Source organism: Chlamydotis macqueenii, chromosome 5, assembly GCF_036417535.1.
Source record: "Chlamydotis macqueenii isolate bChlMac1 chromosome 5, bChlMac1.mat, whole genome shotgun sequence".
In the NCBI taxonomy this organism is placed as follows: Eukaryota; Metazoa; Chordata; class Aves; order Otidiformes; family Otididae; genus Chlamydotis; species Chlamydotis macqueenii.
In genome coordinates this window covers 37,893,677-38,151,314 of record NC_141560.1, presented here as the reverse complement: position 1 = coordinate 38,151,314, position 257,638 = coordinate 37,893,677, and the positions used below count along the sequence as shown (strand labels likewise).

Here is a 257,638-nt window from a genome sequence, read left to right as displayed (position 1 = left end):
GCCATCTCTGCCACATGCCACCACCCAGCAGTCACACGCTGGCTCAAGGGCCAGGTGTCTGGGTGAGCGCGGCAGCCATGAGGCCTTTTAAGCCCCTCGAAGCATGGCAGTGGAGGGGCAACAGTGACATAATTCCACGTTACAGGGCATTGCCGAAGCTGTAGCGGTAAAAAAATCAACAAATCCAGCCCTGTGGGCAGCTTAGGCAACAGACCATCCAGCTCTTCAAACCAAGATACATTCAGGCACAGTACAGCCGCTGTGCAACTAGGGCTTGAGGGTTGGAGAGAGCAGGAGGAGGCACTGAGAAAACTCTACTAGTGAAGATACGCGCTTGGAGAATGTGGGTGCCTCCAAGGCACCTGATGAGGGGATTAGAGGATTTGAATTACAGTACGGAAAATGGCAGCAGGGCTTCTGAATTACTTTTTGCCTACCTTCATCCTGGCCAAATCCCTCTAAATGTAATTACAACCTGCCCTGCTAAATTGCCCTTTCAGGTTTACCTGCGCACCGCTTGTTTCCTGAAGCACAGCACGAAATTCATCCATCAAACTTGTGCTGCGTCAGCACTCGGGGCAGAAAGCTAATGCTAGGACCACCACCTCCCAGGGCCACAGCATGGCTCCACACCAGCCTCCCCACAAAGCACATTGTGCTTCTGATGCAGAAAGGTGTTAAAAACCATCTTGCATCCTCCTAGGTACCCTTCCCAATAACCCATCAACCACTTGCAGCTTCCCAAGGTGGCTGATCATAGCCAGCGGCAAGGGGACGTTTGAGACGTTCAAGGCAAAACCAAAGTCCTCCAAGTGATCGACAAAAACATAACTAGTCCAAGCTGCCCAGTCCATGTCTGTCCCGAGGATAAAGTAACCCGTGGAAGCCGGGGTCCCACTGTTTTTGGTCTTTCTCCTTCACAGTCCTACAAAAAAAGGGTGGCTGCTCTCCTATGTGGGTTTGGATCCAGCAGCTGTGTAAGTTGCAGAAGGACATGAAGAGAGGCTGAGGAGCTGTATCCAGGACTCAGAAAAAGGAAATACATGGGTGAAAGACATGTTCATGTCCCTGTGACAGCAGAGCCAGCCCCATACACTGTCTCCCCTTTCACCACTGTGCAGATCATGCCAGACTTTGCTTGATTCCTTCACAGTCTTTTCTCACCATCCTGTGAGATTCATTACAGAAAAGCAAATCTCTCGGACAGTGATGGAGAAATGTGCGTGAAACAGCAGGAAACTCTCTGTCCCAACACTTGAACTAAACAGACCGCCTTCTCCTGCTTTTCCAAGGCCACTGCTTCCACTTTCCACCACAGCCGTGCGTTTTCTTCCTCTGTTTCCCTGCCTGCTAGTGCATCCTGCCACGCTGTCACCATTGCCTCCTTGAGCCACATTTTACCACTTTCAGTCATCCTGATGGTGATCCCCACCCTACAAGCATCTCTGCCTCAGCCTCGTCCAAGCCTCTAACAGTTGAGCAGTCCCCTGCCAGGTCAGCCCATCATATCTTCTTTTCTGCTCAGAAGAAACACAGCTCCCTCCTCTTCAGATTGTGATTCTCCAGGGACATCATTTTGAGCACTCTTCCCTTTCTAGAGCAGATATCACCTTCCAGGCAAAGACGCCTCGCACTTTATTCCCTAAGCAGGATGAGAGCCAGAGGAGCCCTATATTTTCACATCATTGCCGCTTCACTTTTGCAAATGCAGTCTAACATTTGCCATCTGCTAATAAATCCCAGCCCCTTGTCCACACTGCAGGACAGGCTCACACTCCTAGGGCTGGCCCCAAGCCTCCCCCTGCCTGGAGCAGCCATCCACCCCTATGCTAAGCAGGTGCAAAGCACTGCCAGGTGAGCAAGGGCACCGAGTACTCTGGTCCCACTGTGTTTTGGAGCAGCAGTCACTGCCCAGGGAAACGTGTCAGCAGAGAGCTCGGGCTGTGTTGGCACTTAACCTCCGTGCGGGTGTGCAGGGACCATGCGGGGCAGGGTGGCACTGCCCAAGGCGGGGTTCAGCGGGCAGCTGCCTGCACCCAGCTGGCCCTCATTGCTGCAAGCACCTTACGCACAAGCCTTAAAGCTGACTGGGTGCCGATGGGTGCTCTCTGTCATCAATGAGCTCATACTTCTGGAGAGGAGGCTCTCCAGCTCTCAGCGGCGCTGTCTCACGCCTGCAAAAGACGCTGCCAAGCCCTCTTTGCTATTCTGCCGCCATCACATCCTGTTATTCCCAGAGCCTTGCCAGCAGTTCAGAAAATAGCTCAGAAAAACCAGAAACTCAGAGTTTACTTGTACTACCTGGGTAATGTGGCTGGCTGAAAACTACATGAGTGACAGGGATCCTCCTGTGCAGAATCACCACTTTCCTTCCTTAAGTCAATTAATGCATTACAAGAAAAACACAACCCAGATAATTTAACCCTTTCATTTGAAGACCTTAAGTCCCTTTCAAGGAATGGCCGGCAGGTAAGTGTCAGAACCAAGCAGAGATCTCTGTAGGCCAGCTTCCGCAGAGCCCCGAACAGAAGTCAGCTCTGATGTAGGAAGGACAAGCTGAAGTTCAAGGGGTCTTTCTCCTGTATGAAAGTTGTTTTTCCTCCCTTCTCCTTCCAGGAGCCAGCACCAGAACACAGGGGTTGCTCCTGGAGAACCACAGCCAGACCACGAGGTAGCGAAGCTCTGTTCTAGCCCAAAACCCCAAAACCCCAACAAAGGGCACAGCACTGAGTTACCCACCCTCAGAGCTGCTGGCAGAGCAGCTCTCACTTGCTTGAAGGTCCTTGATGTTTCACCTCCAGGGCCCAAACACCCCACTGCAGGATGACTAGCTCCCAGGTCCAAGCTATGGGTACAGAAGGTTCTATGTTCTGCAGCCAGAATTGGCAATGGTTTCATGTCTGACCGAAGAGCTTTGCTCCAGAATCTCATCTTTCTTTTAAAAGACAATACACTTCTAACCTTATGTTTCTACGGGGCTCTCTGACAATATGAATTGTTCAAGTAGAGCTGTACTGTAAGCTGCAATGTTGCATGCAGACATTAGAGCCAGCCCCATCAGAGATAACAAGAGCACCAGAAGCAGTCTGCCAGAGATCTCTACTCAACACAACCTGCAATGGAGACATACAGTGAATAATAACAGTGATAATACTTCACTGCTGATCTTTGCAAATGCCCTACGAGAAGTGACCTGAGAAACGTAACACAATAAACTAAACAAATCAAGATTATACAAACCTCACAGCAGAATCATGGAGTCTTACCACCGCACTTGCTCTTTTTCAGTTTCCTGCAAAGCTCTTCATGTTAGAGATGTTGTGTCTTTTCTTATTTTGTGACAAACTTTGTACAGTGGAATAATATAAGGGGCCTCTTGACAATCCAGGTGGCTGATTCTTTAAAAATGAGCATAGACCAAGTTTTTGGTGATACAGAAGAGGGAGGGAGGAATATGCCCAGCTACATGGAGGAAATTTATGTAGGATTTGAGAATCTTGTTTTATTTAAAATCATGAAGGCCCTAATCAGCATCATCTTCAATAGAAAGAGATCTCCTAGGGCCATTAATATTAAAAAGTGTTCTCGAGAAGCCATTTTTGTGTCTTTGGCTGACAGCCTTGGTAACAACATCTAGAAGAACTGATCTGGCATCCCAAATTGCTCAGATGAAATTGCAAAGATCTTTGTTGCAGGGGAAAAGACAAGCATCGTCCAGATTTTTCTTCAGGAAAAATGAGGTGTGGCTGCTTTATAGCTATGGTGAGATTCAGTGCATGTTTTCGCATTCATCTGATGTAAAATGTAGCTGAGCTTTCAACTATGAAACATCTGGAGAACGCCAAAAGGTTTTTCTTAGCACTACCCTGATCTGAGAAATCAGGTCCGCTGTATTTATAGCCTCCAGGCATGGAAGTGCCATCTGAAACATGAACATAAAGTCTGTCTAGACTCTGGAAACAGTTTGAATAAAGTCATCCAGAGTTTAGCTAAGAACACTTAAAGAAAATCAGCATGAGAGTTCAGGGGCTGAAGCAGGTCACTCTCCAGAGAGAAAAGAGAGTGGCGTGTTGTCCTGCTGGGAGGAGAGGACTTGCTCAGGGAGAGGCAGCCCTGCTTGCCGCCAGCCAGCCGGGGCCTGAGCTCCACCTCGCGCGAAGGTGCTGTGCACCCAGCTGGGCTGCTGCCTGCTCACTGCAAGTGCTATGGACTGAAGATCCAGAAAGTCATGTACATTGAAGCCAAAAGGGACAAGGACACGAACACGGCTTAGCACCCTATAGCCCTCCAGCTGCAGGAGTTCCTTCGTTTAATTCTCACTCCAAAGCCTACCCATACAGACAGCTGAGACAGCTCTGATGCTTTTCTTAGCTAAGCCTCTCCCATAACTCCTAGCTGAGTGGTGCAAGGGAAGAGCAGCCTCAGTTCAGGGATTTTTCACAAGAGACCGATCCTCAGAGAGCTCCTTCTGCACGGTCAGATCAGAGTGCCTGGGAGAAGATGAGACATCTCAGGATGGTTTTCTCTGAACTTGCTGCCACCAAGTGGCTCCTTTCTCCTCCTCTGGCTCATCCTTGGGGTGGACACTCTCTCTCCCTGGTGAAGCCCCTGGTCTTTTCCCAAGCAGGGTCAATGGTCTGCTCCCAGGTCGTGAATAGGTGGGTAGGAGTGGGTGAAAAGCAATTTATCTGTTGAAGGGAGAGGACTCAGAGCTCATCCCTGATTTCAGTTCAGGAAAACTCCAGGAAAAGGAGGAAGAAGGGGAAATGTTTGTCCCAATGGGCAGAAAGAGCTGAAGTCCTTTCCCCATAATGGATGAAAGGCCCTTCTGATGGTCTGACTATAGCATCTCATCATGCTCTTCATCCAGATCCAAATCATACCTCTGCAAACCTCTGAGACACGTTTACCCATACGTAAATGCCAAGATGGCAAAGCGTGTGCCATCGTCCTCTGCCCCATCATCCACCTCAGCCTCATTGTTGAAAAGAAAAATAAAAATGTGATCTGCTTTACTCATCTACATTGGCCAAATTCCTAAACTGCCTGAAATACTCTCCTTGTCTGGAGAAGCTTTCTCATGCTGGTCAGAGGGCATGGGTATGTGTGTGGGTTTCTGAAAACCCATGTTGCTATGCCTCAGGTCATACATTGCCTTCCACATCCTTGGCCTCAGTCACTACTGGGAAACAACAAGGTGCTCCAGAAATCCAACAGCTCATCTTGATCATGCCCTGCATAGACGTAGATACTGTCCAGGCAGTCTCCAGCTCTTCACCGCTGATGCCACAGCCATCAATACCATAAAAAGGCCAGAGAGGCAAATCCTTGGGAGTGGCTCCATCCTGAATTTATCCTGATACCTGATCGGAATAGGTAGAGAGGAGGGATGCCAATTAGTTCTGCATTTAACAGAAGATAAGCTGCCCAGGTTGGCATATATGCTGACCAGGACAGAAATACCTTCTGGGTCATTATTCCTGGCCAGCGTGCAAGCAGTAAGGTGGTGGAGGGGAGTGACTCAGGGCCATGTTAAAGTTTACAGTTACCTGGGAACCAGGATTTCAGTTGCTTTAAATTGTACGCTTAAACATTGTCTTAAGTGCTATTTGAGGTCACTGTAACCTTAACGTTATTTTCATGAGTATGTTTCTTAATGAAAATGAGAGCATAAAGCGGACTTCCCCATAAACTGTAATTAACAGCTCCACGTTGTGCTTGTGCTCTTCAAGTACAAAGAGAAAAACATCTTCTGAAAAGCTAACAGTGGCAAGATGAGTCTCCTTTGATGGTGCAGAGGAGCCAGGAAAATCTTCAGAGATGGTTAGCTGGGGTTCAGGACAGCTGCCTCTCCCCTAGGGAGATGGTGCCATTAACCCTTTCTGAGCCAGGCAAACCACCTCTCTGCCACCGCCAGACCAGATGCAGCCTTAGTGAGGAATGGAGTTACTGCAGAATCAGGCAAGAGCTATCAACAGCACCAAAAAATGCTCTAAATTCATGCATCCATCATGCAATCTTTTAAAAGTGTAGAAACAGAATAAATATTTAAATAGTAATAATTACATATTAATGTAACTTATTAACTAGAAGATCCACTTATAATCAACTTGATTCGCTTTATGAGCCTGATCAATTTTCACTCTACCTCCTACCACTTTTCTTATCTCCTTTTCTCACCCCAAATCATTTGCTTCTCTTCCTTGCTGCGTTGTTTCTAGGACATGGATTTATTTCTCACCTTTATGGTAAAGCATGTAGCACTTCTTCTGGTGCTTAGAATTAATTAACAATAAAATCTTGTTATTACTATCTGACGACAATTTGCTCTCCTTTATTGGCAGCCCATCACAGCGCCAGCTGTGACCTGAACTGCAATTTCATCCTCATAGAAATTCAAAGCCGTTGCAGCTCAGTGTAGCTGCCGGGTTAGCGCTCGTAACAGCCCTCTTGGCTGCAAAGCAGAAGCAGCTTGAAACGCTCATCTGGCAAAATGATGAAACTCCTGTCTTCCACTACAGAGGAATTCCATGCGAAAACATGACAATCTAGGAAAAAATCTGTAAAAAATATCCTACCCAGTTTCTCACACATCCCATAAAAGGAGCTTGCACCCTGCACAGCAGACTGGGTTTGAATTGAGTGCAAGGAAAAATGCTTAACTTTCCTAAAAGTCACAGCGACGTATTTATTTTTGAAGCTCTACCACTCAAAATAGCCTAGGCAATTAATGGCAAACTTTCTAAAACATTCCAGCCCTGGCACTAAGCGTGAGAAAGTCCAGGCTGAGGAGAGGCCAGACATGGGAGCCGTGGATCAGTCAGCTGCGGGGAGGCACTGCAGAGCCCCGTAACCTCTGCCTGCCGGGCCTGAGATCCATCTCCCGGTGACAACTGGAGAGTACAAAAAAGAGGGGGTTGGAGTCCAGAGGACACCAGGCATCCCCATAATGTCAGGAGCAAGGCCCAGGCAGATCAACATGGTATTAAAGGTTTATCAGTTTCTGCCTTTTCTATCTGTGCAGTATTGGAACACCTTTACTCCCAGGGAGGTGGGCGAAGGAGGCGTCAAGTTTGGCAAGGATATTTATTGAAATGATAGCCCCCGTGGAACTGCAAGCAACAAGAACTGCTGACCCGCAGCGGGCTGGCGAGTGGTTACGTCCATCTGGAAGACAGCGGGGCGCTCTGCGGGGCAACGCGCAGACAACTCCGTCAATACGACGCCAGTTCTGATTTAAGAATAAGGTACACGGTCTGAGCCTGGCAGTGTCCCTTTCCATTGTGATCACTTTAAGCAACGATCCAGGTATCGCTGAGCTCCCACAAATGTGCTGCTAACTTATTTTGAAGCCAGCCCAGTCGTTTTGGATGAGGAACCCTCAGCAGTGACTGCTCTGCCTGGCAAGCCTTGGTGATTAAGCCCCTATACAACTCCAGTGGTGGGAGCCCCTCTGTGACATACCCACCCCTCCTTGCCCAGCCCTTCTCGTGCCTCATGTCGAGGTTTTGGTGTTAGCATTCAGCCTTTCTCTCCCGCGTTGGAGTTAAGCACCGAGGCAGTGTGGGAGGATAAGAAAGCCAGGGTGACCTGCACCTTATTGCAACCCAGAGTTAATGAAGCACAAAAAGCACAATGACAGCTGGGGTGGTGAGAGAAGCGCGGGCAGGAACCACCTCCATGAAGGCAGCTGAGATCCCAGCGCAGATGCTCGTGACCTCCCTGGCCGCAGGCCCCATGTAGGCTGATGCTGCGAGGTGCCGGGAGCACTGAGCTGTGGCTGAAGGTGAGGAGGGTTTGAGGGCATTTGCTTTAGGGAACTGAGTTCACATCATTCCTGTTTGGTATTTTCACACTTGCAGGCCCTCAGCCCTGTAGCAAGCACATAGGGCTCCCCAATTTGCAGATCAGGTCCTGCAGAATGAAAGGAGATTTAGAGGGGCAAACCTGAGGACAAGGTTTTCCTCCACAACTCCTCAGCGAACAGACCTGACACGAAGGGCTATCTGTTACAAAACATCCCAAAGGACTGATAGAAAATGTAGCATTTGGGACATAGTTAGCAGGAACATAAATTACACTTCACTGAGTGAAGCCAACGGTTCGTTTTGCCCTGACGCCCTGTCTCCAGCAGTTGTTGCAAGAGAACTCCTAAACCTGGCCCCTTCCTGCAGTCTGTGCCTCTCATATTCCCTGGGATACCTGCCCCGCTTGTACAGGATGCAGTCCTGCTGGTCGTTATAGGACCTGTTTATGGCAACAGAACCTATACATTTACATAATCACCTTCCTAACCTCTTAACAGCATCTGCTTCCACCACCTTCTGTGGCAGCAAGGTCCAACACTTCACATTGCACAACAACACTTTATCTTTTGTGTGTTGTGAAAGAACATCCTTCACGTGTCCCCAAGTGCCCCCTTGGTCCCCAGGCAGTGGGATTTGGTGCATGGCTCTTCTCCACCTACCCTATCCGCTGCCTCCATGATTTTTGCCCTCTCAGCCAGCCTTCCCTGCCCCAACCAAGACTTTTCGTCTCTCCTGGAAAGGCAAGGTGCTTCACCATTAGGAAGCTATTTTTATATCGGGCACTGTATAATAAAGAAATGTAATAGAGGTGACATTGGTAATAGTAATGGGGAGGTCAGATTTATATTCTTCAAATATTCATGTTTTAGGACAAACATTTTTTCCCCTCTAAAGGTGAATGCTTTAGAAGTGCTGAACAAAGTGATCTCCACCACTTTCACACAGTGAGGGGGGATGGGAATTATGAAGTAAGAAATTTCACCGTTTAAAAAATGACCCCTCATTTTCGCTCGTAATTGTCTCCAGTACCCAAATGCACGGCTTGGCAGTGAAGAGCTGTCACGGTGGGAGCGCAGCAGCCAGAAAAAGGAGTGAGAAATGGGAGAAACTGCTTAAGCCACTGCGAGTAGAAGCAGTAGTCTTTCATTTGAACACTTGCATGTCTGCAGGGATGCTCAGCGCACCGCTGCGGCATTTTCAGGTGGGGAGATACATCGTTGCCTGCATATACATGTGCACACACGTGTTTCACACCCTTAGATTAGTTTCAGGTCTGACTCAAGTTTGCAGCAGACACTGCTTTCCCTGATGCTGGCTGAAGACAAGGAGAGTATCTCCCACAGGAGCTAAGGGCCATTGCAAACCCGACCATTTCTGTGTGAAGGTCACAGCAAGATCAAAGAAATGTGCCATCTCTAGCAAATATGGAATTACGTGCGCGTTTAATTCCTCTGCAAATGTGTCCGCTGCAACATACCTTTCCCCACAGAGAGAGGATCAAAAAGGCTCTGTGCAACAATTATACTCCTATTACTGAACGGCATACTGAGGAACACTTACTGGTTATTTTAGTGTGATAAAATCTATACAGACAAAAACGATAGGCCCAAGTTTTAGAGCCCCACGTACAGCTGTGTGCAGTCTCAGCCTGCAGACAGCTATGCTACTGTGTATCAGCGTGATTCCGGCCTTTCCTGCTCCATAGCCTGGCTCTTTCCAGCTCCAAGCAGCCGGCTCAGCCAGGCAGGCTCTGTCACAGCTCCAGCACGGGTCAAGCTCAGGGCCCACCATCGCAGCACCTCAGACACACAGCAGGCTCTCACATGCTGTGTCCCTGGCCTGGCTGGGCGGCAGCAGACCCTGTACCTGTGTCTCCAGGGTTGGGAGGCAGCTCCCGGGGGCAGCAAGCACAGAGGGAAGGGGGCATCGGGTGCAGGGAGGAGCTCGACAGGAGGACACCTCTGTCTCGTAGAGCCATTTGGTCCCTGCCAAGCTCTGAAGGACAGGTTGGCTTTGACAGGTTTCCAGCCCTCAGGGAATTCTGCAATCTCCCCAAGACAATCCAGGATGAAACAGATTTTAAATAGATTTTATCTTGTTTATTTTTTCATTTTATTTTATCTGTTTGCCAAACATCACACCCTCATTTGTCTCTGAAGACTGTCGTACAAGCAGCCTCATTGGGTTTGGGATTTGCTCTGTCCAAAGATGGGCAGCTGCTCAGACCTCGGTGGTGCCAGCTGCACCCTCCAAGCTCTGGCCCACCCAAGGCCACTCTTGCCACCCTCATGAAAGTCAACTTTGAAGCCAAACTTTAGAATTCAGTTCCCATATCCAGGTTTTACAGCACCTCCCAAGGGATTTCTTTCTCTTCCAGCATTTGCAGTGAGACCAAGATCCAGATTTAAGACGGCTTCTTGTGCCAGAACAAAGATCCTGAAATTAGGCTGCTCCAAGCAGGGGTGCCAAGGAGAAGAGCCACGTTTCGTATGTCTCAGCTGGGGCAGAGCATGCTGCAGCTAATTGTTTTTAAGGAATGCCCTGAGATTAAGCCCTTTTGGTATTTGCAAGGAAAAAACCTGCTTCTAATTCTTACAGCATATAAATAACAGTGTTTATCAAAAAAAGGAAAAATGGGAAGAGTTGAAGAAAAAATGAAACATAGACATTTCCAGTGGGTAGGAAAGGAGACTTGTTTTGTTTCTCAGAAACTGCCCTTGTAAATTGTCATTTTTGAGGTGCTTTACAAAAAAATTCATCTGTAAATCAGAAAGCCAGCTGCTGTGCCCTCCTTTGCCAGCTGTTCTTTTTCTTGCAGAGGAGCTGATACACTGATGCAGAGCTGGGCCTGCTAGGTATGAACTTATTAGGGCATTGCAGAAGGTTGGATTTGGGACAGAAGAGGGTATGGTTTCACTCAGTGCAGAAGCAGGGGTCAGATGTGAAAGTAGATCTGAGATTTCAAAGAGACAAAGCTTTCTGCCATGTGAGGGATGTGGAGAGACAGTCAAGCTTAAGGTGTCGGCACCTGTGAGTCCCTCTGGTTTGAGAGCGTACCTGTGCCTTTCCCGTGGACTTTAACTCATTGGAAAGGAGAAGCTGTACCCAGGGAGGGGTTGTGTATTTCATCCATAGGCAGAACTGGGTACAGTCTCTGTACAGTGATGACTCCAACGCCATCACCAGGTGCTCTCCCCTCCAGCGGGGGAAGCCCACGTCCCCAGGGTGGAGCAGGGTGAGCCCATGGCACAGAGCAGAGGATCGCTTTGAAGGACAGGGGCAGCAGTTCTCAGCCTGGCCTGGGCCAGGGTCCTTCCTCAGCAGCTCCCAGCCAGATCCTCTGCCAGGAGCATCCCAAAATGTTTTTCTGTCTGTCCCAGTGGCGCTTCAGGAGATGGACCCTGCATGGTGCACCAAGAATTGCCCTGGCTTTAGCTTCCTGTCTCTGAGGACGCATCATGGCAAATGGCTCACTAAGAGGAAAACAGGGGCTGGAGGGACAGCTCAGGCAGGCTGGTGATGGCTGCTGGACACCCCTTAGGCACAGCCAGCAAGCTGCTCCAGCGCAGCCATGTCAGCTTCTGTCCATCTGACTTTGTTACTCCAGACCTGGGGCAAATGCCATTTTTCTCAGCTTAAAGGATAATTTAAGTGATTTCAAGCCCCTTGCTTTGAGCTGTGTCTCAAATTGATTTGAAAGCATCAACTGAAAACAGCTTAAAGGCTGCCCCATGACTGAAACGAGCACAGATTTGTGTGGCCATGATTTCACCACAGCCCTTGCAGCCTTAGTCTTCCCCTGAACCTAGGAGGTGGCCTTTGCCGACCTGTGACCAGCTCACACAGTGATGAAGTGCAAAACGATATGATGGCCACGGGACAAATCCATCTTGTACATCCCCCTGCAGCCCAGCGGTGGGACTCTGTCAGAAACACACACATTCTTTTCAGCAGGTTGCGTGTGCACCAGACGTAGGAGAGCAGCGAGGAGGGAGTGAAACACAGCAAGGGGAAACAAACCGAGTTAAAAAGAAACAGATGGAGAAGGATGGAGATTTGCAGAACAAGACAGAGGACAATCACGGCACTCAGGAAAGAAAAAACCCCAATCCTTAATGGGCAAAGAGAAGCTCCTCTTCTTCCCATCTCACTCCTCCTGCCTTCTCCTCCTTCAGGTTCTTTGTAGCCCCTGGATCAAAAAAAAAAAGAGCTAAGAATAAGCAATGTGAAAATGTAATCAACAGCGAAGGAAGAGAAGCATTTTCTGCTCGCTAGCAGAAAACTAACCCTGTCGTTAAATAACAGGTTGACAGCCTTCTGTGATGTGAGGAAGTGGGAAATGAAAGGTCTGAGCTGGTAAAGTTGACAATGAAAAATGGGAATCACAATGAAAAATATCTGATGAATCTGGAAATTCCAACCTCCCGGAGTCTCAGAGGGAGCCACAATGAGACACTGCTCACCAGAGGAGCGACATTGGGGAAAGTCAAGAATTCCTTTGCCAGGTGTCCCATGCATCACAAGGGAAAGGCGGGAGGCTGTTCCTCTCATGGGCACACTCAGCACTGCCCTGGCTGCTTCGGGACAAGCCTGCTGGAAAGACTCCAATTACCAGAGCCAGGGAACGTTAGGTGAATGGTAAGGAAGAGGAGGGAGAACAGAAGGTGGGTTGCTCTTACTGCAGATGAGGCAGGACAGAACTGAGGGTTGGTGAATCTGGGGTACCATGGGAGAAGAATAAGGATGAGAGAAGATCTGGCTATTATCTAGAGTGCAACTAGCACCATATCCATCTAAATCTGAAGTTGTTTTAAATCATCTGCAACAGAAATGATTTGTGATGGCATCAGACCGTTAGGTCATCACCCATTCATCATGAACTGGGTCTCACCCAAATTTCCATGCATAGTTAGGCCACCAGCCACTACAGTATAAATAACAAAACTTGCAGTTCATTTTTGGCTCAGATGCATTTCTTTCACTAATAAAACATTGGAACCAGCGACTTGGCACTGTCTTCCCTGGACAGAACTGAAGCAGACTGTGCATATTCATCCAGATGCCCTTTTTTTTTCCCCCCAGACCAAGGAGTTGTCAATTAAATGAGCTACAGCCAGCACACAGAGATTTAGAGGATTTTGCAGATACTTCTGATTTTGTGCCTCTGCCGATTTTGTAATTTCTTGACCTCAGTCCACATGTCATGCTTTGCTGTGGATTTATTGAAGTCAGGAGTTCACAGCTTTGAGCGAGATTCAGAATATAGCGTATGGGTGCCAGGGAGGTCAGAAATTAAGAAGTGGGACAGACAGCCATGCCTTAAGAAAAGCATTTTCCTTTCCTCTCTGAAGACTGATCAGCTGCGGCTCTGAAAATCCTGTTCAGCTGCTTGGTCTCCTTAAAATGCCCTAATCTAACTCTATTTCTGTTCCACTCCCCCTCAAAAAACCTATTTTGCTGCATTTGGGAACCATTTTTTTTTCCAGCACCGTGACACCGTTTCAGGCTATGCTGTGCTTGAGGTGCAATGCCCTACCACCACCCCATCTCCTGAAGCACAAGCTCAGCTACTGAGGCACCGGCGGCCCTTTCTAGGGACTTGAGGTTTTGGAAATGACAAGAACAAACTTCCCTGTGAGAGCTGTCTGAAGGAGCAGTGACGCATTTCCTACATTCGCCATGTGTGTTTTGGATCTCCTTGATGTGAAATTAACAGTGACCAGGCGCAAAAGGTGAGATTGTGAGGTCCACAATGACTGAAGGGAGAAGCGGAGGAGCTCCCTTCCCCAGGACTGCCTCTTACTCCTTTGCTCCTGAGGCAGGCTGGCCCCCGGGGCTGTGACAATCTCTCACCTGGGTTCAGTGACGCTCCAGTGCCCAGTTCCTCAGCAGGCTCCTTTGTACAAGTCTGCTGGGTCGCAGCAGGGGTCTGGGCTGCCAGCAGTGCATAAATGCACCTAGCCAGGAGCCTGAGGCAGGAACACACAGATTTAATGCCTTTTATTCTCTGTTGTCAGAAAAACACGTAATTTACTCACTGCATGTTTTCACTGTTAAAAGAAAGAGGAGCCTGTTGATAGACAAATAATAGTGCTGTAATACACTGACAGCATGAAACCAGTGCAGCTCCCTCAGGACAGACACAGCTGCCAGATTAGAGGTGTTTATAGCACTGCATTGCCAGGGGAATGAGCTATAACCACGTAACAGACCTTTGCCACCCCCCTTGACAGCATCAGATCAAATTCCGGTTAGATGAACAAAAACAGCATCCAAATATCCACCCCCAATCAAAATAACAATTAACACCATGTGAGTGAGGTCTAAATTTCTGACTATCATGGCAGAGACAGATGCATCCAGAGGGTCCTCTTCACACAGTCTGTAGTAGCTTAGAAAATAGGTCACTTGATGCATCTCAGTGGGCATTAAAAGGCATAGGGAGTGAGGAGCATTGACACTTAGATACTTCACAACTGAAGACACGGCCATGGTGTTGCTCAAGCCTGAACAGATTGTATCTGCTAATCTGCCTCTGTGCCACTAGTGTCCATCTCCCCACCTGGCCCATCATCAAGTTAACCTTACAAGGCTTTTGTCTGCACAGTGCAGCTGTTGATGGGCAGGCATAGTTTCATCAGAGGCAACAAGGACCACAAAAGCAACTTGAATTCCTTCTTTGTCTCCTCCATGTCAAACATGCAGAGCAGCAAGGCTAGAACAAGTGTAGAGGGAGTTTCTGCTCCTCTGCCACACATTGTAATGGGGGAAGTCAGGTTACAAGTCTCTGACGCTGTTCCCCAACATCTTTTTATGTCATTATCACAATCCACTGACAAATATAGGAAGGAGGGTGGAGAAACCCTTTTTGCCTTATCAAACCAGCAAACCTGGAGCATATGCAAAATAGCTTGGGTAGCTTACCACCAAATCCACATGAACACCAAGGCTTCATTCCACAGATGCCCTTACTATGTTTACTGTTACTCCCTGCGTCTCCCATCCTTAAATGAAACGAAGAGCCAGCTAGAGAATAGAGTACTGTCACCAAAATCGGGAATGAAACTCCTTAACACCAATGTAGCATTAAGAAGCAGGCATTCTTTATTTGCAGCGCCGGATGCACGGGGGATCCTTCCACCTAGCGTGCATGCCAGTCTGGAAATCCAGACGGAATATATTCCATAACTTCATACATAATCATCAACAGTTGCCAGAATAGCGATACATAGTCATTAGTTTTCCTAGAAGTCATTATCATATTCCCCACCCACTTGTGCATGCTCAGTCTCTTGAGTCGAGGGTCGTCTGGTGGTCCTGGGGGTCATCAGAGTGCCCCCTCCCTGAATCCGCTGGTTGAGCTTCCCCTAAAAATCTCCATATGTGGTTTTGAAAACAGGTCACGGTGTTCCTTCATCTTCTTTATTTCCAAAGTACTGGCTCAGGGCCTGTTTTACACTCCGTCCTCCAGGCCTACCTTTGTTCTACCATCCCTCCTAACTACCCCAGATATGCTAGGCTAACTTTTAACAAACACAATAATAAATTTTCCTGACAATCCTAAAACTACCAGTTCCCTCTAAGGATTAATAGATTACATGTGAAGTCTAGGTTATGTGACTGCAGTTACATAGATAGCAAACCCACCTAATATTTCTATCATTTTCAAAAATCATATTGTTCTAAAATTATATTGCTTAATCATTTCATGTCATATAACATTTCCCCCCTTTGAGACTTATTTATGCTCATTTTTTTTAATAAGTTTCATCTGCTTAAAACTAATCAAGTTTCTCATAACTATTTTCAAACATCCAAACATTCTACAAACAACAATAATTACAATTATAAGTATAATCAAATTTTGTAACAAACTTTGCAACCATCCAGTCAAGAAGAATCCTAAATTGTGTAAAATTTTATTCAACCATCCGGTTTCTATTGCTTCCCTCAAATTACGGCTTGGTTTAGGCACTTATTGGATAATGTCAAGTTGCCTCTCTAAATTTGCAGTTATGTTTGGAATATGCACACAACGTTTATCATCATTCAATTTTAAATAGTCACACACACCTTGTTCATGCAGTAGTAATAAATCTAGGGTTAAACGGTTTTGGAGGGTCATTCTTGAAGTTGCCTGTAATTGTATGTTTAAATTATGCAGGCCAATCTTGGTAGCATTTGCTAATGCTTCAATTTGTCCTGTTAGATTATGCAGTCAAACATGATTTCTAAAAGATTTAATTTGTGGGCTAAATATAGATTTTAATATCCATCCTACAGTTGTTTCTGTTGAAGGATATTGCCAAGGTTCTCCATTAAAGCATTTGACATTTTCCCATAATTCATGAGCTAGAGGTTGTTTTCTCTCTAACGGAGATAAAGCTAACATTCCCAACGTAATCTGTCTTCTAGGTCCCTTTAGGGATAATTGAGTTGACCATCACTGAATGCCCATATTGTGTGTCCCATTGGAGGAACAATTTCCCAACCTCAATTAATAATTTTATCTTTCATTACGGTTCCTGTCCATGTGTCTTTAATCTGAGTAGAATAATTTTGACACAGACAACCTAATTGTAAAGCCCTTGCTAGCAGTCCTTTTCTTTGGAGTTCAGATACATCTGATAGACAACTATAAACTCTGGTACAATTCCAGTTATCAGTCTTAAGGACTTTCCTTCTACTTTCAGTCAAATTTGAAGAAAAACCAAATTTCTTATTTTTTCTTCTGATTGTATTCCTTTCCAATCAATACACAAAGGGGTTGGCCACATATAATGCCATTCTCCTTCTTTAGCTGTTTTCCAAATGGATGGAAACTGCATTCCTGCAAGGGAATTGATCACAGGGTTCTCCTTCTTTAACCATTCCTGGCTGTTGGGTCTCGTTAACATGCTAACATGAATTCTTGGATTCATCTCCTAAGATTTTCCATTTTCCTAATCCAAACACTTTCTTTAAGCTGAATTGTAATATTCCTGTTCCATTAGTCAACGTGGTATCAAAGGCTCCGTTTAAATCAAGAGTTAAAATTCTCCAATTCAAAGGGGAAGTAGCAGATTTCAGTAACGGTAAACACGTTGTAATCTGGCTAACATTGTGGATTCTTCTGAAGGGCTGGACAAGTTGCAAAACTAGATTACTATGACAAATGTACATGCATTGGTAAATCAGTAAGACTAATTTCAGTTTCAACCTTATCATGTTTGGACTTATTAGTTTTCTAAATATAAATTTTAATCAGTAGAACAAAAAGTATTATTAACACTACTACTAAAATTCCTTTCATAGATTTTGTGTTCTGATATGATTTTGTACAATTAATTAAAGACAAGAGAGTGTTAACTTTAAAGGTCTTGTTTCATTAGAAATCCATTGTTTCTGTTCTGGAGATGGTACTTCCTTGACTCTTGTATAATGAATCCAAGAATCAATACCTTCACGTTTAAGGGCTGTATATGTTGTTAGTAGCACCTGATATGGTTCGTTCCACTTTTGTTGAAGAGGTTCTGATCTCCAGGTTTTCAGGTACACATCATCTCCTGGTTGAAAACGGTGAACTGGGGAATCAGCTTGGCACTTTCCTTTAGAAAAATCTTTGTTGGTTCTGCTGCTTTTAAAGGTCCAGGAATTTCATCAGCCCACACCAAAGGAGTTACTGCATTCTCCACTTCCTGAGGGATTTCATATGCCTCTGGAGTTGTCTGTAAGATAAAAATCCTTGCCTCTATGGCTTTAGATTCAGGAATATTTAACTGAAAATCACAGTTTTAAAAACTAATTTGTGTTTCCAATTTGCTCAATAAGTCTCTCCCAAATAAGGGAACAGGACAGTCTGGTAAATATATAAAAATCGGTCAATTCTCCATTGTTTACCCACCTTAAATGTTAAAGGTTGGAAAAAAAATATATTTTCAGCTTTTCCTGTGGCACCAATTATGTCTACACACTTTTTACTCAATTTTCCTCTACAAGTATTTAAAACTGAACAGGTAGCTCCAGTATCAACTAGAAAATCCATGGTTTGGGTCCCCAGCTGCATTGTAACCAGGGGTTCTGCTAGGGAATTCTCCTCTAGTTCTCTTCATACTTCTGATAAAGGCATCTGCTGTGCTACCAGTCATTTCTTCTTCAGAATAAGGACATTCATTTTTCCAGTGCCCTTCTTCTTTACATTTTGCACACTGATTTTTCCTCAATCTCCCTCCTATTACATTTATTTTATTCATTCCTCTACCACACCCCCAACCTTGTCCCCAGTTTGTTCCCCTAAAATTTCCTTGTGTTCCTCTTAGGGCAGCCATCAGCCTAGCTTCCTTCTGATTTTCTCTTCTAATTTGCTTAATTTCCTTTGCAGTCTCCCGATTATTATATACTTTCCATGCAACCTCTAACATTTTCCCTAAATCTCTCGAATCTGCTTCCTCCAATTTCTGAAGTTTCTTTCTAATGTCTGGGGCTGACTGTCGCAAAAAGAGAGAAGCTAGTTGAGCAGCCTGTTCTGGTTTTTCAGGATCCAAGTTAGTATATTTTCTAGCTGTCTCTTTTAATCTTTCCACGTAATCAGATGGGGTCTCATTAGGTCCTTGCTTTACATCATATAATTTGGACCAATTTATAGCTTGTGGCATCGCATGTCTTATTCCGTATAAAATCCATCTTTGATACTGAATTAAAGCTTTTTTCTGCGCTGGATGATTAGGATCCCACTGTGGATCAGAATCGGGGAAATTCTGTACCAGAGTCCCCAGCAAATTCCCATCTGCATATGCAGCCTCTGCCTGTTGTCTTGCTGTTTTTAAAACCATGACTTCCTCTGTACTATCCAATAACATTCCCAACAACACCTGTATACCAGTCCAGTCTGGATCCTGTGTCTTAATAATAGTTTCAAACACCTGTGCCACTCTTTCTGGATCTTCCTGATATGAACCTGCCAATTTTTTGTAAGCTCTTAAATCAGTAAGAGAAAACGGCTCCTTCACCACTGCCAGTGCATTGTTCCCTACCGCTTGTCGAAGCGGGGCTTGAACAACTTCTTGTTCTGCCTGATCTTGTCGGCTTCTCCCTGCAATAGGACTGAATCCCTCATTATCGAAGTGCTCCATTTTACAGCTCCCACCACGAGTTTGGTGTTCTGCCCCCCTTTCTATTGCTCCATTTGCTAAACTTGCATCAACACTTAAAGATCTTTGCAAAGGAAGAACCATAAATTCTATGTCCTTCTCTTCCGTTCCACATTTTAAACACTGCTTTCCTATGCTACAAGCAGAACAACATGTTTTCAATCTTCTTCCTTTTTTTTCTTTCTCTAATGCCAAAACCATCAGATCCTTGGGGACATATTCACAATCTTTCTGCCACTCGGGATGATTTCTCAAAGTAAAGAACAAATCAACATAGGGGATCTCATCCCACTTTCCTTCCCTTCTACAAAATAACTTCAACTGTAACACAGTGTTATATTCCACAGTGCCATTCTCCGGCCACTTTTCATTATTTTCTAGAGTATACAAGGGCCACCAATGATTACAATATTCTATCAATTTTCTCCTAGTCAGTGACTCTCCCCCTATATCCTTCCAGTGTTTAAGAACACATCCCAGTGGAGACTTCTTTAATATTCCCCCTTCCATCGAGGTAGACATAGAAGATACCTTGTTTCCCATATTTTACAAAAGAGTTTCCGATACCAAAAAAAGAAACAATAATACTGATCTACAGACAAGGTCAATCCCGCCACCAAGAAAAGTTTGAAGCCCCAAATGCAATGCTGTGTGATATTCAAGTCCCGTTTACCCCAAAACATGCATTCAGACTTCAGTATTAAACAGTGTTGTAGCAGCAATTGCCAACTTGTAAATCACCCTTAAAAGACCCTGGGGCCCCCTTTCCAGGCTGCGTACAATATAAGCCTTACCAATACCAGCCCGGGTTAACCCAAACCCATGAAGCTTTCGCCACACTTTGCAGGTAGGCAACTTTTTGCCTTCAAGTTCCCTTTACCAAGGCAGCTTTTTAGCCCAAACCTGTGAAGCTTTTGCTACGTCTTACAGGCAGGTGCCCCTTTTAGTTGAAATAAGAATGCCTTTACCTTGTCCCAGGGATCTTGCTTCGAGCTCTTCAGTCCGGGGATCGGAGGTTCTCCCCGAGAATCCCTCGGTGCCGGCTGGAGGTCCTGCGATCCCTCGGATCTGTCGAGGTTCAGAAGCAGAGTCCCATCTGGGACGCCAGAAACTGTCACCGAAATCGGGAATGAAACTCCTTAACACCAATGTAGCATTAAGAAGCAGGCATTCTTTATTTGCAGCGCCGGATGCACGGGGGATCCTTCCACCTAGCGTGCATGCCAGTCTGAAATCCAGACGGAATATATTCCATAACTTCATACATAATCATCAACAGTTGCCAGAATATCGATACATAGTCATTAGTTTTCCTAGAAGTCATTATCATATTCCCCACCCACTTGTGCATGCTCAGTCTCTTGAGTCGAGGGTCGTCTGGTGGTCCTGGGGGTCATCAGAGTGCCCCCTCCCTGAATCCGCTGGTTGAGCTTCCCCTAAAAATCTCCATATGTGGTTTTGAAAACAGGTCACGGTGTTCCTTCATCTTCTTTATTTCCAAAGTACTGGCTCAGGGCCTGTTTTACACTCCGTCCTCCAGGCCTACCTTTGTTCTACCATCCCTCTTAACTACCCCAGATATGCTAGGCTAACTTTTAACAAACACAATAATAAATTTTCCTGACAATCCTAAAACTACCAGTTCCCTCTAAGGATTAATAGATTACATATGAAGTCTAGGTTATGTGACTGCAGTTACGTAGATAGCAAAACCCACGTAATATTTCTATCATTTTCAAAAATCATGTTGTTCTAAAATTATATTGCTTAATCATTTTATGTCATATCACGGCACCTCAAAGATCAATCCATGTTAAGACTTTGAAGTTCTTCCTTGTGAAACACTCTGTTAACGAGCCGATGGTCCCTCTGCGCAGGAGCCTTTCTGAAGCAAACCGAAGTAGCATTGTACCAATCAGGATCTTTCTCCTTGCTCTTCAAACCCTAAACACAGTTTGGGAATTTGTGTTGGTAGAAAGACATGCGGCCACTTTAGCTGACATTTTTCAGACAGCTGACTCACTGAGAGTCTACTCACTGCTGGGTATTTAGAGACGGGAAGGTGAAATGAAGTCCTGCTGACCGTACAGCTCATCCCAGCAAGGCAGGCACCACCACATGTCCTGGTGATGGGGGACTTGCTAGAAAAAATCTGCCTAGCTCGCCTCAAACTGCCACAAGGAGTATAACATGAAAAGTGAAAAACAATAATCTCAGGAGAGCCAAGCTGTCACTACTGACAACTAAGGTCGGAGAAATTGACTTCAGCTAATTAGACTTTGGTGTCAGTCCAGCACAACAACTTCTACAGCCCCATCCTTGCCCCCATGGATCATCTCGGGTATTTTTTTTGCGGTATGCCTAACACACAGCACCCCATGGCTTTTGGAATCGCCTTCAAGTCAATTGTGCATTTCAGGCTTCCCCCTTCATCTTTGTTCGGGGTGTAAGTAGAGTCCTGTAAGGACAGAAGTGAGAAAGTCATGCTGGTTTTACTGGCATGTATTTCCCATCTTGATTCCAGCACAATTTGTTTCTTTGTACAGCAGTTTCACTTAACTTCCCAGAAAAAAAAAAAAGAAACATCGAAAAATTCCCCCAACAAACTCACAGGGATTTATAGGAAGATAAGGCTGGTGAGGTTACTGACTCCATTGTCTCCCCTAAGAAAAGTTCTGAGATTTTAAAAAATGAGTGCTTATTTAGCAAGAGAAAGTTTGTTTAGGTCTGAAGATCTGGTTTTGTATTTCTTCTCAAGGGAGCAGGGATTTTTGGAAAGCTACTAGTTGCATTTTTAAACAAAAATCCTCATTTGGCCCATGTGCCCTTTTCTGAAGCATCTGACTGGGAGAGCAAAGCGATGTGCTAACACACAGTGCGAGGAGCAAAGGGGAGGGAACACGTGCCAAGGTCACCTCAGCGGTAGCAATGGCGAACTTCACAGCAGTGATATAAACCCTCCCTCTGATATCAGATACCACTCACGGCTACTTTTTAAGAGCTATAAAAATTCAGAGCAGGCACACATTAATTAAAGCAGTTCAGAGAGAAGCGCTGCGTGTCAGTCTTGGCAGCGGGGGACTGAAGGGCACGTAGCACGTATGGGAGCAGAATGCACGTGGACAGAGTTAGCTAAAATATTTTAGTTTTGATCACCTCCAGGTTTGTCAGTGGGCAGCACAGATCGTCTGCAGCTGGGGAGCCAGTCAGTGTGCTGGCAAGGAAGCAATGTGACCTGTGTCATGAAGCAGTGCGTACCATAAGGAAGCTTTTCTCCATGGCTAGCTCAAATCTGGTTTGTTGACATTTAAGCCCATGACCTCCTGTTCTGCCTAGGCTAGAAAGCAGACCACAAAAGTCCTCCTTCTATTCACCAAAATATTTTTTCTTATTGTCTATCTATCTGTTCTTTGTTTCCCCTGAGCTAGACAAACTCACTTCTTCTGGGCTTTGCTCATAAGCCACATTTCCACACTGGTGTCCCCTGCGAAGCACAGGACTTGCCTTCCAGAGTGGCAGGTCCTGAGGAAAAGAGGCAGTGAGGGGGACAAGGACCTCTCCGGGCTTCCCTCAGCTCCCTTCCCTGCAAGGTTAGGGCAAGGCAGGCTGAGAGACAGGCTGAGAGCTGCTAGCTACAGCAATTTCTCTTCCTTGTCCCCTTTCGCAGCCCATCATGAGAAATAAGCTTTTGCTAGGAACCCACTAGCCACAGCTGGTCACGAAACACATCCAACTAAAGGATGATGGCTAGCAGGAAGTCCCTCTGGGTTTAACTGGTAATTGTTCCAACTGAGTGAAATAAAGAAATCCCACCTTTTTTAGCTATTACATCTATCTATTATCTACCCCACATCCTGGCTTCTTTGTCCAAAGTTGCAGCACAGCTTCCACACTGCTGGTAGCTAGAGCACTTCCCAAGATTTCACTACGCACTGGAAACCTTGAAAGCAGTGGAGCAGAACCGGGGCCAGGGAGCTAATGTGGCCAGAGCCCAGTGGCATTATGAGCCCTAATGCCCATTTACAAGGCAGAGGAAAAAAGAAAGATACTTGGGTATTCTTGAGGGTCTAATACTCAGCACCACCTATGGCTATCGTGCACAGAACATGCACTTGAAGTAGTTTTCTCTCTCGAAACCAATTTGCAAGAGATGGGCAGTCCTAGTCTGGTATTTTCCAGGGCTCTGTAAGGATTTCTTATGTTCCAATTTTACTGCTTGGACTGACTCTTCTCCTAGTGTGGGGAAAATATCTGTAAAATGGGGCTGGTCTTTAAGATATCAGCACAGTGCTCTGAGATGTGCAGCTGAACATCTAGTATCGCTACCCATCTATCACAGGAGAACCAGAGGGGGAAAGAAGAGGGTGCAACGCTTTTAAAACATATGGAAAACATTATCTGAATGCAAAAATCTGACATAAAACTATACACACATATTTATGGCTCAGATTTGTGCTCTCCATAGCCCTTGTTAGGCAAGTAGGGATAATGAATTTTTTTATTCATAGTGCATTGAAAGGGGGTCCTGCTCTCATTTTCACATGCCACCAGCAGTCAGCCTCTCTGCTTTTACTTATGGCTAAAAGTCCTGGACAGTGTCAGGGCACAGAGGAAAAAGGGAAGAGCGGCAGGTACATCTCAGCTGATACAAAGTACTGTCTGGTATTTTTCAAAGGAAAGGACTGTTAATCAATGTGAAACAGATACATGTCAGATCCCCACAGAGCACACTACAATGTGAAACAGCTTCTTAGAGCAGCAGGTTTTTGTGGAGGGAGTTTGAACAGGCAGTTTTTCTCAAAGCCTGCATTTCTGACAGTACCTTTTTCCCAGACTTGGAACATGTGTGCTGAGATAAATAAATGTCTTCTCTTTTTTGCTCCTTAACCACTGTACAATCTTTCCATTTTTTAAGCAAAGAAAGATAGAAGCTGTATTTTATATCATCTATAGCTGAAGCTGGAGCTTTTTCCTGTACAAGGAAACATTTTCTTGTTATCTGAAGGTGACATCTCTATTTTACAGTAAAAGCCTCCATCCTCTTTTTTTCAGTTCTCTTCACTCCCCTCATCTCAGAAAATGAACTTATTCAATAGCTCGCAAAGAAAAATAACAAAAGATGGTTTTGCTCTGTTTCCCAGCGACCAACAGCACTGAGACCCCAGCTAGTATCAAGTTGGCTGATTCAAGACAGAAACAAGCACTGTGATAGTTAAGTGGGAAGCGAGGATGCAGCACTAACCTTGGTGCAGAAAATCCTTGCCACAGCTGCGTGCTCTTCATGGTGGAATTCAGAGTGACAGAGGAATCTGTTTTGACGATAGGAAATTATGTTCCTCGCATGTTTATTTGGCTTTTTGGATTTTTTTTCCCTTACTAAGCTTAACCGTGTTGGCTCCCTTGCATTGCCCTCTCTATCTGTAAAAGCTTTTAACAAAACTCCCTTGGTGGGGGGCTAATACAAGAGGGCACACTGTGGCTTCCTTAACTCACAGAGAAAGCTGGATACATCGTCTTTGCACTTACCTCAAACTGCCTCTCCTTTTCTCCAGAACAGTGTACCCCTGAGGGTGTGGAAAAGCCCTTATGCCAATAACACAGCACTATGTAGAAAGGAGAGAACGGGCTTTGAAATGGCCCTTATTCCCAAAGAACATCAAGGGGATGACAATTTGTATCAGACTGCAGGAATGAAGAAGGCAGTATAGGTCTGGACTACTGTGGAGGCCTGAAGGAAGGAGGAGATCAAGGAGCAGCGATGGGAACTGACCTACTGGTTCAGACTGGACGTGCCTCTAAATCAATACAGAACAATGCACTCTGGCAAGGGCTCCTGGTGACTCCTTATTACAGAAGCTCCCTCTCCAAGTGCAAAAGGCTCAGTTTCTCAGAGGCATTTAGGCACAGGGCCAGGGCAATGAGGTACTTCTCAAGGCTAACCACACTGCCTTCACTGAAAAAAAAAAACCACCAAAATCATGTTCTGGATAGCACGGAGTTCAGCTGCTCCCTACGGAGTCAGAGCAATAGAAATGCAACAGGAAGATAGCTTCCCATCCCTACCATTAGTGAATACCAAACAGAAAAAAATGCAAGAAGCCCACAGGGATATGTCATCTTCAGTCCTGTCAGTCATGGATGTGACAGCTGGGACCTTTAAAGACTGTCAAAGGAGGGAAACCAAGGCACTCCAAATGTCAGCAGCCTAATTAACATGTCATGTAAGGTCTGCTCAGAAATGCAGCACTTACTGCACCTCCAACTACCAGACTATCAAAAATTCTGCTTGGTGGGTAATTCCCGCACCTTGCAAAAATGTCTAAGTTACTGCAAAGCCAAGAAAAAGGCAAACACTAGTGTTTGGGAAGACAGAAATCCTAGGACAGGGGCTGTTGGTAGTCGCGATCCAGACGAGTGTCTCTGGAAACATATACTCAGCTGTATTCTTAGAAAAACAAATCTGTTTCACATGGGCAAAACACCTGAAACAAAATGGATAGAGGCAAGTGCTGCAGGGAATTCATAAACCAAGACAGATTTGGGGACTTCAGTAGCTGAAGCGTGCTCCCCACTAACCTGCAAGAACCAGTTTGAGGCACGTGGTATCAAGCACCATGTAAAAGAGAAAATTTCCCTCCTCCATCTCTGCCAGCGTACCTTGGGCAAACTTACAAACATAAAGAGACAAGCAACAGAAAGAAAAATCCCATGTTGTGAAAGCCAGCCCACACAGAGAGGCATGGCAATCCTCTCCCTGCGCAGACAAAATGGATGTGTCTGGTTTAGTGCGAGAGGGTCCTAGTGTAGGTAAAATAGTTGAGGCAACCTAGACAAATGCTCAGGTTGAGCAAAATCTACATTTCTGTTCAAAAAAGGTAGATCTGTAGCCATTGTGACTGACCAACAGTACCAGGACACGGACAGCACCTCAGAACAACCATTCAAGTGTACCTGAGCAAACTTGCTATCGCATTGCTTAGGAGTACAGCATTGCTGCCAGCACAGGCTCTTCCATGGCTGAGCTCTGACACACAGATGAGGGAAGGCACTGGAAAGGGAAACTCAGAGAGTGAGGTCCAGGTGTTACCATAAGGAATGATGGACTCCTAAGGACAGGGTGAGACATAGGGGAAAAAAAAGAGAAAAAGCAAGCACACAGAAAAGGAAAAAAGAGCTTCAATAGTGGTAAGTCTGGTAAAAGAGCAAATTTTTACTGAATTTAACAATTAGCGATGAAGACATACAAGAAAGTTTTATCTACAGACTGACAGAAAATGTAAAATCATAATCATATAAAAATATTCTATTTCTGCACAATAAATATATCACTTCCCTCCTCCTTCAAGATGGCTTAAAATGATGCAAGTTAAGGATATCCTACAAAGAATCTTAGTTAAGAAAATAGTTATGAAGGAAGTTTTCCTTGCAAATTTCTATTTCTGAGAAAGTGATTTGGAAACACCCCCCCCGAAAGTCTTTAATGATGCCACTGATTCCTTAAATTTAGAGAACCTGTAGTCCAATTCTTGTCTCAACATCATTTTCTTGTCTCAACAAACAGAAAAGACAGCAGCCCTGTGCCAGCCCATGGGTTCCATTAAACAAGGACAGCTTTATCAGGAGTTCCTGCATCAGAACAAAGGGATAAAAAACAAAGCAGAACAAAGAAGTGAGGTGGATGGACACCTTGTACTCCTGCTCATTAAAGAGGAGTTTCTGAGCCATGCAAAGAGCTCTCCACACCACGATCAGATGGCACTAAAGACAGGAGACAGCCCTATCTGAACACGTGCTCAAAATGCTCTGGAGAGAAATAGTTGTATCCAAGCTGCTGCTGTAGACAGGAGGTTCTTGCTGAGATTATAATCAGCTGTGTGAACGAGCACAGAGAACACATTTGGCTAGATCAGTTTTTGTTAAGACCTGTCAGTGGTACAGGAAAGGAATAAAATTGCCCTTATAATGAAAATGGTCTCATTTGCAGCTCTGTGATAAGTAGTATTTATCAAGAATCTTTGATTCCTTGTGCTTGGGCTGCTACTGCAGCTCCTCTGAGATGGCATTAATGTACCACTTCTCCTTGGCTTCTACTTATCTCAAACAGTCTCTGCTACAAACCATTTTTTCACCCCTGTGCTGTGAAAATTCTTGAATTATCTGATAAGACAGAGTTTCAGCCCCAATCACAGCAAGTCCAGGATTCTGCCCAGATGTTATAATGAAATACGGTCAACTGTGCTACATGCAGCAGGGTGAAGTATCACAAGGGTTTTGCTGGAAGTTCTTTACAAAGACCTATAAAAGCTGAGCATAGCATCATCATTCAGGAGAAGCACACTCACTTCATGCAACCAAAATTCTCAAAAGTGATTTCACAGAAAGGAGTACGTATTTTTAAAAAGTTATATTTAACTAAGGTCTAGCACCAGGCAAAAAAACCATGAATATTTAACAAAGTCAGACAAGCAGCACATTTTAAAAAACAATAGTAATAATTAGCACACACAAGCTTATATTTTCAAAGCATTTTACAAAAACATTAATTAATTAAGCCTCACAACACCCTTGTGAGATAGTTAAGTATTATTAGTCCCATTTTAGAGACAGGGAAACAGGCATGGAGAGAGTACGACCTGCTCACCACCACACATGTCAAATCCAGGAAGAGAACACCAGATTTTCCATTTTCTGCCACACATGGTCTGACCTCTTAAAAGATGCTGGTCTTTAAATGAAATTTGTTTCCTCTCATCCCTTTTAAGACACTTGACCTCATTTCAGTCTGATATGAAAAGGTACCCACCAAGAGCTATTCATGATAAACAAGTGGAATTAGGGAAGAACATTTTTTTTCACAGACTGTGTGTTGCTGAAAGCTGTTTAAGAAAATACTTGACAGGAGTGTTTCTATACTGACAGAGTCAGAGTGTCGCTTCTCATCAGGCAGCTGCCACCATGAAACGCACTGAGGCCTATCTGGAATGCTGATACAGGTCAGAATCTGAAAAAAAGGGTAAGGTTTCTTTGCCATTTCCAAACGAGAAATCTCTCTCTAGCAGGGAGCCTTCTCTGAGAAGAACTTGTAAGAGTACAATTGCACAGAAAGCAAAGAAAGACTTTTATCAGGAGACTCTCAAGGTGCAGCCAAGAGTGCAGATATGTCTGTCAGAAAACCCAGAAATGTTCATATATTGTGCTCAGATTAAGAGAGATGGTCTGGAGGCATCAAAAATCCTGGGGAGTAGAAAATAACTCTTCGTAGTCCCTTTGAGAAGACAAGTTCCCTTAGCGTATCACTTTTGCACTGAACTAGTCAGTGAAAGACTAGGATTAAAAATTCCAAACCACCTGAAAATTCAAGTCAATGAATAAAACACCAAATCTGGCAGATCTACTGCTGCCTGTTTGCAAACCCAGGCCCAGATGTTAGTGGAGACATAGAAATAAAAACAGTCCTTCCACCTTCCACCAGAGTCCAGGAAGTTTCATGACAGCTGGATCTGAAGATCTTCCCCATACTTTCGGATCAGCTTCATGTGGTTATGGTCCACTGACCATTGCTCTGGGAGGTGCTTGGGCTGCATGCTGTCCAAGAAATGCTGCCGCCAACGTCTCTCCAACTGCATAAGGGAGCGAAGGCCTCCTTTAGCAAAACACTGCACCACCTTCAGTCCGTGTGGCATGTAGCTCTCATTGCAGATCCTGCCAGGACACAAGCAGAGTTTATTTTCACACAAGCCCAGTGTCAGACTCTAGACCTGTCTCCAATGAACAGCAAGACACTGACGATACTTTTAGCTGCAGAGTTTAATTACAGACACATAGTAAGCTAACCAAGAGCGAGAGTTTTATGCTTTGTTTCAATGCCAGACTCCTTTCTGAAACACAGTTACACTGGGAAGCTGGTTTCTTTGAACTGAGAAAGTGTTCTTTTACAGTAATACTAAACAAAGCTCTCAAGATCCATTACAAGCTCCTCAGGAGACAGACTGCAAATTTTTCAAGGCAAAAACCATATGACACTCCAGAGCCCTGCTCCTGCCACTGAATACCCTGCCTGGATAAGTTCTGACTTATAACACTGACGCATTACAAACACCAGTGAGCCTAACAACGAGAAAGTATTGACTTCATGCAGCCAGAGACCAGATGCTAGTTAAGAAAATATATTTGGGGAGGCTTTGAGGAAGAGGAGAGGAGACTTCTGATATGATTGTCTTTCAGTCTCCCTCCCCGATCTGTCCTTCAAAAAAAGTATAAAATAGTGGTGGGGAACATGGAGAGCAAGAAGGGAAGGAACTGCTGGAAGGAAAAGGGAAAGAGGGGAAGAAACAAGAGCTACAGTTCAAAAAACACTGCTGGCTTGGAGGGAGAAGAGGATAAACAAAAACACAGTAAGAAATGCAGAGTCTGCTTAGAGCCTTAGGCTACAGCACAAACAATTATCATCTTCCTGTCCTTGCTTTCTAGTTAAATATATCAACGTACTGTAAATCCAGATTCTGCAGGCTTATACAAATGATAAGTTATGCTCTTAGAGGCTCAGTTTTCCTGCACAGATCAAGTCCTAGTAGTCTCAAATTCAGACACTCCTTAAATTGACACCAGTATTTTCGGGAAGGTACATCAATACCCCAAGGAGACCAGGAATGGGTTTTATCTCATTTTCATTAAAATGCTTTGGGGGTGTGGGGGGGGGAAGTCAGCATGTGTGATCCTCAGCTCTGCAAACTCTGCTGGATTTTCTTTCACTTTGCTGCAGTAATATTTACTCAAGGCTCTGTGCGTAACCAACGTTTTGTCAAACTTACGTGCCAACAGGAATTACTAAAATGTTACATCAACTGATGGGCTTGTTATACCTGGTTTCCAGACCAGCTGCTTCCTGGAGTATCTCTGGGGTAACTGCCTCTGCCTTAAAGAAGTCCTTGATGCTTTGCAGAAGTTCTGCCCTTCGGGGGTCAGGCAGGCTGTCTGCATTCAGCAGCGCTCGGGCCCCTGAGCGCACTTGCCTGCGCAGAGGGTCCTCCAGCAGACGCACACCTTCCTCAGAGCCGATGGGGGCACCAAATTCCTCAGCCAGCTGCTGCTTGAGATTGTTGTCATAGTAATTGGAGATGGCATGGCAGGATGTGCAGAGAAGGAGCACATCATGGGAGTTGTGGTCCTTCATCTGGATGGGGAAGTGTCTTCGGTACTCGTGAGGAACAACGTTCTTCCTAGGGAAGACAAACCAGCCAGCTCATTACATTCGCCTGGAGCTGCTGCTCCCCAGTTCCTCTTCTTCCTGGCCCACAAAGGGTCACTAATAGTAGAAGTGCAGAAAAACAAAGATCACCAGGGTCAGGACCCTCAGTACAGCAATAGGTTCTGCAACTTCTTTTTAGTTGTACTTCTCTCCACAGGTTTTCTGCATTTCTCTTTTTTTCCCTTCCAAAAATTCATTGCTTTCAATTAAAAAAAAAAAAAAACAGTAATTCATACTGTAAAAAAAAAACGCCACAAAATAAAGTAATGCACTACAAGAAGCATACTTCTCAGCTAAACAGTAGCAGCTGCAAAGACAAAAATCCCACCCTTTGTGACCCCATGGGCTTCAGGCTCACTTAAACCTTTCAAAAATACAAGGATTAAGAAGTGGAAGGAATAGTACAGCCATTTTCAGAAGGGGATGCCATCAGAAGAGTGTGTGTTGGCATACTGCTGCCCCCTGTCATTCAAACTGCAGCACATACAAGTTCTATACGCTTTGTTCTCTCCAAGGACCAATACCGCCTGCCTCTGGAAGGAGAGGGAAAGTTGGCCTGTTCAGTGTCAAACTTACCCAGACACATATGACTACTATAGCCCATCCAGGATGTGAGCAAGCATGACGTTTCAGGCCACTAACCAAGCTTCTGGATACCAAACTAGGTGCAGATCCCAGTTCTGTTTTAAAAGATCCATTTTTCTCCTATCTCACTAAACAACTCACCGGATATAGGATTCTCGCTTGCCACATACAACACAAAGGTTCTCTTTGACCGTCAGATAATAATCAACTTGAGATTCGGGACGTCCTGAAGGCTCAAACTGCAGCTTCACAACAAATGGGTCTGTACTCACTAGCTCTGAAAGTGTAAAGGCAAATAAAGAATATTAAATACAAATTTGTATTTGAAAGCTAAAATAACAAAGCTAAAACATAGGAGTCATCTTAATGAGTCCCCAGCAGTATTTCCAATAAGAAAGGATACAAAAATTCATGCCCAGTTATCTAAGAAACAAGGAGGGGGGAAGAAAAAAAAAAAAAAAAAGCAGCTGTATTTCAAATACCAACAGGAAAATTGGTATGCTTACCTCCAATCCCCTTGTCCAGATACCACTGAGCTTTCTTGCGATCACAAGTGCACAGGGGTTGTCCATCTGGTGCATGCAGGAAGCAGTTGTCATACAGGGGAGACTTTCTATGAAACAAAGGCAGCATTACAGCAACTATAATAGCATGCCAAAAAAAAAAAATAGAGCTCTCTACAGCCATGCATTCCACACTGCAATTCATGCAACCACCTCCAAACCACAGTTAAGGCTGCTGAGCACTGCACAGGCTGCTGCCAAGGGAAGCAGAACATCTAAAAACTTAACTGGGGTTTACCAATTGACTGCAAGGTATCTTTGCTCTTCTGCTGCCAGTGGAATTTTAGCTCTGAACCCCAGTTTTCAAGAGATGCTATCAATGATGACAGCATTTAAAAAAAAATACATTAGAAAGCAAAAGAGAATTGAAGTTAAGAAGGATGATGAGCTAAGAGTAAGCTAAAAGACAGTGTCAACTTACAGGCAAGCCAGTTTCAAGAATCAGCTGCCTAAGCCCGTGTTTTAATGTTTTATTAAGATTACTTTTCTAAAACTTAGTGTGAACAGCAATTACTTCATTCATCCAACAGCAGTGCTCCAAAAAGGCTCTTGCAGCACTGGGAACCCAAACACATGAGTCCATGGGAAAAACAAAGCTGAGCTAAGGCCTTCTGAAACACTGGCACCTAACCTTAGCCAGTGGTGAAAAGTCCTGCCTGAGGGGTCTCTGGTGTTTTCTGGCAGCATGTGGAAGGGCGCTGTTTTGCAGAAAACATTTCCTTACTCTGCCAACCTCCTTAAAACAAAACTGAAGAGCGGCACAGGCTGGGCCCAGGGAGCACCTGGGAGGAACTGGACAGGGATACAGACACATCACAGGACACTGTGAAATAGTTTCCTTTCTTCAGCAGGTGGAGGGAGGTGATTCTGCCCCTCTACTCTGCTCTGGTGGAAATAAGGAAGAAATTTTTTACAATGAGGGTGGTGAAGCACTGGAACAGATTGCCCAGAAAGGTGGTAGATGCCCCATCCCTGGTGACTGGGTCAGGCTGGACGAGGCTCTGAGCAACCTGATCTGGTTGGAGATGTCCCTGCTTACTGCAGGGGGGTTGGACTAGATGACCTCTACAGTTCCTTCCAACCCAATCCATTCTATGATTCTCTCCAGAGACATCATAAAAATAAGTACTCAGCAGAGCTCTACCCTCTAAAAATGTTGATTCACAGGCTATGTAACCTGACAATTCTGAGGTGCACAGAGGGGAAGAATCCCAACAAAACAGTAATTATTTTTGTGGACTAATTGACAATCCAATCATGATGCAGGAGATCTCCTTCCACTGAGCATCAGCAGTTCTGCGCAATCACCATGATAATTTGAGTACTTCCCAAATCTAAATGAATAAACATTAAAACTAAACAGTCACATCCAGTCTTATTACAGACCAGAGCCACACTGCTGGAGATACTGTAAAAAACAGTGAGTGTACAGATCTCTCATGAAGTCAAGCGCAGTTAAAAACAATAAATAAACAAAAAAACATAGGAAGATCTCAATTTAGTTTGGAATGCAATTTTGTTTAAATTTTAATTCTCCCATGAGGTGCAGTCCTTCTGTTTTGTATGACACAGGCTCCAACTAAAAAGAAAAAATAAATCTGGAAGGACTTGCTCTGTACAACACAATACCATTAATGACTGCTAATGAAATCAATATTATTGACTACATTAAAATGTCTCCATTGACAATCCAATAAACTCGAAAAGGAGAAAACAAATACTAAAATGACTGGTTTTCTTTCCAAATGGTAATTACAGACAATCTTAGTTCCTACATCCAAATGATAAATTTTATTAGATTATATCCAAACAAAACCAAACATATAGCTCTCCACATCTTCCACTGCATTGAGCTTAAAGAGACTCCTCCAACTTGTTTTAATTTAAAAACAACCAAATTCTTATTAGCAAAAGGCCACAATAATTTAAGATTTGTTCCACAAAATCGCCTGCAGGATGGGGATCCCGAATCCAACAATCTGCAAGGCCAAAGTAGTACCCTTCCCTCCTTCTCTCCCTGGCCAACACAGAAGTGCATCTGGCACCTCACATAACGTGTCTCACTCCTCCTAACCTCAGCCTTCAGCTCTGCTCACTACCCTGACACCTCTGTGGCCACAGTGACCTGGGGCAGCACAATACAAACAGCAGCCCACAAGGCAGATTCTGCTGAAAGGACAAGCTCCATGCAGTTGCCACCTTTCCCCTGGAGGAGACGAGGCACAGCTGTCTGTGCAGTAAATCCCAGCCAGCCAGCCAACCACCTCCTGCTGGGACTCTGCTCTCCAGCGAATGCCTCCACAGGAGAAGGAAGGGCAAAAGCTGAAGACAACCCCTCAACCTGCTCATGACCTAGTACGGATCCAAGTGCTGCCCCCATTTTCAATACCACCTAGAGGGAAACAAGGAAAACAGAAACAGGAATCTGGCTCCCATGACTGTTGGGTCCTGTGTTTCCTTTCCTAGCTCCTGTTACCCACTTGTTTCATGAATAGAGCAGGAGGCATCATTCAAAGTTTTCCACCTGCAGTATAAAGAGTAAAATGTGCTCACAGACTTACCGCGCAGAATATCCCACACCTAGAGGTTTTCGCTTCTGCCTCCGTGGATCTCTCACTTGCTGACTGCCAGAGGGCTGGCCATTCACTAAAGATTTCCGATTTTTTGTTTTCTGAGGGGAGCGTCCCTCTCCACTCTTCTCCTCTCCAGTGCTGCCACTCCTTCTTCCTCTAAATGGGATATCCACCAAGCCCCGGCATTTACCCAGTGCTTTTTCCCAAGCAGGGACAGAGTTTTCACCTTCTGATGTAGCAGGGAGGCTGGCAAATCCCAGCAAATGGAGGAACAGAGCCACTGAGACCTGGGCATCCCTAGCAGCATAGAGGACCTGCAGAAAAGCATAGACATTGTGACACTGACAAACAGCAAACACTCCCAAACATTATCAGTCTTTAACACTTGGTACAGTAAAGGCAGAAGCTGGATTTGTTTCCTTTTGAAGTTCACACAAAATTCTGGCAGTTGACTGACACTTTCATAACATCACCACACCCCACATTTTTAGGGTCAGTCAGACTTGAAATACTCATGGGTGCCCCCAGCAACTGCGAAGGACTAAAAAAAATTCAGGTCAGCCAGGCCTTAAACACTTTCCTGACCCACTAAGCCCTCCCTAACTAATAAAAAGCTCCCTTTTGACATACTGCCTACCAATATTCAGTGTGGTTATTTATCCCGTCACTCCCTCTACCGGTCACTGATTTTGTAGACATCTGCAGCGTGACTGTAAAAAAAGTGAGCAATCAGGGAAACCATAACGGTCTAAAGATGGTGAACAAGGTTTCCAGGGTCTGTCTCTAATATTGCACGGACTGCTACAGATGGGAGGAAAGAAAATAATTAAAAGGTGAGGTTTTGGGTGCACAAACACTTCTTCAAGGGAAGTTGTCTTATAGATCTTTCAGGACTAAAGGAAAACAAGAGTCAAGAATCCAGGGAAAACAGCAGAAAATTATCTTCATGGAAAAGGAGGGAAATGCAGGCACAGAGTCTGGAATTAACTTCAGACCACAGTCACACACAAGGTTTTGAGGCAGAACTTGAAAAAGGCTCACATCTCCCTGTTGTAATGCCTCTTCTCTACTAAGAGGATTGCTTTTCCTCCCAAAACACTAAGTTGAAGTGGAAGACACACCTGATCTTGTGTCAGTTCTTCTGCCTCCCAGTTGCTGCAACGCACATGAGGAGACTTGTCAAGCGGGCAGTTCAGGACTTTTTCAGCTAAAGACTTAAGGCTAAGGCAGTTGTGAAGTAGATCCTTCCTTCAGTTTAACAAAGAAAGTGAAACAAACATATTAAAAATGAAACTATACACCCATGCAAATTCAGATGGCCTCATATACCCTGAACCTGCCAGAACACAATGCACATGATGCACGACTCTCACTCAAACAGCACACAGCTGCCTGACAGCTTTACAGGTCCTCTCCCTCCCCTCCGCTAAAAGGTCCTCTCTAGATTTACTAATTATCTAGTGCCTGCAATATGCAAAACAGGCAAAGGCTGGGACTTGGTAACATTTAAGTCTGAAATGTTTGGCTCTGAACTACTAACTTCTGAACTAAAGAGGTCTATCACAGAGTAATGGACTGCCTGCCCCAGGGATTCATGAGGAGCTTGAGCACCAGGTATGACTCAGAAGAATCCTGGCCACTAGAGACAAGAAGTCCATCCTCAGTGCTAAAATGGCACCATCAGGTCAGCAAACTCACATCCCAGATCACTAACACCACACACAGGCATGCATACATGAAAAATATTCCCAAGAAGAACATTTTATTTTAGGAAGACTGAAGGATGAGAAAATGGCATCATAACTGTAACCTTTCAATGGAAGCATTGTTATTAAAAGAGAAAATTAGAGCTGGTTTATTTAGTCATTTTTAAAGAAATCCTGTAATTCAACAGTTCCACTTACGCGCCCCTGGCACATTTACCGCATAATTCCAGGCAGTGTATTCAAACATCTGTTAACATTACATCACTGCACCTGGACTTCTTAAAAGGTGAGGCATGATATGCAGAAAAGTCCATAAGGGTATTGCATGAGAAGACTTAACACAATTAGCATATGAAATCTTCATAAAGATTTCATTTCCGTTAAGACCACAGAACAGATGCATGACATGTTCTTGGGCTGCAGCTGCCAATGTCCATGCTCTAAAACCACCCTGAGACCTCCAGGCCTACCTGTGTGGTATCACTCAGCATAGGCAGATTACTTTAAAAATATTTCCAGCTCAAACGATGCCTCAAACAGAGCTGCCTCTGTCTTCAGACACTCACCGCTGTCGCATGGCTAAATGCCGGAGATCCACATTCCCTTTGACTGGAAGACTATAATCATTAAGTAACTTGCAAGCATCTTCCCAGCATCCTACCCCAACTTTCAAGACTGCAGTATCTGCCATGATGTCCAACAAGGTCTGTGGGATAGTCTGTCCGCTGGCAACAAGCCTGGGCAACCGAACAAGAATGCAGAGGCCACTATAAGAAGCCATCTGTAGGAGAGATACAGGATTTGCTTTTCCCTCCACAGATACCTGAAAGAAAAATCAGAGTCTGGGTTACAGTATTATTAGCAATACTGGAGCTGGAACAAATTGCAAAAGAGGCCACTGAAGACAGGAACTACCTATCAGTGTATATACTCAAGTATTGTTACACGCCTCTAAAATTTTACTGCAGATTATGCGATCTGTTTCACAGTATTCCCCCAGCTACTTCTTGCCACACTCCTACAGGAGAAACTTTCCCCCTTTCACCCTTCGCCCTCATAGCTGAGCTGGTGGAAGAAATCAGACACATTTCTTAATCCACATCAGCACAAAGCCACCCACCGCATAAATGTTTATGGCAAACACATCGTTTAACCGTGGCTTATACTAATGACTGTGGGGTGAATAAATTTCCAGCCAAAATAATGGCAAAGCCAGGCTTTATGAATGAGTTAAAGTCTGTTTTGAGAATTCACACAGGCAAATGTACGGGAGGAAAAGGAACTTTGCTTTCTGGTAGTTCCAGTGAGTTGTATCTACATATCAGTATTATTCTCCTTTTTGGATTTATTATTCTTAAGAAATTGTTTCTTAAGTATGCACTTGGATTTAAAATAGTATAAAGCCAAGCTCCTTCTAGTGAATCACCTTTAAAGAGATGTTATACAAAACACATAATGCTATATTTATTTATCACTATGTTTAGTATAGTCGATTTATCAGAGGAGTTCAGTAAATGAATACAACTAGTGAATTAAAAATCTAGTCAGCACAGTTAAACATGAGAACAATCAAAATTAGCAGCTACTTCACTGCTGCTATGACAGATAATCACACAGGCAGTTGCAACAGTCAGTCCTATTGTATCCACTTAAGCAAAGGAATCACTCCACCCTTAATTATTTCCCTTTGCAATGTGGAATCTGAAGGAGAGCTGCTTCTTGATCACTCACCCATTCACAATCAATTCCAAGCACTGGCCATTTCTCCAGCTCCTTCTTCAGCAAAGGCTCAACACAATCCCACTCCTCCTGTTCTGAAACTATCACTATGTCTGCACCAAGGGTCCTCTCTACCCAGGAAAAGGTGGGAGATCTGAAGAAGGAAAGCACCTCCTTATCCTCTACCTTAATCAGTTTCTCATCTCCCGAGTTTATAACTGGTTCCTCTCCCTGACTACTACAGCATGCTTTTCCTTTCCGACGCTGAGTTGCTTTCCATAAAACCAGGCCCCCCACTGCAACACCCAGCAGGGTCGCCAACGTAATCGTCACTGCTGTTTGCTTGGGCATTTTTTTAATCCTCCTTTTTCCCCCTTCACTTCACCCACTCAAAACGGCATTGTCGGATTTTATCATGGCCTGCAAAGAAAAAGGAGAGAGGTGGAAATTAAAGACAACTTAATGAAAGATGTTTAGAGGCATTAAATAGGCCCACTGGTATAATAACAAGGTTCTAGCCACAACTCGTGATCCTGACTGGAGAAGGACCGGGTCCCACTTTGATAGACTGGGGGTCAGGGGACAGACTGCCGCAGTGGTGGATTGGGCACTAACAGGAGACTGAATGCTGCTGTTGATCACACCAGCAGAAAACTTAAAGGGAATCCTTTGATTTATACTGGTGCAACTAAATGCTTCTGCAAACTCTGATACTCCAAAAATAAGCTACTCAGGGCTGTTATCAACATCTTTTAGCTCAGTTTGGAACCAGATCAACCTGAACAAGGACAAGACGAAACTACTGCAGAATACGCATGTCCATGCGTGCATCAGTAAATAACAGGCATTGTCCACGACATTCACACCCGTATTAAAGTCAAATGGCTCTTCAGCCTTGGGCCTGAAGAAGCAGCATCTGTTTGTAACACAGCTTTCCCTCTACCACACAAAACCCCAGATCCCCTTCAGTAAACCGAAATCCATCCTGCCCCTGCATCCCGAACGCCCCAGCCCCACGCACTGGTGCGACCCGAGCGGGGGGCGAGGCGCGGGGCAGGCCGGGGACCCGGGGTGGGGGCCAGGCCGCCGCAGGCCCCGCGGAGAGAGCAGGGAGCGCGCCTCCGGCCGCTCCGCAGGCCCGGCGGGAGCGGGGCAGGCAGGGGCGGGCGGCAGCACCCCTTAGCACCAGGGCGAACGCGGAAGGCTCTGCCCGTTTTAGGCTTGGTCGGGGCTTTACTGGGAAGAGGCTCAGGTGCTGCGGCAGCGAGCAGGCGGGAGGCGCTGACGGCCCGGCTGGGGAGGCCGCGGGCCTACCGGCCTGCGCAGCCGGGGCACCTGCCGGCGCGGCCCGCCGCCGGGAGGCGCGCGGCAACCTCTCCCCGCCGCTCCCGGCCCCTGCCGCGCCGCCACCCGAGCTACGGGCGCCCCGGCGGAGCCTCCACCCGCCAGCCCGCTACCTGCGTCTCTGCGGAGCAGTCGTCTCCGGCAGCGGGAACCCCCGGCAGCAGGAACCCCCGGCAGCGTAGTCGCCGCGCACCCCGGGAGGCTTAGAGTGACGGACGCTTCCTCTTTCCCAGCGGTGCGAGCGGGCCGTGGACGCCGCCATGTTGTACGGCAGCTACTGGCCGGGAGGCTGAGGTGGCTGTCGGTACCGGCTCGGCCTGCAGCACCAGGGCGGCTCCGCAGTGCCGTGCCCGGGGTTGCCGCCTTGGTCACTTTGGGCCCCGGGTCGTACCCGGGGACCGTCTGCGTGGTGGGGGGTACCACCCCCAAAATAACACCGTGGTATCAAATATTAATAAAAATACTGAAAAGCGAGCCCTTTTTATTAGATTTTTGAAGTGAAATGAGAAGCTTATTTGCATTAGGAAGGCCTGATGAGGAGGCTGCGGCCGGGTTGCGGAAGCCGCCCACACCCACAGGCCAAAATGGAGGCGTGGGGGGCAGCCGTGCTGCCCACCCCCTCGGGCCGCAGCGGGACCCCGGGCGGCAGCTCGGGGAGGTGAAGCGGTGGCTGGGGAACAGAGGCAGCAGAAGGAAGGGAAGGGAAGGGACAAAGGGAGACCAGAAAGTAAAAAGCTAATCATAGCCACTTCCAAAGTGGCAAACTGGAAGAAAACAAAAAGGGAAAAATCAAGTGGAAAGGACTAAGAGTTTACCAGAGGAATAACTGTGGCAAAAGTTGTGTGTGGGGAACACACATGAAGATGAGAACCATGACACCACAACACACGGACAACAACTATACAGCCAGCTGCCATGTTCAGGGTTATCACCATCAAGTCTCGAGGCCAAGATTGTAAAAAACCAAACAAGTTTCCAGCCCAAATTCCATTGCAAATGAAAAGGATCTGAGCACACAATTTTTTTGCAGTTCCTTTGCAATTCCCACTATTTCCCAATTTTGGGGCTGTTAGAATCACAGCTAGTTGCATCTGTTTGAAGGAGACACTGAAACCACAGGAAATATTGCTTTAAATTGCTTTGACAATTTGACAGTCAGCATCAAATTTCATTTAGTTTTGCCACTTGTAGTGTAATCATCAGGGTAGGAGGATCTCCCTAGCAGAAACTTGGCATTTAAGAGACAGGTTGTCCAAGGGGTGCAACACATCAGCTAAGGGCTGTCATCAGGGAAAATCTCCATAGAAGCAGTATTTTTTCTATCTGTAAGTGAATGCTTGCTCCCCCTCCCCTTCTTTTTTTATAACTCAGGAATGAGGTAGGGACCAATGGATAGCAAACAAGGAACGCAGTTGGTTTCCAGAAGAATGCTTCCCTGAGCAAGTGAGGCCCCCTCCCTACCAGAAATAAGACGACCAGGCCATTAAAGCTTAAACAGCTGCTTGTTCTAAGGACCTGATCTAAGCCCAGGATGGTGCAATCATGCCAGGTCTCACATGTGGTGGGGTCACATCAGGAAAGTTTGTTTTCCATTGACTTGTGTTTGTATTTTGAATGTACAAAGAGTTACAGTTTCTGTACAGTAAGTCTTTCTGTAAAAAGCCTCAGTCTTGCTCTACAGTGAAGAATTTTTTTTATCCATTTTTTTATTTTTCCACTGGGAGTTAGAAAGCAGTGAAATCTCACACGGTGCAGTAACTCAGACATCTTGTCTCAGGTTCATTCTCCTCTACAGGGAAGGTCCACATCTCCTTTACAGGGACAACCCAACCCAGCCACAGCTTCTCCATCCACCCTCTACGATCCGATGCAGCAGACACAGCTGACTAGTTGCAATGGAGGTCACCAAGCAGGAGCCAGTGCTACTCCAAAGCTCATTGCATCACTCGTGCTGAGGAGTAAAGTGCATCGTGTGCATCCTCAGGAGGAGAAGCTGGAGGGGTCCGGCTATAACTGAGTTCCCACAGTCGGATGGGCATGTTCTCTTTCCCTCTTCCCTTCACCACCCCCCTAATGTACAATGCTTTGTTCTATAAGGTCATTGTAATTCAGCATAAACCTGGAGTGCCACTTGGAAGGGTAGTCCCACATTTCCTGCTCAACCTGATTGCTCGCTCCCTGCTCCCTTGCTCCAGCACCAGCATTTCTGTGATGACATGGTCAGAGAATCATGATCCAGCTGATCCAGCTATAAACTAGTTCATGGAAAAACCTGACATCTGGGGACACAACAGACTTATTTCAAGGCCCAAGTGACAGGAAGGACATTCAAGAAGCCGGTGTAGCTGGGCTCCCAGATCCAGCTGCTCTGTTTTGGGGTAGGCAAGGCATTCTTAAGAGAACTCTATCAGAGCTCAAGATTAGCTCAGAATAGTGACCAAATCTGCAAAGTTTGTTCGTAGCTGGACCCACTTGTTATAAACTGGCATCCACCCAGAAATAGACCAGTTTTGCCTTTTACAAAGAGTTCCTATTACCTTAGAAACGAAAATAAAGTTACAAAATAGAGGAAAATGGTAAAATACCCCAGCATTTATTACACAGCTAAAGTCTCACATAGAAAATGCTATATAATGAAACCCCCAAGCCTAGCTTTTCTACAGTAACAGGACTGTATCCTTGGCTGCATTTAAAGCCTTTATTTTTCATGGCATCACTGACATAAACAGAGTCCTGTTAACCACAAGTCTCTTTAACAGCTTGTCTTACTACCTACATAGCCATTTATTCAAGTATAAAGGTTAAATTAAAAATAAATGAAAGCAACTGATGCATGAGTGCACGCTGGCAAAAAAAAAACACACACAAAAAAAAAACAAAACCAAAAAACAACAACAAAAAAAAGAACAAGTTCCCAGAGCCTGATGGGGACAGTGCTGAAGATGAGAATGTAACCAAGTGAGTAAATACCAACTAGCCTTACTTATGAGAAATCTGTTGCAGCAGGTAACTGGAAGCCTTTACATGGTAAACAGCAAGATTTACTTTTCTTTCTGTCTCTGTAGCCTGATCCAAGATGTCTGCAGAGGTCTCTGTCAAAAGACTAATTTTTAGCCTGATTTCCTAAGAAAAGAAGGCTTATGCAATTACACTGTCTGTTGGTATTTCTGCCTGTAGGTCCCCTTTCTTCTCCCCTTTCCTTGCTAAAAAAGCATGTTTAAGCCATTGCCCAATTCCATCTAAATTTGTACAAAGGTAACTTCTGTGAAATGCAAAGCCAAATCAATGAAACAGATCCTAGTAAAGCTGTCACTGATAAAATGGCAAGCATGTGCAGGCACTGCTTAACATACATATGAGAATCCACACAGCAGTGTCACATCAGGACAAGGAAACCAGGCTTCATTTGTTCTGCTGATCACAGGAAAAAATATTTTTGTAATCACATTAGCTCATCCTTTAACAGGGAGAAGACTAGGGTAAATGACTGTGTTCAAAGGAAAATCAATGATCATGGAATATCAAAGGAAAAAGCCTCCAGTCAAGACTTAAATTGCTGTTACCAGACAATGAGCAGAGAGCTGCATGTAGTCCCCGCTAGCTCATTAATAACTCTCTATTTGAGGCCCCATCCCAAGCTACAGAAGAAAGCCAAAGTGGCATTTCAGCTCCTAACGTGATCTCTCTTCCTTCTCCCGATGCTGGTAACCCCATGACTACATCTTCAAGCAAGTCATTTTGAACAGGGTTTGTTTTAACAAGGCTGATACCAGGGACCAGTAGGACTGCTTCCTTCATCAAAAAGTCAGAATGAGATCAGTTTCAATCAACTGTGAAGCCACATCCTAAAATTGGAGTTTCACACTGCAACAAGGTGGATAGAAGTTTTAGCTCCTGTTAAAAAGGCAGTTCTGCTTCTTCCTTCTACCTGTAGGCATTCTTCTGCTGCCTCACTTCTGCAAACACTGGTGCCAGTTTGATTTATGGAATTAAATGAGCAGAAAGCTAGCACAGCAAAAAAAATAGTTTTCTTCTGGTTTAACACCTTGATCTAGCTTACTGTAGAGCCACATCTCAGTGAAACTACATCCTAAGCCAAAAGATGAATCAGTGGTAACTCACTGCAGGGATCTGCCAGAGTTTGCAGATTTTGCAAAGAATCTGGAAAAAAAACTGCTCTCAGAGGTGTGAGCTGCCAGATTGATCCCATGAGGATGAGTTGTATTAACATTCATCATCATCATATTTCTTCCTTTAATTGCCAACTCTGTCATTGCTTATGTAGGAATAGAGAGGAATTTCACAATTCAATTTATTGAAGAGCTGCTTAACTTGTCCTAATAGTTCAGTTTCAGAAGGCAAACTAAGCTGGCCTCACAGTTCATGGCTGCTAAGAAGGTGACATCCCCCATCTCCCAAAACTCTGCTTCCAGCTGGGCACTCCTGACTAGCCTGTGCTGATTTTGGCACTCACTGGGACACTTCCATGAGCCAGATGAACTCAGTAAAATGACTGACAAGCGAGTCTAATAAGTAGCAGCATGAGCACAAGGAAAGGGACAGAACACAGCCATGAAAATGAAAGCCACCTTTCCGTGGCTACAAGTCATTAGATTGGCTCAGCTGCATGTTAAAGCTACATCTTTAGCTGAAGAGCCCCAAGGGGAAATATTTGAGAGAACAATGCTTGTTCTTCCCACCTTTCTGGTCCACGAAGTAAGTAAGCAAAAGGAGAAAAGCCCAGAAACCATCTAATTTCCACTACAGGGAATAAACTCAACAGGAAAGTTATTTAGGGAAAAAAAAAAAAAAGGCTATTGCTAAAATATGACATCATCTTTTTCGTTCACCCTCCTTTTGCTTCTATTTCCCCTCAAAAATAGAAAGAATTAGAAATAAATAAAAGTTTTGACCCATCCCCACCTTCCTCTCTGAAAACTGGCTTCTCTGTTTCACTCACTCCATAGATATCTAACTATCAGTGTCCAACCTTCTTCTCCGTTTCCACTCTGGATTAACCAAAGCCAGTCAAAGGTTCAGCAGAGCTCAAAAACCCTCATCCTCTCTGACCTGACACAATCAACTATGCTTCACTTAAAATCTTTCTTTTTTACCCATTTAAGCCTTCCTTCCAAGTGTTCTTTGGCAGACTCTGAGAGCTGTATCCTTGGTCTTCTCCTTTTATCCTCCTACATCATCTCTGAGTTCTCATCTGAAATGCAACTAACATATCTCAGCAGATGATTTACAGATCTGCTCCTTTCCCCAGAGCTATCTCCCTCTATATAAACTCAGATGACTAGCAGGAAGTTAAAGCTCAGCAGAGCTAGAACATGGTTTCATTCTCTTCCCTGAAAGCCCTCTTATTGTCTTTGTGTGTATCTGTGGATAACATCACCAGTCCACCTGCCACTTAAGCTTGCATGTCAGCTGTCAGCTCTGACTGAAACCTTTTTGTAGATCCTAGCACCCAGGGTACATCTAAATTTTAGACTTCTATACGGCATCTCTAAGACAAAGAAGTCCTTTGATCCATCCGTGCAACTAAGACCCTTGTTTAGGTCTCTTGCTTCCATACCTCTCCCTCCAGCATTAACACAACAGCCATCAACTGCTGTAAACACCATGATCTGACAATAGAGTAAAGCCAACTGCAGGCCTCCTATTAGTGATCAAATACACCACAGCCATCAAATGGAAACCACTAATGCAATGTAATCCATTCTGCCAATTTAAATTTGTTCAGAAAAAATGTTGAAGGGATAATTTTGTACCAGCAGACTTTAAAACCAGATCAGGTATTATCAGTCCTTCCAGAAGCAGAACAACAACTCTGTAGTATGGGCAGAAGCTAATGCAAGAGCAATGTGACACCACAGCCATACCTGATCCTGATCAATTTAGTACTGCTGGGAGACTGGGCTGTGCGCAGCCCTGGAATTAGCAACTCTGAAACCGCAACCCAAGATTGCTTACATAGATTATTACTCTGACCACATCACTTCTCTGTTTGAAGCATTCTGCTAGTTTCCTCTTCTATATTGCACCAACCATTGTTTACTCATCTTCTTTTCCAAGAGCACGTACAGAAAGTCACCACCCTGTTCGTTATCTCCATCTCCTTTCCAGTTGATCCCTCCCCTTTATTGTCTACTTGTTGAAATTCCAGTCAAAACGGTTTTTATGCTTTATTTCATGCTGCTTTTGAGGTATGGAGGAGACTAGAACCAAGCTGCTTAAGCAGTGTGTACAAACAGACACTGACTTACTCTGCCTACAGAGTCTGGCCATGCTCAATCCAGTTTGATCTGTGAGATTCAAACAGTCTCAGTACATCACCCCGCATGCCAACATGTCCGACAGAACAGTAACTTGATGACGTCCAGTCTGTTCGACTAAGTACTGTCCATACCTCAATTCTATTCCAAGCTGTGGAAGGTTCCTATTAAAGCAGAAAAAAGATGCTTCACTGATGCTACTTCAGCATGACTCAGGCCAATAGTGTATGTGCTTTGAAGATATCACAGCACTCTGGCATTATTAACACAGCAACACATTCTTTTGAAAGGAAAACGTTACCAGTATAGGTCATGATAATTTCCTCAGGTGTTATATTCAAAATTAATTCAAACAAAGGAATCAGAGAGCAAAAAGAACGCTTACCAACACTTTTTTTAACCTACATGGTCACATGAGAGAATATTGCATTTAGCAGAACAGATTGGCAGTCTCCTATTATATTTTTTTTTCCAAATTCTGACCACAAGGTATGTTCTGACTGCTTAGAAATGTGGGGTTTGGTTTTTTTTTTTTAAAAATCCCCTCAGTTAAATCTTTCCTGAAAATCCTAGCACTTAGGGTTTGGGAAATTTTATTTCTATTTGTCCATGTAAGTATACAGCTTCCCTAGAGACTGGATCCAGAACATGGAGAAAAAGTACCTGAGATTTTTTTTTTTGTGTTGCATTTCAAATGGAAGGCTCCTACACCTATTTATTTCAATACAGAAACCAAAGATATCCAACCTCAACAATATTTTAGTAAAGAGAAAATAAAGAACCACATGTGACAAAAGTGACAGCCACAGTGTTCAAGTCCAGGCTCAATGAGGCTTTGAGCGACCTGATCTAGTGGAAGGTGTCCCTACCCACAGCAGGGGGCTGGAACTAGATGATCTTCAAGGTTCCTTCCAACCCAAACCGTTCTACGATTCTATGAGTCCATAATATATTTCTGGAAGGTCCTTACATCATATGCTGATGTGAGCTCTATTTATAGAGGAGAGAATGGAATACAAATTGATGGAATAATTTTGGAGTCTATAGGTAGAAAAGTGTAATGTAATTTGTCTATGTTTGGAATTCAGAAGTGAGCAACCATTTCTGATATAATTGTAATGGTGCAGAATTTCACAGCATACAAACAAGAGAGCTATAAAATATGATTTATACCAGTGCAATTTATCGGTGTATAAAGCTAAGGTAATAAACACAAATCATGATGGACACAGTCTTTGCCTCTCTATGCTGAGGCTTGCTAGACATGTTACATAGCAGTAGTTGGCCACTGACAACTATTAACTAGAAAAAAAGTCTTCATATAGCTCAGATGCAGAGGAGATTAAGTGTTCTCAGCTTTCACTTCAATATTAACATCGTTAATTATCACACTAACAGAAAACAGTTAACAGACTGCGTCTGGATATTCCTCTTATTATTATTATATCTTTAAGTAAGTTTTGATATCTATACCTATTGATAACAGATATGGAAAAAAGATGTATACAAAGTTGAAATTTAAGAAATGTTTTTACTTTTTTAACATTTTTTTACATTCTTTTTATTCTGATTAGAAAAGTTTGCTATTTTCTTTTATGTTAAAAGTAAGGCTATAGTGTTGTCAACTAAAAAACATGGTTTACAGAATTTCATACTCTTTCTATAGTCTTAGCCAAAAAGAATCCCAAAGCACTTAACTGACTTTTTATAATAATGTAATTTCTGTTTCTACTAAAGAGCTGTCATCGCAACATGGCAGCAGTCTAACAGCACTCAGTAATGCTGCCACACCACAATTTCTACCAGGAAGAGTTTTTTTTCTTTCTTTTAGAGTTTAGAGGCTCCTAATAATAACTGCAAGTGCAGTTCCACACAAAGAAGGCCAAGACTGTCAGGCTAATTCCTCATCTTCCAAAAACTGTATCTTCCCTAGGTACTGGTGCCAGTTCACTTGCACCTGTGGGGAAATACAGACCTCAAAGTTTCAAACCACAGGTCTGGGACCACTCACCTTGCGGGCAGTGAGTACGTGGTCAGGCACTGCAAGGTGGGACTGGGGGCTACACACTGCATCTCTTCAAACGATGCTTCTGTGTCTTACACAGCATCAGGCATTACACGAGGGACAGCATCCTGTGAAAGACAGAAAATATTTTTTCCCCACAAACACACAGGTTAGGGTGTTACAAAACCGTGAAGGACCACACAGATCAGTTCCACCTGTTTAGCCAGCTGCCTTTTGTGAGTTTGTTGATATTGACAGGTAAGAGGAGAAGAAAATTCTTCTGTATGTCTGACAGTCTTCTGGGGCTAAGTCCAGAGAAGCCTGCTTACTCACCGAAGAAGGGGCAGCCCTCCTATTTTCAGCCTTGCTCGAGCAGGAGAGAGCAAGCAATAAAACCTCAGAGTACCCCCACAGAAGCTATCTTAAAGAAAAAAAAATAAAAAATCAAGACATGGCATACAGAAACCCCAGAGATTGCTCACTTCTTACAGATGGCAAACCCCACTGCTAACTTCCTCACCCTCCCTCCGGTGAGTTGTCCGCAGGCCCCCACGGGGCACCCCTCGCACCCCGCGGCGGCCTGGCCGTGGCTCCGGAGAGATCCCTCCGTCTCCATCGGGAGGCACCTGCCTGCCCGCCCGCCTCCTCCGGGCCGTTAGCGGCGGGAAGACCTCAAGCGGGCCAAGCCGCCCCCGCAGGCAGCGCACGACGAGCAGCAGCGGCGGGAAGCGTCCTCCCGCGGGTCCTCGGAGCGGCCGAATTTATCCGTGTGCCCCCCCGCGCCGCGACAGGAGCGAGTTAAAAAGCGGCGGCGCGACGTTAGAGCCGTGCCGGGAGGCGCGGGCTGCAGCTGAGGATCAGCTGCTGAGGGGAGCGGGGAGGAGCCAGCGGGATCAGGAAGCGGCGGAGTGTCTAACACCTCTCTGCCATGGCTGGCTAAAGAAAAATCATCATAACCATAACAAGGGGGGAAGCGGGGGAGGGGAGGCGGCGGCTGCGGGGGAAGGAGCGGCGGGGAGCGGCGCAGGCGGCAGGATGAAGAGGAGAGGCGGCCGGGGGGGCAGCATGCGGTCGGTGGTGGGGTTCCTGTCCCAGCGGGGCTTGGAGGGGGACCCCCTGCTCACCCAGGACTTCCAGCGGAGACGCCTGCGGGGCTGCAGAAACCTCTACAAGAAGGACCTCCTGGGCCACTTCGGCTGTGTCAATGCCATTGAATTCTCCAACAATGGAGGCCAGTGGCTGGTCTCAGGTAAAGCCAACGCTCCCCGTCCCTCGCCCCCTGCCCGCCACCCCCTCCCCAGAAAGCATCTTCCTCCTCCTCGGCCGCCTCCCCTGCCGCCCGGGGGGAGGGGAGCGGCGGCGGCGGCACTCGGAGTCGTTTCTCAAACCCACCGGTGCCCGGGAATAGTGTTTCCCAAGTGGGGATCTAAAATGGTTGACAGGTTTTAAATTCTACTGTTATTGGGGGGGCGAGGGACAGCCCCGGACAAAGTTTTTACAAGAGTATTTCCAGGGCGCGGGGGGGTGGAAGCCGAGGGTGCCCCTTTATTTGCTGGCTCGCCTGTTTTGCCCCTTAAAAGGGGATTTTATTATTTTGGGGACGACGACGACGACGGAAGGGAGACAACCCCGCGGCGCGCATGGTGGGCGCCGGGTGACATTTGTCAGCGCCGTGCCCCGGGCCTGCTCCCTGGGGGGCGGGCGGGGGTCAGCGGCCGCTGCCCGGGGACGGGCGGGGGGTCGGAGTTTGGCCGGGGTTGAGGGGCTGCAGTCCCGCTGGGTGTCGGGCCGGGAACCAGATCAGTTTAATTTAGGGACTGGTCACTTTGGGACCACCCCCTTCCACCCCATCTTCTTTTGGGGGAGGGGAGTAAGGTTTTGTTTTGTTCCTCCTTCCTCGGCTTGCAGGGCGCGTTGGGGGAGAGGGGAGGATTATTTTCGTGGTGATGTTTTTTGGGTTCAAGTGCCCCCCCACCACCCACGTTGCCTGCCCGGGGCTGAGGGAGCCGTGGGGGTGGGGGGGATGCTGTCAGGTAGGAGGGAGGCGAGGGCTTGACATCAGCTACGACACCGAGGAGGGGAAAAGGCTCTGCACCCCCTTCCCCCCGTCGGGGAGGGGTTGCGGGGCTGGGCGGCCGGCTTCCCGCCAGCCCCCCACCCCAGCAGCGCTTGGCGCAGGTGCCTCTTCCTCCTTCCCCGCCTCCGGGTTCGGAGGGGCGGCAGGGGAAGGAGGCAACTTCAGGCCGGGGCCTGGCCGGGCGCTGCAGGCCGCGCTCTCCTTGGGGCGGCTCTTAGCGACAGGCCGGGGAATCGAGGGCCTATCCCGCCCGCGGCGGGGCTCGGCGCGGGTCCCCCGGGGCTCAGGCCTGGAGGGTCCGTGGCGCTTCTCTCCCGCCGAGCTGCGGAACCCCGCGCCTCGCTGCGAGGGGACAGAGCCCTTCGGGGCGACGGGGAGGGGGCTGCCAGCCCGGGAGGGGCTGCCCCGGGGGTGGCCTGGCCGCTGAGCGCAGTGTCCGTTGCAGGCCGCGGGCGAGGGGCGTTGTGTCGCGGCCGCCTGGCTCCCTCGGGGGAAGCGGGCTGGAGGGAGCGGCCCCCCTTCCCCTGCCCTCCCGCGGGCAGGGGCTGTCGGCAGCTCCCTGCCCCGGGGCCGGGCTGCAGCGGGAAGGGCCCCTTCACTGTCGTGTGGGGCAACGACCCTCGGGGAAATTGCAGAGCTCCTCGGCATAAGGCCGTAGCAGCTTTGTTGAGAGTAGTCCCTCCGCTTGCAAGGGGCTAATGGCCTGGTTAGCAGCCAAGGCATGGAGGAGGGGCGAGAGGGTCTCGGCTCTGCCTGCTCACCCTCCGGCGGGCTGTAAATAGCGACAGGGGCTACTGGGGAAAGTGGTGGGGACATGGCTGAGCAGGCTGCTTATTGCCTTGCGGTGGTGTCTTGGCAGAGGTGGGCTCTATCGCGCAAAGGTATCAGTAATAACTCCAAAAATAACACCGGGATTCGATAAAAAGTTGTTATGGCTGTTTGGTTACCTTTAAGCAAGGGCGGAATAAGAACACCTTAAAAACATAGAGTGAATGCTGATACACTGAGACCTTAATGATTTTAACTTTCTTAACCTGCAGAAACTTAAAAGCATAAGTCCAGTGATTTCTGGAGTAAGTGTCCATGAAGGATCTTAGTGTTACTTTCAGAGATTCTTATATCTGTATGCACATGCAACTTTTGAGATATGCATCCGTTTATCTTGTGAATACACATATATGTATTTATACATGCATATATATATGTATATGCATACATGTGTTGGTAGGGAACACTGATTCATCTATTCTAAAGTTCCCAGATGTGCTAAGAGTTGGCATACTGGTTTGTACTGGTCCTTCTGTAGTAGTAACTAGAGCTGTCTATTTCTGCTTATGAAGTGCTACAGGGAGCTCAAGTGCATCTGTTGGTGCTTTTTTTTTATTTTCCATAATAAGTGATGGAAACACCATCAGTATTTTCTGTTCTTGCTCAAGAAAGCTTCAGGAGGGGCTCCAGGTCTTGTCATACCATTGATGCACTTACCTATGTTGACATCCATTCTTTAGGTAGAAGCATAAAAAGTTGAGGGCTGGAAGGGACTTTTAAGAATTAATTTTGTCCAAACTGCCTGAGTCAGAGTAGGTGCAGTGAGAGAATGGAGGCAGATTACCCATGAAGTGCACATGTAAAGAAGCATAGGTAAAAGGAACGCTTTCAAACCATGTGGTTTTTAATTTCCTAACTTCTCATAAAGCTACAGAATGTTTAAAGGGGGGTAGGCTTTTCCTCATGTAAGAGATAAGTGGTACTAGAGGTCTACCCTCCTAAATTTCATGAAATGACTAGGAAGCAAGTAAAAAAAAAAAAAAAGACAGGGATGGGAAGAGGCTGCTTAAGTTAAATGTGTTAGCAGTGAACCAATTCGGGTTAATGAAGAACAGACTACCTTAAGTCTGACCTTGTATTGATGCCCTGAGAAAGTGAAGAGCTCTAATTATGGTAACTGTTGTTAACAAAGTTTTATGTTATCTGTGACCATAAGATCTAGAAGGCTTTATGTGACAGCAACAGCAGGCAGATGCTTTATTCTTCAGTCAAGAATAAGAAATTAAAAGGTGAAAGATTTATGGGTACTCTGTTAACTTCCATGCCATTGTAAGCCTAGCAATCATTAAAATTACACTCAAAACACTATTTTTTTTTTTTTAAGATCATACTTAATCCTGAAACTCTGCAAAAGCAGGAAAAACAGTGAAAAGGAGAGCTCAAATGAAAGATAAAGGAAGGGTACAAGCTGCCTCTAATCTGAAGTTTTCTAGAGGAGTTGCTTCAGGAGACTTCCAAATGCAGATAGAGCCTTAGAATAGATGGCATGTGGGTCTCTCCTCCCTCAAAATAGTCAGTGTGCTGAGGTAAGGATGAGATGTTAGATGCTTCCATCTGCGCTTATAGCAGCTAAGAGAATTAACAGAGATATTGGAGTCTGTGAAAAGGGAGAGTGCAAGCAGTCTTTTCAATTATTCAGTCTTAAGTAATATGTATATTCTTAACTTAGGGATGTCTGCTTCAGCTAATTGACTTGTTAACAACTTATATCGTGTTGGAGCCGTTTTAAGTATGGCTGATACAGTGCATTTGTAGTGGCTATACTCATGCCATTTAAATGTGAACTGCATCCAAATTAGTGCTGTTCTCATCAGTATTGGCTGGAATGCTTTTTTTGGGTATGTGTCCCACTTTTTTTTTTTTTTGTCTGTGTGTCTCCCAGAAGCAAGTCTGTAAGGCTAATGATTACTGTTTCAGTAAACATTTCAAACTGCTTAAACAGGGTTTATATTACAGTTCCAGATAGTTTTCCTGTTAGGATTTTGGACAGAACTTCAGTGTAGACAAGCCTCAGCAAGCCTTTTGAAAGCATGTTTGAAACTTTTTGGTATTTCAACTTCTTTGAGTCTTGTATTGGAGATTGCATGTATAATAGTAATTAATTTTGTTCCTAACCATGTTTTCAAGTGAAAAATTGAGGTCAACAAGTTGGGTCAACAAGCAAGTCTATAGGCTTTTGCTGTACCTGTGTGGAATTCAACAGTGTCACTTTAGAGAGGGAGAGAAAGAGAGAGAGACACTAATGTTTTGGGGCAGGAGTGCTAGAAGAAGGGACAGGCATTAAGGACAAGAATTAAAGAAAAGGGAGAGAAATGAAAGGAGGAGGTGGATACTCAGGAGGAGATGCAATGTGACAAGTAGAAAAGATGTATCTGTATGTCCTGGTTTCGGCTAAGATAGATTTAATTTTCTTCCTAGTAGCTGGTACAGTGCTGTGTTTAGATTCAGTATGAGTATAATGTTGATAACACACTGATGTTTTAGTTGTTGCTGAGTAGTGCTTACACTAAAGTCAAGGACTTTTCAGCTTCTTATGTCCTGCCAGCGAGAAGGCCGTAGGTACACAAGGAGCTGGGAGGAGGCACAGCCAGGACAGCTGACCCAAACTGGCTAAAGGGATATTCCATACCATATGACATAATGCTTAGCATATAAACTGTGGGGAGTTGACCAGGGGGCACTGATTAATTGGCTGGGCATCAGTCGGCGGGTGGTGAGCAGTTGCATCACCTTTTTTTCTTGGGTTTTGTTTCTTTCTTCTTGTTGTTTTCCATTTCACTTCAATTTTAAAATAATAACAATAATTATTATAACATTTCAATCATTAAACTGTTCTTATCTCAACCTGCAAGTTTTCTTCTACCCTTCTGATTCTCTCCTCCATCCCACGGTGGGGGGAGGGGAGGAGGGTGTGGAGCAAGCAAGCGGTGGCCTGGTACTTGGGTGCCAACTGGGGGTAAACCACAACACTGTAGAATGGCAGAAGAGAAGAGGAAAGCTTAACATATAAGAAATGTGTAAGTGGTCTCAAATTAGTTAAGTCTAGCTGTTGGATGAAGTTGAAAGATTTCACTGGACAAAATGTGTTTTTGCAACACTTTATGTACTACATGGTGGTATTTTTCTGTTAACAGTTTGAGAAGCACATGACTGTCCATGCATGGAAATTAAATTCACCATGCAATGATATGCAAGTGGTTTCTTCCCTCAGATATGCCTTGCACCTCCTTCTGCAATTTAACTTATTAAAAATAGTATTTACTTAGTTTGTGTAATAGGCTTTCTTTCTGCCATCCTCAATTTTGGTGGATATGTTTTCCTATTTGTTTATCTGACTGTCATTTTTCATTCCTGTTATCTCTTACAAACATGAGGATCTTTATCAGAACCTCCCACTTTTTTTTCCCCCTACTTTAAACTGCACTTTTGAGATAACTTCTGGGAAGTACTGTAATCTGAGGCTTACTTAATCCATGCATATGTTCTTTTTCTCTCGGCTTCTTTTTCCCTCACCAGATAACACAAAAATTAATAGCTCTTCTGTGATCGTAAATATGTAGGGATGCAAGAAAGTACTGGAAATCTGTCTGTCATTGGTTGCCCTGTAAATCTGAAGGAGCATGAACCTAAAACAGGGGAATTAGGTGACTTCAGCAAAGGTAGTGGAATATTACTTCTGAAGTAAGGGGATTGTGTATCAAGTATGTTTTAGAGAGGCAGTCTTGATCTTAGTCTCTTTGTATCAAGTAGAACTCTGTGAGGAGGGATGTTAGATCCAGTTACTGTGTGATGTTTTCATTAATGTCTGAGAAATTATAAAATTTAAAGGTGGTACTAGGAAAGGCAGCAATAATTTAAGAGTTGAATTTAAAGTTAATTAAGATACATTACCTGGAAAAAAAAATGTCCTGTGGTTTCATACTAAGTGCAAACTACAGCATGCAAATAAAAATGGTCCATTTTACAAATACACTATGGAGATTAGATCATAGTCATATAGAAGAGGATCCAAATGTGATAGTAGATCTCAACCTAAATACCATCAGATATGGTAAAGCATGTGAAGTAATACTGCTTTATTTGGTGCTGTTAAGGCCTCAAATGGAGTGCTGTGCTCAATTTTGGGTATTGTACTTTGAGAAAGATGTGGCTGAACTAGAGAATGTTCAGAAGAGGGTATGAAAAATGATCAGAGGTCTAGAAAAATGAAAGACTGAAAGAAAGAGGTCCATTTAGTCTACAGAAAGAAAAGCTGCGTAGAGATGCAAGTCTTAAGCTGCATGAAAGTGTTTTTAATTATTATTACATAAAGTTGTAAACTCTTCTTTGTCCACTGGGAGTGGGACAAAGAGATGGTCTTAAATTATAGGAAAAAAAATTTTAGGATGCTATTTGATCTTACACTTCCCCTTCATCCTGTAGTTCACTCCCTTATTTCTCCTCTCTGTTGTTTGTTATGTGGCACTTTTATAGCTTAAAGTCATAAACTGGCATGATGGAAGCATCTGAACAGAGGGGGAAGGAACAGGGAGGGAGAGATCATTTATCTGACAGTTGTTTTTCTTTTAAGTCAACTTCTTTAACCTACTTGTCCTCTGGCTGCATCACCACTGAATTCAATGAGAGGGAAAATAGCAGGAAGCACATGGCAAGGGGGAGTGGGATTATATGCAACGTCAAACTGCACCCTTGGGCTACATATTAGGATAATCTGCCTAATGGCAAGGATAATGAAGCACTGAAATAGGCTGCCTAAGGAGGGTGTGAAATCTACCTCAGTGGTGGTTTTTTAAGAATAAACTAGACACACATCTACTGGGAATAATTCTGACACAGTCTGGCCTTTTGCCCACGGCCAGGGTCAGCTAAGTGATCAACTTCTTGAAGTACTGTCTGATCCCACTTTCTGAGATTCGTACAGCTTCTTGAGTAGGTACAATCAATATGATTAATCTTTCATGTTACGATTTGGAAGTGTTGCCCACTTGCCACATAGGTCCTTCAGTGACTGGTATATGGGAGACGGAGTGGTGGTCTGGAGCTTTGTCCACAATCAGCAAGGTAGATGCACTTTAAAACTGCACTTCTTAAGTCTTGACTGGTATGATTTTGAAGTGCTTCTGTTAGCACACAAGAGCTCGAGTTTGTTTCATGAGCTATGCAGACACTGTTTAGACTAGATTTGCTTTTGGCAAGGGTGTGTTTTGACCTCCTTTGAACCGTTTTGGGACTAATAAAAACAGTCCTGGACTACAGGTAGACCATTGTTACTGTGAGGTAGGCTCTTCTTCCAAATTTAATTGTGTATAAATTTAGTGATTACTTATTCAGAAGGCAACCAGATCAGGAAACCTTTTTTGAGATTAAGTAGTCCAAAAGCAGGGCAAAACTAGAGTACTTTAGTTTAGGAACTGTGGAGGCAGTGTTTGTGCTGAAATATATGCCATACTGAGTCATTTGGGGCCTGTTCAGTTATCTAGACTAGGCATATTCTACCTATAATGTTTGTCTGTGCTACTAAAAAAACCAACCAAATAAAACTAAGCCAAAACAAAACAAAAGAATGAACTTTTGGGGGGAGCCCCCCCCCCTCACCCCACCCCCAATCTTTGGATGTGTAGCATGCACAAACCATTCTGAAGCGGGACACTATGAAGAAGACAAGGTACTTTTAATTATTCTGCGAGGCCCACTTTGGGTCAACAGGAACTAGAAGATTGTCAAGTGTGAACACAGACCTTTTGTCTACCTAAGAATCTTTCAGGATAACTATTCCAAGATTTGAAATGCAAGCTTTCTTTTTTAGGTATGTTCTGTTATGTATCTTTTGGGTGGAATTCCTAAATCCTGCTTATGTCTCTCATCAACATTAGTCAGAAGGCCTAAAGCAGTGACAAAGTACTCCAGTGACTTGGGGCAGGAGAAGCAGCATGTGTGTTTATGTATTTTTAATTCATGTGTGCTTGTGCAAAAAACAAACAAACAGAAAACTAGAAGGCTGCTCTTCTCTACATAGAGTAATATGGGAAGGTGATAATATTTCCAGCCTCTCTGACCACAAATACTTATTTGGTCTGACTTCTCTTCCTGTCTGACTTTGAATTTGAATGTAGAGGCAGGTTTGGCCCATAATGAACACTGAAGTACTTGACTAATCACATCTTGTAAAATGTGGTTGCTTTCTGAAAAGTAACTGTAGAATGGCATTGTATGATTCTTAGCTGGGTCACACAAACTTTTACTTTTCAAATTGTTGGTCATGCAGTCATAAACAGAGTCAGCAAAATAAGATGGAAGTGAAGCTATTTCTACTTTGTAGATGTCAAACTTATGACTTCTGACACTATGAACTGAAAATTACAAATTCAAGACTTTGTGTGGTTCAGTTTCTAGAAAATCCACATGTCGAGCCTGGGTGGCTAAGTTATTTTCATATGAGGCCACATGTGTTTCCCAGCTGTGTAGTAAATACATTGCTGTTGGTATATGCTCTATATCATGTCAAGAGCGCATCCTTTCCGTACAGTTATTCTCTTTTGGCAAGCGTTGTGGAGTTATCACAAGTTTATGCAGTTGGTCCATTGCTTTTTGAAAAATGTTGAGTGGTTTCTGCTTTGCATGTTGTAGTATTGGTGTATGTGGACAATAAATCCACTATAAATTGAAAGTAGCTTAATTAATCTACATTTCACTGATCAACTGTACAGAAGGAAGGCTGTGGGCCTGGAGTTTCCTATAATTCTCAGACTTGTGTTGAATAATGTGCGTGCACTTTGTGTCTGACTAATCATGGTTCCTTTCTACAAAGCGTAAAAGCTCTATATATTCACATTTTCTGTGCTGTCTCCCTGTATACCTGTCCAAACATGTGTGCCTCCCTCCTTTCTTCCCTCTTATTCTAACTTCTAAAGAGTCAGGCTTTGGTAGTGGAGAATGCATTTACTGGTTTGCACCTCTCCTGGTTTCAGTCACGTAAGACTTGCCTTTTCTTGCGTGTATTTGCCTGTGACTTTACACTTCTTGTTCTGTTGCGGGAGAATGTAGAGACTGGTAAAATGTCTTTCTGCTGCAGATTCTCCTATGTGACCTGGACACATTGGTAAGACTTTTTCTTTCTGGTGGAACTGGCTTTAAATCAGAAGTATTTCTGGAATAGCTGAATTGGAGTTAGAAGGGAACACGCTTCCAACCCAGTTAACATGTAATTTTATTAAACTTTTCTGTCTCAGTGGAGTGTGAGAGGAATAAAACTGAGGCATAAAACAGAGGTGTAGAAGTTCTCAGGGAAAGTATGTGCAAGACAGTACATAGATGGAGAAAGGACAGAATTGCATGAGCTTGGGGAACGTTTAAAAGCTTCTACACTGTGGAACATAAGCCACCACAAAGGCAAACACAGTTCTCAGACTGCTGTAGTATTGAATACTGAATAGTGGTGCCCCTTGTACCAAAGTCTCATGGAGACCTAAGTGTCTGGAAAGAGAGACATTTGGATTTGGGATTTGGAAGAGTTTTTTTTCTAAGCTGGAGGCAGAGGAAACAGGCACTAAGGTATAGAAACTTACAAAAGATAAGGTAATGGCGACTTTTAACACTGTCAAAGATTTTTTCTGCAAACATTGCAATTTATCCCTTACTATACTGTATGTGTACTGGAAACCACAGTAATGTTTGTTGTCTTTGGATATCTTCATTGTTTTTGTTTGTATCTGGACTAGGTGGGTTGTGGAAATGAATAGGAGCTTGCTGTTTAAGTGAGACACCTAGGTGGCTGTGCTGTCAGGTAGGAGGATGTGTAGACTTACTGCAGTGGTTTTGCTAATTGTTTTGACTTGGTAACAGTTAACAATAGTATTTTACTATCTTTTACCCTGAAATGTCCTTTATTGAAGTCTTGAAAGACAGTAAGTGTAGCCTGATAGAAGCAGTGTTGATGTTCACCAGCCTTAAATTTGCTTAAATTGTTTGCCAGGTAGTGATAACATTAAGACCTGGCTGTTGATAGCTTTGGAAAGTAACCACTTCAAGTGTGGCAATCACGTCTTGATTTTAGCATGACTAATGTGGTCATAAGTTTCAGCAATCCTGTGTTTCTATGTCTGCCTATTACTAGCTCATCTACAATCACTAGGGTGCAAATACAACTTTGTCTCTTATTTCTAGACAGAAAGGAATCTAAGCCTCCATCAGTTTACTTGACCATAAGTTACTGTGAGTTTTTCTGGACTCATCACATTTTACTCTTATTCCCAGTAGTTATCAAATGCATCACAAATCTTTTTGTCACATATTACTTGTTTGCTCTGTAAAAGTACAGATTCAGGAGGAGGAATACACAATAAATTTCATGGAGCATGGGTGAGCATAACATGCAGCTGTACTGTCTGTCAAAGTGATTGTTGTAAAATCTGTCAGGAGACTTAAAGACTGAGAGACTGTTAACTTAAAGGATATTTGATGTAACTCAGTTCCATGGGAAAACTTCTTAATAGCATCATATGATGCGAAAAGTTTTAAGAAATCTGATTAACGGTAGTCATGAATTCTGTTTATGCATTTACCTCTTCCTGTAGTAAACTGCAGACTAATTAATTTAACTTTCCTTTTGTCTCTATTTCATGCCTTTTTCCTTCTGGATAGCAGCTCAGAAGGCACTGAGTTTATGCTTTTGATTGTGCAAAGAAGCTGTAAGATGTTTTAACGGAAATCAATGTGTTTCTGGTGGCACTTTTGACTTGTGATGCCATTCTCTTTCATTTGTTATTAAAGACAGATACCAAAAATATTTTGAGTCTGACTTGAAGAAATTTTATTCAGATTTTTACAAGCATTCAAAATTGATGTTGAGAGTGCTGTCCAATACAATAGTACAATGAATTTTTTGTCTTCGTAAAAAACAATAGTTCAATGCAATTAAAGCATGAACAGTGTCTAATACTTTATATGTGACTGTTTACCAGACAGAGAAGGAGACAGTTAAATATATTTGTCCACAGAGCTCTGAACTGAGAACTGCACCTAGGCAAGCAATTAGAAGTAGTACAGCAAGTGGTAAAGCAAAGGAGAGATGAACTTCTTTTCCCCAGTTATTCTCTTTGTCAGGAGTTCACCTCAGAAATGTCTGTCTTAACCTTTACGGATCTTGAAGTGTAACATAACTGTGTATGCTGAAGACTTCTGAGTGCTTCAGTAAAATCTTTTTATGGCCACATACCAGTCCTGTAGCCAACCTGTGCTATGAAGGATTTGCAAAGACTGCTAGAGGAGGTACAGTTGTCAGTGAAAGGGGTAAAAAAGTTCCCGTTTCATGAGTAACATAAGCGATGCTGGCAACAACTGTACCAACTTAAGCTGGTGTAGAAAAATTTTGCCAACACGTATTTGACATATAATTCATCTGCAGCTTGCTACAGAATTTTACATACCAGTAAAATTCTGAGTCTCCAGGTTGCTATAGGTTGTCACTGTGTTGGCAGAACGGCAGCTGTTTAATCCAAACTTTTCCTGCTGATTCCTCTATTTTCATTAATATTAATTGAATACCTGACTGCATGGGATCTTAATGTGAATGCATGTCTATATATCCAAACCCTTTCTAGGTATAAATTTTTTTTTTTTTTTTTTGCTAATTAGGGTTTCAGCAAAGGAAAGTAACTGCAGAGTTAAATAACTTGTCTGTCATCAATTTACACATGGCTCAGGCAGTAACACGTATTTCCTTTCTTTCTTCTAGGAGGGGATGACCGCCGTGTCTTACTTTGGCATATGGAAGAAGCCATCCACTCAAGAGTCAAACCAGTTCAGCTGAAAGGGGAGCATCACTCTAATATCTTCTGCCTAGCTTTCAACAGTGGCAATACAAAAGTATTCTCTGGAGGTAAGGAAGGAAGAGCACATGCATTTCACAGGAGTTTGCGTTGTGAATGCCTTAGAGTAGAAGTCATGAGTGAGATCCTGCCCCACATGAAAGGTCTTTTCCATAGTCTCCTAAGGATGTGGAAGGTGTCCTTAATCAGTACCTGAAGGTTCTTTGGGAACAGGAAAATCTTTAGCTAGCACAACATTTTTGTCATGCTTCTCCTTTTCTCAAACCCTAGTGTAAGAACATTGTGTCATGAGAATCCTGGGTCCAGTCTGCCCCTACTTGTGCTGCAGACTGTGGAACGTGGTCTTTGTTATTCTCTCTTAGCTGTGCTGAGAGCAGACCCTGTATCCTCTCTGGCACTCAAGCCTGATGCTTGAAAATCTTTGCTGCTACTAGCTGATTTTAATGCACCCTTAGATGGCTGATGAAGGGCTGTTGCCACCTCTTGGTGGATCACTTTTTCTCAGACTTTGTTGCAGTCCTCAGTAGATAAGTGCCTGCCTTTTAGAACTGTTGGCACACTGGGCTCTAATTTGCCTTGATATTCTTCATATTTTTAAATATAAATCCACTTTTTAACAGGAAGTTTAATTCAATCTTAAAACTAATATAAGGAAAGGCAACATGTACTTGTTCTGGGGTAATAATCCCTAGAATTTAGGTTCATTTCACCACTTCATTTTTGAAGTGTTAAGGTAGGGAGGAAAACTGAATTGAGAAGAAAAAGGCACAAGACTGTCAAAATGCAGTCACTGTCATTTGCTGCTGTACTTCATTTCCACTATCTGACACGATAATAGAATGGACAGGAATTTGTATCTTTCATCAGTATGTCCGTTACCGTACAGCTAGACTTGTTTTAGGATACTATGGGACTACTTGGTCAGAGCCCTTCATTACCTTTTTGAACCAAGATTTGTGAACTGCAGATCAATGCTATAAATTGATTCTAAGTGCATGTGGATGGTGGAAGCTTTCTGTCCTTCAACAGTGTGTTAAAACTGTAATATCTGTTAGAAAAAAAAGGCATGACAAAGCTTAAGATGGCATCAAATTTTAAGGATGAAATGATTCAGATATACTTCTCAGGTGGAGAAAACCCCAAAAATGTCAAATAGTGATGCTTGTCTTCTGGTTATGGGGACTGCTGTTTGTTTTATGAGAAAGACAGCAGTTCACACTGTCTTCAAACGAACGTATCTGCAGGAATGATTCCAATGAAATTTTGGTTTGGATTCTGTTTTACTTTAGCTTGAATTCAGACAAATGGAACTTTACATGAATATTCAAGGAATGAACTATGCCAGACCTTGCTGGAGCAGCTGTAATGTTATTTTCTCATTTCCAACTCAACCCTATGTGCATTGGGCCCTGCTGTCAGAGGCTACTGTTTTCACAGGAAGGGCAGCAGAGTGGTTTGACTGTACTTTACCACTGCAGTTAAAGGTTTACATCACTAATTATCGTGGATTTTTGCTAAGATGCCAGGTTAGATGAGCTGTGACAGATGATGCACAGACAAACTGTCTGTTCTCATCTCTTTTTCCTCCTCTAGTTTGCATAAATACACTGTGCCTCTGCCATAAGTTATTTCCATTGGAGAAGTCAGGAACTCTTTCAGCTGCTCCACCAAGATTCAGAGAGCTCATCCGCAAGGGTTGTGAGTCTGACTCTTGGATCCCTTGTAAAGAGTCATTTTGCTGCATGGCCATCAGTTTTATCTCTGTTGGTAAAACAGGGCTAACTGTATTTATTCACACAACAATGTTCTGGGAGATCCTTTAGAAATTTGAAAGAGTTGTGAGTCCTAAGGTCTATTGGTTGTCATCCCACTCCAGTGCTGAAGTTGAAGTTGTAATAAAATCATGGAAGTCAGAATACTTAAAAAAAATCCCTAAAAATTAGAATATGGAAACCAGCACAAGGCACACAGGACTCAATTCATTCTGTAAATAAAGCTGCCAGTGACTAATGACTTAGGATCTGATGATCTTTCCCTAAAGCAGCTCTTGATAGCAGAGGAGAAAGGATTTTCCACTTCAGTACAAATTGAACTGCATCCAAGGAATTTCAAAGCTCTTGGCATGCATCACATGTAGCCATTACAAAAATGGAAGACAGGAGTTGAGTAGACAGTGTTTTGCATGTAATCTGTGGAGAAAAAACTGTCTCAAAATACCAAAGAAGTTCCCATCCCTGAAGAATACTGTTGCCCTTCTCTGTCCACACACACTGAGAGTAGAGCAGCATTTGAAATGAAAGATCCCCTCTTGGTAAACTGCATGGACTTTTTTTTTGTGTGTTTAATGTTAGGTATATGAAAAGCTGAAATAAACCTATAGGGAATTGAATTTGTTTTTATATAGGCCTGATGTGACAGACACAGGGTTTAGCCCACCTTAACTGTACTCCTCTGTATGTGCTCTGCAGTATTTCATCCTCACAGGTATCACTGAAGGCAATGCAGATACTTCTTGTCTTTCCGATTGTCGTAAGTGTAGTTATCAAAACAAGAGAGATTATAAATGGGAGAGTTGTGTATACAATTACAACTCAGTTATTCTCAATGAAGATGAACTCTCCTATCTTAAACACTGTAAGTGGGAACCCTACTGGCCTAACAGCAGTGACATTTTCTGCAGGGATGAAACCTTACCAGAAGCAACCAAGTAGTTTGTTGTTAGATTTTTGTCACCACCTCCTCCTCCCACACGCAAAATAGAGAGAAGCAGTGGTTATTCCACACACCCCCTCCTTTCATTCTTTCTTTCCCATTTTGGACCTTGTGTTGGAAGGAAAGGTTGATCCCATGATGACTAGAGGCCTGAAGCCAGGCATTTAAAATGATTCTCATGGAGAGTGATGAACACGAGTGCCTGCTGCAGGAAATTTTGTCACTGGAGAAACTAGGTTACATTTTTCACTGGTGAAATACGTAGGTACTAGCGTAGTTTTAGTAGGTATAAACTTGCTTGTAGTGCATAAGGACAGTTTCCATTGCAATTGATGATCAAAGGACACTTACACATAAGTGGCTTGTTTATTGTACCATGGAAAAGATGAGCTACTGCAATAATCTAAGGCTGACAGAATTTAACCAGGAGCCTGTGCAAAGAGCAAGTCAACATAGAAAAATCACACACCTCATTAGTCAAAGAGAAACTTTCTCGTATTTCTTCTGTTGGGACAGAATACAAATTGAAATGTGTATGGGATAAATGAAAACTGAATCAACTGAACGCTTAATCATAACACGAAATCTTCGTAACATGGTTACTTCTGAACCGCTGGCTTTGGTGTACATTAGGAAAGCTTCACAACTTGATATTCCAGCTACAGAGACATAATGAGCATAAAAATATGACTTTGTGGGCTTTCTTTTTTTTTTTTTCTTCTGAATTAAATTACAAATGTGTATTTCCTTAAATAATCGTAAAGAGAAGGTGCCCAATTAGATAAATTAATATTTCATTCAGAGACTAAAAAAATATTATGTTGCTGTAGCTTGAAAAACACTGCATGAGCCAGTGGAATTAGTTTGTAGCTGTGACCCTCTTAGTCTGCGTGCATGTGGTTACTTTCCATTGTATTCAATGGATGTGATCAAAGAAAAGTGACATGATTGGTTACTTGGTTTGGTTTTTGCTAATACAAAAAAAATTACACTGACTGTCAAGTTCGTGCCTTCTCAATGGTTGCAGAACCCTGAATGCTGACAGTGTGAACTGATGGCATTTGAGCTGGGAGCCCAATGCATTTTGCTTATGGCATCTCTTTTCACCTTCCATTATCTTTTTATGGAGCATCCTCTGAGCTGGAAGAAAGGTGTATTCACGTGAGAGTTAAAGGTGTTCTGCTACTTCATATACTGTTCTTCTCTTTACTGCAAGTGTTCAAAAACTCAAACTCAAACTGAATAAAGACTGGCCAGTAACACAGTTAAGTAGAATTATTTGTTCAGCAGTAGCAGATGGAATGGATGGGTGCATTTGATCATGACTGGAAATGTCACATGGAGCCTTTCACATAACTGTGCAGAGGGCTGACCACTTGGCAACCAAATTGATCTTCTCTCTGCTTCAGTTTTGTTTTTGAAATAGAAAACTAAAAAAAAGAACCAAAAAGACAAAACCAAAAAACAACCCAACATTTATTATTTTCTATTTTTTCACTATAATGCTTTTAACCACTGGAACATGATGTTAAGTGTTTATATTTCTCTTTATAGGCAATGATGAGCAAGTTATACTCCATGATGTTGAAAGGTAAATACACAGTTTGTGTTTCCACTGCTTCAAGAGCTCCCTTAATGTCAACTCACCAGAGGCACTTCTTGTTTTAAATTAATGGTCTAGGAGAAGAGCACAGTGTTTTAATCCTGAAACGTGTTTGTTTATTTATCTAAATCTGTATCTGGAATGAAGTATTCCCTATCACTCCATTTTTTTTTTTTCAGGACTTGGGTTCTGCATTGTTTTGACCTTGGGAAAGAGAATGGTTATTAAATACATACGCTCTCCTGCAGGCAGCATAGTGGGTTCTGAGCAGATTCAGAGCCAGATTACTTTCGCACATATACAAGTATTGTGGCACATATGGGTATTTTGTTTTGTTTTTCAAAACATTCACCTGACTTATATTTAAGATAGCTAGTGCTTGGCCTACCTTTCAAAACCCTTTAAGCAGCTGCCTGAATCTCCACACTAATGTGAAGCATATTTATTTTGATACTTACTTTTTGCAAAAACTGCAAAGCAGTTGGGAATTAGGCTTTGTTGTGCTACATCAAGATTAGACTGTTAGTCGTAATATCATTAATACAGTAGTGGTAATGTATTAGATTGGAGTTCTCTAGATATGATGTCTTTTGAGTTTACTACTTTTGAACTAGAAAAATTAGAAAGTTAACGTTTCGGTCTGTACTGGTAACTTCAACAGATTTAAGCAATGACCGTTTAAATAACATGAACTCAAGAAGATCAAGTATAAAGAAAAAGCAGGAAGAGATGTACGTAAGAACAGAGAAATATAAAACCTTAAATCTTTTTGAGTTGCCTGAATCCTGGTTAACACAATTTGGACAAATTTCTTGCTAGGTTTGTCCAAAGCCTTTTACATTGAACTGATCAGTGTACATCTGCCTTCCATCATACCTTATATTTACTTCTTGTGTAAATCTTACATGAGAGGTGGGCAAAAGTAACTTCTTCTTACTCTTCTAATGCGTTTTCAATAATATTATGTTGTTTTGTGGTGTTTTTTTTTTTTTTGTTTGGTTTGACTTCTTGTGGTTTTGGGGTTTTTTAGGAGTGTGTGTTTTTTTGTGTATTTTTTGGTTGGTTTGGGGGGTGTTTGTTTTTGGGAGGGTTTTTTGTTTGGTGTTTTGTTTTTGGTGTTGTTTTTTTTTTTAATTAAATGTGGAAATGTCAAAATTTCAGATGCTGGTGTTTATTATGTTCTGACTTTTCAAGCTTCTACAAGGTCTCTTTCCTTGACAGTTTTCTGACGTATTTTTTCCTGCTGTGTCTTGCGTAAATGTTTTAATGAGTCTTTTTGATTTGTATGTATTTTTAATGTGCTTCTGTTATCAGGGATTTTTTTTAGGTATGCTAAGTCCACCTTTAATGCATACAGAATTCATTCCTGTAAGGCTATTTGTGTGATCTTCTGAAAGAAACCTTACTAGTCTGGCACACTGAAATCTGATTGACTCCTGTAAAAAGCTACTCTGTCTTCTTGAATGATAACCCTTGGTCTATCAACTGCTTTTTCATACTTGAAAATGGCTTTTTCTGTTACTGCTTTTTTGGCCTTTCTGTTAATGGTCCATGAGACAGAATTAGTAGATCTGTCACTAAGAACATCAATTGTCATATGAGCTAAATGCTGATTTTATGTGGGATCTCTTTGGTGGAGATTCTAGGAGGTATAGGGATCATATACAAAGTGTATTCTCTAAAGAAATAAAGAGGTTTTGCCAAAGAAATAAAACAACCCAAGAATCTTCTTTCTCAGTGTTTTGGCATTTGGCCTCTCCATGCCACTGCTTCATCCTTTTTAGATGATCGAAAAAGCTGGGAAAAGAAAGAAGAATGGGCTTTTTCTTTTTATAGCTGCAGAATGGCTGAAATTAGGTACTTTTAGGGGACTGACTTTTATTTTGTTCTTTTTTGATACTTTTTGTACATGGAGGGGGGAAAAAAGTAGGTCCCTTCTATCCTGGAAAAACCAAGAAAACTTATTAAAGAAGCCAGCTGGAAAGTTGCTCAAGAAAACTTATTAAAGAAGCCAGCTGGAAAGTTGCTCTTTTGTGAGCTTCAACTGAACTTTTAGATGATACGAAAGCCTATATTAAAGAATGAACATTTGTCTTGTTTTCCTTTGTGCATTAAGAAGTAAAAATTTAGTTCACAGGTTACAAGACTTTTTTCCCTTTCCCATTACCTCCTCCCAAGCTTTATCTAATACAACGTGATTTCCATAGCATCTTGCAGTTTCTGAAGCTTTTAACGTGTGGGTTTTGATCTGATGGGGGTTTTTTCCTCATAGCATGACATCTTGGTCACTCTACATGGGCTTCTTGTTTGTTGTTTACTGTTAATTAAACACAAGGTTCATCTTACAAAGTTACATAAACCTTGTCACTAAGTATTGCTAGGTAGATGAAGCTGTAAATGCTTTTTAAAACAACAGCAAGAGAGAGAAGAATGATAATACTGTGTTTCTTTTTTTTGCAGCACTGAGACCTTGGATGTATTTGCCCATGAAGATGCAGTGTACGGCCTTTCAGTGAGCCCAGTAAATGACAACATCTTTGCAAGTTCATCAGATGATGGTCGAGTTCTTATTTGGGACATCCGAGAGTCTTCCCATGGAGGTGAGATCTCTAGATGGAAAAGGTCATCAATCTATGAAGAATTTGGGCAAGGCAGAGAAGGGAGAAGTTATGTTTCTCTGGGACAGTCGAGGCTTGGGAGTGTTGGAGAAGGGTGAAAGTGAGGCATAACTCTTGTGGCCGGTGATGGGCAAGCCATGGTCTTTACAGTTCAGTGTTACTGCCCTAAATGACTTCATAAAGTACAAGCATATAATGCAGGCTAGCATAGAACTTGGTATGAATAGGTTTTAACTTGAGTAAAGAAGCAGTGGAGTACATGTTTTGTCAACAAAAATGTTTTGCTAAACTTGAAATCAATTAGGAATGTGAATGTTTTTGTTTCTTTTGTCTATTGCCTGAGGGGAAAAAAAAATGCACATTTAGAAAGCTGTTATTTTGGTTTGAATAATTTTCCAAAGTTGTTGATATACTTCCCTGTCACACTGAGAACTATTTTTATGCATAATGTTTTCTGGTTGTATGGAAACTTAGAGCCCTTATATGATAACAGGTAAGTTGAACTATTACTTCAATCTTTGTTTTCTGAAACAGAACTGAATACTGTTGATTTATGTGACAAACCTGCAGCTTCTCAAAACACGGCAATCTGTGTTTTTACAGCTGCAGTTTTAAAGCTGAAGAATCTCAGTTTAGAACTGTAGTTATATAAATTTAATGAGGAATACTTCAGTAATTACATTTCATTATATAAATATTTAAATATTACTTCAGTAAATTAAGTTACGAGTTTACCCCATCCTAAAGAACTCAAAGCTGAGAATTATAAAACAGAGCAATCTACAGGAGTATAGAATCTGATTCCCTTCCTTCATAGCTAAAATAAACTTTCATCTTCGTTTGTAACCTGATTAAATGCGTTTGGCTCAACTTATAGTTTCTACTGGTCTTACAGCAAAGTTGTTTATGGTACTGACATCGGCGTATATATTGTGTGGCAATTTGTACACATTTGTTGTTGGGTCCAAGTTGCTGTTTAGCTGAATTAGCTTTTTCCATACCTAGTGAATTTGAGAACTTGTCTAGACTGTGATTCTGTCCCTTTTTGACTAGGAAATGAAAGCTGAAATAAGACGTACTTTATATAGTCTAATTTGAGTCTTTTAGAGCCGCTAGTATCAGGAGGGCTTTATTGAATGTGAGTAACCAGAATTAAATCTTTCTTGGTAAGCCCCACCAGAATACTCTGGTTGTCGTACATTAAGAGTAGATTGCTTATTGATGCCCTCCCTACCCCAGGCATATTGCCTTTGTATAAATAAAAATTAAGTACAGTAGCACTGCATTCAGCTTGAAGTAGTCTGATTCTTACTGTGAATTCTGATTCTCTTGTGCAGTTGTGAAATCCCTTATCTCTTTCCCATCTGGTAATTTTATTAAAACATTCTGAAAAACAATGCACAGACTCAGTATATGTATATCACAGACTTAATAAAAGTATCTGTAATGTCTGTTCTCTGGATTAGCCTTTGAGGAACTCATTAATAATCTCACTCAGGCTCAGAAGTCCCTTACTAGCACAGTGAACTGTTGTGTTCCCTTCACCAGTTGGTTTTTTTTTTTTGTTTTTTTTTTTTTGTTTTTTTTTTTTTTTTTTTTTTTTTTTACACCATGCAACTCCCTTTGCTAATCCCAACTGCCTGTAGCTAAACTTGATACTATACTATATGTGAACTCGGTCCTCATTAGAACTACCGCTTTTCCTCTGTATAAAAGGTCAATTAATTTATAAAAGAAAGAGATCAAATTAGTCTGATGTGACTAATTTACCTTTGGTAAATCCAAGTGTCACTGCATCCCTGTTTTTCTGTTTTCGTAATATCCAAGTGATGAGACCAGACACTGAATGTGGCTTCCAAATTAGAATTGGTGAAATGCCCCTTTGTTGCCTTCTCCTGAACTCTGCGCCACAAAGATCTGTCTCTGTTAGGAGAACTACCTGTTGCTGGCAGTGGATGTTAATAGTTGGTGGACTGGATGCTTAAATGCATCTGTATGAAGCTGCTCAGTATCATAAGCTAATGTCTAATCCAATCTGATCTGAGTTTCTTAAATTGTACGAAGTGCGGTTTGTCCTTCTTGTTGCTGCTTTTACTGTTGCTGCTTTTACTGTTGCAGAGACTTTGAATGAGAAGGCTGCACCAGTGCAAATGGAGTGAAGAAGTGTTGGCTGTGAGGCTTTTTTGGAGTAGTGTCTTAGGTTCTCTAAATTTTTAATAAATGGCTTTTGCATGCTAATATAGGAGTCCTGAGTCAGCATTAATATATGAGCCCTGCCAATGTTTACTACAATATACTGCTTGTCACTGGGGTAATCCCCTTGTCTACAATGGTATTGTCATGGCAATAGGTGCTATGCCTGCCAGCATTAAGTATAGTTAGTTACCCTGAGTGGCCAGCTTATTAAAAACTTTACAAATAACTTCCTGGTTTAAAATAGTGCGTTGAAAGAAGCTGGAAAAGGAGTTTCATTCCCTTTCTGTTTCTCCCTGTCTTTCACCGCTGAGTGATTTATACAGCAGGTTTATAAACCTACTTTTTAATTTTATGTTAGAGATGGTGTTGAGCCTCTCCCTTGAGAAACATTTCTGTATTCCAGTGTGTAAGAGCCACAATTGTGAATGAGCATAAAGAACAATAAAAAAGTAGTCCCTCTACTTTTCATTAAAGTGACTTAGTGCCTCATTAGTTTAGCTCATGTAATCTCTCTTTAATTTAACAGGCTGACAGGCATGTTTTGATACGTTAGAAGAAAACTATGGTGCCAGGCCGGGCTATTTATGATAAAGGGGTGAAGGAAAACACCAGGATTAGTGACAATGATTTGACTAAACAAACATACACGACTTTAAAGTTTATTTTAAAAAACAACTCCTTTATTTGGCAATCTGGTGGTGTTTGTCTCTCCACTCAGCTAATGCAGGCCATTGCTTCTCAGTGGGGGCTGCCATTTTAGTAACAGCTTTTTGTGTCCCAGCAGGGATCTGATTTGATGATGCAAATGTGGAAGGTCAGTTTTGTGTTAAACTTTATTTGGAACTGCCGGCAGACCAGCAGCAATCTCTAAACCCTTTGGGCTGGCTGGCAGAACAAAAGTTTGCTCCTGTTCTTCCCTTTACCTCTGCATCCTATGACAATTAATAGTGCCAGGGGTCTTCTACTATGGCCAGCAGCTGTAGTAAGAGACCTTTCTTTTGATCACTGCTGCATCCATGCACAAAAGGAAAGTCTCTTTGTCAATAGCTTGTAAGAGAGCATTACAGGAAGATACTGATGGGGCAGGACAAGTAAATGTTAATGCTATCTCAGTTGGTTGATGGGCAGTAGTTTCAGAAGGTATTTGGAATTTGGGAGGGTTATTATTTTAGCCATGTTTTATATGTGTGTTAATGAGGGAAGAAAATTAAGTACCTTTGGAGGTGCTTGTGGGGCTAAAGGTGCCTACACACAGTGTTTCAAAAAATAAGGGGAATAAGAGAGTCTCACAGTCATGTGAACAACACAGTGGTTGCATCAAAGGAAACAATGAATGGAAAAGTCTGGCATAACCCCTGGCTCAAAATAGGCATTGATTCTGGTTTCTTAGTTGAGTGAAGGAGTGGCAGCATGCCACAAAAGATACACACGACAAAGAATTAGACTGTGCCTAGAGCTATAGAGCTAGCAGGAAGATACAGAGAAGGATGACAGAGTCAAGGCTTTTTCTCACTTCATGAGGACAGAATTTTGACAGAATGAATAAGGCAGAGTACCAGGCCAAACACAAGTCTTGTTACACTAATCAAGATGGGAGGGAGAGAGTCTGGATGAGCATGTTTTTAACTCTATGTGAACAGTAAAAGCCAACTGTTAACATTTTTATGCAAGAGTTACACCCTTCTTGTCTAGTTGTACAGCTGCTTGGACAGCACTTAAGAGGTGACAGGCCTTTTTTCCTCAGGATTGACAACTTGCCTTGAGCTCAGTTCCATACATCCTTACTTCACTTTTTGTGCTGTTATTCTCACATATGAGCACTTGCTGCTACATTTACAGTGTGGGTGATCATCAATAGCTGTGGAAGCTTCCAGGTATATATTACTAGGAGACTTTCAGAAGCCCCACCATGTATTGTCCTTGTTAGATGACGGTTCAGTCATGAACCATAAGAAGATTCAAATACTTGATCTTTAAGTGGCTAGTTTTAAACTCCAGTGACCTTCCATAAGCAAAATGGTGTCTTGAAATCCAGTATGTGTCCTTTTCCATATTTAGACAAAGTTAATATACACGTGGGTGGATTTTAAAACCTCAGTTTTTATATTGCTTTGGATGTGTCAGCTTGAGAAATAGTTTGAACATGTCTCCATATCTTCAAATCTTGTTATGCTGTTTCCATATTAAGCTGCCAAACTCGTTCCATTGAACAGTTGTATGTATTGTTTGTTCTTATGTCTGAAATCTCAACTTTTTCAACAGAGCCCTTCTGCTTGGCACACTACCCATCAGCCTTTCACAGTGTGATGTTTAATCCAGTAGAACCCAGATTACTGGCTACTGCCAACTCTAAGGAAGGTGTGGGACTCTGGGATATTCGTAAACCTCAGAGGTAAGATCTGGCTGTCCTTATGCTGTGCTATTGCTTTCCCTTGAGAGATGATGGGATGCCACTCTTCTGTTAAAATCAGAACATACGATGGTAAGAAAAGATGCAGAACACAGTTAACAGCAATGTTAGTAATGCTAAATTAAATTCTTTTGCATAGTTAACATAGTACATATGTTCAATCTAATTTGATTTAAAATGGATCTAGACCTTCAATGTTAAGGTGCGGATTTTTTTTTGGAACCTGCCTGACCTCACCACTGAGGATTAACTGTGATTTTTGTGTCAAGTTCGCATCATCATGTTTAGCACTGGCTTTCTAGTACTGCAAGAAGCTATGGTGGACACTGCCTGACTTATAGTTTGTTTCTTCTACCCAGCTCAGTTCTCAGAGACTGACTAGAGATTATGGTCAAGGCAGCTTTTTACTTAATGCTTAAGAGTTTTATATGACTTCTTAGATGCCTGGATAATCAGTTTGGCTGCTTCCAGATTTGCACAGGATTTTAAACAAATGAGGAGAAGAGACGAAGTTTGCTGCATAAAGTGTGGTTAGACTGGGTTCTAAAGTGTATGTATGCTGTGTCTGATACCAGAGTTTCACATACAAGACAGATTAAGCTTCTACTGAAGTATTTTTCAGTCTTTCAGATTTTGAAAGTAATTTCCTTTTTTATCATAATATTCAGAAAAAAAAAAAATTGAGCACCTCAAGTGAGTGTTTCTTCTTTACCCTCGAAACTTTTCTGTTTACATGTTTCCAGTTACAAGTGTAAGTGTAGAAGGAATAACTTCAAAAAAGAGGGGAAAACAGGTTATATTTGTTTTACAGTGCAGTAGCCTTAGCTATTTAAAATCTTCCATAGCATACACACTTGACTCTCCCCTTATTGGTGAGGGAATTTAGAATATCTAGAAGTGCTTATCACTAAAATTCTTATTGGGTTTGTACTGTACAGAGAGAAAAAGCAATTTCATGTGACGTTAATTATAACTGGCTTAAAAAAATTCTAAAATGTTTAGACATCCATTACAATAGCAGTCAAATTACGGTTTCAGGAGGGTTTGTTACTTTTGGATTGTAAACATTAACGGTTTGAATTGATTTTTTATTTTTAAGCTTGAATCGGAATTTGCATGCTGATCCTGATGGCTCTAAAGCTTGCTCACATTTGTGAAGTTTACCAGAGCCCTTGTTGGCAGCTGTTGTACAGTCTGCTGTTTAATTTAGACTTGATAAAATTTAACTGGAAGGGAGTTAGGAAGTTGCCTAAGCTGTCTTCTCATATCCTTGTCAAACTCTTTACGCCTAGGTCTTAGTTTGATGTTAGAAAGTTACTTACTAACTTCAGCATTTACTAGATAGAGGGAGAGAAACACAAGACATTAGAGTTATTTTGCTCTTACAAAACATGTTTCTTGTTTGATTTTTTTCCCATAAAATTTCTGTCATTTTAAATTCAGCTCGTGTGTGTGTTTTCCGCGGGAACTAATACGGACAAAGCTGGCTTCCTCTTGCTAGCCAACTGGCCCCATACTGATTTTGCAGGATTATTTGTTTTTCAGCTTCTACCTCATTTTTGTGATTTAAGAACTTCTGCAGGTTGTGTTGGTCTTGTTTTCAAAAGGGAGTTACACCAAAACATTTCTCTTTTCAGACATTTATTCTTAGTTGTCCTGGTTTTGGCAGGGATGGAGTTAATTTTTCCTCTCAGTAGCTGGTATGTTTTGGATTTTGTGTGTGAAGAATGTTCATAAACACCCTGATGATACCAGTTGTTGTGAATGAGACCAAGGACACCGTCCTGCTTTCCGAGTCTCGCTAATGTGCAGATGCAGGAAGCTGGGAGAAAGACAGACAGCATAATTGATCCAAACAGGCCAAAGAGAGTATTCCATGCCATAAACGTCATGCTCAGTATATAAGTGGGGGCAGGCGAGGGTGGGTATCTGCCTTCCTGGCATCCATCCTTCCTGCTTGTTTTTGCTGGCATCGTTCCCCCTACCTTGCTGGCTCCCTTTTGCTCCTTTGCTTGCTGCTCGGGTTTGTTTCCGTGATCGCTGCTCGGGACGGGCTGTATCGGTCATTGGGACATCAGGTGGTGAGAAAACACATATTGTTCACTTTGTATATTTTTTAATATCCTTATATTCTGTTATTATTGTAGTTTTCCCTTTTATTTTAGTAAATTGTCTTCATCTCAACCCACGAGTTCTCCTTCCTTCCCAATTCTCTCCCCCATCCCCCTGGGGAGGGGGAGAGTGAGCGAGAAGCTGTGTGGTGATTTGGGCTAAACCATCACATTAGTGTGTATATAAAAGAAATTATGTTGGTAGAGTGGTACAGCTTATATCAATAGAAATTCTGTATGTGTGCAAAATTTAGATGAAGTCTGTCACTGGGGTAGCAAAGTGACATGTGATCACCCCTGGAAAGGTTGTTCAAGGCTAACAGGAACAGAAAGAGGAAGTAAGTATCACTAAGGATACAAGCGTTGACCCTGATAAATGCAGGAGCATATCACTTGAGTAAGGAATTCCACTCTTACAAATTTTAACTGCTTTCTAATAGCAGGTGTAGTGCCTTTTTCTTATTTTTAGCTATTCTTATTAAGACTTTGATCTCCAGAAGTTATTCAGCTTGTGTATAAAAGTGTTATGATCTGCTGCTTGGGGTGCCAGCAGCTATTGGGTCATGGAAACCAGATGGTCTCCAGTCTCGATGCTGTCCTGCTGCCTTCCTCAGTCTTAACCACAAGGCAAAGTGCTCGCTGTGAGCTTGTTGGGGGCTACTGGATGTGTATGGAATAATAGCCTACTCACATGTTTGACACGCATTTTTAGCTGTATTGTGGCATTGTTCTTTCTAATGTCAAATATAAAATAGCTGTAACGGAATTTAATTGGTAATGCTTCTTGACAAGTAGTTTGTGTTTCTCCAGGTTTAGCACCAGTATGAAAGACTTAATAACCTTTGACAAATCTGAATTCTACAGTATTTTTGTGAATGATGAAAGAGGAGGGGAAAGGGTGTCTTATGTTATAACCTCTGGGTCATCTTGAGGGCCTTGCATAAGTTAAGGAGGTGGAAGCTTGTATGCTTACATCTGATGGACAAGAGCTACCCTTTTCTGGTCCTAACCTGATCAAAGTAAATCTTTCCAATTAAAAAGCTAAACGGTGACAGTTAAACATCATAACTTGCATCTACAGTGCTGAAATTTGTCGGTGGATAGGTCACACCACTTTTTACATGCGTAGAGAAATCTGTGCAACACCCTTATTGTACAGCTGGACATACACTGCCTATAGCGTGCAGGTGTTCCCTTAAGCACTGAATTTGAAGCATTTGCACATACTAGGTGTGGTGCGTTGTGCAAAATAGGCACATGCTTCCTGCCTGCAGCCTGCTCTTCCCAGAGAACTCAGAAACAGCAAAGTGGATAGTAAGAGACAGGCTACTCCTCGCAGAGTAAATGCTGTTGGCTGTTATTTAGACCCTCTGACTTGGGCTGAGGAAGCTGTAACTTAGCTGAAAGCAGGTGATAAGTCTGCTTTCAGCTGACATTTTTCTGGGACAGCCATCAGCTTTCATCCTTTTCTTGATGGGAGATGTGTCCAAAATGTGGTGAGAAGGGTATACTTGGCTGAGGGAAAGAAAATGTCCTAAAGCACTCCACTACCACTACAGTTTGTTCCCAGGAAACTCTCAGGGAAGAGGACTCTTCAGAGTGAACTGTGTCCCACTAGTGGGCTGCCAAAGCCAGAGTCCCTCATATTTAAACAAAGCAGACTGGATTTTTAGTATTTTTAAAAGAAACAGAGCATTTGCCAAAACTCCTGCTCTAATCTGCAGATCTAGTTTGCTAATCTAGAAATATGGAACTTGATTTTTTTAACATACTTGGGGCCAATTCACTTTGTCTTATTCATTTGAGGATCAGTTAAGATATAATCCTTACTTCAGTGAGGAAGTGGCAGCCAGAATTTAGATTTTCATTTGTGCGTTTTAGTTTGTTACAATCTCTTCTGGGGAAAATACACTGTGAACTTAATTATCAGGAAAAATAATAAAGTTTTTTATTAAGGATGACATAATCCACATAATGCTGTAAGTACTTGTGATAGACTTTACATAGAAGTGAAGTTGATATGTGAGGGAGTTTGTGTATATTTTCCGTATTCTTAATAATAAAGGACACAAAGTGTAGTTTCAGTTTTGGCTGAATTTTGTAGGCAGAATGTGTTCAACAGCCCTGAAGTTCTCCATAATCTAGGGATAAACAGGGAGCTGCCTGTGTGACTTGCATGCCAGAACACTAGCACAGCAAAGAAGGGCTACTGCATCAGCTGCTTTTCTCATTGTCAAAAAAGTCTGCTAATGAGGGAAATCCTTGCTTCTCTACAGGTTTAAAGCTCTCTTTTATACTGTCATCAGTATCCAAGAAAATGTAACACTGCCTGAAGTGTAGGAAGGATGAGGGAATAGAGGTTTTGGGGGGACACAGTGTGGAAGTATTAACTTGTTGGAATTCTTGAATAGCACAATATGTAACTGTAGTATAAAATTGCCAGGTCTGTCTATTCCTTCCCTGGCTTACCTTTTTATTTACATTGTTGCACATGAAGTTCACTTGTGAGGCACTTTATTTTATGCCCTAAGCTGTCAAGAGAAATTCCTCCTTTCCTTCAGTACTGATGTAATCCTTCGTAGCACTGCGGCCAGAGGGAGAGATTTTCAGTCCTATCATTCCACCTGTGGTGCTAGCAGAAATGACTGGATCGGGTAAACTTTAGCTTTTCTGTGGTGATGTGTGCTAGAAGGGTTTTGATTAGGGATTAAATGGATAGAAAGAAGGGTAAGAAGTGCAGATACTTTTACATATTTGCTCTGGATTGCCAAAATAGTAACTTCCACTGGGTTAAGGTGGGACTGCAGCACTCCTCCAGTATAGGAACGTTAAAATGGTTATATGTAGTTAATAATTTGCTGCTAGTATAACACTTCGTGTAAAACTCATTTCCCCCAACTACTGTCCTGTTTACCGTCAGTGCTCAGGTGGAAGCAGAGTTAAACTGAGGCAGCTTCATAACTGGAAGACTGTTCTCGGGAATCCTGCTGCTGCTCCCCCCAACATCCAGAAAGCAAACTAAAAGCCTGGAATTCCGAAGACCAGCTGTTTGTGGCCAATAGCAGTACTGTAGCTAGCAATATCGTCATAGAACATGTATTATGGCCAACAGCATCGGTGCGGTAGTACTCTTTACAGATATAGGTGAGGTTTGATAAGCCCCCAGGATTCAGCTGGCCTTTACTTATTTGAAGGGGATCAGGTTTAAGACCGAATTTCTGGTTTTAATCAGCAGAGGCTCCTTAGTTGGGGTATAGTTTTTCTTTAGCTTTGTTCAGCTTGATGATGCACTGTCAGAAAAGGAGTGACTTGCTCTTAACTATTAAACTTGTATGGCAGTCAGTGGAATATGGCTAATTGTGCAGTTTTAAATTAATAGCTTTAAATTTTCACAATCTTGAATGGAGTAGTGATATCCTAGTAGGTTAGAGAATTCAGATATAGATTCTACTGCTTGTCAGAAACAAATGACCTGCACCTACTTGTTTATCAGGAAAATCTGGGAATTTTTAAACCAGAGTGTTTTTTTTTCCAAAATACACTTATCTTCTCCAGTTGTGTTATAGGAGAACTTGTCTTCTAGCTTGTTGTTTCATGCCTCCGGCCGGGAGAGTTGGTTTTGTCCACTTCAGTCAGGCAACATTAAACACTTCTACAAATGAAAAAAAAAAAAAGTATTTTTAAGATTAGGAAGAAAAGTCCTGATTATGAGTAGAGTTTGTTCATATACTGTGAAATTGGTTAACTTTCTGATGGGAAGCTGGGGGTGCTTTATGCTCAGCTACTACAGTGAAGAAGGTAATTGAAAAGCCAGCACTTCTTGGCATGCATGGGGAAACTTAGAGACAGTTGCACAGCTCTGAATTGTGAAAAGTTTAGCTCCCTTCAAATAGTCATAATTTGATTAGTTTTGCTGACTGAGTCAGGATATAGAGGCGGATTCATTTTGCTTTTTCCCAAAGTTCATTCACAGCTTGATATCTCTTCTGTCTCAAATTTACTGCAGCAATTGAGATTCCTCCCTTCTCCCCCAGTATACTAATAAGATCTGAATGTGATGGGCTGGCTCCTCAAAAATAGCATATGAAGCGCTGTTAAAATAGAACTAATGTAAGTCCAGCGTGATTACAAGTTGACTGGTGATTCTGGAAATCTTATTTTTCTGTTTTTAAAATGTATGAGTAATGCCATTCTTTAAGGTGGGTGTTAAACTAAAACCAACTGTATTGTTTCTTTTTTTTAAAAAACAGTGTATGGAAAAGCTTAAATACGGTCTTGATTAATTAGGCTGTTGTAAGGCACTTACACCACTAGATGGGGTTTGGAAGCTGTGCCTTTAAGAGAATTTCAAAAAGTCAAGCCGGTGCATCTTAAACTGTTTACAATAAAAAACGTATTGCAACTATGGATTGTTACAGAATTGCTGGGGGCAACTCAGTAAGTCAGTTTACACACTATTTCAAGCAACGACTATGTAACTCCAGCTAATTTTAAGTACTCATGTTCTTCTTTTCCAGACAGCCCCCTGCTTACCTCATCCTTTTTACTGGCATCAAAAGGCTGCTTTTTTTTTCCCTGCTAAGAAGATACGATGATTATTCCTTTAATTCTTTCTTTTCCTGTGTTCCCCCTTCCTTCCACTTATATTAACTAATCTGGAAGTTTTTGAGATCAGAATGATTATTGGCCTGTCCTATTAATGACCATCACATACTTCTAAGCTGGTTTTCGTATTACAAAAATGCTGTTCACAGAAGTATGTTCTGCTTATTATGGGAATGTTGAGCCTGTGGTTTTTACACAGTAGGATCTATTTGTCCAGTTTAAGGGTTAAAATGCTAAGTCTTATCAGAAATAAAATAAGTTGTATCAGAAATACGTATCTCAGTGCATTTCTGTGAGCCTTACAGGGCGTATCTAAAAGCTCCCAGGCCCTCATTCCTGCTGTGTCCATTTCACCAATTCTGTGGTTGACCTGTTTTTTGAGCCAATTCATCGTATTCAGAAGTTAGAAAACTTCTGGAAAAGCTTTGTAGCTTTCTTATGTCCTAGCAAGTTGAACTGGGTTCAGGGAGGGCCCAGTGAATAGCATAGATGATGGAGAAGAGAGAGGAAGGCCTGTAAGGCTAAGGCTGAGAACAGGAGATAAGAAGAAAGCAAGACCTTCCTCATTTGAGGAGCAGTGAACTATTAGATACATTCAGCTGTTTGTGGTATCACCGACTTACATCCTTCAGTTTCTTTTTCTACACTAACCTTCCCCTTTTTTGTGTCATCAGCATGTTCCCTTACAAGCATTCCTGGTGGCTTTTTACAAAGTAGAGGAGGTGAAACATAACCAAAGTTGGGTGATTTACCTTCCAAGGCTGCCTGTTTCATGAGAATAAACTGTAAGCAGAGACTGTTTCTGCTTGACACTTGACTTTTTATGTCCCTGCAATACAAGGTAGTGTTCCAGGACACCGGTCTTGAGTATTGAGTTCTAGGAACACTTTTGTATCCGGAACTCAAGTACTGGATTTAAGCTCTGACTGAGGTAGAAATGCGTAGATGCGATTGACCTTTTTAAGATTCTTCTGAAAGTTCAGTAGGCGTGTGCTGTCTGTGTAGTTACAAGTCAATGTACTCAAAAGGCCCCATAATCAGTTTAAAAAGATCCTTAACTGCCAGGACAAACCTGATATCTCTTGGGGACTGTAAACCTTATGGCATATTTTAAAAGCTAACTTCATCATCCAAGTCATATTAAGCTCAAGTTAAAGGAGTGTCAATTTTAGTGTTTTCCATCAGCACTTTACAGACAAAGCCGAACAGGAATATTAACTCAATCTTGATTTCTTTCTTTGTCTTGGCTGAGGAGTAACTGCAGTTCAGAGCCTTTTTAAGCAAACTTTTTTAGCTCACATTAAATGAATATTTGTGTCTCAAAAAACACCAATTAAGAAGGCTGTCTTAGTGCACTTCAGACTAACCTCAGATTTGCCTCCTGCACCGAGAATTCAGAGGATCCAAACTCGCAAGCTGTGGATGAGGAATACCTGTTGTTAGATATCGGTGAATCACCTAGTGATTAGCTCATTAAATAGTAAGCAAAGTACAGAGATGGAAATTTCTTCCCTATAATAGAGTAATCAGATTCAGGGAGATCTTGAAGGAAGACTTTTCTTGGCATGTTTATGAATGTCAGGGTATGCTGATCTTGCCAATTTATGGCAGACTTTGAAGGGTGTGGTTGTATTGTGCTGCTGGTTTCCAACTGACATTGTGTTCTATAAAGTCTTTGTCTTGAACAGAGTTTTTTCTGCCACGTGCTAGCTACCAGGTGTTCAGCTTAGTTGTTGTGCTGCAATAAAACACAGTCCAACTCTTAAAACAATGTACTGAATGTATAACTTCTGGTCCAAATCTATTTGAAATCACAGGTACTCATTACTTCTGAAAATCCACTTCTTACCTTCTGATTGCCTTGCCTTACAGTTTCACTTGTTTCATTTAGTTCATAGCCTTTGAAAGATCTAATGAGTATTACCTTCTTATTTCTGGATCAGTGTAATGGTCCCTGATAGCAAGAGGAAAATACTGTACGTACTATGTGACCTCTTTCTATGGAGGTGTATGAAGTATCTCTGTATTCATGATAATCTAAGGATGTAGAAGTCTTGCAGGTCTTCTATGTTAGATTGACATGCTGACATGTAATTGGAAAAGCTAGGTTTCAGGTTCACAAGTCCTTTGTCAGTTTTGAAATAGAAGTGGTAGCTGCCACAACTACAGGCAATTAGAGAACAAGTTCTTCAGAGTTTAGTTAGATGCACGTCAAATAGAGCATCTTTACAAGAGAAGGTTAGCTAGTAACTCTTAATAAAGGCAAAATTTATTTTGTTGGGTTTTGGGTTTTTTTTTTGTTGTTGATGGATGGGAGTGCGAGGAAAAGGGAGGAAAGGGAGATGATGAGCATTTGCAGCTCAATCTGTACCACAGGTGATATTTATAGCCTGTTGTACAGAGAGGACTTTAGAAAACCTGTATGGTGATGTGGAAGGTATTCTATGGTCATAAAACCAGCATCATAACTGAGTCCATGTCCATAGATTTAGGTCTCCAGTGGCTGCTAGTTTTAGTTTCCAGGCTCATACCTTAAAGGTATTTAATCCTTTAAAGACCATACCAGAAGAACAGAGACAGCAGTTATTTTACGAGAAATGCTCATGCACATGCTGAGTTTTATCCTTTCTAGCTTACCTTCCTCAACTCACTCTAAAAAGTAGCAGTTGCTTAGTTTATCTGTGTGTTACCAAGATGTCAGGTATGTTGGCTGAAATACTGAGCTTCTGGAAGTGCAAGCATGGGAGTCAGTGTTACTGATGGTTGTGTTGCAGGGGATGCTAATCCAGGAGGTAACCACAGGGTTTGCTTCTGACAATGACTTTAGTGAGGTTCAGGGCTCTTTAGAGGCTAGAACTGATGGACTGGGAACTGTCCCAAAGTAGCATCTTTGGTTATAATTGTTTTTTCCTTACAGGTTTTTAATAAGATCTTACATGATGGCTACAGAAGTAGAATGGCAGGAATAGTACGTGGAGGTTTAAGGTTTTTCTTCGACTGTTTTGTATTTTGACCCTGCATGTAAAGGAAAGAAGATTGAGATTCTGATCACTTCTAATGCGTGTGCTTTGGGATTGCCAAAGCCCCTGCAGATGGAGGAGCCCTCTGCATCATTGAATCGGCAACTACCTGTTTAAATTATTTCAGTGCGATAGCAGTGTGCTGCATGTTTCTGATTGGAGACCTTCGTCAGTCCTGCGCTGAGCAGAGCACTGCGTTAATGAGTGCAGGGAAAATGTGTTTGTCTTGGCAACCACTTTTTCATTGTCAAGCCTGTCAGTTCATTTCTTTCCCTTCCCATTTGTTGAATCATTTGTTGTGAATCTTGACTAACTTTATGCTGCTTAAAGTAATTAATTTAGCTAGGTTACAGTGTAACAAATTTTAAGTGCTATTTAGGCACTCACCAGTATGGGTCAGCCACACCACCTCAAATAGTTCAAATAACTACTTCTCTTCTCTCGCAGTTCAGGAAGTACAACTCATCCCACACATGTACCATCCTCGTCTGTTTTCCTTCTGTGCTACTGAGGCAGCTCAACTGATCTGTGTGTCTGAACCTAGAATCTGAGGCTCTCCTAACCAGGTCCAACTTGGCATACTTGCCCCAAATAACACAAAAGCTATATTTCCCCCCTATTTGTTTTTCATTCTTTCTTAAAAGTTCCTTTAAATGTCATAGAAAGTGAGCTGATTGTTGCTTAAGTTCATGGGGATTGATTTATTATTTTCTGGAAATCTTTGGGATGTGTTGAAGGAACTTTTGAATGGTAAGGTGTCTGGTGAGGGTGGTATTTTTGGGATGTTTTAAGGATTTATTTTCCTCATTGTAACAATAAATAAATCTCCAAATTGTTTGCCACAGGTTAACCAAAATCAAATTACTTCTTTAGTGTTAGAAACATCTAAGGTAGTCTCTTCTGCCTTTCTAGTAGGGGGCCACTGAAGAAAAGGGAAGTACTTGTAAATAAGCTTTTTTGACATTAGGCAAAGAGAGATAGTGACAATCATTAAGGCTTTAGTCATGCTGATGGCTTAAGTGGTATTTCTGCTGGGAAGAGCACTTTCCGGCATATGGACTTCTTTTTTGTGGTTGCCACTTCCAGACAGTTGATGTGAGTTTTCTTTTTTTCCTTTCCTTTCTTTTTTCCCTTTTAAAGACAGAAGTGCTGCGCTAAAGTTGCAAAACATGTAAATCAGTGAATTTATTGCTAGAGATTTTTTTTACTATGAAGCAAATGATCTTTTCTGCTGCTGGTGTGAGCACCAACTAATAGATCGTCTAGAAGTACTTAAGTAAGTGTGCAAGTCTGCCGAATATTGCCAGATATTCAGGTGTGTGAAGCAGATGCTGTAGTCTTTTTCCCACCTTTATGTCTTGTCCTTGATGTGGAATTAGCTGGAACAGTACCACAGGAAGTGGCCTCTAATTTAGCTTCTGTTTTAGGTGCACACATTCCTTATCTCATTTGCAGTCCTGTTTTATGCCTGACATTGTCAGCCCTTCTTGGGATAGAGGGTTTAGCTTAGTTTTTTCTGTGTTCAGGCTGCCATCCTTCCTGTAGAAGAGTGTATTCAGGTTAGTCTACTGATGTGCAAACTGAAGATCTTTGAAGTTTTTTTTCAATGACAGAATGAAAGATTTTTTTTACTTCAGCATCCCCAGATTTGTTGATCAGACAGACAACTGAGTTTTGGACTACTGAGGTTCAAATTGCGTAATAAAAATGTGTGCTGTTAGTAGTTCGGCTTTTAATTTTTTGTTCTCAGATGGGGCTATGGTGACTCTTCTGTTCCGCTTTTCCTGTCTTGATTTAGTAGTTTTCTCAAACCTTCATTAGATAAAATAACATTATCTGTTGCAAATAGTTAGCCCTCCATCATATGCATGGAGACTTTCTGATTTGAAGATTAAACTTTTTCACACCTACTAGCATCCCCACAGTAGCCCTGGTTTCGTTCTGGACAGGCTCTTCAAGCTAAGTACTCTCCCTTTGCTCTGTGGGATCTAGCTTGCTCCCAGAAGCAGTGATGCTGTTCAGGTGTATAATTTTCAAGAATATAAGTAGCTTCATGCAGTAAACAAGAAGTCAGGAAACCTGGTTTTGTTTCACAGTGTTGGGTAGGTCTTGTTGATTGACCTCTCTTGCCCTCAGGTTTTCCCCATATCAAGGAATGGGAATACTGCCTACTTCAAAAGCCTCATCATGCTTCATCTTTTTGTTAGCGTTTAAATTATTTACAACACAGGTCTTTCTAAAGCAAGAATTTAAAGTGCAAAGTATTGTCCTTGCAATGCAAATTTAAAGAGTATGAAATAATAATCTGTTGTTCAAAAGAAGCTCTGATTTGTAGCCTGCTTTCTTAAGGAAATAGGTCTGTGATCATGTAAGCCTCACCTTAATCACCTTTTAATGCCTTATTTCAATGAGGAGGGAATTAAAATGAGGAAAGGAATTAAGATAGACTTTTTTTTGTTTAAAAAATAAAATTAAATTTAAAAACTGGTGACTGAATACAAGGGAGAGATTCTCTTAGTGCGTTTACTGGGAGAACATCTGAAATGTTAGTTCAACCCTATTGTAACAAGGTAATCACTCTTTGAAATGTCAGTCCGTGGGAAACTGTGGTGGACCCAACTTGATGAGACCAAAGTTTTGTGTGCAGTTGCATTCAGTTAGCTTTACATCATAATTTCTGTTCATCTTGTACCTATTAGAGGCAAAAGCTTTACTGATTCAGGAATGGACTATGCTTCTACAAGCACATTTTGGGTCTTGCCAATTTTCCTGTCAAAAGAAAGGCCTAATTACTTGTCGCTACTTTTTCTTTAATTTCAGCTTTTGTAGCTTTGGTAAATTAAAAATTCTTGCAATTTCACTAGAGAGAAGAAGGAGGATGAGAGTATATATCTTACTGGATGAAAGAACAAATCTGTGGCTGATGTTACTCAGCTTTCCTAATGCAATACAAGAATCGCAGCACAGGAACGTGTAGGAATAGGGCTGCCATATTGCTGTGTGACTGCTTTACTTTACTTTTATGTAGACACTAAGATGTGAAAATTGATTTACTCTTCAGGAGGAATTACCAACTTTTACACTCAGATTATTTTTCTGAGGTAACATTCTCTGGTATCTGTTCTTTGTGTTACACTGACTTCAGTGTGTGCTTCGTTTTGGAAATAGTGACTGTTCCTTCATTTGGCCTAAAGGTCGTCTTCTAAAGGTCATCTTCCCATGCCGTGTCGGGCTGTATTTGCATATTCTCTGTCTGGTTATCTGATGGAACCTACTCCTTTGTGTTTTGCCGGATTCAGCTGAGCAGTGTTCTTTCTCACAGTCTGTACTCTATCCTACAAGTTACTATTTCTGAACAGGCTGAATACTCTGACTGTAGTATTTAGAGATTACAAAAGGAAATAATCAGGTGATTTTGCTAGTTTGCTTGTGGTTGTTGGACGGTTGCTCTTTACTTTGTATTTTCTACTTTATTTTCATTTTTAACCTGGCTAAATGTGTATTTTCTTTTCCTGCAAAACTATTTTACTGTCTAGCAGATCTCATTACTACTTACGTTGCAGTAACACCTAGATTATTCAAGCTGAGAGTGGGAATAGGACACTTTCATGCCTGCTGACTCTCAAATCTGTAGTGAGGGCAAGCCTAGGACAGTGAGAATGTTTGCGAACAGGTCTATAGTAACACCAAAACAAACCTTGGATAGAGCTGGAGGAGGATGTGAAATGTTCAAATAAATACGGATTTTTGTTGTTGTTGTTATTTGCTGCTGTTTAATTACTGTAATGGCAGAGGTAAGCCTTAAGTCATAGGATCATAGAGTGGTTAGGGTTGGAAGGCACCTTCAAAGGTCACCTAGTCCAACCCCCCTGCAAGGAGCAGGGACATCCCCGACTAGATCAGGTTGCTCAGAGCCTCATCCAGCCTGGCCTTGAACGTTTCCACATTCAAGTCCTACAAGGATAAAAGTAATAGAGATGAGGAGGAGAGTTTAGTATACTTTATGCCTCTGCTCTTGTCATCTTCCTCAAAATACTGAAATTCTGTAGGTTTTTTCCTGTGAATGAAGGCAGAATAAAGGAAAACATAATGCTTTCTGGAGAATTGCCTGAGATCACTGGTGAATCAACATTAGCATCCAGTGATTCAAGTAGATCATAAGGGCCAAACCAAGCAAGCCTTTGGTGTTACAAGATCTGGGTGCTCTGGGTATGTAAATCTGGTGATGTTTGATGTTCTCAAGGCTCCAAATTCTAACGTCAGTTATCAGATAAGAATATCTCTTATTAAAATAATTAATAAATTATTGCCATCCTGGTTTGGAGGGAAAGGTGAAGCTTCTGCTCACCTTAGAGCTTGCCACACAGGAAAGTTTATTAATGACGGCAGATTACTTTTTATACTAATTTACATGTTCCTGACCCTACCGTTAAAGAGCAGAAGGAATGACACATTCTTGAACACACAGAATCTTCACCCTAAATTCCCTACTTTTCCAGTCTTGGTGGATGCAGTTGATTTTACTTGCATGTTAGTCTCGCTAACAACACACTACCTTTATTTTATTGAATTATTTTTTAAAGTCCAAGCAAATACCCCTTACTACTTCTTAAGGATGCTGGAGGATGTAGTTTTTTAAGAGAGTGCTTGTAAAGGTAATAAGAAATAGTGATGACAGAATTTAGAAAATTGAGCGTGTTACTGAGAAATAATAAAATCCTGAATATGGCTTGTGTACCTTTTTAATCTTAGAACACCAATAGACTTCCTTCACATTCATTAACACTTCTGAATATTTGTAGAGAAACTCCATACACTTTGACACAACTTACTGGCTTTTTAAAAAAGCCAGTATGTTAATTGATCTTGTGCTTGTTTTTCTATTATTCGTTAATTTGGCTCTTTAAGTGTTTATTTCAGACTAAATAAGAATTGTGTGTGTTTTCTGCATACACAGAATAACTTTCTTCCAAATAAAAACCCAAACTTTTCTGCAATTTTCCAGGCCAAGATTCTGTTTGCCAAGTTTCATTCCAGTTCTTTTTGCACAGTTAGAAGTTCCTTAGTTTTGTGGTTACAGAAATGCTGACAGAGTTGTATGCAATAATGTGTATTAGTTACAAGCATTCAATTCATTTTTTCCTTTTAAGGTCATGCTTTCATTAAGTTAGTTTCACACACTGCTGTTTATGATATCAACACTTTCTCCCTTCCTTCCTTCCTTCTCCCTCTTAAATGACGCTTATTTCCCGAGGACAGTGTCTGTACTGCAATTCATGGTCAGATTTGCAGCTTAAGATAAGCTATTCAATGGTTTTATTTAATGGTTCTATTTAATACTATCACGCATGCTACTTTCATTTTATTTCCACCAAGGCACTGATCTTCTCTCAGTTTTAATGACCACTGTCTGTTGCCAAGCTAACTTTTAAATAGCCTGGGTTAAGCTTATATTACCACTCAGGCAGTCGACCTTTCAGAAAAGCATGAAACAACTTCTTTGTTTAGAAAAGAGGAGAGAGGAGGAGAGGGAAATGCTTGCTTCAGGTATAGACTTTTCTTGCAAATTCTGAGTGCAGAGAGACTACTTCTTCCTTCACCTCACTAGCTGCCAGTAGAAATGGATTTGTTTACATTAGTGGTGCTGCTCTTGGATTGAAAGCTTTCCATTGTTTGGCTGAGCTGGTGTGTAGTTAACACTTGAGTGCTGCCTGTGTGCAGCATGACCAGCTACAGAAATGACCATATTGCACGTAACTGTCCATTCTCTCCCTCCTCAGCTCCAGAATGTGTGTTTGGATTGTAATGCTCCATCTGTGGACTAAATATTTCTCTTAGTCATACAAGATGACTTTTTTAAAAACTCAGAAGAAGTGCATATATCTTCTCTATATCGCTTTCAGAGCAGGTAGGCAACATCAGTGTTCCAGTACTGACTGAGTGAGCCAAATTTGGAAGCAGACTAAATCCCAAAGTAGTCTGAGTCTGGATTCATTAAGATAATACCTCTGGTAGAAAGGGCATCCATCTTATCAGAGATCTTCTTTTAGGATGGTCTTTAGACTTCTCACTAGCTGTCATGGTCTGTGTCTTCCAGAGGGGAGTATTGCAATTAGTCTGGTGCATCAGTAAACTTTTTAGTAACTGGAAGAAGGTGTTGCCTCTGAAATTCCTTTGCGGGAGTGTGCAATAAGGAGCAGGCAGAAGTGGCGGTTCTAACATGAGCAACATATCCAAGCATGTCTACACTGCCCCACATGATCTTGTGTGAAAAAAATCCAAAAGTAGCACTGACTAAACGTACAGAGCAGCACTATGATGCAACCAGGAAAGGGGTGACAGTCATTTGAATACTGAACATGCTTGAACACAGCTCTCCCTTTCCTCTTCCTACCCCAAAAAAATAAAAAGAGCAAAAGCTCTGGTTCCAGTTAGTTTTAAGATCTTTACAGCTTTTTGATTCAGACATCCTCTTTAGTACTAATGAGTGTTACTACTGGTTTAATACTGTAAAAAATAACATTACTTCCCTCAGCTTCCTTATTATAGATGACTGACTACTTTTTTTTCCTGCAATTCTGATTGAGATGGAATACTGTAGAAGACATCTTGGTCAATTTTACTTTTTTCATAAAGCCAGCATGGTTGTTCTATAACCAGCTAAATTTTATAATGGAAGATACTGAAGTAGAATCATAGAATAGTTTAGATTGGAGTGGACCTTTAAATGTCATCTTGTCCAACGCCTCTATAATGACCATGGACATCTTCAACTAGATCAGGTTGTTCAGAGTCTTGGGGTTCCTAGCTTCTAAATACTGCTACCATGTCCACTGCCTGCAGCAGGAGGCAGAGGAAGAGAGATATCTCAAATCCTTTGTTCTCTATTTGTGAGCTAGGTTCCTAGCTTTTCTACCAAGATGCAGCCATGAGCTGCACTCCCTTCATAACCCCTCCCATCGTATTTCTGACTGTATCTCAGATATTTTCTCGTAGGAGTAGAGAGAGAGCAAATATTTCTCCTCTGTTTGGGTCAGGAAATTTATATTTGAGGGGTTTTGATGCCAGTTTGTCTCTCTTCATCCCCACCTAACTACTTGCTGCCTCCTTTCGTAACTTGTTAAAGGAAAACACTGTGCAGTTAGTTTAACAAACCCTTTCAAAGAGGCAGAGAAGAAGCAAGCAGGATACAGCAGGGCAGGGAAGACAGAAAAATACTGTCTTGTGATTAGTGCAGCAAAATGCTGCACTTCGAGCTATAGTTTGGCTTTTGGAGACAGAATTGCAACAAGCGGGGAAAGTCCTCGGCATGTTCTTCTGTAAGAATGGCAAATGGCTATTTTAGCATTTCTTTCTTTGTCAGCCAAATGTAGCCCACTGTCTTTTTTATTAGTGTGGAGTCTGGGGTTTTTTGAGCTTCTTTTTTGTTTGGGTTTGTTTTTTCTTTTTCCTTTCAGTCAAATGTTAAGAAACTGCAGCACAACTGTATTTCCATTGCACGTGTGGCTGAATTGTGTGGAGTGAGGGTATGAGGTAGGCAAAGCTGTGGATCTTTTGAGGGGTCTTAACTATGCAGCTTCTGAATTCTAGACTTACGTGTGTTTATGATCATAATTTTTGAAGCTCTAACTCTTCTCACTTCATTTAATTTCTGAAGTAAAATAATCTTTTAGAGCTTTTTTACACTTAAGTTACTGAATCACAATATAGAACTCGGCTCTAAGAGGTGTTTTCTTTGCTAGCTTTGACTGCTATAGGAGCTTAATGAAAACATCTGTAAGCAGAATGGAAGCTACTTTAATGTCACACTACGATTACTATAAAACATAATCTCAAAATATTTCAGGCAGGGCATAATAATAGTAACTATGGAAACTTGCTTGAAGATTTGAAAGGATGGGGCATCTGGTAGACTTGCTGACTTGTAGGCAGGAGAGGAGTCTGGGTTGTGGTTTAGATTGAGAAGGAGAACTGGGAATGGAAGAGGGCTTTAGTCTCAGTGCGGCGTTGGCTGCACCTGAACATTAAGTCTGGTTGGTGCATGTATGTTTTAGTGTTCTTTACCATGGTGGAGAACTCATATAGTTTTATAGAAAAATTGACCTTTCTTAGCCAAAATAATCCAGGTTTATTTCTTCTGTATGTGTTTTGGGTTTTGGTTTTGGTTGGTTTTTGGGGTTTGTTTTTTTTTCTTTTTGTTTAATTTCAGGTAGGTTTTTTGTTTTGGGGAAATTTTTTTTTTTTTTTTTAAGGAAGTAGAAACTTCCATAGGAAAAAAATTTTGGGTTACATAAACCTGTCAGGAGAGGAGAAGGGGAGAAAGTCATGTGTGTTTTAGAGTTTGTTTTTGTTTTTTAATGCTTGACTGAGTACTTTATTGATCTTGATGAACAGAAACTAGGGCTGATGAGCTGGATCCTAAATCCTTGTCTCTAGGGTCACAGCTTCTAGTATTACATTTTCTCATGTTTTTATTAAAAAGCATAAACACTATTAAGAGAAGCTCAGCAGCTTTGCCTAAGAGGAGGAGAATGCACACGCATGTGAGAGAGCAAGGCTCTTCATGCTGATATAGGTGTTCAGAAGTTTTGGTGCCCAGCTTGGAGCTCTTGCTAGTTGGCTTTGAAAATGTGACTTCTGGTTCGTTGTGGCACCCTGGCTTTGACTGCTCAGTTCACAAAGTGTGTGTGTGAGTGCAGTCTATTTCTAGTGCATTCATTATGTGGAGTCTTCTACTTTGGTTTTGACTTTGTTTAGCTTAGGAACAATAGTTTTTTAACTTCACAGTATCTCATGTAATGATGCGTGCTTCAACTTGCATGGAATGTGGCTTCCCACCCAGGTGGAGTGACTCATTTTTCACAAATGTTGGGGCAGAGGGCTACATCAGAAAGTATAATACATTAAAATCCATAAGTAAACTTCCCTCTAGAGTCTGCAAATTCTGCATGGGCATGCCTTGTCTGGTCCAGAAGGTGCATAAAAGTCACAGCTCTTAACAAGATTTGATGGGGATTGCTCAAAAGTTGTTAACAAAAGGATGAGCTTCAGTGCTGCTTAAGAAGGTTTCAGTGATCGCTAAAAAAAAAAAAAAAAAAAAAGAGATAAAATGTCTTCCTTCTTTGTCTGCCTTTCCATACACACAATTATTCCAAGCACTGTGATTGAATTAATTTTGAAAAAGCCAGAAGGGCTGTACAATGGAAGTTTCTAATTTCAAGTATCATTGATTATCTTTAGGTTCCTGGGTGGAACAAATTCCATCTTTTATTGGTGTTTTAAAGAGAGACCCTGGAAACTTATGACCCTTTGTTTTTGTCTTTTTGTTAATAAGATCTGATACAAGTACTCCAGCCCTGATCATACAGCCTTATATGGGACAAGGAAACTAGCTAATTCAACCATGTGAGAGTTTTAGGTAATAGTGTCATGCGGTAGCATAATTGTCTTACCTACTTGGCAATATTTTTAGATGAAGCAAGTCTGAGATTAGCTAAGTGACTTATTTAGCATTTCTTGCAACAACTTGCTAGTAAGATGGCCTTTTATTTAAAAAAGCTGGAACTGATAGTAGAGTTCAAACATCCTCTGATGTCCTGTAGAAATGTAAATAGAAGAAGTGAGATAATGGTCAGAGTATCGACAATGGGAGAAAATGTTATCTGGTGCCAGAGCAGAGGAAGAAAAATGTTTGGGCTGGCTGGATTCAGGCAACGGCTGAACAAAAAGAGCTGAGTGCTAGTAGGGTCAGTCTCAAATACAGACATCTCAGAAGTACCAGAACAGTCTTTTTAAGGCTAAGGCTATTCTGTGAGACTTTGCTCCTATGCAGGAAATGTATTTGTTATTTATAAAACTACTCAGTTTTTAACTTCACTCTTTAGAAGACTTTATAGTCTTAGCATTTTGATAGTTTGTCATTCAGATTTTGAGTCAAGTTTGTTCAGGAATTGATGCTTTGAAGCAGAAACTAAATAAGATTGTAGTTTACTGGACTCATTGGTTTGAAATGACTCAGTAAGGTTTAAGAGAGACTTCTGTCTTTAAGAAGTTGAGTTCATATGCATGGCCCGTCTCACTTATTTCCTCTGTCTCTTCCCAGTTCACTGCTCCGCTATGGTGGAAACCTCTCACTTCAGAGTGCCATGAGTGTCCGGTTCAACAGCAATGGAACCCAGCTGCTGGCACTGCGTCGGCGCCTTCCCCCGGTCCTTTATGACATCCACTGTCGGCTGCCTGTCTTCCAGTTTGACAACCAAGGGTACTTCAACTCATGTACCATGAAGAGCTGCTGTTTTGCAGGTGATCGTGATCAGGTAATAAGCAAGCAATGCTGTCCTGAGTCTCCAGAGTTTCCATGAATGTGTGAAAACACCTCTGTAACATTGATTCTTTTTCTTTTCTGATTCAGGAGATAAAACAGGAGGTAGAACACATGTACGCTTACCTCAGAACTGTTTTGCAACATAGGCTCTGAAAGGAGAAAAACATATACCAAAGCATGTGATAAATTTTACCTCTTGTTTGACATGATCAAATACTTACTTGGAAGGCGGTATTCACAAGAAAAATATTTGCAGGTGCTTTTTAGGTCCAATTAATATTATTTTAGAGCCATGAGTAGACAATACTATCTACATATGATAAGGAAGCCTCTCCTTTTCATTTCAGTATTGCTACTGAGTGCAATAGACACAATCCCAGGAAATACAAATATTGTGGATTTACAGAGTTACTGATTCTTATTTCAAATTATAATGTTTCTCCTTTAATACTGTACTACTGGATCAGGTTATAGGCCTTTAGTTTAGTGTTCTGTGAGTGGTGATGGTGGGTGGTTGGGACAGAATAGTTTGTTACTTCTCTGAGGAAGAACTTTTTCCATACTACTAATCACAAAGTAGGTCACACATGAAGTGACTAACAGCAGTTTGTATGATTCTAGAGCTGGATATTGTCTTTGGACAGCTGTATTTAACCACTAACACTATTTAAGAACAAAAAATATATTTTCAGACCATGATATTATAAAAACTAAGATCTGAAAAATTATTTGCTGTCATCAGTAGATTTCTTCCTGCAGTCAGCATTTGGTCATTAATTCTCTTGCTGCTGCTGCAGGAGGCAGAGTTGAGCTTCTTTCAGACTGCAAGTAGGAAATACATTTACGTCACTGAACTTGAGTAATGTTTCTGAGTTTTAGGTAGTTTTTTGGCAGGAGTGTGAAAATGCAATAATGAAACCATCTTAAAATAGTGTTTTCCTATAAAGAATGGGCAAACATGTATTGTTTAAGAAGAAAACTGCTGATGATTTGTGGTCTGTTATTTAGTTCGCCTAAAGACAGAACTTTTCTCCCCTGGCAGTCAGAGTAGACTCTGAGTAGCTTCTCATCTGTTACTGAAGATCTAGATAAAAGCCTTAGTCTATTGTGCTTTTCTAAGCCATTTTCTTATGGATATGACTTTATTTTAATGAGAAGAATATGGCTGTTGTGTATAAGGTTGATGTGGTACTTCAGAAGCCTGCATTTTTTAAAAACTTGATATTCTTTTTTGGCTTGGTGCACTTTCTGTTCAGTGAAGTAGCAGCACATATTGCTACTAACCAGTTGAAATCAGAGCAAAAGACATTTATATTCCCTTATAAATGCTACAGGAAGTTGATAGGGAAGATGAAGTTTAATATGGAATATTAGAGAGATGTGGAATTTTGACATTTAGATACCTGCTTGTACCCGTCCTCTAACTGGAAGGAAAAAAGATAATTAAGCCACAGAAAATGCCAACACGTAGTCCAACTGTATATGCCTGAAGCTGTCCACTAATGCTCAAATTCAGCAGACTAAGATTGTCAACACTATGGATAGCCCTTAGGGATTGCCTTTTACAGAAAACCCAAATAAAATTCCACATGTACCTAGAAAAGAAGGTTAGAGTTGGAACCTACTGTGAGATACATAAGATGAATAAAAGAAAAAATACAATGTTTTCTGAGTTTTGCCCTTCTATACAACTAGTATGCTTTTGCTTTTTGGTAAGTTTTGAGAGTATGAAATAATGAATACAAGAATCCCCCTGCAAATCATAATTCACCAAAAGAAGAAATAAATCTGTTTCCAATTTAACCTGGTTCCAGACCCCTCTCCCATTTAATATTACTGTTCTTTGCCTTAATAAAGAATGTCTCTAGTTCGACATCCATGCAAAGTGAGCTTCATGAATCCCTTGCTTGTATTTCCTCATAGGATCAAAACTTTGTGTGGGCTAAGACTCATTTGAAGGGATCTAAGGATAAGAAAGTTGTGTTCAAATTATGAGTGACACTTGTGGTAGGAAGACTTCTTCAGAAACTTTCTCTCATTGCACCTCTGATTTTCTCTGTTTTCAATTTTTCTTTTCATCTTTATTATGATGACTCAATCTTTTTTTTTTCCTCAAGCTGTCTTAAATACTTAGGTTTTAATACTTCATACAGAGCCTAGTAATTTAAAATGTGACTCTCCTGTGTTCAAAAACTATTATATGTTGTCTGCACATTTAGTTCATCTGATCAAGTTGCATTTTGATTCTGTATTTTAACCCTGAAAAGAAAGGGATATCCTTAACTCATCAGTGCTTAGAATACAGTTGCATTGGATAAAAAGTGAACTTCTGAAAGGTGGGGGGCTTTCTTATCCAGCAGAGGTGATGCAAGACCTTTCACTGATTCTCCTTCCTAATCTGGCAGAAGTATTTGCTTCTTTTCCTGGGTTAATGACTTAATATTGATACTTGGAGGGCTCTGGCAAGCGTTTGAATGCAATATAAGGAAGGAATCAAAGGGTAGGGGAGAGATGGAGAGATGGCCTTTCAGTGCTGTGAGACTCAGCTCCTCACAGAACTATGCCTTTGTTCATCTTCCTGTGAAGTTTGTACATGGAAAATGGTTTGCTTGTGAGAAGTTTTCCTGTAAATCAAGGCCATCAGGGTTTAAAAGCCCACAACTGTTAGTACTCGCCTTTGGAAGTTTGCTGTAACACAGTGGTAGAAATCTACAGAGAAGGTAAATGCCACCATATTCTGTATGGGGCTGTTGGATTCTAGTATGGCAAAAATAACAAATGCTGAGCTGGAAGGACACAACTTAAGAGTTCTCATGCAGATCACTCTAATATTTTAAGAAATTAAATACCTGAGTTCCCGTAATGATCAGATGTATTATTCTTACTTTGACAAAGTATGTATGTTAAATTAATACAACTTATTTGCACAAATAAAACACAGACTACTAGTTGGGGAACAGTTTGATTTATCTGTTGATGGCAATTGGGCTCTGTATGCTAGTCTTTTCTCAGTATTGTCTTTTAAGTGCCCACAGATTGTGACAGGGGCTCAACAGGACTTGGACCCAGAACTCCTGACTTGTCACTCTAAATGGGAGCCTGCTACGAGCAGGTGTGCAGGGATCTGCATACCAGCTTGTTTTATTGGAGCATCTGTGATGCAAGTAGATTGAAACCTCTTAACAAAGAATGAAATACCATTAATGACTTAAGGAATAAAACTCAGATTCACCTGTTAACCCCAACGATTTTCTTTTAAAATTTAAAAGAACACATTCTGAAGTGCGTAGATGATTTTGAATTGTTGCAGGAATTTTGGGTATGTGGGTTGTAGCACAAGCTAAGTGACAGGGATCTTGGAGGATGAACAGCTGTGCTTCTTTTTGCGTCCTTGCAAACTGTTGTTTTCCTCCAAAAGCATTTTTGCCCTAGGCCTTGTGAACCTGACTTGAAAATCAGCAAAGAGTATATGCCAACATTTTCCCTAGAAATGCCACAGTCAGACTTTTCTGTTTCCTTACAACTACTGGATCTTGAGAGGCAATGTTTAGCTGGTGTTTTACTTGCATCCATTTATAATTGCCTCCATTTGCTCCCCTCAGAACTCTTTGTCCATGTCATGAGTGTAATGACCTCATTCACATGCCACCGATTTTTCCTTTCTTTGTAGGAGAGCTCTGATGCTGGTAGATAAATGCATTGAAAATTGTATGCCATTTGTGTTATCCAGGAGCTCACTTGAGTCATACAACTATGGAATGGAGGAAGGACAAGACAGGGTAGATGAGATGAATCAAGCGTGACTCTCAGCTGCTTACTCCCTCTATTGGCCATAGAGATTTATGTGAGAGCATAATCTATCCAAGCTTCTGGTACAGACATGCAAGCCCAGCATTTTAAAGGCAGTTTATTTATGCACCTAACTCCCACTGGCATTACCCTTGTGTGCACAAGTGTTTGTTTACGTACAAATCATACAATGTGTGAGAATCTCAAGTTGTGTTAGGGTACTGGGGGAGTTTCCTTTCTTCTTGTCAGCGTTACAGTTTGGGAAATGTTGTTTAAATACTAAGAATTTTCAGTTGCTAGACTACTGTGGAAAATATTTTCTTGGATCTGAGGATATGGGAAGTATTAAAGGGCTTCAGGTAACCAAATGAATTTTTAAGTGTAGGAGCCTCAGAGGCCATGGTGATGGGCATCAGCAAAAAAAGCCTCACAAAAAAAAAAAAAAAAAAAAACCACAAAACCCCTTCCAAACTAAAATAGACCAAAAGCTTTTCTTGCTCAAGACTTGTTGCCTGTGTCACAATTATGAATGCTATCAGCTCGTTCCTTTTTTCACTGTGCAGATAATGTGAGGCTCTATAATGCCTGTAGCTGTAAAATCAATGGCTTATTGCCTACTTTAAAAAAGGTGGGGGTGGGGAGAAATAACTTGTACCCTGTGAATCAAACAAAAAGTGTCTTGACTCTGGCATGCCCTCAGACATTACATCACCACTCAGCCTTTTCTGTTGACATTACGCTGGTATAGGAGAGTTTCAGGAATGCACTGCTCACGATACTGCAGACCGCTCCAACTCCCTATAAAGTTACAGCCTTCATTATGTTGAAGTCTCTGTGCTAAACAGCCCTGGTTAGGGACAACCCAGTTTTTAGCAGGACAGAATTATTACATGAGTGTAACCCTTCCAAGAGCAGGATTAGCTGTATAGGTGCCAGGGGTCTTATATGGTCTTGCCTTGCGTTTGTAAAGAAATAGAACTTTTCTGCTGTGTTTTTCTTTGTGTCATTGAACTTAAAGGTCATTTGTGTTGGGGAAACAATACTTATCAATGTCTAGCTTTAAAAAACTAAAAGGGAATTATTCTTCTAAAGAATATATTGTGAGTTTCCTGTGCATAGAAGACTTCTTAATGAACAGTAGCTTACTGCAGTCAGTATTTCATAATACATGAAAAGCACTCTGTGTGCAAATATGTTGTTGTGCGTGGATGGAAAGAAAAGCAGTTTTACTCTGTAGTAAATTGGCTTCTTCCAAGAATTACTGATGAAGTTGTATTTTGTTTTTTACTTTATCTAAATGGCAGTTTAAATCCCAGCTATATGCATAGCATTATATTCTTTAACCCTTCTTATTCTGATCACCTCTTCCTTATTTCCTGGGGCATCCTGACTGCTCCATTTCCTGTCTCTCTTCGCTCCTGCATTCTCTAAGCCCTTGGGGGAGATTTTTAGACCTCTGGACAGTGATGCATTAGCCCAAAGGGACCCATACTGAAGCTAAATTCTGGTGGAGTGGAACCCTGACTTAAGAGACTTTGAGGTTTGCAGGCGTCATGTTCCTCATAGGAGATCTACAGTTAATAACATCCCTTGCCAGACTGGTGAGAGGGAAGGGAAGGGAGAGTGAGCAGGAATTCACTGCTAAAAGTGATACACAGTGAGTGCTGCACTGACAGTGTTTCTTGTTGAGCTGTTGAAACTTGTCCTTGTCTAGATACTGAAAAAGCAACGGAATTCTGGAGGATTTTGGCTAGTAGAATATCTGATTTAATGTGTATTTGAAAAAGTAAAGTAAAAGGTGGCTGAGGAAAACAAAAGAGAGCAATTGAGGTACGTATAGCTTCAGCTATGTGCAGAAGAGTCCCCTTTATATGCTCAGATAAATTTGTTGTTACTTTCTTTGGAACGTAATGTGAATATTTTTCCCTGCCATAGGAATCCACAATAAGGATTTCTAAGTTGCTTTTGTTCATGAATAAAATTACTGTTATGGCCTTTCTGCATGGCAAAAAGACAGCTGTAAATGTATTGTTTTGATGATGCTTCTGTAAGCATTTAAAACTGCCCCACACAGAGCTGGCTGCTTATAAGATTAGAGATTTAGGAAGTGGGAATAAAAATTTTTGGCTTTTAATTTTATGTACTAGGAGCAATGTGTGTTTCTGCAGTCTGCTGTGTCACAGCTTTTCTTTTTCCCGTTCATGAGATAGGCATGCTTCTTACTGAGAAACAAAGTTTCTGTTACAAAAAGCCTTTGGACGTACCTGCTTGATACTCAGGCCAAGATGGAAAACTTTTAAGCTCTATTTTGTGCCAGTGTCAACCTTCCTGAAAAAGTCTCAAACAGTATAGGCTGCAAGCAAAAAGGACTGCTGTTTTTAAAGTGAACAGGTTTCTTAATACCACAATGCTATGACCCCTAGTTGTAGATTACTCTTTAAATTCATTAAATGTTGCACAAAAGAATTTGTGCCCCAGGATTTATTAAAAAGCAGAAGATAAAAGAACGTATAGGTATCCTTTCTTGTAGGTAAATTATTTTCCTAACCGTAAGTTTTCCAAAACACATTTCAGAAAGAACTTTCCCAGTTGTCTCTTCTTCCTTTAGGCTTTGTCATTGAGAGATAGCAACAAGAGGTTAATAGCCTGCAGAGGTGACTGCTCTTTACATCATCTGCACCCTACACCTTGGTTAACTGCCTTGGAGGTGATGGCGAGAGCTTCTAAAAGGAGGAGAAATGGCAACCACTCTGGTTGGGATTGCAGTCTGAGTGTACAAAACAGCAGTATGCCATTGAGAGGGAGGTCTTGTATTTTACTTGACCCACCTGACCCTTATAGAAGCTGGTTGAAATATATAAATTAGAAGAAATATATTGAAGGATTGACTGTGATTTGTATGGAGTTTTACTATTCTAGCTACTGAACCAGGCCACTTCTGTGTCACAAGCGCTGATGTTGGCGTAAGGGATGTAGGTGGGAGCATACTTACTGAGGAGGTCAGCAGATCATAGAATCACAGAATGGTTTGGGTTGGAAGGGACCTTTAAAGGTCATCTAGTCCAACCCCCCTGGCAAGGAGCACGGATATCTTCAGCTCAATCAGGTTGCTCAGATGAATCATTAGAGCAACTTTTCAAGCTGTACTCAGTAGGAACTCCACACTAAAAGCCTAGATTCTTCAGCATAAAGGTAACAGCCCAACAGAAAGATCATGAATCACAAAGAGAGAGAAATATTTGACCAGTTGACTGTTGTTTATTTCTTAATTGTTTAAGGAAAAGAAAGCACTGCTCTGCTCTGTGGGAGATCCTGTTTTTTTCTCTTATTCCTCTGGAATTGCTCATCTCAAACAAGCTGTATTATCTTGCTGATTCCTTGTTTGTTTGCTTCTTGTTGTTTAATAGGAAAAAGTAGTTTCCTTCTGGTAGATATGTCCTTACCTTGTTTCACTTCTGGTCAGTGGGTACAATTAACAATAGAAAGATTATTTGAAAACAAATCTGTAGGTTTTCTACCTGGTGGAAATGCAGACTTAACACTAAATGCTGTTAAACTTGTAAATTAGGTATTGGTCGCTTAAAAAAAAAAATAGATAAAATAGCAGGGGACATTTATAAGGAGGATGTGTAGACCAGTCTTGGCATCACAAAAGGCCCAGAAACAGATGTTTGTCTTCTGTCAAACATTTTTCATGCAGAATGTGCGATGTGTAGCGAGACCTGTGTTCATGGTTGCAGTATTTTATATATACACATACAAGCGCACACACAAATACATATGTGTATATGAGGTGACCTTTCTTACTTCTTGCTTTTATTTATTTATAGCTTGCTTTCTTATTCCCTTTGAAATAGTTCCATGAGAAGCAGATCGTGATGATTTCATTGGGATTTTGCTGGGTTCAAGGATGAGTTCCTGTTTGGCTTTCCTGATGTTTAGTAGGACTGCGTGATTGTAGGACTGCCTTGCTATCAGTGGCTACTTGCAAACAGTTAGAGGAGAGAGACAGATCCTGTAAAAGCATGTTCCTAGGCAGTCCATAATTCTGGAACCCTCAGGTCTTTTACCAAATCTGAAATTGGCCATTAGGCTTAAGTTCTTGGAGATCGAGAGATGCCACAGAGAACAAAATAGCATAAGCCCTGTTCCCTTAGGAAATCTTTCCTCTTTGGAAAAATACACAGATTTCATGTTCTTCATGTAAATGGATTTCTTCTCCAAAGTGCTGATTGCTGCCATTTGCAGTCTCTTTTGGAGGAATAACCAATGTTTTTTTAGACTTCAATGATACTTCATGTCAAACTGTGGTTTCCTCAGTGCATATCCCACCACAGAGAAGATGGTGCAAGGCAGCTCTACTCCAGTGCTGAAGAGCAGTTAAGACTTCAGCCTAGCAGACTGCCACCAGTCCAGATTCTTTATCTGTTGTCATAGGAAAAAAGCAAAAGCCTACACCTCGCCCATAAGTTATATTATGTTACAGACAATATATGGAGGGACTGTACATCCTACCTCTTAAAGGAGCTGTGGAAAGCACCAGCAGGACTGTTTCAAATTTGGATGCCTCTGTGCTTCTTCCACAGAGCGTAGGCTTTTTTTTACTACTTCAAGAGCTAAGGGACAGCTCGCTAAAAGCTCAAGAAAAAATTCTGTCTACTCTGATCTTTTCTGCCCCAAGTTTTATTGCCCCCTCTGAGGAAAGGACAGACATGCTCAAGTGAGTGCAAATTGAGATTTAAGAAGTTTAGTCTCTTTCAGACTAAACTAGTGACTTGCTAGTAAAACTGTAGGCAGCAGCATGGAATTTGAGTCTCTCTAACAAGTATTTTCCTGTTAGTAACTTAGCAGCAGTCACTTTTCAAATGGTTATCGTCTCTGTACCACTACCCATGGCCTCATTCATCCATTTATAATTATAGGGTGATGGTGGTTGTGATTTGTGCTTTTGAGATAAATTCTCCTACATTCTTCTTGTTCTCCTCTACATTAGTAGTGACATTCAAAAGACTTGCTGATACTTTTGGAAAAATGATCCATGTCTGCTTGTCCGTTATCTAGGATCAAAAGCTTAAAAATGTCTCTGATATAGTTCATAGGTAAGAGGAAATTTTATGGAAACAGGAAATGTGGATGTTGGAAACTGTAAAGTAAGGTTTGATACAATTTTATTGAAATATTTGATATTCAGTAGCACCTGAGGAAATGTAGCTTGTGGGATTTTTGAAAGCTTTCAGACTGGCAGTGGTAAGAGCAAAAATAAAGTCCCCAGAGTGCTAGTACTCTGCAAAATGTAATGCTAATGCTACTGTTATGAGACTATAGCAGCAGCATATTAGATCTCCATTTATTTATATAAACTGCTGTAATTTCCTTGGGGAGAGACAAAATGAGAAGAGTTACAGTGGAATGAGTGGGGAGCACTAGTCCGAAGTATTTCTGCCAGATTCCTGATGATGGTTCATTTTAAGCATTTTATCCATACTTGAAGCTCAGGCTGAATTTGTTTTCTCCAGCAGCAGGCTCTAACCACGCCTGAGAGTTTTCTTCCTTCTAAGGCAAACTTCTGAATCAACAGCTTGTAGTCATCTGGAAGCCTTTTCCTGTCATTGTTGCTAACAACTAGACATAGAAGCTGATTCTTCCCTTAAAAAAACCTCCAATATTAATTATTATCAACTGTTTTCCTGTCTAATCTCATGTTCATGTGAATATTGTGAATGTTGATTTCCAAAGTCATAGTCAGATACAACAGCAAAAGTACAGACAATGAAACAGGTGGTTTTAATATTGGTCTCTCCCTGCAGACATCTGAGCATCTGAGCTCCCTGTGCAGTGTCTGGTCTGATTCAGAATTCAGCACTGCAGTGGTTCTTGGGAGTATGTTCTGCTCAGAGTTTGTCTTTTGGAGGGGAGTGTGGAAGGAGGGAGAGTGCACGCTGTCTTAGCCATTTACTTGTCTCTGTGAATGTGCATGGTTTTGCCTCTCACTGGCTTGCCTCTGTGATTTGATTATCTAGGCTTTTGCTCTTAGAGTGAGTGAGTGGAAGGTACTCTGCTAGGAATTACGTTTTGCACATACCCTCGGGACTAGAAATCCTTGGCCACGATTAAAGTGGAGTCTAAGCATATGCAGCATGACATTCTTTGATCTACCTCACCCCCACCCATTCCTTTTCTTTCCTTTCTGTTTCTTCCTTTTAAAAAGTCTACTCCATTCCCTCAGGATTTCAGCCTTATTAACTAGGGCTTGATGCACTTCATAGCAATTATTTATTTGAATTTTCTAGTATTATGGAGTGACTTTTGCATTTTCTCAATCTTTATTTTCCAACTTCCAACTAGTATGGAAAACTATCGGCTTATTGTTATACTAATAATGAATAGATCAAAGAAAAATTTTGACAGATGATCATGTAAATGTCCTAGTAACGTCAGTCCAGCTGTGTTCTCTGGAAGCCCTGGGCTCCCATTGTCTTTTGCAGGGAGTACTAATTGGAATTGGGTTTCTTTTTCAAATGTCATGCAAGAGGTGCGTTTCTGGCTTTAGCATCTTGGGTGTCTGCTATTGAAACTTCAGCTGGCACATGTTTCTTGCTATAGCTGCAGTCATGAAGTTGTGCTTCTGGCAGTCTCTTGGTCCTTGTTTGAAAAACCACGTTCTACTTCTCAGGCTCCTATCACCTGGTCTTACAGAAAGGAACAAAAGGAATGTATTTGGGGATTCAGTTCCATATTGTGAGAATAGCAGGAAAACATGTACCTCAGAGGTATCCTAATAGGGAAAGAGTGGAAAACAATGCTGACTGCTACAGTGGTAGCAGTGGAATGGCAGAGATACCAAATAGTCAGATATTTTGTAGATTATCTATTTCTGATAATTATTCGCAGAGCTAACTACCTAAATAAAATCTAAATTTATATTAGAAGTTTGCAACTTGCAGCCTATTGCTTACTACAGCAAACTTGTGTAGATGACTTTATCAATTAATGCTTTTGGCACTTAACTGATGGCTGTCTGAGTTGTCAGATTGAACCTGTAAGCACTTCTTCAGAACAACTCAGATCCTGAGCTGAACTTTGTTCTGTGACTAGACATATGTTACAATGCAGATGTTTTATTCTTTCTGACTTATTTTCTCTGAATTCACTCCAGAATACTTGGCCAAGTGTATTTGATTGGTGCAAATGTCATTAGGCTAGAAAATGGCAATGAAGTGAAGGACTAAGTAGGTAGGAACTATCTCCACCACTGGAGATATTCAGAAGCCATCAAGACATGGTCCTGGGCAGTCAGCTCTAGGTGACCGTGCTTGAGCAGGGTGGTTGGACCAGATCACCTCTGGAGGTCCCTTCCAGTCTCAGACTTTCTATGGTTCTATGAACTAGTTTAAGATACTTTGCCAATTTCTTTCTTTCAGTTCCCCAAATTGTGACTGCCTGAATTTATGCAAGTCCATGTGCTGAACTGCAGCTTATACCTCTGTCTATGTGGCCTAAGTTTGTCTTTCCATTGGAGTTTTCATGAAGCTGTGACAGGTGATGGAGTGGTAAAGGTTTCAGGTGGGCATTTTCTTGATGCTGCCCACCCTCTCCCCTTCCTGTTCCCCAACCCAAAAACCAACCTTAATCTAAGATAATTATTTGCCGTTTTACTTTGGCAATCTCTGGAAAAAAAAAAATGAATCGGAGGAGAGCTCTGCAGGTCATCTGACTTAAGCTGCTTATCAGAGCAGAGCTTATTCAGAGTCAGATCAAGTTGCTCAGGGAATTGTCCAGGTAAATTTTGGATTTGCAAGGGTGGAGGTTCCACTGCCTTCCTGGGGCTGAGTTGCAGTGTTTGTTACACTTCTGAACATGCTATTCCTTTGTACTCAGCTGGAATTTCCCTTGCTGTGATTTGACTGTTGCTTCCTGAACATCCACTGCACGCCTCAGAGGAATCTGTCCTCAGCTGCTCTATATTCCTTCAAACAGGGAGAGACTGTTGGGATCCACTCTGTCCCTTCACTTTCTCTTCTTCTGGCTAAATAGAGCCAGTTCCCTTAGCTTTTCCTTGCAGGTTGCATGCCTTCAGCCCCAGCAGCCCTCTTCTATCCTCTCTCTGATTCATTAGTGTTTGCTTGTATCGAGTGACCCAAACAAGACACAGTACTCCAGGTGTGGCCTGAAGAGTGCTAGGTAAGGGGAATCATCACTTGTCTTGACCCCCTGGTTCCACTCTTGATAGTGCAGTCAAATTACCATTAGTCCACATCACCGCAAGGGTACTCTAAATTTTGCTCTCTCCAAAGCAAGACAGAGTACACTCAAATGAGCGATCTTTGCAGGTAGCATGTCCTTGTTTGGTGGGCAATGAAACACCAGATTTCCTGAACAATTGGCCATTGAGTCTTACAGGATACATGGTGAGCTCCTCTGCAAGCCAGCTTTGAAGCTGATTTGAGGAGTCTCCCAGACATTTTGTTTCCTGCATGTACATAACGTGGTTTTTCAGTGTTGTGTGCCTGGTGCAGGATATCTGAAATGTGTCACTTTGGGGCCTGTCGTTGTTGGTAGGTTTGTTTGATTTATGATGTAAAGTGGTAAATTACTCATATTGAGGAGTCGTTAGAGCTTGTTTGTTTGTTTGTTTAAAAAAAGGGTGTTATGGTCATAAAATCAAGATACTGAGCTTTCAAGCTGTTTTAGAAGTCTCTATTTTTCCCCACGTGTCCTAGGCAAACCGGTTGCTGCTTCAGCCACACAATTTGCTAATAAATACCACCAATCAGCAACATCTTCATAACTTTAAACAAGACTTTTTTTACCATGTAGCATTTCTTGTGTAACAAAACATATTAGAGTTGCTGGGAGGTTGCCTGTATGAGCCCTAATTTGTGTAGTTTTGGCACAGCTGCTCAACCTGCTGTGGGCTAACATTTATAAGTAGTCAAAAGAAAGGGACGCACGTATTCCTGGCACTGTCAGGTCAGTTTGGCAGAGGTAAGCTGCCTAAGTGCTTGAACATGTTGGCTTGTAGAAATAATTTTCTGGCTTGGAAAGAATGGGTCTGAGTGATGCAGAACTAGTGTGCACAAGTTTTTAAAGGAAGTTTTGTTTGATCAGTGCTGTTTATCTGTCAGAAAATGTGCAGAATTGCATTCAGAAGTTCTTACTCATATCCTGCATCCTTAAAAATAGGGAAAAAAAAAAAAAGAATTATTGGATTGTGATAGTAGGAGATGAGAGAAGGGATTTTAGTGGTTAGTTACTGCATTTTTGTGGCTGGAAACATCCAAACACTGCACAAACATAATTAGCGTTGCAAACAGAATATATGCAAATTTATAGCAGTCTTCTCCCTGTTAGTGTACATTTTTTGTTTATTTGCTTCTCAGTCTTGGGTTATTCTAGGATTTGTCTCCTCACTGCTTGATATTACTTTGCCTGATGAGTTTATGTATTCCTGGAGAATGAAAGACAGAAACCATTATTTGAGCCAAACAAAACAGAATTTGTCTCCTATCAAAGGTTAGAAAAGGGACACATCTGCTCCATTTCTTTCTTTTTCTCCTTTCCCTCCACCCTAATAATACTTTAAAAATTATTTTAAATAAAAAACGCCCAGCTTCTTGACTGTATTGATTAAGCAGAAGCCGTAAGTCAGTTGAGTGCTGGAGATTTACACTGTCTGCACCAGTATAACTGGAATTGCAGTCTGCCCTTGGTTCCACTATATGTCATCTCCTCTCTAATTTGGGAGAGAAATAAATGACAGGGAATACAGTTTATTGCAGAAGAGGTATTTGGAGACCAGGCACGGTTTGTGGCCTCTCATAACTGAGAGGCATAAGCTTTTTACCATGTCAAATGTCACCTGCCATTCCAGTGCGTGTTTGTAGTATATTAAGCTACTTCAAATTGCGTACTGCCTGAACTTCTGTACAATAAAGAGATTGGTTATTGTTCATGCACTGTTGAAAAAGGGCAGCCCTACATCTCTTCAGAGTAACTATAACCAGGAAAAAAATGAACAGTATGATAAATGTGCTTTTTTTTAAAACTGCTTGAGGCTTGCTGACAGTGAATGTTTAGCTTTGGTTTTGTCCAGTGTTCAGGATTATCCTCAGTGCCTGACTTTTGATGGTCTTCAGTAGCGTGATGAGCCAGACATTGTGCTTGCCTGTAACGGACATGCTAGCTCTCATCTTAAGTATGTGTTTGGAATTCTCAGTAGTTCAGGAGATGAGAAAAAAGGATGAAAGACTGACATTAAAAAAGACCAGAATTGCAGGCTGCAAGATATGAGAGTTTGATCTAGACACGCTTGTATTAAAGCCAACCAAAATCCATAGCTTTATTTAGCAAAGAAAACATGTGTTTTGGGCAGGAGGCGTTAGATACAGGAAGCATGCTTTTGAGTTTTGGTCTGTTTATATTAATGCAATGTTTTTGTGCTGGTACCTCACCACCACTTAAGGGTAAATTGATCAGCAAGGTGCAAAGAATGATACAAATTATCTTTTTTCTCATTTTTGGTTTGGAGAAACTAGATCAACAATAAAATAACGTCATTCAGGTGATAACTTTGCAGTTAACTGCTTTTTTTTTTTTTCTTTTATTCCTAACAGTACATTCTTTCCGGCTCTGATGACTTCAATTTGTATATGTGGAGGATTCCTCCAGATCCAGAAGCAGGTAAGTTTTTTGTTGGTTTGGAATTTGAGGAAGCAGGGGCAAGTGTCTGACAATATTAGTTTGTTGGTTTGTGGGGTTTTTTTTATTTTTGTTTGTTTGTTTTGGGGTTTTTTGTTTTGTTTTTTTGTTTGTTTGGTTGGTTTTTTAATGGCTGTTTTCGCTCAGCTTCTGAATCTAGAGTAATTCTGATGAAAGCTGTATGGGGAGTTTACAAACGCCTAATCCAGTCTCTGGATAACAATGAACAATGCTATTTGAATAATTTATTGTATTGATTTTCTTTTTATTTCTCTTATCATATAATGATCATTTAAATCTCCTACATGAGCTGATGAAGAAAGCTGTAACTGGGGCAGGATGTGTCTTTCCTCCTTCTTGTCTACCAACTCTGCTACTTCTAAGCTGATCTGAGTTCACTGAAGAACTTAGGATCTGTTGCTAAGAAATTTCATCTCGTAATGAAGTTTGCAGCATAATATGGTGGTGGGTTCCCAGGCTGCTCCTTACAGCTCCAGTGCATTGGGCTCTTCCCCTCTTTATTTCCTCTTACACCAAAACCCTCCCACTGATTTCTAATGCAGAGCAGTAACATTCTCTTACTTTTTGGGTGCTGGAGCACTATGAGCTGCTGTAAATGACCTCTTTTGACTAATTTCTGACCCTTCCCCATGTTGAGCCAGATATGCTAAACAAGCAGCACTAGCTCAGCACTGTGTGAAAGCATAGCGGAGGGGTGTTAGAGTAAAGAACAGCAGCAGTGTGTGTGGAATGTAACAGTAGTGTTGTAGATGCCACAGTTGGTCAGCGCCTAATTTGATTTGGCAATACGACATCATCCACTGCTATCACTAAGCCATACAATGTCAGCGTATCTCTTCTGTTGAAACAAATCAGTATGCTCTTTTTAGAAGGGTGTTGAATCTTGATTGAAAGACTCACTCAAGACTTTAGGGAAATATACTACAGTTTCTATTTTTAATGGCTCTAACAGTTTAGACTGTACATTTTAGTGATATTAAGTACAATGGAGTGATACCCTGTGGTCTCAGGTGCTTTAGCAATAGTGAGAGCAAATTACAAGCTGTGTTAGAGGTGAAGTGAAAATATTTTGTTTCATTTTCAAAGGCTGTTAATCCCAGCTGTGTAAGCCACAGCTGGGAGGATGCCTAGCCTCTAAAAGATTTGGTTAACAGCAGAGTTTTGAGGAAAATGCCATTCTAATTTTGTATTGCTTACTTAACTGACATTTGATGTGGCAGTCCAGAAGTCCTGAAGATGGTTCTGCTAAATATACTAGTACGTTGGCCTTCTGCCTTTGTGTAGGGTTTAGAGAGCATTCTCCCTACTTTCCTTTTAATTTGTATGATTTCCTTTTACATTTGGTACTGTTTTACTACTGCCTACAGAATTTCCTCTGAGTTAAAAGAAAGGTTACACATGTTTATTTATCTGTAAGTTTTTGTGTGGACTGTAGAATTGCATTTTATGGATGTTACTATACTTGCGCAGACTCCATTTGTAAATTCTGGATTTAGGATTTTGTGTTTATCTGGCTGTGATGCTCTTAAACTTTTTTTTTCCAGGCAGCTGCAGATGATGAACTTTATCTGGGTCCTTTGCACAAAGAATGATAGCTAACATTACCACAAAGCAATGTCCTATGCATTTTCATCAGCTTCCTTGGTTTTGGTTTTGGTAATTTGAGGAAGGGTGTCAGTAAACTTGCAACATTTCAGTTACAAAATTAATTACTTAATGTCAATTGCCCTCAGTGGTTGCTTAATGGGATCAGAAGATCCTGTAGTAGGAAGGTGTATGTCTCAGTCTCTTGTAACTTGAGCTCCTCTCTTACTGAAATATTTTAGTGAAACTCATGAACTTTGTTTTGTTAGATGTAAAGATTCGGCTTCTTTGGCGAATAACTCATCAGCCATCCAGATCACCTGTGATGGGCTTATTGAAGCTTGTCCTGAAGGGTTGTGCCTGTTTTGAATGTGATGAAACATCCTTTCTTAAATCTCATGCTGTGGTTCAGAATAATTGTTCAGCTAGAGAGGTTGCTGTGCTTCCTTCTTGGAGAAAGAGTCTTGCCATAGGGATGTGGAGACCTTGTAAAGCTTCTGCTTCAGTGAAAAACTCCTGTTGTCCTATTCTAGCTTAAAATAGGAGTGTCTTTTCGTCTGCGATCTGAGGGGGTGGAATGTGGTCTTTCATTTAAAATATTGTGCAAACTAGACAGGATGATGTAATGTCCTCTACTGTTAGTTGGTATTTTAAATAAAAATATCTCTCTAACTGCTTTCTACTTTCCAATGGAATTTAGACATTGTCTTGCTATAAATATTTGATACGACTCCCCTAAATTATATTAGCTATTTGTAAGTAGCAACTTTGGTGCAAGTGTAAATCTTTACAGAGCTACATCCTTAAGGACAATTCTAAAACAGATTATTTTGCTAAAGTACCAGTGCAGCAAGTACTAGCTATCTAATGGTTAGCAACCTTACTACACAAAAGATAAAGAAAAGCAGAAAGGAACACACTAGTCAGACAATTGCAAACATATTTCAAGTTGGAGGAATGTAGTTACCTGTGTTGGTATTTCATCAGGAAAATGGAACAAATTCTGCTGGTTTTTGCAAGTAATCAAAATTTACAGGTGTCCTCCCAGTAGGTTGCATTAAGTCATTCCCCCTCAGCTGTAAACTCTGCCAGCAGTTTTGTTCGGTCCAGTTACTAGACAGGATTTACTTCAGGGTGGGGAGGTCTGTGAAAAAAAGGTATTTCCTAAATTGTTTAGGTATTCTGTTGAGGAGTTATTGGCTGTCTCCCTTCACAATCTTAGAATCCTGAATAGGCCAGGATTTCCTATGCCAGAAGGTTGGTTGCTTTTATACCACCTTTTGTCCTGTCTTGAAGATGGAATAATTTGCTCATTTTTCAACTTTCTTCTCCATCCCAGTACTACCCAGCTTTCCACTGTGCTTCAGAAGTTGATTGTGTGGTGAACTTTTTCTCCATTTTCCTCTTTAAAGTGTATATCCCACTTTTCTTCAGAGGCAGAGTTTGTAGCAAAATCAATCCGTTAGTCTGGCAGAAGAAAAGCAGTCCTGAGTTTCCACAGCTTTTATGTGACTCCAAGGGAAGCTAGAATTGAGGAGAGACATCGGCCCTACATGACCTGCCCAGTAAGACTGTTAACATGTGAGCACTTCAGGCAGTATTTAAACTTAACTCCTGTAAACATGGTCTCTTAGCTGGTAAAGAATCCCTGCTCAAGACAGAACCTGACAAGTCTTGTGGGGTAATAGAGGGCTTGGTAAACCAAATATTTTGCAAAATGGAATTTATATCCCTCACCCACTGCTCTGAATCATCTTTGCAACTCAGAGCTTGTCTCTTGCTTTTGAAATATTACTCAAAGATGCTATGTGAGGGCTTTTATATTTATTTGCCTTTGCAAAGACAGTTGGGGATCCTTCAGTTTATGTGAGAAGGCTGCCACCGGACTTCTGAAAAACTTCACTAAATCAGAACAGCAAACTGCATTTCAAAACCTCTTTTTAATTCTGTGTTTGACCATAAATGCTAGTAAGAAGAGGCGTGTCATTGTGGTCCAGTTACTAAACTAATTGCACCAATTTTCAGCACAACTGATGCAATTTTTCTTCCCTTTTCTTTCTCCTCATTGGTCATTGTAAATGCAGGCACCTCTTTAGGCTTGAAGAATTCAGCAACAGATGTTTTCACAACATTTGAACAGGGTTATCTCATTGGAGACAGCTTGTGGTTTAAGTTCTCAAAGTTCCAGGCTGATAAGTGAAGATGAATAATAGATGATTAAGTGTTTCTTAATGTCTTCAGCTATTTTTGAGATTTTTATATATGTGCACACATGCATATATACATACCAGTTGGGTTGTGTGGGGGAAGCCATCTGGCCCAATGGGGAGCATGCTCTGGATGGTTTCTACTTCTTAAAAAATTGATTTTTCTGACGCATGGTCTTGGGATCTAAACTGTTTCACTTTTAGGACTACTTTGTCTCTTCCTTCAGAGTTGACCATAGTGTGCTATGGAACAGTTGTTTGATGATCACAGCAAGTAAGTGGTGGGGCAGTGTAGAAGAGGTTCTTGTATTCAGTGTAATTTAGACTGGTTTCTATGTCATGTGGATTCTAATACCAGAAACCTGCGGAAGTGTCCTGGCTAGATGCAATCTATCAGAAAACAAGGAAGTGTTGAGTGCTTTGTTGTGCTGTATTCAAGTGGAAGAAGATTCAGCATCCATGAGTGCTTCTCTCACCAGCCTTAGCATGTTTAGTATCTAATTTAGCACTAGAAAACTGAAGATAACACTGAGCACTGGGAGAGGCTGGAGAAGTCTTAGTCCCCAGCAGCTACCCATCTGGTTGTACCAAAGCTCCTTTCTCCTTATTGTATTGAATGTGTTTGCAGCTAGAGTACGAAATAAATGCACAGGCAAGCAATTTGCACATCTCCATTTTCAAAAACAACAGCTATTGGTTGTGTGATAATTTCACTGGTTTTATTCCCTTTACGTTCAGAAAGCGTAGTTGGTGATGGTAACTTGCATAGTTCCAGTAACATTGTAAAAACCGTTGCAACCTATGCAGTAAAACACACTGAAAGAGCAACCTTTCTCAGACCAGGAGAGGAGACAGAGTGGAAGGGGTGTGCCAACGTTTATTTCTCTGGTAATTTTGTCGTAGCTTTCATGTTGTTCTTCAGTTCTACTGGTGATAATGGCCAATAGATATGGCCAATATTTAGCAGCAACAAAAGAAGGGAGAAAATATACATCCAAAAATAGGGACTAACACTACAGCTTTATGCATGTTCTTTAGATGTTGAAATATTCTTTTTCCTTGGCTTTGGAACCTCTGCAGAGGTACAAGACCACCACGGGACTGGTTTTAGGCCTAGGCTAGCCATAGTGGGTGATTGCCTGGAAGAGCAGGTTGCCAGAGGCAGGTGCTGATGCCAGCCCACTGCTCCCTGTGCTTATGCTAAAGCTCAGCAAGGCCACACTGATCCTTTCACCTGGCCTTGGGAGGTGGAGGGTGGGTTTGAAGGCAACAAAGGAAGCAGTCTGCAGATGGAGCTGGAGCTACTTTCTTATGGACGCTCCTTCTCGCTTTCTCTTGTAGAAGCAGAAGTACTAAGCTGGAGTCCTCTGGTGCCTCCTCCAAACTGTCTCCTCTTAACCATGCCAGGAGGAAAAAGGATCTTGGCCAGCCATTGCTGTTCTCACTCCCATCTTTGACGTGACCAAAGTCAGTTTTGCCTGCGCTGCTGAGAAACCTTGACGTTGCTCTGGCTGCTGCCAGAGCTGGGGTCAGATTCTGATCTCGCTAGAAGGGATGCTGCAGGGCCCCGTGCTCTCAGGACAAGAATGCTTGTGTTTAAACCTAGCTTCTCTACAGACAAGTCTCTGAGGAGCAAAGCCGTCTGCTGGCATGCATTGTACAAAACAAATACAGGTGTGTGAGTGACCAGAGAGAGACTTTTTAAGGAGTCTAAACATAATCTGCTGCTGAAGGCAGAGGCCCTATATGCTACGCATACTTGCTTGCATTTTCTTGTGCATTTGCTTTCCAAACTATGGTATCTCTCTTCCATTAGCGCATCATGACCTCATAGGATTCAAATGCAGGGCTGTGGCCTACGGTCTAAATGCGTCCTGGATTATTATTAATGAAAACTAAATTAATTTTAAATGAGCTTTCTACTGTAGTGCCAAGTACTACAGTGGAATATTATGCTGTGGCACACTGGCAGCAGCTGCAAATATCTGGTTCTTCTCAGGAGTTTTCAGCACTTCGAGTAAATCACAAGGCTTGTATGAAGTTATGCTGCAGTCTGTGGAACATCTTTCTACCTTATATGAACAACCAGTGGGATTTCTTTTTTGGTGTCCTAGATAGAAAGGACTTCTTCATGAGGTCATTTAATTCCTCTGTTACAGAGCCGGTGGAGGATTGTTCCTTATCCCAGCAAGTTCTCGGTGCTTTGACAGTTTATTTAAATATTTGGATCAATGCAGCTTCCATTAGTTTAGAGACTGTTCTACATTCTTCCAGGATTTCTGCGCTAGGGCACTTTTCCTAATAATCTGTTATTTCCCTCTTTTTCCTTATCCTTCAAATAATTCATTCTTCTGGGGTTTTTTTGTCTTTTTTTTTTTTTTTTTTTTTTTTTTTTTTTTTTTTTAAACACTGCTACATGTTGTGGAACTTCTGCATGGGAAGTCAGATTGCTGTCGAAATATCTCACTCTTTCATTGTGACTTACTAGTGTTTTTTAAAATGTGTTGATATGTACCATCCATCATGTTCTCAATATGTGAAATGTCAACTTATTTGCATATTTACAACACTGCATAATTAATAAGGATTTCATTAGTATAAAATTTAAAACATAAAATCAAAAAGAAAACCTAGAAGTAATCACTTCAGCAGCTTAGGAGACATTTTCTACTTCAGAGCATTGTATCATTCATTTCTTCTGTCTGTGTCGGAGCCTGTAGGTACGCCTTGTGTTGCCATGGTATTTTTGTCAAATGTGTGTAGAGGAAGTCTGTTTTAACATGTACACTTCAGATTTAGCCTTTTATAAGTTATTTCTTCCAGCTGGTCAGATATCGTACTAGGATATTATTTAAATAATTTTTTGAGACTTTGTATTGCTCTTCTTTGGAGCACTTATTTGCAGGGTGTAGAGGAAGAGGAATTTTCTTGACATTTCACGTTGTGTACCAAATAAAAGCAGACCACAAAAACATCAACCAGCACAGCTAGAACACTAAACCACTACTCAGAATTCAGTATAGCTATGTTTGGAAAATATTTCAAAACCAGCTAGTATATCTCTATACCTTCCTTACAGTAGTTAGAGGTTAAAAAGTGAAGAACCTTCTAAAATCAGCATAATCAGCCTCTGAAGACTTTAATAATTTTTTTAAAATGTATTATTAGTAATGTATATGTAAGCTAATGGCTTCTGTATAAACACTGCTTATACATGTGGTAGCTATCTAAGAATATAAAAGCTGTCATGCTAAACCAGTTGCAGGACCTGTGCATGCCATTCAAAAGCAAACAAGCACCACCTCTATCTCCTAAAAAACTCCCAAACCTCAAAAGCAAAATTTCAGTGTTGTTGGGATAGCAGAGGTCAATTCTGCTGAAACAATACAAATAAAGATACCAGCTCAAGCGAAGACAGCAAAAAGAAATAGTCATTGTTACGTGCAAAAAAAAAGGAAGATGACCATAAACTGCTCTCATTCCTGAGGTCATCTTCCTTTTTTACAAGATGGCCTCAGGAATTTGAGCAGTTTATGGCCAACCTCCACTTAATGTACAGATGAACTTTTTTTGCCAGCAGACATGAGCAAACTTAACTCACACTGTGAGATGGCTAGAAGCTGTGTGGCTGCAGTTAAGCCTCTGCTGAGAGACCAGGGGGTTTCCAGACAAGTCTGGACACAGGCATTTGTCTGCCAAGCAGATACTCATGTAATATGAAACCAACTTTGCTGGGCTACTATAAAGTGAAGGGACCACTGTCAGGATACGGATGTAGAAGGCTCTGCATTAAGCGCTTACTTAGACATGTCGGTTAAGCACATAGGAGTTGGTAGACTAGAATTGTATCAGGCAAGGGGTTTTCCAAAAATGAGGTTCTGGGGCAGTCTATTACATTGATGCAAAGATTATCAGAGTATTGCTGGAGTCAATACTTTTTGGTTTAAATGATTAAAACCTCTCATACTACTGGAAGAACCTGGCTGCTAAGATTTATGATTGCAGTAATCTGCTCCTAGGGAGTTTTCCTGTAATTGGGCAGTTGTTTTAAGGGGCTTTGTAGGGAAGTTCACCTTCACTCTAAGAGGAGTGAAGTATGTTCTAGTACTATGCTTCCTCTGATTTTACTGTTAAGAGCTTAAAAGAAATTTAGGAAAGTTCAATATTAAAGTAGAAAGCTTTGGAGTTCCTTCATAGAGTCCTAGAATCACAGAATGGTTTGGGTTGGAAGGGACCTTTAAAGGTCATCTAGTCCAACCCTGTTGCCAAAGGCAGGGACATCTTTCACTAGATCAGGTCTCTCAAAGCCCCATCCAACCTGGCCTTGAACACTTCCAGGGATGGAGCACCCACAGCTTCTCTGGGCAACCTGTTCCAGTGTCTCACCACTCTCATTGTAAAAAATTTCTTCCTTATATCCAATATAAATCTGTGCTCTTTCAGCTTAAAACTTTGACCCCTTCTCTTGTCACTACAGGCCTTGGTAAAATGTGTGTCTCTGTCTTTCTTATAAGCCCTGTTTATTGAAAAGCTGCAATGAGGTCTCCCTGGAACATTGTTTTTGTGGCCCTCCTCTGGACTCTCGAGCATGTCCATGTCTTTCTTTTGCTGGAGACCCCAGAGCTGGATGCAGCACTCCAGATGGAGAGGGAAAGGGAGAATCACCTCCCTTGACCTGCTGGTCACACTTATTTTGATGCAGCTTAGGATCCGATTGGCTTTCTGGGCTTCAGACACTGTCTGAATTTGACTACAGCCTAGGGAGAGCTGTGTTCTAGACGTGGCATGCTGTGCACTTTTCATCCAGTGCTCTTAGCGTATTGATAAACATTTAAAGTTTAATGCCAGAAGACAGTTTTGGCATTAAATAACTGTTGTCACTGTTTTACTAGGAAAATAACCACAGGTTAATTCACACTGCTGACAGTACCACCAAAGGCCAATGACCGACTTGAAACTGCAGACCAAGAAATTGATGCCCTGAATTTGTATTTCATTTCCATTACAATTTTTTATTTGCTCATTGTCTCTCTAACTTCTTTCATGAGTGTTTTGTAGGACATATTTCTTGGTTTGTACTGAACTCAGGCAGCTAGAGTCCATGAATAGTTAAAACGTGTTTTAGGCATTACTTACAGACTTGGAAAGATTTCCTGAGCAAATTGTATCATCATTCCCAAGTCCCTCTTTCTTGGAACATTTGTCTGCTAGATCAAGATAAATGCATTGAGAACTGGACTTGTGACAATCTACTATTGGTTTGATAGATGCAGTTGGATTGACAACTGTGATTTGGCTGGAAGGAGTGCCGTGGGAGCAGGGCAGCTTGCCATCAGCCATAAATGTGGTCATGACAGGGTGAGCAGAATGAAAGGATGTAAGGAATCTCATAAAATGAAGAAAATCAAAAGGGCCCAATTTGGCATTTAATGAACTTGCTCTCCAGTCAGTCACTTCTCAGTCAACTTTGCTTACCCTGCTGAAATCTTGCTCCAATGGCTGAAGGCAGAACTTATCTCTGAACCTTTACAGAAAATACAGGTGTACCCAAATAAGCAAACTGTTCCAAGTAGCTAAGTCTCAGTGAAGTTTCAATGAACATATTTAGAAGTTAACTGGAGTCATACTCTTCCTATTAAGTTTTCTTAATTTTAAATGAGCATTCATTTTATATACAAAATCTTTAAAATGGCTGTCCATTTTGGTCCTTGGAGTTACTCACAATCTCTTTTCCCTTCTTCAGCCACATTATCTTCTGTCTCCATGAGACTGCAGTTTGGTCTGCAAAAATTGGTTTGTGCAAACAGAACACTTTCCAGAAGCAGTAAAAAGATCTGTCTGCTGATTTTTAGGAGTTGGGTGACTCCTCATTTTTGAATCATAGAATCATAGAATGGTTAGGGTTGGAAGGGACCTTCAAAGGTCATCTAGTCCAACCCCCCTGCAAGAAGCAGGGACATCCCCAACTAGATCAGGTTGCTCAGAGCCTCATCCAGCCTGGCATTGAACGTTTCCAGGGATGGGGCCTCCACCACCTTTCTGGGCAACCTGTTCCAGTGTTCTATAACTCACATCGTAAAAAATTTTTTCCTAATTTTCAATCTAAATCTACCCGCCACTATTTTAAAACCATTACTCCTTGTCTTATTGCAACAGGCCCTACTAAACAGCCTTGCCCCATCTTTCCTGTAGGCCCCCTTGAGGTACTGGAAGACCACTATCAGGTCTCCCCGGAGCCTCCTCTTCTCCAGGCTGAACAGCCCCAACTCTCTCAGCCTGTCCTCATAGGAAAGGTGCTCCAGCCCTCTGATCATCTTCATGGCCCTCCTCTGGACCTTCTCCAACTGGTCCATGTCCTTCTTGTGCTGGGGGCTCCAGAACTGGACACAGTACTGCAGGTGGGGTCTCACCAGGGCAGAGTAGAGGGGGAGAATCACCTCCCTTGACCTGCTGGCCACGCTCCTCTTGATGCAGCCCAGGATGCGGTTGGCATTCTGGGCTGCAAGGGCGCATTGCCTGCTCATGTTAAGCTTCTCATCCACCAGCACTCCCAAGTCCTTCTCCTCAGGGCTGCTCTCAATCCATTCTCCGCCCAGCCTGTATTTGTGCCTGGGATTGCCATGACCCAGGTGCAGGACCTTGCACTTGGCCTGGTTGAACTTCATGAGGTTGGCTCGGGCCCACCTCTCCAGCCTCTCAAGGTCCCTCTGGATGGCATCCCTCCCTTTCAGCGTGTCGATGGTACCACACAGCTTGGTGTCATCGGCGAACTTGCTGAGGGTGCACTCTATCCCACTGTCCATGTCGCCGACAAAGATGCTGAACAGGGCCGGGCCCAGCACAGACCCCTGAGGGACGCCACTCATGACCGGTCTCCACATGGACATTGAGCCGTTAACCACCACTCTGAGTGCGGCCATCCAGCCAACTCCTTATCCACCAAGTGGTCCGTCCGTCAAACCCATGTCTCTCTAGTTTAGAGAGAAGGATGTCATGCGGGACAGTGTCAAAAGCTTTGCACAAGTCCAGGTAGATGATATCCGTTGCTCATCCCTTGTCCACCGATGCCGTCACCCTGTCATAGAAGGCCACCAAATGGGTCAGGCACGATCTGCCCTTGGTGAAGCCATGTTGGCTGTCACCAACCACCTCCTTGCTCTCCATGTGCCTTAGCATGGTTTCCAGGAGAATCTCCTCCGTGACCTTGCCAGGCACAGAGGTGAGGCTGACCGGCCTGTAGTTACCCGGGTCTTCCTTATTCCCCTTTTTAAAAATTGGGGTTATGTTCCCTCTCTTCCAGTCATCGGGGACCTCACCAGACCGCCACGACTTCTCAAATACGATAGCCAGTGGCTTGGCAACTTCATCCGCCAGTTCCCTCAGGACCCGCGGATGGATCTCATCAGGTCCCATGGACTTGTGCACCTTTAAGTTCCTCAGATGATCCCGAATCCTTGTCATGGTTTGTACACCATGTACGCATGAACTTCAGAGTGCAGTTACAGTGACTGGAAGGGATTGAGTACTTTTTCTAAGACGAGAAGAGCTGAGCAGAAGCTCTCTAGGTGCAGTTCTTCATCATTTTTTAACCTAAAAAATGGAAGGTGATACAGGAATGCCTCTATTTTTGTCCTGTTTTGTTTTGTTTTGTTTTCTTGACCCTTCTATCTTGCTACTCTTCAGTGTTAATGCAAGTTTTTCTTTAAGAAATGTGTATTGCAGGAGAGCTCTGACTCTCTATTTTAGAAGACAAGCTGTTCAACATTGGGCTTAGGGCTCAAACTAGCATCTATTTCAGCTGGAAAGAGCTCCTTCTGAGGACTAAGGAGGGTAGCAAATGTCTTCAGCAAGAAGAATATAAAGTTTACTTGTTTAGTGTTAAGAGGACTATAAGTAGCACAGAAGCTAATGAAATTATTTTAACTTTCTATAAGGTGTGCTTACAACCTTTGAAGTTGTAAATAGCAAGATTGTTTTCCTCTGAAGTGGTTTTCAATTATTACTTCCCCTCTTTTAAAAGTTTTGGTTTCTTTCACTGAAGATGTCATCATAGCATTTTGATTGACAGTTGTTTATTCAGACACACAGGTGTGCTTTCTAACAAATTTATAGTTTTAATTGTGTAAATCTATAAATATAAAAAATTACTGTGTGACAGTTTCTTGTTTTGGTGTATAGACCTAGTAAGAGTCAATAATCAATAACCAAGCAGAAAAGTTGCGTGGCTTCTGTTTTGAGTCTTACCATTAGCACAAAAGCATTTCACTTCAGCTAGTTCCCTGCCTTGTGACAAACAATGGTATAACCCACTGGTCAGATGTGTTATTTCAGGTCCCTCTTTAAGCTTGATTCGCAGAAATGAGTTGTTATAGACCCAGTCTAGGGAAGGCTATACTAAATTCAGCTGTAATATAGTAACTCAAATTAGTAGCCTTAAAGATTGCCTCCTTTAGGTTCCTACCCATCAGACTAGAGTCAACTGTGACAGTAATGAATTCCTGACTTAAAAAATAAATTAAAAAAAAAATGAGTATAGCTATTAAAAAGTCAACTTCTTTATTTGTCTCTGCTTCACATTTAGAACCTGTGAGTAGTTTCGTGCCTTAGGCACTATGGTTTCACTGGTGATTTCATTAAGTATGTATGTTGTTCTTGTTCACATACTTGTCATATTAGGTCAAAAACCTTCATTGTTTGTTTAGATAGTTGAACTAAAGCTAGCCTCCAAGTCCTTATTTGCAGGAAGGATGCTTTTCATCAAACTTGCAGCTTTTCATAGGGGCATTGCTCATAAAATTGGAATTCTGCAGCCAACACAGGCCTTAAAATATTGCAAAATAAAGCTGAGGTGCATTGTCAAATATAATACGACTTTAAATGATTACGAACAAAAGCAATGTGAAGATTTAATTATTGATTTCAGTGTGTGCTTGTTTTTCCCCTAGGTGGCATTGGCAGGGTCGTCAATGGTGCTTTTATGGTATTGAAAGGTCATCGGTCAATTGTAAACCAAGTCCGGTTTAATCCTCACACTTACATGATCTGTTCTTCTGGCGTTGAAAAGATTATAAAGGTAAGATTAATTATCAGAAAATACATTCTTTCAATATTTCAGGAATAAATGCTTTGTTCTGCTCAACATCGTTCTTTTCCATACCCATCCTATCTTCTTATCTTGCTCTTTTGTAAAGCGGTATGCTTCATTTGTTGGCTAAACTGATGCAAATTTTTAATTGGTCGTTTCAACTTTAAACTCCATTTTAATTTTGAAAGTTTTAGCGATAAGGGATAAGATCAGAATTTCCTGGATTTTTACCTTGAAAAGGATTTTTTTTTTTTTTTTTCAGTCACATCCTGTGCATAACTGAAGTATCATGCAAACAGTCCTTCTTGGGAGTTTGGTCACAGCTGTAGCATGTGATCTCCTAAGACTTCTGATACTTTGAACTAAAATTTAATAAAAATATCTCCAAAGAGTATCATTGAGCCTTAGCCTAGCATATCCTAGCTGAATTTGGCCCAAATACTGCCTCAGGAGCCCTTCTTTAATTTTTGTACACACTTCTGCATTGAATCAATTCAACATGGCTTTCTGTGGCTTCCAGAGGAAACAGGATTGATATCTTCCACCATGACTCTTTTCTGAATCCTCAAACAACGTACAGTAGTTTTAGAAAGTTTGTGCCTTTTTATGTGGCATATAAAGAAATAACAAACTTTGTTAGGTTATGAAACATTCTTTTCTTAAAGAAAGACAGCCAATATTGAGGGAACAAGGCAGAAACTTCTTTGTCATTCTAATAGCAGAGGTTGAAGGTGGGGAGGCAGAGCATTATGTTACACTAATGCACTTCGCATTCTGCTGCCATAGAAATTTTGCTATAATTTAGGTCTATCAACAAGATGGGAGAAACCAGAACGATTTAATTTTTAAGTAGGATAATGAGAACTGATGCTGCTTCTAACTGTTTGTTGACTGAATGAACTTGTCTTGCAAAAGGATGTTTTAGTCGTCTGCAACTTACGAACCAGAACTGGCCCAAAACCCTGCGACCGTGGCCCAACGCCCAGTTGCATCACTTGCCTTATAGCTACTATCAGCATTTGGGTTCTGATTGTAGTTCAGCTTGCTTTCTCTTCTGTCTTCCACTGGTACTTTAGTTTGCTTTTCTACTTTTTTCTTCATCTATGTCCTTCTGACAGGTTTGATCACAAATCTGTCAAATACAGGCTTTGAACAAAAGTGCATTGAACAGTCTTAGCAGCTCACAAATTTTCCAATTTTCAAGCAGTCAAATGGCCACTGTTTAGCAACAGTTTTGCCAGAGGCATTTTTTTTTTTTTTGCTTTGGGAACTTGATTCACGCAGCCTGAATTCTCCCTTTTGGATTTTAGATCTGCTGATCCTTCACCCTATGAATCCTTCCTGCATGAGTGTGCTTAGACTATTGGATTAGCATTGGTATAAACATCCCCTGTGTTGCTTTTGTGTACTTCTGCTATGGTTTTTGGTGTTTTTTTCTTTTTTGCCTAGTGATTAAAAGGTTAGTTCGATTAAGGCCCCAGTCACAGGTTGTGTAACTCTTTCAAAGACACCTCTGCTTGAATGCTTCCTTAGAAGGGAATGCCTGTTGTGTCCCAGTATGTGCAGTGGAACTCGTGTAGCTGCTTTGAAGAAACTGAATTCCCCAAACACTGCAAGCTAGAAACAAATTAAGGGAAAGGTGTTTAATGTATTAAGTTTATTAGTGGGCCAGAACTTTTTACCCTTTTGTTGTATGTCATTTTGTCTCAGCTTGAATGTGCCTTGTTTGAGGATCACGTTGTTTTGAGGCTTATATCTTGTCTGATCTGCATGACTTCACTCTTTAAAGGCACTGTCTCAGCAAGCAGCGGTTTGCTGGTGACAATACAATGGTGGTTTCTTCTTCATTCCAGCTACTTCTGCAGATAGGATGGAGGCTAGTAACTGCCACTTACAGAAGGGCAAAACAGGAAAAACCACACCAGCAGTTCTGATGGGCTATTTACTGCATTAAAAACATCTGGGAACACAAGTCCTTCCCTTGCATGGCAATCTTTCTTTCCACCATGTAAATGCCTGATGTGCTTGCTCAGAGAAGCTGAGATCACAAGACAAAGAGCCATAAATAAAAATTGTAGTTAGGGTTTGTTTGGTTTTTTTTCTTGTTTTGTTGGGTTTTGTTTGTTTGTTTTAATCAGTTCCTTAAGAAGTGTCCTTCAAGTGTCTTCTAAAAATCTTTCTGGAATTAAGTCACAGAAGATAACTTCATTGTGATTGGCTGGTATTCCATTCGCTCAATTGTGGAAACTCTGCGATGAATTAAAAATGTGGATGCAAGTAGTTGTTTGTCTGAGCCCTTAATTTTTAGACTAGCTGGCCTAAATTTAGTGCTTCTAGAAGTGAGGAACTGATAGCACCAGCATGAAGGCATGATACAGACAAGCCACTCAGTAATTCCACGTGCTTCTGCCAACATATTTGCTATTTTAACGCTGATTGCAAATGAGATACAAACTCATCTCAGGCCTAGCCCTACTGAAATGAATAGTGTTCACAAAAATTATTTTGACCTTTGTGATTATGATTTTTTTTGCTTTAGTTTTACTTTGTTGTAAAGCACCTGCAAGAATGTAGTTCAGTAGCTCAGTGGTGTAGGGTTTGATTTCTCCTAGGACTGATAATACAATGGATAAGATGGAGTGGGCCGTGTAAATATTCAAGTGAGGAGGTGTTAGAAACCTAAATTAAGACCCAACAAGCTTATTAATAAAGGATACTAGAAGCCCTGACTCCAGACTGTGTGCTGGACACATCAACCCAGATGAATTGCTCATTGCCCTCCATTTCAGAAACTTGAACCTCAGTAAAAATGTATGGAAAAGCACAGCTGTGAACTAGAACTATCATTTGCAGCACACATTCACCACAAGGGCTAAAGCAATATAAAATACAAAAATACCACTTTTTCCTCAGTTAAGTGTGTGAAACATTGGGATGTGCTGGCAGGAAAATGAATTACATTGCAGGAGAAATAAATGAGGCATTCCCTCTGTGTGTGGCTTAGAGGAAGGCCACGGAGAATGATGCAGTTAGAAGACAGTTCCAGAAAAGATGAAATAGATAAAGTGCATAAGGATTTTCAGAAAGAAATACTGCTTTGTATTGGAAATGGAATACTGTGTAACTGAGCACAACTGTTGTAGGGCCTATTTGTTTAAAAATCAACAGTATATCGAAGATAGCAAAGTCTATTTGCCCATGTTGCTATGGTGACAGATTAATGTCATTGTGGCTAGCTGCCTCTGCCTAATCAGATAATCTAATATAGCTGGTTTTAATTATTCTCACGCTATGGGCATAACTTCTTTTTTGTTTTAAAATTTGAGAGTTTGCCACTGTGGAATACAACACAAGCAATTCAAAGATGCTCTGTGAAGCATCTCTGCTAAAGTAGAGAACCAGTTTTGTACTCCCCTTTTCTGTTATTGTTCCTATTTTTATATCTGTACTTGGGGCATCAGTGAGTAATATTCAGCTCCTTAATCCTCTGACAGAAGAAGAACGTCTTGATAGATTGTTGCTTCAGTGGGATGATTTGCCAACTTATTTTCTCCAGTTTGCTCACATTCTTCCTCAACATGGCATCAGTCAGAGGATGAGAACAAGGCAAAGGCATTCCACTTACAAAGAAGCCCATTTCAGATGCCACAGAGAGCACTGGACCAGTTGCTGCCAGTTTAAAGACTTCCCAGTTCTGCCAAAGACAGATTCTTAGCCTGATTTTTTTTCTGGTAGTCTGGCAAGCCCTCATACTCACTCGTGGCAAAATGTCTAAAAAGTTGGGATATCAATCTCCAGAACATCTAATCCTGTACAAACAGGCATTCATACTGAATTCCCTTGACTTCTCTTTATTATTTACTCCTCCTCTGAACAAATGTGTCTCAGAAGGCAAAAGCTTCACTATGGACTCTTTGTAGCTATCTTTTCAATATTTAACACTGCTGTATTTTCTCATGCTTGCAGAGTGAGCAGAAAGACCTGGTAGCACTGACAGGGAGGTAGAGTCTCTCTGTGTACACTTTATGTACCTTTTTACATTACTTTTCTTTATAAAACGGACCTTTCCTAGGGGATTTCAGAGCAGACTACCTCTCCTCCATTTATATTGGGTTTATACAGAATCTAAGAGTTTTCTAATTCTCTTGCTTAAAAAAAAAAAAAAATTATAAGACCTAGTGATCAATCTAATACTGCTAAAACTATTAGAGGAAAGGGCATGCCAGCCTGCATACAGTACAGTATGAAGCATATACAGGAAGGTATATGCTTCTTAAATACAAAAAGATCTGATCTACTTGCTGAAATGCTCAGTAGTGAGGCTAAGAGGGGAAAAAAATCTGATAAATTGTGAGAGAAGGTACTGAACATTTGCTAGTTAAATCATCAAGAAGGCAGCAACTCATACTAGTCCTTTGAGCAAGCAGAGTTCTATTTTTCTTTTTAAAAACTTGGTGTATCCCTAACTCAACAATCTCTCCTATGCATCCAGTAACAGAAGACTCTTTCCTACCTTGCCTTTAGGAAGTGGAGCATGGGAAGTAATTAGAGGATGAAGAGAGATTCTTTCTGTTCTCTTGAATAATTCAAGTTTAGGTATGGTTTATGGAAGTCTATACATAGTGGGCTTAGGTTGGGTTTTGTTATCTTTATCCAAACATGATGTTTGTCCCTTGAGCTATGTGTCTAGTAAATGCAGTGCTTGAACCAAGCAACGGAAGCTGTCTTCATTCTGATTTCAAGTTTTATGTTAATGAACTGACTGGAAGAGACTTTGCTTAAGTATTAATAGCAATTAAGTACAAATAGCGAATACACCTTGATATTGAGACAGGCTCCTAGGAACAGGCTAACATAATGCAATGTAAAATTGCTTCGCCTTTACTCTGAAAGGCAGCTTGATTGCCGTACAGAAAAAGGTGTATCTCCAGCCCACTTTAATTTTGGAATAGTGTCTCTCTTTTATCTACATAGCCAGATCATATGTGAAAGCTTTGTTAACCATAAATTACAGAGGATGCAAAGTAAAGGCATTAAAGTTTGGGAGAATTCTACAATAAAGGTTACCTGTACATGTTAAATTTGTCTGTGCTGAACAAGTAATAGTAATTTTTATATTGGTTTACTTCCAATATTAAAGGTTAGAATTGTACAACAGTGTACAACTGTACACTGTTGAAAATCTCTGCGAATACAGAATTAGCAGCCCTTGTGGCCTTTTTTTATTGTGCTTGTCATGGGGGTATCAGGTTGTTGCACGCGTTAACTACGCATCTCTGAGGTGAGTGCTGATTATCCCATTTACACAGGCAAAACACTCTTTTTGTTAGTGGTTTTGTCTACTTGGAACAAAACTTGACTAATTTCTATTGGGAAAAAGAGTTAGATGTTTTTGCTAAAGACTGTCTCAAAAGGCCAGCCTCTTACAGACAGCTGGCATAGAATTTTTTTCCCTGAGCTTGTTAGCGTGGTAAAACTGAAGTGTGACTGAAATCAGATCTCCTATAAGCAGAACGTTAAGGCAGTGTTGTGAATAAGCTACACACTCGCTCTGCTTACAGTAGGTGCTGTGCGTCATGTTAACCATCGATCTAGAATAAAGTGATAGTGGGTGTCCAGTGAGAGCCTTAATCATATTGCCCTGAATCTGTGAGTAAAACTGAGAAAGGTGAGGCGATCCAACTATTATGTTTGCTATGTATTACCAGTTTCTTAGGGATATTGGTGGATCTTCCTTGGGGCTTTTTTTTCTTTTTTCCTTTTCCCACCCACACCAGGAAAACTGAGGGAAGACTAGATGGACAGCACAGTCAAGGCTGTGGTGAAATCATTACACTTTGCAATGTTACTGCCTCTCTCCACTTCAAAAGTAGCTTTCAGCAAAGCTTCTCCCTCACCTTTCTCCACTAACTAAAACTGCTGCTGTGTCTTTAGAGGATATTGGATGCTTTCTTTCCTTCACAACTATTCCCTAAAGGGAGTAGTGCAGGCTTGTTTTTCACCTCTGTACCTACCCTGCCTGCTGATCAGGTGTGACTGACTGTGCAGCTGGATGAAATGTGAACTCTACATCACTGGCACAAGCAACTCCAGTTTCCTGGGAAACAAGTGCCTTCATTAGTGCTAACACTGTATTGTAGGCAACAAACTATTCTTACCGTTGGTGAGTAAGCATCTCCTATTACATAAAAATAGAGCCCTGCAATTTGGGAGAAATTATTACACACTGAAATATTGAAATGATGGATAATCTGCAGTGTGAGAGCTTTTAAGTTCTGGATGGATGAAGCAGATGCAGAAAGAAAGACATTAGTAAAGGGGGAGAAAAAACCCTTCATTTCTCTGGAATACTTGTAAGTATGGGTGTGAGGTAAAAATCAACAAAAATAATTTGCTGCTTGCACTTGTTCTTGGTATTTGCACTGCTGTGCTGTTTGAAGAGCTTGTAATAGGTTACGAATTCAAAGACATATTATTTTTTTATATTCTGTTACAGATCTGGAGTCCTTACAAACAGCCCGACTGCACAGGGGATCTGGATGGTAGAATTGAGGATGATTCGCGTTGCCTCTACACTCATGAAGAGTACATCAGTCTTGTGTTGAACAGCGGTAGTGGTTTGTCCCATGATTATGCCAACCAGTCAGTCCAGGAAGACCCACGGATGATGGCCTTTTTTGACTCCCTGGTGCGCCGGGAGATCGAGGGCTGGAGTTCTGACTCAGACAGCGACCTCAGTGAGAGCACAATCCTGCAGCTCCATGCAGGGGTAAGTGAACGCTCCGCTTACAGCGAGTCAGAGTCCTCCACCTCTCTGCATCACTCCCCACCACATGTGGCTGAAGAGTCTGGTGAAACCGCCTATAACTTGAGGGCCTTAAGATCAACTGAATCCCCCTCAGCCAGAGAAGACATGGCTTCCCGTCAGCAGAGACTCTCTGCACTGAGAAAGTATCAGGATAAACGTCTCCTGGCCCTTTCCAATGAGTCTGATTCTGATGACAATACCTGTGAGGCAGAACTAGATACAGACCTTTTCCCACGGCCACGGTCCCCGAGTCCTGAGGAGAATGAATCCAGCAGTTCCAGCAGCAGCAGTAGTACAGAAGATGAAGAGGAACTGAATGAACGACGCACATCTATGAGGCAACGCAATGCACTGAGACGCCGACAGAAGGTGCAAAAGGAGGAAAGGACTAGTACTAACACAGAGAATGTGACTCCCTACATAGGTGAGGATATCTATGATTATCCCCAGATCAAAGTAGATGATCTATCTTCTTCTCCAGCTTCTTCACCAGAAAGGAGTTCAGCCAACAAAGAAGTTCTCAAAGAAAGGACTTCTCCTTGTTCAGACAGTGAATCAGTGGAGAGAAAGATTTACAAAGCTTACAAATGGCTTCATTATTCGTACATATCTTATTCAGCTAGTAAAGATGGTGAGTCCTCCAGAGGAGATGGAGAGAATGATGAAGGAAAACCAGGAACTAGTGGAAGGCATAGTACAGCACACTCGCTAAATAAGGAAGATGCCAGGAACTTAAGTTCAGTAGTTCCTCAAGGTTCCTCAGTTCTTTCTACTGAAAGCCACAACAAAGAAACTTTGAAAGAACGTGGCTTGATAGAAAATTCAAGTAATGGTCAAGCTCATGAATCTGACAATCAGCGGCAGATGGAGGGTCAAGAAAACACATCTGAAGACACTAGCAGTGGAGGTATAGAGCATTCTTTTGACACTAAAAAGCTCAATGGAAAAGCTAACTGCAAAGGGCTAAATAATTGTACTGAAGAACAGACTGCAGGACTTGTGGAACAGAAAAACAGTCAGAACTGTCAACCAGCATCAAGCCATCACTCACTGGTCTCTCCATTCTCCACTGTTGCCATCTGTAGCATGTCAGGTCACTGCTCCAGAAACCAGACTGATGACAGCGAGGAGAGGAGCCTCGAAACCTCCTGTGTTAACCACAATAACGGCCACTTGCATCTTCGCCCTTCATGCTTCAACAATGGACAGAGTTTTGGAGAGCAGGAGACTCTGACACAAGGACTACAGGTGCACTCAAATGCTGATAATGGCAACCTTGTACAGATGGGTGTGACCTTGCACAAAGACTGCTGCCTGTCTGAAATGAACTCCAACAGCTACAACGTGAGCACAAGAGAGGATACTGCTGACTTGCATCCTACGGGCAGTGAGAGCACTCCATCTCTCGGAGGACTGAAAAGACACAGAGCGGAGTTGGAAGATGCAGATTCAGAGAGTTCACCCTTAGAAAAGAAGTTAAAAACATGATAAATGCAAATGTCTGTCGTAGTGTGCACTCTCAAAAAAAAAAAAAAGAAAAAAAAAAGAAAAAAAAAAGAAAAGGAAAAAGAAGGTATTAAAGGCACATAGAGCTTGGGTCTGAAACATTGCGTTTGATTCTCCATTCCGTTCCTCAGTGGGTCTGTTTTAGATTGCCAATGGTTCATGCTGTATAAAAATCCAACTTACTCCTTAATGAGACTGAGTCTAGTGTACCCATACAAGGTTCTGTTTAAAGTAAATCCTTATTAAGACGGTTGACTGAATTATTCTTGTGTGAACATGTGTCGTTTGTTCAGCCAGCCAACGAGGATGACTGCTTTAAGTTTTAATTGTTCTTCTAAGAAGGAATTTTTCCATACTGACACTTATTACACGTTACAGGCTGAAGAATGATTGAATTAGATCACACTGGTGGTAGCTTGGAGTGTGTTTCTTGTTGAGGAAAAAAGGGAAGAAATCTTTCCGGGCCCTTTATTCTGCTTCAGAAACTAAAGAAATGCAATCGTTAGGAAGGATATTTTCTAGAGATGATACTTCATAAAGCACTTGATTTTGATACAGTTCAATGACATTATTTTTATGCCAACAGAAAAGCTGTAGGAAATGAGCCTCTTTCCAAAATCAACTTTAGAATGTTCCCATGGTGACATTCAATTTTGTGGGTTTTTTTTAAAGAAAAGAACTGAATAACACGGTGTCATCACTATACTAAAATGTGATTGTTTGTCAGAAGGGAAGTATTACGCTGTAGGCCTCACTCTAACCAAGGCATTGAAAATCAGGCATTGAAACATGCCTTTCTGTAAGCTTAACACAGAGCTTCATTATTATTATTATTATTATTATTAAGAATATGGCTCTGAGTGTTGGGATGTATCTTGACTGTGCTCTCCCATTCCCCCACGTGCTCACTTTTGGGAGGCAGTAGGCCAAAGAGAAAATAGCAGAAGGATGGATAATGCATGTTAACAGCAACGACTGGTAAAGTCTGAAAACTGCTTTTTTAGCAGTTTTCTTAGCCCAAAGCTCAAAATTGGTGGGCACTGGAGATCAGGGTTGGTTTTCCACCACTGTGCTGCAGACATTTAAAACTACAGAAAGGTAGATGGATTCAACAGAGGTTGTGTGTGTATGGGAGAGCTTCAGAGAAACGTCTGTGTGTTTGAGGACACCAGGACTCCAAGCCTGGCAATCAGAACTTGAGCAAGAGTGTAGCTCTGGCTGCCGGCTGCCATGAACTGGTGTACTCTTCAGGTGTACAGAGTCCTTTCTTGCCTGCACTCTGTTTTTCATGGAGTATTTAGTGGGTCCTCTCAGTGCTGGCATGCTGGAATGGGCAGAATTGCACTTGGTTCCCTAGCAATGAGGTAAGAGGAGTCAGTGTGTGAAGGGAAAAGAAACCACTTATAAAAGACCCAAAAACTATGTATTCATGCCTGGCAGTGCTGACAACAGGAAGAGGCTTCTTTTGACCCTAGTAATTGTCACAGGCTTTCAAGGCCAGTACTGAGGAAGGGCTAGATTATTTTAAGCAGTGGGAGATTTTTACTTTCAGTGTGACTCTGGCAGTACACTGCTGTAGAGCACTGGTCTCTGAATAATTCTCTCATATGCAGAGCTACCTGGTACCTGGGGAAAGAAGCAAGATGCCCTGTTAAAACATGATGAAAGTAAAGAAACGCTTCAGAAGGGATGCTGGGAGGGAAAGGTATGGGAGGGAGAGTGAAGAACAGGAGCTGAAAAATTTTCTTACAACTGCCATGTGCCATAGGCTGTTTGCCCACGCTTGGTCAGCTTTGCGAAGTGAGAACATGGAATAAGATATGATGTAGCATTTAGGAAGCATGTAAGACGGCTAAAAGGGAAAGGGATGTTTTCAAACGTGTGAACGTGGCAATAAGAACAAGCTGGTACATTGTTACCTTATTGAAAAAATTGTTCTGTACTGATTATATTTTAGATCACTGCAATCAAGATCACTACAGGAGCGTTCTCCTTAATTGTATAAACACCTTATTGTAAATGCTGGGTTTTAGCCAAAATCTTGAAGTTGAGTCAAACCTATTCTCTATTTTATTTTTTTTAAAGAAAAAAAAAAAAAGTTCTTTATATTGGAAACACTTCCTCAGCTGTCACTTCTGCCTTCCTCTGAACAACGCCCAGATTGCTGGTGAATGAACATCTCCACTCTCCCTTGACATAGTCATCTTTTGTCACTGTTTTCTCACAAGCCTTGTGGTCTCACTTTCTGGTTCTTTTGTTTGTTTTCAAAAGCAGAATAAAAGCTCCCAGGTTTGGTGGTAACCTTGCTCTGCAGGCTCTGGGCATAAAGGTTTGCTGTGGTTTCCCCAAAGACTGCCTCCCATGCTGTCTGCATGCTTGTTATTTCTAGTTTCTGTCAAGCAGGAGGAGTAAGGTGGGCTGCGATCTTAACCTTTCGTTCACGGGACATTTCACTGCACACAAGAACTGTAGCTTCTGAATCAGTGGGTTTACCTCACATAAATGTTATTAGCACTAGGCAGCTACGTTATCTGGAAAAGACCAAAAAAAAAAAAAAAAAAAAAGCAAGCGAGCAGCAGCATGTCTGCTACAGGTAGCCGGCAACGAGAAGAGCTGCTCTTTGTAGGTTGCTTTGCTTTGTCCTTGGCCCTGTGCAGCCGCTTGCCCTCCCCTGCACGAGTTGCTAACCGTGCTGTGTGCTGGGCTGCTGGATTGGAGCGTTGCTGTGTGTTTGGGATTGTCACTCGCCGTTTCTGGGGAAAGAGAGTAAGCTGTCCAGTGGAAAATCTTACAAGTTTATCTGAAGAGATTTTACCTTTTCCAATAATCTGTGCCATGTACTTAGAAACTAAAAGGTTGTGTAAATATTGAATTACCTTGCTAGTTAGCCACTATTTACTTATCATGCAGCTTGTTACGGCAGAACTTCGCTAGGCCAGGTTGTACAGTTAATCTCCAGAAAACCTTATCAAGGGGAAAGAAAAACTCTGCCTTATGTCCCTTCATAACCCTTTGGACAGAGAAAGATTGATCTTTAAAGAAATCCTTTGCTTATTTCAGCTTTCTCTATTTAAAGCATTAACATCAAACCTTCCTGTTTAGCATCTTAACTAAACTGAGAGAGACAAAGTTGACTTTTCCTCTAAAGCAGGCAAATGTGAGGCTTTTCTGGGCTGGACTATTAACCACTTTCAGAGATGCATGAGGATATGAGATCTATCACCCAAAGTCCTACTGGGTTTTTTCCAGCTCTCAAGTGATCCTCTTACCAAAGCTGGCGAGTCTTCCCCAAGGTGAGTGGCTCAATGGCGATCAGTGGCATTGCTGTTGAGGAGTGGTGCTCTCACAGGCAAAGCGCATGCAGGAAGACACCAGAGGGAAGAGTACAGGGTTTTCACCATGGGTGTACCAGTCGTACCAGTCGATTACAATATGGTCTGAAATCCAGCCTGTCTCAGCTGGAGTAATAATTGAGAAGGACAACTCATTTCAGAATCTTTTTATTCTCAAAAAAAAATTGCAGTGGATTTTTTTTCCTTAAGTGTCATAATAGAACCACTCTTAGTGATTGAAACCTGGTCCTGACCTCTGTTTATAAGCCATGTCACTTGGTAGCTGGAAAATCACTCTTCCTGAAATGAAACTTCAAGGAAATAAACGCAGTTAGGTCTACTCTGAGGTCTTGTACTTCCCTGCATTGTCGCATCCTAGTGAGCCATCAGAAACTGATGGGGCTTGATACTACTATGGTCTTGGGATGCCTGCATTTGCACTTACAATTTATTCTGCTGTTTGTGGACAAGAGCAAGACAGGATTTTTCTTATTTCTTCGTTGAATTAAAATGTCCCATGTTTGTGAGCATTCATCTTTTTACGGGCAGTGCTATGGAGAGAGGTACCCTTTGCACCTGATGCTTTCTCTCTTGTTCACCCACTTGGATTCTCCGAATGTCTTTGCCAAACCTGGGAAGCTCAGTGCTCTACTCAGGCTCTGCAGAGTACCTAAGAGCAATGCAAATAGCTGCAACAACTGAGTTACTATAGGCATGTGCACATAGGCCTTCAGGAGTTCTTTAATAAGCTAATTCTAGCACATACATAATTTATAAAACACAGCAGCGCGCTCGTGCAGCTGTGTTGGGGTGCACTAGGTAGCCCAGCTAATCCTATAACAGTTTGAACAAGAACTCTGTTTCAAACACCTACTGAGAAAATGGCAATTCTTTGTGGGGGCGGGGACACACCAAAAACCCCAACAAAAAAACTCACTGGTCCTGGCAGGTGCTAGGTTTGCCAAAGTTTTCTTCAGTGGTTGTGCAGGTCAAAAGCAGTGAAATCTGAGAAGAAATGTTGGTGTGTTGTGTTGTCATAGGAAGGAAGCGATATGAATTTGATGTTTGTACTCTGCCTGATTCACATCAAGGACTTGATCTTGGGTCTCCTGCCTTTCAGTTGAGTGTCCTAAGCATCAGCCTATTGCATTATTCAGGAGTGGGCTTTGTTCTTCTTTTGTCTGAAAGGCAAAGGGGAAAGAAAATGGAAGCAGTTCCACAAATACTGGAGCAGGGCCTTGAGCCCAGCTCTGTCAGTTTATATATAGCTTGCTGAGAAGGTGCTAGAGGATTCTTTCTCCCTTCTCCACCTTGTGTGATCATGGTCTAGAGAGCAAGAGGTAGAACATGACCCAGCCTTGCATGCATCCCATTTGTCTTGAACATGGGAGAATTGTCCCTTCCAAATTGGGTAGAGTGTATATGATTATTTTTTTAAATTATTTTCCTGTAGACACATAGTACCAACCTTCTAAATGAGTGCCCAAGCCAGTGAGCTGTCTGTTCTGGGATACGGCTGGTAGGCTTGGCTTTTCTGTCTCATTAATGTTTTTCTGTTCAGTTCTAGTCTTTCGTATTGGCCAGCACCTATGCAACGCTGGAGCTGCTGCACAGATGCAGGTTGGCATTTTTGCTGCTTTTGGAGTCGATCGGAGGTCCCCCTTTGCTGAAGCTGCTGTTTGCACACTGGCTGTTTGGGAGTAGGTGGTGCAAATCAGTAAAAACATTCTGTATGTTCCTATAAATAGGCAAAAAAACTGCCTGAATTTGAACTTTTGATGGGGGGACCAGGTCCTTCACAGCCAGATGATGCTTCTGGCTATACACCTAGCACTTTGTCATCAGATGCTATGGAGGATGCTTGTTTCTATGTAGAATCTACCCCAGGGACCACATTACTATGAGCCAGTGGTCTGCAGCATTTTACTTCGCAAGCCACAGCTGCTTCTAGCAGCAGTAATAGCTGAAACCACCAGGTCCCACGTATTTACAGGTTTTGCATTCTGGTCACTTTCAAATGGTCAAACTACATGCTCTTTGAGAAAGTCTTGTATCTAAGCATCCTGCTTCCAGAACAAAGACTAAAAGGGTCAAGTTCAGCTTCTCTGAAACAAAGCTTGCTTCAAGGAAAGTCTGATGCAGGTCTTCAAAGAGCTTTTGCCTCAGCTCAGCATTTAAGGTTAAATATTCATGAAATAAATTTTGAACTCTTTAAAATGTGGCTGTATGGCAGAAGGAGAAACAGCCTGAGCTTCGGAACGGAATTCTGTCAGGGAAGGGGAAAGGAGTTGAAATGTATTTGAAAACAAGCAAACAGAATAACCTCCACACTCTAAATACGAATTAGGTTCTGAATAAAAGTTCATCACCTGCTTCGAAATCTGGCTCCTAAAAGCCTAAGCAGTTATGGTAACTTACCACACTCGAGCTTGGACAGCTGAAGATCACTGATCTGCAGCAGCCGAGAAGCCACAGCCGTGACTCGCAGCACGTAAGGAACGGGCCGAGCAGGGGTGTGTTACCCGGTAGGGATCCCTGCCTCCCTCTGCAGCCTGCAGGGAATGAAACACATGGCTGGGAGCGAGGTTGCCCCTGGCTCTGACCAGCTGATTCTGTCTCTTTACTTGGTACAGCTGTCTGGTTTAGCTTCGCATTGCCTGGGACTTGCTGAAGAAAAATCCCTAGAGGAAAGCACTTCTGGTTTAGTTCATGTCTGCCTTTGGACCTTGGAGGGAAGTTTTGGGGCTACGTTTCAGGGTGATTTTTATGTAGCCTATTAAAATGAGGAAAGAAAACTAATGCATCCTTGCAGGTGGAACAGAGAACACCAAGGCAGGAGCCTCCCCTACCTCGCTCTTCCCCTTCCTCAGGTTTCTACACCTCCTCAAGGAGCTCTGCACACTTTTCTTCCCTCTAGGATCTAGAGAGACTTGCAGTGGTGGGAGCCTAGAAAGCAAAAATGAAACTGCCCCCAGTTCAGGATGTCACAATACTCTTTGCTTCAGTGGCATTTCCAGTATGTTACGGCCAGATCTGGCATTTCCTGGCTTGGATTATATCCTCGAATACCACTTTCTCCAAAGCATGAGAAAAGTCTGCTTCCTGCCTATCTAAGGTTTGGAGGGAGAGAAAGGAAAGACGATCTAGACTTTAACAGTCTTGGAATGAAAGGAAGTATGTGCTTCAAGCTGTTTATAAGCCCTCTTTAAACTCTCAATATTCCTAAGGTTTGCCTTTCACACATGCCAGCTCTGCCGTGCGATGCGCTTACCTGCCGGCAGGGACAACAACAGCAGCGGTCCGGTATTTCCCTTTAATTTGGCGTGAGAACTGAGAATTGATTCACTGTGTCCTATGGGGCAAATCTCTAGTCTTCCTGTAAAGAAGTTTTTTTTTAGTTCGTGCATATTTCTGGTGATGTAGAAGACTTATTTTTAAGCTGGGAAAGTCTGTAGCAATGTTTTGAATTCCTAAATGGCTGACTGAGGAGGATGATCTATCAGAGGAACAGTGGGAGGAATTACAGCCTTACATGGGGGGGTTTATTTACTTATGTGTACTTTCAAAGTAAAAACTTCTGCAGTTTGTCACCCAAGACAAGGGCTCTTCACCTTTCACCACGGGTGTGCTTGGCCAGAAAGGGCGTGCTTTCTCATTCCTTCCACTAATGACAGAGATGCAAAAGATACAGATCTTTTGTGGCCCAGCCTCCCAGCAGGTAACGAACATGTTGGGACAGCAGATCGCACAACCTGCATCAGACAGCAGGAGGAATGGCTCATTAGTCACTTTTCTATGCTCTTGAGCTGAAAATCTGCAGAAACAGTGGAAGGTTTCAGTCTGAGTGACGCATCTTGAAGTCTCCTGCTTCTGGGCCTGAAATACTTTTGATGTTTTTACAGTTTTATGCTGTTGTTGTTTCCAAAATCAGTGTTGGTTTCCAGCCCAAGGGCAAGTCTACCTTAGTCTTACCCTTGCCAGATGAAAATTATTACAAACCTTAAAGTCAGAGTATTGCTTAGCTGATTACATCTGTGACGTTTAAACCAAATGAAGTCCTCAGCTGATCATACCATACAACAATTGCACTGCCTGAAAGAAAGGATTTAATCTCTGTACGGCTGGTAAAAAAACCCCACATTTTAAACTGCAAACCCTTCAGTAAGGAGGAGGCTGATGGTGTCGTGAGCAGCTGAGCATGAAACTGCTGCAGAGGGGAAACCTCTTCTTCGGGACGGAGGCGCACAGTCCTGCGCTGCTGGGCTTCCCGTGGGAACCAGCTCAATTCCTGAAGCTGGTGGGAAGCTGGCAGGTTTCTCCTGGGTTAGTGTGCTTGTTCACTCATGAGGAAAAGCCCAGAAGGAGCAGCAGGAGTGGCAGTTTGGTAGCAGCCAGGCTGGAAGTGGGGTGCTCTGCCTCCTGGCATCAGTGGGAAGTAGGGAGGCTCTTCCATGAAAGCCTTGCCCTGTGGAGGAGTGATTCACTGGGGAGGGAGGGGAGTCACTAGGACTCCATTTCCATCCCTCACTGATACCAGTTAGTGTGGCACCCTTACTTTTGGTTTCAGGATGTGAAAACCCCGCTTCACTGCTGCCAGTAGCAGGATACAATGCAGCTGCCAGGGGAGCTTCCTTCACTCTGGCCTGGACTCAAAACAGTTTTAGGACATTTTCCTAGGAAGTCCAAAAGCCACACCAAGAGAGCTCTGGGTACTGGTGGTTTGCAAATGAGCTTGGGTTTAGGGGCAATAAATGCAGTAATAAAATGCATGTTTATAATTACCAAACAGTGAAAAGGGGAAGTTCACAACAACAACTACAAATTAGAAATGAGGAAATGTGGGCAAGTAATGAGAGAGACAAAGGTCCTAAGGAGAAAAAAAAAAAAGGAAAAAAGGACAAGAAGGAGTTTCAATTAACTCCAGATCAGAAGGAACCTGTTGTTTGCCCAGAGAGCACAGTTTGTCTGCAGTAACACAGGGTGGGCAGGATCCTGAGGTGAGATGCCCCTGCCGCAGGAGAGGAGGGAAGCAGCTGCTGCTCTTGCTGGGTACCTTCAAATCACCAGGAGCAGATAATTTGCACTTGAGAGTTTTCAGCCAAGCACACGGAGAGGCCTCTGAACAGCTAATAATAGCGGGGGTTTTTATTAATAAGCCTTGGAGCTTAGGGGAGCTCTGGGGGACTGGGAAGCAGCGGTGGAACTGGGATGACCTAATTTCAGTCCTGTCAGCTTGCTTTCAGTGCCAGCAGAACGATGGAAGGCTTGATATGGGACAAGAGCTAAAAAAGAAGCAAGAAAATGTCATCGTGGGTAATTAATAGTGCAAACAGATAGGGAATGGCATAGAGAAGGGACTGCGTTGAGCTAAGCATATTTGATGAGCCTTCAGGTTCAGCTGATAAATGCAGAAATTGCAAGAAAGCTTGGGCTCCTGGAGAGGTGTTTTCAGTGTTGAAAGGTCCAAGCATTGCCTACTAAACTGGAACAGCGTACATTGAGTGCACTCAGCGCTGGCTCAGTGATAGGTTTCCAACGTTAACCCCAAGCAGGGAATCATAGAGACTCTGAGTTGACAGCAAGGCCTGAAATGGGTTCTGATATCTTTATTACTGGTATCTGTTAATAACTGGGCAACACACACAAGCGTAACTATGTCCTTTGCAGCCCTTTACAAGCAGGAAAGGTACGCAGTGAGAGGCCGGGGCTCTTCAGCCTCTTGTGCCCAGCAGCCCACCCTGGATCGGGCCCTGTTGCCTGAGGCACCCCAGACCATCTCAGCACCCACAGGTCCGTTCAAGAACAGAGCAAAAGACTTGGGCATTTCTATGTAGCACTTAAGACATAGATATTTAATGACCCAAGAGCAAAACCTGAGAAGTGAACCTGGGGCAGTGAACCAGTGCTGAACGCCCAGGGGTGCCATCGTCAGCCAAGCTCAGCCTTGCAAAGGTTTGGTTAGTTACTTGGTTAGTCCCGACCCTCAAGTGATGGCCACCACCCTACACAGATCCCACAATATTTCACAAGGCTGCCTGAGTGGCTCCTCCGGCCATCACCCTCCTGGCCAGGCTGGGTTTCAGGTCACTGCTGGGGCACGGGGCTGGATGCCGAGAGCAGGGTGGAGGGACTGACCATGCTGGAGGCACTGCACTGTGGGTTGCATCCTTGCTGAGGTCCTCCGGGACCGTGCCTGATGCAAGAGAACTCCAGAGAGGAGGCGAAAGTGGAAAAAATATTTTACATATTCAGCTCCCTCAAATTGGTTTTGTTTGCCTGTATACAGTTATTCTCTGTGAAAATTTAAAGCTATAGATTTACACATGCACGTGCTATTCTGTTTAAACACGCTTGCTGTGGCAGCACTGGTTGAACCCCGAAGCCGCTGCCTACAAACAGCGATGAGAGCAGAGCCATCCTCACCCACCAAACCGGAGCATATGGAAAAGTTTTACTACAGTGCTTGCAGACTGTCTCGGAGGCTGCAGGAACCCCTGTCTTTTGCATCCTAGACATGATAGAAGGATCCGGTATTTGGAAGGCTTGGCCTGTTGAAGGTTAAATGGTTGATTTCTACAACACAGCAGTGAGACTCAAGGCAGCTCGACTGGGAGCAGCCTCTTGGTGGGGCAGGTAGGACCGACAAAGGGAAAACAGGGCTGATGCTGGCAAAGGAAAGCATCTTTGATGCTGAAGAACCTACATGTTGCTTGTTACCAGGGACAAAACAAGTGTTCATTTAGGCCAAACCTGGGCCTATTTCTTGAGAAAAAGAATAGCTATTATGCAAAAGAGAGATCACAAGGCTTTTTCTCTTTGTGATCACCTATTGTTTGTGCTGGCTTCTTAACAGGCTTCTGTGAGAGGAAAGGTTTAAGTCCCAAGATGGCCCTGGCTGCTGGGAGCTGCTTATGGGAACAGTATGCCTCGCTTCACCCCATCTTCCGATTCTGGGAGGAAAGGTGTTCCCGCCTTGCCATGCGGATGGGCCGCAGGTATCTCCTCCCCTTATGAAGTGGTGCAGGACTGGGGACGAGCCGGTGTGGGAAGCTGGCAAGTAAGAGGCGACATAAAATGTGGATCTCGTCCCATAGCTGGAATAAGCATGGGAAAGGGAAACAGACCTGGGGCATTTGGGTATGGGAGGGACACAGCTAGAAAAGCAGGGATTTGTACAGTTGAGGGGTGTAAAACAGGCAACTCGGTGTTACCTTTCCCTAACATATTTTAGGAAAATTAAATGAAACCACACTCCAAGCAGTTTCAATGATTCCTGCATTTAATTGCTGTGTTGTTGATCGCTTTGGCTGCTGCAGCACAAGTCAAACCTGCGGGTTTCTCAGAAAGAGAAAAGTCAGCATGCAGAGCTGTGTCTGGGTGGCTGCACGATGCTGACTCTTCTGCATCTTCTGCAGCTGTACCACGGAGATGTGAGCAGTACAGATGTTAGTCCCTGTAATTCTTGTATTAAATAGCCCAGTTTCCTGCTGGAAGTTAATGGTGCGAAGCATAATGCTCTGCGGAAGTGAACCTTCACCTGCCTGATACACTGGAGAGGCAAGCAGAGAAGAATTTCAAATGTCATTTCAGGTAACGAGGCTGTGCGCATCCATCAGAAGCTACCGTAAGCCCACGTGAGCCATTCCTAAGGTACCACAGCTGGCTGGTCCGGTCGCCTGCTTTTTAGGTGAATGTCAAAGCCACATTTGCCTTGCGTACAAAGAGAAAAGTCCCTTTCAGCCCATTTTCTTACTAAGGCATGTTGTGATTCTTCTCTTTTGCAGTTTCTTTCTGCTGTCCCCCCACTCCTTGTGCTCCTTGTGCTGCTCAGCTCGTGCTCAGCTGAGGAGGCAGCTGGAGCCAGCCATGCTGGCATCACCCTGCCGGATGGCAACAGCAGTGTCACTGGTGCTAAATGACTAGATGAGGAAATGGGAAAGAGACAGATAATAACGCAAATTTCATCGTAACATCATTGACTCTCATCTCTGAGGGGCCCCTCGGAGCACTGCACTGAGGCCATGCCATTTCTCGTTACTCCAGTAGAGACTCTAACTGGTGTTTTCAAACCTATGAACGCAGACAGCCCTGTGGAGAATAACCTATGGGATGCCTGGTTCTGCATGGCGACAGACTGAGGAAAGAGGGGTTATATAGATACTCTGACTGCAGAATCTCTTCTGTGTTACACTTGCACAATCGTATTCAAACTCTTTGAGACACAGTAAACCAACTCACTAAACGGTTGCAGTGACGTTTGCTAAGTTGGTTATGCACTTTGTTATCAGTTCATCTCTGAAAAGTAGCAGCTTGAGGATCTTTCTTCAAAAACTTGGATTTTGTTTAAGGTAGTACTTGACTACCTTCAACAAGCAGAACTGATTTAAGTTCCTTTCTCATGAAAAGTATGATGGGGGAGCTGATTTAATCAGACAGAAATTCATCATTGCATAAACAGAGGAAGAGGCTGAATTAGCGTTAGTGAGAGGTCTATGAATGCTCCTGGAGAAATTTTATTACTTTAAACTCAACAAGCTGACTCTAGGGCCTGGCTTTTTCTCCTTAGCTCTGTAACATTTCCCAGTGGCGTGCTCCGTGATGAATAATAACTCAGTTGTTTGTCTTTTCTTAAATAAATCTAATTAATTTTTTTTTTTCCATGTAGGAAATTGAATCAAATTCTAGGTATCACTCATTCATCCTTTTATAACTCATGTAGTATTAACAAGACAATGTCCTGCTGGTGAAGAAAGCAGTGTGCTTGGCCCTGGGCAGTCAGTAGAAGAAGATGGAAGCATCTGATCAAATTACTCAGCTTCCCAAAGAAATAATTTTTAGATTATGATGATAATTACCCTCTCCTTGTTCTGTTCAGGTTGTTCCTAGCCATGGAAAATCACAGTGGTGCAGGAATGATGTGAGACGGAGGGACATGGCTGGTGCTGAGCACAAGGATGCCACCAAGGCAGTGGGCTGGGATAACCCATCAAAGTAAGTACTTGATAATCTCATACGTATCTTGGATTCTTCTATAGGGCTTAAAGCATGTCATCACATACATCTTGAATTATATATGAATAGTGGGTTGGACATAGCATATCTGTAACCACAGTGTCATCCATCTGCCTAAGAGCTGTCGGCTCCGGCAGATGGGAAATGTCTGCTCCCGCACAGCCCCATCTGTGGTCTGTGTCTTTCTCCTGTGTCAGAGATCCCAGTTAGTGCAAACTGGTGTGGCCTCTGTCCCAGCAGAGGAGCTGGCCCTGCTGTAGGAGGAAAAGCCCAGGTATGAGTGTACCACAGAGGAGAAAGGGCTACCATCCCTCCCTACTTTCCTGGCCAGCCTCCCCCAGTAACATCCTGGCCCTGGGGCAGGCAGCAGCCCAGAGCAGCTGCGGCACGGTGGGTGTTGGGCCACTGGGGTCACAGGTAGCTGGGCAGGATGGCTCCTGCCTCTCTCCATTGCAGGGGCCTGGCTGGGGCCTGCTGAGAGATGGCTGCTTGCGCTTTTACACAGCTCCGGTAGTTAAAGAGGGGAGCGATGCGGACCAGCAGTGTGGCAGATCGGTGGCAGGGTGGGTAGAGCCAGCGTGCACCACGCCAGCCTGTGTGCAATGCTAGTGAATGGTGTCAGTCCTCTCCTTCCCTTGGGAAGGCAGGCAGGCAGTGGATGGGCCTTCCTGATCATGGGGCTCTTATTCCGTAGTCCCCAACCCCAGTCTGACCCCAACTCTTTGTTTATTTCAAGTTTTATACCTTTAGAAAGATTCCTATCTGATGATCTAGACCTACTTACAGCCCACTGCTGTATAGCAAAATTCCACCAGCGCTAAGCAATATTTCAAACAGGGACAAAACTTGCTGAGTTCAGAAGCTCTTCACTGTTGTGGGAGCAGATCTCTTAAAACTTCTCTCAAATATTTGTCTTTTGCGTCGTGTCCAGAAAATTACATGAACTGGACTTTTTTGGGCAGAGGAAGTGTGAAAGCCACTGCCTGTTCCCCTGGCCCTCTTCTCCACATGGGGTGAAACCCTCTACCCATGTCCCTGGCAGCTCTGGAAAGGCTTGGTGATGGTGGTGATGACAAAGCGTTGAGGGTTTGTGAGTGAGGACATGTAGCAGGGAAACCAGTTAAAGGCAGCTCTGTAGAGTAGATCTGCTAAGAAAAGGGAGGGAATGGGGCTCCGGGGCTTTCAGGAGCCAGCTCCTACAGTTGCTCCCATCTCTGACTGGTTTTGCAGGTACTTTGGTGTCTCACCTCAGCCTCTGCTGGACAAATGTCTGCAGTGATGGGTTAAGAAGGATGTTCCTTTCTATATGGAGGGAAAGAATGAAAAATCTGGGACTGGTAACTTTGGAAGAAGATTGAACACAACATAGGTGATGGTAGCTTTAGCTTCAGTGTTTATGATTCAGGAAACCTCACTGAAGGCCAAGACTGACTTAAGGTACGTGGCAATCCCATGTCTGCCTGACCACATGGTTCTCCACTTCCCTCTGAACTGCCGTGCTGGGGCTGCTGCCAGATGAGGTAGACTTCAGGCTTCCATCAGCATGGCAATTCCCTTGTCCCTTCTGCTAATTGTTTCCCACAACCCTCCTCCCTCCCCGGCTCTCAGCCTTCTCAGAGAAGCGAGGCTGGGTAGGCTGCAAGGGCAGAGCACCCATTCTCTGGCTGCCGGTCCTCCCCCACCTCTGCATCGCAGCTCCTCGGTGAGCTGAGAATGAAGTCTGAACTTGGGCCGCTTCCTAGCTGAAGGGAAAACGTCTTTCTCTGCAGCCAGCTCTGACATCTCTTGTCAGCAGCAATTTCAGGTTCACCAGATAACAACAAAAACCAAACCCACACCTGAATGGCAGCCCTGTTCCGTACAGTCTGATGCAGAGGGGGAGTCCCTGGGGATGGACCTGGGGCTGGAGGAGGGCAGCGTGGGCCCCCCAGGGTGGGTGCGTGGCCGCTGCTCCTGCAGCCTCCCTACCCGAGGGCAGGCAGCCCCGTCCCCCCATGCTGCCGGTGCCCCGGGCCTGGGCGAGCAGCCAGCCAGTCCCCCCGACTCCCTCTGTGGAAAGGGAGCAAGGAAACCACAGAGGCTTTCTGTGACCTGCGTCTGAAAGCTCCTTCCCGATCTGACACTGCCTTCTAATAACATTTGGCTGGTCGATACTGGCTAGCGCACATGGGCTGAGAGCATTTTTAAATGGGTGTTGAAAACTCTTTTGTGGAGAATTTCCAGCCTGCTTATTGCTCCAGGTGGGAGAATCCTGGAAGAAAGCCACATGTGTGCAACAGTCTAGACATGTTTGATTTCTTTTTGGAATTAAAGAACAGAAGTCCCATAATACTCTTTTTTTTTTTCAGCATTCATACAAGTAGCCAATATAAACAATTCTCTCACTGCCCTGAAATTTGGAGTTGCTCACAGGATGAAGCAGTGACCTACTGAACCTCTGGGAAGAGTAATATTAGCCTCCGTCTGGTCTGCTGCCTTCTTGGCTTGGGTCTGGCGGCTGCAGCCCAGCTGCCCCGGGGACGAGCGCAGGCCCTGCGCTGCGGTGCGGCACGTCTCCAGGCTGCTCGTGGGGCTGCTGCTCCCATAAAAGGAGAGGAGATGCACAATGAGATCGCTGAAGTTGAGGACACCCCCCGCCCCCCACCTCGCCCTGCACTTAGGCCCTTAGCAAACTGGCTGCTTCTCAGATGCAGCAGATTCCCCAGCTCCCCTTCAGTCCACCTGGGGGACTAATCTACTGCGGACCAATCCTGGGATCTACAGCTGGCACTAGATCCAATCAAAGTCTTGACCACTGAGAACATTTTCCACCATGCCCAAGAGCTGCTGCTCAGGATGGACTTCAAAGCACCTACAGATAGCAGTCCATGACAGCAAGCCTCCAGGCTGATTCGCAGGCAGATGCCTGCTGCTTAATCAGAGATCGCTTCCAAGGTCACCAGCACCCTCGCTGCAGACTGGCTCTCATGCAGGAGTGATGGCCTTTCTTGTCACAAAATTAAATATTAGGATACGTGTCAGAGAGGCCAGATAAGTAATGCACTTGCTCTGAAGTGAGGATGGGGGCTGCTGGTTTCTCTCATGTTGGTGGTGCTGCTCCTTCAGGCTTCACTATGCCTTTTTTTGCCACTGTATCGTTCCCTGGAGTACTGCTGCTGTCACTTCTCCAGCTTGTTTTATGCAATTGGATTTTCTTTTCTGGGTTTTCTATGCCTTCAACTTTGGTTCTGCCTGCACACTCAACCATAGTTGGAATCGCAACGAAGAGGCATCCAACAAAGAACAACACGCAGCCGTTGCCCATATATCCTGCTTGGCTTTGGGTGAAGTGGAGGAGATGGCAGCTGACCAGGTTGGACTGCTGAGCATGCAAATAGCCCACAAAAGGCCAAAAATGCATTGAGTGAAAAGATATCTGCTCAGGAGTCAACCTCCCTCACAGTGCAGGGAGGAAGGCTAGATGCCGGTAGGTTTGTGATGGCTGTATAAGCCACCCTGTGCAATTAGGAGACTTATTTTTGACGAACAATTGCAATAGCCAAGAATGGAGAGTCCGTAACTTCCCTATAGCAGTAGGATGGGTGTGGGGACATAAGGAACTGCTAAATGGGCTGACAAGATGTTGTCTTTCAGCTAAGCTCTTGGCCTTGCCTCTTAGGACTTTGAGATAAAGAACAGGCCTTTGGATCTAATCAGGACTAAGAGAGGCAGCCAGGCTGATAACATGTTTCAAGGCTTTCAAGCTCTCTGGGTTCATTTTGGTCTAATCCCTGTGCAGCTAATTTTACTTCCCACAGCCCTTTTGCAGGCTTTGTCACAGGCTCTGTTCTTACTTGCGTCCCACCTCAGGTGTACGTGGTGCTGGTGGACAACCTTGCAGAGGTGCTGCATCCCAGCACAAGTGCCTGGGTTCATCAACTCCTCTGTGCTCCATGGGCTCAGGGAGGCAACTTGAGGTCCCCTGGCCCAAAAGTGCAACCCCAGTGCGAGCAGTTAACTGCTGTTATCATGGCTGAGAATTCCTCGGGTATCTCTCATCGAACTTCATTTCCTGCCTCACTCTGGCAAAGCTCCCTGTTTCCATGGCGATGATTTATTCCTTTAAATAGTTCTCATTCAAGAACAATATCATGGGTCCTTCTCTGTTGTTGGTTTAATTAAAAATAACCTCCTCTTCTCCTGGCGTCACTCTTGGCTGAAGCAGTTAGAGCTGGACACTGGCCTCCAGCCTCTCTGATCTGCCCTCACTCCCACCCAGAGACAACCCTCCTGCCTCTCTGCCGCTCCGTGTAACCTCTTGGTCCTTACTGACCTGTCCCATGAAGAAACCTCACACGGGTGGGTCTGGAAGGAAAATGCAGAGAGGAGGAAAGGAGGAATTGGCTCAGCTCTCACAGGACAGCGCCGTGCAGCCCAACATCCATCCAGCACTGGAAGAAAAGTGAGATGCCCTCCATGGCTCTGCCCTTGAGCTTTCCTTGCCATGAGTGAGGAGGCTTGTGAGAAATAGGAAGCCTTGTGAGAACAGCGTGGCCCGTGATGAAATGGTCTATAGTGCGTCACTCATCGTTGCAGCCTGGATGTTTGAATAAGCTGCCAAAAGGGAGCCTTTCCCATCCTCCTCAGTCCCTGGTTTCCAAAACAGATATTTTTTTTCTATGAGTGGAGCAAGGACTTCCAACCTGAAAACTGGAAATAAAACAAAAAAGAAAGAAATCTAAAGGCTGAACTGCATATTTGGTATATTTTAAAGTGTCCATTTTATTGCATATACATCTGAACAGGCAGCCTGGTCTCCATACAACAGGGACTATTTGGAGTTACTTACTTCTTGCTTTGCATAGAGGGAGATGGAGCATCTGGCTTCTCTGCTTCATTTTAAATGCCAATGCTTATTTTATTAATACATTTACATTCCAATTTTCCTCACACGTAGTAAAAAAGAAACACTTTGGGGTTCTTCTAGATACAAGCACATTACCTTGGTTGTCTTTCAGCAGCAGTAGCAGGCAGGCACTGAGAGCCCGGAGTTCAACCATCAGCGAGGAGAGCGGACTTTAGGGAAAGCGAATTCCCATCTACATAACACATTTCTGACTCGCTGCAGAAATTTTCTGACTCACTGCGTTAACTGCAGCCAGCACTGGCTTAGGCAGGGAGAGGGACAAAAATCTACCTACGAAAAATAAAATTATTTTATTTGGCCTCCCAAATGCTTTTTGCTCAGATGCATAAAACAGCATCCCAGGAATGCCAGGTTGCTAATCCAGAAGAGCAGGTACCAGGTGCATTTCCTTCTGCAATACTCAGGGTGAGAAATCTTTTAAAGTGGCTGCAGCAGCTTTCAAATGAGTGGTGAAACTCGTCCTTATAAGGTGGAAAAGCTCCATGTTATGCTGTGAGAAGACTGGAATGTGAGCACGGCAAGGATTGCTTCACGTGAGCCCCTTATCTGAGAGATTGGTGATAAAACTGAAGAAGCTTATGTGACACAAGAAGAATTTCTCCCTTATCTGAAGGAAGCCGGAGATGCGCAAGTCAGAGGTACAACACGCAGGATGAGTTATGAGGAGGAAATGATGTAAAGGGGCCAGACAGTTTGGAAATCTGCCTGCTTGCTTGAGTGTGTCCTATTTAGAGCTTTGGAGGATTGTATTGACATCAATAGAAGATCAATTTTAGAAACACTCAACTGGAAGCTTGAGTCTGCCAACTGTAGGGCAAAGCGACAAAATTCAAAGTCTTTAGGGACCCTCAAATTGTGCCAGCCCCAGTTTTGACCTCTCTTTGACATTGAATTGGGAGAAAGCGAGGGAAGATTTTGACATAAGCCTTTCAATTATCAGTTATTTCTCATTTTCCTCAGGCAATTTTTCCTGAAAGTAGCAGCCTCTTTGCCTCTTAAAATACAGTGGGGGAAGATGCTGTGATACCAAAACGATTCATTTGCCTCTTACCAGACACCCACAAAGTTTGCCCGGAAGAGATTTTTCAATCATGTAAACCTTTGTTTAAAGATGGCTTGTTTCCTTTACAAGCAAAGAGGAAAATGCTACTTCTTGCTATAAAACATAGGCACGCCAAGTGTTAAATTCCAGCTATTTCCTCCATACCCATTTCAAAGCCTGGCTAGAAACTTCTTGCACAGTTGCAAGAAGCCTGTGTGGTCCTCAGTATCTCTCAACATGTCACTTCAGACAGTGTCTCTCCATGTGCTCCCTCCTGCTTTCATCCCTCATGCTACTGCTTCTGCATATTTCCTGGTTTACCTCTTCACTGTGGTGTGGTGCAAGGGCAGTGGGCAGCCCCATCTGCCACCAGCCCCTTTCCCTGCTCAATCTGCCATGGGAGATGTTCTCCACCTTTTGGGCATTCAGGGCAGAGACCTAGCACCTATTTATGACATTGAATGCGAGAAACTTCTGTTTGAAGAGAGCAGAGGTTTCCCACATAGTCATAAATTTCCATGGAGGAGGTAGGACTTGATTCCTAATACCAGACAGGACCAAACACTACTAAGTTTCCCACTGGGAGCACGTGATCTGATGGCCCCAACACGTCCTTCCTCCTTTCCTTTCTCTGGTTCTTTACAGCCTCTCCTTCTCCACAGGTTTCCTTTCACCCAGTCTCAGTGCTTGGCCGAAACTCTGCTTACCCCACCCAGCACTGCATGATGGACAGCCAGACATCACGTCTTCCCTTGCCTGGTCCATGGACTCCAGCAAAAGTGGTTACAAGCCACAGGACTCCTGGCAAAACCAGAGGGCTGTGAAGGAAGGACTGCAAGCCCCCTGGTCTCCGGGCAGCACAGACCCAGCACACTCGGTTTGGCCAGGAGATCTCCGAGGCAAAACCCAGGAACCACAGAAGAGGTCACCAGCAGTATTTTAGTTGTGGTGCTATGAGGCCATGTTATGGCAGACACTGTCTTTCAGACATGGCTTTTTATCAAAAGACCTTGTCCTTCACGAGGAGCTCAGAACTTGTTTATTAAAGAATAGCCCTGGGTTATTTTTGTCAAAGACAATGTGGCCACTAGAAGTAGCATAATGAGGCTCAGCAGGACTTGCTTTTTTTCCAGAACAATGGCCATTGTTCTGGTGCTAAGGACAGTTTGGGCTCTTACCAACTGCCATTTTTATATAAACCAGGGAAAAAAAAACAAACAGAACCTGACTCCTTGGCTGGGCAGAGCTGCAGTGGTTTCTCCGTTGCTAGTGTGACTAAAATGTGGTAAAAACACAATCCGGTCTCTCAAGCTGGCAGATAGGACGAATAAGAAAGTGTTAGTGGAATCATGCTTTTTTGGCCTGAGTAACCTGATCAAAACTGGCTCTGCACTGAGCTGGAAGTTAGACCAGATGTCCTCCAGGGGTCCTTTCCAACCTGAATTACCTGATGGTACTCAAGAATGACAGACTCCGACTGGTCTGCAGAAAAATTCGTCCTGAACTTTCATAGACATTAAAATAGAATGAGATTCAAGCTGCTAATGCCTTCTTACATTATAAACCTGGGACTTGATGTGGTTTTCTGGTTTTGTTTTTAAGCAAACCACGTGGAACAAGCAAACCCAGGTCCTCCCGTGGTGCGGAGCTCCCCACCAGCCAACCCTCCCGGCCCTGCGGCTCAGCCAGTTCCTCCCACCCGGGCCCAGGCATGTGCACATCCTCCCTGAGGGCAACACCCTGCAGTGGCAGCTCTTTCCAAGCCTCCTCCTTGGAGCTGGAAGGAGCAACAGACATGTCTGCAGCTAGTCAGTAAAATGCGAGACCTGAATTTTTCTCAGCGGGGCTGAGTGTCGACTGAATGCTGCTTCTGCTCTTCCAGGGGAGGTGGAAGGCAGACACTGGCCCTGTTCCTTCTTCAGGGCATCCATCCCAGGCTTCTCTGAAAATAGAGACCCACGCTGGTTCCAAGCTGGCCTGAATGTCATCTTGAGCCTCACAAAAGGAGATGATGCAAATGTGAGAGAGTGCCACCACATGTGGCGTGGGGCTGTGCTCAGGGGATATGGCAGTTCGTGCTTTGAAACATCCGCATCAACAGTGACCACGGAGAGCTGGGAATCTCTGGGCTGATTGTGCAGGCAGAGCACGGTGGGAAACAGACCTGCTGTCAGGAGGGACAAGTTTGCTGCAAGGAGGTTGGTGCTTTGGCTGAACCAGGCTGGAGAATCGTGGCAGGAATTTTTCAGCCGTTTGCACCCATCTCTAATTTTCTCCCACCGATGCTCTAGCAGAGCTGAAGTCTATTGGTGTTTCAGAAGCTCTCGGAGCTGGTTTCTTCTCTCAGGGTGTTCTAGATGTATGCAATACACTGTGACTATGCTCCCAGAAACCTGTTGGATGGGCTGCATTTTGTAAATATAAGTCACAGATAAATGAACAAAGCAGATAAGCAGGTACAAGAGAAAACACTGCTGTAAATCCAAGGCGTGCCTCTTCTGTGGCTTTATTTGGGAATCAGGAAGACGCCAGCAGTCAGCCCTGTTCAAGGCAGTGGTAGTTTTGCTATTGGGCACACACACAATTTGGACTAGGCCCAGACCTTCTTTTTCCCTCTCTCTTTTTTTAATTGCTCTTTCCATAATTACCACTATTGTTGTGTGTAGTTGTTTTTTTTTTTTTCCCTTGTGAAAGTTTTCATTACTTGAGTGCAAAAGCTGTGATGTAAATGGGAGTCACTCCCAGAGAGTGCCCAAGGGCTGGGGTGCAACTGCGCTGAGACAAGTCATACTGCAAAATAAGAAGGGCCAGGGGACTCTTTTCAGACCAGCCGGCATCAGCAAAGATGATGTGCCATTGCTGTGTTGCAGAAGAAGTGCAAGGGCTGTCAGCCTTGGTTGTGCCCCAAGAGAACCTACAGAGTTGGGCTGGGACTTGCTTCTCCTCTGCAGTGGTCGTACAGGATGGGCTGGGCTTTCTCTCCCTGGAACTACGTGAAAGGTCTGGGCAAACAAGGAGACTGACCCCGGAGAGGAAACTCAGCGATTGCACAGTGCTGACAAATGTCTAGATACAACAAACCGCAAAGGCATGGAGAAAATGGGGAGCCTTTTGCCCTCCACTTTGTTTTTAACTTCTAGAGGTCTCAGGTGTCACGCACAAAGAGACCAGACATCTGCAAACAACCCTCTGGTACTTAACATTTTATTTTTAGCTAGAGCAATGTATCTTGTGGCTAATTTGCTGATTTAAGAAAACAGAATCAGGGAGGAGTGTGGTTATTTATGTGTTTCAGCGAGACCCACGCAGCATGTTCCAGCAGCTCCACAGCCCCAGCCTAAGCCCCTGGGCGGAGGGGATGCGCGGGTAGATGCCACCATGCTGGGAGCTGTGCTCGGCTCTACTATTAGCAGACACTATTTGAGCATGTTATAAAGTGATATTTCAATAACCTTAAGCTAATATATTCTTTGCTTTCCTCTCACTCAAGTCAAGCAATGGTGCTAAGCTGAACTCAGCACAAGGAAGATTTGGGTACCATTCAAAATCCAAAATGCAGCCTTGCTGGAGTCAAGTGATAGAGAAGTATTTCTATTTATTTTCTATCATGTCAGTTGTGTACTTTTTTTTTGCATTGCCACTCATTCAAAGAATGGTGACTTAAGAATCCAGGGGGATGGCAGGGGATGTTTGGTTCCTTTTTCACCTTAGCAGAAAATCATGCTTGAATAAAGAGCCTGGAAACATGGTTAATCACAAAGCTGTATAGTTCAGAAATCAGGGGTATGTGGAACATAGCCTATGCACAGACCTGTGATGGAAATTGTTTCCCAGTTTTGTCTGCTAAGAATCATGGAGTGCCCCAATGCAGTGCTGTCAGGATAGAACTTAACCAGAACTTTCCAGCGAAAACCCCTCATCAACCAAGTTTGTATTTGCGTAGTGCTGGGGCTGAGTTTGGCACTGCCTTGGCAACAGTTTGCAAATGGATAATTTGCATGTAAGTTCCCTTAGGTTCATAGTCAAATATTCACACTTTTTTGTTTTCCATTTCCATTATTCTTTGAGTACCAAGTATTCAAGCTTCTTTAGGTGCACTTAGGTACACTTGGATCTGAGAGAAACAGAGAGAGGGGTTAAAATACGCTTTATCGGCTGTGGGTGGAAGTGTATCAGCAGAGAACTGGCATTGTTTCTCTGAAAGCACATTTCTCACTCTGGACCCGAGATGGCCATGAGCAGTAGGAAACAGAGAACCGTGCATATTAGTAGTTGTAAAGAGTTGCAGTAGAAAAGAATACATTTCACTGTATTTCTTAAACAAATATTGTCAATTCATTTTACACAATTGGCAGCCCTTTTAATTTTTTCACATTTTCCCCTTCAGAAACTACTTACTCTTCAAAAAGGACCAAACTGCCTTTGTAAACAGGCAGGCAGACTATGCCACAAGGGTTTTTCTTTTATGTGGGTGTTGCTATAGAGAAAGACAGATTATAAGCTAGGGCTGTCACCCATGGGATATCCTGAGAACCATCTAAGCTCATCTATGGCAGCAGAGGGCCTGGAGTGGGACCTCATAAGACATAATCAGTATATTTCACAAAATCTTGGCATTTCCAGTTCCTCTCTAACAGACTGCAGTGCTGAGATCAGTGTGTCCCAGAGACACTGGGTGTCAGAGGGGTGTTCAGAAGGACAGGATAGTGCCACAGACTCAGCCCTAGAGCTGCTGGGTCTTACAGTAAGACGAGGTCACTTTCCATTTCTTCCCAGGCTTCTATTTTCATCACTGCTTTAAAAAATCCTGGCTGATGCAGTACCTGAAAAATGCCTTTTTTTTTTTTTATCTCAGCCTTACAAGGGAGTAAGTACACTTACAAGAGTGCCTGTGGCTCTACCACAACAGTACAAGGAACTTTTCTGAGGCTTGTGCTTCATTAGCTCAGCTTCTCCAGCCATGAACATTTGGGTACAATGTACATAACCTGTGCAATGATTATTGCAAGAGAAAAATCCTTGATGGTCCCAGGATCTGTGCACTGCCATCAACTATGGAAGACCTTCTGCTGGCCCTGACTATAACTCTATTTCCAAATACCCACAAGCTCAGTTATCACAGAAATTACAGCAGTAAAAATACCCTATGAGATGAGGTCTTTTCTTTTAAAAAAAAAAAAAAGCTGGAGCTGAGTGCTTAGCAGAAAGAGGCCAGCACACTGACCTTGTGGCTCATTCTCATCATCTCTCTTTTCCCCAGATAAGGACGCCCCCACTTCTTGTCCAATGAATTTGAGGCAGTGGTGCCTGCTTGGGGTCAGGCTGCGCATTGCCGAAATGCTGAGGTGGAGGAGGAGACCATGGTAACAAGCATCTTGGCTGGAGAACTGACCATATGCTGTGGTCAGGCATCAGGATACACAACAGCCACAGGGCCACCTCTGCAGGTGAGGCTGGCACTCTTCTTCCCAAGGACAGGCAGCAGTTGCCACCATGGGACTGAGGCCTTTTCCTCTGCCTCTCTGTCTTTGAAAGGTTTGTTTATCTGGAAGATATGACTCCCATGAGGTAGCACATTGCTTTTTGGGGATGGGGAGACAGCACTGGGGATATGCTTCAGAGAGCCTGGGCTTCATACCTGTAGCCTTTCCCAGACACTTTTCATGGAGATGGATTCCAGCTCATCCCTGCAAACAGAAGAAAAGGAGATGTTTGCCATCCAGTGTGTTTTGGGCCAAGGCTTGTGTAGGACAGCTGTGATGAGGCTAGTGATTCAGTGACGGAGGAGCTGTGCTAGGCACACGCCAAGGCTGCAACAACCTCTTCCCAACCTCCATCACCCAGGGTCATGGGGGAGTAGGTCCCACTGCCTCAGCCCCAAGGCCAGAACCCTTCTGCCTGTGATGGGGCTCCCACTGCACCCCAAAGCTGCCAAGCTCTCCTGCAGCACTGCTCTCACTAGATATATAGGGTCAGAGATCTGCTGCCCTGGGCCTCTGGCACACAGGTGATAGAAACCCAAGGTGCATCCATTCTTATGCTTGAAGACCTCCATTTCCTAGCTATACCAGCATGAATGACTATGAGTTTGCTAATGGCCACGGCAGGGGTGTTCTCCCTCTTGAACGCCCATGTGCCCTTTGCTTCCCACAGGCTGCCTCCCAGTCAGTTAAAATTGCAAGTCGTCTACTTCTGCCCTGTGAAATTTATGAGGTTGGGATGTTTCAGGTATTTTTGGCCAGGAATAGTGATGGTGAGTTTGCTATTGGCCATGACACAAGAGAAAAACCACATCTTCCTTTATATTAACAAGTGGCTCTCCTTTTTCAGCAGGAGAAGACCCAGGGCAGCTTTCACTTTCCAGAGCAGAAAGCAGCACTGCTTTCGGCCTGTGTGCTGGAGAGCAAGATAAAGCAACGTATCTTTACCTAGGCAGTTATTTAAACAGCACAGATGTCTGGAGCAGTCACACTACCCTCTAACTCCCCACTTGGTATTCCTTCCTCTTGCCTCCATTTCTCAGCTTCAGTCCTAGCAGCCTCTTGCTTCAGCTCGGGAGAGAGCCTGGAGGGAGGGTGAGAGGAGCCACCCCGGGAGCCAGCACCAAGCAGGCAGTGCAGGCCTGGGACAGCATCGCCCCCATTGCCACTCGGCCACCACCTCACTCCACGTAAGGCTGGAAGGTTTGCACCTTTCCTTTCCTGCTGCCATGCTGCAGGGGGGTGAGCAGGCCCACGGGAGCCAGCCTTACCCCAGATGGCTGTGAAAACCTTCAGACTCCCAGCCAGGCACCCTGGGACCAGGCACAGCCCAGGGCAGGGAGGAAGCAGGGCCCACTGGGATGACTGGGGGGTGCTCAGCTCTTGTCCCTCTACCAGATGCTGGGCACCGCTGGAGTCAGGGAGAGGTAACAGTGAGCCTGGGCCACAAGCGCTGGGGTGATCTGGCTTGTCTTTATCACCTATGCAGGGGGACCCCGTCAGGTCACCCAGGTGCTCCTGCTGGGCTGGACAGCAATTGCACTAAACCCCTGTTTAAAGCTTCAAATGATGTCATATAAAAGTCAACGGTTTGACTCTCAGGCATCCCTCATGCAAGCACATCTGTCCTTCCCACGACAGGAGCAACACCGCAGGGAAGGCCTCTGCTTGATGCCTGCCCTGCTAAAAAAACAGCAAAAGCATCATTTTCTAGATTTCTTGCTGATCTAAAGGTCAGGAAAGGAGTTCCTGGGTTGGGTTAATTGGTTGGTCCAACAAAAGACATGAGAGAGAGATGTCTTGACAGATGGACTTCAGCTGTAATGTGAGGCCTGCTCCATCACCTCAGCCCCTATATCTGCCTCTCTGCTATTGAGAAAATAGCTGAGGCTTTCTCAGAAAAAGAAAAAAAAAATTAAAAAGCAGACTATGTAAATGCAGAGCAGGAAGCCCTTGGAGGAACTCTTGGGGATGAGGGAGGACCAGCTTACAGGACAAACTCTCTCTAAATGGTGAAGATTACTTCTGAGCCCTGGCCCTGACTGCCAGGCTGCAGGCACAGAGAGCACAGGAGGGGTGTGCATACAGCAGCCCAGCCTGAATGTACTGGTGGCCGGGCTGCCGTGAGAGCCCCCTTCCCTCGGTCTGAAAGTACCACCATCTGCCTTTCTCATATCCCTCTTTACTTACTGTGTTTCAAAGCTAGTTTTATGGTAGGTTTAGAGGGAAGGCATGAGCAGGTAGTCATTGCTCAGGGAAAAAAGAAAAACAAAAAAACAAACAAACAAAAAAAAAGACAAAACCAAAACCAAGAAAAAAAAAACAAACCAAACAAACAAAAAACCCAAAACAAAAGTAAATAAACAAGAAAGAAAGAAAGAAAAGAAAGGAAAGGAAAGGAAAAAAAAAAACCAACCAAAAAACCCCCAAAACCAAAACAGAGGCAAAGCATTACAGAGAAACCCAAGGCTCACACTGCTAGTTTGGAGCCTCCTCTTATGAGCAAAATCACAGGTGTATGTTATGTGAGACTATGGCAAGGAGGGGGAAATCCCACTCCAGAGGAGATTAAAGGAAGCTGGGGAGAGCAGCTTATCCAGTTTGCTTGCTAAGTGGCTGTCCCTGCTGTGTGCTGTTGGTGCTGCCCACCAGCACTCCCTTGCTTGTTGTGTGTTTTCTCCAAACTCCACTTTACAGCACCAGACATACTGCTCCACAGGCGTCACCTTCCTGACAGTGGAGCTACTGCAAATAAAAGAGTATAAGGTTTGCTGCTGCTTCCCAAACAAGAAGCTTTCTGATGTAGGAGGTAACTTTGTACTGCGGTTTGATTTGAGGTAGCTGCACACACTTGCTCCCACTGCACAGAGAAGAAAGAGCAAGAGAAGTGAGCCAGTTAAGCAGAAAAGCATAACAAACATAGAATTATTTTCTATGTGAAAGTATGCATAAGCCATAGCCGCTGCTATGCAGCAATTTTTGCTTGTGGAGCATAAAAGCTTAACCTGCTCTGTGGAGGCAGGCAGGCTGCTGATCACTGAGGTGCTCCCTGCACCAGCCAGAGAAGTGGGATGAAGGAACTTTTGCAAGCAAAGCCCTTAGCTGTCCCTCCTTGTACAATGGACAACTGTAGGCTCCTGAAAGTGTACTTTGGGAAGGCACGTTAATGGAGTGGTGGCTTTAGGCTCAGTGTATGCATCCTGCTCCACTTCTGAGACAAGTCTGAATTTGGATCCCAGCCTCACTGACTCAGCATCATGTTCCCGACTCACTGCTGGGCCACTACATGCCGAGAAAAAGCTGGTGTGCCTGAAAAGTTGTTGGTGTGTTTTCTAGCTGTACCAACTATTTTTCTGAAAGGAGTGAGCTCTTCCTCCTTGCTGTGCTAAGCCCTGACACTGCTGGTGAACGTGGGTGGCTTGGCATGGTACAGAAAACACCAAACACCACTCGGCCATTTCTCCCTGATCTCCCAGGGCAGCCTTTGGAGCACTAGATGATATCTACAGGACCCTCGATTAGCCTCCTGAAGACCACAGCTAACAAGTAAGAATTAACGCATACCCATCGCCTACCTCCTCCAATCTTAAGAGCACTCACATGCTGTTGCTGTGTTGATGAGGAGGGTGGGCCTCCCTTCAGTCACATGGATCTGTATTTTCTCAGCCCTTTATGAACTATCTCTTGTCATGGCCTCATACCCAAGCACTGATTTTGAGTATAGCTAGCAGGCCGATGTCTGTGACCCGTCTCGTTACTGAAATAAACAATTGCTGTTAAAAACATGAGGAGAGGGAGAGGCCATGAGAGGTACCCTTAAAAGTCAAAACTAGGAGTGAGGCGTCTCCTCTCAGCATTTGGAGTAGCGACGGTGAATTTTGCTGGTGGCTGTAACACAAAAGAGAACTGCCACTTCCTTTATGAGAGAGCTGCAAATGGATTTAAAGCCATTTTTGTCCATGTAAGTGTACATAAACGTGTGGTTTTATTTTTTCCCACAGCCCCTTCCACCTTAGTCACCTCTCTCAGCTGAGTCAAGTTCCTGCTGCAGTTCTGCTGCAATGTGCTTTACACATGGGCGACTGATGGTCTGTCTAGGTCAGGTTCCCCATGTCTGATTTTACATTTTATATCCTTACATTTTCCCTGCAGCTGTAAACGCTTTTCTTCCCTTGTTAGTCTGTTTACAACCATGTTACATTCCTTCATGGTACTGTTTTACCCTCTGAAGCTGACTGTGTTTGCAGGGCTATGAAACAGAGCTGGAGGGGATCCCATAAGATGACACAAGGTTCATCCTCCAGGCTCGTGGTGGGATCAGTTATCTTTGAAGTTTAGCCTTTCTTATAGCTGTCCTACATGTTCTTTAAAGCCCCCGGCAGTGGAAATTCAGCAGCTTCCTTTGGTGGCCTTCACAAGTGCTTTGGTATCCTGACCACTGGCAGATTTTCCAGCAGCTACAGCAAATGGTTTACTGCCTTCCACTTTGCAGTAAACTTTTACATATTTGAGGTCTGCTACTGTGTCTCACTTCAGTTTTTTCTTCCCTAGACTAAACAAGCCTGGTTCTTTCAGTCTCCCCTCAAAGGTCAGGTTTTCTAGACCTCTGAGCCTTCTTGTTACTTATCCTTTGGACTCTCTCCAACTCTTTCTTAAAAACTGGCACCCAGAGCCAGACAGCACTCCATCCATAGCCTTAAAAATGCCGAGGGAAACAAGGTTTCGTTCTCATGTCCTACAAATAACGTGGCTGCTTATGTGCACTTCTGGGCATGAATTTCTTGGGGAAGGCCTGAGAGCTGCAAATCTGGCGTTACATTGGCCTGCATAGCACACATACCTCGCCATGCTGCTGCAATTGGGCAGCGTTCCCTGGTCGCTCACAGTACAGCTTGCTCCAGATTTGTTCATGTCTGTTCTTCTGTGTTTGTTCTGCATACATAACTAGCATAGCCTCAAAACCAATGCAACACAAAGTTACATCATCTCACACCATGAACTCCTCCGCCTAGGATCAAAGGCTGCAGTAGCTGCCTGGCCTGCTCGTATCGGATTTTGCATTGTATCGGATTTCTGCCATCCATCACCCTCCACAGTTCCCCCTGTGGGATCATCCCCAGCCTGCATCGTGCAGAGAGGAAAAATTGGGAGCAAATCAACTTCATGCATGATCAGGTCTTACACCGGCTCTCTGCAGCCACTGCATAAGCAGCCTGTCAGGGATGGAGGGGCCGCGTGACCACAGTGCTGAGCTCTCTGGTAATCCGTTCCTGGCGCAGGCCCAGCGTTAGCTGGAGCAGACCCATGGCTGCTTCACGTACCCTGTGGATGCCCCCCCGCCGAGGATGCTCCTCTATTGCAAAACTGCGCCATGGCTGGAGCCTGTGGTTTCCAGCTGGGTACAGACCACTGAGGCAGCATGTGAAAGCTCAAGCAAGCATCCCTAAAGCACCTTGCTCCAAACATACCTGAGTGTAGCGGTGGTTTTGGTCAGGCATGCATTGCTGACACACTATTGCAACAATGGTAACGTGCTGTTGCAAGCCCTAACTGTACGAGCTGTAACGGTAACGGACCCAGCGCGTCCCAGAGCAGTGATGGATGGCACAGCAATGGCTGTTGCAGCTCTGGCCAAAGTTAGGCTCGCAGGTTTGCAGGAGAGCCACGTGGGAAGGAAGCTGGTGCAGCGTGCTGTTGCTGAAATACAATGAGGAAGCTGCCCCACTCAGAAGAAATAAAACGTTTGTTGGCTCGCTCTCGGGAAAGTCATTCCAAGCTGTGGCCAGAAAGGGGTTCCGCTTGAAAACAGCCTGAGGATACCACTGTACCAGTGATACTTGGAGATGGAGGAGGGCTGTTTTTTTCAAGCTTTATGCTAGAAAATCACAGACTTGCAATTATGGAGAACATCAAAGTGAAGGGAAGGGATTTTAAGTGAAGTTTTTAAGCTGGGGCTAAATAATGACAGGTCTGAAAGTTCAGTGACTCTCTCATAAGAAAAGACTTTCTGTGAGGGCAAGGGTGGAGCTGGAAAGAGACTAATCCCTGTGCTTGCCTTCCCACTGACATCTTGCTGCTGTTCCCTTTCCAGAAAGACTTCACAATACTTGCCTCCAAAGCCTGTCACACTTGCTCCACGGCCAGTTTTGGTGTCTGCGAAGCAAGAGAAGCAACAAATTCTGCCTTTTGCATCTGCAAGCTATGGGCACATCATCTGGCAAGCTCTGCTCAGCCAGAGAGCGAGAACAAGAGACTCAAATTTGAGTCTCCCCCTTGGTGGCACTAGGAATGAGCCAGTCTGGATTTCATCTGCAGTCTCCAGGAGTAAGCAGGCTCTCCTGCTTTCTTCCTACCTTGGCCATGTGAAAGGCACAGGTTGGATCTGCCTTTCAGGGCTCTGCTCGTGGAGGTGGGTACCTGCCGCAGCCCCAGCTGCACTATGGCTTCTCCTGTGCCTCGGAGCAGCCTCTCCCCTTTCAGCTGCCTCCACCAGAAGAGACTGCACTGAGCATGGCCTGGATCAAGCCTGTGGTTTGTACATGGATATACCATGGGATTGTGTGCTTATGGTTTCCAATTTGAAGTGTGATCTCTTCTGCACTTTAATCCATTAGCAGGTAAAACATGAAAATGAGAAGCCCTAACCATGGATGACTGAAGGTCTCTGTGCCCATTCCATATACTAAGGATGCTAACCCCACAGAAGGGGTCCTTTCACTGTACGGTGTATTTCATGGGCATCTAACATGACTCTGTAGGCCAGGTACCCTTGAATGATTTTACCCTCTATGTCCTTCTGCAGAACCAGCTCAGTGGAGCCTGCTTCACTCCTGCATGGTGCTCCTGTGCACTTCCAAGCAGCAAACATCGTCCTCTTCAGGGGTGAAGGAAGGAAGCAAAGGGAAGTATATGGGCAATGTCGGTCAAGTACCCAGTTTGCCTTGCAGGATGAAAGCAGACACAGTGGGTACATGATAACAGGGAGAGGGAATGGATGTGTAATTCTTCATCCTATTGTTGTTCAAATTACATTGTGAAAGCAAAGGGAGAAATCTAGGGTATATTCTGCTAGAAAAGTAAAATCAATGTTTTTACAAGAGGAAAAAAATCATAATTTTCACTAAATGACATACTTCAAATAATATTAGTAAATGCTTACTGTGTGAAGACAGCTCTGTAAGTCACTTTGGCCTTAAAGCTCCTGCTCTGAACCAGCACAGCTGACCTCCAGACAGCAGGAGAGGATCACACCTTTTTCAGGTACTTGTGCAGTCCCAGAAGTCACATTCATTCCAGTGTGCAGGACTGGGGAGCCAATTTTGGAAGTTCAGGTAAATGGGAAGTAAAGGGAAAGAGGACTTAAGATCGTGAGGGCAGGGTAGAAGAGGAATACAACTCAGGTGAAGAGGCCCTGAAGGAGAGAGAAGATGTTTTGTACTTGGGAGTTTTATTCAGGCCCCTTTTTCCTCTCCTCCAAACACAGCATCCCTGCCTTGGTTCTTCCTTTTTTTTGCCTCACTTCCAGCCTGGATGACCATGGCACTTATTCCATGGCACTTCTTAAAAGCACAAGTTTTGCCCAATCTCTGGGCACAACACACCCCCCTCCCTAGTCTCCTGTGAAGCCTGGTAAACCCCACTGAACTCCATCAAATTAATGTCTGCATTTCAGAGGTGCTGAGCTTCTACTGGTATTGTGTCCTGGACTGGGAAAGTGGAAATGATAAAAAAAAAAGAGTGTAAATTGTTGAATTATTTACTGTAAGAGCCCAACATGCAGTTCAAATTTAAGTGCTAAATCCCAGAGCTACAAAGTTTTTGTGTATCTGCAGAATATAAGCACTGAAACTTGGCTGTGAGACTTCCGAAAACAGAAGTCAAGGGCCATTTCAACGCAGCCTTGTTCATTGTTGTACAGTGACCGAGCTCACCTGCCGGGCCTCATTACAGAAGCTTATGGATGTTCTTGGCAAGAAAACGGATATCTCCCCGGGGAAGCTTGTGACCTGTAGCTAATATGCTATAGCACAAAGAGCAGCAAACAGTAACCAGAAATACCCCAATGCCCTTGGGCTCCTTCCTCTTTTTATCTGCTGCAGGATGAAGAAGTAGGACGTATGTCCAACTGTTCCCACGGTGGCTCTGCCCGCTGCCCTACAAAAAAAACCACTCTGCCTTCATTGGATTGGAAAGAGTTTGCAGGAAACCCACTTGGTCCAGCAAGGTCTGAATAATGCCCAAGGAAACCAGCAGCAATCTTGTACAGAGGGGAGACTCTAAGAGACTAAATAAGGAAAACCAGAGTACTGCTGTCGTTACAGGCATCTCTCTCAGCAGCAGCACCGGCTTGTGTAGCTCCTGTTGCTGCCGTGCCTCCCTCTCCCATTGCGAGCTCATCTCTTTCCACTTTGTGGTGCTGGTACAATTCTTTGCAAGGGCATGGATTAAGTGAATCCGGGAACTATCCCAAGTTTAGAAACTATCTTTTCTTTTTTTTTTTCTTTTTCCCCCTCGCTATTGCCTGTAAGTTCACAAAACTCTAGCCAAGAACATTCTCTTGCTTTTGTTAAAGAGTCTATAAGAAGCTAAAAATTGGTATGGGGTTAGGAGTGAAAAATTAAGGTATTTCCCAGAAAGCTAGGCAAGAATTTTGAGAAGTGAGGCTCATGAAGTTAGAAATACAAATGGGAGGGACAGTTAGGAGAGCGGCTCTAATACATTAGAAACCTTGCAGTTCTTTATTTCATTGCATTTTACTGCATTGATGTTGTACATTAAATCATCTAATCTATCCTCTGCCCTGTGGAAGAAGAGATAGGCAAATAAATGGGATTGCTGATATTGAGAGTTAATAACACTTTCCTATTTATAGTACCACCACCTTTGTAAGAGGGATCAGTAGGTGTATTTTATGCAAGTAAGAAGAATAACAACCTATGCTTATGGGGATAGTTGCTTTGTAACTCAGCTCCAAGGAACCAAAGAGGCAGCATGCAGAAGACTCAGCCTTGCAGAAACCCATTGCATGTCTTAGGGCTTGGATCTCCATGGTGCTGAGCATCTCCTGGAAAATGCTGAAAATCCTCACTCAGTGAATGGCAGCTGAGAACTCTCAACACATTTGGAAGGTGTGAAAAGTGGCTTTCAATAATGGGCTCTTAAACTACAAGGCTGGGGAAATAATACAAGAGGACCCCCTGCCTTAAAATACAAAGCTCAAGACTTCTCTCAAGGAATGTGTTTGCTTCCCTCCTTCCTTTCTTTCCCCAGATCTTGTCAATTCCCGTATTCTTCCAGATTCCTCAGGTTGTAAGTGTCCTGATAAATAAGAAAAACTAGAAGGTAAGAGAATTTTTTGACAACATGTTTATTGTTGCTAAACTATCATGTGATTAGGCTGCTGGTTCGTAACTTCTGTTGCTGGGTGTTCATCAAATTGTTCTAAAAATTGGCCTTTTCTCTTCAAACTCTGATGATTTACATTATTTTTCCAATGTAAATTCCTCCGCTCTACTTGTCAAAAAAAGTCATCATCATCTGCACCTCTCTGCAGTGCCAAACAGTGAAGTTTCCTTCAAGTCTATTATCATCTCTCCAGAGTGATAAGACCATTTGGCATTCTCCAACATTTTTCATCTTAAAGCGTATTCAAAAGGATTTCTGAAGTGCCTGGTGGACCTGGATTCCTCCAATCTGGCTCTCTTGAGCTGGGATGCTCTGAGTGATCTGGTTTCCCAAATGGTCTCAAAATGGAAACCTCTTGCATCGCTTTTGAAAATAATAGATATTAGTCTTCCTATATTTTTAAACAATCTTTCTACCCTAAGCGACTCATGGCAGAGTATATACAACACTCTCTGAACAGTGCAGAACAGCTTTGATCTTAATTTTTGTGCTTATGAAGTCCAAAAGTGTACACAAGGAGGATCATATAAGACATGAAGACAGAAGACCATACAGAACATCTGTCCATTATCTTCTGCAGTTATTTATGCCAAGAAGTGAAAGAAGATATACAAATTCACCTCCAGTGTTTGCAAGAAGCAGAAAACAAATTCCTCTCTTTTGGAAGAAGAGCTCACTAGTGTAATTCAAGGCTAAATCCTGCCTGATGTTAAGCATTTCTGCTTAATTCCTCCTCATGACTTGCAGCATCCTTCCAGTCCATTCTCAGCATCCCTCTCTCACACATTACAGGCTACAAACTCTCCGTTTCCTCTGAATCTGGATGAACTGGGACACAGGCTCACTCTGCCCTGGATGGTGTTGTAGAGCATCATTTCTTTGGCCTTTCTCTCACTTTTGTGAGAGATACCATCCTGCTTCTCAGTGTGACTGCCAAGGGAAACTAAAAACGCTATTGTCATTTTTTCCCCTCTACTTGTTTGACTGACAGAAACCCATGTCAAGCACTTGTGTATCAGTACACTCCCGAACGGTTTGCGTCCCTCTCTTAGGAAGCTGCTCGATGAGCCAAATGTACTTCAGTTCAGCGTTTTCTTGCTAAACAGGATATTTGTGGGCAGAAAGCGGCAGATGTGCCTTGGAGGCCTGGCGCAGCAGGGTCGCGGAGCGTGGCGGTGGCACCGCACGCCTGCAGCTGTCGACTCCGGGTGCGAAGCCTCTGCTGCCAGTGCTGGCAATCCTCACCTAGACCAGCGGTCACCCGTCAGGAGGATGAAAAAATAGTTCATTTTTTTTGGCATCCTGGGTGCCGGCACACCTGCGTGACCCCACGAGGAAACCGTACCACGCATGAGGGGGCGGCAGGACCGCAGGACTGTGACCGAACACCCTCACGGCAGGGCCAGGATCACAGGCCAGCAACCGTGCGACAAGGAAACACCCTCCCGGGGACAAACCGCGGCCCTGACCCGCGCTGCGCAGCCGCGCCCCGCACTCCGGACCGTCCCGCCCGTCAGGGCGCATCTGGCGCGCGGGGCCGAAATGAAATGCCCCCAAAAATGCCCCGAAAGCGGCACTGAGCTCCCCCCTGCCGCACCGTACCGCGCCCCGACCCGCCCGCCCTCAGCCTCCGCGGCCGGCGCTGCCGGGGGGGAGGTGTCGGGAGGTGCTGGGGGCGCGGTGGATCGGCCGCAGCCCGCCTATCGCGGTGGCCGAATACCATGACAGACGTGCGGGGCGCGCAATGAGAGAAGGGCTTCGCCGTGCAATACAGGCTCGGCCGCGGGTTCCGACCAATGAGAGGCGCGGGGGCGGGCCGCGGGCGGAGGCGGGGCGGTGCGTCCCGCCCCCGCTGCGCTGCGCGCGGCCGAGGCGCAGAGGTGGGAAGTGGGCGCCGCCGCCGCCTGCTCGGGCTGAGCGGCCGCGGGGCCGGGTGCAGCGGGCAGTCCACTGGCACGGGCGGGACGGGGACGGAACGGAAAGGAACGGAAAGGAACGGACCACCGCAGCAGCAGCAGCAACCGCCGCCGCCATGGATCACTACGATCCGCAGCAGACCAACGACTACATGCAGCCGGAGGAGGACTGGGACCGGGACCTGCTCCTCGACCCGGCCTGGGAGAAGCAGCAGAGGAAGGTGGGCGCGCCCCCCCACCCCCCTCCCCTCACACACACACGCAGACGGCGGGGCCGCCGGGACGCGGCCCCGCCGCCCCCACCGGCAGCAGCGGGGCCGGTACGCGCCTGGCCGGGGGCTGGCGTGGCGAGGCGGCGGGGGCCGCGGGGGTGGGCGGAGCGGGCAGGTGATGGCGGGGAGGAAGGGAGAGAGGTGCCGCGGCGGGTCCCCCCGCAGCAACAGATGTCCGCCCTGTCACCGGTACCTGGGCCGCTACGGCGGCGGGCCCGGCCCGCAGGTGTACCCGGCCGGAGCGGGCAGCCCGGGGGCGGCGGCACCCCCCCCTCCCGCTCTCCCCCATCCCCACCGCCGCAGCTCCCGCCGGCCGCCCCGCTGCCCGCGCCCCGGCCCCGGCGGCGGGACGGTAACTGGCTTCTCGTTTGAATGGTGTGGTTTAGGGCAGGGCTTGCGCGGAGCTCATGTCCAAAAATGGTAACATTCAGCCCTTTTTTTTTTTAACCGAAGGGGTGGCGGTGGGGAGGGGATCTCAAGAGGAGCTCCAGTCTCGCCACTCTTTAGTTATATATATTTATTTTTTTTTTCCCCTCCTCCTCTAAACCAAAAGCATCCTGTATTAGATCACTCTGGAATCCTAATCCCCGGAACGTTTCCGTTTTAGTCATTTCATCAGGCAACGAGAAAGCCGAATTTGAACCGGCACCCGTGCTAAGATGGCAGGGGCACCTCGCGGTGCGGCGGGCTCCCGCCGTGCTGCCCAGCCGGTCGCTTCTTCGCTCCGGGCTCACGTTTCGGATCGCGCCGGGAGCAGGCGGGAGAATCCCCAAACCTCCCGTGCCAGAGGGGAGGGTATTGCTTATGTATGCAGGGGTGATGTATTGATACATATCGTGTAGCCCGAGGTGCCGGGCTTCCTGTAAGGAGTTGGGAGCAACTGGGAAGGAGGACACACCAGTGAGAAGACTCTTTTCCCTCTTTAGCCCTTCTCCCCTCCTCTGCTTTCAGATGAAGGGTTTTCAGGTTCTCCTGTTGTAGCTGTCTGAAATGGTGTCACTGAGAAGCCTTTTCACTGGAGCCTGATGAGTTAATTGAAGGTGATAGCTATAGAGCTTCTGTCAGCGGTTTCCTCGCTTGGAGAGACTTCGGTGGTGAGGGTAGACAGCCTGAGAATTAAAGCACACAAACACCATCATTTAGTGGAGAAAGAGTTGATGGCTTGTGAGCTTTCATTTCAAAAAGGAGAAAGAGAGGAATGTAGTCTTGGTCTGGGTGTGAGTGCTGGATGGCTTATCTGAAGACCAGGCTCTACTCTTTTGAGGAGGGAAGCTTCTTCCTTTTCAAAAGATCTGTCTGGCTGCCATCCGTATCTCCAGTCCTTCACCAATCTCTGGCTAATACATCTAAGAAACAGTCAGTTGGGCCCTGAGCAAGATGAGTAGTATTGCTCACAGGCTGTAAGGGGAAATGATTGTCATACTGTGGGTTTTTTTGCCTTTCATGGTGATAGGAAATATTTTATAGGTAGTGGAATGCTGACTTGATTGTCAGAAGCAGGGGTTGAACATTTGGCTTAAAAAGAAGTCCCAAAACCCAAGCTGTGGTACGTGACCTAAAGGCCGTGCTCTTAATACTGCCTCCCTCCAGGAATTTTTAAGTCCTTTTGGTCCTATCACAAGAGGGGGACAGAGAGCTACTCTGTTAACTTGGGTTACTTTTGCAGAGGAGGAGAAGAAGCCAAAAGGGAGTTTTAAGGAATTAACACATCTGTTTCAAAATAATCCAAGCCGATTTCTTTTGATGGTCAACTGCTACCAGTTGAATTGGATGTGCTGGGTACTCTCCAACTTGCTGAACGGGAGGGCTCTGTATAGTTAGGTGTCCTTCTCTGGTGGTGGAGTCACTTGGTTGTTTCTCTTCCTGCTGTTGGACAGCTGAAGCTGTTCCGTTCTGCAGTGGGTACAAGCTCATAGTTTTATCGTGACCCACCCCTTTGGTGTCTATAGGTAGAAAGATCAGATCTGGGACTGATGGTTCTTTCCAGTTGCAGCACATCAGGCTAACCTCTCCTCAGAGGGTTTTCTGACCAAATCCCAGCCTCAGCAGGCTGTGCTGATATTGAGGAACAGTCTTGTTCCCCTCCCCAGGGTCTGAATGTCACCAAAAGCCCTGTTTGGGTCTTGGGGCTTGCTTCTTTCAGAGCTGGGGAGATAACGGTATCCACCAAGCGTAAACCTGAGATATATGATGTAGTAAAACTATCACCCTTTCTTACCTATGAAATTAAATCATTGCAGCAATTAAAGTTAAATGTTCATTGCTGTACACATTAGTTAATAGCTTACTGCGGTGAACAGGAGAGACTCATGCCTCCCAAATATTCCTGTAAGCTCTCTTCAAGCTCAGTCTTTCCTGGTTGGCTCGCGTGTTTTAGGTTTTCCTTCACCTAAGGAATAGCTGGAGAATTCCTGACTGAGGAAATCTGTCTGGTTTAAGTACTAAATCATACAATACTATGTCTGATTTAATTACTACTGAATTATTGTCATTATTATTATTATTTATAGCACTGAGGCCAGCCAATGAGGCAGACTTGAAACTTTTGTGCTCGGGCCCTCTGTGGGAGGGGAGAAAGTATGTCTAAAGTGGTGGCATGGCCAGTAATCCAGTGAGCAAAATGCCTGTGTGAGACATGGCCATGTCTTGCTGGCTGTTTCCAACCCAGCTCCTTGTGTCCCGCCTCAGTAAGGCCCTGAGGGCTGGGGATAGCTGTGCCACAGCGATGTCCTGCGTTGCTTTGCGCAGCTGGGACTAATCGAGACTTGGGAAGCAAACAGTCTAGAGATGTTGCTCGCAGATGAATTGAATCCAGCTCCCCTTCTCCCAGCTGCACAGCCTCAGCAGAGCTCATGGCAGGCAATAGAAGCAGGAAGATCTGCTGATTTCTAGTGACGGCCTCAGCAGGCGTGCTGTAAGAGTGACAAGTTTGCTGCGTTTTTGGGAGGTGGTTTGTGGGTTTCCTACCTGCACTGAGACAGATACTACAGCCTTCGGTGCCTGGAGTGGTGCTTGACATACAGCCTCATGAGCTGCTTTGAGATGGGTTTAATAGATGAGCTGCAGAGTGAATTTTGTATTTGGAGGGTGAAGTTTGGCCTCTTGAATGTGATACAGAGAAGAGACACTGGTCTCGCACCTCTTCCCACCTGCACTTTTCTGGGAAGTTACTGTTTTACAATGTAGGGATAAAGTGACAGTTCCTGGGAAGAAAGCAGCTTTCCATGCAAAGCCTGTTTTACATCTCTATCAGGAGAGACTCTAAGAGGTTTTAAAGAGCTTCTCGCAGCATTGCTATTCATAAGTGGCAAAAAAATACAATGCGCAGAACAAATTCAGCTGCTTCTCTCTTTGATATAAGCCTCTGCACAGCCTTTTGTGCAGGAGCAGGGGGGATCTCTTCTGGGGATTAAAATACTTTCCCCTTTGTACTGTTGAACTCATCTCAGTAATTTCTGCTAATAGCCTGTTTTTCCTTCTGTATTCTCTCTTCTTTCCTGCCTGGAGTCAGGCCTCAAAGTAGCACTAGCCAAGACATAACAAAAGCAAAGCAAAACTTTGCTGAAAGCCATTGCCATGGTCTCACCTAGCTGTCGAGGTAGACAGGCTTGCCATGTAAAAAGTACATAGGTGAGTGTTCACTGGCCAAGCGATTGTTGCTTGTGCCCTCAAGGACAGTTCTCCGTCTTGATGACAAATGGCCAGTTGCAGTGTTCAAACTTTTCCTGAGTCACCTGGGGGCTTTTGGTGAAGGAGCTGGATTTGGCCTTGGGACTGAGTGAGCCACTTGGTGCTCAGCTCATCTGGCTCATCTTTACTCATCTTGAAGGGTAGCGGTGGGAAGGACAACCTCCTGTCACTGCCTCCTGAGTGTCCCAGCACGGTCAGGAGTGACACTGAGGTGAAGCTAGCACTGCTTTGGGGTGTTGGTAGGGGTCAGCTCTCAGGCCTTGTAGACAGCAGCCTCTCCAGCTCACCACTCTCATTTCATGAACTGGTTGCTCAGGGTGCACCTTATTCAGGGTTTATTTTAAAATCTGGCCTGAAGCAACTTGTCCAAACTGTAGAGCTGGAGGGAAACTTTAAATGCCAAGTTGCTTTCTGACCTGACAGCTGCCATCTTGACAACATGAGTAGGAAGCAGTTTTCATTTGCGGCATTTAGAAGACAGCCATATACATCTGAAATGCTGTAAGGAACGACAGTAATGCTTTTCTTAAAAAAAAAAAAATAAAATCACAAATTGATGAAATAAATGTGCCTTGTCTTTATCCGGTGCTGCTCTGCCTCACCAGGTTGGCAATTCTGTGGCAATGTGGCAGTAAGTGATATCTCTGGCTGAGAGAGCTGCACTCTTCAGATTTACGGTGCTGCTGAAGCAGTGATAGCACAGACTTTGGGAGCACCTTTTCTGCCCTAAAGAAGTACTTATCAAGTACAGTTATTCATGGACTTGCAGAAATTCCCTGTTAGAAATGGCAGTCTCAGAAAATCCATCTCGCCACTCTTTAGATGCCGTGCATGGCATGTAAAGATACCCATAAATACAAGGGTGATCCCATAACCTAAAAAGCTATGAATCTTCTGGCCCTACTCGTTCTACGTCCAACAGGTCTTACTACTCTTGTTACAATTTGAATTTTTCTGTGTTAGTCACCTCTCTGTTTAAGGTGGGGTTGTTAATGATGGAAAGTAGTTGTTAAATGGAGCTCACGTCCCCCATGGAAACAGCCCACCTCCAGGCCTGCTGGTAGCATGCTCAGATCAGGTGGTATGAGTGTGACTAATATCTCCTACAAAATGTAAAAGTCACAGTCATAGCTTCCTTTTCCCTTGGATTGATTTCCCCCTCTTGTCCAGACAGCGTCTATTTTGAGAAGGTTATCAAAGTTTCCAGAAAGCTACAGTTATGGCAGCTGCTGTGGACCCACACAGTGTGCTGTGATAGCACACCCAGTCTGTAGTTTGCTAGAATTTCTTTCAGTACTATCATAGATTCAGCAGTGAGGTAAATAAATGTGTGGTTTTGGTGAATGTACAGCACTGGGTCCCTTTGCTCCCACGGTGAGTGACACTGCATAGTACTTGACGGGCCTTTGCAAGAGGTGGTCCTTGTGTGGTCTTAGCAGTGTGGGTGTGCTGTAGGAAAGATGGCCTTGATGCACTTGAGGTTCCTCTGTGCCTTATTTTGCACTGACCAGTATCAATACAGAAGCAGAATGGTGTAATTTGTAAGGCTGCTTGCTCAGCTGCTCTTTTACAGTCGAACAGGCAGGCAATATAGGTCACCAGATATCTCGTATCTTTCAGATCAAGCTTTTGTTGTTTAACATGGGTAGCTTATTGCCAGATGCTTGTTCTTCAAAACATTGAGCTCCAAAGTTGCTGTAGGGGGCTCTGGAAATATCTGGCTTTGTAGATCAGTTGTTTGTCCTTGAGTGTGGGCGCTGCCTCATACTTTCTGTGATCAGGTTTCATCAGGATGTGCGCTTGCGGGTTTTTTTTAACAAGAACATTATTATTCATTGTAACCGCTTGGTGCATGATGAATGAGGCGTGTGCGCTTTGCAGTGACTTACCCGCCTATTCAGCACCCTATTTAAGGGGGAAGACTAAGGAGAAAGCAGGCATGGGTTAAAAAGGAGACTGCACGTTCTTTGTGGGGGCTCTATAACAGATCCCAAGGATACTTGCCAAACTGGATTGAACTGTTCCTTCTCCTAATCCTCTAGGGAAGGGTGAAACACCGCAAAGGCATCCAGCTACCAGCCCAGTGATGTAAAGTGTGTCTGTCTGGGGAATTTCTTGCTGACTGCTTCAGGCAACCAGTTTAAATTCCTCTGCATGTGATTTGATAATGACGTTTTTGCCATGCATAAGTGCAAAGGCTAGAGAGGATAACACTGTTTTTCCTCCCTGACCCTTGCAGTGCTCAGTGGTATACCTTGGGGTGTCTGGTGTGCCATGTAGGAGATCTTTCAGTAGAAGCTGTTTGGAAATGTCAGTTTTCTTGACTGTCTTGTGAAAACTTGTCTCCTTAGAAAGAAGCGAGTTCTTTTGTATGTGGTGGTGTTGTTTGACTATGAAATTCAAGTGTAACTGGATGGTAGCTGTGAGAATGAGAGCTGGTAAACCTGTTCAGTAAAAGCGTTAGTGAACACTGGGATCACATTTTTAAAAGCTGTGTGTGTTACAGTTGAGACCCACTGAACGGTACCTGCTCTTCCCAGCACTGAGGTTGCCACCATGAACGGTAGTAATATGCTACCCAGCTGCTCCTTGTTCTTCTCCTGTGTGCTGTGTGAGAGGTGCAGTTCTGCAGCTGACCTCTCATGCATTTTTAACTGGAGGAGGAGCAGGGTTCAGGGTGCCTCCCCGGCCAGGTTATGAGCCTTTGTGCTTTTCTGTGCTGCCCTGCTGGGATCAACTTCAGACTTTGGCCTGGAGTCCTTAAGGTTGACACAAGCAGCAGTGACAGCGATGGTGAAAACTCTCGGCTATGCTGGGGAAGGACTGGGAGTGTTTTCCAGCTGCCTGTGGATTATCACTGTTGTGCCTGAGACTTGGGCTGTTCTCCGGGGTGCACTTACCCTGGCAGAGGATGGCTGTGCTCTTTTGGAGGATGAGGCACAGAAAGTGGTCACTGCAGAAAAGAGGCTGGAGAGCTGATGAGGAAACATTGGGAAGCTGCTAAAATATGACACATATGGTGGACTAGTCTCACTTTAATGTGCTGTGTCTGGCTCGGGGGCTTGCTGGGTGCATTGCTGTGATTTTTAGAGTTATTTTGTACAGTCTAAGCAATGGTGTTTGAGGAGGATGGGGGACAGAGTGCAACAGAGCTTACTCTTTTATATAAGAATGTAAAACTGATGTGTGACTACTGAAAACATGGTGGTTATCATAAGGAGCATGCTTAGCATGACTTCTACAAATCATGACCCCCTCAGCAACGTAAAACCCTCTCATCTCCTCAAAGTCGTAGGTGAGCTGTGCTTGTAGGTGGGAAGACGTGTGTAGTATGCTTGGCAACTGCTAAGTGGGAAAAACATGACCTTACCAAGAAAGGCAGAGAGTCATCTTTTCTTCATAGAGCATAAGATTTGCTGTAACCCTGGGATTTTGGGATTGAAGCATGTTACACACAGCTTGGATCTATTGGGATGAGTTGGTGTAGAGTGGTGAGATGGGCTTGTCAGCAGCAAGACCTTCTGTCTGGAGCTAGTCACGCTGTTTTATTGAAGTGTGTGGAGCCACCCACCGCTTTATTTTGACTCTGGCACATGAGACTGACGTACAGATTCGCAATAGAGTCACCCAGATCCCCTAGACAAAACTGGAGACTTCTTGGGTGAACCCAAAAGATGTTTAAGTGAGAAAAACCACTAGAATTAACATGATTAACAAAAAAAAGCTCACTTCCTTTTCTCCTCTTGCTGTTGCCTTCCCTGCTCTCGTTCCTCAACTGTATGAGAGCAGAACTTGGTCGTAGAATGTTTGTGGTGTGGCCTGGTGCCAGTTTAACCTCTTGGCTCCCTATTAGGCAGTAAAGCAGAACCAGTTTTTCCCCATGTTGGTTTCCTGTCGTTGTCTTTGCTACTCAGCTGGCAATGTGGTATCCTATTGGTAAGGGCTGGGTCAGGACTTTGCAAGCCAACCCTTGTACCAGTACTGCAACTGTCTGACCTCAGGCTTGTACCTGCAGTTGTCCCTTCTTCTCCTTCTTCCAAATCTGTTGCTGCTCTGAACAAGGACCTTATCTACACTTAGTGCGCTGGAACAGCTCCCACTGACAGGGCTGGGGTATCCATGAACAGAGGGGATTTTGGTCTCTCATCCACATGAATTTTTGATTTGTCATTCTATCTATGTAGACCAAAAGCCTCTGGGAAATGTGTTGATCTCTGTGTTGTGGGAAATGACAGCAAAACTGGCCTTCCCATTGTATTAGAGCCAAGATGGGAAGTGCTAGCAGGTGAAAAAGCCGTGTCTTGGCTATTAACGCTCACTACAGTGGACACCACCAGTGTGACTCTCCGTATATCACCTGTCTGTCGCTCAGATTGGAGTGGTTTCAAGTAGGTCTCTGAATGCCAGCAATCCAGAGCTTCTGGGCAGTCTTACAGAAACACAAGCAGGTGAGGCTGCAGAGCAGACTTTTAAAGCATCAACTTGTTCCACATCCTCTTAGGTGGCTCACATGGTCAATGGGAAGACAGAGATGACTTGATGTATCAGCTGGTTGCATCTTGGGCCACATCAAAAGAAGCGTGGCCAGCAGGTCAAGGGAGAGGATTCACTCCCTCTACTCTGCTTTTCTAAAATCCCACCTGGAGTACTGCATCCAGCTCTGGAGCCTCCAGCATAAGAGGGACATAGACCTGTTGGAGCAAGTCGAGAGGAGGGCCATGAAGATGATCAGAGGGCTGGAGCGCTTCTCCTATGAGGACAGGCTGAGAGAGTTGGGGCTGTTCAGCCTGGAGAAGAAAAGGCTCAGAGGAGACCTTATAGTGGCCTTCCAGAACCTCAAGGGGGCCTACAGGAAAGATGGAGGGAGACTCTTTAGCAGGGCCTGTTGTGATAGGACTGGTTTGGGGTAATGGTTTTAAAATAGAGGGAGCTAGATTCAGACTGGATATAAGGAAGACTTTTTTTTTTTTTTTTACAGTGAGGGTTGTAGAACACTGGCACAGGTTGCCCAGAGAGGTGGTGGATGCCCCATCCTTGGAAACATTCAAGGCCAGGCTGGATGAGGCTCTGAGCAGCCGGATCTGGTTGGAGATGTCTCTGCTCCTTGCGGGGGGGTGGGGGGGTGTGTGTGTGTGTGCACGTGTGTGTGTGTGGGTGAACTAGATGACCTTTAAAGGTCCTTTTCAACCCCAAACCATTCTGTGATTCTTTGGCAGCCAGCTTGACTTTGCAGTGACTGCATTACTGTGGTGTAGGGCCAGCCCTTCGGGGTAGCACAGGTGGGCTCTGCTTATGCGTCTGATGCGCAGCTCTCATTTTCAGAGGGACCCTTGTGAAATCTTGTCTCTCTGTGCCACACAGCACAGTGTGGATGGGCAGCCTGTTTGCTCTGCTCCTTCCATGCGCAGAGTGCTGTATGGACAGAGAAGTTTCATGCAGAATAAGTGATGCTTCCTTTTACAACACTGAGGACAACTCTGCCGACCTACAGAGGTGCTGAACCAAGGCCAGTTGGTGGTGGAGTGAGAACTTCTGCTTTCCATGGCCTTTCAGTCAGTCAGCCAGGGCACTTGCCACTCCTCCCTACAGCATATATGGTGCTAAGCACTCCAGCTTCACCGCTGCTGTAAATGGAAGTTGTGTTGTTACATCTTCACTCCAGGAGCTAGCCCTTAAAGGCCTCCGACAGATGAGGGAGAGCAAGAGAGCCATGTATGGTCTCTGCATCCCAGCTGAGTGCTCTTTTCTTCCTCATGGAATGTGGTGTGTATATCCCAGAGCCCTGTTTCCTGGCCAGATTTCTTGGCTCTGTAGTAACCGAGTTTCTCTTGCTACCTGATGTACTTACCAGTGATCCCCCTCAGTTTATTTAAGTCTGTCCTTCAGCAGATTATGAGTTAGTTCTGCTACTTAAATGTATTATCCCTGAGAAAACTTTAAAATTTTGACTCCATGGATGGAAAAAAAAGCAAGTTAACTTCTTAACTGCTAAACAGTGAGAAAGAAAGGAGACTTTGTTTAAAGCGGTTTAGATCGTGTCTATGCCAGGGTTTATTACAATGGAAAATACTTAATTTCCTAAGGAAAACTTTGCAGCCAAAAGCAATTCCAGCTTTTTAAGTGTATTTATGCTTCCAGGTGAGTTTCTTACATGTCATATCTGGTTTGGGAGATGTGGAGATCTCCCACCAATGGGGGAAGGGAGAGCAGTAGCTCAGATGCAAGGGAATGGCAGGAAGAGTGTGGGGTTGTGCTTGTTCAAGCCTCTGTCTTCCCTCTAGCTCTGCTCGTGGTGTTGCTGTAGAGGAGGAGCATCTCTAGAGGAATATCTGTCTTGCCCACACCTGGCTCCACGCACAAAGTGAGACCTTGCGCTTCGTCAGTGCTTGCTCATCAAGCACCTTTTGGCAGTGGCACTTGCATGCGGCTGCACTGTGCAGAGAAGACTGAGTGGGGGCAGCGGGGAAATAAATTCATGAACGCAAACCAGTCTGTTTCAAAATGGCTAACGCGTGGAAACTTGCTGTTTCCTGAGGGTTTTGTTGGGCCGTTGGGGAGCTCTGGCCAGAGATGAGACTATTTCCAGCTGTGGTGAGCCAAATGTGAACTCACTCTGGGCAATATGCCCAGCTCTGCTGGTTTTTTGCCTGCCGGAAATCCTCACCCTCCAGCCAGTGATACCAAACTAAGTTTCTGCCGGTACTAAGCTGAAGACCTCTGAAGGGAGAGGAGAACAAGGAGACGAAGCAGAGCAACATATTGCTGAGGAGGGGATGAGGGGAGGCACTGAAGAGCTTGCAGAGCCCACGATGGTGGGCTGTCACCACCCAGGGGTGGCTGTTGTGGGTGAGGAGTGTACAGACTTGCTTTTTCTAGGGTGAGTGGAGAGGAAAAAGTGGGTGGTGGGAGTGCAAGGGCTTGGCTTTCCTTGGTTAGGCAGAGCTACCCGACCCGTAGGGATGTACTGCTGACAGTACCGTCAGGATGGTCATCTGAGAATGAGTATTGCTCCCTTCATTGTGGTTTCAACACACTGTGGGGACTACTTCTGTAAAATAGGATGTTCTTTTCCTCTATTGTGGAAAGTGCCCTTCAAGGGGGAGATTGAGCATCTGGGACCTCTTGCCCTCTGCAGAAAAGGCATGGCTGCAAAAAACTTCGTCTTCCAGGGCTGCAGTCCTCCTTGTTGCAGTCTCTCTGCACGTGGGATAGGTCTTCTTGCAGAGATCCATTGGCCCAGATGCTTTTCTGCAAAGACTGAGAGAAGTGTTGAGAGTCAGGTGTGCTGGGAACCTCCTTGCATTTTCCTTGTATGGATTTTAGCAGCTGTAGGGATGAAGGGATTAATGCCTGATACTGTGGTCCTTCCAGTGCTGGCAACAATTGCTAGTGAAAGGAAATTTCTAGCTGCTCTTTCTGGTGAGTGCCTTTGGCTCCTGATGCTGTGGGTGTTTGCAGTTGGCTGTTTGGTTGGAGCTAGCCAGGTCTCTGTTACAGAGTTCCTGAATGCCTGTAGTCACAACTCCTTGCATGCTGAAACAAAGCATCACAAGCATGATACTGTGTGGGTGACTTAGCCCGCACACGCCTGTCTGCAGCATGTCTGCTGGGTCCAGTCATGCAGAGGTGTTGGAGCTGATGAGGCCAGCGTATGAACAGGAGACCTTCTGTTCCTGCGAGCGCACCTCCTCCAACGCTGATAGTTTTCATGTGCCAGCGTATCATTTAGTGACGCGTTACACTGCTTGCTGGTGCAGCCTGTTGCAAATGGTCTGACGCTGACAGCCTCCTGCAGGGTGGACTGCTGAAAGCTGTTTCCATCCTAGACCAGGAGTGTTTCCCTCCCCCTCCTACAATGGCTTGTTTCTTTAAAGCTGTTAACTGGCCATAATCCAATCATTACTACTGTAATTAGTGAACTGCTTACAGGAACTAAAACACTTGAAGCATAATATCCTCTGGGTTTGCAGAGCTTGGAACAGCTTTTGCCTGTGGTCCTGTGAGAGGTAATTACTGCTGATAGTCCAGGGGTGGGTGAAGGGGACACAGGGCAAGCCTGGCACAGGCCACACTGCCTCTTGTGCCAAGCCCCGGATGGCACCACGTGAGCTTTCCACATCAGGGAGAAGCTCAGGAGCCCTGTGGAGGTGAGCCAGTGTGCCTAGCTCATGGTGATCTCCTGCTGCCCCTTTGTCAGAAAGGAGCCTTCTCTTTGCAAGTTGTGTCAGAGGATGCTGGTGCTGGGTGGAACTTGCAGGGCAGCTGGTGGTAATGAAGGTGTGATGTAGTACTACTTAACATTTTATTTATTACATAGTAGAAAATGCCTACGTTGCAGCAGGCCCAGTATCTCCTCTTGCTGTCAGAATACCCTCTCGTCCCTATGCACAATGTCTGTGCTCTCCCTCCACCCACAAAATCACTGTTTTTTTAGGCAGGGCCAAGAGACTTCAGCTCCTGACCTTGCAGATTCATTTTGCAGGACTTGGGTTTCCAAGCTCTTCCTTCTCGGGGAGGAGGAGGATAACGACTGTGGTGAGGAAAAGTCTGGGCAGCTTTTAAAGTGAAGAGCCCTGCTGAATGAGAAGGGGTTAGGGTGAGTGAGTACTTGTAGGTCAGAGTGGTCAGTAAGGTGAGGAGCAAGTACTAGAGTGCCAGCGGCCAGAGATCTGTGTGGTGGGCCCCATGATGTGCCAAGATCTCATCCTGCTGGCCTGAGCAGTGTCTGCCTGCCTGTTGCTTTGCACTCCACCTTGGCACCTATCTGCATCTTCCTGTGGTCTCTTGCCATGCTCGTAGCCTGCAGGGTACCTGGGGAAAGGGACAGTGTTTCTGCCCCCTGTACACTGCCCTGTGCAACAGAACTCTGATCTGTGAATGTGGTTCCCAGATGCTGCAAGGCCACAAGCACCAGAGTGAGATAGATATATATATATATATATATATGTATTTTTTTTTCCCTCTTAAGTGTTATCTTAAGACCACTTGTGCTGATTACAGCACATAAAAATTGCTTCCCTGTTTGTGGTACTTGCTTACAATCCACTTGACTCGCATAGTTTATTTTCAGTTCTGTATTCTTCTGCTCTAGCACCATGTATTGAACTTGCTGTTGGCTTTAGGTGCTGGCGCAGCTGCTGTCAGCACACTTTTCCTGAGTGCTTCCCAGTCTATCTTCAGGATGAAGTTTAGTAATAGATGGCTCTAGAGTGGTGCTTATGTATTTCTGCCATCTTTAGCTTCAGATGTCTGCTTTCAGCATGCCACTACAAAATTGCAAGTATATATGTCCCTTTCTCCACATCCTTCCAACTCTGCTAGTGTAATTTTTGCAGTGAGTGTCTGCTGTGGGCCTAGGCAAAGGGAGTAACATCACCAGCATACTATTTTTTGTTAAATTTTGCTTTGAGTTTAAAGCCTCTGATGGTACTTCTTAGTATCTTTTTTTCAACCTATATTTCCCTATCCTCAGATCTCCCTCCTTCGCTTCTCCCTTCTATACCTTGCCCCACCTTCGTTAACAGGAGCTGGGAAGGGAAATCTCTGTTCCCATCCTACTCTGCCATTGTGTTCAGTGATCTCATGTGCTTTGGATTGAAGATTGCTGTTCTGCTTAGGTGGCTTGCTGGCTTTCATGGTCTGATACATTGATAAATGATGTGGTGCTGGAAAGAGCTTTTGAAACTTTGAGATAACTATTTAAAACTTATTAACAAAATCTCTCTCATGTAGAGACTCTTTTGGTGGTGTTGCTTTCCTTCAGAGCTTGTTTGGAAGTCCCCCGCTGGCGGTGGGCTCCAGCAGCCCATAAGCAGGGTCTGCAGCTTCTGAGCAGTGTGGCAGCAGGCAGGCTTGAGGTAGGGGAGTGCTCACACTGGGCGCGGTCAGGCTGTGGGAATGGAAGGTGTGGATTCTGTCTGCACAGCCCATCCAAAGGAACAGCTCTTCAGGCAAAGTGCAAAGCTTTTCATCAGGGAAGGAGTGCAGTAAGCAGTAAGAGGTGTCCTTTGGTAAGCATGCCTCTGGGTATGAGTGCTATCCTGGTGCTCTAGTAATGAGGGAGGCATTGGCAAAACTCACTTGGGTTTCTGTTCCCCTCTGACCTTCCTGTGTGGTGGATTGGTAAGTCACATTCTCCTATGACTTCTTCTCATGTGAACCCTTGGCAAGGTTTTGTAAGGGCGCTTATTTGTCATGAAATTGCAGTGCACCAGAACAACCACCACCCTTCTGATCTCAGTAGAAGAGAATAGAAATATTTGCTAGACATGCCTGTTTCTATCAAGCTAACTGGGGCTTAATTCACTCCCTCTTTGCTACTTGCTTTGCCTTCCCAAGAAGGGCAAAATATTTTACATTATGTATACTGGGCATAACATACTCCACAGCTTTTAATGTAGTTTATGTAGTGCTTATCTGCTTTTTGGCGGGTGAACTTTGGTACTTCTGCAGCCTTACAAAAGGCGTGTATAGATGTATTGTGTAATGGCAGTCTGTAAAGTGTATTCTTGACAGTTTGCCAGAGGGTGACATAAGGTATATTCAAATTGGCAGTCCCTGATGATTCCAAAGACCTGCCAAAATCCTATGTTTTGCACCTAATTTATTTCACTTTTGCATATGCGAGTGCTGAGAGTTCTCTCTTAATCCATTTACTTGAGGCACGACTCGCTCCAGATGCAGTTTCACAATCTCCAGTGCAGTCTGACTGTGCTTATTTGTCACTTGTTCTCGGTTGGATGCACCCATGATTAGTACTTGAGTATGCCATGGAAAAGTTTGTTTTCAGCCAGATAACAGAGTTGATCCTGCTGAGCCTAAGATTAAGAGAAGAAGGAGATGGCAGGGTGGGGGAAGTGAAGGGTGAGTGCAGAGTGGGACTCCCCACTTTAATGGCAGCTTGTCAATAAGGTAGTCAATGCCAGCCGTGAAACCAGTCCCTCAGCAATATGGCATTTGGAGCTGCAGCAAATGCAGAGGGGACCTGACTCTGGCAGCCAGAGGAGCTTCAGGTTTATGGTCTGTTCCAGGCTCTTGAATACCTTTTACTAGGTTGGAAAGCAAAGCAATGCTTTCTCACTTTCTTTAAGTCCTCCCCAAATTCCTTGGATTTTTGCAGCTTGTACCAGGTGATAGTTCTAGTCTGCATGTGAAAAGAATAAACTGTCCGCCAACTCTCCAAAGGTAGGCTTGCACCTTAAAACCACCTCTAGCCACGCAAGATATCTGAGATGATGGGGGAAGGGGTTTGGAGTTGGGGAATGGAAATGTGCCTGACACAAGTAAGTAATGTTGGAAGCAGTGAGACTGCGCTTACGGCTTGATAGAGTAAGGGGGCTGTGCTAGCTATAGCTGCCTGAGGAAGTACATGCCCTCAGCTGCTTCTTCCCTCCTTTGTAAGGCACAACCTTTACATTGCTCCAACATAACTGCTTGTGGACATGAACTATGAGCCTGATCAAAGAACTTAATTGGTGTTAAAATTAATTTACCAAAACAATAATAATAAGAGTTAAACCTAGGTAGCTCCCCACAGTGAGGGAGCAGCAAGAGAATGGGAAAGAGCTGGAGAGAGTCTAAGGAAAAAAACCTTTTAACTGTTTTTGCTGTGGAAATAAATATCAGTGGATCTGTGTTTTGAACATCACATTGCTTGGATCCCCAAGCACGGGCCCTGAACTGGGATTTGGCATCTGTCTCATTTTCAAGTCCAATGCAATCTCCTGCCTTCTGGAAGCGAGTGCTTAATAGCTGGTCAAAGAAGCTGCTGAGCTGGGAAAGAAGCTACTTCTGTTGCCTATGCAGGAACGTTTAGCTTCCTCCTCTTAGGCCCTGCAGAGATTGCCAGAGCTCAGAGCAGTTCACACAAAGCCAGTTGCTAAAGCTTTGAGGAAACAAAGCTGCTCAGAAAGTGCAGTCTTTAGCCCTCCAAGTCTGAAAGCTCAAAATCTGAAGACTTTGCCATGCTGCTTTGCAGAATACCAGACTTCCTCCATGAACAGGTACCAGTAGTCTGATCTCCATCTTTAAAGAGTGACAAGGCTGCTGTAGGGAGTTTGGGGAGCAAAGGGCTGTGCTGTGGGGTTGGCCCCTCATGGCTGGGAGCTGGTGCTTCCCTGTTGGGATAATGCAACAGAGCTGACTGCTGCTACGGTGAGCTGAGTGAGAGCCCACTGTCAGCAGGGAGATGCTCTGCTGCAGCTGCTCTGCTGATTAGTGTTTGGTTCTTTCTTCCCTAGCAAATGCATAGTGTTCTGACCTGATCTGCTTTTGCTGCCTTGTCACTGTTTATATGGACCTGTATTGCTTTGCCAACTGTTGCTTCAAGTGTAGTTCAGAGTCTGCAGCGTGAACATGTCAGGGCTCTGTGCTGAGTATTCCTAGGTAGAACTCAGCCTATAGCAGTCCTAAATACAGAGAAACCTCACAGAGCTGGAGACAGGCTCCAAATTATCAGGGTTGGGTTTTTAAGCATCAGGAAGTCAGGGGAAAAAAAAAGTGCTAGAGTAGTCTACTAAGCCATGCAAGAGGCTTAGCTGTTTTGGCAGCTGAGAAGGGAAGAAATAAATTCTAAATCTCTTAACAATACCTTACCTGCGTGCAGAAATGGGCTGGCTGGCTCATGGCATGGGAGACGGTCTAACATGGAAATGACTAACTTCCTCTGGCAGTTGCCAGTACAGTGCATAGGATGCAGGAGGTAGGATGTGAGGAGGTCCTGGGCCACTAATAAGCGTAGCTAGGCTTGCTGACTACCAAGTTGAACTTAATGGTGTGAAAACTCCACTTTCTTAGTTGAATTGGCTGATTTGTGTGGAAGAAAACCTTTCCCTTACAAGCACAATGCTCTGTGGCCATCTGACTGCGTAAAAGGAAGGAAGAGTCCTGCAAAGGTTAGATCTTACGTGCCTTGTTGATAGGATATGTGATCCCATGGGAGGGAAGGAGATCCCATAGGAGGGGCGTGCTGAAATTCATTACTTACCTGGCACATGGCCTGCTGGTTTAGGTGACTTTGTCTGTCCAGGCTGTGGTGGGTGCTAGTGTGGATTGCGTGGTCATAACTGCACAACACTTGTAGCAGCAGTTGGAGCGGCAGCACAGCGTGTGATGCGCTGCACTGGATGCTTGTGCAGCAGCCGCGGTGCCCCTAGGCGATGGCCAATACCTACTCTAGTGTGTGACAATCGTGTGATTGCTTGCTGCGGAAAGGGTTGGGACAACTGTGCCCTTGCTCTTCAAGCCCACCCGCTGGTTATTCAGAGTGTTGGGAGTGGGATTATTTCTTCCTGGCCCACCGACAAGATCAGCTTGAGCCTCCCACTGTGGGGTCTTAATTACCCGTACTCTTTTCCCTGTGAAGCTGCAGTAGACTGGCATTGTTGTTGAACATGGCTGTGGCTGGTGCCCAGACATATGGTTGGGTCAGAGCAGGGCAGATCACTGAATAAAGCAGACTTCCAGGGAACTGGTTATGGTGGAAATAGCATTCCTCCTTCTGCAGCCTTCCATTGTGTGGACATGGTTTTCCAGAGGACACAGCAGCAAGGACCTAGCTGAGGACAAAAGGCCAGTCGGTCTGTGGAGATGCTGTTCTGCTGTTCCCACTGCAACTTTGTGCTGAGGTGCAGCTGCCAGCAGGAAGAGGGTTAGGCGCACATATCACATGGCAAGGTTCTGTTTACTGCATACTTCTCATAATCGGGGCTGGTATCCAAATCCGGTAGAAGATTAGCACTTAAGCAGAAACCCTGAAACAATGTGTTTCATGTTGGTATTCCTGGGAAGCTATGCAGTCTGCCATTAGCTCTCTTGCAGAGATGTGCTCATCCCTGCAACGCTCGGAGCTGTGGGGAGAGCAGAAAATGGACAGTTTTAACACCAAAGACTGGATTGGACTGAACTGCGTTTATCATTGGTGTAAGCTTGAAGCCAGGGGAGTTTTGCCAGGAATTAACTTATTCCATGATAACTTGACCCCTATCAAAGGAGGTTCTGACTGGACCTCTGTTTGAAATTTGAGCCTGGATAGCTTCACGCACTACAGTGACCAGTCTGGGAAATGGGACTGTGCCTCTTGGCATAAGGGTTTGGATGGGTGTCACTCAGCAGTTTGGCCAGTACTGAATACAAGCAGTTGTGCTGGTGGAGAACCAAGTATAAAATTAAAATTTGTTTCTGAGGTGTGGTTTTGGACAAGAGGGAAGGTGTCATTTTGCAGTCTGTGGCTTACTCTTGCTATCAGCATAGGGCATAACTGTAGCAAACTCCCATGAAGCCCAAGGCAGAGTGTGATTTACCTTCCTACTACTCTTCCTGCACAAGGCAGATCATTCTATTTCTTTCTCTCCTAACAAACTTATTTCTGCCCATACACATACACAGTGTGGGGCTTTTCCCTTTTTCAGTCCAGTACCAGTTCACTTGTGAAGACCTCCCTTCTCCTCCTTAGAGTTCCAACACATGGCAGTACCATGCATTGCTGCTGATTTCCAAAGCCGTTTCTGAAGAATCCTGTAATCTCGTAAGAATTGCAGAAGTCTATTTTCCCCCGTGCTTCCAAAGGTCTTTTTTCATCACCCTCTTTATATTCTTACCTGAAAAGTCTGATCATCATCCATGGGTGAAGTTTATATGAATTAGACATGGAACATGAAGGATGGAGATGTGTACTTCGTCACTGTCTGTGATGAAGCCAAAGCTAATGGAAAAATAACTTTTCTTGACCATCCTGTTTGTTATTGGGGTCTACCTGCTTAGGAAGCTCTTGGGCTGAAGGGGAATAGGAGAGGTTTCCTAGTTTAAGCACAAGCTTGAAATAACCTTTCCATGTGTCCGTTAGGCGTGTCAGAAGGACTCTCCTTTTTTCTTCCCTCAATAAAGTTGACTTTTGTTTACTCTTTTGTACTTCAGCAGGAAAAGAGATGAGTTCCTGCTTCCTATTCTGTGGAGTGCTGGCTGTGACTGCTAACCTGTTACAGTTTTCAGCCTCAAATATTAAAAATATAGCAGTTTGAGTCTCTCTTGAATTATGTTTTCTACATATTGATCTTTCAGTGAACTGGATTATTGTAGGAGAAACAAAGCTACTTGAACTTCCAGAAATAATCTCAAATTCCTCTAATTAGAAGACTTGTGCTGGATGTCTTAGGTTGTTAGTAAGATACCTGTTTTCAGTAGGTATTGACAAACCTTGTATGGATATTACTGGAATGGTGTTTTTATGTCTTCTGAAACAGAAACAATGTGTTCCTTGGCTGTTTGTACCTGGGGTAATTTGACTTCCGTGTGGTAACTAACACTGATATCTGTCATCTGCATGCACCTTGCCTCACTCAAATGATTGCTTAATTGAGATAACAGATGACAAACATCATGACAGTGATGATTTGTAGATTGCATGCAAACTGCATGTCCTGCTGTTTGGGTTATCTATTTCTTGTCAGTGGGTGTTGGCTTTTTTTTTTCCTAATGTGATATGATGCAAGATCCAGGATCTGTTAGTTTTATTATTCCTACTGTATCTGTGCATGCATATGTTGCAGTAGGAATTATTTAGGTATTCCATAGGTGACACACTCAAGTGTCACCAATCTGAAGAAAACAGGGTAGGTCAAAAAATGAACAAGACACAACAGGCATGCGTTTTACTGTGTAACCATTAGGAACAATCACCATCTATCAGTTGTGATAGTAAGCTGAATTGCAAATGTTTTGCTTAGCAACCGTTGCAAGGGAAAGTTGTCAGGCAACAGCAAAATTAGGAATGATGAGTACGGAAGGCACTCCTTAAGAGATGAGCTGTACTCTGGTGTATTATCTGTGACTAAATGATTTGGCATTTTTCTTACGCAAACATGTAAGAATACGAGCGTTTATGAATATGCATCAAAGCAAGTTCAATCTAATCCCCTACCTTTGTAAATAGTCTTGATGGCTTTCGGGGTGTAGTGGTTATCTCTAAGCAGCTTCCTGACACAAGGCAGCAGAGTCAAAGAGCTTGACATGGTAGTAACTTCCACAGCCAATCCCTGGGGAACAGTGATGAATTTGAGTGGACATCCAACCACGGTAACTGAAGAATGGTGATTGGCTTAGTCATTCTCCATTGTGATACCATTCCCTTTTCTCTAAAATAAATAATGTACCTGAGAGAATTGTGACTAATACCACGTTTGAGCTTTTCCTCCTATGGAACTGCACCAGGGTTGATGGTGGTGTAAACAGAAGCATGAATGAGATACTGGTGTGTCCATTTTTAAGTACATAGCAGGACAGGGCAAAATTTTGAGGGACACAACATATACTGGCTGCAGAAGTGCTTGCTCAAGCAGTATCGGCTGTGGAGCTGCCTGAATGGAGGATTGAGTCTACAGTGAAGAAGGCTTTTAATTTTTTCATGTATAGGTATGCACATGTTATAGAGAACACTGTGTTTAAAAGACCCCATGAAGGGGGCTAATCCAACACTCTTTAGGCCTACAATCTGAAAGGAGAAATTGGTACTAAGCATTAAGCACTTACGTTAGGCAATGTCTGCTTCCACACGTCTCCTGCCCTTACTAAGGTAGTCTTAACAAGGGACTGACTTCGGAGACGCAGTTGAGTATTCAGAATACAAATACTGTCAGGGTAAGAGCACTTTTATTAGGGGTTAATTATTCATGGGAGAAAAGATTAAAGGCAAAAGAAACCTAGCTTCAATGAGCACGTGAGGTGTGCGGGAGCCTTTCCACTTGGGTTATCTGTGAGAGGGTGCTTGACTCATGTCTTACAGGCTCCTTTTTAGTTGATTATTAAATTCTATGCAAAAATAATTTTAAAAGTTAGGTAAGGAAGACTCAGTGTACAGCTTAGTAGCAGTCTGTCTAGTCTCGGGGTGAAGGTTTTGGTTTTCCTGGTACCACAGCATTGCCGTGAGGTTTTGTAGTGTTTTCATTGCCCCTCCAGGCCAGGGCTCGGCTGGAACCAGGGCACTGTCTTCTAAGTACCTGCCCTTTGTTCCTTTGCCTGTCCCAAATGTGTAGCATGTGGCAGGGGGAATCAGGGTGACAACATAGCTCTCCAAGATGAGAGCTTCCACGTTTGAACCAGAAGGGCCTTGCAGGAGAGTGTTTTGTGCAGGGTGTTACCATCTTCTGATATTTTCTTCCTGCCTGAGTCAGAGATATTTCTGCAAGTCCTGTCCCTTGCAGTGGAGGGACACTGGAGAGGACATCACTCACTGTGATGGGTTGCAGCTGCTGTGGTATAACCATTGGTGCCCCTTGCTGTGCTTTGGACTTACAGTTCTGTCACTCTGGTTGCCCTACATGGGTTTTGTGTCCTTCTTTAGCAGGAATTCTCTTTGCAAGCCACAGTAGCTTCCAAATAAAGGTAGAGTCCCTGCTACCTCATCCTACCCTGAAGTGAAATGTCTTGTGTAAATCATTTACCTTTCCCTGGGCAGAGACATCCTTTTATCCTTCATATCAGGAGTGGGAGCCTCTCCAGCCTTATTGCCCTGCTGAACCTGTGGGGTTTCGACGGGGTAGCAAGGGGTGCATGTTCCTCTGTCACAGATGTAGTGCTATAGCTGTTGTCCTGATCCCTCCTGTGTCTCCTTCATTGCCATGCTGACGAGCACAGTGTGAAACAGGCCCCTGGGATCCTCCATGGCTGCCACAGGAGGCAGGTGCTCCTGGCAGTTACTGGGGAGGCCTGGGCTGTCATTACTGACTCGCTCTTCCTTGCAATTAAAAAACCTATTAAAAAAAAAAAAGTGTTCCTTGGCTGCACCTGCTTTTCCAAAGGCTGTGCAGTTGGAGGAAAGTAAATGGTGTCTCACAAGAAGTGGATGGGAGGATGTACACAGGCCTGCTGTGGGCCCGTCCCTGGTGCTGCATGGCTGCCAGAGCCTGTGCGGTGCGTGTGAGACCCGGGCTGTCCGGATGTCTATCCCCTGGATACCAGCGGTGCTCCACTGGCTTCTCCTTGTGGCTTGTGCCTCTTTGGCAGCAGTCTCCTCTCCTTCCAGCACTGGCCAGCGTACTTGGCAGAGCAGCCCATCAGCCCAGCACAGGGTGCACCTCTCCCCAAGCATGGCTTTGTGCCCCATCCGTAAGTGAGGGTGCCCCGCCTGCGCTGGTGGCTCTGCTGCCTCCCACGTCCATCTGCAGCAGTGACTTATCTTTGCCAGCATCCTCAGGGTGGCGTGTACTGCGTGTCCATCTCCGTCCTGCTGCTCTGGTGGGGCAGCACCGGGTGCTGGCCTCTCCAGAAGATGAGGGGATTGCCACCCCACTGCCTTCCCTGTCAGTGAGAGCGCACTGCCCTGCAAGCAAGCCAGCCATGCCTGCAGCCTGTGAATTTATGGGCTTCCTCAGTGTCACTTTGTCTCTGTTCAGCAAGCGGGGAACTTGGCAGGTGATTCTGCTAATACAATAAATCAGCTGACTTGTGTCAGGAAGCAGGGGTAAGAGCTGAGAGACCTTGGTAAGTAGGGCTGCTGAGCAGGCATCCGTCTGTACATGCTTCAGGGGTGTATTGAGTGGGCACAGCTGAAGGAGCCTGCTCAGAAACAGAGACAACGGCTGAGAGTACAGACATGGAAAGCACAACTTTGTGGTGGTTGCGCATTGTACCACACCAGAAAATTACACAGTGACTTTTCCAGGATCAAAAAAAATCCCATGAAGCCTAAATTGAGGTACTGGTGAAAGACTTAAAAGATTGTGGGATGACAGAAACCCAGGATAGTGCTCTGGTCCTGTGGGAACTCCTTTCCTGTTGCTGGTCATGGGGAACATCTCAATGAGTTCCGCTTCAGTCCACTGCCAGCAGATTGTTTAGATCCACAGGTTTTTCCAAAATTGCCATAGAAAGCTCAAAACTGTCTGGAATTTTACCATGCTCCTGGATTGAATAAATCCCGTGGCACTTACCAAAGAAACTGATACATTTTTTAATTTTCTGCTGTGCCAAGGCTCCGGGGTGATGGACTTCTGTGGTGGCTTGGGACAGCTGCTGTAGAGCACATGTGCATTTTTTAATAGGTGACCTCTATTTTGGAAACCATTAGGTGCACAGTTTCTGGCCATTAATTTGTGCAACAGTGTTTCATGCATCGCAGAAAACAACATGAGCTTGTGTCCTAGAGAATTTCTAGGTAAAATTAGTGGTTCCAGCTACTTGGGTGCGAGTATAAGGCAGCGTGCATCCTTGTACTTTGTTCTTCCTGACAGGCTGGACCACAGATTGTTTCCTGTGGTCAGGAGCCACATCTGAGAATTTTGAGGGCAACGTATGCAAGTTGGGGACCTCGTAGCTAAAATAACGTGCATTTCAGATGAGATCAGAGCTTACTAGGGAGGAAAAAAAAAAGCTAAGGAAGGATATGATTGCATGCGTGCTCAGTTTAGGCAAATAATGTGTTGTGATAGTTCAGTGTGTTTGATGCCTTGTTTTGTAGAGGGTTCTGAAGCACTGCTTTCTGAAGCAGCACAGTTCTGTTATCCACCCAAAATGACTGTCTTTTTAAGACTATTTCAAAACTCACAGTACACAAGGTAAAAAGCACCCCGTCCTTTGAATGGTTTCACTTCTCCATGTGAGAGAAGGGCACCTCCCCATGTTACCCTCAGAGCTGCTGTTGTCAGTGGCGTTTCTCACTGGTAGTTAATATGCAACCACAATGTCCACAGAAAGTCCAGATTTCAACAATTATTTCTGTACCTTGACAATGTATTTTTCAAGATTGGCAAGGGAGGGGCAGGAAAGGGGAGATTTACTTTGTATCGCATTAAAAACGCTAAACAAACCAACTGTGAGCCCCATAGTATGGATGTGACCTTCACCTAAGTCAAACCCTACATAAAATTTGCCGTAGATGTATGGAACAATCGCTGTGTAATTATATTCAGCTCTTTCCTACTGAACTGTAAAGCAGAAGTAAATTGAACATCTTGGATGATTTAAGGAGTTTGCTTACAAAAATTTTTTGTTCCTGCTCTCTCGTTGTGCAGGTTTAGGACCCCACTGTGCTCCGCATGCAGGCGCAGCATGGAGTGGTGGGCTGCTATCTTAGTGTCCGTGGTTGTTCTTCATCCCATTCCTTCCTCACTCGTACTTGTAGTCTCACTTCTAGGGTGTTGCTGTGCATTAAGCAGATGAGTTCGTGAGCTGTTCAAGGCTCTTCCCTGTTTTGTCCCAGTTTATTTTGAATTAATTTAGGATCCAGTAAGATGTTGGAGTAGTTCCAATACAAGTGAATCCTTGAGGATTTGTCACCAGTGACTTTTATTTGTCACTGTGTTACTCACCTGACTTTCATTAAATCTAGTTCTTCACATCTAGGCTTTATAAATCAAAATGTTTTCACCTTACTGATCATCTTGTTTTTCTCTATCACTGATAATTACATCAGGTGATAGTTGTGCTTGTATGAAATGTTGTGTAACCTCCCCACTTAGTTCCCTCCATGATGGAGGCTGGCCACTTTATATGCTCTCACTTTCTGTCTTCTAGCTAGTTTATATTCCAGGAGAGAACATTCCTCTTGCCCTGTGAATGTTTGCTTTTGAAAGGTCAGTAATGTTATGATAACAGCAAAGTTAGGGAAAATAAATCATAAGTCGGGCAGCGAAGAAGAAAGGTGCAAACTACATGCTCGTTTCTGGAGGTGTGGTGGGATGGGACAAGGCAAATACATTTTTTCCTTATTAGACACCAGTGAACATGCACCAGAGTGATGTAGGAAGGCAGACTTCGTTAGTTCCGCTGCTTACGGAATGGCTTGTTATCAAAGAATAAATATGTTAATATTTGACTTTGGAGGTGAGGCTTTAATTTTCAAGAAGAGCCGAAACCAAGTAGAAATTTAATACAACAGTGCATAGGAAAGGGTGCACTGGCATTATTTTGCGTCTTTCAAGAGTGGCATGTTGCCTCTTACGTTACTAGTGATTTATTTGAGTTGCCAAGGAGAGACAATGCTTAGTGGTGCTAGCAGGCTAAGGCACCTTCCTGGAAAGAAAAGCCCTACTGATAACCAGAGCAACTGTGGGCTTTGGTAGCCCCAAAAAGGGGAGGAGCACTCCTAGGATGTCATCCTCTACTGCCCTTTGAGATGAGACCTGTATGTCCTTAAGTGATGGATTTCCATTCCTCTGCTTGGGAGGCGAGGACTTTGATGGGATACTCCTTTTAGCCACCTGGCATAGAGGGCTGGTAGATTGCTGTTGGCACCACAGTTAAACCAGCTCCTTGCTGGGACTTTTCTGTTGATCAGGTCTGGTATGGTTTTTGAAAGCTAGGTGCAATTATTTGTTGTACATGAGGTAGGAATTCAGCTCCTGTGCTGATGCTGCCACATCCCTCTTCAGAAGATAAAAGACCTGGAGTAGGCTATACCTCAAGGATGGGAAGACTTTTCTTGGGCTCACACCTGGTTTGTAGGACTTTGGACCTCGAGGTGGAGCAGCTGCAGTTCGGGCACACGCTCCTCCCTGCCACACCTCTTAGTGGAGTATCAATGTTCATCAGTGGGACAGGGTAGAATTGTCTTAAAAACTATGGCTGAGGGGTTTTTTTGAGCCTACCCATTTGTTAAAGCTGCAGAAACAGCTTTTGGGAAATGTTGTTACCCAGTGTGCAATTACACTGCTGCTTGTGTGCTTCTGCCCTGGATCATGTGCAGTTAGCCTTGCGTACTGCAGTGTTCAACAGCCCCTCACGTGTCAGCCTGACTTTAACTCTTCTGCTTTTACAACTTTGCAAGTCTTGAGCCCAGGGATCCTCGCCTAAATTTACAAATAGCTATGGCACAATGCTGAAATGTGATAATGTGTCCTGTTGATGAAGTAGGCAGTGTGCACTACGTGTGACACCCAACTTCTGAAGTGTGTCTTGTGTGGCTCCTCTCCCTTCATTCCTCTGTCAGCTTGGAAGAACCCAAGTGAACGGATGACACTGCATTAATCCGTTAGCATTTATGTGGCCAGAGCAGCAAGCAATGCTTTCATGCCATGATTTCACTTGCAGCTTTCCCTTTGTGCCCAGGTCAATGAGCAGAAGACCTGTGAGGGCTCCTGGTGCAGCAGTTAAGAAGACAAATCTCAGCCTTCAAGAGTGCATGAAGAACATGTGCTTCCCAGGGTGGTCGCAGTGTGTGGAGGGCTGCTGAGTTCTCCGTTAAATTCAGACAAGCAGGATAGAGATGAAGAGCGGCACACAGGCCCTTTAAGAATGAATTGGCAAAAGAAGAGCTCAGTATTTAAATTTAGTGCAGACAAAGAGGGAAAAAATTCCCTACAGCATCTGGTTTATATTACTGCTCTCTGCTTCAGTAGAGGGTGTGTTTACAGTGAAACTCTCCAGCGCGTAGCAAGGGAGTTGCTTAAGCTGTTCATTCCTGGGGGACTTTGAGCTCAGGGTATCCTTTGCAGCTACTCCTATGTCCTCCCTTTGGCCTTCTCCAGTAATCCCATCTTGGCTGTTGAGCAGAGCAGAGGGATAGTCCTGTTGGGTCTGAGGTATCTGACCACAGCACTCCATCTTCCAGGGCTCTCCAACAATGCTCGCTGTCCTGGCTGCTTCCCATTTCGCTCAGCCTAGAAATAGAGGCAAATAGTCCCCTGATTGTGAGTTTATGCAGACATATGACCAGTGGCTGCCTACAAAGACTATAAAACTGCTGATACATCTGTGTCCTCGCTGCCTTAATGCTTTGAACAGAGCTAGTTTCTTCTGACTTGTTCTAAATGCAAGGTTGAAGCTCAGCGTGGGAGATGGAAAGAGCAGAAGGATACTGGGTTTTAGTTGTGGTGGAATTTCTCTTCTGTGTGTGTGTGTGTGTTTTCTTTATTAAAAGCATGGTTTGTGGTCTCTGAGCTGTTTCAGCAGAGCCAAGCGCCAAAAGGAAACCTGAACATAGTAGCATTAGTAGAGCGAGCTACTTGTCAGAAAGTAGTAGAGCTTTGCAAAGGTCTGTGCAAATGCACCCTTCCACCAGTAACTTGTGCGTCCTGTAGTGTATCTTCTTGAGAACTGACTGCATCTCCCGTCACCTGTGCAGTTGTCGGACTCTGCAGTGAGCTCCTGTGCTCTGTTTGGCAGACAAGGAGGCTAAAAATTCTCCTGAGTTCAGTAATAATATAACTGTATAGCAAGATTTCATCATGTTGAAGGATAAAATACAAATGTTTTAGACCTAGAGCTGTAAAAAAGTAATTCCTAGCCCACAAGGCTAGCAATCATTTCAGTATCTGCTATTTGAAACTTTTGGGAATAGATGCCATATGCTTCCAGGCAGAAGGAAGAGGAATGGAAAATTCTGGATTTATGTTCATATATAATACAGATTTTTTTTCATATGGTCATTCTCTCCAGCTGCTGCTGGACCAAAGCCTGTTGCCACCACTGCCAGACTGAGATTAAAGCTCGTAATACAAATAAACTCTTTCCCCAGCTATTTTTACAATTTCCCTGATCCAAGAAAACACAAAACTAGTCCCCACCTCCCCTCCTGTCCCAGGACAAGTCAGAAGCAGTTCTCATCTTTCAATTTTCATCATCCCTTCTATTTAAACAGCAGTAAAGGCAAATAATAATTAATCTTTGCCTAACCTCATTCAAATTAGTTCCCCTCAACTACCAGTCATCCTTTACAACTGAATGCATCTCCCTAAAGATGAATCAAAAGTGTCAGACCCTACCCTTGCCTCTCTGCCATCCTCTTCCAAGCAACCACTGTCTTTCAAACTGCTGGGTTAATTTCCCAGTGACTGTCCTCCTAGGGGCAGCCTGCTAGCAGCGGGGAGAAAATACATTTTCTGCACTTCAGAACTGCGCAGTTGATGGCAAAACTGGCAGCACCGTGTATGTGCCCTGTTCTCTTGGTGATGCTTTGGGAAACACTGATACCTAGGGGGATGTATAGCAATCACTGCAAAGGGCCAGTCCTCAAACTGTATAAGCATTTTTGGTCAGAGAACATTTCTAACAGTTCGGAAGAAAAAAAACCAACCAAACCTAGAATCCCAATATTTTGGCTAATTTCCTTTCCCTTCTGCAAAATACATTTGGGTATGCAGCTAATAGTTCAATTGTATCTGACGGGTCCTTTTCAAAGGGAATTGGGTCTCCCACAATTTGCACCTATCAGACTTCTGTAAAGTACCATCCTTCTTAGTAGCTTGTTGTGAAAGATGCCTTTAAACGAGCTCCTGCACAGTAGAAGAAAATGGGAGCGTGAGGCATGTGAACTGCTCCTGAAGGACGTCACAACTCCCCTGCCCAAGAAAATCCTACAACTTGTGACAAAGTATTTCTCTTATATGGACCGTTGTCTGTAGAGCAGGCAAAAGATGTCTCTGATTCACTCTAGCCAATATCTCAAATTGTCAGAGCCATCCTGAAACTTTCTCACTTCTCTAAAAGGGTGAAATTGCAGTTATTGATGGGGAACGCTCACTGTTTAGTAAGAATGTAGCTGGCAGTATGCTTAGGGTTGAAATGATGCTACAGAAAGGAAGGGAAAATCCTAACAACTTAAATTGTTAAGTAATATAGAAATGTCTGTAAAGAAAAATTAATTTTAAGTTTGTTTCCAGTGGGATTTTAATCTTCTTCCATCTTCTCTGTTTCCCAATATTTGCTTTAATGCACAGCATCTTGGGACATTTGACATGGCAGATAAGAATTGTCCCACTCCTCTTTCTTCCAGCCTAAAACTGGTTAAAAAGAAAAAAATCTATCTATTGAAAATAACCAAGATACCATTACCTTGGAGATGTACTCTTTTTCCTTGATGAAATTACCTGATTTTTTCTCTTCAAATCTCTCCTCCAGTCCTCTGCCCACCTGAAAACTCCTCCTTAGAGAGGGAAAATGTTAGGTTTTTTTTGTTTGTTTGTTTTTTTCCTCCTCTTGTCCCTTAACTGAGATTGCTGAGCTTTGGAAACACTCCTAACAGTTTTATACCCAGTATGATGCCTCCTCCTCTGGCCCACTGAAGAATGCACCTTTTATACCGATGGCCTTTTCTATAAATGGAAAGGCTCTGGGTATGTGCAGAGCCTAGTGGAAAAAAAAAAAAAATTAGTGCTGGCACTGAGCATCCAGTTTACATCATTCAACCTCTCTTGTGGTGAGCTCTTTAACCTCATCTCCTAGAAATGAGCAAATGCAAGAATGTGAACGTGTCTGTGGCTAGGGCTTAAATCACACTCTGTCCTCAGCCATTGGAGCTGCTACAGCTCCAGCTCCTGCCTTCATGTTATTCATATGCTTTCCTGACTGCCCCGCGTGCCAAGTTGATTTCCCCAGCCAGATACAGTAGTGCGTGTTACTAATCTAGCTTACATTTGGGCTTGTCACATCTTTCCAGAGGGTGACTGAGGAGGAGAGCATAACTTTTACAGAAGGGGATCCTGGGCTATTCCCAAGCCCTCACCAGTCAATGAGGATGTCCACCTGCCCAGGGCTCCCCACCGTCCCCTTGTGCTCTGTCTCTGAGAACGTTGTTTGAAGCCTCCAGCACTTCGAGGCGGAAAAGTAGAAACAGCAAACATTTCCTGACGGGCTGAACTGTCTGGTAGCGGTATTTTCCTCCCGGTTCTTTCTGCAGTGTGTTTCCCTCTATGTTCCCATAGGTATTCCTGTCATCAGGATGGTGAAAATCTTGCTGCTAGGCTTAAAAAGAGATCAAATTTTTCCCATTAGTATCTGGCAGTGTTCTGTGTGTCTGCTTTTAAATAATGCGGCAGCTCCTTATGACTCCTTTGGACTTTGTTGGAGTCACTAGACTTTTTCTGTCATTCTGCCACTGTCCCCCACAGCGCGGGGCCTAATCCCAACCTCCTGCAGTCAGTGGAAACATTCTTCTTGGTAGCCTTTGGGTCAAGTCCAGAAAGCTTGCAGACTATGTTTCTCAGGCTTTAGCTAGGGCATCTACTCTAACAGGCTCTACACCCTCCAAAAATATTGCAGATTCCTGGCGCATCTGTCTTTAAGCCTCACTTCCTTTTTTCCTTTTTATAGAAGTTTTGGAAAATTAGACTGTAAAACAAGCTTTTTAAGGAATAAACGGTACCAATAAATACTAGCTGAGAGTTACTGTGCTACCTAGAACTGAAACTGCCTTTGCTAATGGTTCAGGTTGAATAAAAGATCAAAGAAAACAGACTTGAATGTTTCTCTTTTCCCTTTCATCCTTGGTATCAGTCCCACATCTGACTTCTTTTAGAGAGAGTTTCTTGCTTTGATAAACTGCATAAACAGTTTCAAGACAAAATAATTAAGGTCAAAATAGATAAAAATATGAGGTTTTTGTCATGAGATCAAGAAAGTCTTTAAAGACTACCTCCCCTTAAGTTAGGTCATGTTCTGCTTAGATTTGCAGTCTGGAGTCTTGGTGGCCATGGGCAGGGCAAAGGAGCATGAAGCTGGAGCAAAGGCAGCAAATTAGGGGAAGCAGAGGAGAAGTGCTGTGCTGTCCTTGGCCAGATGTTTTGCTGGGTGAGCCAACATTGCCTCCATCTCTCTTAATGCAGTTGCTGCTCTCTTGAGGTGTCCGAAACATTGAACCACAGCAGGCTGGAACTAAGCTCCTGCTGTAATTATCCTCTAGCATAACTTCTGATCTTCCACTGCCTTTTTTTCTCACTTTGCTTTAAGATCTCCGTTCTGGTCTGAACATACATGCTGGGGAGACCTGACCTGACCTCCCCTACTTCTTTGCTCCACTGCAGTACTGAGCCTCAGTTCCTATGCTTGCTAGGTAGGGCTGTGCCCTGGACCCCTGGTACGGCTGCAACATTGGATAGATATTGCCAAGCTCTGTTTTTCTGACATGACTGTTTCTGGTACCTTGGCTCAGATACTCAGACACTGCTACACTGGTTTTCACTGTGCTGTCCAGGTATGCTGACAGACTTGGCACGGATCCCTCAAAGCACACCTCAGTACCAGTGAGGGCTATATACGCTGGGTGAAGATATGAGGTCCCATTGCTTGGAGTGCCTGTGATGATGAGGTGGTGTTAGAAACTTGCAGTGGCGTGCAGATGCCTTCGGGCCTATGAGGATGCTCTCTGGTTAGACCACTCCTTGGGCTGTGATGCACACTGAGAAGTAGCTTGCTACTCAGTGCTAGTGTAGACAGTTTAAATCCTGTTTTATCCTAGCTCTTAGGTGACACATTCATGCCTCAGCAAGGAATATGTCTTAAGATCCCAGAAAAGACTTATCTTCATAATCTCACCACCCACAGTAGCTTTAGCACTTTTGGTGTGCAATTAAAAATAAGTCACAATGCAATTCAATTTTAAATATGACAATTACCTGAATAAATATCTTTCCCCACAACACAGGATGCACAGACACTGATGTATATGAATTTGTGTTGTTCTTAACTGTTTAATGTGCTGGGTATTTAAAGTATAAGTGAAAACACTACAGCTGTGCAAATGTGTGTGCCCAGCTAAGAGTTACAGCCAGGGAAGAGAGATGCCTGTGATCAACTCCTAGTGATTCACTGAGGATCTGATCATCCTGACACTGCTTGTCTATGCACAGTTGAAAGCCTGCAGGTTCAATGGGAGATGAAGTGGACACACTGGCAATATTGTACAGTGAAGTCCTACTTCTCTTCGTGCATGAGAAAGTGCAGATCTCAGCACTGTCCTGATTATCTGTGCTGGCTTCACAAAGGTAACAGCAGTAAAAAGTGACGACAACTGCTGCTCTAGGTGTGCGAATGAAAGGAGCACATCTACTTTGGGGTAGATACAAGAGCAGCTCCGTCTTTTCGCAGTCTCTCTGTTTCTTTGTTGTAGGAATGGAGGTGGGAGGGAGAGGGGGGCGCCAGGGTGGTCCCTGTTCAGAGTTCCTGAGGCTCAGTTCCATGTTTTGCCTTTTAGAAGACATTTAGTTCTCACATGGGTTACTGGTGGGACTTTTTTCATAGTGCCTTTATGTAAACATTCAATATCTTGTCTACTATCGGATCAGTTAAATCCTTTCATCCGACAATAGATGTGACATTCCCTGCTCTGATCTGGTATTTCATTCCCTTCAGAATGGCTGACAGATCTCCCATGCAGCTCCCACAGGGGCTCTTAATTGTCTTATGTCTGAGTAACTGCAGCATCACTTTTTTCTGACCTCCGTGAAGCAATCCAATCATACTTGCCCAAACAGCTACTGTGATAATTTTTGTCACCCATCACTTAAAACATCCCTTTCAGTTCATATCTCTCAAGTAGCACCCCTTTCTTCCCCTTGTTAAATGTGAGGTGCTTGTCTTTGTTTTCAAGGCCCCGTGTTGCCTGTCCCATTCTTCTTACCTCTCTGCTGTGAGATGTCAGCTCTCACCTTTGTCAGCTCCTGATGCCAAATACCTGCCCTTTACATTTTCAAACAAACTTTCTTGCTCTTGTTTGTACTGCCTCGCTCTCTTAGGAGTAATCTGCTATAGACAACCACAGTTTTGTTGTTTCCTTTCCAGTTAAGCTGCCAGCACCAACTGCATGGACTAAGCTAGAGCAAATTGCACTGTGGCAGCAGGATGTAGCTTTTGAGAACAAGGTGATGGCATCAAAACATAGCGTGATGGCACCAAATATTGGAGAGTGTGAGGGAATCAATCCTGCAGTCTTGCATAGGAGGCTGCCATTCAGATGCTGTTATGTAGCTGGTAGGGTTTGTGAACTGTTCTTAGTTTTTTTCAAATAGGGTCAGCCTTTTTTTATATATATTTTTTTTTATTAATATCTCTTTAGTTTATTATGATATTGGTAAGGTAGGTCGTGGGTGTGCTGAGACCGCTGCCAAGCACCTTGACTAATGCTGCCTCTTTGTTCTGAGATGCACTGTCTCCGCACTCATCTCCGAGTCTTGTATTGAACATGCTTTGGAGCACAGAGCAGCTCTTCACCCTGTGTCTGTGTAGTGTCTAGCACAGTAAGGTCCCTACCAATCTTCATGGCCCTTACTTCTTTGGTAGTACGTGTACAAGACAGTCACCTTGTCCCAGGAGCTATTTTCTTAGTTTTGGAAAATCCCATATCAAGTGAATGGTCACAGCTGCAAATGAGCATGAGAACTCTGAGCATTGACAGCATGCTAAGTCAGGGACAGTGATGATGGCCAAGGGGAAAAGTGTGTCCAAAAGTATGTTTTAGCTAAGAGTTTGTGTCAGCAGGGATGGGAGTGGAGCCCAAGTACGTAGTAAATCCATGCTGTGTAGCCTTCAGAAACTGTTGGATACAGGTGCCTTTCTGATTCCTTGCTCTTTGTCAGGAAGCTCAGGCTTCATGCCAAACACTGCTTTGGAGTCCCTTTCTCACTAGAAATGCAGCTATAGGTTCTTCTAGCCAGGGCACTTGCCATCATCCCTTAGAAAACCATATTATTTCAAGGGTTTTTGCCTTCCAGAGCTGCAGAGTCACTAAAGTTCTGCAGCCTGAAAAGCCTGGAGCAACACTTTGTGCTAATTTTGCAGCATCCAGACGGAGCAGTGGGCAAATATATTTAAGTTGTTTCAATTATTCAACCTGTTTACTTAGCTCTGTATTTAGAAAGCCTGAATAAATGAAACTTAACTTCCTCTTCCTCCCTTCCCTTTCATCAGCAAAGTAAACAGCCGAAGAAGAGCCACAGAAAAAGCAGCACCTGTGAATTCTCCCAGGAAGCTGCAGGAAGCAGCCCCTTAGTGCAGCAGCACGCGAGATGGACACAGAGGGCTCTGGGCAGTGCTAGGTGTCTCTGAATCTGTGCTGCAAAAGGGCTTTTAGCCAGATCGGCTCCTGCACTGTGGCTTTTTGAACTTAGTATAAACTGATAGCCTCACCTGCCCCATGAGAGCAGAAGTACAAGACAAACCTTTAGCATAGCAGTTGCATTTACATCTGCCTGTGGAGCAATGTGAATCCACTGGAGGGGGGGCACATCCATGTCCTGCTTCCAGTTGAAAGAACTCCCATACCCTTCTCCCATGCTCTCAGACAAGCTGTGGCTGCAGCAGATCCACATGTCCTGAGTTACGCTTACAGGCATTCCCTGTCTTCCACCTCAGCCTTTTCCTGAGACTGAGTGGGTGACACCTCACTGTGAAATTAGTACCGAGTCTGGATAAACCCTCCAAGAAAGTTTGACAGAGTGGTGAGATGTGAAGCGCAGGCCTGCCATGAGGGACATAAGCCTGCTCATGAAAGTTTTCATCCCACTGTCCTGGCCCAATCCTGCACTGGACAGTTGGAGTTCAGCCTCCATACAATCTTACTTTCAGTGGTTTTTTGCCACTTTTCAGTCCATGAATAGTTGCATCCTAGTGCTCAGTAAAATTATTTCTTCCAGTGTGTCTTCAAATGCTATAAAGCATTTGGGAAGCTCAGCATATAAAGTGCAGAGACTTGCTCTGTTTAATTTTTGTTAGGAGAGAGCTTGAAGCAAGTTGACATTTATGAGCTGATTTCATAGGAGAGAGGAAGTCAGCCTTGCAAGTCAGAGCTTCCCAATAAACTCTAGAAGACTATACTTCTAGCCAGTTGGTCTCCATGTACGGTGTTAATGCATGGGTTTTGCATGTCTGGAGACTTCTTGTAAGTTCCTAGCTATCAGTGCTCCCTGGGAACTCTGGGATAAAGAGAGCTTGTACTTTACTGATCTGAAGTGCCAGCTGACTCGTTGATTTAATGGTCAGTAGCTTTCAAATGCCAAAAGCAGATTATTCCTGGAATGGTGCAGCTGTGTAGCAGAAATGGAGTTAAAGGCTCCAAAAACACAAATGTAGAAATAACAAATATTTACCCTGTTTTGGACAGGAAGTGTGCTGGATTGAGATTTCTGCCCCTGCCAGTTTGGCCCGTTGTTAGCTAATAAAAGGGATTATTCTGACTCCAAAGCAGTTAATACCACACCAGTGGAAAACTAGTGTAGAAGGATCTCTGGATTTTTTTTTTTATCCTGTTTTCCAGAAGAGGAGAACTAAAAATTGTGCAAGACACTGAGAACTGTATTCCACTGAGCAAAAAAATGAAAACTCCTACACTAATTTACTTGTGCTTCTTGCAAGTGATGTGCTGATTCATTGCCATCATCCAAAAGGATGAATTGATTGTCAGGAGGATTTATTTTCCTGTGCAATGATTCCTAGCTCCTCTGGACACGGAGAGGCTTTGGTGGTGAACTTCATGTTCCCAGTGGGATCCAACCTGGCTTATGCGGTTACAGTTAGGGCTGGGGGTCTTATTACTGTATTGTTGTTCTCATCCTGAGCTGCAGAAACAGGTTTTGGGAAGTGGCTAAGAACCAGTGACTGAGCTCTGTGTTTCCAAATTGCAGGAGCTGTGCCCTGGAGTTGGGAAATGCAAGTAAACTTACAATTTTCCTTTTCATCCTCAGTAATTCCTTATGCAGGCAGTAAATGGTTCTTTAGGTGGATGCTGGTAACACACAGTACAGTGTAATGATACCTCCCATTTCCAGGACGTAGCACTTCAGAAGCAGCGTGGGCTATATTTTGTCTTTTAGCCACGCTTGGAACTCAGCAGCTGCAATTAAACCAGAACAGGACATTACCACTGATGCCGGTGGTACTAAACTCCTTTTGCGGAGGTGGCGAAATAGTGCTGCGAATGTCTGTAATGATTCCTTCTGAATATCCATTTAATTCCTTTGATCTTTCTAAGAGAATTGGCCAACTCCATTGGAAAGCAAAGGTCTTCATTGTGCGGCGTTGATCTCATTGACCATCATATTTGTAATTCTTTACAGGTCAGCTGCTGATAGTGTAACTTCAACACAAACAAAGCTCTTCAAACCACCCCTGTGTCCTGGAGAATGGGCTCAAAGAGTAAATGCTGAAAGGGTTTATCAAATGCCTTTATTTTTAAAATTGTTAGGTGGCTTCAAATGCAAAGCAATGTGCAGTGCGGGTATTTCAGGTTAGAAGATGAAATTGCAGGATATGGGAAATGATAGCTGATCTTTTTTTTTTCAAGTTCAAACAAAAGACACTTTGAGTGGCTCCCTGGACTTGGAATGAGGTTTGTGTAGAGGACCTCCAATCCCTAGAGCTCCTCTGCAGGGAGAGTACAGCCATTTGTATTTTTGAGCGTCCTAGCAGACATGCAGGTACAGCAAGGAGTAAGCCAAGAGGTGCAGTATATAGAGGTGAGGGCTGTAGGGCTGCACTTCCCCCATTGCAGCTGAAAACCACTAATACATATGCATATAAAGCTTCTGTTGCTTCCAGACTGTGTTTTGGCTTATCTGGTCACAGTTGTACTTCATGAAAGGCCCTTTCAATGCCCAGCTTTCTTCACCAGGGTTGTTGGTGGGATCTGTCTTGTTCAACCATGGCCTTTCTTGTGCCAAGGTGTTGACAGGATCCAGAATTATTTTGTGATTACTCCCCAATTAACTGCGCACCTCCTTGTCAGCTTATACCACAGCCTTGGGCAGGAAAAGAAGCTGCAACCAAGCCGGTCTTTGGAGTCTGTGTTGGGTGTGGGGAGGGTGACAAGCAGAGACTCCAGCAGTTCTTCCAAGCGCTTTGAGGTGCAAAAGGAGGATTCAGAGAAGGGAGTGCCACAGAAACTGTCAGAGAGCAGTAGCACCAGGAAGGGGGGAAATCATATGAGACCCTGGGGGTTATTGCTGATAATGAATTAGTGCTGAGTGCAGGGAAACTTGGACTGGATGGTTGAGGTTTGTTTCATGGCCTGCCCAGCCTTTCAGTCCAAACCTTTCCGATTAATAAGCTAATGATGGCCTAGTCTGTTTGTTCAAGGAGCACGAGAGATTTGTGGTGACTGTGGGTAAGCATCCTCCTTACTTGGTACAGTATATTCAGTTCCCAGATTGCCAAAGTGGGAAGGATCCCATTTTGGGGCAGCTGGAATTGCATTACTAGTAATTCTATTGCTTAAAAAAAGCCACGTGTGCAGCAGTTCTGTGCCTGCTCTTAATAAACCATTAGTCGTCATTAGCTGAGTGCCTCAGTTGTTGTTCCAGATAATTTCATTTAAATAAAACTCTTTGCAGTGCGGAACTGGCAGTGGAATTTGTTGGGAGGCTGAGCAGATCTGTCTCAGCAGCCCAGTAACCACGGAGCGTTTGCTTTCAGGCCGGGCGGGGAAGGCAGCCTGCGGCTGTGCGGTCAGAGCCCAGGTGCACTCCTCCGAACACACAGCTAGCAGAAGAGCAGCACTTGCAGCTGGGTAAATTTATTTTGTTTTCCAGCTGTGCATGATGTATTGTTTCAATATCCTGCTTGCTTTTCTAGTGACTGGAAAGAGAGTCTTCCTGTCATTTCCCTACAAGACTGGAAGAAAGCCTGGGCTAGCACCCATAGCTTTCAGCCTGTTCAAGACCTCCCTTTGCAGACCACGTGTGCAGACAGCGTAAAACTGTGCTGCTAGGCTGAGGTTTGTGTGCTAGCAGCTCCATCCCCTTCTTAACAGTAGCCAAACCTTTGTGGACACATCCCAACAGCTGAGCTGTTTTGAAATACTCGCTCAAAATTCATCCTCCAGTGTAAACACGAGGAAGGAGAGCGCCTTGGTGGCCGTGAACACTGCTTCTCTTTGAGCATGGTGGTGGTTTTCTGGCAAGGTGGTGCTCCAGTGAATTCTTTCTTTGATTGCTTAACCCAAACCTTTCTCCTCTCAGAAAGGAGGCAAGCAGCACTGCTCTGTCTCAGTTTCAGCTTCTCTAGGGCTGTTACACAAGTATGGCAGTCTCTGGCTGTGTCAGAAATTTTACACTCACCCATGGAAAAGCAGGGCTGCGTGGAAGAGTGATGTAGCAAGAAGAGAAGTAAAGAGCATCTGGAAAGGTCAGATAAAGCTGGAATGTCACTGTCACAGCCACAAAGAGATAGAACTGCACTTTTTTTTTTTTTAAATAGCTGTCATTTCTGTGGTTGTGGTAGCTTCGACATTTACATTGCTAAAATTGCTCAGTGGCTGAAGTGCCTTATGACGCTTTTCTTGCAGCAAAGAGCTCTCTAGATCTACTCTCAGTGGTATCACGGCACTGCTGCTCTCCAAGCAGAAGCATTCTTTAAACTTAAAAATGTTGACTTGCTGTCCTGCTTCCCCAGGTTTCAGGAACGTTGCCTGAGCCACCTTGGTACCAGAACAGTATTGAATTTGGAAAGGACAGTGTGAGGAGGAAAGGTTGTTGGCTTTCAGGAGGAAAAGCAAAAGTTTGGGAAGCGCAAAGAGTACCAAAGAGTGCATGTGTGCATGCATGTGTGATACAGGGAGAACAAGGTAGGTCTGCCGTTGGCAGGACTGGGAAATACCTGGAAGGAGCTAGCTGAAGATGGTATCTCATAAAAGTTTTGGCTTCAGGACCTCAAGCAATCACCTGGCTGGTTTTTTTTTTGTTAGCTCATGCCCAGGCAAGGGTTAATACATTGAACTCTGAAGAAGCAATGGCTTTTCATGTAGTCAGAGAAAGGGTGTGCTGCCTGTTAAAATACGTAGCAGGTAGGCTTGTAGAGGTTACCCCAGCAGTAAACCTGCTTCATATTCTGAAGCAGCAAAACAGTTAATCGTATTTGCTTGCTTTTAGTAACATTTTTTATTCTTTTTATTATCTGACAGGTTATATTGTGGTAGAATATGAAGGACCTATTGTTCATACAGCACCCAGCACACAAATAACAAGAGTTGATCTCAGTGTCCAGGATCTTGCTGATGAAGCTGAAAAAAGGCAAGATGGGAGTGGGGGATGCAGAGATGAATGAAGAGAAATGCATGCATGTACACGCAAACACACATGTGCTCCTTCATCAGGTGTCCTCCATTGTGAACACTGAACAAGAGGCAGACCTGGAGAGGGATCCTGGCAATCTGTTGTGCCCAAAAATTAAATTTAAGAGTACAATATATGGAAAGATCCAAGGGCCAAGAAACACAGCTCTGTTTGCACTTCTTGTGCAGTTACTGTAGAAAATTTATGGTGTGAGATTTGTATGGAGAAAATCCAGTTGATGGTATATTTTTGTGCTATTATTTAACAGTAAGTAGTTTTCCAGCTCTGTGAATTTTCTGTAAGCTTCAAGATTAACAGAGTATTTGTTTCCTCATCTTTGAGACAGGGAGTTAGAGGTAAGTGGGAGTATAATCTCCAGGCTTCTGCATCTTCAGGCAGCAAGGAAGCACATCTGCTGCCTCAGAGCAGTGGTTTGAGCTCATGACTGAGGAAACAGTGCCTCCCACCTGGCAGTGCTTTTTTGCCCTCCGAACTGGGGTGCACCTCACCTCAACCCAGCAAACACAGGTGTTGGGATTTTGTTGTCTGGCTGCTTTCAGGGCCAGACCCATGCCAGAAAGATGGCTGACTGCTCTTGGCATCCCTTTCCACTTTCAAAAGCTTGTTTGCTGGTGACAGGGAGCACAGCAGGGCTTAGTGGCCGCTGCAAGACGATTGCCACTGCTAGCTGTGACTCAGGGCGTGGGGAGGAGTGACTGCATTGCCCAGAAGGTGGATGGGGTGAGTGGGTGGTTTCAGTAGGTTTCCCAGAATAACAAAAAGGATTCTATGCAGATGCATGAAGCCAAGTCAGTAAAAAAGGCTCCAAACAAGACTGCTGGGATTGCAAGACCTAGCAGACAGCAAAAATTTCATCTCTCCTCCCTTCTCTTGCTCCCCTCGACTTTTCTGTCACATTTCTCCAGCCTTCTCTTATCCGTCTGTCAAATGTTTTTCTAATTTACTACTTTGAAGTAAGAAGATATTTTACTCCTGTGCCGTATATGCAGCAAATGCAACATAAAGCATTATGTTATGATGCATGTTGCTCTGGGTTGGTCTATGAAGAATATAGTTTGTGAATCCCATTGCAATAAACGCCCATTCTTATTAAAAGCATTCATAATCCTGCTCCCTTGTGAAATTATCAGATGCATCCACACTGGGCTGCTGGTTGTTGCTGTTCCCATATGCTATGTGCTGCTTACGGTGTTTTGGAGTTCATGTAGGACCTGAAGGGAGCCTTGAGAAAATGTGTGGACATCTGGGAGTCATCTTGTGGGAACTGTGTGTGCTCTGTCTAGTAACCCTTTGTAGTCCATGTTCTGAAGGAGCTGAGGTGTCAGCTCTGCTACTGGTGGCTAATGGCAACATTTTGCAGTTGTCTTGCTTCAGCATGTCCAAGGTCATGATGTGGCGGAGATGGCTACAGCAAAGAAGTTTAAGTGCTGACTCTGGGACTTAGTTTTCCACCAAGCCCAGGTGACTCTTGCAGCAATAAAAATACTCTCAGTGATCTCATTATACTGCCAGCTTCTGTAGTAATGCTAAGTGGTGGTGAGGCACGGGAACAGGTTGCCCAGAGAAGTTGTGGATGCCCCGTCCCTGGAAATGTTCAAGGCCAGGTTGGATGGGACTTTGAGTGACCTGGTCTAGTGGAAGGTGTCCCTGCCCAGCGCAAGGCGGGGTAGAAACTATATGATCTTTAAGGTGCCTTCCAACCCAAACCATTCCATGATTCTAAAGTTCAGAAGATTTGTGTTTGGCTTTTAATTTAAGCTGTGTGTCTTAGCAGTGTAGACCCTGTCATCCTCTTCCATCCTCAAAACGTGCAAAGAGATGCTCTGTTGAGCTGTACTGGGATTATCCATGATTTAAAGCAGAATGTTCTGATCTGCTTTGCGCTGGTGGAAAACAAAACTGAAATGGCTTCAGAGAAGTCATACAAGAAATAAAAATGTGGTCTGGTGGCCTATGAGTTAATTTTGAGCTTCCTCCTCAATTAAGCATGGATTTTGTAATGTGACCCAGGGCCAGTCACTAGCTCTAGATGCCTTGCTTTGTCTGCTTTCCAAAAATGAGGAGGTTAATGGGCATCCACAACCTTCCTGACATAACTTGCTGTCATACTGTGATGTGTGATGATGGTGTAGCATTTGAAAGCATCTTTGCTTTCATTTGCCATCTAGCACCCATCTCTGTGCAAAAATGAAATAAATAACTCTGTGTGTGATCGGCTCTTTGCACACCGGGTAAAGAACCCAGACTTCTGGACACCACCTCTGGAGGAGTGAAGGAGCCTGGCTGCAAAAGGGAGCCAAATAAATGAACTTCTGCTCACATAACACAATGCAGACAGTGGAATGAAAAAAGTAGTGCCAAAAGGATGTACTTCAGGATACAGGGCCCACTTTCAAATAAAACTGCTCTTATTTGAAAAAAACTCACTTTTATTTCTCAGGGGAATAACAATAAAAAGCAATAAAAGGTGCTTAATGACTTACTCTTTTTTTAAAGCTTCCAAATCTGGAAGGAAACCAGACCATCTTGAAAAAAAAGAGATCTCAGGCTTTCACAATACATGCCTCCATCCAAAGGGCCATTGCCGTGAAAGTATTTACAGCTGTGCTGTTATCCTGCTCCATCCCACAGCCCCGGCAGAGAGCAAGGCCAGAGCACAACAGTGGGAAGCTCGACAGCTGTTGAGCAATGCTTTTTCCAAGGAAAGATTCTGCTACGCTATTTGTAGTCATGTAAGCATGAATGTGAGCAGGTTAGCAGAGGAAGCCCAACTCCCAGACAATAAGAGCGTACCCTAATGCTCTTTGCCATTTGGGATAATATTTTGAAATCCTGTGCATGGTGTAAGTAGTGGTGGAGCATTTCTAAATTTCTGGCGTGCTGTTCTTCAGTATCAGCTGCATCCTTTCTGCTGCGGTCCTCCGGCAGCCTAAGATGGCATGGCTGCTGTGGTCCACTCCACCCTCCTGCTTGGCCCATGTACGCCCAATTTTCTCTTGCAGAAACTCTGCTGAACTGCTTCCATGCACTAACTGAGCAGATTGGCCTTACCAGAGAAAGTAAACAGTTCTTTGCTGGGTCAGTGATTGAACTGGCTCTGGAAGCATATCTGGGAGAGGGAGGGAAGAAGGACCTCCTTTCCTTGTGGTAGCACTGAGCTTTTGGAGCTGCTCATTTTTTGAGTAACCTCATTCTGCTGTTTGAAGAGTGATGAGGGGTTATCAGTTCGTACAAAGGGAAAGGGTTTACTTGGTGTCCTATTCAAACACTGTGAAACGCATTCATTAGCAGTTGGACAAACTTGTCTGCCTTAAAAGACCGGGTTGCTACCGTTTACTGTTCAAACAGCACTTTTGTGTCAAACAGCTGCTGCATCTCCAGGTTGAGCTTTTTGATTCAGCTGTTTAAGACCATGCCATGCTGAGGCGTCTGAGATGTTTTATATTTGCTTCTTGTGCTTTGACCGACAAATGGCAGCACGCAGTTTTCTCTTTCAGACCCGTTCACATAGTACTCTTTTGAGATAATCCCCACTATCCCATCTCTTGGATGAGATGGTCTCTTCCCTGTTGGTGCCCCACATGCCCTTTGTTCAGAGCATGGGCTGACAGACTGCAGCCACAAAAAAATGTGGACTGTTGTCAGTTGTGAAATTCATTTCTCTCATGTGAGAGATCCTTTTATCCTGACCACTTGAGGTCAGAAGGCATTTCCAAAAAGTTTTGTTTAGCCTGAATGCTGCTGACTGTGTTGTAGTTTGGACCTCAGTCCCTCTCACGCTTCAGACTACTGTTATTACTCCAGTGGTGGTGCATAATATCACTAATTACAGAGTGGCTGTGATTTCTATTGTTGAGGTGGCTGCAATGATCCTTCTGCCAGAGACTCTCAAATAGTGGGGCTTTGGGACTGTGCTAGACCGTAGGGTTGCTAAGTAATGCTTACTTTTATCCTTTCTAGGACCTGCACTTTTGCCCAGACAGGTGATAGCGTCGTTATTCAGAAAGCATTTACTCTTACACATGAGGAGGCAGGGAAGCTGGGACTCAGGCAGGGGAGGGAGGTCTGCTTAGCAGCGAGTCAGTGAGAAGGGAGGCAGCAGAACAGACACTACTGGGATGTGGGTTATGTGGCTGAGGAGCTTGGCACACTGTCCCTCAGAGTGTCTAAGGGCTGCAGTGTTTGCTGGGAATGGAGTAGATGGATTAGACAAGAGGCAGTTGACTGTAGAAGAATGGTCCTTTTTTTCTCAAGCACCTGTCTAGAGACAAGAAGATCTGGAATGCTGTTTTCCATTCTCCTTCGTATTATGTTAAGATGTGTCATCTAACACCACTGGAGTCCCTAGCAATCTGAGCACTTAACATGCCTTAAAAACAGTTTCAAGGTATTCTAAACCAAATACAAAATGTAGGGGCCACTCCAGAAAATCAGACATGCTGGAGCCGTGAAGTGACTGTCCCTTTCAGAATCCCTCTGTCATGGGAACACCCTGCAACTTCCTTGGATATTTAGGTACTAATGCTTGTGCTCCACAAGGACAGCGGGTGGAAAGATAATAACCTAACCAGCATTTGAATCTGTGTCATAGTACCTGGCTTTGGTTCTAAACTGTTGTTTGGCTTCTGGGAAGATTACTGACTGCCTTTTTTTTTTTTTTTTTTTCTTCTCTCTTCTTTCCTGTGTTTTAGACGTTTACAGCATGGTGTAATTCTCACCTCCGCAAGGCTGGGACACAGATTGAGAACATAGAGGAAGATTTCAGGGATGGTCTTAAACTCATGTTACTTCTGGAAGTCATTTCAGGTGAGAGAGGTTCTGTGTGGTGCTCGTAAGTGTCCTGAGCATCTCTGTTCTGAAATCTGTCCTCCTCCTTTTTTGCAGAATAGGGACAGCAAGGGCTATAATGCTGCAAATTTTGCTGGAATATAAGAACAGCTGCTTTCTGATTCAGAACAAATTTCTCCCTAACTAATATCTTGTCTCCAACAGTGAGCATTAATATGCTTTTGGAACGTATTCCAAGCCTCATGGCCTGTGCAGGCTGCCCATTGCATTCCTGCTCTTGCCTCTTGGCTTTCTTCTGCCCGTCAGGAATGTACAGCCTCCTGTGAAGGCTCAGGCAACAACTCTTACTGCTTGGCAGGGCTGACGAAGCAGCTCTGGGGAGAGTGTGGGAATACTGCACTGGCAAATCATACCAAAGCCACATGACAGTGGGAATGGGATAGAAGTTATTGGAAGAGGGGAGTCAAACCAGTAAATCTTCTGTGTCATTCAGTTTCAGCTGTGACTGAAGTTTTTCCATTCTAGTTTCAATCTGAGCTCAGTGCTCAAGCCTTCAGGGGAAAAGAAAAATCCCTAAGAAAAACAAAATCCCAGAAAACCTAGTCTGAAATAGAAACAGTGGCGTGAACAAGTTAGGTCAGATTTATTTTCACTCCCTATCACAAGTGTCCCACTACTTGACAGATATCTCCTAGGGATTATTTCTTATAAGGAGTAATCCCTGTTGATGTGCTGATGAAATAAATACCTTAGTAAAGTATTGTGGGAGGCATCAAGGGGGGATAGGATTGTGTATATGAAACTGGGGTTGTGTGCTCACAGACTTTCTTTTGGTGGCTTTTAAGCTAGTAATAGCAACCCAGTGAGTTGCACTCCTGACCTTCTGGGTATGTTTTCCAATAAAATTGCCATGATAGAAGCACTCAGACTGCCTTCCCTCTGACCCTCCCTTCTTTTCTTTCCCCTTTGCCAGCTCCTGCAAAAATGCTGTCAGTATTTGTGTTTTTCAGAATTTATGAATATAGGATAAAACCTTAGGGTTTTTGTCCTTGGTGGGGATTTGGGGGGATCAGAGTTTAAATTATCAGAGCTTTGCAGCACACACATTGCTTCTGCAGTGCCTGTAAGAAACGGGGTAGCAGAGTTCTACTAGTTTATTTTCTGTATTTATGCGCCCTTGCAGAGGAGGGGCTGCAGCCTGGAAGCTGGGGCAGATGGACATTGATGGCTTAGTTGCTAATTAGTGAACTGGAAGACAGGGGAAAGAAGCATGAACAGGGAAGGGCAGATGAGGCTTGGCACTAAAGCAGAGAGTCTTGTCTCACACTACTTTGTTTCCTTGCCTTGTCTCCCACTCCCCTATTGTCCCTTTGGAAGCCCACTGGCAGGGCCTGTCAGACCCCCCGCCCCATCTGGGAAGGAGTTAGCAGCTTCTGAGTGCACTGGTGGTGTGGGCACAGCATTTCCCTGTCCACTGCAGAGCGACTCAGTGCTCACAGCCTGCCACTAGATGACCAACAGGCAAAGGCATGGGGAGCAGCTGTGGGCTGCATCCCACCAGAGGCCATGGTCCTTTGCACACTAAGGACTGAGCATCCTTTCCTTAGAGCCAGCAGAAGCTAGAACCACAGTTCTCTTAGGTACAGTGGCAAAAAAAAAAGGAGAAATTTAGCACAGTTGTTTTTTTTCTCCATTTCATTTCCATCATTGGCAGTTCCATTTCCAGTTATGAGCCTTGCTGCTCTTAAGGAGCCTCCTTCCAGCTGCTGGCCCCACTAGTAGCCCCTTTGGCCTGTAGTTGGGGAAGCAGCAGCCCAGCCCAGGAGCAACGCTGGGGTAAGGAGTCTCCTGCTGGTTGGCAAGGGCTTGCCTGTGTGTTCCTGCCGTGGTTCCCACTTATCAGCTGCCAAAAGGGTGAGTCTCCGGATGGCTCTTAGCCCTCCAGTTCCAGCTTCTGGACTTTCCTTTCAGCTCTTGGTTCATTCCACACCTTCTTCTCCCCATATTTTGGGGGACTGTGGAGCTGCTGACGGAAACTTGGCATGGGCAAGGTTGCTCTGTGGCAGGCTGATCTTTTCCTCTAACCCAGAGGGTGATGGCCATAAGAGCCTTCAGCCAGGAAGGCGCAGGGCTGGGCTGTCCGAGAGCTGCGTGGAGCTGAGAGCTCCTTCTCCACCTGGCCTCCCATCCGGAGTATGTGGGAGTGAGGGAGCACTGTCTCCCTTTGTCTCTGCTGCAGCGGCGGCTGCCACCATGCTTTCATGGGAGGAGGGATGGAGCCTGCCTTAGGGAAGCTGTTGGAGACCATAGGTTGGGAGAGGGACTGTGCCACTGGGACTGTGGGAGACCTGTTTCATAGCAGACCTTCCCATGTGTCCGTGGGGACATGTTGCTGCCAGGCAGCTAGGAAGCAGTTTTCCCATCCAATGCAATTTCTTGAAGTACGGGAAGCAGTGATGTTTTGCAAGAGGAGAGCGCCTCAGTTGTACTCAGCCCGATACCTTCTGGTGGTGAGCTGTGCTGCTGACAGGTCCCCTTCCGGCCCAGCCAGAGCCCCTCAGTCCCCCAGCCCCTGTCCGGTGGGGGAAGTCCCACAGGCAGTCCTGGGACTTCATCATTGCCAGCCCTCTCCTGCTGGCATCTGTGTTGGGAAATAACAGTTGAGCCCCCTGTAGAAATTGCCTGAAAAGATACACTTTCATTTTTCACTGCATGTGTTTCCTTCCCCTGACAAAGCCATTTTAAAAATAATACCACAAGACGGATGAAAAAGGCTAAGCTCACGTTTGATACTTTTAAAATAAAGTTATGAGGCTTTTCTTTTTTTTTTCCCAAAGAGGAGGAATGACTAATTGAAATTTTTCCTGAACAAATTTGCTGTAAACAACTTCTATGCCAACACTTCCTTGCATTGTTTGGCTTTTAAAGCACAGCCTTGGGCTGGTACATGGGAATCAGAGAATGGAAGCGAGTGGACCACGTTCATTGTCTCAGCTGGGAGAAGTACAGCAATGATGCAAATAGCTGAAAGTAGAACATATTTCTAGCAGGCTTCCCTTTTAACAGTCTAAATCATTAATAATGTATGGCATGGAACCAGATGAAGCTTTCCTTTGGAATCTAAGTTTGTAATAAAGTCCAAGTCTGAAGGAAATAGCCATCAGGTTTTGGGACTTTTTAAGTTCTCCAAAAAAAAAAAGATTCTAAAACAAATATCCTATTGCGGTATTTGAGAAAAAGAGACTGCAGTTTTGCAATCACTGTAAACTGCTTGAGGATCACATTGCTGCCAGAGGGAACAATCCTGCTCTCCCCAGCCCCAGGGAGAGCAGTTCAGACGCTCTCCCTTGTGTTGGCAATGCACAGCATGTGGCCACAAGGTGGATTGGATGGGTTTGCTGTTCCAGCTGAAACCTAATCTCTTGTCTTTATTTTTCTTTTTTTGCAAGGCTAGTTTACAGTCACATCAGCTGAAGAAAATGGTTATATGTTAGCTGGCTCAGCCCATTTTTTGACATTTGGCAGCATAAGTCTGCCTAAGTCTATTGTGAAACTGTCACAAAAAATGCTTCCAGTTTTATTTAGAATGACTAGCATTATCCAAATGGAAAAAGAAGGCAATGTACCATGACATGTACTTGAGGCTCCATTAAAGCAAAAGAGATTTTTTTTTTTTTTTTTTTAATCCTAGGATGGAGGTAGTACCACGAATACATTTTTTACTTAAAGGGTCACACATCAGTGTTTCATTTTGAAAGTGAATCTGGTTTTATCCTTAAGCTTGAGAGCTAATGACACTAGCCTACAGTAATCTCTGAAACACTTTTAAAGGATTTTTATTTCCAAAATGTTTTTTTCTTTGTAGGGCATGGCTATGGAGATAATCTGTTTTTCTCCCTTGTAGCTTTTCTTCACTCCTTTGTTAGGAAACAAGTCATCCAGTTTTAGTTTGAAAAAAGAATTCGTTAAAAAGTACTCTTCTTTCTTACCCATAAGCCTCAAATAAAGGCTTTGAGTCAGCTCACATTGACTTAAATATTCAGGTTCAAGATATAGCAGGAGACTTTTGGAACTGTATAGGTCAGGTGAGTAATTACTGGCCTGGACTTGCCCATTTGATCTCTTTTTAATTACCTCATAACTTTTTTTTCAAAGCGCAAAACCTGCTTGCATTTTGTTTAGGTCTTTTTTGTATTTTGGAACTTGTGATCTGAAAGCAGCCATTCTGCTCATTTTTTTGGTGTTGTGTGTCACATACAGATGGTTCCTGATGTCTCATCTAATTATATTTCTAGCAGAGGTTCCTTTGAAAAGCCTGTTTGTCTGTCCCAGATTTACTTTGCTTAGTCTGTGTGTTGGGTTAGTGTTAGTAAAAGTAAGCTGTAAGCGTAGTTAAGACAGCCTATCAAGAAGGCCATGACTGCACTTAATGCAACTCTTTCAAATAAATAAGGTCAAGAAAGTACTTTTCCAAATCTTCCAGCTTTGCTCCAGTCAGGAGCTGGCATTTGCCCCAAGATTCATTTCTGTCAGAGATTTGCCTGCTCTTACCTCAGAGCTAGAGTGCTTCCCTCTCTGCCTTATTATAAACATTCAAAATGCATACCACTGTGCAAGAGACCATTGCACGGAGTTAGAGATACATTAGACATGTAATGGAAAGGAGCTGTGATGGCAGTCTTTACCGTTACAAAGCCATTTGCCAAAGAAGTGCTTTTATTTCCTGACACAGGCAGTGTGGCCATTCAGTGCAGAGACGAGAAAGGTGCGAGGTCTGTGTCCTGACTGGGGAAAAGAAAAGGCAAGATACAAGATCACCCTCATATTTGACTGTAGGGATTTCCAAGAAGGAGAGATTTACTTTGTTAATTGGGTGTTGTAGATGCTGGAGGGAAGCTCCTCACTGGTCTTTGTGGGGGAGGGAAGTGTGTGCTGTTTGCAGGCATCGTTGTATGTGGTTAATGGTATGGACGTTAGTTCCACTGCCTAGCTCAGTGGGGTTTTGAAGGACCTTTTCACCTCTGATACAATCCTACTATGGAAAGGACTCGGTGCGGACAGTTCCTCTGTTATTAAATTATCTGGGGTGCAACAAAAAGATATTTTTCTGTCTGATTCTTTCTGGGGGTACTTAACAGTGAGTGTGGCTGTCCTCCATTCACTGTCAAGAAAGGATGTAGGGGGTCTACCCTCTGCCTGGCTGAGCAGCAGGAGCCACCAGCATGGGGAAACACCTGCCAGGGAAGAAAGGGCTCAGAATTGTTTTCTAATACTTTTTCTCCCCCCCCTTTTCTTGTTAGGTGAACGTCTGGCTAAGCCTGAAAGAGGCAAAATGCGAGTGCACAAAATATCCAACGTGAACAAGGCCTTGGATTTCATTGCCAGCAAAGGAGTCAAACTAGTATCTATTGGAGCAGAAGGTAAAGAAACTGGCTGATGTGTCTGGGCCCAAGCTGTGCTTAGCCATTGCCTTTCTCTCACAGCTGCATGTCATTTCCCTTTGTGCATCTCTAGCCCTGCCATGTCCTTGTGCAATAAGCCATGGAGGAAAAATAAGGGGATATATTATGCCTTTACTCTGGATTTAAATCCCATCTTCACACCAAGCTGCCAAACCTGATTCCCACTTGGGCTTATTGGTTAGGTCGTCCTGCTTTTCTCCTGGCTCTCATGAGTTAAGGAAAACATTGAGCAGTGGCAGAAACAAATTAATTGAGATGTTTCTTTCTCAAATGAAGAAAAGTTTCAGTTGAACCGTAGCAGCTGCTTGTATTTAGCTTGTTGCAGAACTGCTGGGAAGGATCCCCTATTGCTGTAGGACATCTTATGGGTCAAAGCCAAGTGCAGTCCCCAGCACAGGTCAAGGACCACAGAGGTTCCAATTTTGAGGGCTTCCAGGCTTCTTGTGCACCCCAGAAAGCTGGGTGCTCTGGCTGGAAGCCTGTGTATTGTTGTGTAGGGACCAGTGTGAGAAGCACCCACATGAGGGCAGGGATGCCCTCAAGACAAACCTGTGGATCATGCAGATAGCAGGGAGTTGTGTAGGATTTTTGTCTTTTTAGCAAAGATGGTGAGTGTTTTGTAGATATGTCACTCAAGACCCAGAAGGGCTTGCAGGTTAGTAAGGTAGTTTGCTTTTTTACAAACCTTAACAATTTCTCATCTTTTTTGTGTTTTTGTGACTCTTGTTTTCCGCTGCTCTCAACCCGTGTCCTACCTATGCTGTCACTGTTGCTGTGGAGGCACTCTGCTTCTGTGGTATTTCTAGGTTTGTCTTCACAGTGACCACAGAAAATGAAGGAGGTTTGTTATCTCCATCTTACAGATGGAAAGTGGTTTCTCCAGGGAAACTCATGACAGAGCCAGGAAATGAGCCCATGATCCAGTTCTGGAGGAGCATTCCTCCTCTGGGAGAGTCGTGGGGCTGCAGGACTGAAGCCGTGTCTCTTCTTAGTCCAGGAAGTCAGAGCAGTGACAGCATGCTGTCCCCAGTTTTGGTCTTTCAAACATTCTCTTGGGAACGTCTCCAAGATGTGTGCCCATCCTATGGTTTGCTTGTTCTGTGTCTGATCAGGCAGAATACCTCAGGCGCTGCAGGTGCTTATGTTTGCCTTGCGGAGATCTTTACCTCAACATACTGCTTTAATTTTGTGAAGACTTTGGAACAATTTGAAACTTGTGTCCAGGGACACTGCAGACGCTTCTTTACTGTGTTTGGTATTTAAGAGCAAAATACAAGAAGTTAAATGGCTCAATGATGTTGGTATTTTGCATGTAAAACTTTTCTTCAATTTTCTCAGCTTTTCACACAGGAGCAAGGTGAGAGTGTTGCTGGCCCTGGGTACTGTTTATGTAGCACAAACGCGTATCTAAGGTCATTTTGTGCCCGTCAGTCTTTAAGACTGATGCATCCAGTGCCTGATACAGTAGCCCATATCTATATGGGACTCTTTTCAAACTGGACGTTGGACCTGGAGCTAGAGGTCTTCTGCCTTAAGACACCTCCTGCTGCCATTTGGTTCTTGAGCAGACATTTGAATCCCTCTGGCAGTCTAGAGCATGCATAAAACCTAGATTCCTTGCTCTAGTGTCCCCCCTCCTTTTTTTTTTTTTTCCTGGTTCTGCTCTCCCTGGCAGTAGTTTGGCTTTTCCTCTACTTTCACTGGATTTTTCTTTTTTGATCTCTGCTCCTGAATCAGCCATGACTGTACCTTCACAGCACTTAGAAATCATTTGCAAGCAAAATGGTGTGTGACCAAATTTCTCCAGGACCCAGTTATTCAGTATAGATTCATAGCAGTTACCCTGTTCAGAAATAGGCTGTGATGTGCCATTTTGTGACAGAAGCCATAATTTATATCCATTTGAACAGTGATCCTGACCTCCCCTGCCAAATGTTCCTGGCTCTCCTTTGTCCTGGTACCCACGCAGCTATGTGGTGAACCCGTATGGGTTTCTTTGTACTACCAAAGGTAGCACAGCACTGAAGTTTGGACCAAGGTTAGCTTTGATTTTTACACAGAGCGCTTAAGCCTGTGCTGTGATGCCAGCTCAGGCCATGTAAGTGTAAACACAGCATGGGGTCCCCCACCCCAGTGCCTGCCCATGCACCCAGACCAAGCCAAGGCCACTCTGGTTGCCACCAGGAAACATAACCTTCTGCAGGAGCTCCTGCCCGTCCATCCAGGTGCTTGGTGTGCAGTAAGTTACGCATCAGCTATAAAAATGGACTTTTACTTTGATCAGCACAGCAGTGACTCCAGTTAATGAAATAACTCCAGTCCATGGAAGGGATTATAAACCTTCCTGGAGCATGAATTTTAAGGCCTTACTTTCGGACTTTAGAAAGACATCATGAAGCAGCAAAGTAGAAGATAAGAGCTAATGAGGTGATCATAACCCTGCACCAAGAAAATGAGCTGTAAATGTCTCAGTCAGGTTGGACTGATCTAGCAAGTTTTCCACGTGGCTTTTTTGTCAGAGGAGAAGCGACCATCCATCAGCAGTGTGGTGGTACTGGCTAGGGCTGTACCTCCTCACCTCGAGGTGGCTTGCTCCATCTCTGGGTATCTGCTGGGCAGCAAGGTCCTGTGTGAAGGGTATGGAGCCCAGCTGTACTCTTTTTTTTTTTTTTTTGGTGGTTAAAAAATAAGCTCCAGAAAGTCCCAAGGAGACTCTCACGTCGGCAATGTTTTCATGGCATTTATCTCACATTTCGTCAAATAAAGATCCCTCTCTGCTGTTTACAAGTCAAGCTCTGCAGCCATATCCCAGTGAACGAGAACCAGAGTGGAAGAGGACTTGAACACACAGCATGAGTGCAGGACATATTCCATGGCCGCGTTAAAACAAGAGTAAGCTAAGCAAACAGAACAGGCAATGAGACCTAAGGGCTGCTTTTTACAACCATCTTTGACTGTTAACAATTCAAGGTGATTCTAAACATCTTTATTTAGCCAGAGTCCGTAGGATCAAAACAGCTGTGGCATACGGCAGATCTGTGTAAATCTGGATCAAGGAAGACTCTAGCCTGGTGCAGCTTCCAAATGGTTTTTTGTCCGCTTTTCAATACCACTGTCATCTGAGACCCTAGGAGCCTTCTTTTGCTATAATAGATTCCGTACTGGTCTCAAATGCTCCTGGGATTTAACAGATTGAATAGGTCAGGTATGTGACCCTAAGACTGTTTTATTTGCACCTCTAATCTGTATAGAAAGTTGCTGCTTTCTTAGGCAGATGTGGCTCAGTTCAGCATAAAGAGAACTTTGAATGTACTGATCCCTATTCTCACCTGTGCACGTGAAAGGCGAAATAAAGCTTAGAGATGTCAACAATTGCAGAAGTCCCAAAACACCTACTGAAGCACCAGGCAGAGCAAGCATACATTTAACAGAGAAGAGAGGAGGGAAGTAAGGTCTCTCCATGTCAATGAGAGAAACATAGCATTATATTTGTCCCTGGCTCCTGCCCACTCATAATTAGAGAGCTGAGATGCACACCCCCGTCATCAGTGCCAGCCATCTGTCCTAAATCTGGCTGGACCATCATTAGCAACATGCTTTCTGAAGACAGGGACATGGATTCTCATCCTGCTTTATTTGGCTTTTGTTAGGATAAACAAGAGGCAGAGCAGCCTTTATTTTATGTCACCATTGTCACTCTGTGTCTCCAGTTCCCAGATCATAATGCCATCCTGCCAGTTGTTCATCCCCTGCAACTCCTTTTCTCCGTGGGGTAGCCAGTGGCTCTCGCGGGCAACTCAGAAGTAGCTAGCGCGGGATAAGAGTTTTGTAGCACTGATTCTGCTTCTGACTACCCAGGCCAGGGTAGAAGAGTGAGCTTAATCGTTTTTGCATTTTTTTTGAAATGTGTTCATGCATTTTAAAAAGGCGGTGGCATTTTAAAGCCACATCTGTGTAGCCAGCCAGTCTTGCTCTTAAGAACTGAATATTTGTCAGGCCCTTAATTGACTGTCAAACAAATGGATGAGAATACTGTAGGTTTTGCATATTTTTTCATGCTGTTTGGTACAATAATGGGAGCTGGGCGGAAGCATCTTCACTGGTGCAAAAAATTTTGTTCCAGTGGATGCAGATGCCTCATCAGCTTTAGCCAGCACCTGATCCACCCCCAAGCTGAACATAAATCACATTAATAACATGTGCTTGCTGCTGCTGTTCAGACAACAGCTGCTGGTGGTGGAGGAAGTGCAGATGACCCTTGCAGAGGTCCTGCCTTGGAAGAGCACTTGGAAAGCACGGTCAGGCAGAAGATCCCGTCTGATTATTAGCCTTTTTGTATGTGAACTGCTCTCGCATTACTGAGCCTTACTTGTATCAGTGGGAAAGAAACACAGTATCTTTAATTAAGCATTAGATTGCTCTAGCTTTGTAGTGTTAAGGTTCAACTTTTAAACAATTCCTGTGAAGTTTCTTTCTCGTCATCACCAGGAAGCAGGAGGCTTCATGCAAACCTGTTCTGCAACCATGTTTTTCACTTTTGTTTCTTGGCCATATTCCACTGTATTAGAAAGAGACTGGCAGCAGCTGGAGGGCTCTGAAGGGTTCCTAAAGGAAAAGGAGGTTGACACTGGGGAATGCAGGGATGGGAAACTGAGTGAGTGAGTGAGGGCTAAAGAGCAAAGTGAAACAATACATAGAGATGAAGTGGTGGAAATATTCTGGGCTTCTTCCAGAGCGGCTTTGCTTTGGTGCATTGCTAAGGAAGAATCAGACATGGGAGCAGGGAGCACACATCGTTTTCTTTTTTAAATGAGTAATGCAATGAAGAGGGCCGTGGAAGGATACTTTCCACCTTAATTCCACCAGCTAACTTTATAAAACTGGAATTTGAGAACATGACCAGAGCGTAGTGCTGAGTTCTAATGCCACATTAGCAACTTAACGCCATCTGGTTTTATGTAAGTATCTTGACCTTTATTTCCAATTAAAATCCATGGAACAGTAATATTAATTACCTGTTTCAGCTCACTGATTGATTTATTAGTGTTCATAAGGCATTTTCAACATTAAAGTATTGCCATCAGATTTTAATCTAGTCCATTAAAGTAAAGAGCTCAATTTCGTTTCAGATCTTAAATGTACCCTAGGGTCCTCCTCCCAGCTGCTGGGGTTTTTACAAGCATTGGGGTTTTTAGCTTTCTGAAAATCTCCACAAATCTCTATCACATGAATAAAACAATTTTATATTTATTTTAGCTGTAGTATCTCAAATATTTGTAACAACAGTAAGGATTTTCCTTTAAGTTAACTGCAGTGCTTTATTGGAGGGGTGGAGAATGCAAAAAGTGCTGAACTTAATATCCTTTCCATCACGTGACATTTTCTTATATCAGCCTAGCAGACAACCCCCTGACTCCAAAACACCTGTAAAAAATTCATTTGTGAGAAAACTGTCAACAGGCAAACACGGGTTTTTTCATACCTGCAATAATAACTGTGTTTCTTTCATAATGCAGTGAAAAGTTGTTAGCTATTTAATTCTGGGCAAACTGATGCCCCACCAAGATATCTATGTGTACTTGTAAGTGTAGGAAGGAGTGGACGCAGGTGTTTACTGCAGTAGAACAAGGTGATATGTCTTGTTTTCTATCTTTTAAATCCCCAATGCAGATATATGTCAAAGCACAGCAGAGATTATCCTTCTAATTTACACTGGAAGTTGCACCACACGTATCGCTAAATCACTGGCTTTCAAGAATTTGGACTGGATGGACATGGTTTCTGAAACAGTGTGTTTGGAGCGCATTTTGCTTGTCTGTTGGGTTTGAATACACTGAAGTTCACATTTTGAAATTTTTTCATGAGAGGAAAACCTTTTTTTTAACAGCTTAAAAGAAAAATTTTGACAGTCGTTACTGTTGTGACAGGATCCAGACAGGTGGCAGTTGCCTGTACTGTGATTTTCTCCTTGCCCCGGAGCATTATATGTTCCTGCTGGGCAGCTTTATGGAAGCAGTGGCACAGAAGTGTCTACAGTAGTACAAAAGTGGTTTCTAGCAGCCTTGTTAGGACTTGAATTATTCTACCTCCAAACAGTGGGTTTAATTCTATGCTTTTTCTTACTGAAAATACTCTTGTAACTTATCAGTTGTTTCTGAAAAATCCTTCTGCCATGCAGGAACCTGCCAGAGAATGAGTAGGAGAAGGCAGCTCAGCTAGTTTCACTATCCAAACAAGTGAAGGCTGTAAATTTTATAACATATATAGTCTGTGTGGAATTTTTGTAGATGCTGAGGATCAGCACTTGAGACCCAGCTGCTCAATGTTTGGACTGTTTGGCACTAATCTATACATGGTGGAAGCACCTTTCTGGGCCAGCATCCCCCCAGCACCTCCCCACAGAACCTTGATCCCTCATCCTACAGAGATCATGCCTCACACACGCAAGCAGTTGCTTTCTAAAACCTCCGAATTGTTGACTCTTGCTGATTTATATGGCAGAGTCCAATGAGCAATAAAGCACAATCTGCTTAACATCTTAGTTTATGTTATGGTCTGCTCAGACTGGTCAGCATGAGTCGTTGCTTCCTCTTCAAGAGGATGGATGTACTTTGAGGAATGTTCTGTTTTGTCTTTTGGCAGTTATATGACTGAAAGAAGTCCTACACAAGTAGTCTGGCATATTTAGACTTGTTTCAAACAACAAGCATTTAGGCTTGTTTGAAACTAAAATGTTGATGTTTCTTGGTGGTATCTTGTTCGCATGACAAAACCAGCTGTCAGCTCATCTGCACTGGGAAGTCTCACTGGTTCTCCTGGTATAATTACTCTTGGGCAGTTATATAGGTGACTTGGAGTAGATGTAGAGTAAGAGAGGAAGGCTTTTCTTTCTCCCAGTTTGGCTTACATGGCTTCTAAGTGATAGGAATTAAACCTGAACAAGGTGGTTTTAGGCCCTGTGAGGAATTACACTGATCTAAATTGGTCCTTATTCCTGGTCTTTTGGATCATCGGTGTCTGTTTTACACTCAGTATTACACTGCAAGAGAACCAGTCTGATTACTGGGCAAGACTGTGCTGTACCAGCAGAGCATCTGGGGAGGCTAGACAGAACAGTTTTCAGCTGGAATTCCAGTTCTCCCATCTGCAAAAGGAAATGCTCCCCAGTGCTCCTGTTTTACTAGGATTTGCACTTGCAACTTGATGCCTTCTATTTCTTCTCTTTCTGTCTTTTTTTTTTCATAGAAATCGTGGATGGCAATGTTAAAATGACTCTTGGAATGATCTGGACCATCATCCTTCGTTTTGCCATTCAGGATATCTCAGTTGAAGGTAAATCTTAGAGTTCTTTCCAGCTGCTGTTCAGCAATGACCAACTGAGTTAACTAAATGGCTTTGCCACTTCTAAGGCCCAGAATGTGCTCTTAGGTGAGTCACTGGAAGATCCTAGGGATCTCCTCTTCCCAAGCTGCCCTGTCATCTCACTGACATTTCTGGCCAGGTTCAGGTATACTGAGAAGATTTTTTTCAGATCCTCTTCTTGTAAGAAGTTTCAAGGGCCACTCAAAAGGATGGCTAAGCCTGAAAGACAACTTTGATGTTGGAATCTATTGCATTTCTTGCAGGCTGATTGAGAGACTAGCACTGAAAACGGACCTCTTACAAGTGCTACAAAACTCTCCTCTCTAATCCCAAAAAGCTATCTCCTTATTACAGAACCTCATTAAGAAAATAATAGTAAGAAAACTATCCCAGTAGACTCTTCCAAACAAGAAATCTTCTGACAAGTGAAATTAAATAAAGCACAATTCACTGCAGTCTCTACCAGTAAGGAGTTGGTCATGTTTTTCTAGCATATGCTCCAGAGACTCCTGCTTTCTAAGAAAGAGAGTTAATTGGTGTGCTTGCTTTGTTTCTCTAGAGACATCTGCTAAAGAAGGACTTTTGTTATGGTGTCAGAGGAAGACAGCCCCCTACAAAAATGTAAACATCCAGAACTTCCATATCAGGTGAGTTACAGGCAAGAACTTAGCTTTATAATCTGTGTTATTTTCATATGTCTCTTGGTATATTCAACAATGTTTCTTACAGACCCCCCAAGGCAATGCAGATGCATATTACACAGTAACAGTGTAGTCCAGAGAGACACCTAGGAAATTAAAGACAGAGGTTATAAGAGGATCCCACATGCCAGTTCTTCATTCTGGTTGCAATTGCTGCTTTTGTAAAGTTCTTCAGAGCATCAAGTCCTCTGAGAGCAGCTTATGTGCCACGGGCTAAGCAAGACTGCTTTTGCTCTGTGAAAACTCAGAACACTTTAGGAGCCATGAAGTAATGCTCTTAATATTTCCAAACTGGCAGATATTCCAATGAAGATTCTGCATAATAGTGCTTCTTCCAGGATGTCTTGGAGAGCTGTATGAACCATATAAATGTAAAGCGCTTTTTTGAGAGCTTCAGTGCCATCCATGCTAGCCAGTACTATAGTGGAGCTAGCTACGGGCATCTGCCTTTTCCCTAAGGCATGCACTTGTTCCTTCTTTAGGCTTGTATCAACACCTTTTTTTTCAACTCTAAGCTCTACACCTGTCCTTGCATGCTCCACAAGACGGGTACAGAGAGCTCAGCACAGAGGACTGTCAAAAAGGAGGTGGCAATGCAAAGGGCAAGTCCTAATAACAGTGGATTTTTGTAGGGGTTGAAAGGAATCTTTATTGCAGTCTCATGCAGGTACAAGACATGCCTCCTTCCCAGCACTTGCAGAAGCACTGTTAGCTAGAAACTAAACCAGAATTGGTCATCCTGCTGTCTTGGTGCCTTTCCTCATGCTCATGGCCAACACTGTGTCTCTCTCTGGCTGAGCACTAATCATTGTACTCTTTTCTGTCTCTCTCGTAGTTGGAAGGATGGCCTTGGTTTCTGCGCTTTAATTCATAGACACCGTCCAGAGCTCATCGACTATGGGAAGCTACGAAAGGTACAGCTCTGTTTTTTTTGTCAGACCAGATGCTTGGCTCCTTGGAAGCAGAGAGGAAGAAGAATTAGCTTGATGAACATAATTGGAGAACTTCAGCACAAGCTGGCAGTTGCAGGATTGGGGGGAAGGAAGGAGGGATGAATCAGTACATTCAGGCTTCTTAGTGAAGCGTGAACTTAATGAGCTTCCTGCTTGACTTCCCGTGCTTTCAGAATGCCTTATATGAGACACACATGCCCAAATCCCAGCTGATGAGCAAAAGCTGGCAAATACAGTAACACCAAATGTGAGACTAGTTCTGTGCTAATGTCATAGACTAGCGAGTTAAATCAGAGTTAACATTTCTGCAGGGAGTTGGATAGAAACCAGTTACCTGATGTTCAAGTGCAAAAGCTCATTCAGGGGCCTGTGTGTCCTCACTGGACACTTGTCACATGCTTACAGCCTAGCACTGAGCTGTCTGCAGTACTGGGCTTCTCTGAGCATGTAGGTATCACATGCCAGAAAAGCATTTGCCATAACCCTCAATTTTACTTTAAAAATTGCCACTGGTAACATGATATCTAGCTGTTCCAAAGTTTACTTCCTGTGTGTCTTGGAGACAAGATTGCTAAGTGGATGATGAGAATAAGCATTCAGTGGTTTGTTCTGCCAGCGGTTTCTTGAGCCAGCAGGGCAATGGAAGACCAAACTGAGTTCTCATCCTATTGACATTCCTGCAGTCTGCTGAGATCCAGTTTCACAATGTCTGTGCACATGTGGAGTGACATGTCACCAAGAGCATAATTCATCTGTTGTTACTGGGGCTAATACACAAAAAGTTTGACCATCTGATCTCACAGGCTGGATGTTAAAGTGCGTACATGCTCGACGTTAGCTAGGGAAATAAACATAGAAACCCATCACTAATAGACTTGGGCTCTTGGATCACTGTGTAAATAGACGGTACATAAATGAGTTAGGCAAATTGGTTGCATCCTTGAGGCAATGAATTGTACAATGCCTGATATGCTTTTCATTAACCTTTTAGATCTTTACTGTCTTATAGAGCAGTCAATTATATTCTCTGGTCAGTTTTTGTGCCTGGAGTCAGCACATGATGAATAAATAGTGGAGAGAGACTGTACCTGTTTACATAAACAGCAGCAATAAAAAGAGGAGTTATTAGAGTTACATTTTCAGTGCCTGATCTTGGGAAAATAAAAGCAGCTAAGCAATGTGTGTCTGGCAAACCCAGCTGGGAAGATGCTACAGCACTCTCTGTTATCAACAAAGCCCTAAGCCAAACTCAAGCGAAATGAGAGTGAGGGAAAGTAAGTTATTTGGTCATATTGTCTGCAGTCTTTTTAAGGTGAAAGAGAAGGTAATTGTCCTAGTCAAAATCAGTGTATATGGGAAGGGATTTGTCCTCCTTGGAGTAAGGTTAAAGGGAACCAGCGTCTTTTGTTCTCCACTTGCCTTTGATCCCATCCTTCATCAGATTCCCTCTGCCCTCCTGCAGTCTTCTGACTCTTTCTGTATCATTTTTATTGTTGCTCTACCTCGATTACTCTAAAGGCATGAGATTAAATGCATGTTTGAGAAGTCTACCACAGCTGAAATCTTGAGCAAATACTGAGAACAACTTAGCTCAGAGCCTAGCCTTTAGCTCTTTCAGTTGATATGTGCTGAAAGGAAGTTGTCTTTTTTATGCTAGATCTTTCAAACTTTTTTGTAGAATGTATAAACATGGCACCTTCCTAAATGCAGTGTTTGCCTGGACTATTTCTGTCACTTGTTTCCTCCAGTATAGCTGCATGTCTTCTTCCCAAAAGTTAGCAACTTCTTCTGTCAGCACAGTTTTGTATTGAGTTTGTGTTTCTAGCTATTTTTCCTAGTCTAGCTATGTTAGTGGATCAGGCACAATCCTTTTTTGCCTACATACACTGCCTAGCTGAAGTTGCTTGTATAGTCCAGGCCCCAGAATGAAAGGTGCCAGTCCACTCTGCTTGGTGTCAGTGATTCCCTGACACCACAGCTACTTACTTGGTTAGGTGGTTTCTATTCAGCACATGTTTGTCTGCTGTTGTTCAGCTCGCTGTAGATAAGTTCTCGAGATTCAGCTTAAGGTCTGCATGTGAGGGATATGCAGAAGATGGGGTTTCCCTTCCTCCTTTTACCCCAGCCATAGCTCAACTGTGAGCCACATCTAAGATCTTTTTATCAAGTACAGTGACTGACTGATGGCTCAGACACCCCCTCATATACCGCAGTCCACCTAGAAATGTGGTTTGTGTACTGCCATGTTGGGTGCATTTATTACAGATACTGCTGAAAACATGAGTTGTACCAGTTGGTTTTCTTTCCTAGTGTCTTCAACTCTGGCAGATGTCAGTTCTTGCTCTCTCTCGATTTTCCTGCCCCTCCGTCTCCTTCCCTGATTGCTAGTTAATAGAATTTTTTTTTTATGTCACTGCAATAATTGCCATGGCAACCTTGTGTGCTGCAAGGACTTGGAAATAGCTGGAGGAGGAGAGGACTCCCTGTGTGAGTTAGGGTTGTGGTGAAAGAGGAGGAGCTGCAGTACTCTTTAATCAGCACAAACAGAGAACGTGCCAGGTGGGCTTCTGTTTAGGGCAGGTTTGCTGTCTGCCACCGTTAAAACAATGTAATTCCCCCATGGTAAAACTATAGCTTTTGTCGTGATTGGCCCAGCTAGAGCCTGGCAAGATACTGCTCCTCTTCATGTCTCTGCCATTTCTATGTTCTTGTAAGCAGAGTGGGAAACGAGGCATCACTGCAGAACCTCATCTGGGTCAGTGTTCTTCTAGGGTGTGTGTTTCAGCTGTGGAAGGGATCAGGGGACAGATAACTTGACTGTTGTTTGGTCTGCTGCCTTTGGGTCCCTGAAGCGTGCCTGCAGCTGTGGTGCTGCAGTGCTGCACTGCAAGGCTTGGAGTTGCCAGGCCAGTCCTTACTACTTTATAACTTCTCATGGGAGTCAACTGAAACAGATAATTTGAAATAATTATTAGCTGGTGTATGATGGGATGGAACTGAAAGCGGTGGAGTTCAGAAAAATTTCATAGGGCTCGAGACCCTGTTGTAGACTTGGACAGGCCCCTAGGGAAACTCTATCTCTTGCACAAAGAAGCATCACCTTTGTGATTAACAGCTCCACTGCCTATGGTGGGTGAAGCTTTTCCCACAGAGAACAAGATCTTGCTCAGGTTTAGCTCTCTGCTTGTCTTGGAGCTAGTCTTGGACTTGTGCAGCTTGCTTTCAGTAGCACTATCTTTAGCTTCATTCCACAAGAGGCTCTGTGGTCACACATCTTTCTTACATATGAAGTAGAAGTCTGCTGGCTTCATCTAGGTGAGTCTCCAGTTTCCTGCATGTAAAGACTTCCACCCCTTCCTTTGGGAGTGCCCAAGCCCAGTAAGTTTTCCTCTCAGGAAACCTCTCCCAACTTCCAGCTTAAAATTTCTTTTTAACCTTTGGCAGCATTGCTCCCGGTGTTGTTACTTGCAAACTGATAGGAAAGCTATCTGCAATGAGTTTGCTCCTCCCTTTCCTCCAGGAGAGGCTGGCAGATATTCAGGCAGCTCGTTCAGATGGGTCTGTGTTAATACTTCAGCAGGGTCTTAGCAATGCCATGGTGGTCGTGGTCAGCCTAGCCTGAAATTTGGTACGCAGTGATGACATTTCTACAGAAGTAGAAAATGGCACATGGGCTAGGGGAAAACTGGCAAGGGAGCTGCCACTTGACATTTCTGGATGCTCCTGCACTTGAGTGAAAGAAAGGCTGTTACTTTTCCTTCCTAAATGGATGGAGCTAAAGCCCTGTCTACACCTAGTGAACAAGGTATGTTATATACCAGCTAGTTTAATCTCCTCAAATAAGGCTTTTGGTTACACTTTTGGTTCATAGAGGTTTCTCCACAGCAGGCACAGGAGACAAGTATGCTGAAGTTGAAATGGTACCAGCCTCTAATTCCATGGCATACAGCAGTTCCTTGTGGCTAGAGGATAGTAAAAATCAGCACAGCTGCTAAACTCTGAAGAGGTGCATCTGTCTGATGCGGTCACCATTGAAAGTGTATTATATAGGGATACAGTTCTATTTGACGCTAAGATGGAGGCCTGTTACCATGTATAACAGCTGCTGGTTTCAACACAGTGTGCCCGTGCAACATTTCTTTGCTTAATATTGACTTGTCCCTGTGGACTAAGTACAAATCACTGGCCTTGTCTGTTTTGATGACCTCTGTGTGTGATTTACTTCAGTAGGTGAAACATTGCTGTCTCCTGGAGACATTCACCCAAAGGAATATGATTTTGATACAGGATGCCAACCTAATACATGCATTAATGCCTAAGGAAATGCTGCAGGAAACTGCTTTTCAGAGTAGCTCAGTTTCCTAGTTTCATGAAGGCTGTATTCTGAGGGCTACATAATGACCGGTTCCATAAAGGAACTTTTCTACATGCCCATAACCTGTCTGCCCAAGCCTGCCTCGCTTCGTGTTTCATGCTGGGTGAGTTCAAAGGAAACTGCCTGTTGATTAGAGGTCAGGCACAGCTTAATCTTCCAAGTCAATGCAGTAAGCAAAGGCATATAATCTCAAATAGAAAAGAAGCAGAACATGGATGCCACTACAGAAAGAAGGAGAAATAATTATACTTCTTATTTCCTAATTTTAAAGGTGGGTCTCAATGTAAGTGGCACACATGACAATATGGAGAGTACCACCCCATCCTTCCTCTCTCCCGAAAGACACTTAGCAAACATGGTGACTAAACACTAGCAGTTTATGCACAGCCTTTCCTCCAACTGAAACCGCCTGTCTCAACAGTAGAAACTGATAGTGCAAATGTCATTTTTTCATCCATTAAGTGGATTGATCCTTCAGAATAACTAAGTATCATGGATATACAGGAATATAGGAATTAGACTTGTACGAGGGTCTCATACAGATTGGTAGGTGCCTTGTTGCTGGTCATTATGTTTGAATGCTGGAAACAATTTGCAGAGGTCTTTCACTTCCAGTGACGTCTGCATTTCATATTTTCTTGTGTGACTCTTTAAAATCTAGTAACCTTTGTGATATGACTGTGTTGTGATTACTCTGTATTGATGTCTGTATCTGAAGTGCATCCTGCCTCAGCAGAAGGTTTATATATAGAGGAATAGAAATGTACTAAGGAAATTACAAGTCCTGTGCAGTGCCTAGGAGGAAAAGCAATGCTCAGACAAAATGGATACTTCTATGTATTTATTTTGTAGATATTTGTTAAAACGTTTCTCTTCCTCCCACTCAACTGGTGTTCAACAAACTGTACACTAGCTAAGGACAAGCACCCGTTACAGATGTTGTTACTATTTTAGTATTGCTTAGATGTTCTAACAGATACACTGCTCTGCAGTTCTTTAAGATGGAAATTGCAAACCTAATATAAGCATGAGATGGAAATGTGAGATATGACCGTTTACTATCAGGATGGTGTGAAGCTAATTTTACTTTAAACTAGGTTCAAGACATTATTCCTTCTTGTTTCAAGTGCATAGATTATATGTTAATTGTCGTATCATGAATCTCCAGGCTCTGCTTTCAAAAGGAAGCTAATTATTTCATCCACATAATTTTGTCTGGATAGCAGAGTTACCTGAACCGAACCAAGCACAATAGCTCTGTCTTGAGAGAAATGCTGTGTCCCTTGTTACAAGTTGATGCTGATGCTCTGGCTCTGTTTCATTCCCAGGATGATCCTCTCACTAATCTAAACACAGCTTTTGATGTGGCTGAGAAATATCTGGATATTCCCAAGATGCTGGATGCAGAAGGTAAAGTAGAACCAAGCGGCTTTTAACTTGCTTTTTTCTCAAGAAATTTCCCACTTCTTCTAGGCGGACTTGTATTGCACAAGAATTCAGTAACCTCTGAATGCTCCCTCTGTCAGTATATACTAAATGTATAGGGAAAAAGTTGCAATGGAATAATGAATCACATGTTCTGCTTCCCTCTTCATCCTGTGCCCCTTGGTCTTCTGAGTCTGGTGTGGAGATGTTAACCTGGAGTTGATGCACTAGGCATAGATGAGTAACACCTGGCTATGCCCGCTGCTGACTGAAGTGTTCCCTTTCAAGAATCGGGCTTAATACTGAGTTAATGTATAGTATAGTATAGGACTGCATTCCTTTTGCTCCAGTTTTTTTTTTTGTCCTGGGCTCTTTCTGATATTGCTGGTGATCTTCCCTTTGGGGGCATGTTATTAGTATTATATACTGCTGCTTCTTGACTAGTCAGAAGTGTTGGGCATGACAGTCCCTCACTGACTGGGTCTGGAGACCAAGGCAGAAATCCGTGTTGTTCAGAGGTGCTTTTGCTACCGGCTCTGACTGTTTCCTTGAGGCCACTGGGACTGCAAGGATTACTTTTCAGAGCCTTGTCAGGACCAGCTTGGCAATAGACTTTGAAGACTGTAACTCTGGAGTACAATCAGCCTGAAATAGTTCACTGGTTGTTGGCTGTTTGCCTGAAGCCAGCTGGTTTCAATGGTGGAAGCTCTATTTCAGGCTTGGTTTGTAGAGGAGAAACAGTTAAAGGTTTTTGTTAAAAAAGGGAGAGGAACAAGGGGGAAATGTTGGGGATAGGACAGCAGAACCCAGTGAACCTGTATTTGGGTAACTAGGATATTCATATTTTTAGGCAGTATTTCCCATCCCCAGGGATGAGTCTTGCTTTCCCTGTATTCATCATGCTGAGTTCACAAAAAATTATGAGATTTCTGGAGTAGGTTCAAGTGCTTCCTGCCATTCCGTAGGAAATAAAGCCACCTCCAAAATAAGTGGATCTAGCTTCAGATCTCAGCAAAGGATGAAGAGAGCTCTTTGCAGGAGCTCCCGTTGCTCTTTCATGATCGCTCTCCTGCCTCATGGAGTGGAGCTATGTGCATTCCTCCACACCATTAATTGTGATCTCTGGAGGTGTTGAGTTTCCCCTGAAACTAATGAAAGGGCCTTTTGAAATTTATGCCATTGTTATAGAATCATAGAATGGTTAGGGTTGGAAGGGACCTTCAAAGGTCATCTAGTCCAACCCCTCTGCAAGGAGCAGGGACATCCCTGACTAGATCAGGTTATGTTGAAATGGAGGATGGGGGCATGGAAAGGAAGGGAGAAAGGATCTTTCCTGAAAAACTGCATGGAGGAATCGCAGTAAAATATGTGTATAAAAGCCATGTCAACCTGCTGCTGCCAGTTTGGATTGATTCAACTCACCATTCACAGTAGTGTTTTCAGGATGGAGAAGTGCTGTGACACGAGACATACTGACATATGGCTGCATTAGCCTGGCCAGACTCTGGAAACAATTTTACTGGAGGAGGAGGAGGAGGGGGGAACCAGAGGGTGATCCTGGCTTCTGAGAGACACATCTTCTGGGTAATGCTGGGAAGCCATGTGGAATTGCTGTGACAAGCATATACCCCAGCAGGCCTCCTGGACAGCTGTGGTTCTCCTCCTTTGCTTTCCTCCCATCAGTTGATTATGCTCTTAACGTGAGGTTTTTTTTGACAGACATTGTTGGAACTGCCCGTCCTGACGAGAAAGCCATCATGACCTATGTTTCTAGCTTCTACCACGCCTTCTCAGGAGCCCAGAAGGTATCACAGGATCCCAAGCTCCCTCCACAGAGCACACCTGGTGCCGTTGCTAATGTCCAAACCTTTTTTTTTCTTTCTCTCTCTCCTCTCTAGCTACGAGCATCTTTATTATTATGTTATTGGTAGAGTTGGCTGTTGGTTCAAAGTGGTGCCGCAGACGTAATACATGGGGCAAAGGAGCCAGGAGTCCCATTTCCCTATAGTACTTCAGTGGCACTTACATATGCCAGCACCTTGGCACACACACAAATCCAAGGGAGTGGAGAGCTCTGCCTTCTCCATTTGCCTTCTGAACTGCCACGCTGATGGCTGAGGATCTGAGCTAGGATACTTGGTCTCACAAAGGTGGAGACCACCACATAGATGCTTTGCTCAGCAGGACACTGCAGCGTGCCCTCACTGGAAACAATGCTGACACTTACTTTTTTTTTTTTTTTTTCCCTTTTTCAAAGATGGAGGAACAGAGCTGCTTAGTGGTTCAATGAAGGATTCAATGAATACTCAAAGCTTTGTCTTTTACCTTATGTATGCTGCAGGTTCCTGCACACTTGCTTCAAGGTCTGAACCTGCTGCTTTCTAAAGTTGTGCCACAAATTCAGTCCTAGTTCACCTGGGGCTTACAAAGCCTGTCTAACAAGTACATCTGTGGTGATTTTGCAAACAGAGCATTGCTCATCATGACCAAGATGCCTGGTTTTGTTCATTTGTCACTTTTTTTTTCCTCTTTTCACACTCACCATTCTGGAAGTCAAGCAATTGAGTGCTTGCTGTCTCTGGCTTAGCCTTTTCCTGTTGGTAATGGAGTCACTTAAAGAAAACATTTTGTGAGTGAAACCTCGTAAACATCTCTCGCCAAAACCAAGCAGCCGCCTGTACTTCAGTGCCGCAGGAACAGGCAGTGCATGTTACAGCAGAGCAGATCCAGTGTAGAAAGTGCACTGTGTAGGAAGGCTCTGATCCCTAGCTCTTCAACATAGAGAAAGGCCTTGAGCGCAGGCGATCCAACCTCCAAACAGTCTATTTGCATCCTTGGGCCAAGCCCCTGGACCGCAGCTGTGAAGGTGCAGAGCCTAGATCTTCAGCTCAGGATCCTGCTGGACTGGGGAGAGGTGGGAGGGAGGGGTGCCGCTTTGAGCCACAAGCCAGCGCTGCTAGCCACTTTCTGATCCGAATTCCCAGCTCTCCGCATGGAAATCTGTTTGGCCTGTCCTGCAATGCATGATGGGAAGTTTTCTCCCCTTCTCTCACGCCACCCATGACTGTTTTGTTTTATTCTATGTGCTGCTTCTTACTTTATCCTTTCAACCTCTTTTCCTTCTCTGCACAGATATTATAGGCACGCTAAGGCCGGATGAGAAGGCCGTAATGACCTATGTCTCATGTTACTACCACGCCTTCTCAGGGGCGCAGAAGGTGAGACTTTACCACTAACCACCCCTCCCTGCTCCCTGCCCTGCCCACTGCTCCTCTCTACCGAGGAACACGCTAGACCCCCATCCACCCCAGGGTGTTTGCAGGGAAGCCTAGTGCATCCCGCAATGCTCTTGGATGTGCCATCTCTAGTCTTGCTGGAGAAATGATGTAAACGTCCTTTCAAAAAGACTTGAGCAGCTCCTTCCCGCCTGTTTCAGACCCCAGCGGTGGAGAAAGCATTTGGTAAAGCTGACACCGAAAGATGACTGCTCTGACAGAGTCAGTACCCTTTCAATGACTAGTGGGCATCATCCTGGCCAGGAGATGTGCCTCCAGAAGTACTACAATCAAATCACCCACTCCAGGAAATCATAGTCTGTCCCCCTTGAGCTGCCATCCTGCCTTCCACACCCAGCCCCTGCTAGGTCAGTGGTCTTTTCCTAGGCTGAATCATGTGTGAGCTAGTTGTGTAGCACTTTTGTGCTCCAGCCACAAAGTTCATTCCTACCAGGCCTTGAGCTTTCCCAAACTCATATGCTCCTCCATTCCTTGCTTCTCCCCAGTCATTTTCCTCTGTTTCCCAAACTTCTATATGTTTTTTTTTTCTTTCCTCTGCTTTGCCCATTTCCATAACTTCAGTCCTTCTTCCTCTGCTTCGTCTTTACTCCAAAGTCTCTTTGCGTGGCATCAGGACATTTGTCCTCAGAGGAACCAAATAGTCACAGTTTGCCTTTGGGCAAACTTCCTCCAAACTGGCAATTTCCCTGCAATCCTTTGAACAGAAGAAAAAGATCTGTCCTTTCTTCCCATGCCGTAGCCTGACTGGGCTGCATCCTTTCCACAAGATCACTGCTAATTTCAGATTGTAGGCTTTGGAACAATAAAATCAGAAGTTCAAGACTGCATTCTTTGTGTTAGGAACAGCTATAAAATCTACCTGTTTCCCCCAGTCACAACTTCTTTTTCTCAGTAGGCCCTTTCTGTTTGAGACACAGCCCGTGTGTTGCCCAGCTTGAGGGCTAACTTGACTCCAGGAAGAGTCCATCTCTTTTGTACAAAGCAGGGCTGGTGGTCGCAGCGTTGATGCAGATACCATACTGATGCTGGCTTTCAGAGGGCAAACGCAGGCAGTAGGTTCCCGGGAGCAGCTTTTTAGCTCAAGCTATTTGTTTTTGCCCTGTTTCATATAAATTACGTGATACTGTCTTGTTTCCAAGGAACTGGGAATATGTCCCACAGCAGTGCAGTAGGCTTTGCCTGATTGGCATAATTTCTGTAGTCATTGCTTTTCCGGGAGGATCCTGCTTTGTGAATAGTTCAAAACTGTCAAGACTAGGCTGCAAGCTCCAGCCAGATGATACTTGCCCAGGAAGACTGTCATCTCAGAACTCATGCCAGCCCAGTGATAAGGCCTGCTGCTTGCCAGGTGCCCCTGAGGAACTGCTTCATGCTGTCTGCTTAACCCAAAGAACTCCAGATTGAGGAAACAGCAGACCACGATATGAGGAGGGTTGTGGCCTGCTGCAGGAGCAGTCATGCCCGTCACCAATCCCTTCCTCTTCTCTCTGTGCCCATTCCACAATTTGGAAATGTGCTCAGCAGGTCCCATGCTCTCATCAGCAATTTAGGTGGATGCTAGATCTCCTGGGATGACTGAAAGCAACTGTTTAACTGCCTCAGGACCTGAACCAAGTAGCTGAGGCACGAACTAGAGATGAAAATTCTTAGTTATTAAAGCTTCAATCCTGTGTAGTCTTAACTGGCTTATAGGGAAGATTAAAGATTTAATAATTTAATTTTTTTTAGCAGTCCTGATGGGCCAGCAACTCAACTACGCCCTGGCAGGAGGGGCACAGCTCCTTTTTGGAGCTGCCCTAGCTGTACACTAGCCAGCTGCTGAGTGACGCAGATTCAAATGTCTGGGCAAATGCAAAGTGGTTACTGAGTGCAAGCCCCAGCTCAGGTTGTAATGTGTTGCCACCTCGCGCATGGTTAGGTGACTTACTGTGATACCACTCCATTTTTCATTCAGATTTTTCATTACTGCCATCAGTCCTGAAGAGGAAGTCCCATGAGCCGCTTTCTGCTTCTTTCACTCTCTTATACTGAGCCTTTCAAGGTACAGGGTCCCCAGTCTGACATGTGTGTAGATGGCTGCTTTTTCTTTATGCCATTTATATATATATATTTTTTTTTTTTTTTAGATATCCTTGCTTTGGTTGGTTTGCTTGTTTTCTAACCGCTTCTGACTTTCACACTAAATGCATGCAACTACTGGTTGGCTTAATATTTTAATATTGATTTCTGGGGTGAAAATTTCTAAGTAATGTTTTACCATTTTATTAAGAGATTGTGTTTGGCATACAGTATTCTGGACTGGTCCTCTGAGGCCAGAGGACAGCAACAGGCAGGCATCTTCCCCACATAGCACTCTGTGGGAATGCCTTCCTTTATCATCCTCCTCAGCGAAGAGACCTGGATCCATGAGCTAGAGAGACAATTAACTCCACTTTCGTCCTAAGCAGTCCAAGTCAGGGTTAAGAAGTACAGAAAAGACAAAAGGCAGATAAATTACTGCTACTTTGGCTATTCACATTTCCATTTTGAGTCCACCAAACAGCACATGCATATCACACAGCAGTGTAGTATTGAGCAGAATGCCCTGGGCTTGCCCTCTCCAGAGTCTCTGAGTGCAAGTAGTATAATGTTTCAGCACAAGGCTGCACTGAAGCTGATCAGCTCACGCAGGTTCTCTGAGAATACAGATATGCAGCTTTCAGACCCCAGGATGGCTCATCTTCTCAGGGCTTCTCCATGCCTTGTGGACATCCTGGCTAGTTTGGGGCCAGTGTGAGCATCCCAAGTGCATCATTACCCTCAGCAGTGTAGGGAAGCCAAAATGGCTTTTTCCATTCCACTAATGAAGGTGTAGGGTGAGCTGCCTTGGCCTCATGTAGACATCTTAGTGTGCCACTCTTCTTTTACCTGAAGGTGTTTCATTGAGGTTGCCATCACCACAGATCAGCTCATTAGTAGCAGTGGGAGGTATTTGTGGAAGTTACCTGAAAGCACTGGGATCCTTTTGTCCTACCTTGCGCAGAGCAAGTCAGTGTAACGCATTGCTTTTGACATTAATGGTGATGGTGGCCACAGAGCCTTTCCTGCTGCTGCAGCAGCACCCTGTTGCACAGAGCGGTCTGGAGTAGTCAAGAACCATAGGGAAGCAAGTACTGGTAGGGGAGGGAAAGCGTCTACACCTCAGCCATTAGAATAATACAAATAATGTCATGATTGCTGACATTCAGAGGGCTTTTGTGTTTGGACAGATGTTCAACACACACATATATATACACACATATTTAAAAACTTGGGCAGCTGGAGGAAATCTGTCATCAGGTACATGTAAATATGTCTACATGAAATGGGGTCCCTCCTGCACAGCTGGCTGCTGCTGCAGTGAGCTCCTGGGGTGTAAAAAGAAGAGAGTTAAGAGTGCACAGGGAGCTCCTCTTCTGGGATGACTGAGATAAACATTTGGACCAGCAGTTCCCTGCAGTCACTAGGCACATCACGGCAGGGCTCTGGCAATGCCTTTTTGACATACTGTTTGGTCTCATATCTATAAAGTTTTCTCTGGGTTTCAAAAAGCACTCCATTAACATACAGACTTCAGTTAAAACTAGATCAAAGTACAGGCTTTTTTAACTGTAACCATTGTTTGCACTTTTTAGAGATAATTTTTTTGTTGTTGTTAAGTGAAATTATTCTTTCTCCTGTACAGGTCCCTCTGATGTGTTTTAAATTAGTTAGTATCTGTATATCTGCTAGCTGGCCTGCTTTAGTGGAGGGACAGATGACTGAATATATGTTTTTACAGTTCTTACAAATGAATAAGATTGCCAAATCCCCTGAGACCTTAGCAATCCATACATCACTGTATAGCCTATGACTTTTATTGCTATTCTTGCTGCCTCACATCAGCTGCAAAAATTAGAAATTTTTTCTCAAATGGCTTTGGAGATTGAATAAACAGATAATAAAAGGCCTTTTAAAAATAGAAAAAGGTTGAAACTTGCCAGTTATAAGCTCAGCAGAACCTTTTTTGGCATCAGTCCCACACATAGTTTTAAGGCAGGTCACTGCATTCACAGTTGATCTGTTGTAGTGTTGGCATGTGCCCTCTCCTCTTCATCTCCACTTAGCCTCTGTGAGGAGGACTACTCCGCAGGGGTCCTGTGGGTAGCTCTAGCACCTTCCCTAGGTACCAGGCCGATAGCTGTACTGTGGTAAGAGGGTGCTGAGCAATCCCCTAACACCCATCACAGAGGCACGTCTTTTGAGGCTTTGTGGCATGGCACCAACCATGGTGATAAAGGGAGCTGATATGCTCAGGTGCATATCTGATGTATGTGTGCAAGGATCAGCCTGCTGTATGTTCCCCGTGCCAAACACAGGCATGGCACTCCAGAACAGACTGACTGCTCTTGAATTCATAGCTGGGATTTTTCTGATCCTTACTTTGTTCCAAATTCGTGTTTAACATGTTCAGCTCCCTGCAGAGAACAAGGTTTTGGTCCCACAATGGAGGGGGGAAAAAAAACCCAACAACCTAAATAGTAACAACAGGCTCTTTTTTGTTTTGAGAGAGTAAGCAGAAAGATTACCCAGAAAGGGAAAAAAAAATCCTCATCTCAGCTGGATCATGAGACCCTGAATACATAGTAGGTGTCATGTGGCAAGATGCTGGAGGAGGTGGCCCTCTAGCAAGTGCTAGAAATACAGGGAAAGCTGGAAGACAGCTCTACTGGGCAGAATTTAAGGTTAAGAGGAGTATCTACCACTTCATCTTCGTAACAAAATTAGGAATTTTCCAAAGTCCAGTCTATGGATTAACTCTGTTCAGTAATTCCTTCCTGGGGTAAATGCACGTAGAAAGTCTCATCAGCTTGACACTGCTCAGCTACTGGTGTTGCAGCTCTGAATGCTTGTGAGGGAAGTGGAGCTGGTGGCAGAAACCCCTGTCTTTGTAAAGAGGCAGCTAGGGTCCCTCTGGTAGGAAGGAAACAACAGGACCCTCTCATAGGAGCAGCTTCAGAAAAGGCATAGAAATGTGGTTGTCTCATAACACATAGGGTGGGATCAGTAGAGCTGAGAATCTCTGTAGGAATGTATTCAACTGCCAAGGGAAAAATAAATTATAGAAGGTCAGATGGAAAGCAAAGATGTTCAGGACAGACATTTTGAAGTGCAGACAGCTTGCTAGAGCCAATGGTAGGAGACTTTACCCACAGGTATGTAGCAGGAAGCTGAGCTGCAAGCTTTGGTTTATATATCTTTTTTTTTCACACTTTTGCCTTCTTCTGTTTTTCTTCTCTTCGTCAGGCGGAGACAGCAGCAAATCGTATCTGCAAGGTGCTGGCAGTCAACCAAGAAAACGAACAGCTCATGGAAGACTACGAAAAACTGGCCAGTGATGTAGGTGTCCAGGGTGCTATTGGTTTCTGGGTAGTGATACAGAATCATAGAATGGTTAGAGTTGGAAGGGACCTTCAAAGGTCATCTAGTCCAATCCCCCTGCAAGGAGCAGAGACATCCCCAACTAGATCAGGTTGCTCAGAGCCTCATCCAGCCTGGCCTTGAACATTTCTAGGGATGGGGCATCCACCACCTCTCTGGGCAACCTGTTCCAGTGTTCTACAACTCGCATTGTAAAAAATTTTTCCTAATGTCCAATCTAAATCTGCCTCCCTCTATTTTAAAACCATTACCCCTAGTCCTATCACAACAGGCCCTACTGAACAGCCTCTCCCCACCTTTCTTGTAGGCCCCCTTGAGGTACTGGAAGACCGCTATCAGGTCTCCCTGGAGCTTCCTCTTCTCCAGGCTGAACAGCCCCAACTCTCTTAGCCTGTCCTCATAGGAAAGGTGCTCCAGCCCTCTGATCATCTTTGTGGCCCTCCTCTGGACCTTCTCCAACTGGTCCATGTCCTTCTTATGTTGGGGTCTGCAGAACTGGACACAGTACTCCAGGTGGGGTCTCACCAGGGCAGAGTAGAGGGGGAGAATCACCTCCCTCGACCTGCTGGCCACGCTCCTCTTGATGCAGCCCAGGATGCGGTTGGCCTTCTTGGCCTCAAGAGCACATTGCCGGCTCATGTTGAGCTTGTCGTCCACCAGCACTCCCAGGTCCCTCTCCTCAGGGCTGCTCTCAATCCATTCTCTGCCCACCCTGTATTTGTGCCTGGGATTGCCATGACCCAGGTGCAGGACCTTGCCCTTGGCCTGGTTGAACTTCATGAGGTTGGCACGGGCCCACCTCTCCAGCCTGTCAAGGTCCCTCTGGATGGCATCCCTCCCTTCCAGTGTGTCGATGGCACCACGCAGCTTGGTGTCATCGGCGAACTTGCTGAGGGTGCACTCTATCCCACTGTCCATGTCGCCGACAAAGATGTTTAACAGAGCCGGGCCCAACACGGACCCCTGAGGGACGCCACTCATGACCGGTCTCCACATGGACACTGAGCCGTTGACCACCACTCTCTGAGTGCGGCCATCCAGCCAACTCCTTATCCACCGAGTGGTCCGTCCATCAAACCCATGCCTCTCTAGTTTAGAGAGAAGGATGTCATGCGGGACAGTGTCAAAAGCTTTGCACAAGTCCAGGTAGATATGTGGAAAGGAATTGCATTTAATGCTGATAAGTAATGTTGGGGAATCCTATTGGCCCTTGTTTCCCTAGAAAATTCTTTTTTCCTTTTCTAGCTTGAGAAAAATTAAAGATTGAACTTACCTTAAAGGCAAGAGCAATCTATTTTAAAACAGGCAGCTTCAATAGACCAGCTTTGAGTTTCTCAGTTTATTAAGAGCAGCTGCAGAAATGCTAAAATTAAAGGAAAATCAGGCTGGTTTGACTGGCATTCCTCAGGACTATACCACTTCATAACATCTTTCATATAAATTGTATGCCAAATAACTGCCAAAGTCAGGAATTGGATCAGAGAGAATGAAACTTAGAGATAGCTGAGGAAATAAATATGCGTTTGCTGATAGTTGGAAAGAATCTGTGTAAGATACAAGCTGGAGGCTGCTTTGGTTAACTGTGAAGACTGGCAGACTCATAGCTGTGAAACTACAGAAGTGGTCAAATGTGGACTGAAGTATGTTTGTGGAAGGTAAGTAGGGAGGGGAAGACAGAGAACAGAAGGGCAAACGTAGCCCATGAGCCTGGTTTCAACCTGGTCTGAAAAGCACAGGACACTACTCTACTCACACTATAGACTGCCCATTGTATTAGCATTTTGTTGGCTCCCCAGATAGATTTGCTAAGGAGAGCTGTCCAAAGAGCAACACTGGCTTCAAGAAAGCTGGAGTGGGAAAAGCATAACTGGAGGCAAGAACTTGATTCCTCCTGTCAGACCATTCCGGAGATAATATGACTTACAGCATCCTTTAGTTATGCAACAGTCTAGCAAAACTCTAAGGCTTTAGTGTAATCTAAGGATATAGTTTGGTCCTGATTGTGCGAAAGCTATACCTTAAGTGTGCTGGATTGGCAGTACTGCAACAACCAGTACTACTTAGCGTGGTAGGCAGTGGGCTGCTCATTAAAAAAAAAAAGTACTTCCAAAAAAGCTGGCAAACTTTTCTTTACAAGCCCTGCTGGTGGCAGAATCTTTCTGACAGCAAATTTAGAGTAAATGATCCCTAATGAGATCAGAGCAAAACCTGTAGTTTTAACACAATTTTCAGTTCAAGTTGTCATGTCATTGCTCTTTCCAGCTGCTGGAGTGGATCCGTCGCACGATCCCCTGGCTGGAGAACCGGGCCCCAGAGAACACCATGCAAGCCATGCAGCAGAAACTGGAGGACTTCCGGGACTACCGCCGGCTACACAAGCCCCCCAAGGTCCAAGAGAAGTGCCAGCTTGAGATCAATTTCAACACCTTGCAGACCAAGCTGCGGCTGAGCAACAGGCCAGCCTTCATGCCTTCAGAAGGGAAAATGGTCTCGGTGAGTGGGAGTAACTGCTCATATGTACCCCAACCATGCCTAAAAAATGGGACTCTCTTTCTTCCCGTAGGTGGGCAGAGCATGGCCACCTTCAGAGTGAGCTACTCTGTGGCAGGAACTCTGCAGAATATAGTTCAATGAGGCTGTAAGAAGTGGGGATCAAGCTATCATTGCTTCTCTGTATCTAAACCAGATTCTGAGGCTCTTCACAAGTTGAATGCCTTTATGAGGAGATGTCTGGGTGCCTCTCATTTTTTCTAATTGAAAAATGGTTGGGTTTTGTTGAAGTTTCATGTGGGGAAGTGTTTCAAGAGGGACTCTTGTGCAGATATATCAGTTATATCCTGACACTGCTAGTCCTGCTTATCTTAAGTCTGGCACTTCAGCTTCCTGACCTATCTGCACAACCCTATGAGATTAAAAGCCCACATCCACTCCCTCCAACCAGTTGGAGCAATGTGGACACTAATGCTGACATACGTCTTCCCCCTCATCTTCTAACTTGCCTGTTCTTCTCATGCTTCTGTCTCTAGGATATAAACAATGCCTGGGGTGGCCTAGAGCAGGCTGAGAAGGGCTATGAGGAGTGGTTGTTGAATGAGATCCGGAGGCTAGAGAGGCTGGATCACCTGGCAGAGAAGTTCCGGCAGAAGGCATCTATTCATGAGTCCTGGACAGATGGTAATGCCAACCTACATGTTTCCTGTTGCCTGACATAGTGTTGCCTGTTATGTAGGGAAGAAGAGATGGATCATGCATATGTCCTTCCATGAGATTCACCTGTTGAGAATGCTAGGTTCATTTCTTATTTTATTAGAAAATAACACATGAAAATCAGCTTGATCTCTGCTCTGCTACATTGACCACATCAGCATTCGGTAACTGTTACAAAGTGAGAAGTTTGGATAGAAAAGAGCTACAGAGCAGAGGAAAAGTACAGTAAATGGTACAGCCTGCATTTACAGGACCAGCATAGCCCAGTTTGCACATACTAAGACAGGTCCAGTATTAACTGTGACAGCACTGGCTTGAGCTACACTGTGTGCCCTTCTCTTTTGTTCTCTTGTTAATGGTATATTCACGCTCCGTGGTTGAAAGTGAGGATTGTGCATCTCTAGACCAGCACGCATGAGGGCAAGCCTTGGGCAGGGTGTCTGGAGTGGGGCAGATGCCCTTTTAAGGGCCCCTGGGGCTGCCTCGGTTGTGAGGAGCTGGCTTTGGGGGCATTGGGTCCTGTCCTTCATTCTCCTGTCCTTTGGCTCCCTCCCCAGGTAAGGAAGCAATGCTGCAGCAGAAGGATTACGAAACTGCTACCCTCTCGGAGATAAAGGCCCTGCTGAAGAAACACGAGGCCTTTGAGAGCGACCTGGCTGCACACCAGGACCGCGTGGAACAGATTGCTGCTATTGCACAAGAGCTGAAGTACGGCACCTCGGCGCACATCCCATCCTTGGGGCCAGAGAGGCTTAATCAGCTTTGCCCTCTGGAAAGCCATAAATGAATCCCCATACAAAAATGTTGGGAAGTCCCGGTGTTTCCAAACAGTATCTAGGATACTGCTCACCAGTATCCGGATGCACCAGAAGAGCAGGCCAAAAAATGAACGAGTCGTGGGTGCTTATGAGGGGGTGGCAGAATTATATTCCCAAGCTAAGTTTCCATCCTCTTCCAGCTCGTTATGCTGCTGTGAACCCTTTCCTAAAGAGTCTGACCTGTCGCTGGCGCCTGCTAGGTTTCAGAGTTGTAGCGCTGTCATACTTTTCCAGGAACAGAAGGAAACAGCAGAGGATAGCAAGCTCTGTTTGCTCTCTTTTATCAAAAAAATCCTCCTTATTCTGGCAGGAAAAAAAAAATCTGATGCTTGAGCCCATCATGGCCTCTGCTGCCACTGTGGGCCCTTTGCCTCAGGAATACTGCACCACATGCACTCTGGTGGGCACTTGCTCCAGGGCGTCCTCACAGCAGCTCAGCTCCCTCACTGCTTCCCCTCGGCTTGGAAACCTTCACCTCCGCTCCTTTTCCTGGCGTGACGAAGGAGCGACGAGTGATACAGTTTACCAGGAGAAATGAGATCTCCTCAGGGCAGGAGGTTGATTGCTAGGGATAGCAGGCAGGTAAAGAGCTGGCCTCTGCAGCACAGGGAGAGAGATTTTGAAACCCTGCATGTTTCTTGGCAAAAACAGTCTGAACAACTTGGCTTTGACTTTGTTTCCTGTTTTAAAAATATTTATATATCACACTAGCCTATCTCAAGTTAGTGTCTGGGCTAAAATTGGTACTCTTGGGCTGAAGGACTGTTTTTCTCTTAAAAAAAATCAGGATTATTGGATCAAGATCATTATCTCCTGTAACAACACAGATCTACAGAATTGCTCCCTTGTCCGCTGGAGGATTGACCTTGGAACAGGAGTGAGGGTTCAAGGCAATCCTGCATGTCAGTAAGATTAAAACCGAGGCTGGCTAGTCAGCAAGCATTAGCTGACCTGCCACTTTCAAAGCACGTGCTACATGCCAGCCAAAGCAGCTGTAGCTCTAAGAGCAACAGGGAAGGCCAGGACCTAAACTAGGCGAGAGGTGGAGTCTTCCAAAGTGTGAGGACAGCAGGCTCTGCCATCCTTCCAAAAGTCATCTTCCATCTCAGCAAAGAGGCCATGACCTGAAAAACCACAGCTGAGCTGTTTTCTCCCCCGGGGATACACTGCCAGGGAGATGGAGAGTCTGGAAAAAGCCACTGCGGCTGCCTGTGCCAGGCGTGTTTGGGGACACAGCACGTTCCACTCCCCAGCAGTAGTGGTCCAGCATGAGTGCATTACAAACAAGGCTTTCAGAAGCAGATCTTTCATCTGCAGTGCTGGCTCTGCAGCAAAGCAGATCAAGGAACTGATCTGGATTAAAAGTCTAGCAAAGAAAAAGTTATTTTTAGCTCAGATCAGTTTCCTGACTAATTTACCGCAAGGCTCCACCAACAGTTTTGTGCGCATACCTCAGGAGGGCAATACAATGGTGGGAAAAAACAAGGGATGGGGAGGCAAGAGGGAACTGTTTAAGCCTGCATTACTGCTTAGAGAAAAGCTCATCAGATGGCCCAGGGTCACTCAGTAGCCCAGTGAGTTATTCTACTTTATCTTTCAAGGCTAACACTTCCCAGCTTGGCTCATCTCCTTCTGCCTGCAGGTTTCTTCAGTTTTGATCGTATGCAGAACCAAGAGCACAAAGCAATACAACACCTCGAGCTTCAGCTTACCCCCATGCTCTCCTTTCCACAACCAGACTCTTAGCAGCCCATCTTCCGTGAGTGCCAGCCTATAGACAATCTCAGCAAAGCTCTCCCTGTCAGGCATGCAGGAGAGAAACCTACACTGTAATTCTGAGATTGTGCTAAATAAATGAATGAATTGTGTAATTTACCTATTCCTTGCCACCTCTACTATCCAACTCTTAGAGCGATCTTAAGCAGTTTCTTTGCATTCATAATAAATCTTTGCTGCCCATTCTGATGTACAAGATGCAAGTAGTTAACCTGAAAGATGTTCCTAAGCAGAATACAGGGGCATATTGCTCTGCTCGTAATCTTCTTACTCCCAGCTTGAGCAAAAGTCTATACTCCCTTCCCCCAGTGCCAAGTTATTCCCATCAGGCAGCCAACACCAGCATTTGTTGAGGCCTTGGGTGGTGATTGTTTTTCTTCCTGTTCTGCGCTGTTTGATGTACCATAAAATACAGTGTCTCCAAAACTAGATAGTGCTGTCTTCCTGGCTCAGTTTACTTGCAGCGGCCATGAGCTCTTTGTCTGAATCTGTCCTCAAGGCTGATAAAGATTTCTAATGGGTTTCTCTTTCTTCTCCAAAAGATGTTTATTTGACTTGTCCTTTTTTCCCCCACCCCTTATAGTGAGCTGGACTACTACGACTCTCCCAGTGTCAATGCCAGGTGCCAGAAGATCTGTGATCAGTGGGATAATCTGGGTGCCCTAACTCAGAAACGCAGAGAAGCCTTGGAGGTGAGACATGTTACAAGATGGACCTTTGGGATTACCTGGGTAGGTCATTTGTGAGAAGCAAGCTGCAGTGGGCACGAGCAACCAATTTCAGCTCTTTTGTGCGCTCCCAGAACATCCTGGACTGTAAACGAGGGCTACATTTCAGTATATTTAGCCTGCTTTTAGCCTTCCAGCCCAATTATGGGGCCATTCATTTGCTCAGGATATTGATTTATTTCTACTTTTCTGTGGTTTGCAATTTGATTCTGCTTGAAAAGACTGTCCTTGTTTTGTTTTGTTTCACATGACCTCAGATTTTTCTCTCAGAGGAAAAAAATCGATCCTGTGTTTAATCTCTTAACAGCAGAGAGACTTACTGAGGTGCCATCCTGGGACCACCAAGAAGGTCTGAAAGGAAGGAGCAGCTCAGACAACCCACATATCTATGTGATTTTTCTTCTCTAACAATCTTTCCTGATTTTCTTTTTTTTTTTTTTGTGCATACTCAGAGGACAGAGAAGCTGCTGGAAACAATTGACCAGTTGTACTTGGAATATGCCAAACGAGCTGCCCCTTTCAATAACTGGATGGAAGGGGCCATGGAGGACCTGCAGGACACATTCATTGTTCACACCATTGAGGAGATCCAGGTACAGAGCAGTCATTTGCACCAGTCAGGCTGTGATAGAGAGAAGTCGAGGGTCTCTTGGGTTGCTAGTGGTGCCAAATTTGTAGGTCATGTTTTGGTGTTTTTTCTCTTGTGAATGAGCCTTAGCAAAAGAAGCAAAAAGGAGTATGTTTTTCCTGTATTTCCTCCAAAAACCTAGATCTGAATTGGTATGAAACATGCATGCATCATCTTAGCTGGACATAAAGAAACTGAAAGTGGATTTTTCAGTGTAATTCCAGAGTCTTATTAATAAAAGCCTGAAAATCTTTTAGGGTTTTGGGGGGTTTTTTGAGTAAAGCTTAGTGCTGTTCACACATTTTGCAGGTCAGTTGGCCCATGTAATGTCATGTCCAGATCATTTGGTCCTATGTGATAGGATGTGCCGTGAGGGCAGCTGTTGAGCTGCCAGCTGGGTTTCAGTGCTGAGCACTAGAGAAATCAGAATTGTCCACTTTGGTGGTGGATTACCATTAGAAGCTAAAGTCTTCTTGCCTCATGCAAGACAACAGAGACAGTGTCTCAGTTTTCCCCCTTCTGAAAGGGTGTTATGAAAGCAGCTTGAGGTATCTACGGGTAATTTTCAAACCTTTGAGAACAGGAATTACTCATCCCTAGATTGCAGTGGGGACTTCTATTTCTTCTGCTTGATGGGCTCATGAAAAGAATCCAAGTCAGCTCTTCACAGGAATGGCTGATAGTAGTGTGGCCATCAGTGAGGCAGCAAATGGGAGTCCAACAAGGGACACTCCAGGAGGGCAGAGGGGTTGTGAAATAGCCCTAGACTAGTATCAGCTCTGTTACTGAGCTGCTACTTGTTTCTTCCACCCTTCCCTCCTGAACAAAGGGGTTCATTAAGTCTTTAATAATGCAGAACAAATCTGAACAGCATTTAAACACTTCCAGTCTCTTTGTGACTGTTTGCAGTATCTTTCCCAGCCCCTCAGACTTGCATTACGTCTCTATGGCCACTGCAGCAGCTGCAAAGTAATGAGTCACCATGTAAGGAAGCAATTTTACAAAAAGTAGTTACAGTGTGTGTGTTGTAAGAAAGTGGTCAATCATGCGGTTTACTTTCATTCCTTCTTCTGTCCACACTGTTCCCTCAGTTATCCCTGCATATGCCTCTCTGTCGCCCATTTGTTTTGCTGCCTCTTTCCCTGCATTTCCTTCCCTAGTCTTGATCTTCCAGGCTTCTGGGATGAAGTACCTTAAAGGCCTGTAGAAGCAATGGGAGATGAGCCAGGACCAACTGGCTTGTCAGCTGTCCACAAACTACCAGCAAGCATGCCCCCACCACCAATCCTTGGAGCACAGTCTGGGCACCGCAGCAAGACAGGGAACAGAAAGGGCCTGTTGTGTTCAGGGAGAAGGAGCTATTTTTCAGCAGCAGGAACATATGTTGCTTGTGCAAGTTTGCTGTTGGCTAGAAGACCTTCACCTAGTTCCAACTGACTCTGATCAGACTGAATCTGACTCTTATTATTCATCTGGAGTTATCCTAGGTGTAGAACTAGTACTAGAAGAAAAACATGGTGCATTTACAGTAGTGAGACATGACTGCTTTAAAGTAATGCTGGTAGTCAGCTCTACTTCCCAAAGGGGCTGTCAGGCAGTCACTGAGTAGTGTGGGAGAAATAGTGCCCCCTAAGTTATGAGCCAGAATTATACCACCATTTTTGGGGATGTGATCTCTCACTGGTCAACATGGGACAGAAACAGAGGGATAACAAGGGTTCACATAATTTAGCTACTTAAAAAGAGCCTGTTTAACGATGCTGAGAGAACCCGAAATGCGTTTTAAGAGCAGCCTGCTTTGTATCCTGCGAATAGGTAAGCTTTTGCAGTTACTTGTGCAGGGATACATTTTCTGAAGAGGCTATTCAGTGACTAACGCTCTTCCCCTTCCTTTGCTGCTGCCTTTCTTCTGCAGGGATTGACCACAGCCCATGAACAGTTCAAAGCCACTTTGCCAGATGCTGACAAGGAGCGACAGGCCATCCTGGGAATCCACAATGAAGTCTCAAAGATTGTCCAGACATACCATGTCAACATGGCAGGGACGAATCCTTACACTACGATCACCCCACACGAGATCAATGGCAAATGGGAACATGTGAGTTATTCCCAGCCTTGCAAGTTAGTGTGAGAAGATGCTGTTGCTCAGTCACTGGGGCCCCAGGAAGTGGATTATTTACTCTTCAGTTACCCTCTCATGCTTACTGCTGAGCTTAGCTTTGTTTTGTTTTGTTGTTTGTTTTCTGCTCAGTTGCCATATGCTTGGAAAGTCGAAGAGATCTTTCATATAAATGCTTAAGGGGTGTCAGAACCCTTTTACTTGCTATTCTTATAATGAAAGATGCTAAATTAAAAGCTTTGAGGTTTTCAGTCCTCAGTTGACCTGACAAGCAAGTATGTATGGCATGTGAGTCCATAGCCTTTTTCATCATTCAGCCCTTCAGATATTTTCTCTCCGCAGCCAAGTAGCCTTCCCTTGCTGTAATCCTAAAAGAGCAGCTACCAGCTGTGCTGATGGTTCTTACTACCAACCAAGATCACCAAAGTGGTATCTGTTCAGAGTCCTGCAATTCAGTTAACATGAGCCACCAAAGACCCAAGTAGTGAATGGAAGCTTCTACTGATCTTCTGTGGCCTTAGATGAGTTTGCAGCATGCATTCTACAGCAGATAGGATTCACATTCCGTGAGCCTTCCTATGGTGTCCTAAACTGTATGACTGCTTGTTTTCAGTGCAAACACACACTCCTCCCTTCCTTGCGGCAATTTCTACGGTTACTATACAAGTGTCTTTGTGTTATAAACTGCACACTTTGTTACTCTTTGCTGTAGGTGCGGCAACTAGTTCCCAGAAGGGATCAAGCCCTGATGGAAGAACATGCTCGCCAGCAGCAAAATGAACGACTTCGTAAACAGTTTGGTGCACAGGCCAATGTCATTGGACCCTGGATCCAGACCAAGATGGAGGTAGTGCTTTGCTCATTTTGAAAGTCTGTTGTCCTCTGTGATCTTCGCTGATATTGTTATCCTTGGTCTTTCTTGACCACCATCACAGTCATTCTTCCTTCAGATTACAGCAAGAGAAACTTTCACAGAAAATACGGAGAATCTCAAGATTGATATCAGTTACTGAACTGCTTGTACTTTTTTCCCCTAGCTCTTCAGTAGAGATAAAAAACATGACTTAAAATGGGAACACTGGTATTTTAATAGAGTTGTGTTTATATGCAGCAAGTTAAAGACCCTACATCAGAAGCATATTTTGTTTAACTGCTTTCACAGCAATGGTCTTGATACACATGGCAAAATAAATACAATTAGCATATTTAACATCAGCAGAGGAGATGTATTTTTAAGGAAGACCTTCTCTCTTTAGGTAGGATTTGAATTAATGGAATTGGAGTTGATAAAATGGAAAAATATGAAGCTATTACTGATGGCAGGAGCTGTAAAGAAGAGAGCAATTACAGAAATATGTCTGTATGGAGGGACTAAATTAGCAGCAGACAGTACATCAGAAAAAGATCTAGCTTGGTACAGTACCAGCTTATGGACTGCAGTTTCTTTTTTTTTTTTCCTATCCTTCTATTAGACACATCTCATGTGACTCACCTCATTTGGAAAATGTTCAGGGCTCTGCTAAAATTTTTGCTGACGCTATCTTGGCTCATTTAAAGTAACTGCTCAATGAGAATTTTTTTTTTAATTATCCTCCTGTGTGAGCATGAAATAGCTGCAATAAATGTCAAGCATGTTGAGGCTTGCCCTTCCAATGGGGTCTAACTCCTTTGGCTTTGCTAATGCAGGAGATTGGCCGCATTTCAATAGAGATGCACGGGACCCTGGAGGACCAGCTTAACCACTTGCGGCAGTATGAGAAAAGCATTGTGAATTACAAACCAAAGATTGACCAGTTGGAAGGAGACCACCAACAGATCCAGGAAGCGCTTATTTTTGACAACAAGCACACCAACTACACCATGGAGGTAAAAGTTATGGCAGCAGATCAGACAGCCTCATCTGCTGTAGCCAGTTAGCATCAGCCACATCCAGCTCTAGTGACGTGTTGTGGTTCTCAGGAAAATTGAGAGTTTGACAATGTGGCCAAGCGTGCAACAACGTGTTGTAGAAATTTTTTTCTTTTTGCCTTGCTGTACTGCATGCCAACCCATTACAATGTACTTCCAAATATAGATAATAGAAATAACCTGAATGAGAGCAACAGTATTGCTTGAAAATTGGCTGGCCTCATTTCTCCTGCCACCTGATTGTGGCAGCCTATTAACTGGGATTAGAAAGCCTAGAGGAGTGCTGGTGATTTTGAGCTGCCACAGCCTGGCAGAAGAAAGAAGTCCAACAAAAGCTTTCTAAAGTCAGTCTGGCTTTCTGTTGACAACGTGATGTTTTTTGGAAGCAATCTGAGTTCAACATGAGTCCAGCAGAACACAGATGGCCTTTGAAACTTGTTTTTTGGTTTCTGGCCAGCTCTACATTAAGGAACAGCAGAGGTGGTGGAGCACCGGTGTCTTTCAAGGACTGTGGTTTATTTCTTTTCTTGGTAAGGAGAGTTTTCTGCCCAACTAAGTACTAGAAGCACTGGGTTTGATTCTCATTTATGTTAAAGGGCTCCAATATGTTGCTCTGACAAGACAAAGAAACTTTGCAATGAGATCAAGACTTTCTTAAGATCAGAATCTCTTCATTTTTTTATTTTTTTTTTTTTTTTTTTAGTAAAAATTCAGATTTTAAACATACGGTTGGCTCACGCTACAGATCAGAAGGAAGCTTTTCTGAGCAAATAGACTTCTCTTACCTTGGCCACCAGGATAATTTAATTTGCCACAAGTGGCACATTCAATCCACTGGCCTCAGAGGCAGAAATGCTACTTTTTAATTTTAAAATTGTCCTGTCCTCTTTTTCCAGCATATCCGAGTGGGCTGGGAGCAGTTACTAACAACAATTGCTAGAACCATCAACGAAGTGGAAAACCAGATTCTGACCCGTGATGCCAAAGGAATCAGCCAGGAACAGATGAACGAGTTCCGGGCTTCTTTCAACCATTTTGACAGGGTAAGTTGGTGCTGACTGCAGCTTGGTAATCTGAAAGGTTCCATGTAGACTGCGCAGTGCAATAAAAAACAGTTAGTCACTGTGGTAAAACTAGATCAGTAGAAGATGTTTCATTCTTAAAAACACCGCTCCTGTGGAGTAGCCATTCCTGTGAAGACTGCTAAGTGATCATTATAGAATCATAGAATGGTTAGGGTTGGAAGGGACCTTCAAAGGTCGTCTAGTCCAACCCCCCTGCAAGGAGCAGGGACATCCCCAACTAGATCAGGTAGGCTAGGAAGAGAAGTTTCACAGGAAACTGCTAAATTTCCCAATAAAGATAAGTATGGAAAAGTTTGAAAACTTATTTAGGAAACTAGACTTTCACTCCCCATCTTCTCCAGAGAGCAGATTATTATCTTGATTTATAAAATTATTCGGAGCAGCTGTCCTCCACTCTGACATACGTCACATAAACCTGTATTGAAGAAACCTCATCCCTGGAAACATTCAAAGGCAGGTTCGATGAGGCTCTGAGCAACCTGATCTGGTTGGAGATGTCCCTGCTCCTTGCAGGGGGGTTGGACTAGATGACCTTTAAAGGTCCCTTCCAACCCAAACTATTCTATGATTCTATGAAACCAGTATTGCTCTTGCATGGAACATACAGGAGGATCAGTACACACCACAGCATTGCATGATGTAGATAAACCCTGATGTAAACCCTGCCTTGCCTTACTGTGGAAATACATGCCAAGGCACTAATGGGTGCAATAAGAAAGGAATTCTGTGAAGGAAATTCTCCTCCCCTCAATTTGCCAGCTTGTCTGCAGCTCTTCCTCCTACAACCCAAGTCACAAAAGTGTCATGCGGAGAAGCAGAGACAGCAGCCCAAGCCTGAAACCAGCTCCATTATCAACCTCTTCAATGTTGTCTGCAAATCCATGAGCAGCCTGCAGAGATACTGAGTCAGTGATGCAAATATAGGTTGCTCTTCACTGCTTGCTGCGCACTGTTCAAAAGGTCTGCAGAGAACAGGGCTGCAGCCTGCCCTCAGAGATTGGCAACACTTTCGTATTGCTGAACACTGGCTATTTCAGCCCTTCTCTAGCTGCCTAAGAAAAACAAAAACCATGACTTCTTTTCTTAGCAGATGGATTCATAAAACCCTGTAGATTTTGTATTTTGACCTTCATATCATTTATCCCTTCCTCCACAACAGTCTGGATGATAATGCAGAGAGAATGGGGGTTTCCCATCTTCAACTGTGTATTTGATTTATGAAGGCTTAAGGCTGACTTTTAACAGCAGGTTTTCTGAGGAGAGTTGCTTGGAATTGGCCCCACCATCCTGTCTGTAGCTTCCTTGATCTGCTCAGAGATGGTGGCGGCAGTCAGGGGCTCTTCATTGCTTCGGGGCTGTCCTGAGCTAAAATTCTGGAGGGTGGATGGGGATTCTCAGTTCCTGTGGTAGCTTGGGTATAGTTTGATGGGTACATCCAAACACTGGGGGAGCGAGGAATGAGCGAAGGGAAGAGCAGCTGCCCAGGCTGTGTTGTGCTGCGCTGTACAGCAGTGCTGTTTGCAGAGCTGAGCACTTGAAACAGCTTTAGCAGTCAAAGCTCCACCTCACGTGCAGGTCTCGTAAATACAGCCATAACACTGCTCCCCTGAGCTTCAGCTGTTTTTCCTTGTCTGTTCCTGGGATGCCCTGACAGCTAAGCTTCCTTGGGTGTGTTGCCAAACATAACTGCCCTCACCTACTCCTTTAGTGGGACTTTTGATGAGAAGATTAAAGCAATGCTTCCCACTGCCTCTGCCTGCTTACCTGCACTCCGGGTTACTAGTGAAACACAGGGCTTCTGGCACTATGGATAACAAGCAGTGACGCAAGTAATTCACTTGGGAGATGGAGATCTTGAGGCTTCTAAGCATCAACTGTTTTTGTCATTCAAATGCTCTCAAGATGTGATGAGCTCTCTGAGAAGGAACTGTTCCAAGAGCATTTTTAGCACATCCTGAAATGTCATTGTGATATCTAATGTTGTGCACTTTTTATTTTTCTTCCCTGTCTTTCTATCTGCATGTCATTCTTCCTCTCCCTCTCTCCTCACCCACTGCATGGTGCACCTGTTTGTTGTCCTTCCACCTCCCTTTGATCTCCTCTGTGTCTCACTTCCTTCTGCCCCACACCGTCACCCCACTGGCACTGCATGTCCTGCTGCCTGGCACACCGCATAACCAGGACCACTCCGGCACACTTGGCCCTGAGGAATTCAAAGCCTGTCTCATCAGCTTGGGTTACGATATTGGAAACGATGCACAGGTACTGAATGCTAGTGGTGAACACAGCCAGATGTAAAACTGTGAAAAAATAACAGTTTTTCCCTTTCTTTTCTTGTTTGTCTTAATCCATCTGTCATTGTTGTTCTTGTGTTTGACTATATATACATTACTTTTCTATACTACTTTCTCTCTAAATGTATTTTGATATCTATTTCTTCTTAATTCCCTGATTGTTTATCTTGGGAAAATTCCTTTTATGTCTTCAAACTATTCCATTTACTTCTGTGTCACTTAACACTGCTTTTCTTGTCCATCCCTCATCTGTCTTGCTTGGTATCTTCATTCCTTTTTTCATCATCCATATGTTCCCTGTGTGTAAACTGTTCCATGTCCAAAACCCACCTTTGCTTCTTCATGGTTTCACAAACTACCTTTCCTCTATTGTTTTTCATTGTCCTATAAATCCTTCCTTTCATCTCCTCCCCCCTGAAACTCATTCTTTGTAATGTCTCCTGTGGGTTCATTTCTCCCTGGACTGGTCTCCCTTTTCTCTCTTTGCTTTTTTCCATCTTTGCATCATTCCCTGTAGAAGAAGACTGGTATGATGGATTGTGAAGATTTCCGAGCCTGCCTTATCTCCATGGGTTACAATATGGTAATGTAGAGCCCTCTGTCACTCCTGTTCAAAGTCATTCTTGTAGGCACCTTCACAAGTAAAGGGAGAATGTGTGGTGAATCAAGGTAAATACAGCCTTATTTTTCAGAATTATCAGCAATGGATGTTAAGTCTAGTATTAGTTTTACATGTAAAAGTGTTGTCTCACAACAGTAGCTGAAGGTAAAAAAAAATTAAATTGTTGTCTAATTCCTCTGTATTTCAAATAAGAATTATATTTATCAAACTGTGTTCCTACAAGTGGAAAAAACAATATATTTCCTCATATCGGTACCGGCACTCTGCACAGCACACATAACCTCCCCAACCCTAAGTATCAGTTGAACTCATCTGGAAGTGTACATGACTTGATTTCTGAATACACTCAAATGCTGCTCCTCTCATTCCTACCGTTTATTTCATGTATCTATTCCTGTACATGTAAGTAAGTTCAAGTTCCAGTCATCCTCCCCGTAGCTTTTCCCTCGCCAGCGTACCTGTATATTCAGAACAGTAAAATCTTGCACCTTAAGAGGCGTGATAACTAACAGGAAAAGCTTCACCAAAAGTGACGCTTATCAAAGGGCAGGAGAAGAGCGTAGTGCAAAAATATTCAGCAGTACTCTCAGTGTCTTGGGTCCTGATGTCAGTCAAAGCAGTGTTTATTCATCTTACTCATCAGCCCAGTATAAATACAGACTCTTTAGCCAAGCCGCGGTGACATTTGATTAGATACCTTAATTACTCTTGAAGGTAATACTGTTCTAGATGTGTTAAAGAGCCTGTTCCCAGGAGAGGACTCAGCTGTGCTCTCCCCTCCTACTTACCTGGGGAGGAAGGAGTGCCAGAGATGAGAATAGATTATCTTCTGTTTATATGCAAAATAAAAATGCAGAAAACTACACTACAAGATTTTGGCTTCTGTAGCAAACTTCTCTGAAGGATCTTCCCTGTAAAGGCTATTTCCCTGAGCCACTCCAGATATGCAAAGTCCTTCTTGACAAAGCCTGACTAGTTAAGATGAACCAGATACTATTAAAGACCCCAGAGACGTTTCTTCTGGTGGATTCTGTTCTTACAGCTGAAGAGAACTGTGAAAGTTTTCTGTTAGTAAATGAAAGTAAAAGGATTTGAGGAATGCAGATCTTCAAGTATTGCTAGAGACATCTAGCATGACATGTATTACAGAGAAGTTTGCATCTTCCCCTGAAGTCCGCGTGATATTGTTCCCTGATAGGAGCATCATCCTAGAGCTAGATGGAGCTGGATCTTATCCTAGGCACAGCTGAGAATATTTTATTCCAAAGGACAAATGAGTGGGAGGTATTTGTACACAACAGCAAGCTAAAATGAATATCTTGATTTAAAAAAAAAAACAGAAGTAGTTTATATTTGGCTTTGTTTTTCTAGCTCTGAGATGTGCTGCTGAACAGTTTCTCCCCACTTTCATAGCACTCCTACTCAAATGTCCAGGCTTACATGGCTCTCTTGTTCTCCAGGGAGAGGCAGAGTTTGCCCGCATCATGAGCATCGTCGACCCTAACCGTTTGGGTGTAGTGACGTTCCAGGCCTTCATCGACTTCATGTCCCGGGAAACAGCAGATACAGATACTGCTGACCAGGTTATGGCTTCCTTCAAGATCCTGGCTGGAGATAAGGTCAGGCTCCACACCTTCCTTTCCTGCATATGCGTTGCTCCTGCTTTCCTTTTTCTCTCTTGCCCCCAGAGAAAGTGTCGAGGGAGGCACTCTCTAGCATGGAAGGTATTTTCACAGGAACATTGTGCTGGAGGAGTGCAAGGCTAAAGTGTGGGTTAACGAGCAGCCTGCCAAGGCACGTGAAAGTCCTGTTCAGCTGACAGTCAGAACTTTGCTGCCCACTCTTGCTTCAAAAATTTAATTAAGAGCTTGGTTGTGATTTATTATTTTAAAGTGTATGAACAAATTCAACAGATGGCGGTTAATTAGTCTTGAAAAACTATTAGTTACTGAAAGCTGTAAACTTGAGATGATCTTTCTCAGATGTGTGTCACCAGCAGTTGTTACACAATCAGTAGTAGATTTTCATTGAGGATACGCTGTACCTGCAAGAGGAGCATCTTTTAATCATACAAATTGGTTGAAGTAGGAAAACTCACAGGATGATACTAAGTATTACTTTTCTACATTTGCATCATCAGTGGAACTAGCTGATAAAAAAAATTATGTAATCTTATTTTTCTTATATAACGATCCCCACTAATCTTTTATGTAATTAAACAGATAACATGTACATGCAATATTAATATATCTCCATATTTGCTAATGATTTTATTCATCGCACTTGAAATGTAGGATACCGTTTGTCAGGTTGTAATGCATTACCCTTAAATCCAGTACTGGTTTCCATATTTCATTAATAATCTTTCCATAATCTGTAATGTAGAAACCCATGATATCCATCCTTTAGACATCTGCCTGACTGAAGCCAGTCCTGTTGCCTGAAAATTCCAGATTATTTAGATAAGCTAACCACTGAATAAATAGGTACTTTTGGATACAGTATTACGTATTAACTCTTACTCTGTACAGTACGTTAAATATATTTGTCGGTGTTTAATCTGCTTTAGTGACTATAACATGAATCAGATTATTTCATTGTGAAGAAAAATACCTCTTACTTACTCCAATCATGAAACTGAAAGGCCAGGAGGGGAAAAAAAGGATAAAAAGTCACAGGGGAGAGAGAGATGGTGTGAAATCTGAACCATTATTCAGACGACTGCAAGTGCCCATGAGCCATGAGTCAGTTAGCTAGAGACAACACACTGGTTAGCAAACAGGCAGCTTCTGTTACCTACTGCATGGAAAGAAGCCAAGCTACCTCAGCTCAATGAGTCTCCAGAAGCCACATTTACATAAGTTTTGCTTGCCTGTTAAAAATGTCTGCTGTGAAAGGCAAGGATTGCTGGGGGAACTGTGGGAGCAATACAAAATATTTGCTTTTCTCCTGCCTGCATTGGTGCCACCAGCCAGAGCTGGTGGGCCTGGCTCTTCCCTTGCTCTGCAGAGAGGGAACAGCAACTCCCAAGCAGTACAAGCAGCTGTGACCTCCTGCCAGTGAGGGACAGGATCCAAATTAAATATCTGCTTCCTCCTGTTTGCTTCCAGCAGGACCTCCATTGTCAACGGGAAGGCACAGTCTTAGACTAACAACTTACCTTACTTACCCCAAGGTCTTTTCTTTAGGTGTGCCGGCATCTCTCCTGCAAAAATAATCTTTCTCTCCATTGTGAAAACCATTTTCTTGTCCAAACGGTAGGGAGTGACTATGTTTCCTCCCAAGGCGTACGTGCAGAGAGCTCCTTGTGCGGGTGTACAGTACTAGTGTAGTTCTTGGGGTCCTGTCCCTGACTGTTGTCTGCTGCCCTGGGGGGGACAGGGGGTGCTTGTCCCTCTGAGGAAGGTCAGTCTTCTGAAAGTAACGATCACCTTATTGTTTGTCCTCATTGCAGAACTACATCACTGTGGATGAATTACGGCGGGAACTGCCTCCTGATCAGGCTGAATATTGCATTGCTAGAATGGCACCCTACAATGGCCGTGATGCTGTACCCGGTGCCCTGGACTACATGTCCTTCTCCACGGCGCTCTACGGCGAAAGTGACCTTTAACTTTTTTCTGTCGCACCACACGCTCCCTCCGCTCTCCCCCGTCCGACACACCCTTCTTTCTCTTTGCAAAGCAGCCTCTGCTCCGCTCTTTTTTGTGTTTCCCTGTTTTGCTTCAGATAACAGATCACATTTTTAAGTGGGGGGGAGGACATTGACATGGCACCGCCTACCTTGCCCTTGAAATGACAGTTTACAAAATTATTTTGTTCAAAAAAGTTAGGTTTTAAAAAGAACAGACATATTTTATTATAGAAAAAGGTATTTTTCTCCACCAGATTGAAACTTAAAAAGAAAATGTTAAAATATTGCACCAAATATTTTTTGTTGTGACATAGAAAGTTGAGCACAATGTTACATTCCATCCTTTCCAAAAAGAACCAAACAACAACAAAACACAACTTGTTCTGTTAACTTTTACATTTGCGTATGTCTCTTTTATCACGTTTATCTTGGGGGAGGGGGGAAGGCACACAAGTGCATGTGTTTGCTGGTTCACTCATTTCATGAAAATATTTTATGATAAACTTTTGAAATTGCTGTGTTTTCTAGGGAAAAAATAATGTACACAGCTCATGTTTTCATATTTAATTAAAAAATACAATATGCCTCCTATGTTTATCAGTGCACAACTTTTTTGTTGCTGAGAGTTGTCTGGTTTCAGAACATGAAGCTTGAGAGTTGGTAACTTTGATATTGCTTGTCACAAACCATATTAAAAATTTCTTGTGATAACAACTCTAGACTTTATTCATTTGTACAGTAAAATTGTTTAATCCTATTTAGTTAAAAAAAGAAAACATGATGAAGAGAATCCAAAATTAATGGTTTTTAAAATTGAAATTATGGTACTTTAAAGGTATACTTCCCCTCCCTTAACCTTTTCATTCTTGTTGGATGATGTTGGAATTTTCACAACTTGTATGACCACTTTAAATTAATGTCATATATAATTTTTAACCGTCCCAAATACACCCACATCTCTAGGAACAGTATTCTTGTTATTCCTTAAAAATCAGCACAGAATTAGTTACTAGACCTGAGCAAAGAAACAACCACTGTATCTTGAACCATTTGTTAAAAATTCATCCATTGTTCCGTGCCCAGCATTGATATCTCACTGCTTTTGATATCACACTTTCTGACATTATAAATTCTCCCAGAGACCTCAAGATCATCTTTGTATTGGACATTCAAAAGAAATCAGCCTTCAGAACAACTCCTTTGGGGCTTTTAATGAATTGTAAAATATACACACACACGCGCAGGTGTTGGAAAATCAGCAAAGGGAAGCAGCTGATCCCTTCCCAGCCATCGCATATTACAGGTGCATCTCCTGCCCTCCCACAACTTTTTTAGGAAACACGGAGTTAGGAGCAAAAATATTCATTAGAGCTTCATGATGTGTTTCGAGTGAGTGGGTTTTAGCTATAACCACATACTGCTGTCTCCAGTCTCGAAGGCAGTTTTTATCTTGAATTAGTGACTGCAGGAGCAGAGCATTCATGCACAGATTCACAAGGAGCTCCTGCAGCTGTCTGTAGCATTGCTCTCTGTTCTCCAGGGCAGGGCTGAGTCCTGAGGCAGACACTGTACATGGTGGGTGGGGGTTCAGCGCAGCTTTCTGGTTTATTCCTGAGCTTGGGTAGGACCCAATAAAAATCACGGCAGTGTCTTGTGATGTATCCCAACCTGACAGTATCTGCATACTGTATTTGAGAGAGGGGATGCTAATGTCTGCTACCACAGCTCTTCCAGGAGACAGCAGGATCTGTGTTCTGTAGGCTGGATAACATGTTCGCAGAGGGTACACAACTAAACACAATTTAGCTTCATACATAGACAAGGCCAGACTGTACTCGCCATAGTTTGTCTTCAGAGGCTGAAGCAGAGACAGTTCACATATCTGAACCTATAATTGCTGTGTTAATGAGTGCTGCAGTTGAGCTGAAGTTTCCTGTGTTGCTGCCCATGATCCTGAGAAGCCAGGGGGTCAATGTGAATTGTGAGGAATGGAAGACTTGCAGCTGCATCGGTATTTCATCCGCTGGCAAGCTCCTCTGTAGGCCCGTTTTCTGCTATGTCACTGTTCTGTTGTTACAAATGGAACTGTCATCTTCAAAGATGCGGAGTGCTGATGCCATTACCATGTTTTAATGTACATAACAGGCTATCTGTGAGAAAACTAAAACAGCAGAGGGATGGATACACACGCATGAGCAGATAATCTATATGGAAGTTTGCCTCAGAGCACCCATTGCCCTTGCTTTAATAACCCTCCTTCCTCTTCCACAGCTGCTGCCCTGTCCTTGGTTTGCTGCACCTGGAAAAGGACAGGACATCTGCACTGTCAAACAAACTGAGGTTCCCTGAGGAGTGGGTTGTACACATGAAGACGTAGAGATAGTATTTTTATGAATGCTTTTAAATTTTAAAAATACAGTAATACCAGGGAGTGCAGGGAATAACTGTTGGGGTATTAAATGACCACTGAGTAGAAAAATAGACCCAGATTATTTTAATATAGAGCTGGAGAGAGAGCATAGGTACACCTTGGGCCCAAGTCTGGTACTGCTATGAGAACAGAGGCAAACTATGTGGAATGACCCTGGTGACAGTGCTGTGCAGGTCGATGCTCGGAGATTCCAGAAGTCTTTATAAAAACCTTTTACTGAGCTGTGGTAGTGCTGTGCTCTGTGACCAGGTTTCACACAAAACTCCAGCTAGGTCTAAGTACTCCTGATTTTATGAGACAGAGAGAAAACAGGTGGCTTGTCCCTGCTCACATCACAAACGGGTGGCAGTGTGTGAGCTCCGGGCCTTGCTAATGTTGCTCCATCGGCACCGCAGCACTGCATCCTTTGGTGAAGTTGAGATGTTAACAGCACCAGAAAGGCCTTGCCTGTGCTTCTGAGTGGTGGAATAGAGTTCAAAATACTGGCAGTAGGCGGGTCTAAAATTCTAGACACATGCACTGGTCTTTCATCTGCTTAGGTGGCACAGCCTTTGACAAACTGGTGGGAGCTTACATGACCTGGTCTTTCCCTCTAGGCTGAAGATAAAACCTCCTCATTCCCATGTCATGCGAGGAGGGGCACTAGGATGCTGCAACACATTCACCTTGCTCATACACAGCGCAAGGTGGATCTTGCAATTGTGTGGCCTAACAAACATGGTCGGTTAGCATGCTGAAATTTGAAAACAGCTTTTTGTATTAGGCTCATGGTTTTGCAGCTAGTATGCCAGTCTTTAGCCAAGTCTTGACATCAGGCTTGATAAAATTTGTCTCTGGAAGCAGCTGTTTGCAGCTCAGTGACGGCCCCTTCCCCTGCCAAGAACAGAAGTGGACAATCCGCTTCAAGCTTACATCTCCCATTCAGAGATAAACTGTTTTCACCAGCCTGCCATACTCACAGCTGTTGACGTCTTTGGCTGCTGAGATCTCAGTACCTGCCCCTGCATGTCTGTCTGACAGTACCGGGGCAAAGAACACATCAATGCTTAGACAGTATGGGTCTGTCTTGCTTGCCAGAACATCTATCACAAAAGCCTCTCAAATCTATCTTGTGACTGTCGCATGTCTTCGGTGCTGCCAGCATCTGGTTTTGGAGTGGAGGAGCAGAGCCAGGAGTCTCAGAAGATAATGAAAGGAAACTGGTCTGCAACCTTGAATGAACTTGGTTTCAAAGAAGTATTCATACATCCATGGAGGATCCATCCAGCCAAATCAGACTGACTGGTTGTATCAGGGAAATAATGGAGAGGGCGAGGAATAAAGAGAGGGTGACCGTAATGGCTGGGAAAAGGTACAGCTCAAACTAAAATGCCTTTGTTAAGAAACCAGAATGCAGGTATGATTTTCAGACCATAACAAGAAGGTTATTTGTTAGACATTACTTGCACTACAGATGCTGGGGTAGGACAATTTTTTTCCAACACCAGTGGTAGCCAAGTACTAAGAAAGCTTAATCCTGTTGAATTAATCAAACTGCCGAGGTGACTCTGGCTTCTGAAAGAGTTGCTACTGTGTAAACCCTTAAAATCCATTGCATTAGCTCTAAGCTGCTGGGAAAGTCTTAGCATAATAAACCTAGATTAACAAAGTCTAGGGCGTATCCTGAGACAAACGGGTAATCAGAACATTTCCCAGCACGCATCGAGAAAATGTGTTTGGTGCTGCCACCAGTAGAGAAGTCAGTCACTGTGGAGGACAAAGTTGGATGTCAGCTCTTGT

General features: G+C 43.8%; 3 protein-coding genes and 1 long non-coding RNA gene across 10 annotated transcripts; 3 read left to right on the top strand and 1 right to left on the bottom strand.

Moving 5' to 3' along the window:
* Positions 1-28,422: 28,422 nt before the first annotated feature.
* On the bottom strand, positions 28,423-47,363 carry EXD2 (exonuclease 3'-5' domain containing 2). Of its 2 annotated transcripts, none has more exons than XM_086749093.1 (9): positions 46,965-47,363; positions 37,344-37,751; positions 36,179-36,435; positions 35,028-35,154; positions 33,895-34,220; positions 31,277-31,383; positions 30,912-31,047; positions 29,800-30,156; positions 28,423-28,639 (listed from the first exon to the last, which is right to left on the bottom strand). In XM_086749093.1, exons 2-9 carry the CDS (start codon positions 37,680-37,682, stop codon positions 28,423-28,425), a joined length of 1,866 nt encoding a protein of 621 aa, XP_086605219.1. In that variant the 5' UTR covers positions 37,683-37,751; positions 46,965-47,363. The 2 variants fall into 2 exon arrangements, with proteins under 2 accessions (XP_086605219.1, XP_086605220.1); XM_086749094.1 differs by lacking the exon at positions 46,965-47,363 and adding an exon at positions 38,789-38,923.
* Positions 47,364-47,993: 630 nt separating this feature from the next.
* On the top strand, positions 47,994-127,247 carry DCAF5 (DDB1 and CUL4 associated factor 5). The gene is made up of 9 exons (XM_086748847.1): positions 47,994-48,207; positions 59,597-59,740; positions 63,957-63,993; positions 66,466-66,605; positions 71,082-71,211; positions 91,068-91,281; positions 105,692-105,758; positions 118,534-118,661; positions 125,170-127,247. Exons 1-9 carry the CDS (start codon positions 47,994-47,996, stop codon positions 126,967-126,969), a joined length of 2,874 nt encoding a protein of 957 aa, XP_086604973.1. The 3' UTR covers positions 126,970-127,247.
* Positions 127,248-137,192: 9,945 nt separating this feature from the next.
* On the top strand, positions 137,193-144,057 carry LOC147600548 (uncharacterized). Its single transcript, XR_015258779.1, has 3 exons — positions 137,193-137,314; positions 139,195-139,310; positions 141,680-144,057. It is a non-coding gene; the product is annotated as an uncharacterized LOC147600548 (long non-coding RNA).
* Positions 144,058-162,020: 17,963 nt separating this feature from the next.
* On the top strand, positions 162,021-254,142 carry ACTN1 (actinin alpha 1). 6 transcript variants are annotated; one of them, XM_086747977.1, is made up of 22 exons: positions 162,021-162,301; positions 205,500-205,614; positions 210,897-211,016; positions 218,304-218,390; positions 218,980-219,067; positions 219,957-220,035; positions 225,778-225,859; positions 229,007-229,092; positions 234,475-234,567; positions 236,872-237,102; positions 237,636-237,783; positions 238,374-238,524; positions 240,994-241,102; positions 241,591-241,731; positions 243,682-243,864; positions 244,598-244,732; positions 245,572-245,751; positions 246,690-246,836; positions 249,060-249,140; positions 249,690-249,755; positions 251,255-251,413; positions 253,249-254,142. In XM_086747977.1, the coding sequence occupies exons 1-22, from the start codon at positions 162,197-162,199 to the stop codon at positions 253,405-253,407; spliced, it is 2,745 nt and encodes a 914-aa protein (XP_086604103.1). In that variant the 5' UTR covers positions 162,021-162,196; the 3' UTR covers positions 253,408-254,142. The 6 variants fall into 6 exon arrangements, with proteins under 6 accessions (XP_086604103.1, XP_086604102.1, XP_086604101.1 ...); XM_086747976.1 differs by lacking the exon at positions 229,007-229,092 and adding an exon at positions 227,594-227,679; XM_086747975.1 differs by lacking the exon at positions 249,060-249,140.
* Positions 254,143-257,638: the final 3,496 nt, after the last annotated feature.

What these genes read in the sequence shown, in the direction of transcription:
- EXD2 (XM_086749093.1), bottom strand. Translation starts at nt 37,682, where the DNA reads ATGCCCAAGCAAACAGCAGTGACGATTACGTTGGCGACCCTGCTGGGT. An exon ending in TCTGGACAAGGGGATTGGAG is followed by an intron (nt 31,048 to 31,276) that starts GTAAGCATACCA and finishes TTACACTTTCAG; the next exon opens with AGCTAGTGAGTACAGACCCA. An exon ending in AAGCGAGAATCCTATATCCG is followed by an intron (nt 30,157 to 30,911) that starts GTGAGTTGTTTA and finishes TGTCTTCCCTAG; the next exon opens with GAAGAACGTTGTTCCTCACG.
- DCAF5 (XM_086748847.1), top strand. Translation starts at nt 47,994, where the DNA reads ATGAAGAGGAGAGGCGGCCGGGGGGGCAGCATGCGGTCGGTGGTGGGG. An exon ending in AGGCCAGTGGCTGGTCTCAG is followed by an intron (nt 48,208 to 59,596) that starts GTAAAGCCAACG and finishes TCTTTCTTCTAG; the next exon opens with GAGGGGATGACCGCCGTGTC. An exon ending in GATATTCGTAAACCTCAGAG is followed by an intron (nt 71,212 to 91,067) that starts GTAAGATCTGGC and finishes GTCTCTTCCCAG; the next exon opens with TTCACTGCTCCGCTATGGTG.
- ACTN1 (XM_086747977.1), top strand. Translation starts at nt 162,197, where the DNA reads ATGGATCACTACGATCCGCAGCAGACCAACGACTACATGCAGCCGGAG. An exon ending in ACTTCTGGAAGTCATTTCAG is followed by an intron (nt 205,615 to 210,896) that starts GTGAGAGAGGTT and finishes TTTTCTTGTTAG; the next exon opens with GTGAACGTCTGGCTAAGCCT. An exon ending in CAGAAGGGAAAATGGTCTCG is followed by an intron (nt 237,103 to 237,635) that starts GTGAGTGGGAGT and finishes TTCTGTCTCTAG; the next exon opens with GATATAAACAATGCCTGGGG.